The sequence below is a fragment of the Notolepis coatsorum genome, assembly GCF_963971535.1.
Source record: "Notolepis coatsorum genome assembly, chromosome: 12".
NCBI classification, from domain to species: domain Eukaryota; kingdom Metazoa; phylum Chordata; class Actinopteri; order Aulopiformes; family Paralepididae; genus Notolepis; species Notolepis coatsorum.
This window is the reverse complement of record NC_140176.1, coordinates 37,838,483-38,058,984: the sequence shown is the minus strand read 5'-3', so window position 1 is coordinate 38,058,984 and position 220,502 is coordinate 37,838,483. Positions and strand designations below refer to the sequence as shown.

The 220,502-nt window shown below is 43.3% G+C and overlaps 1 protein-coding gene across 1 annotated transcript; it reads left to right on the top strand.

Annotated features, from left to right (window-relative positions):
• Positions 1–70,814: 70,814 nt before the first annotated feature.
• pip4k2aa (phosphatidylinositol-5-phosphate 4-kinase, type II, alpha a) lies at positions 70,815–199,081 on the top strand. The gene is made up of 10 exons (XM_084326052.1): positions 70,815–71,189; positions 152,164–152,261; positions 153,398–153,494; positions 161,360–161,512; positions 173,553–173,699; positions 174,733–174,771; positions 192,170–192,283; positions 195,308–195,548; positions 198,360–198,463; positions 198,964–199,081. The coding sequence occupies exons 1-10, from the start codon at positions 71,049–71,051 to the stop codon at positions 199,042–199,044; spliced, it is 1,215 nt and encodes a 404-aa protein (XP_084182178.1). The 5' UTR covers positions 70,815–71,048; the 3' UTR covers positions 199,045–199,081.
• Positions 199,082–220,502: the final 21,421 nt, after the last annotated feature.

Below are 220,502 nucleotides of genomic sequence, written 5' to 3'. Positions count from 1 at the left end.
GAAATTACCTACCTGGGTTCCATCCTAGAGGCTAATCTTTCCTGTGACAAAATGGCATCCAATGTAATAAAAAAAGTCAACCAACGAACGCGATTCTTGTACCGGATCTCCTCTCTGGTAAACAAGAATACCCTGAAGACTCTAGCAGGAGCACTCATTCAAGGGTACTACGACTATGCTTGCACCTCATGGTACCAAAGCACCTCAAAGGCACTAAAAAACAAATTACAAACATCTCAAAACAAGCTAGTCAGACTACTACTTGACCTGACTCCTAGAACCCACCTCACCCCTGCCCACTTTGACAACCTAGGATGGCTTAGAGTAGACGACAGAGTACAGCAACTTGCAATGGGCCTGGTCTACAAGATACACTACGCGACCAAGGTACCCATGTACATGTCAAAATACTTCCCAAAGGTCAGTGAATACCACGATCACAACACCAGAGGGAGCTCCACAAATCATGTAAAACCCAGATTCGGCTCAAACAAGGGACTAAACACGTTTCGCAATTATGCCACATCAATGTGGAACGCCCTGCCTAAAGCTGTAAAGGAATGTGAATCACTACCCACTTTCAAAAACACTCTCAAAAAACACCTACGTGAGACTGCAATTCGAAACTGGCCCCTACAAATGTCCTAACCTAGTTGTACAGTAAATGACCAAGTAAGGCTTTGTCAATATTCCAATGTACAGTGTAAAATGTGTGTGTGTCCCCTACCCAACCCCCCCCCCCCCTCCTCCAATGTACAGCCCTCACCCAACCCACCCAACCCCACCCCACCAACCTCCTCCAATGTACAGTTTCTACGCCAAATGTATATACACTCCTTTTCTGGACACTTTTGTATCACAAACAGTACTGTATTTGCAAATCTGATATGTCATAAATGTATAGATGTAGCAGTACTGTCTATCTGTATGTCATGTATGTCATATGTTATGATGAATTGAAAATGGGGGACCCTGATGTAAACAAGACGAAAGTCTTTCTCTGGTCTGCATCCCCTTAACAATTGTATGTATTGAGCTGTACTGTACTGTACCCATTCTGCAATCTGTTAATAAACTTTTCAATCAATCAATCAATCAATTGCTTCTACTGTGCGAGCTGCCTGCCATTGCTGTTTGAATGAAGATTTGCTTCTGTGTCGTCTAAGGCTGACCCCTATTAGTCGAATAGTCGACTAATCGATCGAAATGAGACGTAGTCGACTGCCAACCTCTTAGTCGAATGCAAAATTTTTTTTAACTATTTGAACTTTTTATTTTATTTATTAAAAACATTTTGATCATTCTTTCCAAAAGAAAAGAGGCCTAGAAGCGTGGCTAACACGAATGGCACACATACAAGAGGCTAACTGCCTAAGAAAACAGGCACAGAGGCACTGAAAGAGGATTTCACCCATCTAATGAACACACTAGACTAGACAAATATCAAGATGTATCCATCAGTGGACCAATTGCATGCTTTTGCAGAGGACAAGAAGCCTTTCGTCGACTCCTTCAGACATTAAGCACCCCCACAGCCCAAATGGAATGATAACAAATATATATATATTATACTTTTTTTTCAACTTTTTTTTTCATAGTCTACTAATAGTCGACTATCGGCTAATTTCGGCCAATCAAAGTCAACTATCGAAATCCTTAGTCAGGGACAGCCCTTGTCGTCAAATGTTGTGCTTAGTGAACAACGTGAGGCTGCTTGGAGATATAGCTCTAAGGTGGAAGAGCTTATCAGCAGAGGAAAGCAGTAATCTAACAACTGAGAATTTCAAACAGTAGGCTATCTTTCCTTCTTTCAGATTTTTGATACACTGTTTCTCCATCAAGAAAGCTTTTTCATAATTTGGATGGCATTTTACTAACTTCAGTGTCAACCAAGAATGATATGCAATTCGAAATTGGCCCCTGTAAAAAAAAGAACTGGTGGAGGTGAAAAAGCTAGAATTAAAAAACAAAAACAACAAGTGACTTGCTGCGAAACATGCTGGTGATGTGTAGAGTAGGACAGTTTAATTGGGGGAGAGACAGAGAGTGAGACAGACAGACAGACAAACAGACAGACACAGAGACAGAAAGACACACAGAGAGAGAGACAGAGAGAGAGACACACACACAGAGAGAGAGACACAGCGAACAGGCTCTTGGAATGGGTGTCTGGGAGGAAGTGGGGGGTCTTTCGATGTTGATTAAACGGCAAGCAACTAATGCCATGAGTGCAAAATTAAAGGACAATAAATCGAATCTAACTGAAATTGTGTAGCACAGACCTTTCTATGGATCAAAACCTCAATATTATTATGGTGTAGTTAATACTTCATGTATCCTTAATCCCTAGGCTAAAAAAAAGAAAACGTATGCCAATGACAGGAAGTAACGGTATGTGTGTGTGTGTGTGTGTGTGTGTGTGTGTGTGTGTGTGTGTGTGTGCATTGCACATCTAGGGGCGAGGTGTCGATTGGTCTCCCTGATGTTGACTCCTTAGCCACAGCCTTGGGTTGTTTAATACTGGACGAGTGTTTCATAACGGCCGTTGTGTGGGCCAGTTTCGGGGCCGGTGTGTGGGCTGGTGCATCTGAATGTCCCAGGCTGAATTTGTGTCCCAGTCCGCCCTGCACATTACACACACTTCTGCAGTCCCTCCCGCCGTCCCTCTCTCTCTCTCTCCCTCCCTCTCCTCGCTAGTTCTCTGCCTGTCAAACCCTGTTTGAGGAAGTGTCGGGTTATACTATGCCTACGTCCCTGACACACACGCAGTCAAGTTTGTGTATGTGTGTGTCCCCGACGAGGGAGAGAGATGGCGCACACATTACACACACTTCTGCAGTCCCTCCCGCCGTCCCTCTCTCTCGCTCTCGCTCGTTCTCTGCCTGTGAAAACCTGTTTGAGGAAGTGTCGGGTTACACTGTACTACAACCATAGAGGGGGCGTTACTGCAGATCAATGCTATGTCGACGTCACAGAAACCGTCAAATCAGAACAGTTTAGTTGAGTGAGGGAAGATCTCGTGAACTCGAGACTAGACTGATGAGTCAATATGGTAATTAGAGACACAGACCCATTGATACTAACCTGTATTACTATAAAACCATGCTAAACACAGAAAAAAGGCATTTATAATGCATGTCCCCTTTAAATCAACTTTCCAGCCCCAACTGTCAAATGATGTCAACTGTCAACCTGAATTAACATTCAGTATTCAATATGGTCTGATATTAACATTCAGTATTCAATATTGTCTGATTCAATATTAACATTCAGTATTCAAGTAGAACAGCTAGCTAGCCATTGTGGCAGGGCTGTACAGTGCGACAGGGTTGTCGCAAATTGCCCCAGTGCGAGTGGTAAATAATATTTGGGGGCAACCTTGCGAGTAGTGATTTCAATCCTTCATTCGCATTTCACTCCTAAATTAATCCATACAAATTGGATAAAAAAAATAGTAAAACATTAGCCTACAACCAGGGCTGTACAGTGCGACATAATGTTGTGGTGCTATGAAAAAATCTGTCGGCGATGAATGAATTTACTGCGTAGCCCCCGTGGGTGTACTGTGAAGTGAATCTGGGCCACGCTATTCTACTTGGTAGTTGTAGTCTATCGTGCGATTAAATACCATGTCCCCGTCTGCGTAGAGTCCATACATCCAACACCAAATCCCATAATTCCTAGCGAACAATCAAATCGAAACTGAATGTGGGCTATTGCATCGCCAAAGAAGAACTTCCTTTCAATAAGTTTAAGCCGCTAATTTTGCTCTGCAAGAAGAACAGAGCGGATATCAGTCCATCTTATGACAACCACGTCCGATGTGGAGAGATGATAAGAGACCATAGCCGATTAAATTAAGTCGGATCTGGCAGTGATGATTGACGGGGACACGGACACTTCTAACAAATGTCAGCCATGCATTAGGTAAGTAGCCCACTATTAGGACGTTTTTCAATACTTAAATACTGTCTACTTAAATTTCCCTCCAGGGATCAATAAAGTATCAACCTATATCTAATGAGACAATATGCAAATAAGATAATACTAATAATTGTCACGGTTCACCGTATGAAAGTGGCTTGCAACTTACTGCTGGTAAAATCACTGTTTATTTCTCGTTTTGCATAGTATTACATTCCTCTTCTATAAACAATCAAAGTCCTACCGTAAGAGCCTCATACGGGTCAATTAAACCTTTTTGATTAGAGTCTTTCCTTCGAGCTAAGTTGAACTGAACATTTCACTGTCAAAAGCGAAAACGTAAACAAGGTTGCGGCGCAACACGGTTTTCAAAATAAAGGTCACATATACAAATACCGTAGTAGACCTCTCAATTCTTATAAAAAAAAGTCCCGGATATTAGAGCTGCCGCGGTTACCGCATTACCGCGGTATCGCTGTTACATCACGCCCACCGCAGAGTTTAGCTGAATACCGCATCACCGCTGTTTTTTATAATAATACTCTCAACCAAAGCAATGCAACAATTTTGATTGACAGTCGATTCTGCCAATTACGTCACACCGCTTGCACCCGCCTCTGCTGTTACCACCAATCGGCAAGCGCGTATTTGTTTTTTACTTCCTGAATGTCAGCCATTGATCAGAGCTCACAACAAGGCTAATAACGTTAGCTCCCCGCCGGAGTGGACTACCATCGCTCCTCAGGAGTACTAAACGAGGCATAATGATTTTACTGCAACGAATGTCATAATAAAAGCCCTTCGTTCTATACACTTGTCTGATTGAAAACTTTATTAACAGACCGCAGAATGGACACAACTCAGCACGCTCTGCCTTGCTATGGTCCGGTAAATACGCTGATGTTATTGAACGTGTAACTATATAACGTTAATGCCACAAAACGAATGCCTTTGTTAATCATAAGTAGTAACTTTATAATAATAATAATAAGAAGAAGAACGGGTCGGGGGGGGGGGTAACTGCCGGGCGCTACCACCCCTGCCCGCGACACCAAGTGAACGGCGCACGACCAGAGGGGAGACTTCTAATCCGTGTTTCACTTTCAATAACGAATGCGTGCTTGCCGAATCCCAAACAATATTCATGCTGCAAAGTCATCCTCTAAAGATAGACATTTAGACTAGAGGCAGGCATTATGCTATAAAGAGTAGACTACAAAAAAATATATACAGTATGCATTCAAACAATTTTTTTTTGCTGTAACCGCGGCGGTAGGAAATATTTCGCAAATTTGTGCGGTAAGGAAAACATCAATACCGCGGCAGCCCTACCGGATATACATAAACATTAATTGGCATAGATCTCCAACACATTGATCACTTTAGGCACACCCTGAAACCAGTAACATCACAAATATGAAGCGGGTAATTACCCATAAAAATAATAAACCTTTCATGGGGTTATTTACAATAATAATAATTAATTTTATTTATAAAGCACTTTTCATTGTGAAACAAAAGGTATGCAGAGTTTCTTGTCCTCCTGATTAATGCAATAGTGTGTGTTGTGATGATCTCATTCAAGGAGCACTACAAGCGCGCACATACACACACACAGTTTGTTGTTTTTGTTCTATTGGTGATTTACACACTTTCTCAGTTGGTTCATTATAAAAGATACAAACCTGAAAACAAAAGCACTTAAATGTTAAATAAAAGGACCACAGTAATGAGGCATGAGGAACATATTTTTTTGCACTATAATGGTAAAATTGTTATTTAAAAATGTGCCCCTAAAAAATATTCTGTGCCCCTAAGGCAACTGTGCCCCTAGTGAAAAGGCTTAGCGTACAGCCCTGTGTGGACACTCACCTTTCCACAGATATTCTCAAACTAAATCCTCAATTTGAATAAAGTGATTAATCTGATTAAATTAGTCTTTTTTATTTTATTAAATCAACTTTCCAGCCCCCTGTCAACTGTCAAATGATGTCAACTGTCAACCTGAATTAACATTCAGTATTCAATATTGTCTGATTCAATATTAACATTCAGTATTCAAGTAGAACAGCTAGCTAGCTGTTGTGGACACTCACCTTTCCACAGCAAAACGATAGGCAAGGCACCTTGGTTGAGAAATGCAGGCTTCAATCTATGTTGTTTAGTCTATCTGTTCAGTACTGTTCAGTACTGTTTCAAGATGCACAATGAGATCTTCTGAGAGAATTGTTGAATAGATCCACAAATGTTATAGATGTTTCATTATGACATCATACTGTGACATCACAAATGTTATAGAATGTTCTATTATGACATCATACTGTGACATCACAACCTTCGTTTTAAATTTTTTTTGATTAAAAAAATTATAAATTCCTTAAATTTTTTTTTCTCAAACTAAATCCTCAATTTGAATAAAGTGATTCAAACTTCGTCAGGGTTTTTCGAACGGACGATTTATTTTTTTGCATTTATCGCTTTTTGCTACTGGGCAGTCCAGTAGAGAGAGAGAGAGGAGGAACGGGAGACAGAGTGGGGGGAAGACATTCGGCAAATAACGACGGGTCCGGGAATCGAGAACCCGGGTCGGCTGTGCCGCGACTCAGCGCGTTATGTGGTTCGCCACTGGGGCGCCCCGAACCTTCGTTTTTAATTAAAACATTTAAATTAAATAAAAAGATTCTAAATTTTTTATTTTTTTATATACTCAAACTAAATCCTCAATTTGAATAAAGTGATTAATCTGATTAAATGAGTATTTTTTCTTTTATTATTTTGTTAGTGATGTAATAAAAAATAACACAAAATACGATAATATACGATTGGTAAACACTCTGATTAACCAAAAAGAAAACTGGATGAATTATTATAATAATATGTGGTTGGCACTTCTTTATCATTGCTATTGTAGATAACTGTGGCAATTCTAGAGTTAATACATGTAAAAAAAATTATTCATTGATAACCCAAAAAAAACATTATCTACTTGAGGAGAGAATGTGTATATCTGTGTTTTAACTTTGTGTACACACTTACCGCCCATAATGGGAGTAGGTATGCGTTACTCATAAATTGTTTCTGCTTGGGGAGAAGTCTTGGTTTTGGAGAGAGTAATAGGGTTTCCAACCTGCTCTACTTTTCTAGAAACAAAACAGTGAACAAAATGTGTATTTTAGCAGCTTTAGGGGCTACAGGCGTGTAGTTCACCAGTTTGATAAGAATCTATTATTTGGGAAACAGAAAATACTCTGTTACACTATAACCACTTGTAGGGCTGGGCGATATGGCCAAAAATGATATCGCGATAACGATATCGATAACAATATCATATCACGCGATATCCATAATTATCGATATTGTTATAAGTATTAAAAAAGAATATATATATATATATATATATATATATATATATATTTTTTTTTTCTTTTTTTTTAAACAACAAATGTATGTTTATTTTGCAGCGATTCTTTTGTCGGATTGTCTAAATCACTATGGCAACAGATCAGACAGTTTGAACCTGCTCCAGCGCAGGGTTACGTTCAGTTAGCTGGATAACCTGCATGGCCATGTCCTCGCAAAGAAATGCCAGCTCGCTTCCTGAAATAATCCTCACAGTCTAGATCCCATTATACCATTCTGAATTATGTTTTTCTGCTTCGTTTTTCTAGAGGAGGCTTTTGAAATGTAAAATAATATACCTAAAATGCTGATAATAAATCATATTCAGCCTATAGATTTACTTTGTCCTAAATAATGCATGTCATATACGGATACGGCGCTCACGCGTCGCGACACACACACTATGTGGTTATTTTAATAACACGGAGCATTGCCAGTGTGAACCCTGCATGGATATTTTTAATGAATGAAACCTATCGGGCGTTTGGCTCTGATTCGTTTCATATTCTCCGCTGTTGATGTATTTGCGCCCGGATTGTGTTTCATTCAAGCATAAATTGAAGCGTCTTTATGCGTGGACTGTGGATATGAATTACGACGAATCTGAATCTGTGGATTGTTGAATTGTATCACTGTCACTCACACGTTATTGTGATATTGTAACTGGGATTAAAATGTCTGATGAGATGCGCTGTTTGACGGATTTGAGAAATTGAATGAGCCTTTGGCGTTTATCTGTTCAAGCACTGTTATCTGATGATGAACTTTTTTTTTTGATCACATTTTTTATTATTATTATTCACATGAAACAAGACAACACATTAACCACAATCACAATACATAGAACTTCACAAGAAAATAACAAAAACAATAATAATACAGACTAACAATTTATACAGACAAAGAGAAAAGAAAACAGAGTTCAACCTTCTAAATTTTAATTCCAAGGGGTACTATCTAATAAATGGTCTTTCCCAGTGTTCAGCCCCGATTCCCGGCCGTGTGACCCTATATTAATAAAACGTACATCTCCAATCCACCACAAGGACCATTTTTTGAGAACACGACCCGAAAACAGAGCAATGAACCTTCATGAAAAAACTAAAACCTGTAGAGGTGTTCCATAGACTCACAGAGACCGTGTAAAAGTGGCCAACCAGTGAAGAAATAGTTAAATAGCTGCCCCCACATAAAACCCCCAGCTAAACTCAAGAGGACAAGACAAAAGACAAGACAGACAAAACATTTCCTCCTCCCCCTCCCAAGAGACCGCCGGACTCACCCGAACACGCACCTCAACCCCGCTCAGCCGCACACGGCGGTCCTGACCTTTTCGGCTGCTGCAAACCACAGGTCAATACCTGCCTGTCCCACCCCAATCACCCGCGCTGTGGATATCTCCAGATAAATCACATCCAATAGTGTTAGGGACCAGTTAATCACTGTAAGCTTCTCAGGCTCCTTCCATCTCATTGCCATTAGCTTCTTCGCTGCTGTGACACCCGCTAGGACAACCCTTTTTAGTTGAACAGACGCAGGTAGTGTCGTTATATCGTTCAGGAGTAGCGTAACAGCTGAGAATGGGATAGTTAAGCCACACAGATCTGAAAGTTTGTCCGTTATTGACCTCCAGAAGCGGGCCACTGGTGGGCAATCCCAATACATATGCATATAAGTGCCAGTGGCCTTTTGAGAGCACAAAGTGCACCGAGAGTCAGTTACCAGTCCCATAGCAAATAGCTTCCTAGGTGTAAGATAGGTCCTATGAATATAATTAAAATTAATTTGCTGGTGATTGGGGTTGCGGGAAGACAATGCCACATTTGCCCAAACATCATCCCAGTCAAACTCGGGGTCCAACTCCGGGATATCCACACGCCAGATTGTATCCAATGATAGATTTTTATACGTGGATTGAATTAAGAGCGTATAAAAGTCCTGAAACGCACGGAGGCCGTTCTTATCATAAATATCCTCCAGAGTATGCACCCCCCTCCTTTGCCATTGAGGAATATTAACCGGCTTGTGCCCAACAAGTAATTGCTGGTTATTAAAAATGGGAGAGTCCAGGTGCCATGGGCATTTAACCCCACACAACCTCTGTACATTACGCCACGTTTGGATCACGTGAGTTATGATCGGTCCATACCTCAGCCGGCATTTCGAAATAGCGTTTGTTATTCCAGATAAACTTAGATACCATCGATTGTACCTTGCGCCAGTGGTCTATTGGAGGGGGCAGGGGGAGCATTGAGCTAACAAAATTTATCCTAGGCAGAACGTTCATTTTGATTATGGAAGCTCGGGCTTGTAAGGAGTTAGGAAGGGACGACCATCTGTCTAGATCCTGGCGTATTTTATCATAAGTACCCGTGAAGTTGTACTTAGTAGTTTGACTCAGCGTGGGGAATATCTCTATACCTAAGTATTTAAAATGTTCCACTATGGGGATATCAGCTGGTAGTCGCACCGCCTTGGCCAGCTCATTAAGAGGTAGGCAGGCTGATTTGTTCCAGTTAATCTTAAAGCCTGACAATTTACCAAAGTCGTCGATTATTTCCAATAATTTTGTGGCCGACCGGGAAGGGTCATCCATAAAAATCAGTAGGTCATCCGCATAGAGAGCAATTTTGTGTGGTGTATTATTGATCATTATGGGGACGATGTCCTCTGATTGCCTAATAAATTGGGCCAATGGTTCGAGGGAAAGCGCAAATAGTCCCAGGCTCAGAGGACAACCCTGTCTAGAAGATCTGGAGACTGGGAAAAGTGTGGAACAGTTTTTGCCTGTCAGTATCATTGCCGACGGCGAGGCATACAGGACTTTAATCATATGAATAAAATTATTTCCAAGACCCATGACCTCAAGTACCTTCCACAGGTATGACCATTCTAGTCTGTCAAACGCCTTCATGGCATCCAACGACAGAACAGTGGACGGAGCTGTATTGTCTTTACTGTTATCGACTACATGCAACAGCCTCCTAAGATTATCTGCAGCCAGGCGCCCCGGGATAAAACCGGTTTGATCGCAGTGTACCAATACCATCATAAATCTCTGCAGGCGACGGGCCAGCACCTTGGCAAACACTTTTAAATCGGCCCGAGAAGACTCAAGGGCCTATAGCTACCACAATCATTGGGATCTTTGTCCTTCTTGAGAAGTAAAGAAATCAACGCCATGTTGACATCTCTTGAGAACTCCCCTTGTTCGATAGCGTAATTGATCATATCGAGCATCAATGGACCCAGTTGGTCCCAGAAAGCTAAATACACCTCGGGTGGAATACCATCCCAGCCTGGTGCCTTACCCCTCTGCATTTCAGCAATCGTCTCCCTTAGTTCATTAAGGGTGATCGGTTTCCCCAGTTCCTTAGCCTCTTCCTCAGAAATGTGGGGTATCTCAAGCCCGCCAATGAACGATTCAAATTTAGAGTCGTCGAGATTAACCTCTGAGCTATATAACTGTGAGTAAAACTCTTTAAAAGTGTCGTTGATCTTTTTTGAATCAGTAGTGATTGTACCCTGTCGCGTCTTGATCGAGGGGATATCCGAGAAATGATCATTCGAGCGTATTTTCATTGCCAATAGATGGCTAGGCCTGGAGCCGTGAAAGTAGTAATTTTGCCTTGTCCTATGTATCAAGAACTCAGACTGTTGTTTAAGTATGGAGTTTATTTCCTTCTTGACTATCTTACGTTGTGTGTTTAGTCGTTCACTATAGTTAGTTTGCAAAGATGCGTATAGATCCGCATATAATGTTTCCAGTCCTTCTAGTTTTTTTGACCGGGATTTACGTAAGTTGGAGGCGAAAAGCGTGACATGACCCCTGATAAATCCTTTCAATGCGTTCCATAGGACCCTGGGGTCATCGACCGTGCCAACATTGATCTGCAAGAATTCAGCTAGTTTACTCCTGAACTCAGAGCAGAAATCATCGTTCTTTAATAAGGTTGAGTTAAAACGCCACCTGGGAGCTCTCGTGGAGAGCCTGCCAAAGGTTGCCACAAGGAAAATCCCCTTGTGGTCCGAGAGAGCCAGGGGAACCAATGAGACGTCGAAACTATCAAACAAATTAGGGGATGCGAATGCATAGTCTATTCGAGAGAAGGTTTTGTGTCTGGCAGACAGGTGAGAGTAATCCTTGAGGGTGGGATTGGATAGGCGCCATAGGTCTGCGAGCCCAGTGTCCTGGGCCCACATCCTGAGGGCCCTAGAGGACCGTTTTTGGTCGCTTGTTTCAGAGGATCCGGACCTATCCATCTCCGCATCCCAGCACGCATTAAAATCGCCACCCACAATGAGAGCGTATCCAGTAAGTTCCAACATATTCTTCGTGATTGTATTATAGAACGCTGAATCAAATGTGTTAGGGGCATAAAATGCTATTATTGCCATCTTCCTATGAGAGAACTCAACTTTTGCTATAGTAATCCTTCCCTCCGTGTCCGACCACACATCCAGGACTTTGATATCAAGGTTACGTCTTGTAACTATGACGACTCCTTTCGTCTTATCATCGGCTGAGGATGAGGAGATAACGTGATATTGTCGATTTGCTAGCCTTGACACATGACCCACCAATAAATGCGTCTCACTAAGGAGAGCAATGTCAATATTTCTTCTCTTCAATAACCAAAGGACGCTGGCACGCTTGTGTGGGGCGTTAAGACCTCCTGCGTTCCAAATTAAAATATTCAATTTAGCCATGGTCGAGTTTGTCTAAATGCGTAGAGAACATACCAGTGCAGCCAGGCTGAGTACAGAGGCGCTGATCCAGGCGGGCCCAGACGGTCAATCCCAGAGTTCAGAGGAGGAACAATTACACACATTTAAGACAACAGTACATAAAACACATAAAAATACCACCCCAGTTACAACCCACCCTCCTTCTACTCTAAACCCTAACCCACCCGTCCTATTATAAGCCCTCCTATACCCACTCTCCAATCCCCTCCCTATGTCCCATCCACTAAGGATGGTCATCTTCCTATCATTTCCCACTGGAGTCATGGATCCAATAAGACGCTCCCCACTCCGACCCCCCTCTAGATAAACCCCTGATTAAACCCCCACTAGTCCAATAAACACAAATAATACAAATAAAATCAATAAAGATATCGCTCGAAAACCACCTGAGCCTTGGCCCTAACATGAGATAACCATAATGGAAAAAATAGCCATTATTATATAATAACTCAACATCACCCCTGCAACCATCTATTTCCGAGTCTGCGCTTCAACGTCGCAATGTTATAGCACAAATGAATAAAGGAAAATTCAAAACAAAATTAAATTAAAGCATACTAGCCGATAGTCTAAGGCAGGATCGGGTCACAGGTAAATTGTGCAAACAGATGTTCTTCAAACAACGACAATAATAAGAAAGGGAAAAAAGGGGGTTATGGTCAAAGTGCACACCTGTAACAGCCCCTCTGATCAGGCACAACGGCTGAAATGACATAACCTATGTAAGAATAGAATTAAACACATTCATTAACCCGGGGATGGTAATAAGCTATATCTGACACAACCTGTTATCATATATTGTTTCAATAAAGATATCGGTCGAAAACCACAGTGAGCCTTAGCCCTAACATGAGATAACTATAATGGGGAAAAAAATAGTCATTATTATATAACAACTCAACATCAACCCTGCAACCATCTATTTCCGAGTCCGCGCATCAACGTCGCAATGTTATAGCACAAATGGATAAAGGAAAATTCAAAACAAAATTAAATTAGAGCATACCAGCAGATAGTCTAAGGTAGGATCGGATCCCAGGTAAATTGTGCAAACAAATGTCATTTAAACATCATTTAAACAACGACAATAATAAGAAGGGGAAAAGGGGGTTATGGTCAAAGTGCACACCTGTAAGTGCCCCTCTGTCTGATCAGGCACCACGGCTGGAATGACATAACCTATGTAAGAATAGAATTAAACACATTCATTAACCCGGGGATGGTAATAAGCCATACCTGACACAATCTGTTATCATATATTGTTTATATATATATTCAACCGATCTTCTCCTACCGGAGCCCAAAGCTCAAAACAGCCTGGATATAAAAATAAAAGCATACAAAAAGTTAGTTAAGGACCCGATCACCGTTGAATTGTGCGAACCGATTACACTTAAACAGCAACAACAACCAAAGTGCGTAAATATTAACAGGTCTCGAATGTCTCAGCGCAGACGATAGACGCAGCCCGCTAGCTAGCCCGAGGCTAGCGCGTAAGCTAGTGATGAGTCCGGATAGCACATTAGAGTCTATGAACATTGTTCAGCTAGCTCGCTAGCTTCCATATAGGCGACGCACAAGTACGACCATGAGGTCAGCATTAGCAAGTAACAGAAGTCATTGGGAAGCCCCGCTAGTTGGATGGGCAGTGGGCAGTTAGCATGTCCGGGCATGACAGCAAGTGTTTGTGAATAGCCGGCCCTAACAATGTATTCAGGCCCACATCGCCAAGTCACTCACCCGATATAGTTATCAAGCTACAGTCTCGGGTATCCCCTTGAGATATTCCTTCGCTTTAGCCAACGACCAAAATGAACGCCGACCATCGACCTTATCCAACACAGATAATTTCGCGGGAGCGAATAGCGTGGGCCTCAGGCCTAGTTTCCATAGCTTGGACAGGACCAATTTGTATTCGCCTCTCTGTGCTTGAACCTCCGGCGTAAAGTCTTCGAAAATGGCCACTTTGTGATCGCCAAGCCTTAGGTTACCCCTTCTGGCACGAGCCGACGCATGATGAGTTCCCTCTGCTGAAGCCTGTTCAGCTTGACGATGATGGGCCTCGGTTCCTTGTTCAGTCCAGGAGTGGACCTGCCCGCTCTGTAGGCCGACTCACAGACAGGAGGGGAGGGGAGGACGTCATTCCCCAGTATTTTTTGCAGCAATTCCGGCATGGTCTCAGAGAGACGCCCTTCCCCGTTGCCCTCCGGTACTCCAACAATCCTGATGTTGTAGCGTCTCTCCCGGGACTGTATTTCCACAATTACCGACTGTAGTTTGGTAACTTCAGCCTGCCTAGCCAGCAGGGAGGACTCTAGATCCACCATCTTCTCGCCCTGTAATGATACCTCCGTCGTTAGCGCAGCTAGTTCGATAGCATTAGCCGAGGAGACAGCGTGCAGCGACTCCATCTTATCTATCAGCGGGACGACCGCCAACCTTATTTCTTCTGATATCTCTCGATGAAGTTTATCACAAAAATCCGCCAGCACTTTCCTTTGTGTTTCAGCGAAGCGTGTCTCAGATTCTTCATGGAGCTTGGTCATGATCGAGAGCACAGCTTCGCTTATCTCACCGACACCGGGCGATGGTGCGGCCAGGCCCGGTGGTGGTTTGCTGGCTGGGGCGCTCATGGATCTGGTTTCCACCACCGGCATCGCAGAAAGTCGAAAAAAGTCGACGACAGTATTTGAAACACGACGACTTAACAAGCAGACAAAAAACAAATAAAAATTAAATAAAGACTAATGGGGAGAAACGTATATTCTGCACGGTAGAAGGGAGCTCTCGTGAAACACGTCTACTCCATGATCGCTCAGCTCCGCCCCCCCTGATGATGAACATAAGGTCTCACATATAAACCAAAGGTTAATCAATTCAATGCATGTATGGATGATGTACGAAACAGATTAAAACCTGATTAATAGTGAAACTGTATAGCCTCCCTCCAAGCCTCTCTGACACGTTATTTCGGGGGTCGCGCCTTGAAAACTTTGGGAACCATGTATTTATATATAAAGTACATGATACCTAAGCCGAGCGCATACAGTACAGATATTCTCATAAGTATCTATTAATTTGTATCAATTAGATACTCTTTGGGCTTGTTTGTATCTACTTATTCTGAAAGAGTTGAACTAATAATTTTTGCTAGTAAGATCTCATTCGATTATTCATTCCATTAAGCCAGGGGTTCCCAAAGTGGGGGCCGCGAGCCGCCGCCAGATGACTTTTTTTTTTATCCAAAAAAATTAAAACATTTATTTTATTTTTTTTTGCAGTCAGGCCACTGAACTTAGAAGCAGGCCAGGCCAGTGTTTCTAGTTGCAGCTGCGCAATAGTTAGATAACCTAGATGGGGAACAACCAGGAGATCACTGCAACTCACACAAGTTGGAGAACTATCTCTCTCTCTCTCTCACACACACACACACAAAAGGGAGTGATTGGTGATTGGTGGAGGCGGGGACCCTTACAAAAAACTGTTGTTGCTAATCATTGACACATGCTAGCTTGTAATAATCCCCCCCAGAAAAATCTACTTTGCATTTGATATATTGCAAATATATGCCATCACACACACTGGCATTTAAAGGGTTAGAATTATAAAATGAATATGTGGTTTTATGATCAGGGCTGAAGTTGAAGTTGCTATTCAGTTGCATGCACTCATCTGTGTTTCACTACACACATGAGTGCATGCTTACCAACTGTCCGTCTGCAACACTACTATCACCAACATCTAAGAAGGGAGATCCCCCCTTGAATGGCCCTTCTAAGGTTTCTCTCCTCCACACTGCCTGTGGAGCTTTTTTCCCTATTGTTAGGTTTTAGTGAGTTTTTCCTTACCTTCGCGTGGGGTATGTCTGGGAGTGCTTGCATTCTTTCATTTATTTGCATTTATCTTAAATTTTTTGGACCTTATGGTGTTCTTGTTCTGTTCTTGACTTATTGTTATGTTTTCTTCTTGACTTGTTTAAAGAAGACCTGTACGGCCCATGGGGACATTAACGTGTGTTGTCGGGCCTTATAAATAAATTTGATTTGATTTGAATAAAATATTGTATTTTTTTCAATCTGACATTACAAAAAAACTGAAAATCCATCAAAATCAGTGTTCTTGCTAATCATACATGCTATGCTAGCCTGTTTTTTAACAATAATTTGTGATGCCATCACAAACACTGGCATTTAAAGGATACAAATTAAAAAATTCCTGGTGGGGGACCCCCTGCTTAAAAAGTGGCCTGACTGGGGCTATATTTTGCACTATATTTCCTGGCCTGAATGATTTCCCCAGTCCGGCCCTGGTTAAGAGCCTCCAATATTAGTGTGTGTGCGTTTGAACGTTTGCATGTTTCAACCATACATTTCCATTTATATATAAAAAAATATATATATATATATTTTTTTTTACCTCCTATAATAGTGGGGGTCTCTGACAGCGCTGACAGCGTTATTTGGGGGTCGCGGCCTGAAACGTTTGGGAACCCCTGCATTAAGCCTACTGCCAGCAGGCACATTTAAAGAAATATAATCTGATTGATTGGGGTAATGAGGGATTTAACATTAGCCTATAGATTATGCATTTAACTTGTCGGCGAGGCTATTGAGCCGTACTGTATTGTACCATTCTGCAATCTGTTAATAAAGTTTTCAATCAATCAATCAATGCCGTTAGAAAATCAGGATTTCTGCGATCGACACCTGCTGTCTTTTCAGGTGAGGCGGCCACGCGCACTTATCCTGAGTATCAAGTCTGGTTCGAATTAACAAGACTGAATCAGCGTTCGAGGAACAGGGAAAGCCTGGATTCAAACATTGGGTTAATTGAACCTGGATAATGGGACTTTTGATTGACTTAGTTGAACCAGGTACGGGGAATAGGGCCCAGTTCTCAGGCTGCAGCTGGTTTGAAAGCGAAAGTAAACAGGCTTCTCTGCTGGCTGTGGCACCAGGGGAGTTGAACAGTTCTGGCTCTGCTAGTTTCTTTTCTATCTTTTGGTGCTTTTTTGGTGGACAAACCACTGCACATGTGCACCGTGACTCGTGACTGGAGACTAGCTCTGCTAGCACACATAGCGTACTGTGAACTGTGTACAGACGGTTTCAAACTGTATTTTACATTAGAAAGCAAACAAAATAAATGGACAAGAGAAAAATAAATCTCAATTTGGTCAGTATTGTCATTTGGACAAGCAAAGCCATTACTTTAAGTTGCAGGCAAAAAAGACAAGTCTGTCCACTGTCTCTGGGTTTAAAAAAAAAAATTAAAAAAAAAAAAAAAATTTGATAAATTTTTACCCGATATCGATTATTAAAATATATCGCGATAATTATCGTTATCGTTATATCGCCCAGCCCTAACCACTTGAATGTGTAAACACCATGTCTCATGCCTCACCATAGTGTGAACAATATGTATATAATATATACCATCGGCATCTAGTGATGCACCGATGTGAAAATTGTGGCCGATACCGATAACCGATATTAACACATTCCCTGCCACGCTTATATCCATCAATGTTTGATCACTGCCACCAGTCTAAGCCTATGGAGATGTTTACCTTCTTTGCAGGGCTATAACTTTTTAAATTGTATTGCTAAATTGACATTACTATGGCCCATTCAACATCGATTATCTATCGTTCAGGATGTAGGAACGTTTTACTTTTTCATTCATAGGTTCATACAAAAATACCGTCTAGAATATAAATATGTTTTTATCGTTTTCTGCAGTAATTCCTAGAACGTGAGATATAGGCAGTGTTGGGACTAACGCGTTACAAAGTAACGCGTTACAGAAACGAAGTTACTTTTTGCCGCAACTAGTACTCTAACGCATTACTTTTGAAATTCAGTAACGCTACTTACGTTACTGAATGGTTCGTCACTGCGTTATTTGCGTTATATACGGCGTAGATTGATAGCGAGCGGTAGTGATTATTATTATTATTATTATCCTCATCCCCACCCGCGTAGAATGATACGAGGCGAGTCTGGCCACTGGCCAATCAGAAGTGCGCAAGAAATGCGGCTACGGAAAGAAATAGACCCTCTCTATTGTAAACAAAACAAACGCTCGCTATGAATCTACATACAAAGAATGCAGTAACAAACTAACAAACCATTTAGCAACTACTTGGAGAGATAATTAATATACAACATGGAAACGAGATAAAGAACATGTTTGAGGCGCTGCTGGAGTCAACTGGACTAACGTAACGTTACTACATCTCAACCACCGCAGACTTTGGTGAGTGAAACTCAAGTTGATCAACGGATTTTGACTGTACGAAATCTGCCAGGGAATCTCATATAATACTAACCAAACAATATAAATATAGTCCTTTCATGCACAATTGATATCCTAACTATTCTAACGTTGCAATGCTTTGATTGATATCTTAAACAACGTTGCAACTTGCAAGATGGTGAATGAATGAATAAATGAAAACTTTATTTAACAGATTGCAGAATGGGTACAATACAGTACGGCTCAATACATACAATTGTTAAGGGGATGCAGACCAGAGAAAGACGTTTGTCTTGTTTCCATCAGGGTCCCCCATTTTCAATTCATATAGACATTTATGACATACACAACATACATGACATTTATGGCATAGGGACATATAGGTATTTAGTACTGATACATTTGTGACATAAACGGTATTCAAATATACAGTACTGTTACCGCTAGCTTTGGGTAGGGCGTTCCACATTGTTGTGGCATAATTGCGAAACGTGTTTAGTCCCTTGTTTGAGCCGAATCTGGGTTTTACATGATTTGTTGAGCTTCCTCTGGTGTAGTGGTTGTGGTATTCACTGACCTTTGGGAAGTATTTTGACATGTACATGGGTACCCCGGTCGTATAGTGTATCTTGTAGACCAGGCCCATTGCAAGTTGCTGTACTCTGTCGTCTACTCTAAGCCATCCTAGGTTGTCAAAGTGGGCAGGGGTGAGGTGGGTTCTGGGGTTCAGGTCAAGTAGTAGTCTGACCAGTTTGTTTTGTGATGTTTGTAATTTTGTTTTAAGCGCCTTTGAGGTGCTTTGGTACCATGAGGTGCAAGCATAGTCGTAGTACCCTTGAATTATAATGGTTATAATGAAACGCTCCGGCGACATCAAGGCTGTTCCTTCAACCGGCGCACTTCTTATTATATGACTCGGGACAACATTTGTTTGTGTCAGATTTGTGTTTGTATCTAGACCACATTGCTTAGCAGAGTTCGGTGATGTGAATGGAAACTGTCAAGTTGATCAACCGATTTTGAGTACTATAGGGCATGGGACTCGGGAGCAATCTTTTTTTTTTATCTTTTTTTTAAATAACTAAATAGTTACTTTTCACAGTAACTCATTACTTTTGGGTGTAAGTAACTAGTACAGTAACGAAGTTACTTTGAAATGAAGTAACTAGTAAAGTAACTGAGTTACTATTTTTCAGTAACTAGCACAACACTGGATATAGGCATAAACGCATATATAGATTATCAAATGCCGTTTGTTGGCGATACACGCTATATTAAAAATTTCAACTGTACATGATCCTAAACGTTATGACTGATCATGCGCGGGTGAACGGGGGGGGGGGGGTCGTTTATAACTCCGTGATCGTCGGTAAATGCTTTATGTAGTATGGGTGATATATTGATCGGAGCAGTTTGCATGGATAATAATAAACAAACGCGCTGAAAATGACGTCAGTGTCCTCTTACCGTTGGCCGGTGAGACTGGAGCAAAAAGATCCCACTTATTTGACAGCGATCGAGTCGATCCATTTCCGGTTTGTATAATAATAATAACAGCCCAAATCATGTTGATTATTGAGTTATGGCAGCGATCCATTACACAGTGTGTGTCTTGAGTCCCGCGACAATATGCGAGTGCCGGACGCATTTCCAAGACGCACCGAGATCGACTCGTCCATTTCCGGTTTGGCAACTCGCCGATCATCCACCAGGGGGCAGTATTGAAGTGTTGCAGAGTTGTCAGTTGATTGGCAGAATTCGCATGAACTTGAAACACGTCGTACAACGGTATTGGCGCAGAATGTGTTAATATTGCTGTTCTGGCCGATACCGATATTTACCGATGTCGATATCTCTGTATAGAAAACACTTTTTTATGATAATCAAATAAAGAGCTATTTTCCAATTTTTTTTTTTTACTTTTGTAACTTATTTTCAGAAATGACAGATATTTTAAAACTATTTAAGGCCAAAACATGTAAAAAGAAAAGAAAAGATTATTTAAAAAAAAAATATATATATACCGATGTGTAAAAAAAACTGCCATATCAGCCGATATTATATCGGCGGCCGATATTATATCGGCTGCCGATATATCGTGTATAATGTATGTATGTATGTATAAAATAATTGACCGACAGAGTTTAAAATACCGAGGCGCCTCGCCGAGGTGTTTTAAACGTCAGTGAAGGTCAATTATTTTGCTACAATGACCGAGTATAGGCTATACATTATCCCGCTTATTACATGGCTAACTTACTAACAATATACCTCATTCATTTTACGAAATCAAATGCAGACGCAGTTCTGTTCTGTCGCTCCCGCTGTCATCGCCGGCAGCTTGCACTGATGACTGAATGCAGCTGTGCATATGCTGAGCAGCTTTCATGACTGCAAATCTAAAAAAAATTACTTTTGTAACTTATTTTCAGAAATGACAGATATTTTTTAACTATTTAAGGCCAAAACATGTAAAAAGAAAAAAATATATATATATTTTTTTATATCGGCCCAATCTTGATATCGGACCGATACCGACCATATATCCTTTGCTATTTTAAGCTTGTTCTGGAAGAAATTACTGTGAGTGTAAGTGTACTGTGAGTCTTTAGTTATCCTAAATAAATCTTATACAATTGATATCTTAATTATAACTTAAAGGGGCTATGTACTGCTATTCCTAGCACTATTTAATGAAACGTTTGTCAATCTGTATTGTTCTATAGAAAGAATGGGCATTCATTCAAGTCAAAGTAAATTTATCATGGAGAGAGAGAGAGAGAGAGAGAGAGAGAGAGAGAGAGAGAGAGAGAGAGAGAGAGAGAGAGAGAGAGAGAGAGAGAGAGAGAGAGAGAGAGAGAGAGAGAGAGAGACAGAGAGAGAGAGAGAGAGAGAGAGAGAGAGAGAGAGAGAGAGAGAGAGAGAGAGAGAGAGAGAGAGAGAGAGAGAGAGAGAGAGAGAGAGAGAGAGAGAGAGAGAGAGAGAGAGAGAGAGAGAGAGAGAGAGAGACCTGGAAAGCGAACAGGCTCTTGGAATGAGTGTCTGGGAGGAAGTGGGGGTCTTTCGATGTTAATTAAACGGCAAGCAACTAATGTCATGAGTGCAAAATTAAAGGACAATAAATCTAATCTAACTGAAATTGTGTAGCACAGACCTTTCTATGGATCAAAACCTCAATATTATTATGGTGTAGTTAATACTTCATGTATCCTTAATCCCTAGGCTAATGAGGCACTAAGATGTTAGTAAAAAAAATAAAACGTATGCCAATGACAGGAAGTAACGGTATGTGTGTGTGTGTGTGTGTGTGTGTGTGTGTGTGTGTGTGTGTGTGTGTGTGCGTGCACTGTGCACGAGTGCACATCTAGGGGCGGGGTGTAGATTTGGTCTCCCTGATGTTGACTCCTTAGCCACAGCCTTGGGTTGTTTAACACTTTGAGTGCCGGCCTCCGTGTCCTATTTACCCCGTTGAGTGCCGACGCTCTATTCAATGACAGAGCACTCGCATTTGTGAACGCATAAACTATATCTTAAATTATGGCTATGTGTCTAATACAATCGTCGCTTATCAATGACTTGTTTGCAGTCAACATTGTCGAAACAAATTGTTTTTTTTATTAATCGTTTCATTTCCGTTTTATACCATTTTTTAAAAACGCTAACTTTCAGGGAAAAAAAAGATTCTGCAGGAATCGCGCTTTACTGTAAATACACAAACACGTTGTCATTTTTCAGCCTATTTATGAATCGTTTTCAAATAAACGCTAGATTATCGATAGTATATGTGTACTTATGCACGCTATAGAAGAGGGCTGAAAAATCGATTCTCTTATTTCCTGATCAGCTACACACACTCACAGCCACACACACACATATGGGACACGTTGATATATAGGTGAAAACAGCTCTGATTATCCCAATACTGGTAAAATAGATTCCTTACCTCAGATCAGATGTTCTCCAAAAAGATTATTCCAATTCCTGATCGCCATTCCAAATATCGATCGCGTTTATTGATCCAACACTGGGTACTGGAAACATATATTCCACGCTGTTCTGGTGGTGGGCAATGAATGGGATCGGCTCGTATTACATGCCTGACAAGTAAAATGTGGAATCCGGACTCTTTTTTTCCCATCCATTTCATTCAGTCTAATCCAATGGGGTGCAGTACCATCCGGAGAGACGATAGGGGGCGGTATTTTCCCAATTCGAGCTCAGAGAGAGTGCCAGTGGTAACGTGAGGCTAGATTGATGAAATATGAATGGAAATCGCTAATAAAAAAATAACGATTAAAAAACGGCATATCTAGTTTCTGGCACTCAACGGTTGGCATGAAATAACGAATTATGCCGTGGCTGGCACTCAAAGTGTTAATACTGGACGAGTGTTTCATAACGGCCGTTGTGTGGGCCGGTTTCGGGGCCGGTGTGTGGGCTGGTGCGTCTGAATGTCCCGGGCTGAATTTGTGTCCCAGTCCGCCCCTGGCGGACACCATACATTAAATCTCGCTACCGTTAGCCGGCTGCAAAACTAGCCGTTTTAGGCAAAGTTGTGTTAGGTTTAACGTTAGGTTTAGCCCCTTTCGGGACTGTGATGCCCCTCAGTCCCGAAAGGGGCTAGGTTTAGGTTACGGTTGTTTGCAAATGACGCTCGGAAACCAATTATGGATGGGAGGTCGAAAATTACCATTTGAATAATTCACAGGTTCTTCTTACCTATTTGTCAACACCCAGGAGCCAACTCAAGGTCGTTAACTATAAAGGTAGCCTGCCTGAGTTCGCCACAAAGAACCTGCCGTTGGTGTTTTGGAAAAGGAGTTTGACACTATGTTGCTAGGCAACGGGTACACCCAGTGTTGCGTTGCTCATATCAACACTGGTTGCACGCACGCTAATGACGCCACATGCACGCGCGCTCCCGGGCATGCACATAAATGTTCCCTTGCATAAGGACAGACTAAAGAAAGTGCCTAATTTCCTCTACGAATGGAATGTAACACCTGACGACCGGCGCTATTGTTGATATGCAAAGTAGCCAGGTGGGTACTGCGAGTTGGTGCATCAGTCAAGTGCAGCGCATTCCTGTGTGCACGTGCTTCTGCTCACATCTTTGGTTGCACGGCGTGCAACCCCGTCCCATGAGCAACGCATCACACCGTTGGTCCAAAAAAGGGGGAGGGAGTAAAGAAAAATCACACCCCTCACAGGCTCACACTCATACAGCTGGGAACGAGTATGCATACGCAGTGCGGTGTCTACACCGCGTTTTTTTTTTATTTATTTTTTATTGGTCTTTTTCCCCCTCCATTTTCCTCCGATTTTTCTCCCATCCCAATGTTAGTCGTATGCCAATTCCCAGTCCCTTCCTGGTCGCTGCGCTTTACCCCCCACAGTCAGATCATTTGGGAGAGTGGAGGCTACCACGTGCTTCCTCCGACACACGTCCAGCCAATCACCGCTTCTTTTCACCTGGCAGCGCGGATTCTCATTGAGAGGGCGTAGCGTGTGGGAGGACCACACTATCCCCCTCACGTCCAATCCGCGCTTAGCAGGCGCCCCGACCGAACTGTAGGAGTCGCTGTTTTACAACGACCTGGACCCACCCCGCCAGCTTCTCCCACCCTCTGATACAGCCAATTGTATCAGTGCAGACGGCCAGCCAAGCTGGTGACAACCCCGGATACACCGCGTTATTTCTAAACCTAGCCGCATTTCTGGCAAGACGCTCTCTGATTGGCCGACGCCTGTTTCTACACTGGTTAAGCTTAGGCACTCTTTCGAAGTTGGTTAAGGTTAGAGTTTGTCTTAGAGCATGGCGATAGAACGCCAGGTAGTTTGCAGGCTGTTTGACATGGAAATGGGCAAAGACACAGCTCGTCACGCGATTGGGCAAACGCGTCGTCACTCGTCAGTGGCCAATCAGAGAGCGTCAGTCAGTGCCAATCAGAGAGCGTCTGCCAAAAATGCTGCTAGGTTTAGAAATAACGCGCCTACACCTGTGTCACAGCCTGCTAGTGGAACGTCATCCAACTCTCTGCGTAGGAGAATGAGTAAACATGGGAAGTGTGTGTGTATGTTGCATTTTACATGAAAGCTAACGTTTTAAGTGCCCTTGAGCAATAGCCTGGATACAGCCCCCTGTATCACACATGTTGCCCTTTTCCAAATTCTATAATTCAGAATCGCCTGAACTGAACCATTGAATTATTAATTTATAGGGATTTTGAGGATAGAAAAAAGGGTAGACGTTTGTGATTCAGGGGGCTGCAAAACCTGACCTGTAGTGCAAGAAATTGTGGTACTGTGCATAACCTGTATGTGTAAAAAGACAATGTAGCTAACATCATGACAGGCTAAAGAAATCCAAAAAGATTTATTGTTTAGGTTCAGATTTTTTGATGGTAATTTATGAGAGTGTACGTTGCTTTTAAGTCAGTGTTTTTTTTCTGGCTGGCAGAGAGTAGAGTAAATGGACTGGCCACCTCCTCGTTGTGCATTGGTAATTTACATATTGCACAGCGGAAAGATTTGGCCGGTGGGCATGTTTTGCATACACTGATCACTGATGGCACTTAACTGTGCAAACTTTACACAGTTTAATGGCAACGTATGTTTGAGAATAACATTGAAGTTGTAGTGCAGAGTTTGGATCCGAGACAAAGTCATTAGAGATGATTTGCATAGCATGGGCATTGGGCTATGGTGCTTTCCTGAGACTATTTCTGTACAGGTATGTGTACCGAGTGATTGGCCTTGAAGCCTATACTATATTTACATCTGCAATAAATGCTTTATAATGACTCAATTTAGTCTCTGCCTATCCTTATTTGCCTTCATTTATCCGTATATAGAGAAGAGAGGGCGCTGGAAGATAAGGTCGCACATTCCATGACCTCTTCACTAGACTTAGTAGTTTTGCTGTACTGTTTATATTTTTTTGCACATTTGTATAGTTATTTCAACTAAAGCTGTTTGGATACAACAGTTTATTGACGAAGAAACCAATTTGTTGTTTATGGTTGTCACGACAACGCAGCAAGATTTCGCTATATTGTACTGTTTTTTTTCTTTTTTTTCCAGACTTTTATAACTATTTCAACAAATTATTTTTCGATACAACAGAGACACACTGCTGAGTATTAGGAACTCAATGATTACTGACCTGAATCCAGAGTTTATTGACGAAGAAACCAAGTTGTTGTTTATGGTTGGCACGACAACGCACAACAACAAAACATGGAGACGCTGGTCGAGGGAATTGGAAATGGGGGACCCTGGTGGAAACAAGACGAAAGTCTTTCTCTGGTCTGCATCCCCTTAACAATTGTATGTATTGAGCTGTACTGCACTGTACCCATTCTGCAATCTGTTAATAAAGTTTTCATTCATTCATTCATTCATTCATTCATTCATTCAAACGACGAGGCGTGATTACCAAACCAAGCCGCATTTCTCGGAGACGCTCTCACACTTCGAAGAGTGCCTACGCTTAACCAGTGTAGAAACAGGCGTCGGCCAATCAGAGAGCGTCTCCGAGAAATGCGGCTTGGTTTGGTAATCACGCAACGACGAGGATGCCAGACTTGGAATACACATCCACCCTGTGTCGACCATTCTGGCTACGGTGATTGTGTACGCGGTGTATATTCCTCCGTCTGCCAACGCGGTCTCGGCACTCCAAGATCTGCATGAGACCATCAGTAACACAGAGATGAAGCACCCGGACGCGGCCCTCATCGTAGCAGGCGATTTCAATCACGCCTCCCTGAAGAAAGTCCTGCCGAAATGTTATCAACACATTGATAAACAAACCCGCGGGTCCGCCATCTTGGATCATGCCTACAGCTGTTTCCGCAATGGGTACAAGGCCCTCCTCCGCCCACCGTTCGGCAAATCAGACCACTCCTCTGTCTTCTTCTTCTTCTTTGGAATTAATGGCGGGTCGCAACCACAAAATGCGCATGCCGCCACCTACTGATTGATTGATCGATTGAAAACTTTATTAACAGATTGCAGAATGGGTACAGTACAGTACAGCTCAATACATACAATTGACTTTGATTGCCTAAGGCTAAATTCATGATATACCATAGGTTGCCAGCTCTATTTGTCTATGGAGAAGTTCCCTTTCTTTGCAGGGCTATAACTTTTTTAATTCTATTGCTAAATTGCCATTATTAGGGCCCATTCAATGTCCTATATGTATTGTTCAGGGTGTATGAACGTTAAACTTTTTCATTCACATATTCATACTAAAATATGATCTAAAGTATAAGTATGTTTTCATCTCTTTCTGCAGCTTTCTCCAGAACGTGATTTATAGCCCCAAATGCATTATATTGATGATCAAATACAGTTTGATAGCAATCGGCGCGATATAAAAAAATCCAACTGGACGGACTTCTGGAAGTTACTACACGTCATCTGATGTTGACCGGATGGGCGAGGGGGCGTTTATAATTCCGTGGGCAGCGTTATACCATTCATCTAATGTGGGTCAAATGTTCATCATAGCAGTTAGTGTCGAACACGGAAATATTACACGCTAAAACTCACCCCAGTCTCCGCGGGCCGTTGGGCGATCAGCGTGGGGTAGACAGTTTTCCATTATGGGATGTAAAAATATCCGGTCCATTTCCAGCTTGTATAATAGTATATACGTCCAAATCATGTTGTTTATCGAGTTATTGGCAACGGATCGCTATGTATTGTGACGAGCTAGAGTGCCGGAACCTATACCGAGTGCCCGGAAGTAATATGGGTGAACAGCACATCGTCCAAGTAACTTCCTGTTTGGCGATTGCGCCGATCGGCCACCAGATGGCGCTCTTGAACCGCTAGAGGGTTCAGTGGGGCTTTTTGGTGGGTCTCAGGCCAGCGGATGGGAAATATGAATCCGATCACAGATTTTTGAAATATTGATATCAAAGACGAGTTACGGCGTCTTCGGCAACTTGAGCATGGCGGGGAAGGATGCCTAAACTCGTCTTCTGGCAGTTAAAGTGTTAAGGGGATGCAGACCAGAGAAAGACTTTCGTCTTGTTTACATCAGGGTCCCCCATTTTCAATTCATCGTAACATATGACATACATGACATACAGATAGACAGTACTGCTACATCTATACATTTATGACATACCAGATTTGCAAATACAGTACTGTTTGTGATACAAAAAGAGTCCAGAAAAAAAAAGTATATAAATTTGACGTAGAAACTGTACATTGGAGGATGTTGGGGGGGGGGGGGGGACTGTACATTGGAGGTGGTTGGGTGGGTGGGGGGGGGTTGGGTAGGAGGGGTGGGTGGGGGACACTGTACAACTGTACAAAAAAAACTGTACATTGGAATATTGACAAGACCATACTTGGTAATTTACTGTACATTGGAGGGGGTTGTGTTAGGACATTTACAGGGGCCAGTTTCGAATTGCAGTCTCCCGTAGGTGTTTTTTGAGAGTGTTTTTGAACGTGGGTAGTGATTCACATTCCTTTACAGCTTTGGGTAGGGCGTTCCACATTGATGTGGCATAATTGCGAAACGTGTTTAGTCCCTTGTTTGAGCCGAATCTGGGTTTAACATGATTTGTGGAGCTCCCTCTGGTGTTGTGATCGTGGTATTCACTGACCTTTGGGAAGTATTTTGACATGTACATGGGTACCTTGGTCGTGTAGTGTATCTTGTAGACCAGGCCCATTGCAAGTTGCTGTACTCTGTCGTCTACTCTAAGCCATCCTAGGTTGTCAAAGTGGGCAGGGGTGAGGTGGGTTCTAGGAGTAAGGTCAAGCAGTAGTCTGACCAGTTTGTTTTGAGATGTTTGTAATTTTGTTTTTAGCGCCTTTGAGGTGCTTTGGTACCATGAGGTGCAAGCATAGTCGTAGTACCCTTGAATGAGTGCTCCTGCCAGAGTCTTCAGGGTATTCTTGTTTACCAGTGAGGAGATCCGGTACAAGAATCGAGTTCGTTGGTTGACTTTTTTTATTACATTGGATGCCATTTTGTCACTGGAAAGATTTGCCTCTAGGATGGAACCCAGGTAGGTAATATGATATCTTCTTTCCTTGTGACAATATTGTCACCCACTGTAACTGAGAAGCCGTCGGTCTTGCTGAGTTTGTTATTTGAACCGAAGAGAATGGACTCTGTTTTGCCCATGTGTAATGATAGTTTGTTATCAGCGAGCCATATGCAGATTTTGCCTAGTTCTGAGCTGAGGGTTTTTTCAACCTGTAACTTGTTCTTGTCAGAGACCAGCAGGGCTGAGTCGTCCGCAAACAGGAACAAGTTGCAGTCACAAGCTGACGACATGTCATTTGCATAAATTAGGAACAGTAGCGGACCTAGTATGCTTCCTTGTGGAACACCACAGCTTACTGTGAGGGGGGGGGATAGGGTACCGTTTACCTCCACCATCTGCTCTCTCCCCTTCAGGTAGGATTGCATCCAGCTCACTGATAGACTATCAAAACCAATTGCTTTTAGCTTGTCAATCAGAATGGTGTGATTGACAGTGTCGAAGGCCTTTTGTAGGTCCAGCATGACCATGCCGCAGTATTTGCCCGCGTCCACCTCTTGTTTGATGTGGTCGTTTAAATAGAGAAGGCATGTGTCAGTGGAGTGGGATGTTCTGAAGCCAGATTGGAATTCGTAGATTAGATTTTTTTCCCGCGAGGTATTTTTCGACTGTAACTGGGCAGATAAGCAAGACCCGGCAAATAAAACAATAAACCCCATAACACACAAAACAAAAAACCCATCCCTAACATCACCACCCTATCCAAACCTAATCTATGAGTCACTCATTGCCTCCTGTGGGCTGACTCTGGCCTTCTTGATCACTCACAACCCCCTTCGCTAACTCTCTTACTTGATCACTCACAACCCCCTTCTCTAACTCTCTTACTACTTCCTCCCATGTCAACCCCTTCATACCCATGTCGTGTTGTACTGCTACTTTAACTATTAACTTTATCCTATCTGTTTTACTGCTAACCATCGCTGTTGCATTTACTACTCCTGCCACAAAGGCCACTACATTCAACTTCTCCCCCCACACTCTCTCTTTCTCCTCCTGTACTTCCTCTACTGACAGATGCCCTTTCCTAAAACCCTGTTCCCTATCTTGCTTTCCCTGATCCTCCTGTACTACCCTTACTGCCAAATGCCCTCCTCTAAACTGGCCACCGTAAATGCCCAAAACCCCCACCACCTCCTAATAGACAGTCTCCTCCCCACCGCATGTATATATTCCCTCCCCGCCGTATGTATATTTCCCTCCCACCCACCCACCCCCTCCTAATGTACAGTCCCCTCCCCATCATATGTATATACTCTGTCAGGATCTAGGGGTAACAGTACTGTATATTTGAATACCGCCTATGTCACAAATGTATCAGTACTAAATACCTATATGTCCCTATGCCATAAATGTCATGTATGTTGTGTATGTCATAAATGTCTATATGAATTGAAAATGGGGGACCCTGATGGAAACAAGACAAACGTCTTTCTCAGGTCTGCATCCCCTTAACAATTGTATGTATTGAGCCGTACTGTATTGTACCCATTCTGCAATCTGTTAAATAAAGTTTTCATTCATTCATTCATTCACGACAGAGTACAGCAACTTGCAATGGGCCTGGTCTACAAGATACACTACGCGACCAAGGTACCCATGTACATGTCAAAATACTTCCCAAAGGTCAGTGAATACCACGATCACAACACCAGAGGGAGCTCCACAAATCATGTAAAACCCAGATTCGGCTCAAGGGACTAAACACGTTTCGCAATTATGCCACATCAATGTGGAACGCCCTACCTAAAGCTGTAAAGGAATGTGAATCACTACCCACTTTCAAAAACACTCTCAAAAAACACCTACGTGAGACTGCAATTCGAAACTGGCCCCTACAAATGTCCTAACCTAGTTGTACAGTAAATGACCAAGTAAGGCTTTGTCAGTATTCCAATGTACAGTGTAAAATGTGTGTGTGTCCCCTACCCAACACCCCCCCCCCCCCCCCCCCACCTCCAATGTACAGCCCTCACCCAACCCACCCAACCCCACCCCACCCATCCAACCTCCTCCAATGTACAGTTTCTATGCCAAATGTATATACACTCCTTTTCTGGACACTTTTGTATCACAAACAGTACTGTATTTGCAAATCTGATATGTCATAAATGTATAGATGTAGCAGTACTGTCTATCTGTATGTCATGTATGTCATATATGTTATGATGAATTGAAAATGGGGGACCCTGATGTAAACAAGACGAAAGTCTTTCTCTGGTCTGCATCCCCTTAACAATTGTATGTATTGAGCTGTACTGTACTGTACCCATTCTGCAATCTGTTAATAAACTTTTCAATCAATCAATCAATCAATCAATGTCCCTTATCTTGCTTTCCCTGTCCTACCTTCCTAGCTGCCTCTGCATATGATATCCTATTTTCCCTTCTCACCTGCTGGACCACACTACCTCTCGTTTCATCACCTCACAACCCCAATACGCTATACTATGCTCCTTACCACAATTACAACACATTGGCCCCACTCCCTGTTCACATTTCCCATGGTCATGCCCCCCACTGCATCTAGCACATCTCTGCTCCTTCCTATATGTCTTGGCTATATGTCCAAACTCTTGCCGGCGAATATTCATGGGAGCCAAAGGAAGCCAAGCCTCCCCAAAAATATAAACAGTAAAAAAAAATATATATAATAAAAAAAATCATTCTTTTTCATCTCTGTGTTATAATAATTTTCTCCCTCCTGGAGAAATTAACCGAACGAGCAAAACTGCGCCCACTCTCTCTAACACTGTCACTGACTGAGGCAGCCCATACTCACTGACTCACAGTCTGCCAGCCTGGAGGCTCACGAGATCAAGCTGGAAACGAGGTTAGGACACTAGGCAATTTTTTTGTTTGTTTATTCGTCCTATTGCTTAATTATTAGCCAATAAGATTCGAGCTGGGTTGGGCTTAGCTCCTAAACCTTAACACGGCCCAGCTTGGTTCTAGGTAGGGGAATATATGCTAATTTTGCTTCTGGCCAATCAAATCACATTAAAAGCAAACGTGACCAAACGTCTTCGCCTCGCGGGCACTTTTGAATATGCAATGAAGCATATAGCACTTTATTAGCAACTTATTTTTCGCCGGCGGGACCTTTATTGAGGACCAGCACAGCACACCACCAGTGATGCGTTGCTCATGGGACGGGGTGCAACCAAAGTTGTGTGAGCAGAAGCGCGTGCACACAGGAATGCGCTGCACTCGACTGATGCGCCAACTCGCAGTACCCACCTGGCTACTTTGCATATCAATAGCGCCGGTCGTCAGGTGTTACATTCCATTTGTAGAGGCAATTAGGCACTGTCTTTAGTCTGTCCTTATGCAAGGGAACATTTATGCGCATGCACGGGAGCGCGCGCACGCGACCGGGAGCGCGCGTGCACGTGGCGTCATTAGCGTGCGTGCAACCAGTGTTGATATGAGGAACGCAACACTGCACACCACTGTGGATATTATGATTTAACAAATCTATCTGTCCAGGAGGAGGACCACATTATTGGTTAGGTAAGCAGCCTACATAGGCTAGCTTGGTTTCTAACTAACGTTATCAGGCTAGCTTGGTTGCTAACTAACGTAACCAAGCTAGCTTGGTTGTAGCCCCTTTTGTGACTGCGATGCAAGCCAGGGGCTCGAATACGCAGTCACTCATTCCTCCGTAGTAGCCAGGTTCATTTTCACCACCAAGCACTGCTTAAAAGCTAGCGGTGGGTCCAAAATATATCAGATATACATTTACAGGTACCCAGCGTTCCATTAGGGTTTCACACACACACGGCAGGGTTTGAAAGCTCGGTGTTGCTAATAAACATTTAAAATAATTTTTATAAACTGGTCAACACTGCTCAAAACGGCTGTATTTCCGTATTTGGCTGCCTGGTGCGCCATCACAGCGCATGCACATCATGCACCCAACGCCAAATGCAAGTTATGATTACAGTGTAAGGTAGTAGTAGTTATGATTACAGTGTAAGGTAGTAGTTGTTATGATTACAGTGTAAGGTAGTAGTTGTTATGATTACAGTGTAAGGTAGTAGTTGTTATGATTACAGTGTAAGGTAGTAGTTGTTATGATTACAGTGTAAGGTAGTAGTTGTTATGATTACAGTGTAAGGTAGTGTGGTAACATTGACTTCATAATTTCATAATCAAAAATGTTAGAGTAACCCTGAAAACTGAAAATATCTGTAGGGATGGTAATTTAGGTATTACATAGACTCTCAGAGCACATTTTGGAGAAAACCTGCAGGCCAAGCCTATAGGGTTGTTTACACAGTTGTACAAAAGCCATTCCAACCCCCCCAGGAAACCAAACACCTAGACATGTGACAGTTGAGCACAGCAAGAAGAGACCAAAAGCGGAAATGCCTCTGTGAGACCAGAGTAATGTGGTTGAATCTTTACAAATAGATTCAGAAAATACAAAGTGTCAGTTGGTAGACAGGGTTTTGGGATGGCTCTTGTGAATTGAATAGTATTAACCTAAGAAGCACTGACTATACTGGGTTAATGTTTTCAACACAAGCACTATTAAGGCAGAAGTCACCAGACCTCATCAGTTGAACACCACCAGGCGACACCTCATGACGACATTGTTTACTCAGTCACACACCACAGAAAAACGGTGACTCAGTATAGCAGTAAAGACAGCTGCGCTAACCAAGATTAGAGGTCACAGGAAACATAATTGCATTATATTAGTTTAGAATGAAAAACAATATTGGAATAATAACAAGATTATAGTAACAAATTAGAAAATAACTTACAAAGAAGAATACCATTTTAGGAATGTCAAACCTGGAAGTAATAAAGCCATTTCCTTCAAATCACAGTTATATTATAAAGATTCAGTCTGGTAAATAAAGGTTGGTGCTGCTCCTATGATGTTTGATATCAGCCTAGAAGCAATGACTGTACTGGGGTGATATTAGAGATCTATAGGTCATTGCATGAACCATATGTGTGGGAAAGTCAAAAATGGTGCATGGAGGAATGTTGAAGTGGTTGCAGAGGAGACAGGCCTCTGTCAATAAGAAGCCACGGCCCAAAAAGGAGGGGGCCACCGACACCGGCCTCCACAAGGACATGTGGGGGCAGAGCAGCCCCAACAAGAAGATACATGTGATTGGTTGAACCAGTTGAAAGATAGGAAGGTCATATTGGGCCTATAAGTATTGGAGCAGTGCAGTTAGTTGGGAGGCCAGCCCACCGACCCGTCCCCAGGGGGGTCCGGCTGAGCCTCCATCGAGCCACCAGAGAATGTGCTGTTATACATGTGAGTAGAATCCAGTGTTGGGAAAGTTACTCATTATTGTTGGTTAGAGTAACATGTACAGATTCCTACCTTAGGACCGGGTTGTGCCCATATGTATGGCTTAGTACATTCTTATTTCATTGACATAGCATGACTAAATGTACATTATTGTCTTTGATGTAAAAAGCCAACGAGGGCTATTGTGATTTAACCTCATCAAATCCTTTTGTACAACTCATGTATTGTGCTTGAAGTGTCCTGTATGTAACCAATGCATTATTCCATCTCGGCCCACGCTGCAATTAAATGAATATTGGACCATAGCTACCGGTTGTCTGGCTGTATACAACTTATTCTCTACTGGCTAAATTTGGGATCCCAGATGAGGACCATTGTTTCTATCACACTGTGATCTTTTCCTTCCTCTAGTTAACAACCTCACTGTACTGTAATTAATAGATATTCATATAGGAATATACTACAGTTGGTGCCGTTTTTAAGACCCGTTCTGATTTGTTCACATAATGAGCATGCAGAAAAAGAACCGGGAAGTTGGAAATTTGCAGTACAGAGTGAGAGGCTGTCTGGAGGATGAGAGAGACGTGGGATGAATAGGAATATTGATGGTCGTGTATAGCCACGGTAGGACCCAGGGTGGATATGTGTATTGTTTGCTTACAGGACTGGTGGGTGATGTTATATTTAGGATGTCCAAAAAACCTGCTTATTTTGAGTTGTATTACAGTGAATGCGGGCAGCGTGTTTGTGCAATGTCATTGTGAGCAGGAGGATGAAACTTGCGAATTTTTTTTTTGATTATATAAGAGCGGCAGCCGACGGAGAGTTATTAGTCATATTTTAGGGACAAGCTAGGGCTGATGGTTAGGGGCGCATTTTGGAAAAGAGTGATGAGGAGTCTCTAGTTAGGAGGCGACGTGCAGGAGCGGCCTGAGTGAGGGAAAGTAGACAAGCTAGGGCTGATGGTTAGGGGCGCATTTTGGAAAAGAGTGATGAGGAATCTCTAGTTAGGAGGCGACGTGCGAGAGCAGGCCTAAGTGAGGGACAGTGTACGAAGCAAGGGTTTAGTTTAGGTAAAATATTTAAGGAAAGAATGTAGTGTAGTGTATTTTTAAGTATATGACTGGGCTTGCCGCTCGGAGGTACTGTGTATGACGCGGGAGATTAGAAGGAAAATATGGGGTATTTAGGAAAAGGACACTAGTGGATGTTCAGTGATCAATTTTTAGATGAGAAGTCGGCTTACACAAGAATCCAAGGTTGATAGCGTTGCGCCATGTAATCGATGTCTCGGTTTGTTTGTATTTGTGTATTTGTGTAAATTGTATGTGATCAGTAGCAAGCTTGACGAAGGTTGTTATGTTGTGACGTGGATCGGATCAATACTAATCTGGAGCGAATCGTATTGGAGGTTGAGGCTAACTAGTTTAGCTCGGTGGAGGAGATGCGGTATTCTAGAGATGTTAGAGCGACGATGTGAAAAAATTTACGAAACGCTGTGTGAGCGGTTGTTGTTAGGAAGCGAGTCGTGGCGTTCGTTGAGGTGATTGGTGTCATTTTAGTGGTTAAATATGATGCGGTAACAATTGTGTACGAGAGTATCGTGAATGACAGAAGTCGCATGGTGATGACGTCATGGTGTTGAATGGAGAGTGTGTAACGTTCGTGGCGCGCGGGGCCAGGCAGAGAGAAGGGTAGGAGAAATGATTAGTGTTGATCTGTGTAACGGCGTTGGTATATGAGAAAAAAAAATTTAAGTTCTTTTACAATAGTTTGTTCTTTTAGAGTGGGTATTTAGACATGTGTAAATTGTTTATTGTTAGATTGGTACTGGGCGGAGTGAATGAATGTACGGATCTTGAACGTGGCATAACTTGGGGCTTCCGGGATCGCATGGAACCTCGCATGGAGGTTGGCTAGGCTATTAGCTTGCATGCGGCTGTTTTGTGAGTTTGCGGGCGACATATGGGATGATTAGAGTATGAGAAATGGTGTTTTGGGAGTAGTATTGGACGCGGTAGGATGTCGTGCCATTTTTATGAATGTCGTGGCAGATTTTTGGTTGTCGTTGCAACGTTATGGTGACGCTACTGCGCATGTGCGGATCGCTGTTTCGTTTATTTTCGCTCGGGGGACGTGGTAAGTGTGGATATTTTTGCTTTATGTTATATAAATGACCTGGGAGTGGTTCTGTTTATGGTTGTTATTGCTACGAGTATGTGTACGCAGGGGTAGAGATAGGTGACTTATCAGTGGTTGGTTTAAGGGAGGAAGTTGAGAATAGGTTGCGGACGTTGTCAGAGTGTGGATGATTTAATATACATGCCCATAATTAAGCTGGGATTCATAAAACCGGCAGAACTGGGTAGGTTGTGTTATTGTCTTTGATACATAGGGGTATATTTTTAACCAGGGGGGAATGAGAGTTAATAGATTAAAAATAGTACAGTGGAAAACATGGAATTGTTCACCCGTTTTAAATACATCATAACTTTTATTGCATACATGATACACAGATAAACGGTAGTTTGGGAGAAATAATTGAAATGGGAAAAATGTTCTACAAAGTAGAATGCAGTAGGATCGGTTTGTCACGTGTGTATGGTAGGAGGAAGAAGGAGAACTAACCACTATAATGTTTTATGAGATGAGTTGATGGACGTTGCCGGTAATAGGTTAAAATTTCACAAAACTAACCTTATCAGTGGCTATTTATTGAGAAGGAAAATACTGTGTGCACTGCACAAAACAAGTGTGTACATGTGTGATGTTGTAGATTATGGGAGATAGTCATTGGGGAGAAAATCAATTGGGGTTTATACTGCAAAAACATTGCAGTGAGTCTATATCAGTAGGGAATGATTTCGTTTGCCTGTGACCAAGTTAGACACACAATTTAACTACTCTGGGTCAATGTATCATTTAAAAGTGGGAACAAAATATATACATTAAGTCTGTGGGATATGCTTAGGTGGTAATTTTATTACTTGAATGATGTTGTGTTAAAATAGGTAATTGTTTTAATCTGTGTGACATGTACAATTGTGTGCTTGGAAAATGTAGCTTGAAAAAATGCTTGTATAGGATACATTGATTTTGGTACACTGTTGGAATAATATTGTTGCAAATCTTTAGATGTAGACTTGTTGGTATATGTATTTTGTTGCATTGCTATGATGAAATGCTGTTAGAGTGTTATATCTTTAATGCCATTGGTACATAGGCTGATGTTTTTTAGTAAGATTGATGCTGCCTTGATGTAAGATTGTGTTTTAGCAGTTATTATAAATGACTTTGTGTGTAATGATTAATCCTTCTGTTGGGTTACAGGGGGGTCATGGGGTAAAGAGATTTATTTTAGGTCATGGGAACTCATAAAGAGTGACCCAGGCTATCTTTACTAAGCAGTAAAAACGGCCAAGGGGGGCCAAGCAGGGAGTGAGACTGGACGCAACAGAAGAGAGGTCACAGAGGTGGAGATAGGAGTGAACAGTTGTACAGCTGTCACAGGGGCGGTTATACGACAGGAAGATGGAGCGGAGCTAGGCAGTTAGATGCAGGGGAAGTAGAGGTCAGAGGTGAAGATTGCAGAAGACAGTTGTAAGTGAGATAACGGTTGACAGTTATGTTTACAACAGGGGAGAGAACAGGGAACAGCTGGGTTAAGTGAGTGAGACAATCAAGAAAGTGGCATTCATTTGGGGTTATGACTTATGAATGTTAACTGGTTGATAAAGGAATATTTGGATCTGTCTGTGCACTGGAAGGCATGGATAGGTCTGAATTAAAGATGGATTCCAGTCCGTCTTTGAAGTGAGAGTAGAGGTTAAGAAGAGATGAGTGTAGCCTGATGGGAGAGCAGAAGAGGGAGGAACAAACTAAACCATTGTCGGTCTGTGGTTGATTAATGAGTTGTATGAGAGAGAGTTTTGGAAGTAATTGTTTAGTTTCAAATGATCAGTGTGAACGGTAGATGATTGTGTGCCAGGTGGTATGCAAGTGTGGGAGCAGCGTGAGAGTATATGTTTATAATATGAAGGATGGAGATGATCTGGGTGGCTGAGAATGGGAGAGAGTGTTGGTTATTTTGTGTGGTTGAGAGATTATTTTGTATAAAAGGGATTTTGATGCAGGAGTGAAGAAGTGAGCGATGTCATTTTTTGATTTCAGTTCATATCATTTAAATGAGAGTTTGTTTTGGTTAAGGTAACAGCCTGTGCTCAGGATGTGTGGATGATGTTGAATTGTGATGTTTGATTGGTTTTTGCTTTTATTTCTTTTCTAACTCTGATGTTCAGGATCGAATGAATGTGACTATGAGAAATTGGATGAAAGCGTTTGATTAGGTCATATTCAAGGTTTAAAGTTTTATTTTGGTACAGATACTACTTTTATTTAAATTTAATTTTTGTATGTATGAGTGAGCGTGAATGTACATTTGTAGGTTTATTTTCTAAGTGTTTTGATCTGTAGTTGTGTGGACTCAAAGCGGTTTGAATAGGAACCTGTAGGGGTGATTGTGCAGTCTTGAGAGGTGTCAAAGTCACTGACATGTGTGAATGGGACGGTTGGGTGATGAGATGTTGAGTGGATGGTTTTGGAAAACCTGGTTTTTATTTTATTTCATTGGTTTACTGTTTTAGGTATGAATGGTAATTTTTTATGTAAAAATTGCAAGGCATGTGGTTGATAGTCTCACATGTAGAAATTGCAAGGCATGTGGTCGGAGGATGTGTTATATTTGAATATTTGGTTAATTGTTTGATTTTTTTTTTCTCTTTTTCTTCCCAAATGTTTTTTTTGTTAATGATCTGGGGAGAGGACTGTTGGAAGAAGAGATGCATTGGATCCGATCGATGACAAGTTAAGTAGTGCCACCACGATTTGCATATGGAATTAATGGCTTCCCTTATTGAGTATGTTGACATATTGTGTAAAAAGTTTGCTCTGTGCTTGTGTCTTCCACAGCTCAGAAAAAGGGAGGGGGAAGGCAGATCGACGATGGGGGACACATGAGTACATTTCATTAGAAGCAGTGACGTAGGATTTCATTTTTCCCTGTTACTCTGCAGTCCAATGAAGATGAGAGAATTCTTGTACACAGAGACCCCTGCCTGTACAAACCCCATGCGGGTGGGGCCAGGTTGTAAAAACTGAACAGATGTGGTTTGGAGGAACTTCCACGCTATAATCGTCTGACGACGGCTTGTCATGAGATAATCAATGGCTGGACCTGGGATGACCTGGCATGGGGGGGGCGGGGCCAGTCTGAAGACTGAGCTGACAGTGTGTAAACAAGGTTCTCTGGGGAGTTGTGGTTGGATTGCAGGGGACAGGGACGAGACTGGATAGGTACTGATGGGCTTTGTCTTGTGCACATTGATTTGGTAAAATGCGCAGGCAAAGGGCGGATAAATTACACAACGCAGGGTCAGATATAGATGCATTCACATAAGTAAGGATATGGCCAGGGTGAGGAGAATGGGTAAAAGAAAATTTTCGTTGAAATTCTGCTTTCCTCTGCCAAAACTGAGCTGAGGGAACAAGAAGTGACAAGTTTATGACCGTTATGTGTCATAAAAGGGGGGAGGATAGGTGGGAAGCAATTAATTAAATATGCGGATGTGATTGTACTATCTTAAAGAAAAAATTAGCAGGAAGAAGGGATTATTTCAGAGAATGAATGTAAAATGGAAAATTGTGATACTAATGGATCTTGTCCTCCCCAGATCATGTAAACGGATACTGTAATTAAAAAAAAATTGTGATTGATTAGACTTTAAATGTGTAATGTTTAGATTAAATTGTTTTAATTGTTTTTAGCATATTCAACGTGCCCAGAGGACGAGGCCTGATGAAAGAGTGGTAAACACTGTTTCATTTAAGGCAGAGTAGGTTAATTGGGGTTCTGGATGAATGGGTCATTTGGATTCCCCGGGAGGGGGCCATAGTCAGGGGAAATGTGGGAAAGAAAAGAAGAAGACAAGAAGGCCAAAATTTATGAGATGTACCAAAGAAGAATGGAAAAAAATTGAGAAGAAAAATTGTGAAAAATTCAAAATTTATGATTTTTGTTATTATGTTAAATTGGATGGCTAGTATGTATAGAAATTAAGTCAAGATAATTGTAATATGACATTAGTAAAATGTCAAAGGGAGGAATGTGGTAACATTGACTTCATAATTTCATAATCAAAAATGTTAGAGTAACCCTGAAAACTGAAAATATCTGTAGGGATGGTAATTTAGGTATTACATAGACTCTCAGAGCACATTTTGGAGAAAACCTGCAGGCCAAGCCTATAGGGTTGTTTACACAGTTGTACAAAAGCCATTCCAACCCCCCCAGGAAACCAAACACCTAGACATGTGACAGTTGAGCACAGCAAGAAGAGACCAAAAGCGGAAATGCCTCTGTGAGACCAGAGTAATGTGGTTGAATCTTTACAAATAGATTCAGAAAATACAAAGTGTCAGTTGGTAGACAGGGTTTTGGGATGGCTCTTGTGAATTGAATAGTATTAACCTAAGAAGCACTGACTATACTGGGTTAATGTTTTCAACACAAGCACTATTAAGGCAGAAGTCACCAGACCTCATCAGTTGAACACCACCAGGCGACACCCCATGACGACATTGTTTACTCAGTCACACACCACAGAAAAACGGTGACTCAGTATAGCAGTAAAGACAGCTGCGCTAACCAAGATTAGAGGTCACAGGAAACATAATTGCATTATATTAGTTTAGAATGAAAAACAATATTGGAATAATAACAAGATTATAGTAACAAATTAGAAAATAACTTACAAAGAAGAATACCATTTTAGGAATGTCAAACCTGGAAGTAATAAAGCCATTTCCTTCAAATCACAGTTATATTATAAAGATTCAGTCTGGTAAATAAAGGTTGGTGCTGCTCCTATGATGTTTGATATCAGCCTAGAAGCAATGACTGTACTGGGGTGATATTAGAGATCTATAGGTCATTGCATGAACCATATGTGTGGGAAAGTCAAAAATGGTGCATGGAGGAATGTTGAAGTGGTTGCAGAGGAGACAGGCCTCTGTCAATAAGAAGCCACGGCCCAAAAAGGAGGGGGCCACCGACACCGGCCTCCACAAGGACATGTGGGGGCAGAGCAGCCCCAACAAGAAGATACATGTGATTGGTTGAACCAGTTGAAAGATAGGAAGGTCATATTGGGCCTATAAGTATTGGAGCAGTGCAGTTAGTTGGGAGGCCAGCCCACCGACCCGTCCCCAGGGGGGTCCGGCTGAGCCTCCATCGAGCCACCAGAGAATGTGCTGTTATACATGTGAGTAGAATCCAGTGTTGGGAAAGTTACTCATTATTGTTGGTTAGAGTAACATGTACAGATTCCTACCTTAGGACCGGGTTGTGCCCATATGTATGGCTTAGTACATTCTTATTTCATTGACATAACATGACTAAATGTACATTATTGTCTTTGATGTAAAAAGCCAACGAGGGCTATTGTGATTTAACCTCATCAAATCCTTTTGTACAACTCATGTATTGTGCTTGAAGTGTCCTGTGTGTAACCAATGCATTATTCCACTCGGCCCACGCTGCAATTAAATGAATATTGGACCATAGCTACCGGTTGTCTGGCTGTATACAACTTATTCTCTACTGGCTAAATTTGGGAGCCCAGATGAGGACCATTGTTTCTATCACACTGTGATCTTTTCCTTCCTCTAGTTAACAACCTCACTGTGCTGTAATTAATAGATATTCATATAGGAATATACTACAGTAGTAGTTGTTATGATTACAGTGTAAGGTAGTAGTTGTTATGATTACAGTGTAAGGTATTAGTTGTTATGATTACAGTGCATCGCAGGGCGGCTACGTGGCATAGTGGGCAAGGCACTCGCCACGAAATGCTGGAGACGCTGGGCTCGTCAGTTCGAGCCCAGCGCTCCACATTTGCTTTCAGTTTAGCTGGTCGTCCACAGTAATACACATTGGCCGTATTACGGGGAGGGAAACTGAAGGGTGGGGATTGGGCATTGTGGACAGCGACTCCTACAGGTCGGTTGGTGCGCCTGCGCAGTAGAATCAGGAAGTGTCGGGGGCAGCGTGAGCCTCCCACGCATTACTCCTCGCCACTGAGAGATCGAGCTGCGCAGGTGAAAAGATGCAACTGCTGTTACCTCAAGTACCGGAGGGGACTTGTGCTATGTATGACTTAGTCCACATTGCAGCCGGCTTGTGGGAGGCAAGAAACAGCGTCCGTGACAGGGGAGGGTTGAATTGGATGATACGAAATTGGGATGGGAGAAAATATAGAAAAAATTGGAGAAAAAATGGATAAAAAAAAAATGATTACCCTAAAAAACCCTATATACCATATACTCTATAAATCTCTCTTTCGGACTAACCTCATCTTCAAACTGAATTATATCGTCTCTGTCTCCTTCTTCTCTGCTCCTCTCTTCATCCTTTCCGCACTCTTAACTTTCCCATTACATCTATCACTCTTCAAATCTCCTACCAGCTGCTCTATACTAACCTTGATTGGAATTCCAGTAACTACCCCCTTGCAACCACCATCTCTTTTCTCCCCTACTCTATAGATATTAACTTCACAAATGCTCCTCATTTCCCTTACCTTCTCTACCTGCTCTAAACTTACACACCCTATAAACAAGTTCCCATCCCCTAACACTTTTGCGTACCTTACCTCTCCTAACTGCACTCTTATAAAGTTTGTCAGCTGTCTCGGCTCTATTTTCCTAACTCCCTCTTCTCCCTCGCACTAAATCGCACCACTATATTCAACCCTTCTGTAAAATCCTTTTCTCTACCCTCACCATCTGATGCACTTGTGCTACCTTCCCTCTCTTTCTTCCTCTTATGCCCCTTCCCCCCACCTTCCCTGCTCTTTTTCTCCACATTTTCCCACCCTTCTCCCTCGTTTTCCTTTCCTACTCTACACTCCATGTCGCTATCCATCCCCTCTCCTTCGTCACGGCCATTCCCATCCCTGTCGGAGTCGCACTTGCTTGCACTGCCCGCCCTGGCTCCCGACGTGGAACCCTTGGGGGAACTAGGTCCCGAATACGGTGACAGGCTTCGTTCACTCCTACGCATACTTCCGGCTCCCGACCTCAAACCCTGGGGGGAAACAGAGCTCGGATACGGCTTATCCCACACCATCAACTCGTCAACATGTGCACACAAGCCGCAAGTCCCACAACCAGCTCCGCCCAAACTCCACTCGTCAACAGGACCACCACAACACATCCGGTATTTCGGCATTCCCAGCCTCCTCTTTACTTTCTTCCCCATCCCGCTCGTTGCTCTCCTTCGAGAGACGTCCCCCACTCCTCTGTCTTGCTGCTGCCCACCTACAAACAGAAGCTGAAGCAGGCCCCGCCCACCGAGAAGGAAGTACTTCGGTGGGACGACGAATCAGAGGCCACGCTTTCAGCCTGCTTTGCATGCACAGACTGGAGTGTGTTTGAGGAGCCAGAGAACATTGATGGATACACAGAAGCAGTCTGTGGATTCATCCAAAAATGCATGGAGGACATTGTACCAAAAAAGACAATCCGGGTTTATCCCAACCAAAAGCCCTGGATAAACACTGCAGTTCGAGTGGCCCTCAAGGAAAAAGACGAAGCCTTCGAATCTCAAGATATGGACAAAATAAAAAATAATAAATACAATCTCAGGAGAGAAATAAAAACTGCAAAAAAGGAATACAAGGAGAAGATAGAAGAGCAGCTGAACAGCAACGACACAAGGAGTGTCTGGAGAGGCCTACAGAACATCACAGACTTAAAGGGGAGGAACATCCACACAGCCACCATCGCTGCCTCCCTACTGGATGAACTTAACATGTTCTACACCCGGTTCGAGGTCAACATACCCCCCCCCCCCCCCTGCCCGCCTCGCCCCCATCATGCCTGTCCCCACCACAGTCATCACTGAGGTGGAAGTGCGCAAGGAGTTCCAGCGCATTAACATCAGGAAAGCAGCTGGCCCGGATGGAATTCCAGGCCGAGTGCTCCGGGCATGCGCAACAGAGCTAGCGGGGGTGTTCACCAGGATATTCAACCTCTCTCTCAGCACATGCAAAGTTCCAGCCTGCTTTAAATCCGCCACCATCATCCCAGTGCCCAAGAAAAGCAAGGTCACTTGTTTGAATGACTGGCGCCCCGTTGCTCTCACTCCCATAGTGAGCAAAAGCCTGGAGAGGATTGTGAAGAAGTCCATCCTCAAAGAGATCCCACCCACCCTAGACCCCCACCAATTTGCCTACTGACAAAACCGTTCCACAGACGACACAATAAACACTGCCCTCCACCACGCCCTCATGCACCTGGACAAACCCAACACCTATGTGAGAAAGCTGTTCATAGACTTCAGTTCAGCTTTCAACACCATAGTCCCCTCCATACTGGACACCAAGCTCAGAGACCTGGGCCTCAACCCCAACCTGTGCAGCTGGATCCTGGACTTCCTGTCGGATCGACGCCAGGTGGTGAGGATGGGCTCCAACATCTCTGACCCCCTGACCCTCAACACAGGAGCCCCTCCGGGCTGCGTCCTGAGCCCCCTCCTCTACTCCCTGTACACCCACGACTGTCTAGCCACACACAGCTCCAACCTGGTGATCAAGTTTGCAGACGACACAGCGGTCGTTGGCTTGATCACCAACGGCGATAAGACAGCCTACAGGAGTGAGGTTGTAAACCTGGAAAAGTGGTGCCAGGAAAACAACCTCACTCTCAACGTCGACAAGACCAAGGAGCTGATCATTGACTACAGGTGAGGAGGAGAGGGACACGACCCCATCCACATCAACAGGGTCACAGTGGAAAGGGTCGCCAGCTTCAAATTCCTCTGGGTCCACATCACCGAGAAGCTGGACTGGGGAGAGCACACTGGCCATGTGGTGAAGAAGGCCCAACAACGCCTCTACCACCTCAGGTGACTTTTGGCATGGGGCCACAGATCCTCAGGGCCTTCTACAGAGGCACCACAGAGAGCGTACTGACAGGATGCACCACCGCATGGTTTGGTAATGCCAACCAAAGCGACCGCAGAGCACTGGAGAGAGTAGTGCGAACGGCCGAGAAGATCTGTGGAAGCAAGCTACCCACCATAGTCAGTATCTTCACCGAGCGGTGCATCAGGAAGGCACACAGGATTCTGAAGGACTCCAGCCACCCAAACCACAGACTGTTTGAGCTCATGCCGTCTGGCAGACGGTACCAGAGTCTCAGATCCACCTCCAAAAGAACTCTGAACAGCTACTTCCACCGGGCCAACAGGCTACTGAGACTCTGAACCATCATGGTCACCTACAAAATGTCTTGTTAAAGTAATATTGTATAGTATAGGATTATTTTAAGTATATGTTTTGTATTGTAATATTGTATTTGTATGTATATAATGTATTTTATGTATATAATGTATATTATTTATTTAATGTATGTGCACACTAGTATTGAGGAGCCTAGGAAAACAAGAATCTCACGTTTTGGGAATGTATACATTCTAAAAAGCTGTGACAATAAACCTATCTATCTATCTATCTATCTATCTATCTATCTATCTATCTATCTATCTATCTATCTATCTATCTATCTATCTATCTATCTATCTATCTATCTATCTATCTATCTATCAATATATCCTTTACAGTAAGGTACAGAGCAGTTCTTCTTGAGGAGACTCAGGGTCTTTCAATGTGTGCAGCTGGCTACTGCAGACATTTTACCTGTCTGTGGTTGCCAGTGTCCTCTTCTTTGCTGTTGTATGCTGGGGGGGTAACATAAACTATAGAGACACTAACAAACTGAACAAGCTGGTGAGGAAGGCTAGCACCATGGTGGGAGTCGAACTGGTCAAACTAGAGGTGGTGGCAGAGAGGAGGATGAGGAAAAAGCTGGATGCTATACTGGAAAACCCCTCCCACCCTCTATGAGGAGCTACCCAAGATGAGGAGCACATTGAGTCATAGATTTATCCCCCCACAATGCACCACAAACCGCCTCGGCCAGTCCTTCATGGCAGTAGCCATTAGGCTACACAACCGTGGGCACGGACTGCAGCCATGAACATGGTGATAGATTTCGTCATAATCGGCCAGTATCACCTCGTCACCTGTGGTTCTGTGAAGTTTCTGCGTTGTGTTTATCTCTTACTCCGAAGTCGACCTTCCCCGTACTGGCTGTACAACTGTTTCAACCCCGTTAATGCAATCCGACTCATGAAGAATTCGACACTGGCAACGTGATCTCTTTCCTTAGATTGTGATGTTTATTTTCATAAACATAGACTCGTACAAGATGGAAACAGTTTGAAAGTCTTTGAAGAAACTAAATGCATTATTCTAATGATCCCTCCTGTTACCCGCTCTGTGGTTGTTGCGGCCTAGCTGTTATCCAAAAAGCCTTCCCTGTTAGCCAAAGCTAGCTCGTGGCAACCGGAGGTCTCTGTCCACGTCTACACGTCTCAGCCTTGTGTCCTAGTCTGGTTAGTCTTCTGAAGAACTCACAGCTTACCGTCTTCAAGTCTCGCGATGTCGAACTCTCTCTCTCTCTCTCTCTCTCTCATGACTGTTACTATGGCAACGGCACTTCTGACCCAAATCGAACTACGGTTCAAAATGCCCCACCCTATCTCATCACCATAGCAACAGCTTCTCAAGCACCTCAGCCGATGACCTTGAGCACTATCTCTAAACCCCCTCCCTCCTGTGCTCCCACTGTCTACCGTGCAAACACACACTCACTGGCTGTTGTCCTCCTCCTCTGAGATCTAAGGCCATGGTTACACTGAAGAATACAGCAACGTTTTTGTTGCTGAATGATTACGTTTGCTGTCCAAGTTAAAAAGAAACGCAGTTTTTGCAGGAAAACGCGTTGTCCTACTGGCAACGCTGAAAAGGTGTTTCCGTTTTGGATACTCGCCAAAACTCGCCGACAATGGTGCCATGTAATCTGCGTGAGCCGGATACGGAGCCGTTGTTGCTCAACGCCCATGCGCAGTAGAGACCTGCATGGTTATTTCCAGTGTTTACAGCAGAGCTGTCCCAAGTAGCTGTGGCTACCATGTGTTGTCAAGTTATTGTTATAAGGAGCCCAGTCCAAGCTACAACAGTCTACATTCCCTTAACAATTGTTTGTATTGAGCCTTATTGTATTGTACCCATTCTGCAATCTGTTAAATAAAGTTTACATCCATTCATTCTGCTAGCATTAACGTTACCAAGCTGCTAGCCACAATGCTATACTGTTATAATGGCATATCTCAATCACGTTAGCATGTAAGCTAACAAACTTCGCTGCTAGCCACAATGCTATACTGTTATACTGGCATACCCCAATCACGTTAGCATGTAAGCTAACAAAATCGGCGACGATCTTTTTGTGAGACTAAACTCCGCTCTTGGTGGTCAATTGTGTTGATGTTAGTTTTGTTTCATCAACAAATGAGAGGCAGAACACACAGTGAATGTATCCGTTTAGTTTATTTCACTTTTATTGCACTTTCTTTGCTGAAAAATAAATGCTACATTGGATAAATAATAATAACTTTATTTGTATAGCACTTTTCATACAGAGGTTGCAGTTCAAAGTGCTTCACAACAGTAAAAAATACAGGCATGAGCGAGCATAGCAAGGTATGTAAATCACAGTGTTTCACATTATGATCTAGCATCCCAATAGTTTCATTCAGTAATACAAATAATAAAATAGTTTAAAATGATTAAGTTTCTAAAAATTATAAAATAGAACGGACATACAACAACAGTAAAAAATACAGGCATAAGCGAGCATAAAAATAAAAAATGTAAATGGCTTATGCGAGGCATTTAAAGATGGTGGATTGTTGATTTTTAGCAGGAAGTGTATTGGCACATTAAACTTTTCTGATTGGTTGAAAATGGCCTTCATGTTTGAACTACATCGCCACCTACTGCCACCCACTGCTTTGGCATTGTACTACATGTATATACATCACTGTGCTCAGGAGGCAAAAACGATGTCTAACTTGCCTGCCATTACGTTGCGTTCTGAAAAGCGAAACTGACCCTGAAAACGAAACTACAACTGGCCATAGTGTAACCGCAGCCTAAGAGTAGATGCTGTCATCTGCAGATATTTACATTATGTACACATTGAAAAACAGGGCCATTCTATCAATGGGAACTGTTAGTTCTCTGACTCTTAATAATAAACACTGTTAGGAATATCTGACTCTTATTAATAAACACTGTTAGGACTATCTGACTCTTAATAATAAACACTGTTAGGACTATCTGACTCTTAATAATAAACACTGTTAGGATTATCAGACTCTTAACACTTTGGGTGCCAATCACGCGTTAACATGTTTCTGGGCGCCGATCGTTGAGTGCCAAAAACGTGTGTGTGATCTGTGATTTGTGACAGTTGACTAAAGTAAACAAGTTGTGGTTCCGACATTGAAACTGTGTGCGTGTACAGTCATTTCCACACACAACATTTGGCAACGAGGATGGCTGGATTTAGCCTTCCCCCACCCGATGTGTTTCTCGCGGTGCCCGGGGAACCCACAGTGCCATGGACACGGTGGTTGACAGGTTTTAATGCCTACATTGTCATTCTCCGGCTTTCCTTTTCCACCTCTCGGCATCGAAGGCCAGTGAATCCTTGGAGCACTCGGAACAGTTACAACTTTCGCTGATAGAGTCAGACTGCTGATGGACCATTTCTCTGGAAAACAACAAGTACTGATACAGCGGTACAGACTCAGGAAGCGTCACTAACAACCCGGTGAGTCTATACATACTTGTGTGGCTGATCTACGCGAGCTAACACAAGCCTGTGAATATGGAGCTTTGCATGACCAAATGATCAGAGACCAACTGATAGTAGGCACGTCATGTGACTGACAAGACACGAGAAAAGCTATTAATGGAACCTGACGGTTTGACGTTGACTCATGCAATCAAAATAGCGTTACAAGTGGAATCTGCTTTAGAATGCTCTACTCTGCTAACTAGCCCTGCTCATCAAAACACAGTATAACAAATGAGTAGACAGCCCCACTGTGGGCCCCAGACGCAATTGCGCCAACTGTGGATCTAATTCCCATGCAACAAGGGCATCTCAGTGCCCTGCCCATGGGCCGGCTTGCAGAAACGGTTCTAAATTACACCAGTCTGGTTCTGGATACACCGAAATGAGTAATATTCGTTCCACACAAGTATCATTCAAAACTTGCACACTGCAACTGGGGGAGGTTAGCATGCCACTCATCCTGGATACCGCGGCTACAGCGTCGCTCCAAAATCTGGCCACATACAGGAAATTATTTTCCCACGTGCCACTAGGACCCCCAGCCACAAGCTTGCGGGGGTATGCAAATTCTGCCATTGAGATGGTGGGCACTCTTGACCTGCCTGTCTGTTATGGTACAATACACATCCCCTCCTTCCCCTTTCATGTGGCACAGCGGGAGCCAACCTCCTTGGCCTGGATCTCTTCTTCAAGCTGGGTTTCTCTCTAATGGACAATAGTGGAAGGGCTATACTGCAGGTCTCTCCGACGATGCACCAGCAGTGGCCAGCGCTGTTCGACGGCCTGGGCTGCTTGGCGGCATTCAATCATCGACCCCTGATCAACCCTGCCGTGACACCAGTTATGCAGCCTCAGGCGCCTGTCGCTCGCCTTCCGGGAGGGCGTTACTGCTGAGGTCCCCTCCCTGCTGGAAGAAGGCATCATTGAGCCAATAAATGCAGCACCTTGGATCTCAAACCTGGTGATTGCACAGAAAAAGGCAGGGGGTCTCCGGGTCTGTGTGGATTTGCGACGGGTCAACAAAGCTGTCATCCCAGACAAATACCCTCTACCTACAGCTGAGGAACTCACCACTCTCTTCCATGGCTCAACAGTCTTCTCGAAGTTGGATTTGCGGAAACTGTGGACTGTCTTGCGTTGCTGGTAGGGTTAGCTTGCCTAGTGCAGCTTTCAATACACAGTAGCAGGAGTTGGTTGGGCTTGACGTGCCGAGACAGCTTGTACACAACCCTCAGCCTGTCTGGCCTCACGTGGTATGAGGCTGCAATCCATCACCTGGAAGACAATAGGTGTGGTAAGAGGACTCAGGGGGCTTTCCCACTCACTGCTCTGTGTCGAATCAGAGCCGGCTCGCATCAGAAAAGGGTGTGTCTGTCTGAGTGAGAACGCTGTCCCCCGTCCCCGCCCCCCGCTGATTCGTCCCCGGGGGCGCTGAACCTGGACCGCTGAAATAGGTGGTCTCAGGTGCGCGCTGAGTGGGGGCGGTTAGGCCTGGCAGTTTTGTTTGCCATTGCTATGTCTATACATTGTTCAATGCATTTATTTCTATAGACCAGTGGTGCCCAACCAGTCGGCCGTGGTCGACCAGTAGATCAATGACATGCAATATAATTGCCACAAGCGATGGGATAATGTTAGCTTCTGAACAGGCTAGCTAACTAGCGTTTAGCCGTTAGCCATTGCTGTATACTATACTTTCTTGTTCGAATGCATTTATTTCTATTAGACCAGTGGTGCCCAACCAGTCGGCCGTGGTCGACCAGTAGATCGTTAAAACGCTCAAAAGCGGACTCTACAACACCATCCATTCGTGATAAAATGGGGTGGGTTATTATTGACAAGGCTTGACAACAGAGGTTCAAATATAACTTCATATTTATTGGCAATTTGTTCATTTTATATCAACATCCAGAGTCCGCAGTCGTGTTAAGACATTCCCGTTTACATTACATTTTCGGTCGACCAGTAGATCAATGACATTCAATATAATCGATGCGAGCAATGTTACTAGTATGTTGCATGTAGTCAAGTCAAGTCAAGTCAAGAGTTTTAATTGTCACGGCATACAGGTATACAATGAAATGCGGGTGGTCTTGCCCGCAACGATGTGCAATACAGTGGTACATATAATAGAATCAAAAGAAGAAACAACATTGTGCAGTAACAGGTAGCAGGTAACATGGAGTGACATCTCGGTATCTGTACATAGTTATTTACAGCGCATGTATGACATGCTAGTTAGCTTTGGTAGTGCAATACACTGTTCCTGTTATTCTAATTTAAAGTGTCCTTTCCTTTGGCCATAAGTGTGCGTGTGTGCGACATGAGTGTGTGCCCGCTCATGTTAAAGTGTTAAGTGGCTGCTCGTGTGTGAGCGTGCACAGTGTGCGTGTCGTGTGTGTGTTCATGTGTGCTTGTGTGTGGACAGTTCAATGTTCTGAGCACTCAATGTACATTGTTCATGGCTCTGATGGCCTGGGGGAAGAAGCTGAGCCTAAGCCGCTCTGTCCTAGTAGCTGGGATTTGCAGGCGTCTGCCTGACCTCAGCAGCTGAAACAGGCTGTTATTGGGGTGGTGAGGGTCTTTCATTATCCTGCAGGCTCTGGATTTGCACCTCTTGTTGTATAGAACCTGCAGGGGGGGTAGTGCAATACCCGTGGTACGCTCGGCTGAGCGCACCACTTTCTGTAGGGCCTTCTTGTCCTGTGCCGTGCTGTTTCCATACCAGGCAGTGATGTTTCCGGTCAGGATGCTCTCTACAGCTCCTGAGTAGAAGGACTGGAGTATCTTCCCCGATACTCTGAACTTCCTTAACTGTCTCAGGTGGTAGAGACGCTGTTTCGCCTTCTTTACTACTGTGCCTATGTGTGTTGACCATGTCAGGTCCTCTGAGATGTGGACCCCCAGGTACTTGAAGCTGCTCACCCTGTCCACGGTAGCCCCGTTTATCATCAGTGGTGTGTGTGTCTCCTGCTGTCCTCTCCTATAATCCACGATCAGTTCCTTGGTTTTGCCAATGTTCAGGAGCAGGCTGTTGTCCTGGCACCAGCGTTCCAGTACCTCAACCTCCTCCCGGTAGGCCTTCTCGTCGTTGTCCGAGATCAGCCCCACCACCACCGTGTCATCTGCGAACTTCACTATGGAGTTGGAGCTGAACTTGGCCACACAGTCGTGTGTGTAGAGTGAGTACAGCAGGGGGCTCAGAACACAGCCCTGGGGGGACCCGATGCTCAGGGTGATGGTGTTGGAGGTCTGACCCCCCACCCTGACCGCCTGGGGTCTTTCGCTCAGAAAGTCCAGTACCCAGGCGCTCAGGGCGGAGCTCAGACCTAGCTCGATCAGCTTGTCCACCAGTCTGGTGGGGACTATGGTGTTGAACGCTGAGCTGTAGTCAATGAACAACAGTCTCACATAGCCCCCCTTCTGACGGTCAAGGTGCGAGAGGGTGCTGTGCAGTACCTGGGAGACCGCGTCGTCGGTGGACCTGTTTGTCCTGTATGCAAATTGCATAGGGTCCATATCACTGGGGAGGGAGGCACAAATGTGGTCCTTGACCAGCCTCTCGAAACATTTCATGACCACAGAGGTGAGTGCCACCGGTCTGTAGTCATTTGGACATGCTGGGGAGGGTTTCTTCGGCACAGGGATGATGGTAGACCTCTTGAAGCAGGCAGGGACCACTGACTCCGCCAGTGATTGATTAAATATGGCGGTGAACACAGGGGCCAGCTGGTTGGCACAGGTCTTGAGTATACGTCCTGTTATGCCATCTGGGCCAGCAGCCTTCCTGGTGTTCACCTGCATAAATGCTCTTCTCACATTGTGTTCCGACAACGAGAGAGCGTCCCCCCCCCCTCGCGGTTGCCCCCCCCCCTCCACAACAGCCGGCGCGCCAGTGACGTCACTAGCCGGAGAGCCAGCAGCGCCACTGTCTACACCAAACCGAGCGTAGAAGGTGTTGAGCTTGTCCGCGAGGGAGGCGTCGTCGCTCCCCATTGAGGGGGCGCTGACTTTATAGTCAGTTATTGTCTTCAGTCCCTGCCATAATCCTCTTGTGTCGTTTTGTGCCATTTGTGTCTCCAGTTAGTAACGTTAGCGTTAGCCGTTAGCTTAGCGTTATTGTTAACCCTGCAAAATGATCAAAAGCGGACTCTACAACAGAGTTCCATTCGTGAGAAAAGGGGGATGGGTTATATTGACAAGGCTTGACAACAGAGGTTCAAATATAACTTCATATTTATTAGTTATTTGTTTCTTTATATCAAAATCCATTCTCCAGTCTCCGTGTTCTGTGTTTACATTTCGAGCGTGACATCATCGACTACGGCAAGCTTACAAGCTCAAAACGCCAACCGTAAACAAAACCCAGAGCGCACCCAGACTGAAGTGTGTACACAAACTAGAGGGGGGAGAGGGGAGGGGGGAGTTCGGCACGGAACTCGGAATGAGGACGGCACGGAGCTGATTTCGACCCCGATGTTGAGTGAGAAAGCCCCCTAACAAGCCAACTCCAAAAGCCCTCCAGTTTGGGGGTTGGTCGAGGGGCTAACATCCCCACCCCGTAAAACACTATTGTTACAGAAACACCAACAAGAGATAAACAAGACATCAACACCTTGGCCCAGGGAAGAGAAGGGTCTTCAATAAGAAGTATGAGGGCCAACGTTCCACTCTACTGGTTAAAATTGCTTACTCGTGAGTAGTACGTTCATTGATAAAGAAAAATAATGTCCACAGCCCACAGTGTAAAACAAAGATATCCAAATGGTTTATTTCTCTTCCACAGCGAAGTCTTTCTTTACAGAAGTGATCCTAAAGCTATTTTCCTAAATATTCACGTCACTACTACAAGGTAAGAAAACTGTATTTTCCCAGTCTCCAAAATCGCCGCCGACTCGACACATGAAAATTCCTCCACACTGGAAAGCCGTAAATCAGCTTGCCGGCTCTTTCCACAGCCAAACGGTAGGCAAGGCACCCTGGTCTAGAAATGCAGGCTTCAATCTATGTTGTTTAGTCTATCTGTTCAGTACCACTCAGCACAGTTTCAAGATGCAAACTGACTGTTCTTCTTCTTCTTCTTCTTTAGAATTTCCGGCAGTGTAGACGCATCGTGGCGTATTACTGCCCTCCACAGTTCTTTTGATTGAGCTCTTCTTCTTCTTCTTCTTCTTCTTCTTCTTCTTCTTCTTCTTCTTCTTCTTCTTCTTCTTCTTCTTCTTCTTCTTCTTCTTCTTCTTCTTCTTCTTCTTCTTCTTCTTCTTCTTCTTTCTTCTTTTGAATTTCCCGCAGAGAATTGTTGAGTATATAGATACACAAATGTTCTAGAATGTTTGGTTATGACATCATACGGTGACATCACAAATGTTCTAGAATGTTTGGTTATGGCATCATCACAAATGTTCTAGAATGTTTGATTATGACATCATACTGTGACATCACAAATGTTCTAGAATGTTCTATTATGACAAATAAGACGGTTCAATGACTTTATCTAAAACCAATCAATATTCCTAATCCCGTTTCAATGTAAGGTTACAAAAATAAACATATAAACATTCATACAATACAATAACCTAAATATATAGCTTTGGCTCCTACAAGAAGGTATATGACACCATGTGGTGAAAGGCAGAAGTCTCTGGAAGCCACACGGCCGACCACCCTTCTTTCGTCCAGGGCTGCCCATATCGGTACGTGGAACAGAAACGACTGGCCTCAGGAGAGTTACTGCTGTACTCCGGACACGAAGAGGACAATGCCTCCCACACCCAAGGAGTAGCACTGATGCTATCTAAAACAGCACAGAAAGCACTCATAGGATGGGAAGCCCATGGTCCAAGGATCATCACTGCATCCTTTCGAACCAAGTGCTACGCTCCTACCAATGACAGCGAGGAAGCAGACAAAGACCAGTTCTACAACAGACTGCAGTCCATTATAGAAAAGCACCCAGAGAGAGACATCACAATCCTGATGGGAGACCTTAATGCCAAGATCGGAAGTGACAACAGGGGGTACGAAGATATAATGGGAAGACACGGATTGGGGGCCATGAATGAAAATGGGGAGAGGCTGGCGGACCTGTGCGCTATAAACAACTTGGTCATTGGCGGCAGTGTTTTTCCCCATAAGAACTTCCACAAGGCCACTTGGGTATCGCCAGACCACATAACCGAGAACCAGATTGACCACGTCTGTATTAGCAAGAAATTCAGGAGGTCCATGCAGGATATAAGAGTAAAGAGAGGAGCAGATGTGGCTTCAGACCACCACCTCGTCGTAGCCAGCCTGAAACTGAAGCTGAGAAAGAACTGGATGTCGGCACATACAACACGACACAGGTACAACACAGCTTTCTTGAGAGACGCCAGTAAGGAGGTGTTGGAAGAGGACGACGTGCACCCTGGAGAGCAGTTGGAAGGCGATAAAAGAGGCAGTAACGTCTACTTGCCAGGATGTTCTTGGCCCCAAGAAGCACCAGCACAAGGAGTGGATCTCAGGGGACAGTCTGCAAAAGATCCAAGAGAGGAGGGAGAAGAAGGCTATCAAGCAGCTGAGGAACGGAAAGGCTGCAGGACCAGACAACATCCCTGCGGAGGCACTGAAGTCAGATATAGAAACCACGGTGAAGATGCTCCACCCACTCTTCATGAAGATATGGGAGGAAGAAGACGTGCCAGGAGATTGGAAAGAGGGCTATCTCATCAAGATCCCAAAGAAAGGCGACCTTAGCAATTGCGCAAATTACAGAGGGATCACACTGCTATCAGTGCCAGGGAAAGTTTTTAACAGAGTCATCTTGAACAGGATGAAGGACCTCATCGATGCACAACTCCGTGATGAGCAAGCTGGTTTCCGCAAGGACCGATCCTGCACAGACCAGATTGCAGTGCTGCGCATCATCATGGAACAGTCGATCCACGGCCGTGGTGTTCCCCACCACCAGCGATTCCTGGTGGTCATGTATGATCTCCACTCTAAGTGGCTGGAGGTGGTGCCTGTGGGGACAGTGACATCGCATGTCATGATCCGTATATGGGCAATTCCAGCGTTATGGATGTTACATTCAGAGAAAATTGGAAACTTAACATAACATTGACATGGCATCGATTTGAATTGGAAGTATAATTTACACATTTTAGTTACACTTATTGAGATAAAGATGAGTCTGCAGTAAAAAATCATTTTACCTTTTGGATTTTGAGATAGGTGACAAAATACACAATGGACATATACTGGATGGCCTCTTTGCACACTGGGGGGTTGCCTCAGGCAATAACAACAGACTTTCTGTTTCTTGCCAGCAGGGGTGTCAAACACATCCGAACCGCTTTCTACAACCCACAGGCCAACGGTGGAGTAGAGCGTTTCAACGCAACACTAAAGAACGGAATCCGTGCACACCTGGCCCAAGGCTGTGCATTCGAAGAGGCACTCAACCAGACCTTGCTGCACTACAGAGTGAGCCAACACTCCACCACTGGAGTGTCTCCAGCGTTTCTGATGCTTGGCCGAGAATTGGAACTGCCATTGCACAAGTTCCGAGCACCAAATGGAAAATTCCCCAGACCCTCCCTGACCCAAATCCGAGAGACTGCCGGCAGCGGGTGACAAAGGAGAAGGTTGACAAGAGGTGCAGGGCGAGGCCACCGTCTCTTCAGGTCTCCGACTGGTTCAGGGCTCGACGGCCACACAGACAAAACAAGTTGGCCTCGTTCTGGTCCCAGCCCAGACAGGTCAGACGCCTCCTCGGCCCCACCACATTCCTACTGGTTGACGGCTCGCGGTGGCATGCTAGTAGGTTGAGGAAAATCCCAGCACCCTTCTCTGACCACACGGCCACGGCACAAGCCCCGTCACCATTCCCATACCCATGGCCACTGATCCTGGCCCACCCCTCACCCCTGTCCCACTTCCTGCAGCACCACGCCAGGAGGCTGTGGTGCTGGACCCAAGGCCGGCGCGGGCCAGGGCTCGGCCTGTTACCTTGCAGGACTATGTCATGAGCTACCATGCATAGTTTAGTTTCCCTCACAGACTCTTGCCTAAGTAGATTTTGCATTCCTATTTTCTACTGTTCATGCTGTAAGGATGTTTTGCCATTTTGATTGTCTTTAGAAATGTTTGGGGGGGGTATGCTGTTGGTTCATTTTGAGGGGGGGGGTGTTATGTTCTGGTTACACAGGGTTTGCTGTATGTTTTGATAGTGGGTACGGTGCCTTTAACACTTTGATGACAGACTACAAAGGCGCCTCCCTCAAACTGAACAGTGACATCTCCTTAGCAAATGACCTCAATACCTTCTATGCGAGGTTTGATGCTGGTAATAACAACACCAGCTCACAAGCCTCGGCAATGGGGGGGGGGGTCGGCTGCTGATGGAGGCGCAGTGTTCAGGGTAACAGAGCATGAGGTGAGGCGGACCTTTAAAAAAGTGAATATCAGGAAGGCAGCAGGTCCAGACGGCATCCCCGGCCGCGTCCTAAAAGTCTGTGCCGACCAACTGGCCCCAGTATTCACTGACATATTTAACCTGTCCTTAGAACAGGCTGTCATCCCCACCTGCCTGAAGAAGTCTTTCTCACTATTATCCCTGTACCCAAAAAATCCAAGCCTGCTTGCCTCAACGACTACCGCCCTGTAGCTCTCACCTCCATAGCCATGAAGTGCTTCGAGAAGCTAGTAAAGGGCTACATCTGCTCCTCCCTCCCCATCAACATGGACCCCCTGCAATTTGCATACCGCCCCAACAGGTCCACGGAGGACGCCATATCCCATGTGCTGCACACAGCAGCATCACACCTGGACAAGAGGCAGGGGAACTATGTGAGAATGCTATTCATCGACTACAGCTCGGCATTCAATACCATAGTCCCCTCCATACTCATAGCCAAGCTCAGGGACCTGGGCTTGGGCTATGACCTCTGCCAGTGGGTCTTGGACTTCCTGACTGGCAGACCCCAGGTGGTGAGAGCAGGCAACTGCACCTCCTCATCCATCACCCTCAACATAGGGGCCCCCCAGGGCTGTGTTCTGAGTCCCCTCCTCTACTCCCTGTACACACACGACTGTGTGGCTCAGCGGAGTAGCAATACAATCGTCAAATTTGCTGACGACACAGTGGTGGTGGGCCTGATCTCTGCCAACGACGAGAGGGCCTACCTGGAAGAGGTCAAGGTCCTGGCGGGATGGTGCCAGGAAAACAGCCTCTCCCTGAACGTCAGCAAAACAAAGGAGATGATTGTGGACTTCAGGAGGTCGGGGGTCAAGGACTACAGCCCCCTCAGCATCGACGGGGCACCGGTTGAGAGAGTCAACAGCTTTAAGTACCTCGGAGCCTACATATCCGAGGACTTGACATGGACCACACACATTAACAGTGTTGTGAAGAAGGCACGACAACGCCTCTACTTCCTCAGGCGCCTAAGGAAGTTCCAAGTCAGCCAGAAGATCCTTAAGAACTTCTACTCATGTACAATAGAGAGCATCTTGACCGGCAACATCACCTCCTGGTTTGGGAATAGCACTGCACAAGACCAAAGCAGACTACAAAGAGTGACACGTTCAGCCGAACGCACAATTGGAGGGGGGCTCCCCACCCTCCAGAACATTTACTACAAGCGTTGCAAGGGCAAGGCTAAGAGAATCATTAAAGACTCCAGTCACCCGAACAACTGCCTCTTTGAACTGCTGCCGTCAGGCAAGCGATACAGGAGTCTCAAGGCGAGCACAGAAAGACTCAGAAGAAGCTTCTATCCCCAGGCCATCAGGCTGCTAAACGAACAATGAATGAACACTACATAACAACAACCACCAAACGCACATAGCACACACATCCACACGCACACACTCACTTTAAACAAACACACTGTAGCACCCACTCCACACACTTATAGCACACACCCACTTTAAACAAACACACTGTAGCACCCACTCCCCACACTTTATATTTATGGATGAAGGATTGCACTACAACTCGTACACCTTACTGTAAATTGTACCTAAAATTGTACCTCATCCCATTTCTGCTTTGCACTAGATAGTACTGTACATTAGTACACTGCATAGTATTGTGTATTGTATATTATATGGTAACTCAGAACATTGTACATATGTCTATACCGAACACTGTGACCTCATTTTCTTCTTCTAAATTCATGCTATATTATGTTATTATGTTATTTGATACTATCTTGTCTAGCACAGTCTCTGGAGCGTAACAGTAAGAAGCATTTTGTATGAAAGTATTCTGTACTTCTGTATGACAACTATTAAAGAACTTGAACTTGAACTTGAACCCACGAGTTTTCTCGTGTTATTACCCCCTGGGTTGAATGCCCACTCACGAGAATATTTGTTTTATTCATTTTTTTTTTATTAGCGATCTGAAATCATATTGCATCAAGCGAGCCTACCGTTGGAGATCCAGTCACCCCAGGCGCTCAGATGTGAAAAAAGCGCCCCCTATCGTCTCCCAGATGGTAAATTACCCTTTTGGATTGGACTCAATGAAAATGAATGGGAAAAAACACCCTGCACTCCACATTTTACTTCTACCAGAGTTCCGAGCCGTGGAGAATATGTGTTTTACTGTATACACGATGGATCAATCAAATGAGCGATTTTTTCTAATGGCGATCGGGAATTGGAATAAACCATTTGGATACCATCTGATCTCAGGTAAGGAATCTATGTTATCAGTATTAGGATAATCAGACCTGTTTTCACGGATATATAAGCTTTTATGTGATTATGGTGATAGGCTGTTTGACTCTGCTCGCGGTCAGGAAATAGGAGAATCGATTTTCAACTGGCGGCACAAGCGTGCATGCGTACACATATACTATCGATCATCTAGCGTTTATTTGAAAACTATTCATAAATAGGCAGAAAAATGACAACGTTCTAGAATATTCCAGTAAAAGGCGATTATCAGAATGTGTTGTTTTTTCCGCGAAAACGAGTGATTTTCAAAATGCTATCAAACGGAAATGAAGCGATAAAAATACAATCTGCCATGACAATGTTGACTGGAAAATGAGTCTTTGATAAGCGACGGGCAGATTAGACACATAGCCATAATTTAAAACATAGATTAGGCGATATTAACATTAACATTGGAGTGGATGTGGGCATTCAAGGGGGTAAAAAGGAAAACAGGGACTGGCTCTCAAAGTGTTAAGAGTGTGACTATTATGGGTTGCTGTTGGTTACGAGCAGAGCGCGCTCTCATACATATATATATAAGTAGTGTGATTTGTGACAGTTGACTAAAGTAAACAAGTTGTGGTTCCGACATTGAAACTGTGTGCACGTACAGTCATGGACGTTGTGGACAGCGACTCCTACAGGTCGGTTGGGGGGCGCCTGCACAGCAGAGACAGGAAGTAGTGGGGGTAGTGTGAGCCTAGTCGAGCAACGTTCAAGACAGGGGAGGGGAGAATTGGAAACACGAAATTGGGATGGGAGAAAAATAGAAAATAAGGAGAAAAAGTGGATAAAAAAAAGAAGGGCCGTTCAAGGGGGGATCCCCCTTCTTGGATGTCGGTGATAGTAGTGTTGTTATGGATAATCGATGGGTGAAGAATAAACCAGGCGAAGTAGTTGGTATGTGTAGCAGCCTGAATATTCTACTAAGTATTCAGAAGTGCTAACTAACTGTTACTTTCCCTGTGTGTGTATAACGTGTGATAAACAGTGTTCCTTTGGATAGCTCGCCCAGTCTAATAATGAGGTGAGGTGCTACTCTTCTCCGGCTTCAGTATGGATCACTAACAATAACATTGAAGCACCTTTTCCCTTTCTGGAGTGGTCCTAGAGTGGGATCAGTGGCGGTTGCCAGCAGGGGGCGAAGTGGCAGTGGTGGCAGGTGGAGCGGAGGAGAGAGGAAAGCAACGAGGAAGAGGGAGTTACCTGGGGGCGAGAGGACCAGGAAGCTCTCTTCGGCAGTGGAATTGACCGTGAACAGTCGTAGTCACAGCGGGCGTGTGCTCTGGAAGAGCCCCGTTGCAGAAGTTATGAGGAGAGCCCCGTTGGAACGAGCAACGGGTGATGAGAAGTACTTGCTAGTTGACGGGTTATCCTAGAAGTACCAGCGATAGTGTGTGAGTAAGCGATACAGAACGAAGGACTAACGTCTAGAGTTAACGGGACTAACGTCTATAGTTAACAGGTTATAGTAGTAAGTGTGCAGTGTATTAGTGTAACGGATATGTACCGCGATAGTGTGACTACGGTACATGGAAGTAAAACTCACTCCCCAGAGGCATCCAAACTGAGCGCTTAGGGAGGAATTCCTTTCTTGGCGCAGCGGTTTGTGTTGCTGGCCCCGGTGCGGACGCCCGGGGTTCGACTCCCACTCAAGGCATGGTCGAAATAGTGGCAGGTTCAGCGTTGGACCGGCTACAGTGGTGCCCTGACCCGGATGCCTTGGGTGGTGTGAGTTTAGGGGGGGTGAATGTAACGGATATGTACCGCGATAGTGTGACTACGGTACATGGAAGTAAAACTCACTCCCCAGAGGCATCCAAACTGAGCGCTTAGGGAGGAATTCCTTTCTTGGCGCAGCGGTTTGTGTTGCTGGCCCCGGTGCGGACGCCCGGGGTTCGACTCCCACTCAAGGCATGGTCGAAATAGTGGCAGGTTCAGCGTTGGACCGGCTACATTAGCATGCTGCTAACGGCTCCGTCTGACTCCAGTAGACTACCGGGCGCGCGGCGCGGAAGACCGGTGGTATAGTCAGCCACGTTGCGTTAGTAGTACAACCGATATAGCAGGAGGGTGCATCTAGACCCAAAGCTTAGCTGTGTTTAGGGTAGCAACAGTATTAGCAGTTCGCGCGACAGCAGCAAGCAACAGCCAGCAGTGGACGTTCCCCAGACGTTACAGAGGACCCCTCTTCCCACCAGCAGAGGTCGCCATCACAGCACGCTCCTCCAGCTAACCACTGCCCATGCTGTTCGCCCAGCCCGCTGGCTGTGCTCGCGGGTTCGCCGACACCATCTTGTCACCTGGACGAGAGGGGATAAGAGTGGGTCCGCCATCTTGGCTAAGTACGAACGGTACCTCGAGTATCTACATCAACGTCCATTCAAGTGAACGCTAACAACCAGTGTCTAAGGGGTACCCCAAACAATTTAAGCCGGCTTTAGTGTAGGTTTTATTTTGGTAACGTGGGCCCACATTTGCTTGGTTTTCTTTTGGTATTTTATTATTCTTGTTATTTGAATTCCCAATGTTTCTCTACTTTATGCCTGGGTCTCCCCTAGTACAAGCGGGGTGTTATTAATGTATTGAGCATGCGGTGCCTATGGTGGGAATAGTTTCCCCTACATTATCAGTGAGAGCACCCGGTGCCATGTATGAATAAATCTGAAGTATTATCTGTAACTGATAACCTGCCCAGGCTTCAATACAAAGTAGACCTTATTGGGAGCACTGTGTGTGTGTCTGTTTCCTCCATTTGCTAATCTAACCCCTGGGTAAATATTGTGACTGCATAATTATTTAACCCTTACACCCCATTCACAGAATAGCATTTGAAGGGTCTATACAGGTGGTCAAGGAAGGGTACTGCTTAAAGGGAAGCCCAATAATACTATTGAACTGACAGTCACTGGGTGTGGGAGGGCTGTCGGAGGTACTGGGGGAAGTGAGAGTGTGTGGGGAGCTACTGCTGACCGCCTTGGAAGGCGAGGGAGACCAGAGTACCAGTCCCCAGGTTAGTAAATCCTGGGCCCCATCCACTCCTGCTGCAAGCCCTCCAGAACGACGTTCCGGGCAGCCTATTGCTTAATAACAGCGGAGCAGTGCTGCCGTTGCTTCCGCGTTTTCCCTGATTGGCTGCGACACGCCCCGCGGCAGGCGCGGCAACCGCAGAGCGGAGCGGCAGAGCTTGCGGAATTATGTAACCGCCCTAATCCGCCATGATTTTCATTCGGCGCTCAGCTCAACTGGCAGCGCAGCGGTCCTGCGGTCCTGCGGTCCGTTGTTGACGAGTTCGAATCCCATGACATTTTTTTTTAGCGTGATTTTTTTTTTTTTTCGTGTATTCTTTCGCCGGTTAAGGTTAGGCATGGTTAAGGTTAAGGTTAAGGTTAGGCATTGTTTCGGAGTTGGTTAAGGTTAGAACGGTTAAGTTTAGGCGCTGTTAAGGAGCTGGTTAAGGTTAGAGTTTGTCTTAGAGAATGGCAATATTCTTTCTATGGTTAAGGTTAAGGTTAGGCATGGTTAAGGTTAAGGTTAGGCATTGTTTCGGAGTTGGTTAAGGTTAGAACGGTTAAGTTTAGGCGCTGTTAAGGAGCTGGTTAAGGTTAGAGTTTGTCTTAGAGACAGCCTATTTCCGCACTGCCGCTCTCCCGCGTTGCCGCGGTCACATGGTCAAATTGTCACATTCTTGCACTGCTCCGCTGTTAAAAAGCAACACGCTTCCGGGCCAAAGACGGGGGTACATATAGGTCCAATTCTATAGTATCCTACTACCCAGTGTCTGTGTACTACTAATCCCACAAGCAGGGATAATCCACCCTTCTACATATGCATGAACATATACTGTAATAAAACACAAATATGTATATGCAGTAGCAACTGGGGTACATAAGAACATTTTTGAAAGATTAATAAGAACAATAAACATTGTTAGTCAAGTCAAGTCAGCTTTATTTATATAGCACATTTACAATGACTAAAAGCCAACCAAAGTGCTTTACAGGTAGGACATGATATAAAACACATACAATGCAGTAACAAATAAAAAATACACTCAAATTACAGAAAAAGGTATAGTACACTAAGAAAACAAGAGCAAGGTGCAATATAAAAGAGACAAGAAAATAGATAAAAAGTCCAGAGTAACAGCAAATGTAGTGTACAGGTGGTAGGCTAACTCTGGTCAAAGGCCAGTGTTAGATTCTGATCAATCTGGCCAGTATCACGTCTTCTTGTGTTATCCTCTCTCCATCCAATTCCTCTGCGTTGTGTAATTTTAATGGTCCTGACGTCTCATATACTGGCGAATACAATCCTTATCTCTCCCCATTAGTGTGATCCGCAAACCATAATAATTCTCCACCTTCGTAAGAATTCGACACTTTGACACAGCGTAATACCTTACATGGAGAAGAGTTGTTTATTGATATAAACAGAAGCCTCAGCCCAGATGTTATCCGATTGTATTTTCATTGCTATCGTCTCTGCTGTTATTCAGTGGTCAGGCCTGGTCATTAGCCTGAACCCTCCTCGTGTTAGCCGAAGCTAATGATGATGTGTCATTCTTCCCCCCCCCCCCTCTGTGATGGGAGGAGAGAGTCTCTTGGTCTCTTCCCTCCTGTGGGATTCGTTTCTTTGGTCTGCCTCACACCCGGAAACACTGTTCGACTTATAGATCTTCGTCACAGCAACGACAGCCACGCCCCTCTTCTGGTTGTCATGCGACGTGCTGTCATGACAACGGCTAATAACCTTTCACACATTTCAAAACGTTTCTACTGTTTCATTAAGGATGTCACCCCTCTCCCTCGCTCTCTGCTGCTATCAGCTTGTTCCAGATTGGAATGTCAACATTCGGCCCTGCTAAACATTCTGCTGGCTACTGCCTCTGAACCGCTTCTTCTATCACCGTCTTCTAAGCCAAGCACATTTCGACCTCTCTGACCTGGCACCTTTAGATGCTACCATCTCCCCCCAATCTATACATCACATACATTGAAAAACACCCAAAAGCACCCGTTTCCTTCACCAGGGAAAAGAGGTGCGTTTTAAGCAGCGATTTAAAGGCCTCTAGGCTCTGGGCAGATCTTATGTGGAGGGGGAAGTACTGTCGAAGATTACTCCAAGGTTTCTGACAGAGGAGCGGATATTTGAGCCTAGAGGGCCTAGGCCGGGCATTGACAGTAGTGTCAACCGAAGCGTTTCCAAGTAAAATTATTTCCGTTTTGCGCTCGTTTAGGTTGAGAAAATGTGCACTCATCCATGTTTTTATGTCGGCCAGGCAATCTAACAGTGGCTGTAGTTTGACCTTGCCTTTTGCCTTTAAGGGTAGATAGATCTGCACATCGTCTGCAAAGCAGTGGAAGGACATGTTGTGCTTTGCAAGGATTGAGCCTAAGGGCAACATGTATAATAGAAAAAGGATGGTGCCCATTATCGACCACTGGGGCACCCCACAGGTAAGAGGGGCTGATGAGAAGAATTATCCTAGCTGAACTGAAAAGCTCCAGCCAGTCAGGTAGGACTTGAACCAACTTAGGGCGAAGCCTGTGATGCCAACATATTGTTCAAGCCGCGACAGTAGGACAGTGTGATCTATGGTGTCAAACGCGGCTGTGAGGTCTAAAAGCACAAGAATGGCAGCATTAATCAGCAGCTCAAATGAGATCATTAAGAACTAATAATGAATACTGTTAGGACTGTCTGACTCTTAATAATAAACACTGTTAGGAATATCTGACTCTTAATAATAAACACTGTTAGGGCTATCTTCTATCCCCAGGCCATCAGGCTGCTCAACGAACAATAAACACTATGCAACAACCATCAAATGCACACAGCACACACACCCACACACTCACTTAAACAAACAACACACTGCAGCACCCACTCTACACACTTTAGATCACCTAAACACACTTTACACTTTATATTTATTGGTAAAGGATTTGCACTACAACTCGTACACCTTACTGTAAATTGTACCTAAATTGTACCTCATCCCATTTCTGCTCTGCACTATATAGTATTGTATATTAGTACATTGCATAGAATATTGTATATTGTATGGTAACTCAGTTACTTCTATTCTGCATCGAACATTGTACATATGTCTATACTGAACACTGTGACCTTTTGTACTTCTATTTTACATGCTATACTATTTTATTTCATACTATCTTGTCTAGCACAGTCTCTGGAGCGTAACAGTAAGAAGCATTTTGTATAAAAGTATTCTGTACTTCTGTATGACAACTATTAAAGAAACTTGAAACTTGAACTTGATCTGTGTGAGGGCTGGAGGAATCCTGCATGCAGCCCAATGAGGGGGCGTGCCGTTTTTCTCCTTCACGCACCTGATGGGAGTTTGCGATCAGCTCGGGAGAGTACTTGTATTGCAGACTCCCCTCCACTCCTTGTCGGGTCGTTCTTGTTACCACCATCTACTGCCGCATCTCCGGCGTGAGACGTCGAGCCACCCATCACCACCTGTCGCCGTTTTCCTGGAGTGGGACACCGTCTTCGCTCTCTATTACTCCACGGGAAGATTCCAGTGTTCCCACTCCAGACGTTGTGCCGGCTCCTTCCCTACTCCCTCTTCATGGTCCTCGTTCCTGGGGTGAGGCTCGCCATCGCTCCCTATTACTCCACGGGAGGATGCCCGTTTCTCACCCCGTTCCCCTCGGACCCCCTGTGTGCTGCGTTGCCTCTCGGTAGCGTCTGGTCGGGAGGAAGAAGATTCCTTGGCAGAGCTGCAGAGCCGAGCCCTACTTGGTGTAGGGACGAAGATATTCCTGTAACTTTTTTCCCAGCCTGTTCGCCCGTTAAAGGCACACTGTTAATAAACACTGTTAGGGCTATCTGACTCTTAATAATAAACACTGTTAGGACTATCTGACTCTTAATAATAAACACTGTTAGGACTATCTGACTCTTAATAATAAACACTGTTAGAACTATCTGACTCTTAATAAATAAACACTGTTAGGACTATCTGACTCTTAATAATAAACACTGTTAGGACTATCTGACTCTTAATAATAAACACTGTTAGGACTATCTGACTCTTAATAATAAACACTGTTAGGACTATGTTAGATTCTGATCAATCTGGCCAGTATCACGTCTTCTTGTGTTATCCTCTCTCCATCCAATTCCTCTGCGTTGTGTAATTTTAATGATCCTGACGTCTCATATACTGGCTGATTCAATCCTTATCTCTCCCCGTGCGATCCGCAAACCATAATAATTCTCCACCTTCGTAAGAAATCGACACTTTGACACAGCGTAATACCTTACAAGGAGAAGCGTTGTTTATTTGATAAACAGAAGCCTCAGCTCAGATGTTAACAGATTGTATTGTCCTTGAAAAGTCTATTCTAATGATCTTTCGGTGTGTTCAGTCTATCGTCCTCCTGCTATTCAGTCCAATGGTGGTCAGGCCTGGTCTTTAGCCTAAACCCTCCTTGCGTTAGCCGAAGCTAATGATGATGTGTCATTCCTCCTCCCCCCCCCCCCCTCTCCGTGATGAGAGGAGAGAGTTTCTAGTCAGATTGTAGTCTGCCCTTAGCCTCTTTTGGTCTGCCTTACACCCGGAAAACACTGTTCGACTTATAGATCTTCGTCATAGCAACGACGGCCCCCGCCCCTCTCCTGGTTGTCATGCGACGCTGTCATGACAACTGCTAATAACCTTTCACACATTTCAAAACGTTTCATTACTGTTTCATTAAGATTAACCTCTCTCCGCCCTGCTCTCTGGACCCACACTCGCTCTTATCAATGTGTTCTGGATCGGAATTCAAAACATGCTCTTGCTGGCAGTGTGCTGCTATTCAGTGACTCCTGCTCGCTCTGAACCACCTCCTGCTCATTTCGACCTCTCTGACCCGGCCCCTTTTAGCTGTGGTCATCTCCCCCCAATCTATACATCACCTACATTGAAAAACACCCCCAGAACACCCGTTTTCTCTCAACTATCTGACTCTTAATAATAAACACTGTTAGGACCATCTGACTCTTAATAATAAACACTGTTAGGACTATCTGACTCTTAATAATAAACACTGTTAGGACTATCTGACTCTTAATAATAAACACTGTTAGGACTATCTGACTCTTAATAATAAACACTGTTAGGACTATCTGACTCTTAATAATAAACACTGTTAGGACTATCTGACTCTTAATAATAAACACTGCACGGACTCTGGTGCAATGTGTTACTATGCCTTGGACCATGTATACATACCATCATTACTATTACTGCTATGACACTTGATTTTCCCCTAGGGGATTAATAAAGGAACACTTGACTTGACTTGGGGAGGTAGAGTGGTCGTCTGGTAATCAGTCGGTTCCCGGGTTCAATTCCAGCTCCTCTCGGCAGCGCGTCAAAGTGTCCTTGAGAAAGACACTTAACCCCAACGAGCAACTTGTGAGGCACAAGTTGTAAAGCGCTTTGGATACAAGCGCAATATAAATGCAGTCCATTTACCATTTACTTGATAATATGGATTAAAAATGGAATATAAATGCCGAGCCAAAATATGCCGTGGAAGATTCCTTACATGGCCTTTTGTTAGTTAACACCTAACTGGGGCAGCGGTGGCCTAAAGGTTAGAGAAGCGGGTTTGTGATTGGAAGGTCGCATGTTCGATCCCCCGGACCCGCAGGAAAAATCTGGGCTCGGGAAGTGAATTAATAACTCTCTCCCATACCCTTAACATCAACTGCTGACGTGCCCTTGAGCAAGTTACTTGCTCAGTGGCCAACGGTGTCAGACTGTGGTTGTACTGGGCAGCTCCCAGGTGTGAATGGAACTGTGTGAATGTGAAGCAGGGCGTAGCTGAAAAAGAGCATCTGTGCTCAGTGAAACCTACCCTGGGTAAAAAATAAAAATAAAAAAAGAAATCCCCCTATATCCTGGACCCTCATTCTAGTCCTTTTGATAACACATTCCCCTGTCCTGCCTGTGGCACTCACCCTCTCCTTCCTGTCTTCACCCTCTTTCCTGTACCCATAACACCTGGTCATCCCTTCCCCTGCCGCCTATCTTGTGGCCGTTTATAAGGTGACCCCACGAAGAAGTCAGTTTTCTTGACCAAATTCTCTTGGCCAGAGAACGTCAGGTCCTCTAACTAATTTGTATTAATGTATACCATGTTTTAGAAAATACATTTGTATCAACCAAGATGATTTGACCATGTGCATCCTTAACCTCTCCGGTTTCCATCAACATTGAATGGGTGAATGTGTGAGGCACAAGTTGTAAAGCGCTTTGGATACACTCGCTATATAAATGCAGTCCACTTACCATTTACTTGATTATATGGATTCAAATGGAATCTAAATGATTGTGTCACCAAGCCATAATATGCCCATTGTGTAGGCTAATTTTGCTGCTGTGTTTCTGCACAGGCTGTGGAGGAGGTGGACAGGAGGAGATGGTGCTGCTGTCCCCTTAAGAGGTGGTCTGTGACTTGCAGCAGCCCCAGCGGCCGTAGCTTGGCATGAGGCGAGTGAGTCATAAAACAAATGAGCTCCACATCAGCATCAACGCGCTGAGGTTTCTTCCTCTCAGGGACGCACTGACACAGCAGTGTGTCAACGGAGACAGCGCACTATATACACTATGCACCAGAAAACCGAATGACCTCTAAAGGCATTACCTCCGGTGGTGTGGGACACTGTCACTCTGCGATCCCATGCCTGCCTGCCTGCCTACAAGCCTCAGATTAATCTCAAATAAAGCAAGCCAAGGACGGGGGATGGGAAGGCTCAGGGTTTTCCTGCTAACGCGTTGTTATTATCATTGAGGCTGCAAAAGGGGCAGAAGCTCAGATATACATACACACACACACACACACGCATGCATGTGCAAACGTGCATTTGCACTGCTGCGGTCAGGCAAGCGCTATGGGAGTCTCATGGCCAGTACAGAGAGACTCAGAAGGTGTTTCTATCCCCAGATCATCAGGATGCTCAATGACACTATGCAACACTAACCCATCCATTCTACATTCATTGCACACACATCCACATGCACACACTCACTTTAAACATTCACCTTTAACATTCACTTAGACGCTTTAACACTGCACCATATATTATCTATTTATTACTAAAAGATTTGCACTCAATCTCTACCTCATTTTTGCATTTTGTACTTTAGTTTGTATAGTGTTTGGTCTTTATTCTTTTTACTTTTTTACTGTATGAAGCACAATTTTAGGGGGCTCATACAGAACCAAGCATTTCACTGTAATGTACATCATTTGGGGAATCATTTGGTAGCCTACCACCCACCACGCACACAAGCTTGCTACTCCGTTCAAAACAGTTATACAAGATGTTAAATGTGCTGTAAGTGGTATCTCTTTGTTAAAACAAGTGTTAAATAGCCCTACATTCCAACAGTCATCACTGATATAGAGTGTTTGGTCAGTAATGTAGGTCTCTCCCAGTCCCCCCCCCCCCGCTCTACATAAACACAAAATAAATGTTCTGGTATCCCGTTGACACTTTATCCAATCAGGAGAGAGAACTCTACTGTAGTTCAAGTTCAAGTTTTATTTGTCATATAAGGTACACGTGTACATTACAGTGAAATGCTTGGTTCCTGTCTCACTTATCTTCACACAAACAAATACCACTTACAGTCAGCGCACCTAATACATACTCACGAGGGAACCATTTGGTAGCCGTTCAAAACAGTTATACAAGATGTTATTAAATCGTAAAAACACTTGCTACACTGTCTGAATATGTAAGTGCAAGGCTGTGTGCTCAAAAAGAACTGTAGCAGAGGCGCACGGGGAGGGGAGGGTCATTGCAGCGAATCAGAGCAGGGGACTGTGTCTGTCTGCACGAGGGAACGCAGGCTGTCACCTCCCACCGTCGAGCTGTCAGTGGAGCCAACAACACACCGAACCCGGGGGGTCCGAGCAGCACATAGCTTTAATGTAAACCCGAGAGAGAGAGCGAGGGAGAGCGAGAGAGAGCTCAGCTATAGCTCGGTGGCTAAAGACAGTTAGCTATAATAACCAGCAACACGGAGATCTGCCAGCTGGCCGGTGCTGCTCTGAGTGCAGTGCGCCGTGACCGAGGCGGCTGTGAGTGAGTGAGTGAGTGAGTTAGCTAAGCTATAGCTTGTGTTCGCCAGCGAAGGTCGGAGGAGGAGGACTCGCCAGTTCGAGAACCCCACCACCACCAGGCTTAGTTACTTAGGTTTACGTCAACTAGTAGTAGTAGTAGCTACCGAGCAGCGTTGACTACGTGTGCCGAATGCGAAATAATTCAAACACGTCCGTGTTCTGAAATCAGTTGACACGGGAGCGCCGCGTTTCATAATTTTTTTTCCCCACCTGGAGGAAAAAACGGCCGTTTTGTTTTCTATCATCGCCCTGCTACACGGTGAGCGGCTGGCTGGCTTCCGTCAGCTTGGAGTCAGAAGCGACGAGTGGAGGAAGGAAGGAAGGAAGGAAGGAGGGCTGACTTGTGATGCGGGCTCGTTGGGGGGAAGTGGCGGATTGCTAAACACTAAAACACGGCGCGTTTCTTCTTAGAAATCGTCGCCAGGTTTCGGGGGCCACAACAACAACAACGACAGCGAAAGCCGGGGAAGAAATAGAGAACAGAATCTGGATAATAATAACGTTACGTGTTGTCTTTTCTCAGTCGCTCGCTGCCTATAAATGCAGAGTGTCGGCATTCACTGAGCTGGTGGGGCCGCAGCTTCAAGACGAGGAGGCGACCTGTCATCACGACTGTAACGTGGAACACACCGACCGCAATAACCAGCCGATAGACTATTCTCCTGAAAGATGGCTACGGCGAGCAGCATTGCCGCAGCTATTGCGAGCAAAACCAAGACCAAGAAGAAACATTTTGTCGCCCAGAAAGTGAAGCTCTTCCGCGCCAGCGACCCTTTACTCAGTGTTCTGATGTGGGGAGTCAACCATTCGGTGAGTCAGACCATCTGATCCAAATGTTTTTTTCTTTCTCCCTTGCTCTCACTGTGTCAACCTCTAGCATGTGTGTGTGTGTATGTATATGTATATGAATATGAATATATGAGGGGCCGTTTAGGCCATATACAGTTGTGTGTGTGTGTGAGTGAGAGTGAGTGAGAGAGATGCCTGATAGACAAATCCGAGATGACAGCTGCCCAGCGGTTGTAGTGCCGTCAATGCAAATGTGCTTTGACCTAACAGCGTCTCACACCCGTTATGTTTGCTTTAGTAAGCTCTGTGTAAGTACAATTTGCTTACCCTCCAGTTTATGATTTTGGTGTGTGTGTCAGGCTAACCCTTCTTTTGGTTTCCTGTTGTGCACATGCAGGATAAGCCATTGGGGCCATGTGTCATGAGAGAGCAGATCTTCCCATGCCAGAGAGCTTATCTCTCTGGTCTGCCTCTTCCTCGCTGCACTCAATGAGAGACAGAGGCAGAAGACATCCCACTGTTTCCTCCTCCTGGCAGCACCATAGCATAGGGCCTCGTCAGTAATCTGGATTCGGCTAAAAAATATACAATAAAAAATACAGTCGGGATGTCATGGTGGCTTAGGGGGTTAAACCGCATGCCGTATACAGACGCACACGCATGCACGCAACGGTGTGGGTTCAAGTTGTTATTTACCGCTATTTAATCAGATAGGATTATATTTGAGAACGGCTCGATTTTTGCTTGCGATAGATGTGTGGCAGTGTTGCAATGACAAACTGGCCTAGAGGCATGTACCCAAGTAACCCAACAAGTCAGATTATGACCCAACCTTGGCTTTTGACCTTGTCAGTCACACATGATCATACCACCCAACACATCAACGACAAAACTGAGGAAAACAAAAACAAACCCAGCGAACTTTGGAAATTACTCAATAATCAACTAGGCTGCAGTAAAAAACTTAAAACCAGATTCTCAAACATAAACATAAAGACGGACAACACGCTCATCACAGACAAGCTGGATGTAGCCAATTACTTAAACATCTTCTTCACAAACATAGCCACAACACTGGTAAACAAACTACCCTCCCACTCAGGGCATTATGGGGTAGAACACATAGTAGCATACTACAAAAACCTAGGGGTCCACAAAGACGACTTCAAACTTGAAATGGTAACAACCGATGAGGTACTCAAAAAATTTAGTGCCCTCCAACCTAACAAGGCCACTGGCCATGACAACATCCCCTCCAAATTCCTCAGAGACGCAGCAGCCGCCATCACCCCAGTCATCACACACATAATAAACCTCTCTATAAAACAGGGGCACGTCCCCAAGGACTTCAAAATTGCGAGAGTGACCCCTCTGCACAAAAAGGGCAGCAAATTAGACCCAGGCAACTACCGCCCTGTTTCTATTCTTACCTCCATCTCGAAAGTCATGGAGAAAATAGTCTACGAACAGGTCGAAAAGTACCTGGTGGAGAAAAATCTAATCTACGAATTCCAATCTGGCTTCAGAACGTCCCACTCCACTGACACATGCCTCCTCTATTTGAACGACCACATCAAACAAGAGGTGGACGCGGGCAAATACTGCGGCATGGTCATGCTGGACCTACAAAAGGCCTTCGACACTGTCAATCACTCCATTCTAATGGACAAGCTAAAAGCAATTGGTTTTGATAGCTTATCAGTGAGCTGGATGCAATCCTACCTGGAGGGGAGAGAACAGATGGTAGAGGTAAACGGTACTCTATCCCCCCCCCTCACAGTGAGCTGTGGTGTTCCACAAGGAAGCATACTAGGACCGCTACTCTTCCTAATTTATGCAAATGACATGTCGTCAGCCTGTGACTGCAACTTGTTCCTGTTTGCGGACGACTCAGCCCTGCTGGTCTCTGACAAGAACAAATTGCAGGTTGAAAAAACCCTCAGCACGGAACTAGGCAAAATCTGCATATGGCTCGCTGATAACAAACTATCATTACACATGGGCAAAACAGAGTCCATTCTCTTCGGTTCAAATAACAAACTCAGCAAGACCGACGGCTTCTCAGTTACAGTGGGTGACAATATTGTCACAAGGAAAGACGAAATTACCTACCTGGGTTCCATCCTAGAGGCAAATCTTTCCTGTGACAAAATGGCATCCAATGTAATAAAAAAAGTCAACCAACGAACTAGATTCTTGTACCGGATCTCCTCTCTGGTAAACAAGAATACCCTGAAGACTCTGGCAGGAGCACTCATTCAAGGATACTATGACTATGCGTGCACCTCATGGTACCAAAGCACCTCAAAGGCGCTTAAAACAAAATTACAAACAAAACAAAACAAACTGGTCAGACTACTACTTGACCTGAACCCCAGAACCCACCTCACCCCTGCCCACTTTGACAACCTAGGATGGCTTAGAGTAGACGACAGAGTACAGCAACTTGCAATGGGCCTGGTCTTCAAGATACACTATACGACCGGGGTGCCCATGTACATGTCAAAATACTTCCCAAAGGTCAGTGAATACCACAACCACTACACCAGAGGAAGCTCAACAAATCATGTTAAACCCAGATTCGGCTCAAACAAGGGACTAAACACGTTTCGCAATTATGCCACAACAATGTGGAACGCCCTACCCTAAGCTGTAAAGGAATGTGAATCCCTGCCCACATTCAAAACCGCTCTTAAAGAGCACCTACGGGAGGCTGCAATTCGAAACTGGCCACCGTAAATGCCCAAAACCCCCACCACCTCCTAATAGACAGTCTCCTCCCCACCGCATGTATATATTCCCTCCCCGCCGTATGTATATTTCCCTCCCACCCACCCACCCCCTCCTAATGTACAGTCCCCTCCCCATCATATGTATATACTCTGTCAGAATCTAGGGGTATCAGTACTGTATATTTGAATACCGCTTATGTCACAAATGTATCAGTACTAAATACCTATATGTCCCTATGCCATAAATGTCATGTATGTTGTGTATGTCATAAATGTCTATATGAAATGAAAATGGGGGACCCTGATGGAAACAAGACAAACGTCTTTCTCAGGTCTGCATCCCCTTAACAATTGTATGTATTGAGCCGTACTGTATTGTACCCATTCTGCAATCTGTTAAATAAAGTTTTCATTCATTCATTCATTCACCCCCCCCCGTTCCCCTATCTGTCCTGTTATTCCCCTGTTTGATGAAACAGAAATGCTGTAAAAGTCATCTTGAAATAAATAGACATGGTAATCTTTGAATTTGGAATTGGTATACTATATTGGACAGTAATATGCATGTTTTTATCCAGAGTAGCAGTTAGTTAAAGGAGTAGTAATAATGGTACGAATTGACCTATCTCAAACCCTGCCCACTTTTATTTGATCCTCCAATAACTGTTGCTTTCCTCGGATGCAACACTCGTGATTAGAGGATTGTGAAAAGAGTGGGGATTTGAGATAGGCCTATTCACATTCAGATAGTAATTGACCTATCTGAGCAATAGTGCTGCCTATCCTCCATCCCTCTGTCATCTGGAGTATTTGCAAAGCAGCACAGGCACATTAAAAAAGAAGACATTGTTTGTTTACTCTTAAGTTTTTATCTAAGTATGTTAGATTAGAGAGAGAGAGAGAGAGAGATGCTTCTCAAACCTAAACAAAATAGTTAAAGTCACAGTGAAACAGCAGCCATCAAGCTTCCTTAGCATGACGTATTTCAGAGCGAACATGATAGACAAGGCGGGACCTGATATCGGGAAGGATTTGATTTGATGATCAGAAGTGGGTGTGGCCATAACAAAGCTGGATGCTAGCCAGCCAACACATCAGGCATGCTAAGCTGCATAGAGCCATATGGAATCCGCGATCACGGAATCGCGGACGGAATCGCGGAATTGAGCAATAAAAATGGAATCGACTATAAAATTTTTTTTTTTTTTTTTTTTTTTTTTTTAATGTTGTGGGACTTGTACAGCACTTTGTTCAACTTTGTCAGTGCTGTAAAGTTTAAACCTTTTTAAATCTTAGACAAACAAAACACTTTGCTTTCATGAAATATTGTAAGCCGTCATTTGAGGCTTTATAAAAGCAGCACAATGAACACAAATCTGTCAGTGCCGAGTCCGACCTCATCTTAAATAACAAACAGCATTGCTTGTTGTAGTTAACAAAGAGAGGCAGAGTTGATTTTGCAAAAATATATATAATTATTATTATTTTTTTTTAAATAATCGAATTTTATTTTCATATTTGAATCCCATGCCCATCGAACGAAGCTTCGAAGTATTTAAGACAGCCCTATTAAATGGACTGTTATATCTTATTAAATTGTGGACATATATTCATTCCCACTTATTAGACACTATTTCTGATGGTAAAATTAGCGTACAAAGCAAAATACAGAATTCTGAAATATTAAAACGGAAAAAACGGAATTTGGAAAAAAATTAAATGGAATTTGGAAAAAAATAAAACGGATTTCATATGGCTCTAGCTAAGCAGTAAGATAGCTAGCTACTAGCTAGCTCTCCCTCTGCTGTTAGTCCCCGGTTGTATTATGTATCCCGTTGGTCTGAAACAGACAAGAATACTAAAGACACCCCTCCGGGCTAAAACGGCTTATCAAGTCACTGTATGTGTTCGGGTCTCATCATGCAATGAATTCCTGACATATCATCACATGAAGTATAGGAGTGAATACACCGTCCCTTATACGACCATTGAAAAATCCTACAATTAAGTCTGTCTCGCTTTTCTCTTATCAAAACGCTTGTCGTACAGGCGTCTCAAAGAAATTTCAAAGGTACTCACAGTTGCACAAGGGTTTCGGACAGACAAACGCTAGGGTTTGAAAGCTCTGCGTTGCTAATAAACATTTAAAATAATTTTAATAAACTAGTCAACACAGCTTTATTTTCTGCTCACAGCGCAGGCGCATCAGGCACCCAAAGCTGGAAATAAAGCCGTGTTGACGAGTTTATACAAATTATTTTAAATGTTTATTAGCAACGCCAAGCTTTCAAACCCTAGCGTTTAAGCTCTCAAAGTGAGCAGCACTCATTTCTTGTCTCTGTTCATATATTTCAGGGCTGGACGATGTGCTCATCTCCCGATTCCATACAATCATCATACTTGGGTGCCGATTTGATATGTTTTATTTCTTAAAATGTTTGTATTGAAGCCTTTGGATTTGGATAGGCTAACTATTATGGAGCGACAGGGTCCTGGCTAGTGTTGAATTTATGTACAAAACATAGCTGGTTATCTAGTTGTGCTGCACGATTAATCTATTCACAATTGCGATGTCAGCGCCTGTGCAATTATATAACCGCAAAATAAGGCTACGATTTAATTAAATAAATAAATGTGTGTGTGTTGAATGCATGAGAGTGAAAGCCTGCAACATCTCGCATTAAACATCCAAATCTGAGCCATTAAAGAGCTGTATATGCGATTATGCGTATACGCATTCAATTTGCCCACAATAGTAGCAAATGGTTAGGAAAGGTGTGTATGTAGTACATAGTACTTACTGGTCACAGGAGTCTTCAATAACGTTTGGATGGTAATCTATTTTGTGAATACATTTGTTGAAACAACATCATTTTTGGCAAACAGCCTCTTCTTATCAACGCTGCTAACGTCAATATCATAATTTAATCTCCAAATGTTCCCAATACGATAAATGATGATATTGAATTAACGCCCATCCCTACTTGATTGTCTCACACAATATATTTATGACTATTCCGGTATGGTATTAAGGGCAGATAAATATTGATTTGTCCTTCACGGGCCATAGAAGATTGTGTTGCAGGCAGCATCCTTATCTCCTCCTCAGCCAGACCCTCGGGAGGCATGTCTCCCTGAGACCCAGGCTTGCTGGGGCTTCTTACCTGGCGAGCGTATAATGTGCCTGACAGGTAGAAGAAAGGACTTTGTTGATGAAGTGAACTGAAGTCAGATTAAGGCATACGATACTATAGTAGTAGATCTCGACAGTGACATTTGACGTTGGGCCTAATTGTAACGGTGAGGGTTTAGCGAGGATTACGTTGATCCTAGATATCCCGATGTGCCTGAAGCTAAGGCTGCTCCAGCCCAGAGCGGCGCATGCATGAGCCGCAGTCTCGCCGCGGTTTGGCCTTGGTCTCCCGGCTGTGGTGTTGAGCCATGAAGGGGAAACGAGGAGAGGTTGCACAAGAGCTTTGTATCCGATACAGCACATTCTCTCAATGAGCATTCTGCCTCAAGTTCAAGTTTTGTTTTATTTGTCACATATAAGGTACATTATAGTGAAATGCGTGGTTCTGTATGAGCCCCCTGAGATTGTGCTTCATACAGTAAAAAAAATAAGAATAAAGACCAGCAAACGCTATACAAAATATACAATATACATAACCAGTAATGTCTGCAAAGAATAAAGATAAGATATTCCTTTATTGATCCCCTTTCGGAAATTAAGACATCATACATGTATGGGGGAGGGGAGGTATGGGCAGGGTAATGGTAGAAAGACATAAATATAGGCAATAAAATTAGATTTGAATATCCGAAAAATGAAAGGTGCAGATAACATGGTATAATAATATGCCCTATTTGTTATATTATACGTAATAATATAAAGAATTTGAATCTGAATGTATACTACGGGTAAGAGTAAACACAAAGTGCAGTATACACAAGGTACCCTGGCATGATATATTTGATAAATTGTCAGAACTATCCTATCGGATAGGCCTAAGTTGAGAGTAAGCCAAGCTGGCAAAATCCTGTCTAACAATAGCACAGCAAAACCAGGGTGCCTTACAGGCCAGTATTGTCTAATGTTTCTAAATGTCTCTTTTTCAAAGTATACCGCATCAGCATTTTAAAAGCATAGCTGTGTGCATCTGTGTGCTCAGTGGATTGAGTGATCTTGGCCTACATCATAAAACCTCAGCTGTTTCTCCCCACGTCTTATCGCAAAGCTTTTGTGAGCTAATACGGCCATGATTCCTGTGCCAAAAAAAACCTACACATTCGTCTACAGGCTACATGTTCAAACTGTTCTCTCTCGGGTTGCATAACACCGGCCAGGGAGGCCAACGGCATATTTCCTTTTTATGCCTCCAGCTACTTCGCCTCTGCTGCTTTCCTCATCACTGCAAAACAAAAGGCACTCCTTTTCTGTCGCTACAGGCAAGGAGCTCCTCGAAATCGACTTTTTAGGGCCGACCGTACAATACGCGAGTCAGTGACTGTCGAGTCACAAGTGTGTGTGTGTGTGTGAAGGCTGCGGTCCTGAAGTGTCGACGATGGGAATGTTCTGTTGGTTTCATCAGAGTGTGTAGGAAGCCGGTCTCTTGCCCCAGGTTGGAGTAGGGGTCACTTGGAATGCTTGCAAATGACAGAACACTGCAATGGAATGGAGGCAGGGGGAGGCCTGAGAATGCAGCTAGACAGCCAGCAGCCAGTACACAGTCACTGCAGAGTGCAGACACACACACACACACACACCCATAGATTCTGACATGCACAGATACATACATAATACACATACACATACACACAGATACTGACACGCACAGATGCATACACAACACATACATAATACACATAATACACACACACACACACACGCACACGCGCACACACTGTGAAACAGAACCCTCCTTATCTCCCCAGGGGCCTATCAATCAAACACATCCACTCTGGCACTTCCTGGAAACCAGCCATTTCACTGCATTCTTGCTGCTAGAGCATTATGGGATACTAGTGACACCACCAAAGAGCTCGACTGATAGAATGGACGATTCAGAACAGTCAGAGAGGTCATCTCACTTTTAGAATCCATTAAGAACGTTCTTATGCACAAAGGTTCAAGGGGGTAACAGGGAATTGTTACAGACACGTGTTTCATCTTATGGGCGAGGAATCAGCAAGTCAATCAAATTAGCATCTATTATTAGTTAGTTATTTTAGTATTAAAGTGTACAAGTCTTTGAACACAAGAAGATGACTGGCTATGGCCTCCTTGTTTTAAAGACTTTTAATGTGCTCAATCCTATTCAAGTGGAAGGGTCACAGGCAAAAAGCTCAAACATCTGTAAACCTCCTGCTGAAAATATATTGACTATTAAAGTCTTTGAAACGCAGAAGTGACAGCCTTATGTCTTAGTGTGCAGAGCCATTTATAGTACTATAATAAAATACAGTGTAGTGAAAGGTAAGATTATCTACCACGTCTAAATCAGCCACTGTTTGGTACAGTAAACAGCTGGCTAAGAATAGAATTCCTTGTCAGGTAGCCCAATTTTTCTGTAACCCTTAGATGCCCACAGCGAGCTCAGTTTTAAAGCTAGAGAAGATACTGGTACAGCATGAAACTAGACAACCTAAGGAATCGATTGCTACCCATTACCCAGTTGATAACCATGTCATGCTACCTTGTCAGGGAGGGGGCTAAGTAATGCTCCAAAGTTGGTAAAAAATTCTGGCGAGGGAAATCTGCCATGGCCACTTTCAAAGGGGTCCCTTAACCTCTCACCTTAAGATATCGGAATGACGATGGGTTCTATTGGTACCCACGAGTCTCCCCTTTTATAGACATGTCCACCTTATGCTAATCCCATGCAGTTTTGGGCAAGATCCAATGCAGTATAAATGTGTTATTTTTGCCTGTGTATTTGAACATTTCTGCATACTAAAAGTCTTGGAATTGCATACATTCGGTACGTATGACTGGAAAGCTGAAACTCTTGTGGCTCCTAGCCCAATTGTATTTATGTGTGATGACGTTAGCCCCCATAGTGGCCATTTCATTATAGTGACCATTTCTTGTAGCTTGACCTCACTGTATAAAATGATCTATTGTGACCTCTAGGATGATCACAGCCTCATGAAACTTTACAATAACAAACTAGAGACGGAGGGCGTTCAGTGGATGTATGGCTTGCTATACGGGGGGGCGGGGGGTCTTTCTGAGCAATATACAGAGTTGAAGTGCTTGCCATCCAATGGTGGAAAAATGCAATTCTTAAAGAACTTTCCAAATGTCAAAAACGTTTTTGATACCAAATCACAGCATGGATTGTTCTATGGTGTTCCTCAAGGTATCGGCATCTTAATGTGGTATTATGGAGCGATTTCCGACCATGTTGTTTATCAATTCTTGACTGGTCAAAATTCTCGACTGGTTACATTTATTTGCACCAAATCTGAGTAAGAAATGGTATCAACCCATAAATCGCTGCAACAACCTATGAGACATAATTGAACATAGGAATGGCCACTATAAAGATACTGGACTGTGAAGCTCTGTATCCCCCCCCCCCCATGTATCCCCCCCCATGCTGCTTTGACACCCGAATCTCCCCAAGGGGATTAATAAAGGATCATCTTATCTTATCATACACTTCCATCATTATTTTCTAAGCCCTTATACACCAAATGTGAATAGGCGCCTAACCAAAACACAATGTTTATTACAGATTTATAACTAGAAAGACTTGACACACCGTGCTGAGCTGCCTCTCGAATGGATTTTCTTCTATGTGGCATCTACTGTTGACCTACTATGTCCCTCTAAAACGGACAACGGTGGGTCTCTAAGGGTTAATCCTAATCTCTCCAAATAGACCACATACCAAAAAAAAAAAAAACGCAAAGCCCCAGTTCCTTTTTCAAAGGAACAGTGTTTTCCTTTCCCGTTTACCAGTAATCTACATTTGGGGTGAAAGGTAAAGTGACACCGTACACTACTGAGTGCAATGTGCATGTGTTTATGTACAGGTGGCTACAGCGGTAATTGATCCTGGCAGTGGTAGACGTGTTTAATATTGGGCAGCACGGTGGTACAGTGGTTAGCACTGTTGCCTCTCGGCAAGAAGGTTCTGGGTTCGAACCCCGATAGGAGGCCTTTCTGTGGGAAGTTTGCATGTTCCCCCTGTGGATTTCCTCCAACACCAAAAGACATGCATGCTAGGCAGGTGAGCCAGTCTTGACGTGGGACTTGAGTGTAAAGACCTGAGACTTACTTTGAACTTGGGCAAAACAATGACTTGGTCCCACCTCTGCTATAAAGTATCGAAACATGCTGTGTCATCACATTACCTAAGTACTTGATCTCATCAGCTGCAGTGAGCCAATAAGCATGTTTGTTCCAAGATACAAGGGTGGTAATTGGCTGTTTCTTCTACCAGTCTAAAATGTAATAAAGCCTCTTATTGGCTCATGTAGCACAAGCAATGCATATAACTTGGCACCAGTATCGAACAATTTCAAACAATACCAGCCCAACCTTGCTATGACGAGTCAAAATGGACACTGTGAAAAGCAATGGTTTATACTGCCGTTTAAAAAGCAATACTTTGCAGACTTGCCAAAAGCTCTGTCTGGATGTATTATTAAATACAAATAGTGTGAGCACCTTTACATTTGCGCACACTATATTTATTGTCATTTATACTGTAGTTTCCCTAAGGGTGAACACAATTGAATGTTATACAGTAGAAGCAGTTTAGTTGTAGTACTCGTCTTGATCCCACAATGGGAAAACCCTTTATTACCTATTACTGAAATGGCACAAGTGGTCAGTACACGCATGAAAGCACAATCGGACACCGCTCAGAGACATGGAAGAGAACGCATGAGCAGCATCTGCGACATATGGTACAATCAAATCAAACATAATTGTGGATTTGACTATGAGATGGACTGAGATTGAGCAACAGGAAATGTCTTTCTCAAATTTGAATGAGCATGAAAGGGCCCAAGGCTGCTCCTCTGTGATGATCTTGCAGGTCTTGCAGGAAATATTTTAAGCTGCGACCAGCTTAACCAGCTCTATAGGTCGCTCTGTCGGTCGGTCAGTTGGTTGGTCCCCAAACCAACAAACCAAACATGCCCCACCCTCTAGCAGCCACAGTTTCCACCCTAAGAGGTTGAAACTTTGCATGGAGGTCAAGTGTTTGTGTACTACCAACCCCCCCTCAAACAAAAGTATAAAAAAATAAAAAGTAAAAATAATAAAAAAAAAAAAAGAGTATACGAATTAATTCTATTTTCATGTTCCATCCAAAATCTGCACAAAATGTTCTTTTGTTGTCACTTCCATGTCCCTGAACCTCAACTCCTGACTTTTCAGCCGTGACTGATTACGCTGCTAGTTGATTAATTAGTTTAGGGGTGACGGTTTTGGGGCAACAGTGACTCAGGAGGTAGAGCGGTCGCCTGGTAATCGGAAGGTTCCCGTTTAGATTCTGGCTCCACCCGGCAGCGTGTTCAGATTCAGATTCCTTTATTAAGCCATTTGTGTAAAAACACATTGGTAATTGTTGCAGCAATACAGTGTATGCATTTTTTCCTTTCTTTTTTCACAGTAAACGACAACACCAACACAGACACAGGACAAGAAACAGTGCAGTGGAGGATTAATCAATAAAATACATATATATATATATATATATATATATATATATATATATATATATATATATATATATATATATATATATATATATATATATATAAGTGCAGAGTTCCAGTAAGGACTAGTGCAGTGCAGTCAGTGTCATTGTGCCAGTGTCACTTGGGGGCAGAGGGGGGGGGGGGGGGGACCTGAGGCATTGATCAGCCTGGCGGCTGAGGGGAAGAAGCTCAGTCTGTGACGAGCTTTCATAGCCTTTGGGATCCTCAGCCTTCTCCCAGAGGGGAGCAGGGTGAAGAGGCTGTGACCGGGGTGGGATGGGTCGGCCATGATCTTCCTCGCTCTCTTCTACGCCCTGGAGTCGTGCAGGGACCTGAGGGAGGGCAGGGGACAGCCGATCACCCTCACCGCGGAGCGAATCACCCACTGCAGCTTGGCGAGATCTTTTGCCGCTGCAGCGGGGAACCAGGAGATGATGGAGTGGGTGAGGATGGACTCAATGATGGCCGTGTAGAATTGGGCCATCATGGTCCTCGGCAGTTTATATTTGTTTAACTGCCGGAGGAAGAACATCCTCCCCTGGGCCTTCTTGAGCAGGCCCGTGATGTTGAGCTCCCACTTCAAATCCCGGGAGATGGTCATGCCGAGACTCCACAGAGGCCACCTGAGTGCCTCCCAGTATGATGGGAGGGGGCAGGGCTGCTTTCTTCCTGAAGTCCACTACCATCTCCACTGTCTTTTGAGCATTGAGCTCCAGGTTGTTGCAGCTGCACCAGCTCTGCAGCCTCTCGATCTCCCTCCTATAGACCGACTCGTCCCCCCTGGAGACGAGACCCACCAGGGTGGTGTCGTCAGCGAATTTCAGGAGTTTGACCGAGGGGTGGAGAGAGGCACAGCTGTTGGTGTACAGGGAGAACAGTAGTGTTGTTGACACTTAACCCCTAATTGCTCCTGATGAGCAGGTCGGCACCTTGCATGGTCGCCTCCGCCATCGGTGTGTGAATGTGTGAGTGAACGGGTGAATGTGAGGCATAAGTTCTAAAGCGCTTTGGATAAAAGCTGCTATATAAATGCAGTCCATTTATCATTTACTAAATCGTAGACCAAGACTTTGTTAGTTGATTAGACAATTTTTATCCTTTTTTCAATGCTGAGTTTTTTCCTGAAAAACTACACAGTAACTTTCACAGAGTAAATTTTACTCAAACTGAGTACATTTTACTCAAATTGAATTTACTATGCAAAGTTTACTGTGTCTAAGCTCTGGTAAGCACTATATTTAAAGAGGTCCTTCTGCATCTTTGCATGTGGAAAACAAAATGTAAAGAAATTATAGATTTCTTGATTTAAATCAACTAATCAATTAGTCGAAAAATCCTGTGATTTATCAGTAGTGGTGGCGGGAAAAGTCGATACAGTAATATATCATGTTATTATATCGATACACTGACGGCAAGTATCAATATTTAAAATAAATAATGCTTGACAATCCCATTTTGCTGAGGTGAACAAACGGATGTTTATACAGTATCTGGTCTCCGTTGGGGAAATAATTTGCAGTTGAAAAAAGGTAATAAATCGCAATATATCACTATTACAATATTGTGACTAGTATCTAGGGCTGGGCGATATGGCCTAAATATGATGTCACGATATTTTCTGACCTTTCGGCGATACACGATACGCATCACGATGTTTTTCTTTTTTTCCCCAAACAATTCATTATGAGGCTTACCAAGACAGTATTTGAGTTTGCAAGCTAACATTAAAGACAAAATAAAATACCCATGCATTTAGCATTTTTATATTATATATTAGATTTAGATTATTGGATTATTAGATTATATATTGCATATATTTAGCAATGAGATATTATATGATTTAGATATGAAATATGATGAATTGAAAATGGGGGACCCTGATGTAAACAAGACGAAAGTCTTTCTCTGGTCTGCATCCTCCAGTCCACTGTTGACTGTTGTTGTATTGAGCTGTACTGTATTGTACCCATGCTGCAATCTGTTAATAACGTTTTCATTCATTCAGTCGGCAAACAGAATCATTTTGATTGACAGTCGCGTCTGCCAATTACGTCACATCGCTTGCACCCGCCCTGCTGTTCTTAGCACCAATCGGCAAGCGCGTATTCATTTTTTACTTCCGCCATTGGAGAGCTCAATGACAACAACAATGGCAGCGGTAGCTCCCCGCAGCCGACGTTTAGCTTTTAGCTCCGCAGGACGACTAAACGACTGGAGGCATAATGATTTTACTGCAACGGATGTTATAATAAAAGCCTTTCCATACATCTGTCTGATTGAAAACGTTATTAACAGACCGCAGAATGGGCACAACTGAGTCAGCACGGGCTGAGATATGAACGACTAATGCTTGCTATATCTAGGTCGACCTCGGTCGTTGCTATGTAAATACGCTGATGTTATTGAAAGTGTAACTATATAACGTTAATGCCACAAAACGAATGCCTTTGTTATCATAAGTAGTAACTTTTGATGCAGTAGTGCAGGGCTATTCAACTAAATTGTTCAGGGGGCCACATTGTCAGAAACCCAAGGGGCCAGGGGCCGGACTGCCACGGCGCCTCCCCGTGCTATGAATATATGTACACTTGACACAACACGCAACCACATTTTCACAACTTTTATTTAAAGGGGAACTATTTTACTATTTCTTTCACTATTTGGGCACTTTTACACAATTCCTGTGGGTTTATGGAACACCTCTGTAATTTTTATTTTTATTTTAATTCATTGTTTTGTATTTCTAATCAAGTACTCAAAAACAGCATTTTTCTACCTCAAGATCTTAAGCCGTTTTGAGCCTGGGCTCCAACCACAGTGGGAACTGTGTGGAAACTCAGCTGATTATCATGCAGCGGTGTCTCTCTGACATCACAAATCAGCACATTTTCAGATGACTCAGTTCAGTGAGGGTGAATATTGTGAGAGGAGAATTGGAAGAATGCGCCAATATGAGAATTAGAGACATAGATCATATTAATATAAGTCCACATAGCTAGGAAACAATGCTAAACACTGAAAAAGGCCATTTATAAGATAGTTCCCCTTTAACTACATTGCAAAAGTAGTATACTTTTCAAAAAAAGTGCTTCATTTATGTGCCACATCTGCAACATCTCCTGCAGAAAGTGCTTCATTTATGACTGTGCAACAACTGCAACATCTCCTCTTCAACATTTCAATATAAAAATAAAATAAAAAACAAACAAGTGCATGATGTGCATCTGAACATTCTAATATCAACACTTGAACAAAAAAACACATTTATAGTGCAGCTGAGCTTATGAAAAAGTGCTTCATGTCTGTGCAACAACAGCAAATCACAGCATCTTATTAGCACTTATTGTCGACTCTTAACTCTCAAACATCAGGGGGGTGGGGGGCAGACAGGCCTAGCCTACATACACACATCTAATGAGAGCGATTGCACTTCTTTGACTGGGCAATGGCAGAGAAAGAGGGTTCATAGGAAGTGAGGGCTACCCGCAAACAGTGATGCAAATGCTCATTTGTCAAGGAGGCATGGTTGCTTGTTTTAATGGCATTCATGTGAGAGAAACTGGATTCACAGGTGTATGTTGAGCCAAACATTGTTAGCACAGATATTGCCAGCGTTTTTATTTTGGGGAATGTCTTGACATGAATACACTTTATCCAAAATGTTGTGGTGGATTCATTCTCAAGTGCCTGCTTCAGAGCAGATGATGCTTGCATGTCAATTATTTCAAGTTGCAGGAGACCTTCATCAATGTGAAGTGATGCAAGGAACTCTTGTCCTTTTGTGGAAATAGCAGCTACATTGGCAAATGGGTTGCTCACAAAATGCATCAATTCTCTGGACATGTCAAATTCATCAAATCGACTTGCAAAGTTTTCCCTCAATTTATCAATGAAATCTGTCATTAATTGAGTGACTTTTGGCTCAATTGTGCGTGTTAACGTTGACATGAAAAGAAAAAAGTAAAAAAAAAAAATATATATATATATATATATATATATATATAAAAAAATATATTTAAAAAAAAAAAATTTATTATCATGTAATCTTTGGCGGGCCGGTCAGAATCATCCCGCGGCCGCCAGTTGAATAGCCCTGCAGTAGTGTGTGTGTGGGGCGGCGCTGTTCAAAAGTGTCAACGTGTGGACCAGATTGACGCGACACAAGCCTCTTGGGCAAAACATCACGATATCCACGATACGTTTAAAAAGTGTATCGTTAATGAACTGTACCCGATATTTATATAATATCGTCATCGCCCAGCCCTACTAGTATCGTGATAATATCGTATCGCTGGGCCCCTGGTGGTTCCTACCCCTACAGTACTGATCAGTGGACTAAGAGTGTCTTTAGTCAAGTCGGCCCTAGTTTGCATAGTGTCTTTCTCCCTTGCAGCAGCACAAGAGCACAGTAGCGCTGGATAACAGGCTGTATGTTGTGTGGTGGATCAATAACGAAGGTTTAATTAATCTACTGGGGAATCATATCTGTCCCCTGCTGTTCCACAACCGTAATAAATAATACGCAGAATAATCACCTTATGTTCCCTTTAGTCACGCCATGCTCCCAGAGGAGCTTGTGTACACAACCCTCCCTCCAGGCTACGTCTCCAAGTCTCTCTCTCTCTGCCAGAATGTTCTCTCCTTCACATTCTACCCCTGTGCTCTTTCCTCCTCTCTCTCTCTCTGTCTCTCCTTCCCTCCGTCAAAACCTCACGTCTGACATGTCTTTCTTCTAGGGATGCACGATATATCTGTGACCATATTGGTATCTGCTGGTGATGTTGACAAGTGTTCAGTTAAACGATAGTAGTACACCAGTTAAACGATAGTACACCAGTTAAACCATAGTATACCTGTTAAACCATAGTACACCAGTTAAACTGTAGTACACCAGTTAAACCATACTACACCAGTTAACCATACTACACCAGTTAAACCATACTACACCTGTTAAACTATAGTACACCAGTTAAACGATACTACACCAGTTAAACTATAGTACACCAGTTAACCATACTACACCAGTTAACCATACTACACCAGTTAACCATACTACACCAGTTAACCATACTACACCAGTTAACCATACTACACCAGTTAACCATACTACACCAGTTAACCATACTACACCAGTTAAACTATAGTACAACAGTTAAACCATACTACACAAGTTAACCATACTAATACTACACAAGTTAACCATACTACACCAGTTAACCCTACTACACCAGTTAACCATGGTACACCAGTTAACCATACTACACCAGTTAACCATACTACACCAGTTAACCATACTACACCAGTTAAACGATAGTACACTCGTTTAACTATAGTACAACAGTTAAACTATAGTACACCTGTTAAACTATACTACACCAGTTAAACTATACTACACCAGTTAAACTATAGTACACCAGTTAAACTATAGTACACCTGTTAAACTAATAGTACACCAGTTAGCCATACTACACTAGTTAAACTATAGTACAGATCTGTATCGCTTTCTTTTCATCATATTGTGTTCCTATCTCTCTATTTCTATGTAACCTATTTCTCCATCCCTCTCTTTCTATCTCTGTCATAATAACCCTTTTCATCTCTCTCTTTCTCTCACCATCTATCACCTTTTTTATGCGTTACTCCTGTTCTAGTCTCTACCTCTATCTATCTCTCCCTCCCTACCTTTCTTTCCATCTCTATTTCTTTCTCTCATGTCTCTTTTTGTGTGCAGTGCACCCCCCCTCTCTCCCTCGCCTCCCTTTCTCCCTCTCTCTCTCTCCTTCTCACTTTCTCTTTCTGTCATAACCCTTTTTGTGTTCCCCCTGCCACCTCCCTCCCTCTATCCCTCCCCTTCTTCCCCATCCACTTCTCTATTCCTCTCTATTTCTTTGTCTTTCATATGTCTTTTTTTGTCCCTCCCTCCCCCTCCCTGTATCTGAGTCAGAGAGAGATGATGTCTGGGTCCGCTGGCTGATTACATAACAGTGGGTTCTATAAGTAACTACAGGAGTGACCTACAGCTAATATGTGTGATGAATATGAGAAGAGAACAGAGAAGATTGGACCTCACAAAAGACCCACCGGCGCCAGGCCTGTGTGTGGGGGGATGTGTGTGTACTTCCAAAAATCCTAAAGGTCACATATTGTGAAAAACATTTACACAAAAAATCTGTGCTTGTGCACACAGTCGGCTCCATAAATATTTGTACACCACCACAATGGATTTGAAATGAAACCAAGAACATGGGAACATCTAAGTGCAGACTTTCAGCTTTAATTTGAGGGTATTTACACCCAAATCTGGTGAACGGTGCACGGTGCACCCCCCTTTTTACAAGACCAAAAGTAATTGGACAATTAAAGGTGAAAGACTGCACTTAAAGCACATCTTGATTGTTTAATTTCAAGTCCATTGTGGTGGTGTACAGAGCCAAAACGGTGTATGACTGTACATTAGGTTCTCTGAGGGGCATACAAGTCGACAACAAAGCCTAACCTACACTTTAGGAGCTGTAACCCTAAAACAGCAAAAAAAAGCAAAGTATCTAGTAGTGTTGTCACGATACTGGAATTTCGACTTCGATACGATACCTTGAAAAGTATCGATACTTCGATACCATTTCGATACCAAAAAAAAAAATATATATATATATGGTATTTTCTCAAGCAGACGGATGTAAACACTGTAATCTGTGTTGCATGTACCTCACAAACTGAACAGTTAGTAACAGTTTTTATTTAAAGATAACGAGAGCAAGCGAGAGAGAGAGAGAGAGGTATCGGTAGATAGAGAGAGAGAGAGAGAGAGGTAGCGGTAGATAGAGAGAGAGAGCGAGAGAGAGAGAGAGAGAGGTAGCGGTAGATAGAGAGAGAGAGAGAGAGAGCGAGAGAGAGAGAGGTAGCGGTAGATAGAGAGAGAGAGAGAGAGAGCGAGAGAGAGAGAGAGAGAGGTAGCGGTAGATGGAGAGAGACAGAGAGAGAGAGAGAGGCTATGCTCGGAGCATTTTAGTAATGTTACATTTTCAACAAGATTGCTGCTATTTAAACACTTGGTGGAAACGGGGTAACGTTAACCTTATGTCGACTGTAGTATTGTATGACCTCGACATAACGTTTACACGTTAACGTTACTCCGTTTCCATGCAGTATTTATAACGGTGGCCAGCTAAGCTAAGGGGGCTAACTTTAGCTGGTAGCTGTAACGTTACAACGAAGCAGCTGTTGATATTATGCGCCATCAGTAGACAACCGAACGTATCATGTATTAAACTAGAGTTAATGGTTTAATGCTTCAGTCACAGTGACGTTGAAAGAGCAGCTGTCACGAACCTCTTTCATTTCTTTATGGAGATCGGCGCTGGCACTGCTATAACACCGCTTGCAAATAGCATTGGGGCATTTGTAGCTTGTCCTTCGTTGTTTACTTGAAACCCGAAGTACCTTCAAACAGCACTTCTGCTGCTTTCTTTATCCACAAGCACAAGTTGCGGAGGCTCTGCATTTACCATCTTCAGCTAAAATGTTTGTTTACTAACTGAAGAAGACGGCTCTCTGTGACTCTGTGAGGGGGAGGGCTGGACTCGGAGGAGCCGGGGGGGCAAGCACGCTGAGCGCTCTGAACAGCGCATCAACAACTTGCGGTAGAACACTCGCCAGCTGGTACCGATACTGCAGAAAGTATCGGTACTTCGGGAAATGAGTATCGAAGCCTTTTTAAATATTCAGTATCGATATGTATCGATACTTCGATATTTTTGACAACACTAGTATCTAGGCTGTATGATAGACGGAAGCCTAGATGGGGAGGCTATGGCCTCCCAAGTACTGGGCAAAGTCAACGCCCGCACCAGGTACCTAGCTAGGAAAGCCAACCTCCTTGGCAGATATAGCCTCAGGCAGCCTACTAGCAAATAGCCTAGTACTCTGCCACTTTGACTATGGTAGCGTATCGTGGTTTGAGGGCCTGACAGTGACTATAAAAAAGAAGCTTCAGGTTTCCCAAAATAAGCTGGTATGGGTGGTAATGGGTCTTGGCCCTCACACCCACATAGGGAGGAGTCACTTTCAGGAGCTAAACTGGCTTCCTGTGGAGGCCAGAGTTACCCAGCTCAGACTGAACATAGTGCACAATATTATAAACCAAAGGTCCCCTAGATACCTCCAGAACTACTTCACCCCGGTCAACGAATCCCACAACCACAGAACTAGAGCAAGCATAGCAAACCTGAAGCCTGCTTCTTTTCGATCCAAACTGGGCCAGTGCTCCCTTACTTTCTCTGGAGCCCAGGATTGGAACAAGCTGCCTATCCCCATCAAGCAGAGCTTGAGCCTCCACAGCTTCAAGAGAAGCGTCAGGAAGTGGCTCATGGACAGAATAGAGGAATAGCCCCCTATAGTTTGAATGGGTTTCCAACCAGTTTTTAGTTATTGTGGGGTATACAATTTTAGCGATAGGTTAGTCTTATAATGTTTTAAATGTATGTGTTTTGTGTTGTCGTGTTTTTGTTGTGGCCTATGTGGGATATTTGTGGATATCCTGATGAAGAATGTCTCAGTCAACCGAGGCTTGGATAATAACAAGGTTTATTAACCAAACAGATAGAATACATAGAGAGAATGGCTGAGGCTCTCGCCCCAGGTGATCAGCTGAAATTACCCAGGTAAGAAGCCTGGATAGATCTCAAGAGGAGATCTATATAGTTAACAGGAGGGGGTGTGGTCCCATTTGATAGGTCAGATGGGGGGGGGGGTACAGGTAATGGGGACACAGGGGAGGGGAGTGTCTTATTCCACAGAGGGGGGGGGGGGGGGGGCACAGGTAAAGGGAACACAGGGGAGGGGGATATATTTACATGAGGACATAATTATACCACAATACTCACTTTTCTTTCTTATAATGTGGGTGAGATTAATGTATAATATACCAGGATTGTTTGGAACAGGTAAAAGTGGGGATAATAGTTTAAAATAGAATTATTTACATACATGATTAATAGAATTATTTACATACATGATTAATAGAATTATTTACATACATGATTCATGACATGATCGACTGGACTGCGGTCTGTGTTATTTTGATATCAGAGATGTGGGAATAGATATCACCCTTTTCTTTTATTAATCGCTCAAAATACCTATATCAATGAGTGGTCCTCATCTCTGATATCAAACAACAATTAACATAATCATTTGAAGCTATCGCTGTGCAAATATCTTGGCATACCTTCAGTCGTTCATGTCGTGACTCTGGGGAGCTAATGTGATCGTTGTGCATACAGGCATCGTAATAAACCAATTAAATACATGCACTGTCTGTGTGGTCAGATTGCACAGGGTGAAAAAACAAAATTGTGTGCATAATTAGGCTAATGTGTACAAAAACATTTTAACAACCGTTAACCTGGTGGTTAATAAAACTAACATGATTGATTATGGGAAACTGTTCAAAAATATATATATATATTTTTGCACGTTTTATGATGATTCTTGATGAAATTACTTAGGATCCAGTTGTATTTACCCTGAGTTTGAGTTAGGGGTGGACGGTATAAACGGTATACGGTATAAACGGTATGAATTTGCTCTACGGTATGGATTTTGACTATACCGTCTAAACCGGTAGTGCAGCTCTAAAATACCAATGACGTCATGTAACCACAGCGCGACTATTTCACTCGCATTTGCCCCTAAAAATAGATAGAATTAGTCATAGATAATAGATATGTGCGAACTGGAAAAAGTTATTTAGGAGGCTTCGCGCAGTGGGCGTGCCAGCCCCTACCGCACGCATGTAAACACGGATCTAGTAGTCTAGTGGGACGGGACACGGGAGCTCAGCTGTCGGCGGCGTCTCCCTGAGCTAACGTTAGCTTAGCTACCGTTACAAAATGACCCAGTCAACTATTCACTTTTAGTTTAATACATGATGAGGCATTGTCTAACCGAACGGTATCTAGTCGGCCAGCTACCGATAGCTCCTGACATCAACAAACGCTCCACAAAGTCTAGTAGAGAGAGACGTGTGTGTGCTACCTGTTAGCCGTTAGCTCACGTTAACGCGAGTTAGTTCACCGTTCAAAACGAAATGTCCCATTGAACTAAATAATTCACTGAGGCGTTGTATTAACGTTATATATCCGGCTTAGCCGGATAGCTCCTGATATCAATGTCTTATAACACTGATTCGATGCGTATTCGAGCTGAGGGCTTGCTAACGTTATTCCAATATAATAGGGTCCAGGTGCAGCGCCGGAGAATCCTGGCCGTAGCTCTGCTCGAGGCTACTGAGTATAGGTCCAGGTGCAGCTCCGGGGAAACCTGGCCGTAGCTGGAGGCTACTAGAGTACACACAGACAGTGGAGCTTGTTGCGTGGTGGCGATGTCTCGCAGATAATACAAGTACAAGTCTAATTATATAATATATATATTTTATAAAAAAAAAAAAAAAATTATATAAAATAAAAAAAAAATTTTGATCAAAAACGATTATACCGTGATATATACCGTTACCGTCTATGCTTCAAATTATACCGTGATATAAATTTTAGACCATACCGTCCACCCCTAGTTTGAGTGTCACTTTCATCTGTGATTGCCTCAGTTTTGTTGGTCTTTACTTAGAATCAGGCAATTTTCTCCATTTCTTCTCTATAAATGAGGAGATAAAACGTCTTATGCATCGCTTCTGTATGTAATTCTAGTGCATATACTATCAATGGTTCACCATATAGGTGCAAAACAACGTTACATGTCCTCTTCTATGAGAGAATAAAACAACTGATTCTTTCTTGTCTGACAATACAATTTTGTAACCTAAGTAATTCAAATGTGATGTAATGTGATCATGTGGTCACTTCTTCCTTCAGCAATACATTTTAGCTCATTATTACTAACCATTGTTAATGCTTTCTCATTGATTTCTTTTCATCACATCCCTAGTTCATCGTTTTGCAGATACATACAATTGTGTGAAAAGTTTCCTTCTTGTGAAGGTATTAATCTGAATGATGTTGCGTCGTTGTTGACAAGGTGTTCTCTGTCGGTCGTGTGGCAGGGCCAAACAGTAACACATAAAAATTAAATAAATACATACAATAGACATTACCTTAGTGGCTAATGTGTCAAAATAAAATTGAAAACCGTTAACCTAGTGGTTAATATAAAAGGTGATTATGATAATCGTTATGCATTGTTCTGTGGTGCATACTATCAATGTTGAACACAAACTTGGTGTCTTGGAACAATCCAACTGGTTCTGCCCTGTTTAACAATACCATTTTGTAATGTGACTCTGTGATCATTTCTCATTGTCATTATAAAATTGGTTAATGCAATCTTACTGATTGTATTTCATCATATTCCTAGTCAATAATTTTCCAGATACATATGAACTCTGTGAAACAGTTCTTGTTTGTGAATCTGACAGTTGCTGTGAAGTGTTGATCATCTGTTCTCGGTCTGTCGTGTGGCAGGGCCAATACATACATAACAATGTGGACAATGTGTGTTCAGAAGTATCTTGTTCTACAGGTCTCTGATGATGTCTCTTCTTGACGATGCAGTCGGGAACATTCACTGGTCGTCGTTCATTCAGAGGGGGCCTACAGGAGGTCGCCGTCCGCTCCCTGTGTACCTTGTCAAGGGTCACCGGTAGCAGTCAACTATAGTGGTCTTTTCCTGCAGCCTATGTTGTTCTCCATCACCACCACACATCCGCCACTGTGCTCACGCTTGGCTCCCATCAGGCCCAGAGACATGGTGGTCAGGGCGTTTTTGAATGTGTTGTGCTGGTTTCGCTGTCCTCTCCTCGTCATTGCGGTACCACTTGATGGAGGGCGAGGGCCCGCCGGTGTAGTGGCTAGTCAGTAGGACGCTCTTTTTCACACGGATGACAATCTTGTCATGGGAATCCACCTTGATGGTCGGGGACTTGGTTCCCATCTGCAGGTGATGGGTTTGGTCTGCAGTGCCGGGGTGGAGGCTGTCAAAAGGTTGATCTCCTCTTCGTCAGTGTCTCCTTGGTCAGTCTCCTTCGTGGTCCCCTGCTCCACTTTCTTGGGGATGTCTGTGGGCTGGGTTGGATGGTTCTCTCACGGTTGTTGTCGTCGCCTCTGGTTGTCAATTTTCTTTATGTGTCCCGCTGTGATTAGCTTGTTAATCTCAGCGCGGTACACAGTCTCTTGAGCGGGGTCTCTGGCTAGGCGCCGCTCTGTGTTCAATAGATACCGCTCCGTCGCTTCTTTTGGGGCGTGGAAGGTGGGCATACCCTCTCGCCTCAAGAGTGGAGTTGCGTATCTCATCACTCCATTGACTTTGACTCTCTTTGTCCCTTGCTCGAGGAGTGCTATGGCGTAAATGTCTTCCTTGGAACGAATGTCTTTCTTTTCGTTCTTAAAGGGCATTGTCTCTAGTGTCCATAGCCTCTCGACATGCTGTAGGAGGGTGGTGTCTTCTTCTGTCACTCTGGAGTGGAGGCAGCTAGTGGCTGCTGTTCGGTTAAGAGACTTAGCGAGGGGGCCTTGTAATGTCCATCCTAGGCGGGTCTCGACTGCTGCAGGACAGCCTCTGGGCCCTGTGTGGACCCGGTCTATCGGGACTATGAGGTCTGCATGGTCGGAGCCTATCAGCAGGGTCGGGGTGGCACCGTCTATGAGCGGGATAGGTAGTTGACGCAGGTGCACATATTTATCCATCAGCTTGGCGATGGGGTAGGTGTACTGCGACAGGCCTATTTCTTGGCTGGTGAAAGCATTAGTAATCCTATACCGTCTCTCTGGCTGCCCGCTTGCTGCGATAGTGAAGGAGACATTCTCGCCCTTTATCGTCTTTAGATCTCTTCTTATTGTCCGAATCGTCATTGGTTGTGTCCGCAGCTTCGTGGTTCAGGTCGCGCATCGTCTCACTCGTCCTGTCCTCTCACCAATTTGTGATCTGAGGGTGATAAACACTGCCTTAGAAAACTCCTCACATAAATGATTCAACGCCTTTCTGCTAAAGTGGAAAATCATTTTGGGATTAATTCATTTCATTTTAAATACAATCACTTAATTGACAATAGGAAATGCAAGCCAATTGCATTAGCAGTGATTCCTTACGTCAAGAAGGTCACATTCACTACAATTTTATCAGATCTTGTATCTAACTAGATCTTCCAGCATTACACTTTAAATAAAATTTGTAAATGAATGGCCAAAGTCTTGAATCAGATAAAATAGCTCCTTGTCTTCATATTCTGATGGTCTTAAATTGAAGTTGATCTTACCTCAGGCCGCGTACGATGGTGTGCTTCTTCAAGATACTTACCTCGCCATGACTTCTCGGTTGTTCTTCACATCTCAGTATGGCTCATCATAGCATAGCATGGGGAAAAAACATAAAATCTAGGTAGCCAGTTAATTTTTGCATGAAAAACAATCATTTGTTTTGTCATCTACGTTTTAACTAACCTTACTGTCATGCATTTGTCCTAATAAACTAATCTACACTGTAGCACTCAACACTTTGATGACCATTGTTACTCAGCTGATAGAGGTGTGCCTTGCCTGATGTCCTGTCGTACAGAACCTGTGAGTCGCTTTGGATAAAAGTGTCAGCTAAATGATCAATGTTGTTGATATCTTGTACATTTAGATAATTGTGCTGCAATTTTGGTGGTTGATAATTTTGCAATCATGGAAAGTATTAGTTGTTAAAAGAATAGTCTAAGGAAAGTCATGCATGTTATTGGTTATAAACAGAGAATAGAAGGAGGGGATTGTAAGTAGTTGTTTTCATCATTAATCTTTCATCTCGGGCACTTCTCTAATTCATGTGTCTTTTGAAAAGAGATGATGAAAACGACTGGTTAGTTATTGTTAGTATGGGAGTTAGGTAGATTTTCATAACTGCAAATTCATCACCGGTGTCTAATTCATGTTAATTAAGTGGTTCTCTGTTGCCATCCACCGCTAGGTGAGTTCATCAAGTCTGTGGTCACGAGTGCAGGCATTTGCATTGCTTTGTCTCCCAAGTGCCCACTCTGAAGAAATTTACATGTGGGTGTTTTGGATGTAGATTTGTTCCAAATGGTCAATCGATTGTCTCTCAGCTCTGCACTGTCTCTCGGTTGACATGCAAATTGTTGGATTTTCTGTCTTTTGTGATACAATTTGGGTGTAGTCATTCACTGTTTTGCATCTCGCCTCAGAGCCAGATCTGTAAATACAAACACATGTTAATTTTCCACTCTTTTCTAAAACCTGGGTGAATCCTCTTTGACTGTCTGTGTGCTCAACAAACATTAGCTAGATCTCATCCATCCCGTTCTTGGATGTAATGATAGTGTTATCATTTATCAATCATATCGCATATGTACACAAGCATATGAATGTGGACCCACACATTTTGAATCATGTTTAAAATGTCTTACAATGGAAAGGGCTAGTTATCTTTCATTGGTTCTTTAGATAAACACATTAACTCAAGTGAATATAACCTAAACATCTTACTTTTAAACATGATCTATGTTGTTTGTGTTCCAAGTTTTCAACATTGAAAGCTTATAAAGTCTAATCTAACGCTGTTTATGTGGACTACAATTCCTGTACTGCCATATATTGGGAACCGGAAGTGTTTGTTTAGCTCCCATGGTCAGTATGACCGGTACGCCCACAGATGTATTATAATTCTGAAACAGACATTGTAATTAGCTTTATGTGACTTATAATGTGTAAATTAAAGCACATAAACACTCAAGTGATCTGAGATAGTTGTAATTTGCTTTAACTGATAGTTGTGTATATGTACAGTTTCTACGTCAAATGACTCCCTTTTCTTGACTCCTTTTGTATCACAAAAAGTACTGAATTTGCAAATCTGGTATGTCATAAATGTACAGATGTAGCAGTACTGACTATCTGTCTGTCATGTATGTCATAATATGTTCTGATAAATTGAAAATGGGGGACCCTGATGTAAACAAATCTGGTATTGAAAATGGGGGACCCTGATGTAAACAAGACTAAAGTCTCTCTCTGGTCTGCATCCCCTTAACAATTGTGTATTGAGCTGTGCTGTATTGTACCCATTCTGCAATCTGTTAATAAAGTTTTCAATCAATCAATGCATCTATATTTATGATTGTCATACTCACCGGGGACAGCTGTTGTGTTGGGTTGGATCCGTTACGTGTCGTCAGCAACCCGCATCTCGCCACCTCAACTCAACATTTTCCAATAGCAGCGCGCACATACATATACAAATAAAACATATACTACACGTGGATTTCACGCACCCTTGGCCTTGGGTACATTACACTTTACGTTCGCTTATGGATAGTTTAATATAAAATAATAACTTCACGGCACGCATAGCGTCACGTCATTGCTCCATGCGACGTTCGTGTGTTCTCATTCGCCTCGGAAATAACGCTTTGTAATTCATACAGTATTTTTCCCACAAGCTCTCAATAGCCTGGAATTCCTATACCAGCGTTTTGTTACCGAATGAACGCGCCTGTGCATATGTGAAACGTAAACAAACTGAAACGATAAAACTATACTTCCCCAAATGGCCGTTCCCGCGGGCCGGTGTTCTGCGGAATCCGGAAATTACTATCCTAGTTTGTTCCCGTGAACTGCACTTCAATGTTATTCTTTGTATAACGGTAACTCGTTTCTCAATGCTCGTCGCGCTATCCGCAGCCGGTTCTTGACTCAATAAAGCAACGCGACGGGTCCTATAATACTTGTGCACATACAAACGAGACTTAAACAGACAAACAAACAATAATACATATAAGTTAACGTGTGTGTATATCTGACTGTATTGGATCGCTTTACGTTTAGTCGGCCAACATCTGTTGCGACAAGGCATTAATACCCTTGATATATAACTACACATCGTTATTAAAATCATAACGACCGAACCTGACTTCGAAATTTACCAGCGATATATTAGATTATATATACCTTTTAATCATACTCTCGGCCTCTTAACCCGCGACTAACGTCCTGTTTAATGTACTTTCCGCGACTGATGTCCCGTTTAATGTACATTTACGTACTCCCGGGACATCGCGTAATCATGTACTAACTAGGACATCGCGTGATCATCTTCCCGCTATCTGTATTGATCAATTGGTTAATTTAATCCAAAATACATCGTTTTCAGGAATGAGATTGTGGGCTTAGTTTGAGGTTGAAACAATGAATATTATGACGCTACTCTGGTAATTTCTAATTATGATTTCATCAGCTTCTCGGTCCTAACTTCCCGCCTCTTTGCAAAGGAATCACAGAACGTTTTTAACAGAGTAGCGTTTTCCAAGGATATCACATCATAATAAGCTCACGTATCTATTTTGTTGCCTATATTTTTAGTCTGCATCAGCTAGACTAGGGGTAGCAATCCAACAACCTGTGTGTGCCTTAGCTTTCGGTCGGCTCCGACTCGACCAGGAATAGCACCTCAACCTTTGTGCCTAAACTTTTGGGAATAGCACTATAACCCATCCTCTCAGAACCGCCTGATAAAGGACCCAGGTGCACGCGCGCCCTGGTAACGATTCTCAATACAGATCAGATATATTAATGCACATTATTCTACTCAGCCATGATCTCAATATTGGACAACATTCTGTAATATTCACCTGGCACAGAGAAAAGCGGGAAGATTTTAATTCCTTCCATACATTTTTGGTCGACCATCCTATTATACTCACTTTTCTCTGTATAGTTGAATGATACAGCACGCCGGGAGGACGCAAAAAGTCCGTCACAAGTTCGTAGACGCCAATTGTGGGATATTTGTGGATATCCTGATGAAGAATGTCTCAGTCAACCGAGGCTTGGATAATAACAAGGTTTATTAACCAAACAGATAGAATACATAGAGAGAATGGCTGAGGCTCTCGCCCCAGGTGATCAGCTGAAATTACCCAGGTAAGAAGCCTGGATAGATCTCAAGAGGAGATCTATATAGTTAACAGGAGGGGGTGTGGTCCCATTTGATAGGTCAGATGGGGGGGGGGGCACAGGTAAAGGGAACACAGGGGAGGGGGATATATTTACATGAGGACATAATTATACCACACCTAACAGCCCTGGGACCATGACTGAAATAAGGGTTTTACTCTTTCTCATGTTATCCTTTGGATCCTTGTGTGTTTTTAATCCATCAATAAAATCAATCAATCAACCTCAGATAAATGTCCTCCTCTCATCCTGAACTGGTCCTAAAAAGATACTAGAGTACGAGTACCTCCTTGTTTTATGAATGAAGCGGCACACAGGTGACACAAGTAGCTGTGTTTGGTAGACCAATCAGCGACGGTCATCCTGGCAAACCCGCCCCCATTAACAGGGCTTCTATCTGCAGTGAAAAACGAAGTACCTCGTACCAAAAGCAAGTGGTTGAGTTAAGCCGGTACAATGTGTGACAATATGTGAATTCTTTGTCACTCTACATATGTGTGTGTGTGTGCTTGTGTGTCTGCATGCTAACATGCATATGTGTCTGTGTGTGTGTGTGTGTGTGTGTGTGTAGAATTATGTGGCTGTGTAGCTTCATGCAGTCAACAGCAGGACGGGTCATAAACAGACCTACTGGTGCTCAGCCAGCCAGTCTAGACCTAGATCCTTTAATAACTAGCCTCTAACGTGTGTGTGTGTGTGTTACTGGTGTTTCTGTGCCAATGTTTGCGTTTGTGTCTGTATTCATGTGTGTGTCACCAACAGCTGTGTGTGTGTGTGTGCACGCCTGTATCTTTGCCCCAGAGTCTCCTCCCTCTGCCCTCTGCCCTCTACCTCTCGGTCAGCGTTGGGACACGTAGACAGGTGTGGAGTTGCTGGTTCCCAGCTGTTTACTGTACGTCCTGCTACACTTTTCCTTGCTTTATATCATAGCCGGGCAACGGTACGTTATGTAATTCCATTTGACTTACTCAGAAGCATTTTATATTACCTAGACATAAAATCCCGGCCACTTATTAGTCAAAATGCTTACTTGGAAGCAGTTGAAACGGTCCAACCTCGCATCATTTCAATGGAGAGTTTCAGAGTCCGTTTACTGGGGGCTGACATCTCGATTGGAACATACATTTTTTTATTTTCACTCGAGTCTCATTGGATTCATTGAGGGAGCGCCCAGTAAACAGACCGACTCTCTATTGTAATCTTGAGAAGTTGCACCATTGCAACAACTTTGGGGTGAAGTGTTTGACAAATAAGTGGCCTGGTTTTTATGTCTAGGTTATCTAAAATGCTACTGAGTAAGCAAAATAAAATGACATGATGTACCGTCAGTCCGTCACCCGGGAGAGCAAAAGTTAATCAGTCTATAGTTTTTTGCCCGGCTGTGATATGAAGTAAGCAAAGCGTAGCGGTACGTATACAGGGAACCAGCAACTCATAGGAGGGCGATGCATTACGCCATCGACTTCATATGTTGACTTTGAATGACATCCAGGTTCCGCATGGCAGGTACACGTATGTACAGGGCCGCCTGGGAGAAATGCGAGGCCCTGTGCGAGATTTAACGCGAGGCCCCCCCCCCCCCCCCCCCAAGGTAAAAAAAAAAAAAAAAAAAAAATTATATATATATATATATATATTTTTTTTTTTTTTTTTTTTTTTTTTTATACAGTCAACATATTCTTAAATAATAGCGCTGCCCGAGGCGGGGCATGATACAGTCAACATATAGCAAAAGAGAGAGCGAGAGAGAGCTCCCGTTCTACAGTCAATATACAGTGTACAGAGAGAGAGAGAGAGAGAGACACATTGGAAAGAAATTGAAATGCTATTTGGCCCTAAACAGAGAGTACACAGTGGCAGAATACCCGAGCACTGTGACTGAAGATCCTTGAGCACAGCCTAGCCATCGAGAAAGGCCGCCATAGGCAGACTGTGTGTGTTAGAAAGAGAGAGAGAGAGAGAGAGAGAGAACATGTGTGTTTGTCATGTGTGTGTGTGTGTTAGAGAGAGACTATAGCATGTATGAGAGATTCAAAAGGACAAAGATCAACACTTAAATCCAACAAGAAGAGGGTCAACAGAGAAACCAAAGCAGCAAGGAGCCAATGGCCGACATCAGCTAAATAGGCTAGCCAGGTACTGTGACACCAGGCCACGTGACACACACAACGTGGCTACACAAACGACCATTCACACACAGCACATGTCGTATCTCCAAATGTTGTGAAGTAGCATATGTTTTGCCTGGAAAAAAACATCGTTATTAACAAAACATTCGGGAGGGGAAGGAAGGAAGAGTGGGGTAATGTCATCATGACATTTTCATTAATCCAAGTTACCTGCACGATGAACGCTGGGCGAAAGGCCGCAAGGTCTCCACGTTGACGAAAGGCCTCTCGCTGGCGGGACAAAAAGAAGCTATGGCCACTGGCCAGAGCCTTGTCATGGTGCAGGCCCGACTACATCTTCTGTCAAAGGGCCTGCTATTCTCAAGGCTAACTGATAGCATCAAACGAACGTTCCCAGCTGACGCTAAACAGCTAACTGGCTAACAGTTAGCTCACACAGTTAGCTACTAGTAGTATTAGCTAGACCAGTTTGGCTCCAAGAGAGAAAGAGAGATAGGGTCAGGTGACTCAGATCCACGGCGGGTACATAATCATAAGTTGACTCACCATAACGCAGTATCAACGTGGAAGGATACTTTCTTGGCCCCACGGTGTAATTTCGGCGTATTGCTGCCTAACAGATTTATCTGCTCACAAGTTCTCTTCTCCTTCTTTTGAAAAGACATCCACTCGCCTCGCCTGGTTAGCTAACGCTAGTTAGCATTTAGCTAAGCTAGCTACTAGCCGACATGGCTATACCGAAAGGCTCCGGCCATTTGTCCCGCTAGCGAGAGGCCTTTCGTCAACGTTCCTTGGTTGGTGACCGACCGACTGATAATGACCGACCTCTTTCTTCGTCTTGGCTATTGGGCATAACTAAGCATAGTCAAAAGCTGCACGCGCGAAAATGTCAAACGCAGCCGACTCACGCTGTAAGTAAAACCACTCCCTTCGTTGAAACCAATGCTGCTGCAGAACCCCAGAGGCTGAGCTCCAATAGTGAGTATGTCTGCAGCTGCAGGACTGCAGACCCAGGAACAAGTCAGACACATTCTACAAACGTGTCTAATGTGAAATATATAAGCATATAAGCAAAACTAGATTTTAGGTCTGTGATGAAAAAGGGCCTCGCGGGAAGGGGGGCCTCGCAAAAAAAAAAATAAAAAATAAAAAATAATAATAAAAAAAATTAATAAAAAATATTTTTTTTTTTTTTTTTTTTTTTTTTTTTTTTGCGAGGCCCCCCTTCCCGCGAGGCCCTGTGCGACCGCACTGCTCGCACACCCCCTGAGGCGGCCCTGCGTATGTATGTGTGTGTGTGTGTGTGTGTGTGTGTGTGGTTAAGTGGAGGGCAGACTGAAATAGGGCTGTTAATTGTAATTGTGTCGTAACGAGTCTGTCCCATGATTCAGGAGTAAGATATAGGAATGACCTGTAGACGTGACTACGGGTCACATAAAAAAAAAAAAAAAAAAAATGGAACCATTTGGTTCGTTGTTTGGGGCGCCTAGAAACCGCCCTGTTCACTTCCCTACTGTAACATACATCACTCGTGGCTGGAATGTGTGTGTTTTGTTTTTTTTTAGAATTGGCAACTGTTATGTAGAGGTAGCATTGACATACAATACTTATGTAGAGGTAGCATTTAGGGATGCCCCGATCATGTTTTTTGCCACAGATACCGATCACTAATCATCTATGAGCCATATCGGCCGATACACTGCCGATACCGATCGTTTTTGGTTTTGTTATATAGCAGATATGGCAGTATTATACTGTAGTTTAACACAGGCATTCTCAAAGTCCGGACTCTGTTCCAGATCCGGACCGAACCACAACTGTCTCTGCCTGGACTCTGAGCAAATTATACTTTTCATATGTATTATCTAGGGGTGGAACGGTTCACAAAATCGACGGTTCGGTTCGTATCACGGTTTTGGGCTAACTGTTTTCGGTTCGGTTTGATATACGTTGTTTTTTATTAAAAACTTTTTTTTACTTATTAACGATTTCTAGGGCTGTCTTAAATGCTTCGAAGCTTCGAACGTTCGATTCGATGGCACAAGCTTCGAACATTAAAAAAAAAAACGAAGTTTAAAAAAATATATATATATATTAATTTTCTTTTCAAAAAATTTTTTTTTCAATTTTTTTTTTTTTACTTCGATTTGTGTGTGTGTGTGTGTGTGTGTGTGTGTGTGTGTGTGTGTGTGTGTGTGTGTGTGTGTGTGTGTGTGTGTGTGTGTGTGTGTGTGTGTGTGTGTGTGTGTGTGTGTGTGTGTGTGTGTGTGTGTGTGTGTGTGTGTGTGTGTGTGTGTGTGTGTGTGTGTGTGTGTGTGTGTGTGTGTGTGTGTGTGTGTGTGTGTGTGTGTGTGTGTGTGTGTGTGTGTGTGTGTGTGTGTGTGTGAACTACCCATCCCAGTTAGGACAGCCGAATCCCGTCCAATCTTTCGCCGTCGACTAAAGACTCACTTCTTCAACCATTATCAAAAATGATAAAAAAATAAAAATAAAAATCTAACCGTGACTAACCTTACTGTCATGCACTTGTCCTAATAAACTAACCTACACTGTAACACGCAACACTTTGATGAACATTGTTACTCAGCTGATAGAGTTGTACCCTTCTTGCTGTCTTGTCGTACAGAACTTGTAAGTCGCTTTGGATAAAAGCGTCAGCTAAATGACTAAATGTAAGTGTGTGTGTGTGTGTAGGTGTGTGTGTAGGTGTGTGTGTGTGTGTGTGTGCGCGCACCTTGTAGAATTCCACACATAAGAAAGAAAGATACTGGGATGAATAAACAAAATCTGGGATGAATAAACAAAATAGGAAATAAAATGTAGAAATGCATGCAATACATAAATAAATATGAATCTCCATATATGAAATATAACATTTAGATAAGGTGCTACTGAGATGTTTTGGTGCGTTCTTTGTTTTTTTGTGGAAGTTGCCCTTCTTAAAAATGCATGAACATTCACTGATAATTGGTCTGTAGTGGAGTCTACAAGGTCTACATTGCCGGACCATGTAGAATCCGGACCTTGTAGACTGACATAATTCTGTGCATAGTTTAGTCTACACAGGCCATATTTCAAATAATCAAAATCTTACTTCATTCATCTTAAACATTCTTGATTTGGGGGATTGGTAGTTCCCATGAAATCTGAAGTTGTTCAAACGACAACAGCGATCCACCTTGAATTAAATCACACAGCCGAGTGAAACCTTGTTGGATGCGTCAGTCACGAAAGGGGCTACTTAATTAATTAATCCAACCCACTTTATTTATAGAGCACATTTAAAAACAACAACGTTTACGAAAGTGCTGTACAACTTTAAGATAAAAAAAAAAAATATTAAAAAAAAAAAAAAAAAAAAAAAAAAAAATTTCTTTTCTCGAAGCTTCGAATTAAAATCGAAGCTCATCCCCGAAGCTTCGATTGCCAAAAAAAGCTTCGAAGGTCAGCCCTAGCGATTTCCATTCATATTTCATCAATCTAGCCTCCCGTTTACCACTGGAACTCTCTCTGAGCTCCATTGGGAAAATACCGCCCCCTATTGTCTCTCCATGTGGTACTGCACCCCTTCTCAGGCATGTAACTCGAGCCGATCGGATTCATTGTGGACCATCAGAACAGCGTGGAATCGGTGTTTCGACCACCCAGCGTTGGATCAATAAACGCGATCGATATTTGGAATGGCGATCAGGCATTGGAATAATCTTTTTGGAGAACATCTGATCTGAGGTAAAGAATCTATTTTTACCAGTCTTGGGATAATCAGAGCTTTTTTCACAGAGATATCAACGTGGGCCCTGTGTGTGTGTGCGTGTGGGTGTGTGTGTGCTGATCAGGAAATGGATAATCGATTTTTCAGCCCGCTTCTATAGCATGCATAAGTACACATATACTATCGATAATCTAGCGTTTATTTGAAAACGATTCATAAATAGGCCGAAAAATGACAACGTTTTTTGTGTATTCCAGTGTATTCCAGTAAAGGGCGACTATCACAGAATCTTCTGAAATGTTCTGGAACTTTCATAAAACAAGCGTTTTTCAAAATGGTATAAAACAAGTCATTGATAAGCGACGGCCATATTATACACATAGCCATAATTTAAGATATAGTTTATGCGTTCGCAAATATGAGAGCTCTATCATTGAAGTGGGTGGTGGCTGGGAGAGAGCGTAGCGTAGCGGGGCTGGGAGAGTGTAGCGGGGCTGGGAGAGTGTAGCGGCCGGGGCTGGGAGAGTGTAGCGGCCGGGGCTGGGAGAGCGTAGCGGCCGGGGCTGGGAGAGCGTAGCAGCCGGGGCTGGGAGAGCGTAGCGGCCGGGGCTGGGAGAGTGTAGCGGGGCTGGGAGAGTGTAGCGGGGCTGGGAGAGTGTAGCGGCCGGGGCTGGGAGAGTGTAGCGGGGCTGGGAGAGTGTAGCGAGGCTGGGAGAGTGTAGCGAGGCTGAGAGTACTTGTCTCGACTAGGGATGCCCCGATCACGTTTTTTGCCACCGATACCGATCGTCGTGAGCCATATCGGCCGATACCGATCCGATACCGATTGTTTTTGATTAAAAAGAAATTAAAAATTCTTTTATATAATTTTTTTTTTTTTTTTTTTTATAAAATATATATATTATATAATTAGACTTGTACTTGTATTATCTGCGAGACATCGCCACCACGCAACAAGTCAAAATGCTCGCTATCTGCAAACAGCTCCACTGTCTGTGTACTCTAGTAGCCTCCAGCTCCAAAAAGGATTCTCCGGCGCTGCAGCTGGACCCTATAACGTTACGGTTATTTGGTCATTTCACATTCAGCAAGCCCTCAGCTCCAATACGAATTGAATCAATGTTATAAGACATTGATATCAAGAGCTATCTATAGCTACTGCTAGCCGGCTAGATGACGTTAAGACAGAACTTTAGTTCAATGGGACATTTCGTTTTGAACAGAGAACTAACGTCAGCTAACGCAAGCTAACGCAAGCTAACGGAGATATCAACATGGACTACTAGACTTCCTGGGGCATTTGTTGATATCCGGAGCTATCAGTAGCTAGCCGGCTAAATACCGTTAGACAATGCCTACTAAAAGTGAATAGTTGACTGGGTCATTTTGTTTAAACAGTAACGATAGCTAGGTAGCTAACGTTAGCTCAGGTCGAATGCAGAGGAGCCGCCTCCTCTGTTTACAAACTCTACACGGGTGCGGGCGGGGCTAGGGAGCAGCGGCAGTTTGCAGGTCCTGTGCGTCTGAGACAGACAGCGAATGAGAAGTCCACTTGATCAGTTTCCGCGATCTGCGAATATGACTCATTATCGGAATCCCCCCGATCGCATATTTATACTGATTATCGGCCGATACCGATCGCTGGCCGATCGATCGGGGCATCCCTGGTCTCGACTATACTTAATGGCTGGTCGTCCAGCCCTATGAATTTCATGACTTTTATTGTGACCGCCTTAGCCTTCTGACTATCACGGTTATACGCACGGTGCTCTCTAAAGTGGTTTGCGTTAGCCGCAACCGTTTTGGTTCTTTCTCTTTGTACTCTCCGCGGTAAGCTTAACGAACTCCATGCTCCTATGGGTGATGGGACTTCAAGTGTCTTATTAAATTTGTTGTGTTGAAACTTTTTACATTGCTTCCCCCACAAGGTATTTTTCCTGGCATTTGTTGCATCTGTCTCGGACACTTCGTAATAGTTCCACACCACCGACATGTTTTACGTTAGTTAACATGCGACAATGACACCAACTCCGCTGAGAATTGGCTCATGTTTTTTCACGTCATCAATCGATTTTCGCAATCGGCAACTAGAAAGCATTATCGGAATTCCCCAATCTCATATTTATACTGAATATCGGCCGATACCGATCGCTGGCCGATCGATCGGGGCATCCCTAGTAGTAGCATTGACATACAACACTGTTATGTAGAGGTAGCATTGACATACAACACTGTTATGTAGAGGTAGCATTGACATACAACACTGTTATAGAAGTAGCATTGACATACAACACTGTTATGGAGAGGTAGCATTGATATACAACACTGTTATGGAGATTGACATACTGTACAACTAGGGCTGGTCGATATGGCCAAAAACGTTATCGCGATAAAATTATTAAATTATTTTCATATAACTCGATATCGATAATTATCGTCGATATAATGTCTGTCAAGTTTAATTAACTTCTTATGCCCGGCGCCGATGGACGGGCTATTAATAGACTTGTTTTGCTGCTGCAAATGTCTCGAGTTGATGTCGTCATCAGTCCGCGCACGTTAGCAGTTAGCCAGAGCAAGCGGTGTATCCCATGACAATGTACTAAATATGACCCTAAAATACTCCGTTCGGCGTTCCGCCCCAATACATTGCAACGACGTCCACCGCATACCCCACACTACTCTAACCGTGGCCTCAGAATTCACGCCACACACCCACTCGGCACGTAAACTATAAAATAGCGCCGTGCAAGCTAATTATCCTAGCCAGCCTTGTTTCCAATGCACTAAATATCACCTTAAAATACTCTGTTCCGCCCCAATACATTGCAACGACGTCCACCATATACCCCACGGCCCACACTACTATAACCGTGGCCTCAGAATTCACGCCACACACCCACTCGGCACGTAAACTATAAAATAGCGCCGTGCAAGCTAATTATCCTAGCCAGCCTTGTTTCCAATGCACTAAATATCACCTTAAAATACTCTGTTCCGCCCCAATACATTGCAACGACGTCCACCGTATACCCCACGCCCACGGCCCACACTACTATAACCGTGGCCTCAGAATTCACGCCACACACACACTCGGCACGTAAACTATAAAATAGCGTCGTGCAAGCTAATTATCCTAGCCAGCCTTGTTTACTACTTGAGTCCTACCTCTCTACCCAGAGGTGCACCGCGGGTCTCCTTCCGCTGTCGGCCATCTCCTTCACTGATTGGTTGTTAGTGCGTGTGCTCATATCCAAGCTTGGAAAATCGATATATCAAAACTTTGCGACCACGTTTCATGTTTATTTCGAGGAAATAATTTATCGCGATAGTTATCGTTATCGTTTTATCGCCCAGCCCTATGTACAACACTGTTATGTAGAGGTATCATTGACATACAACACTGTTATGTAGAGGTACATTTAGTCATTTAGCTGACGCCTTTATCCAAAGCGACTTACAAGTTCTGTACGACAAGTCATCAGGAAGGGCACAACTCTATCAGCTGAGTAACAATGTTCATCAAAGTGTTGAGTGCTACAGTGTAGGTTAGTTTATTAGCTTATGTAGAGGTAGCATTGACATACAACACTGTTACTTTATCTTATATTATAATATATATCTTAGGGCTGGGCGATAAAACGATAACGATAATTATCGCGATATATTTTAATAATTGATATTGATCGATAATTTAAAAAAATATCAATAAATGTTTTTTGTGGCCTGCAACAGGGCAGTTATAAAACCAGAGACGGTGGACAGACTTGTCTTTCTTGCCTGCAACTTAAAGTAATGGCTTTGCTTGTCTAAATGACAATACTGACCAAATTGAGATATTTTTCTCTTGTCCATTTATTTTGTTTGCTTTCTAATTTAAAATACAGTTTGAAACCGTCTGTACAGTGTACACAGTAGGCTATGTGTGCTAGCAGAGCTAGTCTCCAGTCGCGAGTCACGGTGCACATGTGCGGTGGTTTGTCCACCAAAAATGTTTAAAGAAACTAGCAGAGCCAGAACTAAGAGTGTGCTAGATAAAAATAAAATAGATAGTAAAAAGAAAATAGAAGTCAAAAGTACGTAACAAGTGTAAACAAAAGTGTTCAAAACAAAAGTGTTCAATATACAATACAGAGTAGAACAAAATTAGTAACTGAGTTACAATACAATATAAAGTAGAATGCAGAATGGGATGAGGTACAACTTAGGGTAAGGTGCAATGAGGTATGAGTTGTAGTGCAAATCTCTTTACCAATAAATATAAAGTGTGTTAAAGTGTCTAAAGTGGGTGAAGTGGGTGCTACAGTGAGTTGTTTATTTAAAGTGAGTCTTGTGCGTGTGTGTGCTGTGAGTGTATTTGATGGTTTGTTACATAGTGTTATTGTCATTGAGCATCCTGATGGCCTGGGGATAGAAGCTCCTTCTGAGTCTCTCTGTGCTTGCCATGAGACTCCGGTATCGCTTGCCTGACCGCAGCAGTTCAAAGAGGCAATTGTTTGGGTTGCTAGAGTCTTTGATTATTCTCTTAGCCTTACCCATGCAACGCTTGTTTTAAATGTTTTGGAGAGTGGGAAGCCCACCTCCAATTGTGCGTTCGGCTGAACGGGCCACTCTCTGTAGTCTGCTACGGTCTTGTGCAGGGCTCGAGACTAACGATGTCCCGTCGTCCCGGGGACGATCAAATATTGATTTGGGACGAACAGAAATCTTTGCTGGGACGCATCCGGGACGGAGAGGATTTTTTTTCACAGGAAATGTCAATTGGACGACTGTCAGTGCGCGCATATATTGCTGTCAAATGGTTAATGTCTCGTGCTGACTAAGTTCACTGAAGTCTAAACGTAGCGTGATTTGCCAAATCCAATGACTATCTCCGCTTCCCAACGCAGCAATACGCTCATCCAGCATCAAGTTCCTACCCACCTCTCCTCCGGTACAGTACGCGCTGTGCACCGTACGATTGCAACGGTGCGGAACCTTTTTTTGCTGAACTTAAATCCCCACGTAATTTATCAACAACACTGCGGTCTGCTGTGAGCATTATAAAACAAACGTGTGTTTAACCGACCGTGAATTAAAGTGTCAATGCTGTTTGTCATTTTAACAGCAGATACTTTCTTAAATGCCATCCTCCCGACAGAGCAGTGTGACGGGGAGCTCTGATGGGTTCGATTGCTGGTGTTAGCATTAGCTGAAGAGCTAGTTTTAGCTTAACGTTACCTTGGCTAAAGTTGGGACTATTCATAATCCAGCAATAATGGCTGCAGACCTGCAAGCAAAGTACAGCAAGTTGGCAAAGGAGTATTCCAACGTAAATCACATTTTCACCAGTAAAGTTAGTCTTTCCATCTGCAGCTACATGCTAGCTAACCTAGCTCATGTTAGCGTCGTCACTGAACCACCTCGCGTACACAATTAATGACATGTTGCGGACAGCCATATCGGTGACAATGTTTAGCTTTTAGTGCCAAATGATAAGAGTCTGAGGCGGAGTCTCAAAAGAGAATGTTGAATATTTATTGTGCAAAAATCACAACAGAATAGATCCTCTCCAACGGAGCCTTGTAGCTGAGTAGGGTATATCTGCAGAGCCACTTGGTAACGAGTGCAACACCGTGTAATGTCCGTGTGGATCGTTGGAGTAGGGTATATCTGCAGTGCTGCAGCCCCATACTCAGTGTATAGATTTGTATTAGTATCATAATCAATCACCTGTTGTTGAATAAATACCATTACTTTCTAGTTATTACTAAAAAACAGTATATATAAAACAGTAGCTGTATAAAAAAAAGGTATAATTTATATAATTTAATTAAAAAAAATAAATGTATGCACTGGTATTTTTGGGACGGTTACATTCACTTTGGGACGGTTAAAATTGTATTTCGGGACGGTTCTGGGACGGTGGTGAAAAAAGTTAGTCTGGAGCCCTGGTCTTGAATGAATGAATGAATGAAAACTTTATTTAACAGATTGCAGAATGGGTACAATACAGTACGGCTCAATACATACAATTGTTAAGGGGATGCAGACCTGAGAAAGACGTTTGTCTTGTTTCCATCAGGGTCCCCCATTTTCAATTCATATAGACATTTATGACATACACAACATACATGACATTTATGGCATAGGGACATATAGGTATTTAGTACTGATACATTTGTGACATAGGCGGTATTCAAATATACAGTACTGTTACCCCTAGATCCTGACAGAGTATATACATATGATGGGGAGGGGACTGTACATTAGGAGGGGGTGGGTGCTATTCCCACTGCCCTATTGTGCAGTGCTATTCCCAAACCAGGAGGTGATATTGCCAGTCAGGATGCTCTCTATTGTGCATGAGTAGAAGTTCTTAAGGATCTTCTGACTCACTTTGAACTTCTTTAGGCACCTAAGGAAGTAGAGGCGTTGCCGTGCCTTCTTGATTACACTGTCAATGTGTGTGGTCCATGTCAAGTCCTCGGACATGTGGACTCCGAGGTACTTAAAACTGTTCACTCTCTCAACCGGTGCCCCGTCGATGCTGAGGGGGCTGTAGTCCCTGACCCCCGTCCTCCTAAAGTCCACAATCATCTCTTTTGTTTTGCTGACGTTCAGGGAGAGGCAGTTCTCCTGACACCACCGAGCCAGCAGAGAAGCCTGTTTACTTTCGCTTTCAAACCAGCTGCAGCCTGAGAACTGGAGTGTGAGGGGCTGTAACACTAAAGATGGCGGCAACTTGAAACATTTGGGAAAATATCTGGCTATAAAGTGAATCACTCCAAATCATCTATAATGTTACTCAATGAAAGAGAGAGGGAGGATGGGCTTGTTTGTGCTTCTACTCTCAACTCAACAGATACATTCACGTATTTGGGAATAAAAATTGTCCCTGAGGTGAATAAGATTTCTCAGATAAACTATGACCCAATTCTGGAAGCTAGTACTTCTTCAATAGAGCGTTGGACATCCCTACCCATCTCAATTATCGGCAGGATTAATATTCTAAAAATGAATATACTCCCTAAATTTCTCTACCTATTCCAGAATATCCCTTTACCTCCCCCCTCGTCTTTGTTCACAAGAATCAAGAAACTGTTTACCAACTTTATATGGCAAAATAAACGCCCCAGATTACGTCTATCTCTACTTTACCTACCATATGACCGAGGAGGCCTGAAATGCCCAAATATCCAATGGTATTACTGGGCAGCACAATTGCGGACGATCATGTTTTACTTCTCATCGGAGAATCCCCCTGCTTGGATCCATTCAGAATCCTGCTCTGTTAAACCGAGCTTACCCTTGCACCTGTATTTGTATTCTGGAGACCGTAAATATCTGAAGAAAAATACAGACAACCCCATTATTTTAAACATGATAGATGTGTGGTTTGACACACTCAAATATTTGAATATAAATACGTCCCGATCCAGGTTCAGTCCTATTTGGGGCAATGCCAATTTTAAATCAGGGCAAAACGATAGTGGATTTAAAGTATGGGCTGAAAAGGGGTTAAGGAAAGTGCAAGACGTATACAGGGAGGAGGATGAAGTATTCATGTCCTTTGCGGAAATATCTACAAAATATGATATTCCGAAACATCACTTTTTTAAATATCTTCAGCTAAGGAGTTTTATATCATCTCAGAACCATTCATTGGATATACCGAACATTTCCATCTTAGAGGTAGCAGTCACTAGACACTGTTATGGTAAAGGTATCATTTCAATGCTATACGACTTATTTGTATCTGGTTCAGATGAATCATCTGAATCAAAACTGAATCAATGGAACGAAGACATAGAGGAGGAAATATCTTTAGAAGAATGGAGCGTGGCATGTAAAGAGGCGCAGAGTCAGACAGTCAGTAGCAACCTAAAACGTATACAATATAAATGGCTGATGCGTACATATATAACTCCTGTTAAATTGCATAAGTTTAATGATAATATTCCAGATACTTGTATTAAGTGTAGTGAGGAAAGGGGGACACTGTTCCACTGCATATGGGAATGTGTGAAAGTGAAAACCTTCTGGCAAGATGTTATTGATCTGATCGATCAAATCTTATCAAAGAAGTTGCCATTGAATCCCAAGCTTTTTATTCTTGGTTTATATCCTACCACCCCACCATCTACAACGCAAAGAGTTTAGATTTATAGATATGTGCATATTACAAGCAAAACGTGTAATAGCTCTTAATTGGAAAAATGTTGATGGACCAAGAATTGGTATGTGGATTAAAGAAATGGCTTCAAATATGTCAATGGAAAAGATGGTGTATATTGTTAGACGTAAACAAAACATTTTTGATAATGCCTGGGGACCATTTGTGTACTTCTTAAAGCATAATACGAATGTTGGGAACTTGCTTCAACAAGAACGGGATTAGGGGGAGTACTGTGGGACAACTCTTATTATTGTGTAAAAACGACAAGAAACACCCTTTACTTAATGTGTAAAACATTTTGGTTGTATTATTATTTATTTATGTTTATTTTTTATTTAAATCTGTATCCTTCCTATGTGAACCTGTTTTTGAAGTTAATTATTATTTTGTGTGGGGTGGGGTTAGGGGAGGGAGAACGGGGTGAAAATGTTTGCTGAATACTGCTCTGCTGATATACATGTTGTAATTTGCAAACTAAAACCCAATAAATATATTGTTAAAAAAAAAAAAATGGCGGCAACGACAAAGAATTGCTGCAAAATAAACATACATCTGTTGTTTATATATAAAAAAAAATAAAAAAAATTGATACTTATAACAATATAGATAATTATCGAGTGATATGATAACATTATCATATCGATATCGTGATATCATTTTTGGCCATATCGCCCAGCCCTAATATATCTATCTTTATATTTGAACTTTAACACACTTTATATGTATCTATTATTTAAGAGATTTGCACTACATTCATACCACATACCTTACCATAAGTTTTGTACCTCATTTCTGCATTGTACCTCACTGTTACTCATTTGACTCTATATTGTATATATGTATATTGATTGAACATTCCTTTACTTACTTCTTAATTACTTTGATTTTTACTTACTTTTTTTACTGTATGAAGCACATACAGTATTCTGTATTTTGTTGTGACAAATAATAAACAAACTTGTTATGTAGAGGTAGCATTGACATACAACACTGAAAATGGGGAATAAAAATGTAATTCACTCAGTAACTTGCGCCTGCTGTTGAATGAATGAAACAGTCAAGTCGGTATGGTAATTAAGTGGACAGGGACGAGCTCAAGTCAAGTTATCACAGGATATTCTCCAACATCGTTTCAGTGTGCTGTTTGTGGAGCGTATTTTTTGATAGTGATGGATAAAACAGCAGCTGTGTGCAAGCGTTGCACAATGTGAGGCGCATGCGAGTGGTGATACGTTTAACATAACGGGCCAGTCAGCATCACTCCAGTGTGAGGAGAGATTCGGGGAAAGCAGGAACAACTCTCATCTCCCTGAAGCGTTTAAACTACCCTCTCCATTGCAAACTCAGACGGGGCAGAATCCATCCAACGAAAGCCTCAGGGTTGTTTTATAGAGACAGGTATGTGGTCGTGTGCGTTATTTCAGTGTGTAAGTGCTTAAGCCACAACATTAACACTTTGAGTGCCAACAACGAGATTTCTCGTTAGTTCATGCCAACCGTTCAGTGCCAACGAGACGAGAGATCTCGTTTTTGATCGTTTTTTATTTTATTAGCGATTTCCATTCATATTTCATCAATCTAGCCTCACGTTACCACTGGAACTCTCTCTGAGCTCCATTGGGAACATACCGCCCCCTATCGTCTCTCCGGATGGTACTGCACCCCTTTGGATTGGCTTGAATGAAACGGATGGAGAAAAAAAAGTCCTGCTTCCACATTTTTACTTGTCAGACAAGTAACCCGAGACGATTGAAGTCATTGCCGAGCCGCAGAACAGCGGATAATGTATGTTTCCAGTACCCAGCGTTGGATAAATAAACTCGATCGATATTTGGAATGGCGATCAGGAATTGGAATAATCTTTTTGGAGAACATCTGATCTATCGATAATCTAGCGTTTATTTGAAAACCATTCATAAATAGGCCGAAAAAATTACAATGTTTTTGTGTATTCCAGTATATTCCAGTAAAGGCCGATTATCATTTTTCAAAATGGTATAAAACGGAAATGAACCGATTAAATTATTATTATTTTTTTTTAATCTGTTTCGACAATGTTGACTGCAAACAAGTCATTGATAAGCGACGGCCATATTATACACCTAGCCATAATTTAAGATATAGTTTATGCGTTCGCAAATATGAGAGCTCTATCATTGAAAGTGGGCGTTGGCACGCAACAGGGTTCCGGGGCACCGCATGGCTGGCACGGAAAGTGTTAATATTCCCTCTAGTCAGAGATAGGGGTGGGACGATACATCGATCCAGATCGATCTATTATCATTGATTTCAATAGGATCGATGTAACGTAAAAAGATCGATTCATATTGCGATACTCTTATTTTAAAAATCCAGTGTGGCGAGTCGTATCCGCCCGGCAGCACAGCAGTCGCATGTGAAATGCCGTGTAGACATTACAGCAGAGCAGGGCTACAGAGTGTGCCTATTTTGCGACCCGAAATAAGTCAATGCTGTTTTTCCCTGCAACAGGTCGAATGCATCTAACATGCTTTGCATCCTCGCCATTCCTTTATGCCCACGTCGCGTTAAAGACCGAAATTAACGTTACGCTAACGTAAGCTAACCCTGATCAGAGCCATAGAGAGAACAGCAAAACTCCATTAGTGGGGACTGGGGAAGGGTGGGGGGCATTCTCCCTTTCTGTGTGTGTGTAGGGATGGGCATTTTTAAGAAAAATCCAGATCGATTGATCGCATGCTATACTATATATATATAATTTTTTACTTAATTTAGTTCATTCAGTTATATGTTTAACACATTGGGTGCCATGCATTATGCCCATCTTTACCACCTTCTGCCAGCGCTGTAACCCTATGGAGTGGCTCACCTTCTTTGCAGGGCTATAACTTTTTAAATATTATAGCTATATCGACATTACTATGGCCCATTCAACATCGGGTATCTATCGTTCAGGATGTGGGAACGTTATATTTTTCCATTCATACATTGTCGTGTTAGTACCGTCGAGAATATAAGTATGTTTTTAGACTGTATAGCAGTAATTCCTAGAATGCGCGCTATAGGCCCTGACGCGTATTATACATTATCGATTGGCGTTTCGTCCCTATACACGCTATATTAAACATTTCAAATGCATATGATCGCTATACATTATGCTCCATCATGCGTGAAGGAAAGGGGGGGGGGGGTCGTTTATGATTCCTTGATTGTCAGTAACGGCTTTCTTTAGTAAGACACCATACGTTGATCGGACAGATTGCAATGAAATACATCGACAATCAAGCTGGAAATAACGTTAGGTTCCTCTTACCTGTGCCCGATGAGACTGGAGGAAAAAGATTCCAATTATTTGACGTCGATCTGCTAGATCCATTTTCCGTTTGTATGACGCAATGAAAGCATATTGATTCTTGCGTCTCGAAAGTGATCCCATGCACTCGAGTGTGTATATTCATCCACGTAACAACATATCTCTGGCGGAGCTTTTTCCCCGATGCACAGAGCCACACTTCCGGTTTAGAGAGGAGTGTAACTTGCCCGAAATCTACCAGGCGGCGGTATTGAGGCGTTGCAATATCAGACGGGGTCCAGCTGGCTCCCGGAGGCTTCCTGGATGAATTATGAATGCCAATAGCGAATAAAAGAAATAACGATCATAAAAACAAGTTTACTCGTTGTTGGCACTCAACGCATGGCGGCCAATAGCGAGTATACTCGTTATTGGCAATTAATGTGTTAAGGAAACCAACAAACGGTTATAATCTTACACATACATGTGAAACAAATATGTAAAAAGAAAATCTAAAAATAATTAATAATTTAAGATCGATTTTCCTTATAGCTGCGATTAATCGATTACTCACGCTCATCCCTATTATGTGTGCGTTTGGAAAGACCAGATGATGTCAGGAGTATATTATATTGATAGTCAATTTACTGAGGATGGACAGATAATATATGTTTAAAGACATTTAAACATAAAAAATACGATACATAATAAATTTATTCATGATCATCATGCAACATAAAACAATTGTAGGAACGGGCGGCTACGTGGCGTAGTGGGCAAGGCGCTCGCCACGAATGCGGAGACGCTGGGCTCGCCTGTTCGAGCCCAGCGCTCCACATTGCTTTCAGTTTAGCTGGTCGTTCATACTAATACACATTGGCCGTATTAGGGGGTGGGAAACTGATGGGTGGGGATCGGGCGTTGTGGACAGCGACTCTTACAGGTTGGTTGGTGCGCCTGCGCAGTAGAATCAGGAAGTGTCGGGGGCAGCGTGAGCCTCCCACGCGTTACTCCTCGCCACTGAGAGATCGAGCTGCGCAGGTGAAAAGATGCGACTGCTGTTACCTCAAGTACCGGAGGGGACTTGTGCTATGTATGACTTAGTCCACATTGCAGCCGGCTTGTGGGAGGCAAGAAACAGCGTCCGTGACAGGGGAGGGTTGAATTGGATGATATGAAATTGGGATGGGAGAAAATATAGAAAATGGGAGAAAAAGTGGATAAAAAAAAAATTGTAGGAACGGTTTGGGAGAGGAATGGGTTTTAGGTTGCATGTTGTGAGTTCCAAAAATGTTTACTTAAAGTTTAAAGCTCAATAAAATATCAAAACGTGGCACTTTACAGTGAACTGGAGGTCTATTTGTATTAAAAACAATAGATTGTTTTTCATTTATTTATGTCTGGAAGAGCTCAAAAATAAAAATGTCAAATGATATTTCCGCCTTTTTTTTGTTGATCTAAATGTTACAGATTGTGTTAAATGGGCATATAATATCGTCTCATATCGATCGCAGGCACCTGAATCGAATCGTATCGTGGCAGACTTTGTGATATCGGCAAATATCGTATCGTTGTCCAAAGAATCGATATCGTATCGTATCGTGATGAAACTGGCCATTCCCACCCCTAGTCAGACGAGGTCATTCTTCTCTTGAACAGGTATGAGCCATAATTGTCCAATACACCCACTATAGGCCTAGACGCACAAGGCCTACACTCACCTGCACCACAAGGCCTACACTCACCTACTGTACACCACAAGGCCTATACTCACCTACACCACGAGGCCTACACTCATTTACACCACGAGGCCTACACTCATCTACACCAGGAGGCCTACACTCATCTACACCACGAGGCCTATACTCACCTACACCAGGAGGCCTACACTCATCTACACCACGAGGCCTACACTCATCTACACCACGAGGCCTATACTCACCTACACCAGGAGGCCTATACTCACCTACACCAGGAGGCCTATTATAGCAGGGTTGACCAATTGTGACTTCCCACCACATTATACTGGAGTGAGAAAACGAATCTGACATGCCCCCTTATGAGAACCACCTAGAACTGACAAATAAAACGGCCTTAGACTAACACTAAGTAATTATGTGTTCCTTATGCTCTCAGCCAGCATATTGAAAGCAAAACATAATTAATTAACCTTATTTACCAAATACTACTGGAATTGGCAATAGTATTTCTTTCAAAAATCCGTGGACTGCGTGGTTGTGTGACAGGCGGAGACGGAGACTTGTGAAATCTGTGACGCCCACTCTCACTTCCAAAACAAACAACGCCATGTGCAGCACGCCAAAGTAATTGTTGCATCTTCTGACACAACAATGGAGCCAAGTAAACACTACATGCCCACAATGATGCGGCTTATAATTGACCATAGTCATTTCACCACACAGCCCAACCGCCCACTAGCTGTGAGACTTACAGTGATATCCTCGGGGGTTCGACTCCCACTCAGGGCATGTCAAATGAGACCGGTTTCACTAGTACACAGTACACACTAGTACGCTCTCGTGATATGCTTTTCCAGGAGAGCTAGTACAGATGGAAATCTTTTCTGGGGCGGTGATAAAATGTTTGTATAGGCGGAAATAATTTATTCCGCTCTGAATTGAAGACGTATTAGTCTAAACACGGCTTCGGATACACAGAGGAACAGAGACAGATAGGTGGTGGATGATAAGACTTGCCACTGACCCTGGAACTGCAAATACAGGATTAGCTAAAGGTGTTTTCTGTGGTTTATCCTCACCAAGGCACTTAACCACACTATTATGAGGGGGGGAATGTTCTATATTTAGGCTGTTTGGCCTTCACAAACCCCAAAACAGGCTTTTTATTATTAGTAGGATGGGTAATTAACCCACTTGTGTACACTACTAGACACTTCAGCAGGTAAACAAGGCATACAAAAAATATTGTTTGGTTCCTGTTGGTTGTCAGTTAAGGCCATGGGTAGGTAGGGAATTTATTTTATTTTATTTTTTATTTTTATTTTTCCCACAGCGACTATGGATAGGGAATTTCTTTATTTAATTAAAATGTTCACGACAACATGGATGCATGTACTCTGCCAGCATGTTTAATATCCATAATACTAAAGGTTTGACTAAGATTTTTATGAAACTATTTTTATTTTTATTTATTTTTATATATATTTTTTTTAAACTCATACAATAAATTGGGTCGCAGGGTCGGTCGGCAACCGGAACCAAATTTTCTCTTTTAGGCCCAACCACTCTTTTTTTTGTAATTATTATTCAGATATTCAATTTCGCTGGTAGAATAATGAAAGATATTCCTTTATTGATCCCCATGGAGAAATTTGGGCGTCATAGCAGCATGGGGGAGGGGGGGTGCAGGTATGGACAGGGTAATAGTAGAAAGACATAAATATAGGGTCTACAAGAATACTTGGATTGCTTAAAAAATTATTCTGCTCCAAGAAATGGCCTAAATCAACAAAAGAAAAAATAATCCAACAATGAACATACATTTTGAAAATCTGTTTTTCTCAGACAAGAACATCTAGTCATGAGAACTGTTCCACCAGCCTAGTTGAAACCTTCAGTGCACGAGAAGGATGAGGTTAGTGTGACGTTAGGCACCTCGCTGCGTGACAGGCTTCGGTTACAGAGCCGCAGGTGGGGGGTGGATGAAGAACCTTGATGAGTAATGATGACTGTGAAGCCATCAGGTCTGCGCCACAGGATTATCTGAAACATGGGCGTCTCACAGTGGCAGGCTGAGGTGAAGTGTAAGATCTCACTCTCTGTCACGGTAATGTGAGATGTAATGTCACGTTTTACACATGTCTGGCGCTGTCAAGGTTTAGCCTTTGGTTTTTACTGACCATGTTCTTCTATGTGTGATTTTTTTCCGTAGCCTATGTTTGCGAAGACGCTCTCTGATTGGCTAGCCGCGTACAGCGAAGACCCTCTCTGATTGGTTTAGCGCCGAAGGGTCTCTTCCGCATTATTCAACAATTGATATGTTGTTCCCTAACCCTAACAGGGTTTCCGTTAGAAAAAATTGTTGCCGGTCTCAGTGTCCTGCAAGATTTCAATCTACCGGACAAATGGGATCAATTCCGGTCAGAGTTTATTGAGCTTAAAAACAATTGATAGGCAGGCTATATAAAGAATGACATCCTCAAGGCATGTAGATTTATAATATTTTAACTTAAAACTAGGCTACTTTTGCGTATATACAGTCATTAATATATTCCAAATAAAATAAGTTCCTCGACACTCCGTGCTGCCGACTTGAGGTGTCGGTAGGCAGTCTGCCCGACATTAATAAACAGCAGTCTGTTATAATCGCATTTTTATGAGCTAATTATATCAAGCGAAGAACAGAAATTTGGCAGAGAGAGACGGCAACATTATCGTGGGTTTGCGTGATGATTATCTCCGCCTCCCAACGACTTGGTGCTGGATTTGCGAGAGCATGCAGCTGCAGAGCCAGCGGTGCTTTCAGGTCCGGTCTGGGGACCGCTCAGCAGCGCCCCCCACCCAACAGCTGAATTGCCAATGGCTGAATTGGAGTATTGCACTGTGCGGGCACAGCTCTGTGTGCTCTGCGGCTCTGCAGTTGCATGCTTCTCGCAAATCTAGCACCAAGCTCCCGCTGACGCATCGTTGTCATTATTAGACCTGCTTGGTGAAGCAACAATGAAACAAATGTAATGATTGTTTCGTTCATCGCATAGGCTATTTAATTTTAGCCTATTTTAATACAATTCAAATAATCAAATTGTGCTTAGAGGGACTTATTTTCACCGGACATTATGACCGGAGAGATTTAAATATGTCGGACTTCAACAGATTTTGCCCGTCAAAAACCGGTAATTACCGGACAACGGAAACCCTGAACCCTAACCCTAACCTTAACCTTAACCCTAATCTTAACCTTAACCCTAACTCTAAGCATAACCACTTTGAAGCAGAGAATATATATGTACAAGGCGAAGAGACTCTAAGGCGCTAAACCAATCGGAGAGGGTCTTCGCTGTACAGGGCTAGCCAATCAGAGAGTGTCTTCGCAAATATAGGCAACGGAAAAAAAATCACGCCTCTTCTCCAGAGTCGGACAAGAACATATCAATTTCCTCTCTGTGCGTACAGTAGATAGTAGTAGCTATCTGGCTGCAGGCTAGCCTAGCTTAGCCCAAATGAATGGAAGCGGATACGGATCAGCTTAGCCTAGCTTAACCCTTTCACTGCCACATGACAGAAGGTTAACCCTTTACTATCACACAACCGACGGTTATGTGATAGTAACGGGTTAACCTTCTGTCGTGTGGCAGTGAAAGGGTTAACCGGCTGTTGTGTGGCAGTGAAAGGGTTAACCTTCTGTGTAGTGTCGCAGTGAAAGGGTTAACTGTTTGGTAGTGCGGCAGTGAAAGGGTTAAAATTCCGGGAGACAGCTAAACAGCTAAACTAGCAGATCCATTCATTTGTGCTAAGCTAGGTTAGCTTGCAGCCGGATAGCTTTCTACTGAATATACAGAGAGGTATTTTGGTATATATATCTTCTTTTTCTTCTTTTTTTTTTATGTTTTTGGTAGGTTTTTATAAAAAAAATTACTACCGGGCAGTCCGATAGAGAGAGAGAGGAAGAACGGGAGACAGAGCGGGGGGAAGACATTCGGCAAATGACGGCGGGTCCGGGAATCGAACCCGGGTCGGCCGCACCAGTATATATCTTCTTGTCTGACTCTGGTGAACACTAAGTGTTCTCTTTAACTGTGTGATGGTGAGTCTATAACATGTCATACTATAACGATGAAGAATCTGATGCCATACGTAATTGACCTATGTCGAGCTCCACCCTCTTCTCTTAATCCTCCAATCACCACTGCTGCTTCTGAGGGCGTGGTTTGAGACGGGTCAAGCTGTGCCAGACTCTCATTCCCTGTCAAATATCCTTCTGAATAATAGAAACCAGGACTTGAAATTTAACACCAGCCAAAACGCTGGTGAATTCTGCTCTGTGGCTGGCAGCTGGAGAGTCAGACGGGCCCTGCCAGCTACCGTAGCACAGAGCCAACCTGTAATTCAATCCGTCTTTTCTTTTTCCATTAACTACTATGGGGTCTAAGGTTAAATTGAGTTTGTCCGAGGGAAACAACTGTTGTGATTGGAGGACCACGAGAAGAGGGCAGGGTTTGAGTCAAACTGAGCACACCGTTCCACACCTAGTTACCATTCTTCATAGTGTATATTCAGCTTGCCTCATAGTCAGATGCCAACAGAAGCAGAGTGTTGATAAGAGTCTTTACAATGTTACAGGGGGAAATCCACCCTATAATTAAATGTACGTAGTGCAAATTCCAATGATCTTGGACAGTTAGTCAAATATCTGTAGACATAGATTATATTTGATTAAAATGTATTGTCATACAGCACAAGTACAGTACAATGAAAATAAGTGCAAATGTAACGGTACAGTGCAATAGTAATATACAATGTACAGGTGATTAAACTGTGTATATAATATATAGATTTGTACTACCGAGTATAGTGCTAATTATGATTGTAATATTAATATGTACAGTGATACAGGTATAGAAGGATAGTCTCCCTATGCTGGAAATCAGAGCATCAATTTTCACATCAAGAGACCCCTTTTGGAATTGGTCCATCTTTTCTACCTGATGAAGGTCTAAGGACTTTAAATAAAGGCTACTGCAACCAAAGGAACAGTGTATGGGAGTTCTCTTCTCTTGCTAATGGAGTTGGTCCATTGACATTTAATTTATCACAGACGTTGTTGTTGCGCTATTACAGTACATCCAAACGAGTTATATTTGTATGTAGGGCTTATACATGTAGCTCTGACTCAGGACACATAGCCAGTACATAGTCATAGTCTCAGGGTGGAGGTCAATGTCAGATTTATTTATATAGCACATTTAAAAACAACCGAGGTTGACCAGAAATAGTACTGCAAACAGCACTGCACATATAACAATACAAATACAACAGAAAAAGACATAGAATATAAAATGCACAGATGTATGGTTCAACCTGAATGAAAAGCCAGTGAGAAGAGGTGAGTCTTTAACACTAATTTAAGACTTATCTCTAGGGTTGGGGGCAGATCTAAATGATGTAAAGGTAAACTGTTCCACAGCTTGGGGGCAGCTACCCCAAAGGCTCGGTCACCTTTTAGATTTGAGCCTAGATTGTGGAACATCCAGAAGCGAATGATTTGACAACCTCAGTGCTCCAGCTGGTGTCCTAGCAGTTCCATTATTCACTAGAGTTTGTCTCTTGATGATGACATCATCACTAGAGTATTGTCTCTCTCAACGAGAGAAGAATAAGTCTTTATTTGTAGCACACTTTGCTACATTGTCATGCAATGAACACACACATGCGAGATGGGCGACACACACACATTATTTTTTTGGGTCGCCGATTACATTTCTTCTCTGCACTTGACCCATCCCACCGAAAGTAAACCGGCTTCTCTGCTGGCTGAGGGAGTCCAGGGGAGTTGAATAGTTCTGGCTCTGCTAGTTTCTTTTCTATCTTTTGGTGCTTTTTTGGTGGACAAACCACCGCACATGTGCACCGTGACTCGTGACTGGAGACTAGCTCTGCTAGCACACATAGCCTACTGTGTACACTGTACAGACTGTTTCAAACTGTATTTTAAATTAGAAAGCAAACTATAAATAAATGGACAAGAGAAAAATATATCTCAATTTGGTCAGTATTGTCATTTGGACAAGCAAAGTCATTACTTTAAGTTGCAGGCAAGAAAGACAAGTCTGTCCACTGTCTCTGGTTTTAAAACTGCCCTGTTGCAGGTCACACACACACAAAAAAAAATATATATTAATATATCTTTTTATTATCAATCGATATAGATTATTAAAATATATCGCGATAATTATCGTTATCGCCCAGCCCTAGTAGACACCCTGCATTGAATAGTCCCAGGTTATGTATAATGGGTCATGTAATGATGTAATAGCCTTGTTAACTGGGCAATAAAAGTTCATTTCAAGGTATAATTTACTACAGTTATTATACGTGACCTTTTGGAGCTCATTAACTGTGCTACTGAAATGGCTGGATAGATACACCTGCTGAATGTACGTACGCTATATGTGTTATCAGGGGCCTGGTGGGTGTTACTACATTGCACGCTTAGGTACCGCCTGGTCAGAGAGACCAAATTTGCACAGGTATAAAATAAAATTGGGGGGCAGTCCAGCTGTCTGGAGATTAAATATATGAAATGTTTTAGTATTAAAAATAAATAATTGCGGGGCAACCGGGAGCTTGGTGTGTCTGGCGAGAGCTTGTATGGAACACACAAGAATTTTAATTGGCATGTAAGTGCAGCCGCGCCAGTTCAGAGTCGCTATATGTTTTTAGGCTAGTATGGTCTTAAAATTGGTATTAAGGTTTCAAGTTTGTTTTTATTTGTCACATATAAACGTACATGTACTTCACAGTGAAATGCTTGGTTCTGTATGAGTCCCTGAGAATGTGCTTCATACAGGGCGGCTAGGTGGTGTAGTGGGCAAGGCACTCGCCACCAATGTGGAGACACTGGGTTCGCGTGTTCGAATCCAGCTCTCCACATTGTTTTCAGTTTGGCTGGTCGTCCGTACTAATACAATTGGCAGTATTAGAGGGTGGGAAACTGATGGGTGGGGATCGGGCGTTGTGGACAGCGACTCCTACAGGTCGGTTGGTGCGCCTGCGCAGTAGAATCAGGAAGTGTCGGGGGCAGCGTGAGCCTCCCACGCGTTACTCCTCGCCACTGAGAGATCGAGCTGCGCAGGTGAAAAGATGCGACTGCTGTTACCTCAAGTACCGGAGGGGACTTGTGCTATGTATGACTTAGTCCACATTGCAGCCGGCTTGTGGGAGGCAAGAAACAGCGTTTGTGACAGGGGAGGGTTGAATTGGATGATACGGAATTGGGATGGGAGAAAATATAGAAAAATGGGAGAAAAAGTGGATCAAACAAAAAATAGTGTGCTTCATACAGTAAAAAAAGTAACGGAGGAATAACAATATAGTACAATATACAAACTAAAGTACAACCTAAGTACAATCTAAGTACAGTGAAAGACAATGAGGTACACAAAAATGCAGACTTGAAATTAAATTGAAAGTGGTATTAAAAAGGTCTTAAAAAGTCTTACATTTTACTTGTTGAAACCTGCAGATACCCTGGATAATGTACCGTGATATGAATGTCAGGTCATACCGTGCAGCTCTATTTTGGCTTTATGGAGTCAGACGGGCCCTGCCAGCTACCGTAGCACAGAGCCAACCTGTAATTCAATCCGTCTTTTCTTTTTCCATTAACTACTATGGGGTCTAAGGTTAAATTGAGTTTGTCCGAGGGAAACAACTGTTGTGATTGGAGGACCACGAGAAGAGGGCAGGGTTTGAGTCAAACTGAGCACACCGTTCCACACCTAGTTACCATTCTTCATAGTGTATATTCAGCTTGCCTCATAGTCAGATGCCAACAGAAGCAGAGTGTTGATAAGAGTCTTTACAATGTTACAGGGGGAAATCCACCCTATAATTAAATGTACGTAGTGCAAATTCCAATGATCTTGGACAGTTAGTCAAATATCTGTAGACATAGATTATATTTGATTAAAATGTATTGTCATACAGCACAAGTACAGTACAATGAAAATAAGTGCAAATGTAACGGTACAGTGCAATAGTAATATACAATGTACAGGTGATTAAACTGTGTATATAATATATAGATTTGTACTACCGAGTATAGTGCTAATTATGATTGTAATATTAATATGTACAGTGATACAGGTATAGAAGGATAGTCTCCCTATGCTGGAAATCAGAGCATCAATTTTCACATCAAGAGACCCCTTTTGGAATTGGTCCATCTTTTCTACCTGATGAAGGTCTAAGGACTTTAAATAAAGGCTACTGCAACCAAAGGAACAGTGTATGGGAGTTCTCTTCTCTTGCTAATGGAGTTGGTCCATTGACATTTAATTTATCACAGACGTTGTTGTTGCGCTATTACAGTACATCCAAACGAGTTATATTTGTATGTAGGGCTTATACATGTAGCTCTGACTCAGGACACATAGCCAGTACATAGTCATAGTCTCAGGGTGGAGGTCAATGTCAGATTTATTTATATAGCACATTTAAAAACAACCGAGGTTGACCAGAAATAGTACTGCAAACAGCACTGCACATATAACAATACAAATACAACAGAAAAAGACATAGAATATAAAATGCACAGTTACTCCTCGCCACTGAGAGATCGAGCTGCGCAGGTGAAAAGATGCGACTGCTGTTACCTCAAGTACCGGAGGGGACTTGTGCTATGTATGACTTAGTCCACATTGCAGCCAGCTTGTGGGAGGCAAGAAACAGCGTTTGTGACAGGGGAGGGTTGAATTGGATGATACGGAATTGGGATGGGAGAAAATATAGAAAAATGGGAGAAAAAGTGGATCAAACAAAAAATAGTGTGCTTCATACAGTAAAAAAAGTAACGGAGGAATAACAATATAGTACAATATACAAACTAAAGTACAACCTAAGTACAATCTAAGTACAGTGAAAGACAATGAGGTACACAAAAATGCAGACTTGAAATTAAATTGAAAGTGGTATTAAAAAGGTCTTAAAAAGTCTTACATTTTACTTGTTGAAACCTGCAGATACCCTGGATAATGTACCGTGATATGAATGTCAGGTCATACCGTGCAGCTCTATTTTGGCTTTATGGAGCAACACCATTTGTCTCCTCTCACGCACGCACACACGCGCACACACACACACACACACACACACACACACGTACATACAGGTACATACAGTTTCCCAGTAGGCTACCGGTATGTCTATACATTTATCCAGATGGACGGTCCGGACGGCAGCAGAGCTCCTCTCCACAAGCTGTGAAATCCGGTTTCCTTCCTGTAACACGAGGAAAGGTTAAATGTGTAATTGGGTCTAGCGGTTAAATTAGCCTAATTGATTCAGAGAGCAAGTCCACTCAGTCTTAATTACACTGGGGTTAGGAGCTTATACTGTGTAATTTGGGACATATGATGATGGTGGTTAACGAGGAGTCTTGCGCTCGTATATCGTATTCAGACGCGTGTCTTCTGTGAATGTAACCTAGAATGTAACCTGTGAATTTAACTTAGAAGGTAATCTAAAATATACCAGACCTGGAAATAAATTTTGATTGGCAAGAAGCCTGGGCAAACGTTCGTCTTGCGTCACGTAACCCGGACCATCAACAAATAAATCTTAACTATTCATAGGACATACCTGACTCCTATAAGATTGAACAGAATGGGACTTAAACAAGACTCCAGATGCTCCTTGTGTACAAATGGGGATGAGGGTACATTTATGCACATGTACTGGGATTGCCCACCAGTTAAGATATTCTGTAAAGAAGTGTCCCAGCAATTATCAAATTTTTTAATTCTGGATATACCTGTACACACCCCTCTGTATTGCTGTTGAATGATGTTTTTGAGTTTGTAGTCCCTATACAGCTAAAGAGATTAGTTTTATCTGGTATCACAGCGGCTAAAAAGCTGATAGCATCACGATGGTTTCAACCGGAAAAAATTTGTAGGAAGGTTTGGATTCTTACATATCTCGATGTGATTTATCTAGAAATATCTACAGCAAGGATTTTAGGTGTCAGTGAATCCAAAATTGCAATGTGGTTAGAAGTGGTGGAGAGAATAAAAGCTAGCATATGAATTGTAGTGCCTGGTAAGGAGCGAATGATAATGGATGGATTATCCAAGTGGGGGTCCGGGGGGGGGGAGCGAGCGAGAGCATATGTGTGTAGGGTATTAGATAGCAAGTATTAGGTATATTTCTTGTATAATACATTTATTCAAATGGTGATTTAATTGGAGGTGTACTGTTAATTAATGCTTGTATATCTAATTTTATGTTATGTTTATGTGTATGTTTAAAAAATAATTCAAAAACCAAATATAAAAAAAAAATAAAAAAAATAAGGTAATCTAAAATGTAACCTGTGAATGTAACCTAGTAGGATGTAATCTAGGATGTAACCAGTGAATGTAACCTACACTGGGTTGGAACCTGTAGATGGGTTATATGGGAACATTGGGAATATTAATGACATGATTCATACATGCTATCATGTTCTATATTATATATATACATACTGTATATATTCTCTTACTGTATATATACATGTCTGTACTCTGTACATACCTATATAATCCTTTTTACCTATATAATCCATATCTGTAGATACTATCTATATCCTGTACTTTCAACCTTGACTTCCTCCCGATTGGCCAAGCCACAGTTAATTTACATAGACAGGAGTTTTACATATTACCCATACACGAAATAACAGGTCATATGTATTACATATTACCCATAGGTAAATTATAATACAATAAATACAGAATATTAACATATATTTATAATTACCAAAGACAACAACTTGGTTAATATTAACGGGATAACCACTGCGTTATTAATATTACCAGGGTTACACATGAATGGGTTCCAGCTCAATGTGAACGGCCACGTCAGCTTCAATGGTTGATGCCACTGGTATATTACTAGGCTACAGGATATGGGGGGAAAAACTGAAATTGTAGCGCATGACTTGCACTATAATTAGTCTAGTTTTGCCTTTGAACTCTGGACCTCCTTTCAGTGGCTCAGAACACTTCCAGCAGCCCTGTTCCTTTAGGCAGTATGCTGGCCAGCATTGGATTATCCATTCATGAACAATGTCCTCGTGCATCATAATTATCTGTTTCATTCACATTGCATGTTTTGAATGAATGAAAAAAGTATATTCTCAATCTGTTTCATTCACACTGTATGTTTTGAATGAATGAAAAAAGTATATTCTCAATCTGTTTCATTCACATTGCATGTTTTGAATGAATGAAAAAAGTCTATATTCTCAATCTGTTTCATTCACTTGCATGTTTTGAATGAATGAAAATAATTCTATATTCTCAATCTGTTTCATTCACATTGCATGTTTTGAATGAATGAAAAAAGTCTACATTGCAGCCTTTGCAAGTAGTGCCTTGTTTGAGTTGTTTCTCATTGCCATATCGATATGAATTTACCTATTTCAAACCCTGCCTTCTTTCCTTATCCTCCAATCACAACTGTTGCTTACCTCGAAAATACTTTTTTTTTTGTCGAGGAAAGCAGCGGTTGTGATTGGCGGATCAAGAAAAGAGGGTGGGTTTTGAGCTATATTTTGTTCAGCCTTACTTACCCATTAGATTAGACTGTATCTGGCCATGGTGGAAAACGAATTATATCATCCATCATAAGTAACAGTAACTATCAGATTCAAATCTTCAACCTCCAAACAGTGGTTTATAATTGCTGTGAACATTACAGTAGTAGGCAGAATTAGGCTACCAGCTAAAGCCAAACGTTTACATCATTTGGTTGGTTGCTGATGGTTTTTCCCTACATTTGGCTGCTCTGGCTAATGTAAGATTAGGCATAAGTGGCTGGTTGGGTAGATAAAAGTAGGCTACTACCAGCCTCTGCCAAATTGTACCAGTGCGTTTGTGGGTGATGCTTATTTTCCCTGCATGTGATGATGATGTGGGATTGTGACTTGTAGGGTGGCCTTGGAGTTAGAGGAAGATGTAAAAAACAGCAATTGATCAAGGCCTGTGTTTAACCAAGTCTGTAATTTTCAAAGGGGGAATAAGAAATGTTGCCATATCCTGACAATGGCTCATTAAAATCAGTGAAAACAAGACCCAGCTGCCTTCACAGTAGAGTAGCCAGCCCCCAGCAATCATTGTATCATATGGACTCCTCTATGAAAGCAGTATGTTTCACAGCACGTAACTCGCTCGCAGTGCCATGCGAATCTAAACCATTAATCCCAGACAGTGACACTTTTAAATATGCTGATACGCAGACAAAAGTGATATTTCACTGTATGCTGCTCATTGCTCAGGCAAAATAACCAACAAATAGAATGAAAGTCTCAATGCCATCTGTATCTAGTTAGCCAGCTCTATCACTGTCGAAATGTGTTTGCAAATGAATGAGAAGTGATAAGAAATGGCTAGTGGTCCTAGCTACAGTATATATCAAGCAAGTCTAGCCAGTTTGCTAAGCTAAATGAATAGGAGCAAAACTAACCATGATCGTATCGAGATAAATGAAGCAGCTAACGTTAAATAAGCTGGCTGCCATTATATCCCTTTGACATCCAAACAGAAATAGAAAGATGTCAGCATTGCACTAATTGCGATTAGCATAGCTAACGCATATTGCTGCTCAATATCTCGGTTAGCTTTCACAAATTCATCTGAATGCCATGCTCATGATTCCCTGATGTGGTTTGTGAAAGCCTTTGTACAAGACGACATGTAACCTACATATAATTGAGTAGCAAACATTCACTGACGTTAGTCATGGGCAGGGAGCGAAATTAACTTTTTGACTCACCGGCCAGTGGCGGGTAGATGGGAGGAGTCTACCCGCCAAGCATATTTCTTACCTGCCAAAATTTTTTTGATTAAAAAAAAATATATATATATATTTTATATAAAAAAAAAATTTTTAAATAAAATATATATTATATAATCATACTTGTAGTTGTATTATCTGCGAGACATCGCCACCACGCAATAAGTCTAAATGCTTGCTAGCTGCAAACAGCTCCACTGTCTGTGTGTATACTTGAGTAGTCTCCAGCTCCAGCAAGGATTCTCCGGCCCTGCAGCTAGACCCTATATTCAGCTAGACCCTACATTCAGCATGCAAGGATTCTCCGGCGATGCAGCTGGACCTATTTATAACGTTACCGTTCTTTTGTCAAATCACATTCAACATGCCCTCAGCTAGAATACGCATTCAATCAATGTTATAAGACATTGATATCAGGAGCTATCTGTAGCTACTGCTAGCCCGGTAGATAACGTTAAGACAATTTAGTTTACTGGGACATATGGATCAACGTGAGCTAGCTAAGCTAGCTAACGAGGGACCGGAGGTATTATGCATGAATGAATGAAAACTTTATTTAACAGATTGCAGAATGGGTACAATACAGTACGGCTCAATACATACAATTGTTAAGGGGATGCAGACCTGAGAAAGACGTTTGTCTTGTTTCCATCAGGGTCCCCCATTTTCAATTCATATAGACATTTATGACATACACAACATACATGACATTTATGGCATAGGGACATATAGGTATTTAGTACTGATACATTTGTGACATAGGCGGTATTCAAATATACAGTACTGTTACCCCTAGATCCTGACAGAGTATATACATATGATGGGGAGGGGACTGTACATTAGGAGGGGGTGGGTGGGTGGGAGGGAAATATACATACGGCGGGGAGGGAATATATACATGCGGTGGGGAGGAGACTGTCTATTAGGAGGTGGTGGGGGTTTTGGGCATTTACGGTGGCCAGTTTCGAATTGCAGCCTCCCGTAGGTGCTCTTTAAGGGCGGTTTTGAATGTGGGCAGGGATTCACATTCCTTTACAGCTTTGGGTAGGGCGTTCCACATTGTTGTGGCATAATTGCGAAACGTGTTTAGTCCCTTGTTTGAGCCGAATCTGGGTTTAACATGATTTGTTGAGCTTCCTCTGGTGTAGTGGTTGTGGTATTCACTGACCTTTGGGAAGTATTTTGACATGTACATGGGCACCCCGGTCGTATAGTGTATCTTGTAGACCAGGCCCATTGCAAGTTGCTGTACTCTGTCGTCTACTCTAAGCCATCCTAGGTTGGCAAAGTGGGCAGGGGTGAGGTGGGTTCTGGGGTTCAGGTCAAGTAGTAGTCTGACCAGTTTGTTTTGTGATGTTTGTAATTTTGTTTTAAGCGCCTTTGAGGTGCTTTGGTACCATGAGGTGCACGCATAGTCATAGTACCCTTGAATGAGTGCTCCTGCCAGAGTCTTCAGGGTATTCTTGTTTACCAGAGAGGAGATCCGGTACAAGAATCTAGTTTGTTGGTTGACTTTTTTTATTACATTGGATGCCATTTTGTCACAGGAAAGATTTGCCTCTAGGATGGAACCCAGGTAGGTAATTTCGTCTTTCCTTGTGACAATATTGTCACCCACTGTAACTGAGAAGCCGTCGGTCTTGCTGAGTTTGTTATTTGAACCGAAGAGAATGGACTCTGTTTTGCCCATGTGTAATGATAGTTTGTTATCAGCAAGCCATATGCAGATTTTGCCTAGTTCCGTGCTGAGGGTTTTTTCAACCTGCAATTTGTTCTTGTCAGAGACCAGCAGGGCTGAGTCGTCCGCAAACAGGAACAAGTTGCAGTCACAGGCTGACGACATGTCATTTGCATAAATTAGGAAGAGTAGCGGTCCTAGTATGCTTCCTTGTGGAACACCACAGCTCACTGTGAGGGGGGGGGATAGAGTACCGTTTACCTCTACCATCTGTTCTCTCCCCTCCAGGTAGGATTGCATCCAGCTCACTGATAGGCTATCAAAACCAATTGCACTCGAGTAGACTATTGCTGGAGCATTTGTTGATATCAGCAGCTATCAGTAGCTAGCCAGCTAGATACCGTTAGACAATGCCTCGTCATGTATTAAACTAAAGTGAATAGTTGACTGGGTCATTGTTTAAACAGTAACGTTAGACTCTTGGAGGTCCGATATAGACTAGAGCAGATGGAAGTAAACAAGCCAAATGATAGCTTCCGATTGGTCATTTGCTTTTTTTCTCATGAAACCAGTCACGTCACTCTACTGTGATTGGACCTAGTGCGATGTGGGACTTGTAGTTTTTTAACGATCTCGCGGCGGAGGAAAAAAAAGACGAGCGGCTATAATCTGTACTCGCACAAGAGTATCGTTATGAAGTTATGAACTACACGTCTACACGGCGGGCAGCCCTCTAAGTGTCATGCGCCAAAGGTAAAAACAGCCCGGCTTTAGTTTCGGTCCCTGGTCATGGGCCATGGCATTAGTGCATTGCTAACATTTAACTACTTCTGTTGTCAAATAAAGTATGGCTAAGCTCCTGGATGTTGCAGATGAATGTACCTTAGTTTCTGACGATTGTCACATGTGTATTAGGCTTGGGCGGTATGACGGTATTAGGATATACCGGGGTATTTCGAAATACCGACGGTATTGAAAATCAATACCGTCTAAACAGAGTTTTGTTGTAGTGCACACACGCGCCAGCAGAGGGCGAGACTAGTCCTCACTAGTGGGGCGAGCCATGCAGAGCTGGTTGTCTCTACACACAGGAGGAGGAGGAGGAGGAGGGGAACCCCGCTTCAGTGAGTGAAATTAAATGAGACACGCTTACCGTTGCTGGTGCTGCGGGCTAACTGGCTATTCTGAGAGCTAACTGTAGTGTTGTGTATGATCACAACGGTGTTCACGCTTTACGGTAATGTTGCGACAGTGCTGTGAAAATACCGTAAAGCGTTGTGACGATAGTGTGTGTTGTTGTTGTGTGTAGGATGCTGCGGGCTAACTGCTACCATTCTGAGAGCTTAACGTTAGCACTAGCTTGCTGCGGGAGAACTGCTAGCATTCTGAGAGCTTAACGTTAGCACTAGCTTGCTGCGGGAGAACTGCTAGAATTCTGAGAGCTTAACGTTAGCACTAGCTTGCTGCGGGAGAACTGCTAGCATTCTGAGAGCTTAACGTTAGCACTAGCTTGCTGCGGGAGAACTGCTAGCATTCTGAGAGCTTAACGTTAGCACTAGCTTGCTGTGGGAGAACTGCTACCATTCTGAGAGCTTAACGTTAGCACTAACTTGCTGCGGGAGAACTGCTACCATTCTGAGAGCTTAACGTTAGCACTAGCTTGCTGTGGGAGAACTGCTACCATTCTGAGAGCTTAACGTTAGCACTAGCTTGCTGCGGGAGAACTGCTACCATTCTGAGAGCTTAACGTTAGCACTAGCTTGCTGCGGGAGAACTGCTACCATTCTGAGAGCTTAAATGTCATTGGATGGCTTAGAGTAGACGACAGAGTACAGCAACTTGCAATGGGACTGGTCTACAAGATACAATACACTACACCACTAAGGTACTCATGTACATGTCAAAATACTTCCCAAAGGTCAGTGAATACCACGACCACAACACCAGAGGGAGTTCCACAAATCATGTTCAACCCAGATTCGGCACAAACAAGGGTCTAAACACGTTTCACAATTATGCCACATCAATGTGGAACTTGCAATGGGCCTGGTAGAGCTGTGGGTAGAGCGTTCCACATTGATGTGGCATAATTGTGAAACGTGTTTAGACCCTTGTTTGTGCCGAATCTGGGTTGAACATGATTTGTGGAACTCCCTCTGGTGTTGTGGTATTCACTGACCTTTGGGAAGTATTTTGACATGTACATGGGTACCTTAGTAGTGTAGTGTATCTTGTAGACCAGCCCCCCCCCCCCCCCCCCCCCGCTGATGATAATGAAAGTCATACCGTCATATACCGTAAACCGGGGTATTAGGTAATCAAGGTATAACGGTATGAAAAAAGTCATACCGCCCAAGCCTAATGTGTATCCCGTTTATTTCCATGGATTGCGTAAATTCTTGTGTACGGCTTCATGGTCAGCTCTCGGAGCTAGGTGGCCTGCTCCACTGGTTGGCTGGGCTTGCCATTATTAGCTCTGATCGGTCTCCTTTCCAGTGTGTGATGTCCGTGAAATCATCAGCTCTGATTGGGCTGCTTTTGTGGAGACAGACAGACAGACAGACAGACAGACAGACAATCACTGTCCTAGATGACTGCAGCCACTTTGTGGCTATGCTGCAACAATGTTCTTGTCATGCAAACACAATGACTTAGTCATTTTCAATTCATAATGTATTGTAAGTAAGGGTGCAATTAGCTCCGTGCAATTAGCACCGTGCAATCCATTCTTTGTGGATCCCGCCCTCTGTCTCCATTGAGTCATCCGCCGTAACTCTTGATTTACTTGTACCTGTTTGGGTATAATAAACCTGTGTTTAACTAAGCCTATATTTGTCTAAGTACTCCTCTACAATATAGAGGGGTTATATGCAGGTATATATATAAGTATGTAGAGGGTTTATATGCAGGTGTATATATAAGTATGTAGAGGGGTTATATGCAGGTGTATATATAGAGGGGCTATATGCAGGTGTATAAGTATGTAGAGGGGTTATATGCAGGTGTATGTAGAGGGCTATATACAGGTGTATTATATAAGAAGTTGTCATGTGACCGTTGGAAACCACTAGCGCTCACTAGGGCTGCACGATTTTGGGAAATAATCGAATTGCGATTATTCTGACGGATATTGCGATTGCGATTTGCGATGCGATTATAACATTTTTAAAAAAAATTACAAGAAGCATGTTGCTGCTTTCTGTAGTCGGGTCCCAACTGCAAAATTACTGTATTACCCTGTATTATACACTTTTACTATCATGTAGACTATTCTGCTTTGTGTTTACATGTGATGTATTGTATACATGCACATGTATTATGTTCTTGTGTGATGTATCGCACATTTTATTGCTGTGTGATGTATTGCAAATGTTATTGCTGTCATCTTGGCCAGGTCTACCTTGCAAATGAGATCTTGTATCTCAATGGGACTTCCTGGTTAAATAAAAAAAAAATAAAAAATTGTTTTTTTTTTTTTTTTATTGCAGGGTTGGCGATTTGATAATTGCATCATTCCAAATCGCGATTTCGATTAAAAAACGATTAATCGTGCAGCCCTAGCGCTCACGTGAGTTCTTAGTCAGAGTGTGAGTGGGGCAGTATTCCCCTCGTTATCAGGTGAGGAAGGAGCCCCAACCACACTCCTGTCAACACGTCAACGAGCTGCCAGCCATCTGTCAGCGCTCTGCCACACTGCTGACTGAGCACTGACACTACTCCCCACACTTCCTGTCCACCGGAGCCTCCGGGAGGGGGTGGGAAGCCGGCGTTTGTTACCATGGCGACAAACGGGAAGCGGCGGTGTGAAACTTGGCCACGGGGATGATAGCTGCAGGGAGATAAGGGCTGACATTGACGTTGGAGGAGTAGGATCAAAAGAAAACATGAGAGACACTTCGGCAGGGTTGATAAGCAGACTACAAACGCTGCACTCAAGGCTCAACAAGCCCATCGTGGAGAACGCAGCTTCACATGTATTGCCCGGGTGAGAAGAACCTCAGACCAGGGCTGGAAGGTAATACCAAATATCAAGCTATACTGTCTGTCACGGATCCATGCGAAGGTATAGGTTTTTACTATACCGTCGTCCACGATACATATTCGGCAATAACATACTATACTGTGGCGACAGTGGCTCAGGAGGTAGAGCAGTGGTCTGGTCTGACACTTAACCCCTAACCCCCTGATGAGCAGGTTGGCACCTTGCATGGTTGCCTCTGCCGTCGGTGTGTGAGTGAATGGGTAAAATGTGAGGAACAAATTGTAAAGCGCTTTGGATAAAAGCGACTACATAAATGCAGTCCATTATATACATACTGTATATTTTTTTATCAAAGAATGATTGAGAATGAATGAGTGATCACGATTAATATATGATTAATTGTGCAGCACTTTAGCGTATATAGTTTTTATCTAAAGAGGGTATGTTAGTGTTGTGTTCAGTCATAGTTAAGCAGAGGTTCAGTTACAGTATGACAGTGGCTCAGGAAGTAGAGCGGTCGTCTGGTTAATCGAAAGGTTCCCGGTTCGATTACGGCTCCTCCCAGCAGTGTGTCGAAGAGTCCTTGAGCAAGAATGCTTAACCCCCTAACTGCTCCTGATGAGCAGGTTGGCACCTTGCATATCGCCTCCAATGTTGGCGTGTGAATGTGAGGCATATTAGTTGTAAAGCAATTTGAATAAAAGCGCTATATAAATGCAGTCCGTTTAAGTGATTTGGATTGACTTTACATTGACTTTACAACTGCAAATACACGGGCTGTCCCATGTCAAATGTCACAACGGCGATATGGTTCTTCAGTGCCAGGGTTCAGTTGTTGTCCTCCTCCAGGATGTGTGTTTTGATCTGGCTGCATGTTAGCCTAGCTTAGCACAATGAATGGAAGCAGACATGGCCGGTTAGCCTTTGGGAGAGGTGTTAGTTGGACAATGCCTAGGCTAACCGGCCATGTCCGCTTCCATTCATTGTGCTAAGCTAGGCTAACGTGCAGCCAGATGGCTTTCTACTGAACGCACAGAGAGGGAACTGGTATCTATCTTCTTGTCTCTCTCTGGAGAATACGATAAACTCATTTCCCAAAATGTTGGCGTGTTCCTTTAAGTCTAATGGAAGATTCTTGTTTTCATGCTTTGCCCAACATCACTGCTGCACCAACCGAAAGAGAGCCTTAATAACAAAGCAAACGTTTTTATAGCTCATTGACACAGTGAATGTCAATCCAGATGAAACTACACGGTTTCATCTCAACATCTCTCCATTATGAGGGGGGGGGGGGGCTAAAAAGCCCCTGTGTGTGTGTGTGTGTGTGTGTGTGTGTGTGTGTGTGTGTGTGTGTGTGTGTGTGTGTGTGTGTGTGTGTGTGTGTGTGTGTGTGTGTGTGTGTGTGTGTGTGTGTGTGTGTGTGTGTGTGTGTGTGTGTGTGTGTGTGTGTGTGTGTGTGTACCCAATTAGGAGGAGCGAGCTAGAATCCTTCAGGGGCCTTTTCTGCCGTCCCCCTGTAGAATACATGAGTTGTGTCTAGCTGGTGCTGTTGCAGCTTGGCAGTCTGGATCATCACAGCTCCCTGTGGGGCAAGAGGGGGAGGGAGCCCTTTTACTACAGCATTTCAGGGGAGAGAGAGGACAGAAGAGCAAAGGTGGGGAGGGATCTGTATAATCTGTCATACATATTATTTTCCTTTCATATTTGAAGTCACTGTTTTTAGATTTATCATTGTTAATTAAGTGAATTGTGATTGTCATATGTATCTCATGTATTGTTATGTTTTGTGTCGTCTTTCTGTGTGGACCCCGGGAAGACTAGCTCGCCACTTAGGTGGCAGCTAATCTTTGGCACTTAACACTTTAAGTGCCGAAAACATATTTAGGCGTCCTTCCCCGCCATGCTCAAGTTGCCGAGGACGCCGTAACTCGTCTTTAATATCAATATTTCAAAAATCTGTGATCGAAATCATATTTTTCCTCCGCAGCCCTGAGACACAGTGCTGGCCTCCTCTCAAACCTCTAGCGGTTCAAGAGCGCCATCTGGTGGCCGATCGGCAGAAGCGCCAAACAGGAAGTCATGTGGATGAAGTGCTGATCGTCCATATTACTTCCGGGCACTCTCTATAGGTCCCGGGACTCGATCTCGACACAATACATAGCGATCCGTTGCCAATAACTCGATAAACAACATGATTTGGACGTATATACTATTATACAACCTGGAAATAGATCGCGTATTTCTACATCCCATAATAGGAATATTTCAGTTCCACGCTCATCGTCCAACGGCGCGAGGAAGATACGGTAAGATTCAGCGTTATTTTTGAACGTGTTCGATATAAACTGCTCTGATGGTCATATCACCCACACTAGATGAATGATATAACGCTGCCCACGGAATTATAAACGATCCCCCGCCCATCCGGTCATCATCAGATGATACGTAGAAACTTCTAGAAGTACGTCCAATTGAAATTTTTTATCTCGCACAGATTCCTACCAAACTGTATTTCATCATCAATATAATGCATTTGGGGCTATAAATCACGTTCTGGAGAAAGCTGCAGAAAGAGATGAAAACATACTTATACTTTAGACCATATTTTACTATGAATATGTGAATGAAAAAGTTTAACGTTGCTACACAATGAACAATACATATAGGACCTTGAATGGGCCCTAATAATGGCAATTTAGCAATAGAATTTAAAAAGTTATAGCCCTGCAAAGAAGGGGAATTTCTCCATAGACAAATAGAGCTGGCAAGGGATGGTATATCATGAATTTAGCCTTAGGCAATCAAAGTGTTAAACAATAAACAACAACAATAAACTGGTAAATTACTTGCAACACAGAATGTCAACATTGGTCAAAACCGACAATTTAACCGTCGGTAGTGTGATAGTAAAGGGTTAACCTTCTGTAGTGTGGCAGTGAAAGGGTTAACCGGCTGTCGTGTGGCAGTGAAAAGGTTAACCTTCTGTGTATTATCGCAGTGAAAGGGTTAACCGTTTGTAGTGCGGCAGTGAAAGGGTTAATGATAATATAAAAAAGAATCCCCCACTTAGACCAGCTTTTATGCACCATATGGTGGAATTGATCCTGTTACTTTCAGTAAAGAGGGGATTCTTCCACAAAGGTCAAGAGTACAGAAATGTAAAGGTTTGTTTTGGTACCGGGACAATAATCTGAATGTTCACACGGAGCAGACGGCAATATTCTCAAAGTACATTAATTATTGATTACATGAGACTCATGAGTAAAAAAATAGATGTGGAAATTCCTTCCTTCCATCTTTGGTTTAAATTAGGGATGCACCGATCCGACTTTTTCAGTCCCGATACCGATACCTGGGTTTGGGTATCGGCCAATACCGATCCGATACCCATTGTCCAAATCTTTTTCTCCAAAAAAGTTAAAAAAAAGAAAAAATTAATCCACGTTTTTTTTTTTTTTTTTTTTTATTAAAATATATTTTGTTTTTAAGAATTGTAAAGGATCACAAGTGTGTTTTTGATTTGTTGTAAACAAAGACAGAAAATATACTTCATTCATTCAATTAATAAACTGTATGCCTCACTGTCACTGTGTGGAAGAGACTGGGATCATTCTTTTGTGCAAGGCAACATCAGGCTTGACTTAAAACATTACTTTCCTAACTTAGTGAAACTAAATGTAACAAATTAACACATAGATATAAATGTACTGAATGGTTATTTCTTATTTTATTTCTTATTAAAAAAAATTTGAATCTGATATATATATTATTTTTTTTTACCAATACCCGATCCAGCTATTTTACTGATATCGGCGGCCGATACCAATATCGGATCGGTGCATCCCTAGTTTAAAATATAACTTTAGTCTTCCCCTTCCTCTCTATTCTCTCTCCTCTTTCTTCTCCTATCCTCTACTTTTTCTCCTCCCCTCTCCTCTACTCTTTCTCCTCTCTCTCCTCTCCCCTCCCCTCTCTAGTGAGGTTATCCTTCACCTAATCTGACAGACCTACCTTGACCTTCTCTGAGTGATTGAGTGAGTGAGTGAGTGTGTACGTGTGTGAATGCATGCATGTTGTAGAGCTATAGAGTTATGGATCTCTGGTGGGATTTAACCCGCTAGTGTTAATGGATATTTAACGTGTCGCTTTGTATCAATCTGTGTGATTTCAGGCATGCGTGTTTGTGTGTGTGTGTGTCTCAGAGTGGTAACATAGGTTGCACAAGGCATTGTCTCTCCCCCTCTGTATGAAACAGAGCTTTGTTGGACAGGCGACGTCTCTCCTCTGAGTACCCAGCATGCATCTGTGCCACGGCAGCGCTATGACGTGGGTGCCTGTCACAATAGGGCACTGAGACACAAACAGACATGGCAACTGGCTGCCTGCATCTTCTGCTCCTACTCTCTCTCTCAGTACCTACACATCTCCCTACTACTCTCAGTACCTACACATCTCCCTACTACCCTCGGTACCTACACAACCAGCCAAAAGCTACTAACCCTACTACTCTCAGTACCTACACAATGAGACAGAAGCTACTATCCCTACTACCCTCAGTACCTACACAATCAGACAGAAGCTACTATCCCTACTACCCCTCAGTACCTACACAATCAGACAGAAGCTACTATCCCTACTACCCTCAGTACCTACACAACCAGACAGATGCTACTATCCCTACTACCCTCAATACCTACACAATCAGACAGAAGCTACTATCCCTACTACCCCTCAGTACCTACACAATCAGACAGAAGCTACTATCCCTACTACCGTCAGTACCTACACAACCAGACAGATGCTACTATCCCTACTACCCTGGGGTTGTTGTTGGTGAAGGGTTTTGTAGGTGAAAACCGGGGTTGTTGATTCTGTTGAGGGTGGACTTGGAGTTGATGAGGAGAAGTTCAGTTTGGTCACTGTTGTTGCATCCAGGGTTTTATTGCAGACAGGCAGGAGTGGATGTGATAGAGGGGCGACCTGTGGGGGGTTTGGTGCTGAGGTTTATCTGAGGCAGAGGTTACACCTTTCGTATCATCTTCGTATTGTTTTCTTATGCGTATCGCCGCGACGTCGTGCGCCTGAGTCACACTTTCGTTTTTTTTTCGTTTTTGTCAGCCGAGCACACTGATGTAGTACACTGCCAAAGCAGTAGGTGGCAGTAGGTGGCAAACATGAAGGCAATTTCAACCAATCAGAACGAATGTGCCAATACACTTCCTGGTGGAAGCTCCAGCAAAGAAAATGTCAATAAGGCAGGCGCCTATGCCGCGCCACCATCTTGCTTGCTCACTCAATGCAGCAATTCTTTTTTCAGCAAAGCCTAATAAAAGTGCAATAAACAAAACGGATACATTCACTGTGTGTTCTGCCTGTCATTTGTTGATGAAACAAAACTAACATCAACACAAGTGACCACCAAGAGCGGATAGTTTAGTCTAAAAAACGATCGGTAGCATTGTTAGCTGCATGCTAACGTCAATGGAGTATGCCATTATAACAATATAGCATTGTGGCTAGAAGCTAACGTTAGCTCACGCTACTTAGCCAGCATGAAACTGATGATATCGCGAGCTATCAGTAGTTAGATAACATTAGAGACAACGCTGTGTGTATTAAACAAAGGTGAATAGATGACTGGGCCATTTTGTTTAATGCTTGTTAAGTTGAAAGAGGAACTCTGAGCTAACAGGGTCTGAATCCTGATAGCTCACGTTAGCCAGCTGCTCATGCAATCGGTAATGCTAGCAGAATGAATGGATGTAATCTTTATTTAACATATTGCATATGGGTACAATACAATACGGCTCAATACAAACAATTGTTAAGGGAATGCAGACTGTTGTAGCTTGGACTGGGGTCCTTATAACAATAACTTGACAACACATGGTAGCTGAAGCTATTTGGGACACGGAGCTCTGTCCCAAACACACACACACTGTTGTCACCGGAAAGGCACGCAGATGGTATCTACTGCACATGGGCGTTTTCGCAACAACTGCTCCGTGCTGACTACACGCTGTTGTCGACTCGTTTTTTTTGCGTATCTCCAAACGCAAACACAATTTTGCGTTTCAGCCGTATCCACAAAAAAACGCCAAAAAACGCATTTCTGTGTAGATAGGACATGAAACGTCGTCAAAAACGTATAAAAAAACGCCAGGAATACACTAGTCTAACCATAGCCTGAATGTCATCAGCATAACAGTGGAATTCCAGAAACGACGAGTTATTCAAATGTTGAAATGATGCACAGAACTATCAACCTGATGAACCAACATGTTCTGGTCACAGGGTTTCTGTGCTTCATTCTTAGTAAGCAGCAGAATAGGTGGTGAGTGCAAGAGGGACTAAGTGTAGGCAGGGTCTTTCTGGACATCATGTCAAACAAGTAATATTCTGATTACAGACTTTGGGCCATCTAAACACGGTTCAGCTTATTTAGTGTCTGTTGATTTGAAACGTCCAACCTGAATGATTTCAATTGGGTTGAGGAAATATTGTCCACAGCTATTGATGTAAATGCAAAACACTCAAATTCCCTCTCATAAGCCCCCCCCCCCCCCCCCCACTCTCTCTCTCTGGGCTTAAAGGAAGATGACAACAGCGCTGATCCTAGAAGGGCTTTAAGTTGTAACGTGCCATACCATAGAACCGTCAGCATTAAACTTAACAAGCACCCACGCACCTACTGTAGATAGTGAGTCCATATGGTGATGTGGTAATAATGAACCCTCCCTAGTATACAGTACGCTGGTTTCGCTTGTGAACAAAATCTTGCACGTAAGCCGAGGCTTTCTGTCTCTTGTCTCCTGACAGAAGCATCTATTCCCCTCTCATTTCCAGAAGCGAGGAACTATTTGTGTTAAAAAGAGCTCTAGTTTAGCTTGTCAAAGTGTGCCAGATGCTTCAGTCACTCACTCACTCACTCACTCACTCACTCACTCACTCACTCACTCACTCACTCACTCACTCACTCACTCACTCACTCACTCACTCACTCACTCACTCACCCAGGTAGTCAGTCAGTCATGCTGTGTCCATATTCCGCACCATCTGCTGTGGTCCCGCAGTATTACAGGACCTCAGAGTCGATCCCCAGTGGCTGAAATATTGGCCCGTCTTCTGAGGCAGCTGGTGGAATGGTCATACGATACCGCTGTCTGTCGGCAGCGCACTGTTGTAGCAGAGAGGAACGTAAGGGTAAGAGAACGTCGGAGGCACAGTTTAAAGTCTATTAACGTGTTCAAATGAATGTTATGGAGCATATAAGAGTTTTATTAGCGTGTCGGGCTGGCTTCGAGCTTCAGGAGTTAGAGAAATGACAGACAGACTGGTCTTTATTAATAGACTTCACACACACGCACACGCACACAGACACAAATACAGTCACACACACACAAATAAACACACACAAATAAAGTCTCACACACACACAAGCAATCACACAGGGCTTGGCTCCTGTATGCGACGACAAGCTGTGTCTGATTCACTATAGCAGATGCCAGATCCAAGTATTATGGAGCAGTGTGGTGCTTCCACAGCCAACTCCAAGTGGAAACTCCTGAGACGTAATATTAAGGGCTGTACCTTCGCTCTGTGTTTATCGGGTTAGGTTATGTTGCTCAGTGTTTAACAGGTTAGGTTGCTCAATATTTAACCGGTTAGGGTAGGTCAGGTTGCTCAGTGTTTAACAGGTTAGTATCAGAATCGGTTATATTATGTTGCTCAGTGTTTAACAGGTTAGGTTAGGTTGCTCAATATTTAGCCGGTTAGGGTAGGTCAGGTTACAGTGTTTAAAGGCCAACTTGCAGGTTAAACCCTACTGATCAATTATGGGTAGTTTACATCATTGGTATATAATTTCATTATTTATTTTTTTCCATTTGACGCCGGAAATGCCACTCAGAAATGGTTAAAAATGTCCACGCACGAATAACATGCACGAGCAAATTAAAAAGCTTATCAGACGCTAGTAGGGCCGTGACGTCACGTCAGGAAACGTATGCCTTATGTCCGTCCGGGTCATAGTACTACTGGATATATGGCCAGTGACTGTGATGCACCGAGTGGGCTACTATTGTGCTAACAACGTGCTGCGGCGTCTGGCTTGTTGGCCGGCATGAGTGCCCGATTTGGGGTGGTTCTCTCCTCTTTGTGTGCCTTTGTCCTCGCGGGTGTTCTGCCGGGGGAGCTTGTGGACGCGACAATAGTGGTGGTTGTAGGGTGTTTGAGCTTGTAGCGTTAGTTAGCTCATAGCTATCATTAGCTTCTAACGGTGTATACACAATATGTACAACGACACAATGATCAAACACCTTATAACTACTACTATTGTCATGTCCATAAGTTCCCTGGCAGAATACTTGTGAGGACAAGGGTGTACAAGGAGGAGAGAACCATTTTAAATCGGGCATTCATGCTGGCTAACAAGCTGGGTGTCTGGGTATGTTGTTAGCACAACAATAGCTACCAAGCTAAGCTATCGTTAGCTTCTAACGGTGTATACACAATATGTACAACGACACAATGATCAAACACCTTATAACTACTACTATTGTCATGTCCATAAGTTCCCTGGCAGAATACTTGTGAGGACAAGGGTATACAAGGAGGAGAGAACCATTTTAAATTGGGCATTCATGCTGGCTAACAAGCTGGGTGTCGGGGTATGTTGTTAGCTTAGCTTGGTAGCTATTGTTGTGCTATCGTTAGCTTCTAACGGTGTATACACTATGTACAACGACACAATGATTTACATTATTACATATGGTAACGTGGTTGTGGCTTTTACAAATAGTGGTTAGCTTTAGAGATTGATGGCTATGATCACGGAGCAATAGTGTTGTTAGGTGAAACGGATACATTTTCATTCATCACTCGGCTAGTAGTAGCATGGCTCTCTGCCTGCCACTAGCTGTGTGACTCTCAGCCCCCTGGTGCCCTGTACCTGCCGTGACGACATCATTTCGATTACACGTGCACGTTATGAACCATTGATTAAGATATCCACGTGCGTGGTGATTGTGTTGGGCAGACAAAATGTTTGATAAAAACGCTAAAACTGGGTCAATTTCAATAATTTTTTTTCCTTCTTCATGAAAGTCACCGTTGGCCTAGTCCACATTGTTTATTGAACAAAAATACAACCTGCAAGTTGGCCTTTAACAGGTTAGGTTAGGTTGCTCAAGATTTAGCCGGTTAGGGTAGGTCAGGTTGCTCAGTGTTTAACAGGCTAGAATCAGAATCGGTTAGGTTATATTATGTTGCTCAGTGTTTAACAGGTTAGGTTAGGTTGCTCAATATTTAGCCGGTTAGGGTAGGTCAGGTTGCTCAGTGTTTAACAGGTTAGGTTTGGTTGCTCAGTGTTTAACAGGTTAGGTTTGGTTGCTCAGTGTTTAACAGGTTAGGTTTGGTTGCTCAGTGTTTAACAGGTTAGGTTTGGTTGATCAGTGTTTAACAGGTTATGTTAGGTTAGGTTGCTCAGTGTTTAACAGCTTAGGCATAAAAAAGAATATTGTTTGGTTCCTGTTGGTTGTCAGTTAAGGCCATGGGTAGGTAGGGAATTTATAAAAATTCCCACGGCGACTATGGATATGGAATTTCTTTATTTAATTAAAATGTTCACGACAACATGGATGCATGTACTCTGCCAGCATGTTTAATATCCATAATACTAAAGGTTTGACTAAGATTTTATGAAACGTTATTGTAAAAAAAAAAAAAAAAAATGTAACTCATAAAATAAATTGGGTCGCACCTAATTCGGCAGGGTCGGTCGGCAACCGGAACCAAACAATTTTTTCTTTTAGGCCTTAGGCTAGATTTATCACGGTTTAACAGGCTAGGTCAGGTTGCTCAGTGTTTAATAGATTAGGTTGCTCAGTGTTTAACAGGTTAGGTCAGGTTGCTCAATGTTTAACAGGTTATCTTAGGTTTGGTTGCTCACAATGCTCAGTGGTCCTGCTCATAGGTTAGGTTAGGTTGCTCATTGGTTAACATGTTAGGTTGCTCAGTGTTTAACAGGTTAGGTCAGGTCAGTGTTTAACAGATTAGTTATGTTGCTCAGTGTTTAACAGGTTAGGTCAGGTCAGTGTTTAACAGATTAGGTTATGTTGCTCAGTGTTTAACAGGTTAGGTCAGGTCAGTGTTTAACAGATTAGGTTATGTTGCTCAGTGTTTAACAGGTTAGGTCAGGTCAGTGTTTAACAGATTAGGTTATGTTGCTCAGTGTTTAACAGGTTAGGTCAGGTCAGTGTTTAACAGATTAGGTTATGTTGCTCAGTGTTTAACAGGTTAGGTCAGGTCAGTGTTTAACAGGTTAGGTTATGTTGCTCAGTGTTTAACAGCTTGGGTTGCGTTAGGTTGCTCAGTGTTTAACAGGTTAGGTTAGGTTACTCATTCAAGTCAAGTCAAGAGTTTTATTTGTCACGGCATACAAGTATACAGTGAAATGCGGGGGGTCTTGCCCGCAACGATTGTGCAATAATACAATAATAAGAATAGGATGAGAATAAGACATTTGTGCAATAATATACAAGTAATAAGAATAAGACATAATAGGTATATGTACATAAAGTTTACAAAAAGCATGGTAAGACATGCTAAGGTCCTGCGATAGTGCAATACACTGTTAGCTACGGATGAGGCACTCGGTCTTATGTACACTACTATACAATGCTAGTATACTATACAATCTACAGTTATACTATGTGTCTTTATGCTAGCTTGCTATATCCATCTGTTTACTATACAAGAACCACTCCCGTTCTTGTTTTTAAAGTGACCTTTCATTGTGTAAAGTGACCGTTGAGTGTGAGCGTGTGCAGCATGTGTGTGTGTTCATGCTAAAGTGACTGCTAGTGTGTGAGCGTATATACCGTGTGTGTGTGTGTTGTGTGTAGGGATGGGTACCGAATTCGGTACTTTTGAGGTACCGAACCGAAACACGTCGGTACTACCGAGTATCGAATCAAGTGAGAAACCTAAAAAAGAATTTTAACAAAAGATTTTTTTATTATTTTTTTTACTTTTTTTTTTTTTTACTTTTTTCTTTTTCATGTCAACGTTCACACGCACAATATATGCTTACCTAGGATTTGACTTGATTCAACAACAAAGCAGTCGGAGCAATGACAAGCCGAAAACTGTTGAAATTGTAGTTATTTGAAGTTTGGATTATTTTTTTACGACTGAGGTAGGTAAATTAAATTTCTTGAGACTAAAGTACAGAAAAAAGGTACCGTTGGGTACCGGTATCGATTCACAGGTACCGGTATCGGTTCAAATGTGAAAGGTACCCATCCCTAGTTGTGTGTGTGCTTGTGTGTGGAGAGTTCAGTGTTCAAGACTCTGATGGCCTGGCCTGGGGGAAGAAGCTGAGCCGAAGTCTGTCCTAGTTGCTGGTGTTCGCAGGCGTTTGCCTGACCGCAGCAGCTTGAACAGGCTGTTGTTGGGATGGTGAGGGTCTTTCATTATTCTGCAGGCTCTGGATTTGCACCTCTTGTTATATAAGACCGGCAGGGGTGGTAGTGCAATATCCGTAGTACGCTCAGCTGAGCGCACCACTCTCTGTAGGGCCTTCTTGTCCTGTGCTGTGCTGTTTCCATACCAGGCAGTGATGTTTCCAGTCAAGATGCTCTCTACAGCTCCGGAGTAGAAGGACTGGAGTATCTTCCCCGATACTCTGAACTTCCTTAACTGTCTCAGGTGGTAGAGGCGCTGCTTCACCTTCTTTACGACTGAGTCTATGTGTTGTCCATGTCGGGTCCTCTGAGATGTGGACCCCCAGGTACTTGAAGCTGCTCACCCTGTCCACGGTAGCCCTGTTTATCCTCAGTGGTGTGTGTCCCCTGCTGTGTTCTCCTAAAATCCACGATCAGCTCCTTGGTTTTACCAATGTTCAGGAGCAGGCTGTTGTCCTGGCACCAGCGTTCCAGTACCTCAACCTCCTCCCGGTAGACCTTCTCGTCGTTGTCAGAGATCAGCCCCACCACCACTGTGTCGTCCGCAAACTTCACTATGGAGTTGGAGCTGAACTTAGCCACACAATCATGTGTGTATAGTGAATCATAACATGTTAGGTTATGTTGCTTGGTGTTGAAAATGTTAGGTTGCTCTGTGTTTAACAGGTTAGGTTGCTAGGTTGCTCATTGGTTAACAGGTTAGTTTAGGTTGCTTGGTGTTGAAAAGGTTAGGTTAGGTTGCTCAGTGTTTAAAACGTCAGGTTAGGTCAGAGCTAGCTAGCTCGGCTCACTATCATATGTATTCCCTGTTTGATGGATTGAGCTCCACTCAAGTTCAGATGACAAGAGACTGAAGAGAGAGAGAGTTTGTATCGAGGTTTTCTCAGAAAATGTTCATCTGTGATGGATACTTTGATCTGTTCACATTTTTGTGTTCCTTCTTTTTGGATTTTGTGTTTAGGATGGCGTAGCAACGTCGTAGGTCACCCATGAGACCGAGGCAAACAACGCAATAAGCTTTTATTCTTTGTCTTCTTTTTTTTCTTTTTTTATATTATTTTTACTTAAATATTTTATTATAGTTTTTATACGTTTTTATACGTTTTATTTGTTATTTTTTTTAATGCTTTTTTTTTTTTTTTTTTTTTTATACCTCTTATCAAGTGGGAGTTGTAAAAAAAAACGTGTTACTCAAGTTTTTCTGTAGTAGTTAGTAGTCCAGAGGTAGTATTTCCCCAGAAGGTGGTATGGCTTACAAATCCAGACGGAGCCATAACCTGAAGCCTTATGTAGTACATATCCAAATTTCATAAAGATCCATTCAGAAATGAGTGATTAGGACTGATTTTTATAAACTGTACAAAGAAAAACTCTGTTTTCTCATAGACTTCAATTAATTCGGCTGTTTTTCTCTTCCTGTTTTTGTGTTTTTAATTTTTTTTTGTTTTTTTTTGGTTCATACATGCACATGGGGTATCATTGGAAAGCCACACTCATTGGCTACAACGATCCACAATCATTTTCGAGATCGGATCTAGATTGACGGAACTACTGCAGCCTGAGTCAGGAGCAGTGTTGCGATGCTCATATCAACACTGGTTGCACGCACGCTAATGACGCCACGTGCACGCACGCTCCCAGGCGCGTGTGTGCGCTCCCGCACATGCGCATAAATGTTCCCTCGCATAAGGACAGACTAAAAACAGTGCCTAATTGCCTCTACGAATGGAATGTAACACCTGACGACCGGCGCTATTGATATGCAAAGTAGCCAGGTGGGTACTGCGAGTTGGCACATCAGTCGAGTGCAGTGCATTCCTGTGTGCACGCGCGTGCACATCCGTGCGTGTGCGTGCACGGGCTGAGCAACGCATCACTGGACGGGAGTGGTATTTTGCGCAATACCGTGTGCACAATACTGGCATGTAACTCGAGAACCGCTCAATGGATTTTGTCACCTGAAAGGGCTATCCACAGGCAACAAATGGGGCTTTAATTCAATATATATAATTGTATTACAAAATATGCACACCCGAGCCACTAGGGGTCGCCAAAGTGCCGAGGGCTATCCACAGGCAACAAATGGGGCTTTAATTCAATATATATAATTGTATTACAAAATATGCACACCCGAGCCACTAGGGGTCGCCAAAGTGCCGGTGGCCAAATCGTCCTAAAAACGTCCCGCCGGCGGGCTGTTGTAGGCTAAGAGGCTGCAATCTGTATGAATCATGCTATATAAATAAAGTTATTATTATTATTAACACTTTGGTTGCCTTGGGTTAAATTAATGATATACCATAGATTGCCAGCGCTATTTGTCTATGGAGAAAGTCCCCTTCTTTGCAGGGCTATAACTTTTTAAATTCTATTGCTACATTGCCATTATTAGGGCCCATTCAAAGTCCTATATGTATTGTTCATTGTGTAGCAACGTTAAACTTTTTCATTCACATATTCATAGTAAAGTATGGTCTAATGTATAAGTATGTTTTCATCTCTTTCTGCAGCTTTCTCCAGAACGTGATATATAGCCCCAAATGCATTATATTGATGATGAAATACAGTTTGATGGCAATCAGCGCGATATAAAAAATTCCAACTAGACGTACTTCTAGAAGTTACTACGCGTCATCTGATGTTGACCGGATGGGCGAGGGGGCGTTTATAATTCCGTGGGCAGCGTTATACCAATCATCTAATGTGGGTCAAATGTTGATAATAGCAGTTAGTATCTAAGACGGTAACGTTACACGCTAAAACTCACCCCAGTCTCCGCGCGCCGTTGGGCGATCATCGTCGAGTAGAAATTTTATCATTATGGGATATATTTTTACCCGGTCCATCTCCAGCTTGTATAATGGTATATACGTCCAAATCATGTTGTTTATCGAGTTATTGCCAATCGATCACCGTGTAGCGTGACGAGCCAGAGTCCCATGAACCATAGCGAGCGCCCGGAAGTACTACGGTCGTCATGACAACCTCTATTCAATATCCTGTGTGGCGATTGCGCCGATCGGCCACCAGATGGCGCTCCTGAACCGCCAGAGAGCTCAGTGGGTCCTGCTGGTGGATCCCAGGCCAGCGGAGGGGGAAAATGAATCCGATCGCAGATTTTTGAAATATTGATATAAGGACGCTGTACAGCGTCCCCCGGCAACTTTAGCATGGCCAGCAAAGACGTGAGAAGACGTCTCATGGCAGTCAAAGTGTTAAGCAGTTTGGGGAATCTATTTGTGGTGGGCCTGCCCTGTCTGATAATTACGGTGGGCAGTATGGGAAACGGTTGAAAGATATCTCAGCCAATCACAATGCGCGATTGGAATTTACTATTATGCACTGAGATGAATTGTTTCTGTGTATTTCTACTGCATATGCTGTTATTGGGGAGTTGGTATGCATGCAGTAAAAGCTTTGAGACACAGTCCTTCTCATACAGTGTCTGTTAGGCCCCACGATAAAGATAAAGTTTTCACTCAAATTATTTTTTATTGTAGGGGGAAAGAATTGTCAAGCTAAAAAATATATATATCGATACTTGGCATCAGTGTATCAATATAATATTGTCACGCAAAATATTGAGATATATCGCTGTATGGATTTTCCCCCGACCTCTAATATGCATCTGTCCTCTCTTTTGTCTCCGTCTCTCCAGATAAACGAGCTCAGCCATGTCCAGATCCCCATCATGCTCATGCCAGATGACTTCAAGGCCTACTCCAAGATTAAAGTGGACAACCATCTCTTCAACAAGTGAGCCGGGCTCTTCATTCTCAACAGGGTGTAAAGCTATGGGTCGCTTTAAAGCGGAACATCCACCCTAAAACGGAATTCACATTACATTATTCCAGTGATCTTGGGACAGTTAAAGGAACACGCCACCATTATGGTAAATGCGCTTACCGTCTTCTCCAGAGTCAGACAAGATAGATTTCCACCCATTTCCTCTGTGTGTTCAGTAGAAAGCTATCCGACTGCAAGTTAGCCTAGCTTAGCACAAATGAATGTAAGCGGATATGGACCACTAGCCTTGCTGTTGGCCAAAAACACCTCTCCCGGAGTTTTAAGCTAGGCTAGTAGTCCATATCCGCTTCCATTCATTTGTGCTAAGCTAGGCTAGCTAGCTTGCAGCCGGATATCTTTCTACTGAACGCACAGAGAGGAAATTGGTATCATCTATCTTCTTGTCTGACTCTGGAGAAGACAGTAAGTGCATTTCAATATATTTCAATATATAAGTTAATATATTTGTAAACAGAGACAACTGTCGCTCTAAGCTGGAAGTCGGAGAGTCAAGGGACACTTTTGGAGTTAGTTAGTCTCTTGACATTGATATAGTGACCGACTTTGTTGAGCTCAAAGAATCCTTGTTTAAGTTGTTACATCTATGATATCTTAATAAAAGAGATATATCTTTAAATACAGTATCTTGTGTCTCACCATGCTAGGACACACACCATGTAATTACAACATACTGGGTTTGAATCCATGGTTGCATGTCACCCCGTTCTCTATAGGATATATAGAGGTTATATAGGATATATCTATTAGGGCTGTCTTAAATACTTCGAAGCTTAGTTCGATGGGCATGGGATTCGAATGGGAAAATAAAATTTGAATATATATATAGAAAAATATGGCATCCGAAGCTTCGAATGCCAAATTTTTTTTGAAGGTCAGCCCTAATATCTATATAGATGGATACCACTGTCCTATCAAATAAAGCAGAAATGCCCAAAAAAAGAATCTTTGAAGTTAGAATGATATCTTTGCAGCAATTCAAGGTAGAGCCACGGAAAACAAAAGGCTGAAATGCTCTTTCGGGCATTTGTGTTGCTGATCTGCCTGACTGTGTGTGCGTGTGCGTCTGTGTGTTTCTTGATCTGCAGGGAAAATATGCCGAGCCATTTCAAGTTCAAGGAGTACTGCCCTCTGGTGTTCCGGAACCTCCGAGAGAGGTTTGGCATCGATGACCAGGACTTCCAGGTATGGAAACACACAGGCTAACTGTTCAGCGCCCCTTTTTGCTACATAGCCTGTTTTCCTCTCGCTCTTTTGTTTCAGTCCCTTCCCCTCTTCTTTCTTTCTTTCTGCCCTCCCTCCCTCTCTCGGAGTAAATCTTTCATTCCCAGAGCAGGCAGTGAGCTGGCAGTGTGTGGAGGTCAGCGAGTCCCGCCTCAGTGCAGCTGTCCCTCTCTCATGTTGACATTAGGCCTTGCTGCTGCAGAGGGCTTGAGGATTGGGGGGGGGGTTTAAGGGATTGTTCAGCTCATCTTGGACGTTTTTACATTTGTATTAGTTCCTCCGTCTTCACCAGGCATTTGTCCTCTATTAACCTCACGAACAGGTTCGCAGTAGCTACTAAAATAAATTGGTACGGCCAAGATAAGTTAAACTGTTGTTATTGTTATCGTCCCCCGTGGGGGAATTGGTCTTGGACTCTGTACTGCAGTTTCACAATAAAATATTTTATTTGTCACATGTACAAATTTAATGGTTGGTTCTGCATGAACCCCCTGAGAATGTGCTTCATACAGTAAAAAAAGGAAAAAGAATAAAGTCCAAACACTATACAATATACAAACTAAAGTACAACCTAAAGTACATAATAGTACACCTAAAGTATATCACACATACAGCCGTAAAAAGGAGCATCAGTTAAAAGCTAAATTGACATTATTTCATTATATGATCCGGAGTATCAACACACATGTAACAGTTGACCTATCTCAAACCCTGCCCTCTTTTCCTGATCCTGCAATCACAACTGGTCAAATTGCACATGCACGTTACACACACCTATCATTTCCCAACCCCTATAGTAAACAAGCCCAACAGCAATGTATCACTTTAACCCATTGAAACCGGGAAACACATTAATTATACAGGCTATATAATGCATTCAGTGTTTCCCCTAGGATCTTTTTCAGGGGGGGTGGTAGGCCCCCAAAACTACTAGTGTTTTCGCGGGGCGCGCAGTGTCCTTATAGACGCGTGCAGTGAGGCGGTTGTTAGCATCGGTGCATTTCTCTACACTGAGTTGAAATGAAATAAAATGATTGCACATAAATTTGATAAATAAATATTAACAAGGTGATTCATTGAATGAAAATGTTATTAACCGATTGCAGAATGGGTACAATACAGTACGGCTCAATACACACAATTATTAAGGGGATGCAGACCAGAGAAAGCCTTTCGTCTTGTTTACATCAGGGTCCCCGATTTTCAATTCATAATGAATTGTAAGTAAGGGTGCAATTAGCACTGTGCAATCCCACCGTTTTAATGTTTTAATGAAGATTGATTTATATGAAAACCGATTTATGTATAATTTAGCTAGCTCGCCAACGTTACTGTGATTAAAGCAAACTTAAAAAAAAAATATATATATATATATAGAGAGATTCTTTTTTAATTAATAAAAAATTTTATTATAATGTTTTCTGGGGGGGCGGGGCGTCCCTTTTGGCGGGGTGAGCCACCCTGCCAAGGCAATGGTAGGGGAAACACTGGCATTATTAGCAGGCGTTTTAGGTCTAAATGAGCTTTCCCTGCATGAGGACCTTAGGGAAAAGGGTTCTTAACTTAAACCTTTCCAGTACCTTAACTAAAGTAAATTGCGTGTCATCCTGCGACTCTGGCTCATTAAAGCATTGCTAGCGGTTCTGTTGTTAATGGCGACCCACCTGTGAAAGTACTGCCTTTAAGAGAGTAGTAGGATATAGTGTTTCTGTTTGCCACACTTAACTATTCAATTCAAATTAAATCCATTATGGAAGTAGATCTTCTATCAAATTACAATATTGAAGAAAACTTTTGAAACCGTTAACAAATAGGCTATCTGTGACTGGAGTCATCATTGGCAAATGAAGTGTGATTTCTATTGACGTGTTTTAATCAATTGAATTAAAAGGTCTCTGGCCCTGGTTTTGGACCTCTGTTTGGGATGAGAGCTATAGATGCTGTCTGTTTGGGATGAGGGCTATAGATGATGTCTGTTTGGGATGAGGGCTATATGTGCTGTCTGTTTGGGATGAGGGCTATAGATGCTGTCTGTTTGGGATGAGGGCTATAGATGCTGTCTGTTTGGGATGAGGGCTATAGATGCTGTCTGTTTGGGATGAGGGCTATAGATGCTATTAGTCCAGTCATTATATGAAAAAACCTAGGACAAATTGCAACAGTAGCAAACTCAACTGATTTTGTATCCTCATTATGTCCTTAGTGAGGGAAAAAAAGTCCCAAGGAATCCCATCATGGGAAAGTTTTGAAAACGACCTATATATATTCATATAGAAAAATGCCTGTTATAACATAGTGGTGAAAATTTTACTTTTAGATATCACTATAAAAACTCACAAGCTGATTACACACACAAAGACAAGAAAAAAAGTCAATCACAACTTCATTGAATTATTCTGTTTACTCATGCAAATCACACATTATCTTATTTGATATGCACCAATTAGCATACACGCCAGAACTAATCAAAACATTTGATAAAGACATTTTTTTCTTCTTGGAATATTAGTAGATAGGCTCTGTGGAGCTCAGTCCACGAGGATGGGGCTCAAGGGTTTATGTCCGTGGGGATAGGTCCATGGAGATGGGTTTTTTTTTATAATAGGCGGAAATTACATATTTGTACAGCATGCAAAACACTACATGATTCTTGCACAAAACTACATGGGCTTAACATAAATTTGGTATGTCTGTATAGGGGAGGCTTGTAGGTACCCATGTAACCCATTACCATTAACATATATTGAGGTAGAAGGCCAAGGGACCATTTGAAAAATGGTGATGGCCATATTTCCCTCCCCAAAAAATCGTCTTAGCTTTGAATAATTAGGTATGTACTGTAGCCCCCTTTCCAATGAGGTAACATGACATGGTTGGTCTCATTGGAAACCTGAGGTTGTCTAGAATCAAATGGTATCTTTACTTTTGAGCTACCTCAAAATTTGAACGCGTCACAATCTCTGAAAGACAGTGTCGTCAGTGATCCTGCCAGCAATCAAGTACATTGAAAAAAAACACATTTCCCATGATGGGATTCCTTGGGACTTTTTTTCTCTCACTAAAGACATATTGAGGATACAAAATCAGTTGAGTTTGCTAATGTTGCAATTTGTCCTAGGTTTAGCCTAATTCTGGCCTATAATGACTGGACTATATGGGTAGTGGAGGAGAGAGCGGAACTGATGGCTCTGGACACGGGGGCGGGTCGGGGGCGAGATGTGTTGGATCGTGTTGCTTCGTGCCCAGACTTGTGGGCTGCAGCTGTGTGTGTGCGAGTGCAAGAATGTGTCTGTGTATGTTTCTGTGTGTGTGTATGTTACTGTGTTTCTGTGTGTGTTTCTGTGCGTGTGTGTGTCTGTGTTTCTCTGTGTGTGTGTGTCCGACTCTGTGTGTGTCCATGTGTGTAGGTCCGGCTACGCAGCTGGCGAAGGATCATGCCGTTCTGTTGGACTCAACCAGACAGAAGGGTCATGGTGCTGCTGGTGGATCAGAGATCCAGGCCACCGTGTAGTTCTGGCTTCATTTGAATTAGCTGACACATTAAACCTTCCCAGCACGTGACCCAAACCTTGCCAGGACCCGGGCTATTAAAACACACTAGGACTCCTTTAAGGTGGGGCCCATAAATAAACAAGGCCCGGCAAACCGATTTTGGGTAGCGTACCATGGTGTGAGAGACTGCGGCCTGAAATAGACCCCGTTCCCTCCAACGTCTCTCCACTTTCGCAGAGGAGGCCAAGGAAAATATTTATTTATTTTGGCTTTTTTTTAAGTACCACTAAGCTTTTTTAAAGTACTACTCTGCTTATTTTTTTTTTTTAAACCAGCGACTCTTCTTCTGCATCTACGCCGAAGCACCTCGACGTTGTTGCAGTGTAGCTTGTGACCGGACCAGCTAGGTTTCACACAAGACAAGCCGCAAACCTCATATGGCTTTTTCCCCCATTTCAATGGAAACTGTAGACCCCACAGAGGAAGTGGACATCGGCGAGTCGAGCAGATACCCATATCACTGTCCTATATCCACCACCACCACCGCCATGGAAGGAAAATGGGATATTACATCTTTCTAATCTCACCCATATAAATATTCAAACTAGTATAGAATTTATATTTATGATGCTAAAGAACCCAAATAAGAATATTGCAGCCTGAAAACGGACACATGTATCCCCCTTACTCCTACACGATAAGATAAGATATTCCTTTATTGAACCCCTTGGGGAAATTCGGGCGTCATAGCTCTGCCGCTGACTCGCTCGCTTCCTCAATTTATACGCATGGAAGTATTGACTGGATGAATGAATGAATGAAAACTTTATTTAACAGATTGCAGAATGGGTACAATACAGTACGGCTCAATACACACAATTGTTAAGGGGATGCAGACCAGAGAAAGACGTTTGTCTTGTTTACATCAGGGTCCCCCATTTTCAATTCATATAGAACGACTACGCCGTAACAAATCATTAAAAAAATATACCGTTAACTGGAATATGTTGTGCCTTTACACATATGTTGGATTATGTAATTGGTTTGTCATGACAAACAAATAAAAAAATTGTGATTTACCCGCTGGCTACAACAACACACAGTGATCGCTGAGCTCTGGCTCTGACTACATGCAATCACTGAGAGGAACCCGGAAACCGAATTCCGTTGCGGAAAGGATACACGCTGCCAGGCCGTCATTGTAAATAAAAATGTGTTCTTAATTGACCTGCCTGGTTAAATAAAATTCCCTCTAGAATTAAGCGTTAACATACAAGAGGACTGTATGGTAGTCATTGATACCGGCGTGATATGGTCACAGGAACGAGGTCAAAGGTTGAGTCACGTAGATCAACGCGCTACTGCCAGTCAAACCACCATATATAGCGTGGCTTTGAGGGTGTTATTGCTTTTATGCAACATTTGACATAATCCTTTCAAACATGAGGTTATAAGTAAGTCTGCATAGAACAATCACTTCCCTGTTGCTAAGCAATGTATGGTACCGGTGCTGTATTGTGGTTATAAGCACTTGTGTAATGTCTCTCATCCAATCACAATGCCTGCCCTGCCCTCTGCACTAGTATATTTGAGCAACTATTGAAAATAGAGCCATGAGGCATAAAACCAGAATGCTCACTCTGGAGACGACCGCGAATCTGTGATTTATCACCCAGCGGGGTTCAGAAGCTGTTTGGCACGCAGAACATCGCAAACCTCTGGGTTCTGGTTTGGGCTTGTGTTGGTTCACGTTAGGTTGTACATGTTTGGCATCTATTCCCGGTGAGAATTGAACCCTCGACACCGGCAGAGATGGCACTAGCAGGGCTGTAACGATAGAAAGAATTTACAGATTTGATACGAGCTTGCGATTTTGAGCGGTTATTTATGCGTTAAAATGTTGCATACCTTTTCAGTGCTTCTTCTTCGCTCTCTGGCTGTCTCCCTCTTCAACTCTATCTGTGTGTGGTGTGTGCATATTGTACCCTCCCCTCCCCCACTCTACACTGATGCAGGCAGATGCCTAGTTTAGACTACATATGGGAAAAAGAACAGACCTAGGGAAGAGAAGATTAATCATCAATACAGTATTGGATGTACATTTCTTACAATTTTGGATTCTGTTTTGACATCGTCACACTCCCATAGGCGCTAGCGATCCTCCTTGAGCCATATTCAAGTAGGACTCCTCTTAACCCGTTCACTGCCACACGACAGAAGGAGCTAATGATGCTAATGATGGAGCATCGCCGTCGGTTGTGTGATAGTAAAGGGCTAACCTTCTGTATTGTCACAGTGAAAGGGTTAACCGGTTGTCGTGTGGCAGTGAAAGGGTTAAAACTAGGGATGCTCGATATTGGCTTTTTTACCGATACCGATATACCGATATTGTCCAACTCTTAATTTCCGATACCGATATATGCAGGGTTTCCCCCCCCCCCAAAAACAGAATAATTTCAGGTAATTAACATTACATATCTCTTATCGTGGAATTAACACAACATTATGCATACTTTGACAATAAATAAACTAATAATTTGTTCTTACTTGCTTGCCTGGGTAAATAAAGGTTATGTAAAAAAAATATATATATATATTTGGGCGGCTACGTGGCGCAGTGGGCAAGGCGCTCGCAACGAATGCTGGAGACTAGGCTCGAGCCCCGCTCTCCACATTGCTTTCAGTTTAGCTGGTCGTCCACAGTAATACACATTGGCCGTATTACGGGGAGGGAAACTGAAGGGTGGGGATCGGGCGTTGTGGACAGCGACTCCTACAGGTCGGTTGATGCGCCTGCGCAGTAGAATCAAGAAGCGACGGGGGCGGGGCCCCTCCAAAGCCCAGACCCCCGACGCTGAAAGATCAAGCCGCGCAGGTGAAAAGATGTGACGGCTGTTACCTCGAGTATCGGAGGGGACCTTTTTCTATTCATCAGGCTAGTCTGACTTTATATGCTGATGATTCAACCCTTTATTATGCTGCAGCTACAAACTCTGAGCTCAATCAGGTTTTGGCTGGTGAATTGGACATTTTATATGACTGGATAAAAACAAATAAGCTGGTGCTTAACATATCAAAAACTGTTTGTATGCTTTTTGGGACCAATCAAAGATTGGCACGTAAACCTACATTGGTTCTACAAATTGCAGGTCAACCTATACATCAGGTTGAAAAAACTAAGCTTCTAGGCCTTTGGCTTGATAGTACTTTATCATGGTCTGATCACATAAACAAAACTGTTTTTAAAATTGGTAGAGCTATTGCTACTGCCAGGAAATGTGCACCATTCCTTCCATTTGCACTGTTTAATCAGATTGTTTGTGCTTTGGTTTTGTGCCACTTGGATTACTGTTCTGTAGTGTGGGCTTCTGCTTCAAAGCAGTCGCTAAATAGGTTACAAGTGGTACAAAATAAGGCAGCAAGACTCGTTCTTGGTTGTTCATATAGGACTAGTGTTGTTCAAATGCATGAACGTCTTAGTTGGAGGAGTGTTGAGAAAAGACTTTCTGCCAACCTTTTAATTTGTTTTCATAAAGTGATCACAACCCACAGTCCTAAATATATCACGGATAAAATAATTTACGCCTCAAATGTGCACATGCATTTTACCAGAGGGGCAAGTAGAGGGCAGATTATTCTACCCCATACAAACACTAACAGTATGCAAAGAACAGTTTTATATAGGGCTATCAGGGCATGGAATTATCTTCCAAAAGAGGTGTAGCAAGCTTCAAAAATAAATTAAAATCTTACATGTAGCCAATATTGACAATGCTGAGATATGCAATATGTTACCGTTGATGTACATATTTAGATATAATATGTTTGTGTGTTAATGTTGTTGTGGTTCCTCGGTTGGTACGTCTTGCTATGTTGTGTTTCCTTATTTGGTATGTCTTGCTATGTTTTAATTGTATTATGTTTTAATTGCAATGTATATGTTGTAATGTTTTAATGTTGTCTCGGACCCCAGGAAGACTAGTTGACGTCTCGGCGTCAGCTAATGGGGATCCTTTGCTAATAAACAAAAAAAATAAACTCGTGCTATGTATGACTTAGTCCACATTGCAGCCGGCTTGTGGGAGGCAAGAAACAACGTTCAAAGACAGGGGAGGGTTGAATTGGACGATATGAAAATTGGGATGGGAGAAAAATAGAAAATGGGAGAAAAAGTGGATCAAAAAAAAATATATATATATATATATATTTGAATACCGATATTACATTTTTATGCCAATATCGGCCGATAATATCGGACATCCCTAGTTAAAACTGACATCATACTAATACTAAACTAATAATCATGACATCACACTCTGTCTCTTGTCCTGCAGAACTCTTTGACACGCAGCGCTCCTCTGAACAGCGAGGCTCAGGGCCGCAGCGGCGCTCGCTTCCACACCTCCTACGACAAGCGCTACGTCATCAAGACCATCACCAGTGAAGACGTGGCCGAGATGCACAACATCCTCAAGAAGTACCACCAGGTACTGTGTAGTACTATATATATATACCATGTAGTACTCTATATATACCACCAGGTACTGTGTAGTACTATATATATATACCATGTAGTACTCTATATATACCACCAGGTACTGTGTAGTACTATATATATTTACCCTGTAGTACTCTATATATACCACCAGGTACTGTGTAGTACTATATATATATATATATATATATATACCATGTAGTACTATATATATACTACCAGGTACTGTGTAGTACTCTATATATATATATACACCATGTAGTACTCTATATATACCACCAGGTACTGTGTAGTACTCTATATATATATATACACCATGTAGTACTCTATATATACCACCAGGTACTGTGTAGTACTCTATATATATACCATGTAGTACTCTATATATACCACCAGGTACTGTGTAGTACTATATATATATATACCATGTAGTACTATATATATACTACCAGGTACTGTGTAGTACTCTATATATATATATATATATATATATATATATATATATATATATATATATATATATATATATATATATACACCATGTAGTACTCTATATATACCACCAGGTACTGTGTAGTACTCTATATATATACCATGTAGTACTCTATATATACCACCAGGTACTGTGTAGTATTCTATATATATACCATGTAGTACTCTATATATACCACCAGGTACTGTGTAGTACTCTATATATATACCATGTAGTACTATATATATATACTGTAACTGAGGGGTACAATTCCCTGACTGTATTACTAGATATGATACTTACTACCACTACCTTTGTACTTAATATTCGGCCACCCAGTACACGGCATAAATATATTATCATAAACACTCTCACGTAGATGAAACGGATCCAACACAAATGTACGAAGTCGAAACAGGTCTTTATTTCTACACAGCGATGGTGTGTAGAACAAGCACTTAATCACTTAATTACATTTATGAATTGAAATAGTATGCACTTTTATGGCAAAGAGTATTCGTCGGTATATCAATAGAGAATGTCCAATCTCTGAAGGCGCAGGTGGTAAATATACGACCTGGAATAGTTAAGGAATAACAGCAATGATACTTTAATGATTATAGGCTGGATACACTAGGGGGGGTTAATCCGGTCGCTTGTAAGCCGACAGGAGTAGGAGGGGGGGGGGGGGGGGGGTAGAATCCGGCTGCCTCGTCCGGCCAAGGGTATCCCAGGTGAACCCACTGTAGTGCCGTTCAATGCGCCGGCGATCCTTGGACCACAGATGAAAGCAGGTGGACTCTTTGTGGGCCGGCTCTCTCCGGTCCACGGGGGAGAGACGTGAAGCGACCTCGTCTTGCAGAGCGTCTCCTCACCTTGCGTCCTCTCCAGGGGGGGGGGTTCCAACACACGGCAGTGTCGGGGGTCTTTATCCATGGAATAATCAAAGTATACAAAGCATAATCCGTGCCTGGGAAGGCGGGCTGTCGTCGGTAGAATAATCCGGTATACAGGTCCACTCGCTCGTCGGCTCTGGGGCTCCTCGGGTGCAGCTTCACATGGGGTCGATCATCCTGGATAAACAGCCAGTTCTCTGCCCGAAACGATGGGGTACTGACTACGGTAGTATTCTCACCGCACGAAGCACTATATATTAACAGACTATTATTAGCTTAATAGACTACGTCCAACTCGACGATATAGTGCCAAATATGACTATTCAAATATTAATATACACGATGTCTCAATACCGATGGTAGGCGAACTTGGCCTTACTCCCACACGTGGCGTCGCGGGGAGGCTTTACGTCTGTGACTCTATTGGAGGGTAAGAAACTGGACTGAAAAGAAAGTCCTACTTTAGTAGCGCAGTATATATACGCACTATGAACAAATAGTCCCATTAGTGGTGCGGTAGCCAGATTCCTACGCGGAACTAGGACTTGTTCGTACATGTGGAGCGGTACGTTTGAACTGGGTCTGAGGGGTATGGCAGCCTGGCACCAAGGTCTCGACCAATAGTAGAATGGAGACTATTATGGGATGTTCAGTAGGCTAGAATGGATATTCAATGCATATTGTACAAGGAATATACAAGGGATATCAGGGAATATTAGAGAATATACAAATACAATTAAATATATATATATAAATAAATATATATATTCGGTTTAATCTGGCCCTTCACAACATATACCATGTAGTACTATATATATACCGCACACTCCTCAGGACTGATTTCGCTTTTTATTTGTTTGGTGCACAACGCGTTCCGCTTCCTCGGGTGCTATATATATATATATACTACCAGATATCACGTAGTACTCTATATACGTATGCACAAGTGCCTCAGACCAAGAAGTACTACCAGGTACCACATGTTCATTCATAGTTAAACACAGTAGAGGTTGATTGTGATGTATCTGTGTGTTTTTGGACCAACCAGTTCTAGGGTCTCCCTGAGAGTAACTACCCACTGGGGAGCTGCTCCGAGAACTACATACCTTCAGGGCTTTTTTTCTGTTTGCATTCACACCACCAATAGGAACACTGAAGTGATGCTGGTTGACCTGCTTCTGCCTTCCCCGGAGGGCAGTGGCTGGGCTGCGTTCCAGCGTGGCCAAATAGCAAACATTGGAAATAACATTACTTCACCTATAAACACAGCAACACTGCTTAATCTATACAATCTTGTTGTAACTAAGAGATCCGCTGAAAGTAATCTCTTTCGTGCATAGATCACACTAACTAGATTGATCAACTTACAACTAAGCATTTCCTGGTTGATAACAAGATGAGAGTGCTAAAATGACCAATATTGAACTTAACCTACAAATATGAGACTGTTCTGACAGCACAATATTGATGTAACTAAGAGATTCACTGGGGAAAATGCTATAATGAATAATGCATAGGAGGTTGACTCAGGCATGAGCACCGCTGAGCACACATATGGACCAATCACCGTATTATTGAGTCACTCATGGTTCCTCTATGCTGGGTTGGGTTCCTGCCCTGAGTTGGAAGCTTAAGAAAGCCCCTCAAAACGGGGTTCGAGAACTTCGATCGTCCTCATTTACCACTACTTACAATTTATGCCTCACATTCACCCATTCATTCACACACCGACGGCGGAGGCGACCATGCAAGGTGCCAACCTGCTCATCGGGAGCAGTTAGGGGTTAAGCCACTGTCTCTAGACCGCTCTACCTCCTGAGCCACTGTCTCTAGACCACTGTGCCTCCTGAGCCACTGTCTCTAGACCACTGTACCTCCGGAGCCATTGTCTCTAGACCACTGTACCTCCTGAGCCACTGTCTCTAGACCACTGTACCTCCGGAGCCACTGTCTCTAGACCACTGTACCTCCTGAGCCACTGTCTCTAGACCACTGTACCTCCGGAGCCACTGTCTCTAGACCACTGTACCTCCTGAGCCACTGTCTCTAGACCACTGTACCTCCTGGTCCACTGTCTCTAGACCACTGTACCTCCGGAGCCACTGTCTCTAGACCGCTCTACCTCCTGAGCCACTGTCTCTAGACCGCTCTACCTCCTGAGCCACTGTCTCTAGACCGCTCTACCTCCTGAGCCACTGTCTCTAGACCGCTCTACCTCCTGAGCCACTGTCTCTAGACCGCTCTACCTCCTGAGCCACTGTCTCTAGACCACTGTACCTCCTGGTCCACTGTCTCTAGACCACTGTACCTCCGGAGCCACTGTCTCTAGACCGCTCTACCTCCTGAGCCACTGTCTCTAGACCGCTCTACCTCCTGAGCCACTGTCTCTAGACCACTGTACCTCCTGAGCCATTGTCTCTAGACCACTGTACCTCCTGTGTCACTGTCGCCCCCACAACAAAAAGGGAGTACTTCCTCCAACAATTCCTGAACTATGAAAAAGTCACTCCGGTCCCAAAGCGATATGGAGTTGAGAGTTTACAACTGATTCAAAACTCTTTCTCTCTTCTCTGTTCTCTGACACTTTTCTACCACCACGTGATCTCACACAGGCACTCATACAGTACCTCCACAGACAATAAACACAATAAACCCATTCACTCATTCAACTCTTGCCCTCCCATGCTGCCCGACTCACCCCCAACCACGACGCAGAGTGCTCAGAGTGATTCAGGATAAGGGTGGCCTCAGCGGTGAATCACGGATAGGGTCAGACCTCTCTCCGTGGGATCGGTGCAGCGCCGATAGAAGTGCCGGTAGAAGTATGATGGAATAACTGCTACTGGAATGATCAGGTTGTGTCCAGTGATGCGTTGCTCATGGGACGAGGTTGCACTCCGTGCAACCAAAGTTTTGTGAGCAGAAGCGCGTGCACGCACACGCACGGATGTGCACGCGCGTGCACACAGGAATGCGCTGCACTCGACTGATGCGCCAACTCGCAATACCCACCTGGCTACTTTGCACTCTACTTTGCACTCTACTTTGTAGAGGCAATTAGGCACTGTTTTTAGTCTGTCCTTATGCGAGGGAACATTTATGCGCATGCGCGGGAGCGCATTAGCGTGCATGCAACCAGTGTTGATATGAGCTGGTTGTGTCACCAAGGCTTCAATCACTGCTATGGTGATCGATGCTTCGTTTTATTTGTTTCTGGGTGTATTTTTCTTTTACCCTCCTCCAAAAATGTGCCTACATCAGCGTAAGAAATAGCTTATAGAAATAATAATCCAACATTCATTTTGAGAATTAGTTCTCCTCGGACAACGACGTCACGCGCATTTGCAGAAAACCCGTCTACCCCCACAGCTCTTGTTTTCCCACCGCGTTGAAGCTTGTACGAGAAGAATGAAGCTTCGATTGCCCGATGATGATAACTATGACAGTCCTGGCAGGGCTCTATGCTAACTTTTAAATGTAGAAGCACACAAAGAAATGTAGGATGCCTCTGAGCGTTATACAGGAATGGCGAGGATGCAAAGCATGTTGGACCCGTTGCACATAGAAACAGCATGACTCGTGAGATGAGTTGTTGCAGGGCTGAATAGCTAGATGTCATAGCTTCTACAATTGAAGGTCCGCGCTGCTCTGTGTCTAATATGAAATGACAATTGCGCGTTGACGCGCCCACTACGCAAAACTATTACTCGCACACTGTGCTCCTAAATGATTTTCCTGGTTCGCACAAATCTATTTTCAGGGGCAAACGCTGCTAGAGTGAAATGCTCGCACTGTAGAGCCCTGCCTATCCTCTGCATAGGTGTGAAACTGCCCTATGTGAGGACGCTGTGCATCTGTGACACTATGCGTCTTTGTTCACGTAATTTTTTTTAAGGTAATTTAGTGTGCAGCGAACCCATCATCCAATTCATGGATGCACCGGGACGGACAGATTAGGATTTTCAGGGTGTCTTTACGTTTACTGTTTCCAGCAGGAGCTTTCTAACTCCAAGTTTAGCTTTATTTGGTATATATGGTACATGTACATTACAGTGAAATGCTTGGTTCTGTATGAGCCCCCTGAGATTGTGCTTCATACAGTCAGAAATAATAAAGACCAAACACTATACAAAATATACAATATACACCCTGAAGTACAAAATGCTAACTTTTTGAGAGTGGTATGTTCTCTCTCTCGTCAGTTCATCGTGGAGTGTTATGTTCGCTCTCTCGTCAATTAATCGTGGAGTGTTATGTTCTCTCTCTCGTCAGTTAATCGTGGAGTGTTATGTTCTCTCTCTCTCTCTCATCAGTTCATTGTGGAGTGTTATGTTATCTCTCTCTCTCGTCAGTTAATCGTGGAGTGTTATGTTCTCTCTCTCGTCAGTTAATCGTGGAGTGTTATGTTCTCTCTCTCTCTCTCTCGTCAGTTCATCGTGGAGTGTTATGTTCTCTCTCTCTCAGTTAATCGTGGAGTGTTATGTTATCTCTCTCTCTCTCGTCAGTTAATTGTGGAGTGTTATGTTCTCTCTCTCTCAGTTAATCGTGGAGTGTTATGTTCTCTCTCTCTCTCTCTCTCATCAGTTCATTGTGGAGTGTTATGTTCTCTCTCTCTCAGTTAATCGTGGAGTGTTATGTTCTCTCTCTCTCTCTCGTCAGTTCATCGTGGAGTGTTATGTTCTCTCTCTCGTCAGTTAATTGTGGAGTGTTATGTTCTCTCTCTCAGTTAATCGTGGAGTGTTATGTTCTCTCTCTCTCTCTCATCAGTTCATCGTGGAGTGTTATGTTCTCTCTCTCTCTCATCAGTTCATCGTGGAGTGTTATGTTCTCTCTCTCTCTCAGTTAATCGTGGAGTGTTATGTTATCTCTCTCTCTCTCGTCAGTTAATTGTGGAGTGTTATGTTCTCTCTCTCTCAGTTAATCGTGGAGTGTTATGTTCTCTCTCTCTCTCTCGTCAGTTCATCGTGGAGTGTTATGTTCTCTCTCTCTCGTCAGTTGATCGTGGAGTGTTATGTTCTCTCTCTCGTCAGTTCATCGTGGAGTGTTATGTTCTCTCTCTCATCAGTTCATCGTGGAGTGTTATGTTCTCTCTCTCTCGTCAGTTGATCGTGGAGTGTTATGTTCTCTCTCTCGTCAGTTCATCGTGGAGTGTTATGTTCTCTCTCTCTCTCTCTCTCGTCAGTTCATCATGGAGTGTTATGTTCTCTCGTCAGTTCATCGTGGAGTGTTATGTTCTCTCTCATCAGTTCATTGTGGAGTGTTATGTTCTCTCTCTCTCTCGTCAGTTCATCGTGGAGTGTTATGTTCTCTCTCTCCCTCGTCAGTTCATCGTGGAGTGTTATGTTCTCTCTCTCTCTCATCAGTTAATCGTGGAGTGTTATGTTCTCTCTCTCTCTCTCGTCAGTTCATCGTGGAGTGTTATGTTCTCTCTCCCTCGTCAGTTCATCGTGGAGTGTTATGTTCTCTCTCTCTCTCATCAGTTAATCGTGGAGTGTTATGTTCTCTCTCTCTCGTCAGTTCATCGTGGAGTGTTATGTTCTCTCTCTCTCTCTCTCGTCAGTTCATCGTGGAGTGTTATGTTCTCTCTCTCTCGTCAGTTCATCGTGGAGTGTTATGTTCTCTCTCTCTCGTCAGTTCATCGTGGAGTGTTATGTTCTCTCTCTCTCGTCAGTTCATCGTCGAGTGTTCTCTCTCTCTCATCAGTTCATCGTGGAGTGTTCTCTCTCTCTCTCTCATCAGTTCATCATGGAGTGTTATGTTCTCTCTCTCTCATCAGTTCATCGTGGAGTGTTATGTTCTCTCTCTTTCTTGTCAGTTCATCATGGAGTGTTATGTTCTCTCTCTCTCATCAGTTCATCGTGGAGTGTTATGTTCTCTCTCTCATCAGTTCATCGTGGAGTGTTATCTCTCTCTCTCGTCAGTTCATCGTAGAGTGTTATGTTCTCTCTCTCATCAGTTCATCGTGGAGTGTTATCTCTCTCTCGTCAGTTCATCGTAGAGTGTTATGTTCTCTCTCTCGTCAATTCATCGCAGAGTGTTATGTTCTCTCTCTCATCAGTTCATCATGGAGTGTTATGTTCTCTCTCTCTCTCTCTCTCATCAGTTCATCGTGGAGTGTTATGTTCTCTCTCTCTCATCAGTTCATCGTGGAGTGTTATGTTTTCTCTCATCAGTTCATCGTGGAGTGTTATGTTCTCTCGTCAGTTCATCGTGGAGTGTTATGTTCTCTCTCTCTCTCTCATCAGTTCATCGTGGAGTGTTATGTTCTCTCTCTCTCGTCAGTTCATCGTGGAGTGTTATGTTCTCTCTCTCGTCAGTTCATCGTGGAGTGTTATGTTCTCTCTCTCTCGTCAGTTCATCGTCGAGTGTTCTCTCTCTCTCTCATCAGTTCATCGTGGAGTGTTCTCTCTCTCTCTCTCATCAGTTCATCATGGAGTGTTATGTTCTCTCTCTCTCATCAGTTCATCGTGGAGTGTTATGTTCTCTCTCTTTCTTGTCAGTTCATCATGGAGTGTTATGTTCTCTCTCTCTCTCATCAGTTCATCGTGGAGTGTTATGTTCTCTCTCTCATCAGTTCATCGTGGAGTGTTATCTCTCTCGTCAGTTCATCGTAGAGTGTTATGTTCTCTCTCTCATCAGTTCATCGTGGAGTGTTATCTCTCTCTCTCGTCAGTTCATCGTAGAGTGTTATGTTCTCTCTCTCTCGTCAATTCATCGCGGAGTGTTATGTTCTCTCTCTCATCAGTTCATCGTGGAGTGTTATGTTCTCTCTCTCTCTCTCATCAGTTCATCGTGGAGTGTTATGTTTTCTCTCATCAGTTCATCGTGGAGTGTTATGTTCTCTCTCGTCAGTTCATCGTGGAGTGTTATGTTCTCTCTCTCTCTCTCTCATCAGTTCATCGTGGAGTGTTATGTTCTCTCTCTCTCTCTCTCTCTCTCTCTCTCTCTCTCTCTCTCTCTCTCGTCAGTTCATCGCAGAGTGTTATGTTCTCTCTCTCGTCAGTTCATCGTGGAGTGTTATGTTCTCTCTCTCTCATCAGTTCATCGTGGAGTGTTATGTTCTCTCTCTTTCTTGTCAGTTCATCATGGAGTGTTATGTTCTCTCTCTCTCTCATCAGTTCATCGTGGAGTGTTATGTTCTCTCTCTCATCAGTTCATCGTGGAGTGTTATCTCTCTCTCTCGTCAGTTCATCGTAGAGTGTTATGTTCTCTCTCTCTTGTCAATTCATCGCAGAGTGTTATGTTCTCTCTCTCATCAGTTCATCATGGAGTGTTATGTTCTCTCTCTTTCTCATCAGTTCATCGTGGAGTGTTATGTTCTCTCTCTCATCAGTTCATCATGGAGTGTTATGTTCTCTCTCTCTCGTCAGTTCATCGTGGAGTGTTATGTTCTCTCTCTCTCTCATCAGTTCATCGTGGAGTGTTATGTTCTCTCTCTCTCATCAGTTCATCGTGGAGTGTTATGTTTTCTCTCATCAGTTCATCGTGGAGTGTTATGTTCTCTCGTCAGTTCATCGTGGAGTGTTATGTTCTCTCTCTCTCTCTCATCAGTTCATCGTGGAGTGTTATGTTCTCTCTCTCTCTCTCTCATCAGTTCATCGTGGAGTGTTATGTTTTCTCTCATCAGTTCATCGTGGAGTGTTATGTTCTCTCTCTCTCTCTCTCATCAGTTCATCGTGGAGTGTTATGTTCTCTCTCTCTCTCTCATCAGTTCATCGTGGAGTGTTATGTTCTCTCTCTCGTCAGTTAATCGTGGAGTGTTATGTTCTCTCTCTCGTCAGTTCATCGTGGAGTGTTATGTTTTCTCTCTCTCTCGTCAGTTCATCGTGGAGTGTTATCTTCTCTCTCTCATCAGTTCATCGTGGAGTGTTATGTTCTCTCTCTCTCTCGTCAGTTCATCATGGAGTGTTATGTTCTCTCGTCAGTTCATCGTGGAGTGTTATGTTCTCTCTCATCAGTTCATTGTGGAGTGTTATGTTCTCTCTCTCGTCAGTTCATCGTGGAGTGTTATGTTCTCTCTCCCTCGTCAGTTCATCGTGGAGTGTTATGTTCTCTCTCTCTCATCAGTTAATCGTGGAGTGTTATGTTCTCTCTCTCTCTCTCTCGTCAGTTCATCGTGGAGTGTTATGTTCTCTCTCCCTCGTCAGTTCTTCGTGGAGTGTTATGTTCTCTCTCTCTCTCATCAGTTAATCGTGGAGTGTTATGTTCTCTCTCTCTCGTCAGTTCATCGTGGAGTGTTATGTTCTCTATCTCTCTCTCTCGTCAGTTCATCGTGGAGTGTTATGTTCTCTCTCTCTCGTCAGTTCATCGTGGAGTGTTATGTTCTCTCTCTCTCGTCAGTTCATCGTGGAGTGTTATGTTCTCTCTCTCTCGTCAGTTCATCGTGGAGTGTTCTCTCTCTCTCTCATCAGTTCATCGTGGAGTGTTCTCTCTCTCTCTCTCATCAGTTCATCATGGAGTGTTATGTTCTCTCTCTCTCATCAGTTCATCGTGGAGTGTTATGTTCTCTCTCTTTCTTGTCAGTTCATCATGGAGTGTTATGTTCTCTCTCTCTCATCAGTTCATCGTGGAGTGTTATGTTCTCTCTCTCATCAGTTCATCGTGGAGTGTTATCTCTCTCTCTCGTCAGTTCATCGTAGTGTTATGTTCTCTCTCTCTCTCTCTCGTCAATTCATCGCGGAGTGTTATGTTCTCTCTCTCATTAGTTCATCATGGAGTGTTATGTTCTCTCTCTCTCATCAGTTCATCGCGGAGTGTTATGTTCTCTCTCTCATCAGTTCATCATGGAGTGTTATGTTCTCTCTCTCTCGTCAGTTCATCGTGGAGTGTTATGTTCTCTCTCTCTCTCATCAGTTCATCGTGGAGTGTTATGTTCTCTCTCTCTCATCAGTTCATCGTGGAGTGTTATGTTTTCTCTCATCAGTTCATCGTGGAGTGTTATGTTCTCTCTCGTCAGTTCATCGTGGAGTGTTATGTTCTCTCTCTCTCTCTCATCAGTTCATCGTGGAGTGTTATGTTCTCTCTCTCTCTCTCTCATCAGTTCATCGTGGAGTGTTATGTTTTCTCTCATCAGTTCATCGTGGAGTGTTATGTTCTCTCTCTCTCTCATCAGTTCATCGTGGAGTGTTATGTTCTCTCTCTCTCTCTCTCATCAGTTCATCGTGGAGTGTTATGTTCTCTCTCTCGTCAGTTAATCGTGGAGTGTTATGTTCTCTCTCTCGTCAGTTCATCGTGGAGTGTTATGTTTTCTCTCTCTCTCGTCAGTTCATCGTGGAGTGTTATGTTCTCTCTCTCTCTCTCTCTCTCTCTCGTCAGTTCATCGCAGAGTGTTATGTTCTCTCTCTCGTCAGTTCATCGTGGAGTGTTATGTTCTCTCTCTCTCATCAGTTCATCGTGGAGTGTTATGTTCTCTCTCTTTCTTGTCAGTTCATCATGGAGTGTTATGTTCTCTCTCTCTCATCAGTTCATCGTGGAGTGTTATGTTCTCTCTCTCATCAGTTCATCGTGGAGTGTTATCTCTCTCTCTCGTCAGTTCATCGTAGAGTGTTATGTTCTCTCTCTCTCTCTCGTCAATTCATCGCGGAGTGTTATGTTCTCTCTCTCATCAGTTCATCATGGAGTGTTATGTTCTCTCTCTCTCTCATCAGTTCATCGTGGAGTGTTATGTTCTCTCTCTCATCAGTTCATCATGGAGTGTTATGTTCTCTCTCTCTCGTCAGTTCATCGTGGAGTGTTATGTTCTCTCTCTCTCTCTCATCAGTTCATCATGGAGTGTTATGTTCTCTCTCTCTCATCAGTTCATCGTGGAGTGTTATGTTTTCTCTCATCAGTTCATCGTGGAGTGTTATGTTCTCTCGTCAGTTCATCGTGGAGTGTTATGTTCTCTCTCTCTCTCTCATCAGTTCATCGTGGAGTGTTATGTTCTCTCTCTCTCTCTCTCATCAGTTCATCGTGGAGTGTTATGTTTTCTCTCATCAGTTCATCGTGGAGTGTTATGTTCTCTCTCTCTCTCTCATCAGTTCATCGTGGAGTGTTATGTTCTCTCTCTCTCTCATCAGTTCATCGTGGAGTGTTATGTTCTCTCTCTTGTCAGTTAATCGTGGAGTGTTATGTTCTCTCTCTCGTCAGTTCATCGTGGAGTGTTATGTTTTCTCTCTCTCTCATCAGTTCATCGTGGAGTGTTATGTTCTCTCTCTCGTCAGTTAATCGTGGAGTGTTATGTTCTCTCTCTCGTCAGTTCATCGTGGAGTGTTATGTTCTCTCTCTCTCTCTCTCTCTCTCTCTCTCTCTCTCGTCAGTTCATCGCAGAGTGTTATGTTCTCTCTCTCGTCAGTTCATCGTGGAGTGTTATGTTCTCTCTCTCGTCAGTTCATCATGGAGTGTTATGTTCTCTCTCTCGTCAGTTCATCATGGAGTGTTATGTTCTCTCTCTCGTCAGTTCATCATGGAGTGTTATGTTCTCTCTCTCGTCAGTTCATCGTGGAGTGTTATGTTCTCTCTCTCTCTCTCTCTCGTCAGTTCATCGTGGAGTGTTATGTTCTCTCTCTCGTCAGTTCATCATGGAGTGTTATGTTCTCTCTCTCATCAGTTCATCGTGGAGTGTTATGTTCTCTCTCTCTCGTCAGTTAATCGTGGAGTGTTATGTTCTCTCTCTCTCTCGTCAGTTCATCGTGGAGTGTCATGGCAACACGCTGCTGCCTCAGTTCCTGGGTATGTACCGGCTCACAGTGGATGGAGACGAGACCTACATGATCGTCACGCGCAACGTGTTCTCCCACCGCCTCTCCGTCTACAAGAAATATGACCTGAAGGTAGGAGGGGCTGGGGATGAGGGGAGGAATAGAGGAGTAACAGAAAGTATGGTGGATTCATGCCTCATTCAAGCTTCACAAAGAAGTCAGACTTCAGATGAAAAATCTCTCGTCAACTCTTACACTTTTCTTAATAATCAGGGTTGTATTAATGGCTATCACTGGGATAATGGCCATAGCTTAGATTGACCCTCCACTACATAATGATGGAATGGACAGGCTGGCACAGGTGTGAAATGTAGATATAAAGTTGCCTAATACAGAGGGGGAAAAAACAATTGGCATTGTGTTCGCTGGGCGAATGGCAAATTCATGCCAAATGGATTTGCATATCCCAATATCCCAATACAATCAGTTATCAGAGTTCTGGCCCGGTTCCAAGTGAACCGGGAAGCTTCAGACAGGCAGCAAACCGAGTAATGAAACTAAAATATGTTAATCCAGTCCACACTATAACCTCCAGGCAAAAGTTTTAATTATCTACAGCAGAAGACTGGGAGCCTTGAGCATTTCCTGGGTTTCGGAGCGGAGCAACGTGCTGCTCTTCCAATGGTCACATAGCACATAGTAGTCTGAGCACCTACTGGTTGTCTGAGCACCTACTGTACTGGTAATCTGAGCACCTACTGTACTGGTAGTCTGAGCACCTACTGTACTGGTAATCTGAGCACCTACTGTACTGGTAGTCTGAGCACCTACTGGTTGTCTGAGCACCTACTGGTTGTCTGAGCACCTACTGTACTGGTTGTCTGAGCACCTACTGTACTGGTAGTCTTTCTTTGTAAATTTTTACGTGATACAGTTATCAATTCTGACATTGTTACAGTCTGCTTGCACGGCAAGTCATCAAGAACAAATTCTTATTTACAATGTTGGATCGAGACGGGCTAGAAAAAACACTAAATGTATGAGTAAATGGTTTGGCGGGAACTCTCTCAGCCATTCACAGGGTCATGATCATATAAGTCCTGCTCCCCAGACCAGCAGCCCATGTACCTATAATATAATGTTCCTCTTTCTCTCTTGCTTCCAGGGTTCCACCGTGGCGAGAGAGGCCAGTGACAAGGAGAAGGTACAGTCTGCTGCCAATGCTCTTGGTTATACATATACACACATGCAATATCACACATACACACACATACATACACACACCCCTCAAAACCCTCTCAAGACTGATGTGGTCACTGAGGCATTAACTGGGTGATTTGACACACACACACACACACACGCACGATAACACAGACACACAAAACCACAGACGTCAATTTGATACCTTTCAAGTTAGCTAAATTGTGATAATTGTCCACTGACTATTGGACATTGATTCCTGATGAGCTGGCAGCCACTCTGTGTCCATTTAAAAGCCATGTGGATGGTGAGCGAGCGGGCGAGTGAGGGACAGAGAACCGTGTTCTCCGGTAGTACAGATGGCCCACACAGTTTCTGACCATTACAAGCCTACTGGGACCATTACAAGCCCCCCCACCCCGCCCGCCCTCCCACGCCTCCTACCGACTAACACCACCCTGGTGTTCTCTCCTTTTGGGTGGGGATGACAATATCCATCTTCTTCAGTTAGCCTCTTCCTCCTCCTCCTCCTCCTCCTCCTCCTCCTGCATGCTTTCTGTGTCTTACATGTTTTTAAGTTGTCTTCACCACCCGACCCCTTTCCCCGCTTCAGTCGTCCAACTAGTTCCTCTGCTTGATGTCTGTGTGTGGGAGACCAAGGGGTTTTAACTGTGGGGTGTGTGTGTGTATGTGTGTGTGTGTGCGTGTGCGCGTGTGTGTAAGAGTTTTTATTTGTATGTTGACAGAGATTTTTGTCTCACATTGCTGGACATTTGATCCAATGTTGTGGTTTTTTGTGAAGGATGGATAAGTGTGTGTGTGTGTGATCAGAGATTAGATTAAAATGTATTGTCATTATTCAGCAGTACAACAAAAAGAGGTTTGGCATCCAACCAGAGTGCAAATGTAACAGTAAAGTGCAATAGTAATATACAATGTACTGGTGATTAAACTGGGTATAAAATATATACATTTGTAGTACTGAGTAGTGCTAATCGGACGGATGTATGTACAGAGTTGTAGTATATTAATATGTACAGTGATACAGGTATAAAGACACTATGGTAGTAGGTCATACTGGCCAGCATTGTAACTAGTAAAGAAGAGAGAATATATATATATATATATATATATATACATACATACAGCATTATTGTACATGCTATCAGTATATGGGTTATATGCAGGTTATTTGTAGAGGTGTGATGTGTAACGTGACAGCACCACCATCGTGATCTTATCAACCAGGAAATGCGCTGATGTGAAACTCATAGTAGAAGTTGATAAACCTAGTGGTTTTCTTTGAGCGAATCTCTTAGTCACAACAACATTGCGTAAGCCAAGTATTTCTGGGCCAGAAAGCATCACTCTCACTACACGCTGCAGGCACTAATGGGCCATCGAGAACATGAAATACTTAACCTGCAAACGTAAGCCTGCTCTGACAGCACAGTATGGATTTAACTCAAGAGAGGAATAGGTATATCAGTGACGATATGAGGCTCACTGCGGCATCAGATGCCAGAGAGCTGGAGAGCAGGAGAAGCAGTCGGGGTGAGATGAGTTCGGGCAAAGTGTCCCAGCCTGCTGCGCTGTCCCGCTTACTCTGGTGTCTCTGGGGCAACGTGACTCTGCTGCTGGCTTACTGCCGGAACAACCCCCCCCCCCACCCCCATCTCCTGTCCCTACCTTTTAGGCTACGTTCTCACTGCAGGCAGAAGTGGCCCAAATGTGATTTCTTTTTGTCACTCAGATCTGTTCTTCTTCTCATAATGGTGTGAACAGCACAAATCACATTGAATCTGATCTTTTCAATTCAAGATTTGGGCCACTTTCATAATGTGAAATCAGATACAGGTCTGATCTTTTGCAATGCCACCTCAGTCTGAACAGTCATGTGACTTTTACGTCACTCTAGATTTGTCACAATTTGTTTACGTCCATCTTCTTTATTGTTAATTTGCGCACGCGGGTCAGTTCAGGAGCGTGACCGGTTCACATTGGAATCTGATCTTGGCCACATTTTAAAACATTTTAAAATAATATTAATAATTATAATAATATGAACAAAACAAACAAAAAAAATCTGATTTGAGCCATAAGTCAGAATTGAGCACGAAGGCTTGCAGTGTGAACGTAGCCTCATACAGAACGGTTCTGCGTAAAAGGGGTGTTTGTTTCTTTTTTCTAGGAAGAGAAAATCAGTAAAGCCCCAATGCTTCCCTCGTTCTCCTGGTAGAACGTTAACCAAATACCCTTCTTGTCAGCAAACAGAGTTCAGGCTAACGTTGCTCGGCGACAAGCTGCCTTTCCAGGAAAGTCCAAATAAGTTACCTAGCCCAGCATTTTTAGATGCTGGGCTTTGGGGCGAGGCCGGTGATAAAGAGTGCAGACACTGATCATGAGCACTATGGCTCCACTGTCTGTTTGTCCTACTGTCTGTCTGGCCTCCTGTTTGCTCAGCAGTACAGAAAAGGCCTGAGTCACTTGGACAAGGTAATTTTGTGTGAGTGAGTGACTTGAGTATACTGTATGTTTGTGTATTCCTTTATATATGTGTGTGTGCACTTGTGCGCGCACAACCATTTGGCTGACCATCAACATAGTCCGTCTATGTGGTTTGACCTTGCAGGGTCTTCTGTTTCCACTAGGTCCGTTATGGAGGCTTAATCTAACGGGCATCAAGCGTAGAAGACCTGGGGGAACCCTCACCCCAACTCCAAACTAAGGCAGAGGTTACACCTTTCGTATCATCTTCGTATTGTTTTCTTATGCGTATCGCCGCGTTTTTGTCAGCCGAGCACACTGATGTAGTACACTGCCAAAGCAGTAGGTGGCAGTAGGTGGCAAACATGAAGGCAATTTCAACCAATCAGAACGAATGTGCCAATACACTTCCTGGTGGAAGCTCCAGCAAAGAAAATGTCAATAAGGCAGGCGCCTATGCCGCGCCACCATCTTGCTTGCTCACTCAATGCAGCAATTCTTTTTTCAGCAAAGCCTAATAAAAGTGCAATAAACAAAACGGATACATTCACTGTGTGTTCTGCCTGTCATTTGTTGATGAAACAAAACTAACATCAACACAAGTGACCACCAAGAGCGGATAGTTTAGTCTAAAAAACGATCGGTAGCATTGTTAGCTGCATGCTAACGTCAATGGAGTATGCCATTATAACAATATAGCATTGTGGCTAGAAGCTAACGTTAGCTCACGCTACTTAGCCAGCATGAAACTGATGATATCGTGAGCTATCAGTAGTTAGATAACATTAGAGACAACACTGTGTGTATTAAACAAAGGTGAATAGATGACTGGGCCATTTTGTTTAATGCTTGTTAAGTTGAAAGAGGAACTCTGAGCTAACAGGGTCTGAATCCTGATAGCTCACGTTAGCCAGCTGCTCATGCAATCGGTAATGCTAGCAGAATGAATGGATGTAAACTTTATTTAACATATTGCATATGGGTACAATACAATACGGCTCAATACAAACAATTGTTAAGGGAATGCAGACTGTTGTAGCTTGGACTGGGGTCCTTATAACAATAACTTGACAACACATGGTAGCTGAAGCTATTTGGGACACGGAGCTCTGTCCCAAACACACACACTGTTGTCACCGGAAAGGCACGCAGATGGTATCTACTGCGCATGGGCGTTTTCGCAACAACTGCTCCGTGCTGACTACACGCTGTTGTCGACTCGTTTTTTTTGCGTATCTCCAAACGCAAACACAATTTTGCGTTTCAGCCGTATCCACAAAAAAACGCCAAAAAACGCATTTCTGTGTAGATAGGACATGAAACGTCGTCAAAAACGTATAAAAAAACGCCAGGAATACACTAGTCTAACCATAGCCTAAATATACCCACTGGTTAGAAGAAGCACAGCATTAGTGTGGTTAAAATAAGAGACTTCCATGGAAGGACGTGAGGATTAAAACACATAAGCTAGTGTGACCTCTGGCCGCCCACATCTCAGCCGTGTGTGAAGTACTATTAACAGACTAACAATGGAGATCTACGAGAAGCAGCATTGAGTCTGTTAGCAGTGCTAACGTGTGAACGTATTGAGTGCACTGGCTGATTAACCACTGATTCTCATCTGTGTCATGATGACCACCGTTACTTAATACTTAGCGATGGGACAGTATATCCAAATTCAATATATGAACCCTTGCACTGAAGAACCATATAAGTCGTTTTTTTATCTTTTGGACGGCCCATGTATTTGCAGTTTTGAAGGTAATCTAGACCACTTGGAGTGTGAATGTGATATATCACAAGACTACTGTCTTTAACTATAAGTGAACACAACACTAACTTGCCATCTTTTTATAATAAAGTACTCAACCTCTACGGTCTTTAACTATGAGTGACCACAACACTAACTTATCATCTTTAGATAATGAAGTACTCAACCTCTACTGTCTTTAACTATGGATGAACACAATACTCTAACTTAACATATTTAGATAATAAAGTACTCAACATCTACTGTCTTTAACTATGGTTGAACAATGAACACAACACTCTAACGTACCACCTTTAGATAATAAAGTACTTAACCTCTACTGTCTTTAACTATGAATGAACACTAACTTACCATCTTTAGATAATCGAGTTTGCAATTACCGGTATTGTTCCTCTGAAAAACGTAAAACAGACTTATATGGTTCTTCTTCATCAGTGATGCAGCACTTCTGCACTGAAATCATCATCGGGAGTAAAAATATATTTTACACACACAGGTACTGTACAGTGCATGCACCCACACAAGCAGCAGGTCTCTGAGACCAAAGAGAAAGAACTGACTAGCGACAGCTGGCTTCTCCGCATGACACAATACTTTCATTCACATACTCACACTATATTGCTCTCTCTCTATCTCTCTCTTTCTCTCTCTCACAAACACAGAAAAATTTCACTATTATAGTATTTTTTTTAGATTCTCATAACACGAACACACATGCACACACATACACTCATGCATCAAATGCACAAAGGCATGCTACAGCTACCCACTGGAAATGCCCGTGGCTTTAGCCGTTGTGAATCAATGTGTTGCCTCTTTACAAAGATCCGCTGTGGTCTATTAAAGGTCACATATTATGAGAAACTCACTTTTTCACTGCTTGCGCACTTACATGTGGCTCTCCGATCTAACACGCAAACTGTGGAATAAGAATCTTCTGGGCTGCCCAGGTCAGAAAATGTGCTTCAACAAGCCATTCAAATGTACCTCTCCGTCATACGCCAATCGGGCATCATAGACAATGCACTGTCCTTGACCTGTATGTGCATGTGAAAAACGCATGTGTTTTAGGTGAGAAGTCAAACATACAATTGCTGGATCTTACCTCATATTTGATAATAATACTAATGGACTTTATTTGTATAGCACCTTTCATACAAGAATTGCAGCTTGATCTGCAATGCCTAGTTTGACAGTTTGATCTGAATTTCACGCACAGTCCCAGAGCGGCCTGTCGAGATCAGGACTGAAACAAAGGGGTATAGAGCGCTGCTAGAATGCAAAGAACTTCAGCAGAGAATGTGTTCTGGGGACCTCGGAGACCTATAGGGGTGTAATGTGTGACCTTTGAAAGTCCAGTAGAACCTGCTGGCTCGGAACAGTGCAGTCCCATCATCACACATGCTGCACTTCCTAAATGAGGACCAACTATCAGGAGCCAGGCTCAAGGAAAAACTGTGGAATCCAAGAAAAATATACTACAATCATGGAATTTTTAGGAAAGAGGAACAGGGTGTTCACAACGGAAGAAGAGAAAATGAAAGTGTTCCTTTCATGAGGTACCATAGTCTGTACTGTGTGTTGACTTCACACAAACAACAAGCACGACAGGGTTCTCCTCTCGATGCATGACACCCCCCCCCCCCCCCCATGCATGCGTCTGCACTGCATGCATCTGCACGGTCCTTACATACCTCTTCTTCTGTATTGCCACTCCGAGTCATTTCTAACGCAAGCCTCCGATGTGTTTAGAAACACGACCCGCATTCATCTATTTGCATGCCGTGTTGGACCATGTCCTGTTCTTCCCTCACACATGACTTGTACTTTGTTTTTGACATGAATCATACTTTTAAGGTTATTGTATTTCTTTGTGGGCGGCAAGGTTGTGGCTAACCCACACAAGGGGTTATAGCTCTGGCCTTTCCGCCTGGCAGGGCGGTGTGTGACAAAGCAGGGTCAGAGAGTGATCTACTGGCTCGTTTGAATCTGCACTCAATTTCACTGCCTATCTCCTAGTTCTATGGAAGATGCTCCCGTTAATCGCCGCGGTGAACCCGTGTTGTCTTAAGAGCGGTTTGTAGTGTCTTGTCTTTGTGATCAGGGAAAATGCAGAGTTTGTATTATTTGGTGTTGGTTAGTATTAAAAGCTAGCTGGCCTTGCTTTGTGGAGCCCCTCCTCGTACCAAAGCGACTTACAAGTTCTGTACAACAAGTCAGCAGGAAGGAAGGGTACAACTCTGGCAGCTAAGGGTAAGTAAGAGTGTTCATCAAACGGTGTCTAAATTGAGTGCTACAGTCTTGAGTACATACAGTAGTAGTATAGACATATTAGCATAGTATGTAGTAATATTTAAGAACACAGTAATATATAAGTAGATATTTCGGATATCGATTTGAAGAAGTGTGTTTTTATTAAAAGAATCGGGCGGGTTTCAGCATCGGCTGGCGTGGTTTTATGTTGTTATTGCCGTTTCCTCTCCACATGCTCCTCCTGCCAGCACCGGCTGCCGTCTCCGGTGGGGGGGGGGGTCTTACACTGTGAGACCTGCTCAGTCTAAGTATAGTACCTTACCACCTCCAGCTCATTGGTAAAGAGCCACTTCACCCCCCAAAAAACCAATGCTGATTTATTTTGCACATAATCTCACATACATCCAAACACTCTAATACAGTTTTGCAACACGTTCATTTAGTTCGACAGACACAGGATGTGTGTGAGATTATGTGCGAGATAAATCTGGTGTCTTTAAGTTGGTGATGGATGTGAAATGCAGGTCGGCGCAGGTGAAATGGAAATTATTTGAAAGGGATGGTGGTAAGATCTAAAATGTAGATTTCACCATCCCTTTCATTTAATGGGTTCAGTTCAGCACCAACCGTGCTCCGATGAAGCCAGCTCTCAGCTGTACCACGCAGCTCTGCCAGTCTGCTTGCCGTCTCTGCCAGGCCTGGGTGCCAGAGACCCAGCAGGACAGACATGTACAGTATACATCACCGCAGGCGACAGTGACGGGCAAAACCACAGTCAAATACGATCCCTTATTGTCCCAAATACAGTTCAGCTCGGGTGCATTAACAAGCGCCCCGCCGTCAAAACAAACGGTGAATGTAGCAGTAGAGGATAACGTTTAGAGGCTTAGAACCAAAAACATATACCTTGTATTGTGTAGTTTGTATAGATCGTTGTGTATTGTTGTTTACAAATCTACTACGGTTGAAGACCCGGGAAAAACAAGCATCTCACGATTTTCCGAATGTATGTACATTTAAAAAAGCTGTGACAATAAAATAATCTGAATCTGAGATATCGGCTATGTAAGTCAATAAGAATTCCCCTTTAGATAGATGTGAAAATAAAGACGGATCGGTGAGTAGTCGTCTCTTGCTCCGTAGGTTTAGAGCGAACCTCTTTTCTTCTGCACATGGTCGCTGGGTGGACCAATCAGAGTACAAGGCTTTGGGTCGGATGACCACCTAACCTCCCTTGCCAGGCTACCGTTCAGACCCTCAGCCGCTTGGCAGAAGCTGTTCTACTGTATATTTCTTTAAACACTTTAACTTTCCTTCCAACTTCCTTCCTCCCTTCCTCTCTCTCCCTTCTCTCCTGTCCTCCACCTCCCACCGACCCCCCCCCCCCCCCCCCCCCCCCTCCTCCTCTCTAGCAGCCGCGCCCGCCAGAGGAAGCGCCCCCGCGGCCCAAATCTGGTAACGTTCAGCAAAGGCTGCAAACACTGCGGATCGCCACCCGTTTTTACTGCGCCATGAAACACGTAAGAGATGTAAGAAAACCAGGGCTCATATACCAGGCATGATCTATCAAATCAATCAAATTTTTTTATTATTATTATTTTGTACAGCAGTCCGCTTTTTTCTTCTTTTTTTTTTATTATCTTCTTCTTCTTCTCCAAAGCTGACTCACTTTAAATTCAAATGCTGCATTCCGCACACTCTCCATCCCATTTGCAGTCGCTCCTTCGTTTCTTTTAGCAAAATGGAATTGACCTACTGTATCCCCGAGCCTCTTTCCCCCGATCCTCTGATCACATCCGCCACTTCCAGGCATGCGATCGTGATTGGAGGATCGAGAAAAAGGGGTGTGGTTTTGAGATGGGTCAATTTCATTTCTGCTAGACGGTTCCTTTTTCTTCTCCCACAAAAAAACGCTCTGCTATAACTCCGCCATGTCTGCCTCTTCCTCCCGAGAGAAGCGCAGAGGAGGAGGTGGAGGCAAGTGAGGAGGCAAATGTCAAGGACAAGCCCGTTGGCTAGGAGGAGAACCGAGAGAGAGAGCGAGAGAGCCTGAGAGTGAGTGAGTGAGAGAGAGCCTGAGAGTGAGTGAGTGTGTGAGAGAGGGAGAGAGTAAGAGAGAGAGAGAGAGTGTGAGAGAGTGAGTGAGAGAGTGTGAAAGAGTGAAAGACCTTTTTCACAGCAGACCTTTTCCACGTGTCATGAATGACTAAAAACAGCTGTAACTAATGACATGAATAATGGGTGTGTTCCATTGAGTAGTACTGGTGAGCTGTGGCCGGGTGGAGCCAGGGCGTACCAATGCCAGGGTCCTGGCACGCCTAAACGGGACCGGACCCAATGTTAATGTTATTAGTTACAGCTGTGTTTGCCCAACGGCATGCCAGACATTTATCACGTCAGAATGTCTCGCTGTGTGCAGAGTCTCGCATGTCTAAGTGTCGTTGGGCAACATGACACTGAAAGAAGAGCCACAATCGAGACAGGGTTCATCATGAGGGGCGGTGATTTAAAATAGTCCATAGCTTTCATTCCATCAATCACTTCATGAAATGTGCTGAAAATAATCTACGATCAACGGAGATAACAGGCCTTGCATCAATAAAACACCTTAGACTGGGAGTCAAACCCCTAACCCTGGTAGGGCTATGCACTCAGGGCTTGAGATAAAACACCTTAGACTGGGAGTCAAACCCCGGGGACAATGGAAAAGTGTCTGGGGTAGTGCAACACAGATTCAAGGTTCGCACAAGGTTCTTGAAGTGCTTAAAGTGCTTGATTGTTTACAAAAGAAGTCTAAGCCTGGAATTCCATGAAAACGGCTAATCTTTTAACAATGTGCTTAAAAAGTCCTTGAAATTCAAATCAACCATTCGCATTGAATGTTTCGTTCATCCATGATCAAATTGTTCTGAATCAAGAAAAATAAAAATGTGTTCTGTTTTAATAAAAATCTGACTAGTCGCTGTCTCACGCGCTCCAACTGCTTTTCCTCATTTCTTCGCGTGTGATGCTCTAGCTGGCCAGCAGGCCAAGAAGATGCTTAAAAAAACAGCGTTTAAAAGTGAAAGTCCTTCGAGTGACATCCTTGAAAATGAAAAACAGTGCTTGGAAAAGTACCAATTCCTTGAATTTCATTTTGCAATGTCTGTGGGAACCCTGAACACAGATGCAGGGATGGTCCAGGGATGGTAGATGAAAGAAAAGCCTGAATGCAGTACAACCACATTTCTGGGATGGATTTCCTTTAGTTTGAGAGGAGAATAACTAGTTTGGGACGGTTCTGACAAAAGGCTTGCCTGCTGAACCCACTGAGCTACAGGACCTGTCCAACATGCGGCAGTTCAAACCCCAAGGCTGTTTGTGCTGGTGATGTAGAACCAGGGAAAATAATAGACCTCCCATCGTGCCCTTGTGGTTGTCTTCCAAACCCATCTAGGAAAATGACCCAAGAGTTCAGAGGAAGGCTTTTTATCTTTGTTTTTTGGTAAGATCTATTTTAAGCCATTTCTGCTTCATTAGACATGTAACGAAGGTCTCGGGTCGGGTTCGAACCTCGGATGCTGCAATTACATGAAACATTGCATCAACATTTCACACACATCCCCCAGAGGAAGGTAATGCAGCCCAAGACGCAGGACGCTCGTCCCATAAAAAGCATTAAGAGATGAGTCGGCACTAAGGCAGGGCGCTCGTCTCCGTGTCCTTCACTCCCCAGACGCCATACAATATTTCTTTGGCACTCGGTCTCGGCTAAGAACTGTTTAGAGCAGAAGCGACGAGTCAGCTTCTGTTGTCCTGTTTAGGCTGTGTGCACACTGCACAGAAACTATTTAGGCTGTGTGCACACTGCACAGAAACTGTTTAGGCTGTGTGCAGAAACAGTGGGCTTATCTGTGTCAAAGGAAATGTGATGCCAAAGATGGTGCCAGTATTATACAGTAGGTGTGAAAAGGTATAGAGTAAACCTGTTGTTTGAGAGCAGTTGTTGCGTAATTGTAAGGAAGGACTTAATGCTCTCTGTATTTTCTTTATTTAACCAGATAAAAACTCATTGAGATTAAAAATCTCTCTTACAAGAGTGACCTGGTCAAGAAGGACAGCAAACAACACATTCTTTTCAGACAAAAACAAACATTAAAACATTCAGACAAGTGAGCTTATGGTTTTAGACACACAGTTCCAAGGAAAGAAAATATGCTCTTGTCAATTAAAACATTTACAGTTTCCTATGGTCTCAGATTCCATGGTCTTCACATTATGTTTGAATTCATTTAGAGTTAGGGGTTGTGTCCACCAGGGACGTTTTATGAGTTGTCAGCTCCTTTCTGTCATTCATTTCTATGCTGGAGACGCGACAGGCGCGCTCCTCTTCCCAGCGCCGCACCTCACGTTTTATGAGCTCTCTGCGGCAGCGTTTTTGGTCGGAGCGCTCCCAGCTCATAAAGTTGAAACTAGTTCAACTTTTGGAAAGGAGCGTGCTCATCAATGTAACTCATCGAGGAAGGGGCGGAGCCGCGGCTGGCGCGAGCCTCAGAAAAACGCTCTGAGCTTTTTATTTTCTTTTTTCAAAGCGGTCCGCCTTGAAAAAAAGGCTTTTAGTGGACACATAGCCTTAATGTGTCCTGTAGTTTAAGCTCGTCTTGCAGGCTATTCCACGCAGATGGAGCAGAAAACCCCAAAAGCCTTGTTTCCAAGATCAGAATAAAAATATACAGTATATATTATTTATATTTTTTTTTCTATAATTCTGGTATTATTAAGACTGAGGACATTTGACAGCTAAATGTAGATGTCCTTGGTATCACCCATGTAGCCACAGTACGGTCAATGGTAGGGATCTGTTTATATGCCATTTTTAGCTGTGGAATCACCCCCCAGATTGGTCTCATGTCCTTAACGTTGCATGTAGACACATTTACGCAAAAAGGACACGTTCGTTTACACAGTCACATTACACAAAAAGACACGATTACACAAAAAGGCACATTTACACAAAAAGGCACATTTACACAAAAACACACATTTATTTATCCTCACATTCACACACGATTTCTGTGTCTTGGAGACGTTAAGAAAAATAAATCCCACTGATCAATGCACTCTGCATTTGTTATCTCACACAATCAGATGGTTAATTATACACTCATGACACCCGCCCACACTCTCATGCGTGATGTTCAAACACACACTCGCACAGTAACGCAATACCTCCGGGACGTTAGCTGACCTAGATTCAGTATTGACAGGCTGGAATGAGGCTGATTGGTAAAGCAGACACGTTGGGGAGGTTCAAAGAACTGATACTCAGGGCAGAAGTAAACCAAATGGGAGGAGGGAAGATATTGTCATTGAATTTGTGTCAAAATGTTTAAAGGTGCTGTACGTGTATTATTTCTACATGTTGAAATAATAGCTCTACATTCTGACAGCCATCACTGATATAGAGTGTCTGGTCAGTAACATGGGTCTCCCAGTCCCTCCTGCTCTGCAGTAAACACAAAATAAATTTTATGGTATCCTGTTCCCGCTTTATCCAATCAGAAGAGAGAACTCCACACTGCAAGGTTGTGACAAAAATAAGAACTAGTTTTAAGCAAATATGTGCTTGAAACAAGTAAAATAATCGACCAGTGCCGTAAGCAAATTTGGCTCTCCTGATTAGATAAAGTGGGAACGGGATACTAGAAAATGTATTTTGTATTTACTGCAGAGTGGAGGGACTGGGAGACCCATGTTACTGACCAAACACTCCACATCAGTGATGGCTGTCAGAATGTAGAGCTACTTAACACTTATTTTAACAAAAGTAAAACACTTTTGAACTAAACATGGGGGAGTGCCGGGTTAATTCTGTGCCTTGTCCAAACTAAACACAAGTTAAAAAGTATCATTTCTATTTTTTAAGTTTTAATCTTGAGCGCTGCCGGGCTCCCACACACACGCATCACAATGTACGTACTGTATTCCCTTTGGGAACGGAAAAGGAATCCCAACCCGAGCATGACATAAGAGCAAAATGGCCTGCCATGTTATGGTCAATTGAGAGGAATGTACTTTCCGTTCAAATAGTGTTGATTAAAGTATCTTATGACTCAGTTGAAAGAAATTTACTTTCCGTTCAAATAGTGTTGATTAAAGTATCTTATGACTCGGTTGAAAGAAATTTACTCTTCGTTGAAATAGTGTTGATTAAAGTATCTTATGACTCAGTTGAAAGAAATGTACTTTCTGTTCAAATAGTGTTGTTTAACTCAATCTGCGCCGGAAACGAGTTAACTCGTTATTGCCCACCATGCGTTCAGCGCCAGAAACGAGTTAACTCGTTTTTGGGATCGTTATTTAGTTTATTCGCTATATCTAGCGCCCCGCTACGACGGTCATTTCATGTATGCGCGACGAGACGACATAATGATAATCTAGCGTTGATTTCAGGATGACTGGATTACAGTAAAATGCCTTTTTCTCATCTTTTTCCTGGAATTACTGAAAAGCACATAAACCATACTCTATTCAAAACGGTATAAAACGGAAATGTACGGATGAAAAAACAATCTGTCTCAGGCATGTTGACTAGAAGCAACTCACTGAGACTCGACAGCGTTATTAGACCCATAGATATAATATAAGATATATTTTAAGCACTCGCAAATGTCGCAGTCTAAAACTATATCCATTGAATAAAGACCTGGCGATGAAGGGGGATCAGCGCCCCCTGCTGCTGACGTTCAATGTGTTAAAGTATCTTATTACTCAGTTGAAAGAAATGTACTTTCTTTAAAATAGTTTTGATGAAAGTAGTTAATGACTCCAATTTACTCTCAATTCCAATAATGTCTCAAGACTGGCATTACGTGTGTATCATGACCATTCCAAACTAGCTCAGGGGATTATATGACTGTATTGCAATTAAAACGATCTCCCTAATTGCGTAGTAACAACCTCACTGTATTTGTAGCACCACTTTCTGAAAGTCAATCCACCAGTTTAAAAAAAAAAAAAAAAAAAAAGTCCAACAATTAGATTAGATTCAAATATATTTTCATCATACAGCATAAGTAAAGTACAACAGAAATAAGTTTGGCATCCAACCAGAGTGCAAATGTAACAGTAAAGTGCAATAGTAATATGAATGTACACGAGATTAAACTGGGTATAAAATATATAAATTAGTACTACTGAGTAATAATGCTAATCGGCTGTATGTACAGAGTTGTAGTATTAATATGTACAGTGATGCAGGTATAAAGACACTATGGTAGTAAGTCATACTGGCAAGCAGCCTAACTAGCAAGAATAGGTAAGGGATGTATACAGATATAAATATAGTATCTACAGATATGTAAAAAGGATTGTATGCATGTACAGACAGATATATGTATATATGGTAAGAATAAATATAATTATGTATACAAAGAACTGTGTGTCCATTTTCTTTTAGTTTTTACACAAACCTAATTATCTAAAGTTCGTAAATTCAAAAGTGTTGCTTGACATTCGCAGTCAAAGACCGTACAGATCGAGTCCTTCCGGGTGATCTGTCACATTCACACTCGGGAGTGATTCAGGTTGACTTTACAACTGCAATATACACGGACTGTCCAAAGAAATGCCCAGATAGACTTGTGTAGTTCTTGGTTTGCAAGGGTTGAATAAGACTAGAGTTTTATATTCCACTAACTAACAGCACCCCGCTGCCTCCATCTGACAGAACCCTAGAGAGATAAATGGCTTTCTGCCTGACCTGAGACCTGAGCCCGACATGCACTTGTATCACCGAGCCAGAGATCCGCTTCCCACCGGGCCTACTGAGAGAGACACGCCTAGTGAGGTGAGCGATCCGTTTGATGCTCAGGGAGACATTCATCTGTCACACAGCAGCCACCCCCTCCCCTGTCTTTCTTCCTATCTCTTTTCTTTCTCCGTCTCTCTCCCTACCTATCATTCTTTCAGTCCACCACTTCAACCCGGCGCACCTCTCAGGAGCCACGATGCGTTCCGATGCCTGTGTGTAACGACAAACGACGGAATTCGACGCCTCGCTGAAAGTAACCGCGAGACTGAGTTGTTGTTGTTTTTTGGCACAGTGAGACCGGAGTATGAAAGAGGAGGAACGAGCGGAAAGGCTGAATGGATGGAGAGGGAGACGGATGGACGGATGGATGGATGGATGGATGGATGAAAAAGAGATGGGAGGATGTAAACAAAGAGATAGGAGGATGTATGGATGGATGATAAAGAGATAGGAGGATGTAAACAGCATGTCAGTTTCAGGGGGGGTGGGGTTGGCAGGTCTGCGAGGGTCATTCAGGTTGCATTCACCCTTTGCGTTCACGATCCATCCATAATTCAATCCGCCGCGTTGCATATCCCATTATATTTTCAGTGAGACTCGAGGTCCATGTCTGTATATATATATATATATATATATATATATATATATATATATATATATGTGCTTGAAGGTCGTATCTGTATGTTTTGTATTCCTCTGTCTGTGATTTAAAGTGTGTGTATACATACTGTATATATGTGTGTGTGTGTGTGCGTGTGTGTGTGTGTGTGTGTGTGTGTGTGTGTGTGTGTGTGTGAGAGAGAGAGAGCGTGTCTACACTAGTGTCTCTCACTCCAGTGCTGCAGAGCTGCTGTTGTCGTTGTGTGTTGCTGCTGGTGTCGGGCTGCCATAGTAACACTGTAGTAGCCAAGCTGCTGCTTCCCTCTTACCTCATTTCCTGCTCTCAACTTACTCAGAACAACGACCCTCCCTCCCTCCCTCCACCACCCTTTCCAACCTCTCATAACACACCTGCCCTCCACAGGAGACTTACGGTATTGCAGCGAGCTAGGATAGATAGATTACAACTGAACCCCATAGCAAGAAACCCTCGTAGGGCTAATCCTACAGTCTGCTTCTAGGCTGGACGTTGTGCGAATACGACAAGGAGATAACTATGGTTTTTAGAGAGTTGCCATTTTGTCACTTTGTTTTGTGAACATCCAGGGTCTGGCTTCCCCAAAGCATCTTAGTGCTGCACTCTTTGTTGCAATGAAACAAAGAAGAACATGGATGGTTTTGGGAACCCTAAGTCTAGGATTGTTTTGGGAACCTTAGTTCCGGATGGTTTTGGGAACCCTAGTCCATGATGGTTTTTGGAACCCTAGTCCACGATGGTTTTGGGAACCCTAGTCCATGATGGTTTTGGGAACCCTAGTCAACGATGGTTTTGGGAACCCTAGTCAACAATGGTTTTGGGAACCCTAGTCCACAATGGTTTTGGGAACCCTAGTCATTTTGACGATGTCGTCCTCATCATCAGAATAAACCTACAGATCCACCAGGTTCTTTTTTTCTCTTTCTTTTTCTTCTCTGGAACGAAAAATACCTTTTTGGACCCCTGCCTGCACTGTGTGCAACAATAACGCTGAACTCACACCACAAAGCACAGAGAGCCGCCAATACCTGCTGCTCTTGTCAAACATAGACAGGCAGACGAGACCCGGCTGTGGTGGGAAGTTAGTTCCACCACCGTGGAACCAGGACAGGGAATGAATAGCCTACTTCGTTTTAATGACCCAATCGCAAAGTTTGCCAGAGTCGAGCAACAGCTGTGATTGGAGGATCAAGAAACGAGATTCAATTACATCAGTCTAACTTCTCAGAGCAGAGCGCTTACGGGCAGCAGCGGTTGAGTTTAAGTAATTGAATCTTCCCCCGATCTGTAATTATTGGTCTAAATTTGGCATAACCCTCAATCAATCAATCAATCAATCAATCAATCAATCAATCATACTGAAAAAAGTGTAAAGTTTCCATTGAAGAAGGAATGAGGAAAAGACTTGAATGTTGAGAAGAGAGAGAAATGGGGAAAAAACACATGTGGATCATACATTAACCCTGTGCATGCCGCATGCGTGTGAAAATGGGGTTTTCATCCTACAGTAATTTCTATTCTTTAGCCTAAAAAGAGGTCAGTCTCGGGACGGTCCCCAGGGACGGTCTTTTACAGCCAACTCCTTTTCGTGTTGTATCGGGAGATTGGCTGAAGCAGAGACAGACATGTCAAACCAACCGCAGGCTTGAATCTCTACAGTGACCTAAGGGGGTGTTGACAACATGAAAGATCACAAGTTATTACCTGGATAACTATGAAAAGTCATTGTTATGGACGATTTGGAAGATTAAATTTGAATATTGGTTGTTGGAGATCTCTTAGGGTTCCCCTCTCTTTAGACAATTAATCGGTCAGATTGGTCAGTCGTTTTATGAAATCGTTTCCCATATTATTTCCTGAGAGATTGTAAGTAACTGTAAGCACTAGATTTAAAGAGCTCCCTCTAGATGATCGTATGTGGGAGACACAATTTGACAAATCTGTCAATTAAATCAACTATGGCTAATCCATTAGTCGACAAAGTGCTATGACTATTAGTCGACTTAGAGTTTCTTTAGTCGAGGACTTCCCAAGACCTCTATTAGCATAGGTTAACACCAGTGAACTGCCTCACTGAATAAAAATTCTCAAATTTCATATTTTATCAGTTATCCGACTGAATTTGTGATTATTATTCGTCCTGAAACACTCGTTGGTTCTGACAGTGGCTGAAGAAAAGACATCTGTATGGTATTGGTAGCAGACCTGGGCAGCAATATACTTAATATATTGTAAATTTTTTGAATGGGGGAAACAAAATCTAGCGAGCTTAACTCGTACACATTGATCTGCAGCATATTATTTCCCTGCGTGATTTTGTATAGAAGCACCAAGCTTCTGACATAAACGGCAGAAGGTCCAGTCGCCCAGGTCTGTTATCTACCAGGCCAACATGCCATTGTTCCAGCTCTGATTGTTATGTTCTGGTATGGCTCCGCCCCACTGTCTGCACCACTGAGCAGGCCAAGGAGCTGCCCACCTACAAGGACAACGACTTCATCAACGACGGCCAGAAGATCTGCATCGACGACGAGAACAAGAAGCTGTTCCTGGAGAAGCTGAGGAAAGACGTGGAGGTATGTGGAGGTGACGGGAGTGTGACGGGGAGGTGATGGGAGTGTGACGCCTGACGGGGAGGTGATGGGAGTGTGACGGGGAGGTGATGGGGAGGTGACGAGAGTGTGACGGGAGTGTGACGGGGAGGTGACGGGGAGTGTGACGGGGAGGTGACGGGGAGTGTGACGGGGAGGTGATGGGAGTGTGACGGGGACTGTCCCCGACTAAGTATTTGGATGGTCGACTATGATTGGCTAAAATTTGCCGTTAGTCGACTATTGGTCGACTAAAAAAAGAAATAATAATAAAGTATAATATTAAAAAAAAAAAAAAAATCATTCCATTTGGGCTGTGGGGTGCTTAATGTCTGAAGGAGTCGACTGAAGGCATCTTGTCCTCTGCAAAAGCATGCAATTGGTCCACTGATGGATACATCTTGATATTTGTCTAGTCTAGTGTGTTCATTAGATGGGTGAAATCCTCTTTCAGTGCCTCTGTGCCTGTTTTCGTAGGCAGTTAGCCTCTGGTATGCGTGCCATTAGTGTTAGCCACGCTTCTAGGCCTCTTTTGTTTTGGAAAGAATGATACAAAAATATATTATATATATTATAATTTTTTTTTTTTTTTTTTTTTACTATTCGACTAAGAGGTTGGTTAGTCGACTACGGCTCCTTTTGACCGATTAGTCGACTAATCGACTAATAGGGGTCAGCCCTACAGTATACAGTACAGTGTAGAAATGGTGAGGTATAGCTTAGCTTGTGGTGGTGAGGTGCAATGAGGTATGAGATTGATGTGCAAATCTCCTTACCAATAAATATAAAGTGTGTTGGTGTCTAAAGTGGGTGCTACAGTGTGTTGTTTATTTAAAGTGAGTGTGTGCATGTGGATGTGTGTGCTGTGGGTGTATTTGATGGTTTGTTATTGTTCATTGAGCATCCTGATGGCCTGGGGATAGAAGTTCCTTCTGAGTCTCTCTGTGCTTGCCATGAGACTCTGGTATCGCTTGCCTGACCGCAGCAGTTCAAAGAGGCAGTTGTTTGGGTGGCTGGGGTCTTTGATTATTCTCTTAGCCTTACCCATGCAGCGCTTGTTGTAAATGTCTTGGAGAGTGGGAAGCCCCCCTCCAATTGTGCGTTCGGCTGAACGGGCCACTCTCTGTAGTCTGCTACGGTCTTGTGCAGTGCTATTCCCAAACCAGGCGGTGATATTGCCAGTCAGGATGCTCTCTATTGTGCATGAGTAGAAGTTCTTGAGGATCTTCTGACTCACTTGGAACTTCCTTAGGCACCTAAGGAAGTAGAGGCGTTGTCGTGCCTTCTTGATAACACTGTCAATGTGTGTGGTCCATGTCGAGTCCTCGGATATGTGGACTCCGAGGTACTTAAAACTGTTCACTCTCTCAACTGGTGCCCCGTCGATGCTGAGGGGGCTGTAGTCCCTGACCCCCGACCTCCTAAAGTCCACAATCATCTCTTTTGTTTTGCTGACATTCAGGGAGAGGCTGTTCTCTTGACACCATCCCGCTAGAACCTTTACCTCTTCCAGGTAGGTCGTTTGCAGAGATCAGGCCCACCACTACTGTGTCGTCAGCAAATTTGATGATTGTGTTGTTGTTCCGCTGTGCCACACAGTCATGTGTGTACAGGGAGTAGAGGAGGGGACTCAGAACACAGCCCTGGGGGGCCCCTATGTTGAGATTGATGGATGAGGATGTGCAGTTGCCTGCTCTCACCACCTGGGGTCTGCCCGTCAGGAAGTCCAAGACCCACTGGCAGAGGTCATGTGTTGAATTGTTTGTCGATATTTCTCAAGACAAATTGACTTTCTTTTAACTTGATTTACTCTGTAGTGATTAGGCCTATTGAAACGTTGTAATCTATTTCCACGAGCCCTTGAAGAAACAAAACAAACAAGTAAGACTAGGAGTTGTTTCCTAATAAGGGGGTTGATTAGTGTTCAATGCTACAGCCTTTAACTCTGTAATAGTATAGGATCTGGTAGCAGTGGCTAAACCTCTCTTTTTCTTGTACCACTGCCTCCTCTTCCTCCAAACTGTTTCCTCCATGTCTCTGTTCACCCTCTCCTCCTCCCTGTACCAATCCACCATCTCCCTCCCTCTTCCTCCCCTCTTTTCGCTCCTCCCTCTCTCCTCTCCTCTCCTTTCTCTTCTCCCTCTCCCCTCCTTCCTCTCCTCCCTCTCCCCTTTTTCCTCTCCTCCCTCTCCCCGTCTTCCTCTCCTCCCTTTTCCCTCCTTCCTCTCCTCCCCCCTCCCCTCATTTCTCTTCTCCCTCTCCCCTTCTTCCTCTCCTCCCTTTTCCCTCCTTCCTCTCCTCCCTTTTCCCTCCTTCCTCTCCTCCCCCCTCCTTTCTTTTCTCCCTCTCCCCTCCTTCCTCTCCTCCCTATCCCCTCCTTCCTCTCCTCCCTCTCCCCTCCTTCCTCTTCTCCCCTCCTTCCTCTCCTCCCTCTCCCCTCCTTCCTTTCCTCCTTCCTCTTCTCCCTCTCCTCTCCTTCCCCTCCTCCTTCCTCTCCTCCCCTCCTTCCTCTCCTCCCTCTCCCCTCCTCCTTCCTCTCCTCCTTCCTCTCCTCCCGCTCTCCTCCCTCTCCCATCCTTCCTCTCCACCCTCTGCCCTCCTTCCTCTCCTCCCTCTCCCCTTCTTCCTCTCCTCCCTCTCCCCTTCTTCCTCTCCTCCCTTTTCCCTCCTTCCTCTCCTCCCTATCCCCTCCTTCCTCTCCTCCCTCTCCCCTCCTTCCTCTTCTCCCCTCCTTCCTCTCCTCCCTCTCCCCTCCTTCCTTTCCTCCTTCCTCTTCTCCCTCTCCTCTCCTTCCCCTCCTCCTTCCTCTCCTCCCCTCCTTCCTCTCCTCCCTCTCCCCTCCTCCTTCCTCTCCTCCTTCCTCTCCTTCCGCTCTCCTCCCTCTCCCCTCCTTCCTCTCCACCCTCTGCCCTCCTTCCTCTCCTCCTTCCTCCCCCCTCCTTCCTCTCTCCTCCTTCCTCTCCTCCCTCTCCCCTCCTCCCTCTCTCCTCCTTCCCCTCCTCCCTGTAGTTCTTGGCCCAGCTGAAGCTGATGGATTACAGCCTGCTGGTGGGGATCCACGACGTGGAGCGGGCGGAGCAGGAGGAGGTGGAGAGCGAGGACAACGAGGGCGAGGATGATGGCGAGAGTGACGGCGGAGGCATCGGGACCCCACCCGACAGCCCCAGTAACACCCTGGACAGCAACAAGCCACTGTCGCCCGGAGAGTTCGACCCCACCATCGATGTCTACGCCATCAAAAGCAACGACAGTGAGTAGCGAAGCGGCACGAGTCACACACTAACTCTCTGCTCTCTGTATAAGCTTCACTTGTTGCCGTAGGAGCTTGTAACTCTGGGGGTTTGAGCGCTCGTCTGGTCATCTGAAGGGAGCTGCACTGGCTTCCCATTGTCGCACGAATACTCTTCAAGGTTCTTGACCTGGCATACCGTGCAGTGAGAGGGACTGCTTCCTCCTACCTCCGGTCAATGGTCTCTAACTACACACCCTCAAGACCCCTACGCTCTGCATCCTCTAACTACACACCCTCAAGACCCCTACGCTCTACATCCTCTAACTACACACCCTCAAGACCCCTACACTCTGCATCCTCTAACTACACACCCTCAAGACCCCTACGCTCTGCATCCTCTAACTACACACCCTCAAGACCCCTACACTCTGCATCTTCTAACTACACACCCTCAAGACCCCTACGCTCTGCATCTTCTAACTACACACCCTCAAGACCCCTACGCTCTGCATCTTCTAACTACACACCCTCAAGACCCCTACACTCTGCATCTTCTAACTACACACCCTCAAGACCCCTACGCTCTGCATCTTCTAACTACACACCCTCAAGACCCCTACGCTCTGCATCTTCTTTTTTTTTTTTTTTTTTATTATTGGTCTTTTTCCCCCTCCATTTTCCTCCGATTTTCTCCCATCCCAATGTTAGTCGTATGCCAATTCCCAGTCCCTTCCTGGTCGCTGCGCTTTACCCCCCACAGTCAGATCATTTGGGAGAGTGGAGGCTACCACGTGCTTCCTCCGACACACGTCCAGCCAATCACCGCTTCTTTTCACCTGGCAGCGCGGATTCTCATTGAGAGGGCGTAGCGTGTGGGAGGACCACACTATCCCCCTCACGTCCAATCCGCGCTTAGCAGGCGCCCCGACCGAACTGTAGGAGTCGCTGTTTACAACGACCCGGACCCACCCCGCCAGCTTCTCCCACCCTCTGATACAGCCAATTGTATCAGTGCAGACGGCCAGCCAAGCTGGTGACAACCCCGGAGCTGTGAGCTGGATTCGAACAGGCGAACCAAGCTCACAGCTCCGGGGCTGGTGACGAACGCAATCTCCGCTCGACCACCTAACCGCCACTACGCTCTGCATCTTCTAACTACACACCCTCAAGACCCCTACACTCTGCATCTTCTAACTACACACCCTCAAGACCCCTACACTCTGCATCTTCTAACTACACACCCTCAAGACCCCTACGCTCTGCATCTTCTAACTACACACCCTCAAGACCCTTTCTTTATTTTTTACAAGTACCGTAGGAGTTCAACAGAGAAATAGTTTATGCATTATGTTTTAGTTGTCAACTGATCGTTATTAGGTAACCTAGCGTTACTTTGGTCGTGACTAATCCGTGCTGCTCTGCTACAATAAAGATGCTAACTGTTAGCTGACAGCAGTGGCATTAGCAGATTGCTGGTTTTTAATGAGACAGAACATGAAACAAGTTTATTGAACTTTTAGGCGCATTACCGCTACCTTCTGGATTGGAGGGGTTAAAGCTCACAGCGTGACGTCACACGAATGGCTCAAGTGGTGACACACCCACACAAGCACACCACCCTGCAGCGAGGGTGGTGGTAGATCCTGCGTTGTCGGATCTAAAGTGAATGCAGCCTAACTGCTCCTGAAGAGCAGGTTGACACCTTGCATGGTTGCCTCTGCCATGTGTGTGTGAATGTGAAGCATAATTTGTAAAAAAAAATATATATATAATAATAATAATAATTTATTGTATTTATAAAGCGCTTCTCAGGAACCCGAAGTCCAAATGCTATATATAAAATGCAGTCCACTTTTGTGCAACGGTCCCCCTCTTAAATAGCTCTACATAGCCTGCATTACAGTTTCTTGTAGTCTTGAAGAGGATTACCACCCATTTTAAGAATTTGCACGTGTTCTTCCTGTGACAGTGTTTGTAAATACAAGCAAGAACCCTCCTATCAGTGATGTCACTGGGAGGCTAAATGTGAGACTGCTCCATTTGTTTGGTGTAAGTCACACAAACAAACTCTACTTTGTAGCATTTTGCTGTTAGCCCTTTCCTGTGCCTTTACACCTATTAATTTGCATCACAGTGGAGTTCACCACACCTTGCAATTATCCTGCATTAGTGTTGCAGGATTTTGAAATATGAAAACATTCCACCTGGGGCTGCAGCAACAGTTCAACAAGCATGTTAGAGGTTCAGTGTGACCTCGGAGCGACAATGGCTCAGGATTTAGAGCTGTCGTCTGGTAATCAGATGGTTTGTGACAAGGTGTCAAACACCTTGCATGGTCACCTCCGCCATCTGTGTTTTAATGTGTGAGTGAATGGGTGAATGTGAGGCATAAGTTGTAATAATAAAAGTGATATATAAATACAGTCCATTTACCATGACAGCCACATTTCTACTTACTGCATTTTGTCTAACATGGATCAATGCGTTTGTCTTTTTTACTACGTGCGTATCTCATGTTCAGGCAGATGTGAGGAGTTTTGTTTCGTCCCCCAGGCGCTCCCAGGAAGGAGGTGTACTTCAGATGTGAGGAGTAATCCACTGTGTGTTTGTTTCGTCCCCCAGGCGCTCCCAGGAAGGAGGTGTACTTCAGACGTGAGGATTAACCCACTGTGTGTTTGTGTCGTCCCCCAGGCGCTCTCAGGAAGGAGATGTACTTCAGATGTGAGGAGTAACCCACTGTGTGTTTGTTTCGTCCCCCAGGCGCTCCCAGGAAGGAGGTGTACTTCAGACGTGAGGAGTAACCCACTGTGTGTTTGTTTTGTCCCCCAGGCGCTCCCAGGAAGGAGGTGTACTTCATGGCCGTTATAGACGTCCTGCAGCATTACGACGCTAAGAAGAAGGCGGCCCACGCCGCCAAGACCGTCAAACATGGGGTACGGAGAACAGGGGTCACACGAGGTCCTCGAAGTGCTTTGAAGTCGGCACTCGGAATGTCAAGTAGTCAGGGTTGAGTTGCGTTCTGGAAACGGTTCCATGTTAGTAAAATACTGGATTCAGGTTGAGTTGTGTTCTGGAAGTTTGATTGGAATTGATTTTATTACAGATCCCCATTAGCTGGTGCCATAGCAACCAGCTAGTCTTCCTGGGGTCCACACAAAAAAAACATACAAAAACAATTATTATTCCAAAACAAAATGAGTAAAAGTCAGTACTCAACACACGATAAGATGACTGGATTCAGGTTGAGTTCCGTTTTGGAAGTGGTTCCATGTTAGTAAAATACTGGATTACCAAATTCTCTGCCCCTGGAAAGTGTCAACATTTTGTCACCAGGCATAAATAAAAACTCTCTCCAATAAAATATGATCCATTTAAAAAAAGAAAGGAATTTTTTTTTTATGAATGACCTTCTCGTCTTTGTCTCCCCCTGCAGGCGGGAGCTGAGATCTCCACGGTGAACCCGGAGCAGTACTCCAAGAGGTTCTACGATTTCATCACCACTATCCTGTCATAGCTCCCTGGAGTCACGGAGGAGGGGAGGGGCGGGTGCACAGGGGCACCTGGGGAAGGGAGGAGAAGAGGAGGAGAAGAGCGATGAAGGAGAGAAAACCATCAGGGAGGAAAGCGGGCTTTGCATCACTTTCTCTCCCGCACCTCTTCTCCTCTCTCTCCCTCCCTCCCTCTCTTTCTCTCTCGCCACTCGTCATTGGAGTGCCCCGCTCTGCAGCTAAAAACCATCATTCGTTTACATTTAACCTCTCCTCTGTTGGTTTTTTGATCTTTTGTTACTTTTGGACCATAAGGGTGCAGAAAGCAGAGCAATTGTTCAAGTCATTACATTTGTTTATATATATATATATATATATATATATATATATATATATATATATATATATATATATATTTGTTTATTTTCTTTGTTTAATTGATTGTTCATTTTGGGAATATGGCTTTTTTAATTGCCTCTAACATGACGTCCCTCACCCTGTACTGCGTTTTGTTGTTATCGTTTACTTTGTTTGTTTTTGTCGTTCCTTTCTAAGGTGAGGGGGGAGATGGGGGCAGGGAGATGTTTTAGTTTGGTGAGAGAGGTTGAGTGGAGTTCAGAGGTCGGATTACAGCAGGAAGTGAGGTTGCTCTTGCAGGAAGTAGAAGAGGGTTGTGCAGGATGTAAACATGGGAGTTTACATTGAGCCTCGTCCAATGCAATCGTTTCGCTTCTGGGGGCAGGAAGCAGTCTTCCAATAGGCCAACAGCCAGGGCAGTCTCTAGATCCCATTACCCGGAAGTATGTTTGTTTTTGATGGGGGTTGGCACCTTTTGACCAAGCTTCAAAGCCGCAATTCGTCATAATTTTCTCCTAAAAAGTTCTTTATAATCTTATCCTTTACCATAACCCTAATCTCAACCATACATGCTACCTACTAATTATAAACCTATCCTTTACCATAACCCTAATCTCAACCATACACGCTACCTACAAATTATAAGCCTATCCTTTACCATATTCCTAATCTCAACCATACACGCTACCTACAAATCATAAACCTATCCTTTACCCCCCCCCCAACGGTTGATCCCCTTCCGCAGTCGCCTTCTCCCTGTATAGAGGTAAGAGGATCCGACTTCTGGGTTATATTCCTGCCACACTCACTCACTCACTCACTCACTCACTCACTCACTCACTCACTCATACACATGCACACCCATACCCTCCCCTCTCCCACGCTAAGGTCAGTTACTTCCCACGCATACCGCTTGTGTGTCACAGTAGTCGTGTCTATGTAATGAGAGAGAGCGCAGAGTTAAGACAAAGATGAAGATTAAAGAATTACAACCGAGTTTAAAGGTTCTGTTCACTTCCATCTGAGTGAGAAGGAGGTGATGGGCATCGTTGTATAGTGTAACGGTCTCTGGAACCCACAAGTCTCCAGGTTGTTGTTGTTGTTGTTGTGGGTCGATGACACTAACTCCTCGTCATCTTCTTATAGGGCGTCAAGTTTGAAACGTTGTTAGTCGTTGTTAGTTAGACTTTCTGTTGCCATCAGCACCTTATAACAAAAACAAAAAAACCTTGCACTTTTTTTATTTTTATTATTTGTTCGTTAGACAATAGGAGCTCTTGTTTTCTGTTACATGTGCCGTAACAAAAGCACTGTTCTGGAGCATTGGAATGCGGTGGAATGTCCAAAAGGCCTGATACCAGGTCCTCGGCCTAGACCAGGCTTTCCCAAGGCGGGGGTATAAAAATGGGGTGTGTTGGAAGTTTCTGATTTCAAATGAAGAGACTATTTCTATATTGGGTTACTTGGACCTTACTAGCCTTTGACACGGTTATTGTTAACTAGCTCATGAGAACAGCTGAATTTGTCTCCCTGAAGTATAAAATGTTAATGTACTTAATACGATGTGCGTGAATACCAGGGTCCATTTCTGACCTTTATGTGGAGTAACCTGCCAAAGAAGGTTGGGAACCCCTGGCCTAGCCCAGTCTGGCAACCCCTGGCCTAGCCCCCATCTGGGAACCCCTGGCCTAGCCCCGTCTGGGAACCCCTGGCCTAGCCCCCATCTGGGAACCCCTGGCCTAGCCCCGTCTGGGAACCCCTGGCCTAGCCCCCATCTGGGAACCCCTGGCCTAGCCCCGTCTTCGCTTGTAAACACTTGTAAAGAACTCTGAAGAGATTGGGTGCGCGTTTATTTGCAATATCTGACAGGACAGTTGGAAGAGGGCTAGCTTTGACATAGGGCTTAACGACACCAACCCAACCCTGTCATGAGTCCACCATGCAGAGACAAAGTGCAGATAACTGGGAGTAAGAGACTTCAGAGCCTTGGGGTTTTCTTCCATCTCGACAAAAATCATCATCGACAAAAATTGTTTCTGTACTTTGGCTTTGTACGGCACTATAGACGGTTTCAACTCGACAACATAAACCTTCTAAAAACCCAAAGTTTACTTCCTGGCTTGCTAATATCGGTTACTGGCGGGGGAATAAAACATTCCCTAGCAACGCAGGTCCAGTGAAACCGCCCATAGCAGGGTGCTAACGGGGAGGCGGCTTAGGGACCAGGGGGAGGAGCCAACCAGTGTGAGTGACGCCTGCGATTTCTAAGGCAAGCGGACGGCGGTTTACCTCCGGCATCGTACCAGCGCACGCCAGCCACGGTGTGTGTGTCAGTGTTCAAAGAGGGAAGGGAGGGAGGGAGTCAGGGAGTCAGGTGGAGGAGCGGGTGAGGATGTAAAGATATAAACGTTGTCGAGTCTGAACGCCAACCCTGTCCTCTCTTCTCCGACCTGGCTGCGAGTCTGTTATTCGTTTGTTGTTGATCTTGATGTTGTTGACATTGTTGAAAGATGGTTTACCTGTGTTTTTTGGAATTTGGTGGGTTTATGAATTGACGTGGTAATTCGTATTTCTTTTTTTTTGTTTTGTTTTTTGTATATTTTGCACAGTAGGAAAGGAACCAAATGTTATGCATACGATCCCAGTTGGTTGTTGTTCTTAACAAGGGAAAACGTAATATACTTGTACCCAAGTGAGAAGCGTTTGTGCGTGTGATGTTGTGTATCAGTTAAATGGGTAAAGCGACGAGGGGAGGAAAGAAACTAAAACAAAGAAGCGAGTGACGTCATCCTTCTCGCCCTGTTCTGACCCCATGCAGAAAGCTTCCATGGCGGTATGTTTGTTTTAGATATCATAGATTATATTCACATTTATATTTTTACATTGCATTTTAGTCATGAAAATATAGTTGTATTTAAAAGAAGAAAAAAAGAAAAAAAATAGATAGACATGCAGCACCCTCGAGTTGAGAGTGAATGACTGTTGTTGGTAAATGAAGAACGATAAACTGCTTGAATTTGTACAACGCTTACTATGTATATGTATATGTACTGTAAAAACAAAAAAAATAAGAGAAAATTGAGGGGGGGAAAATGCATGTCGCGGGACTAAGTTTCCTTCCTTCCCATCTAGTCTGTGGTGTTGGCTGTTCAGACGCACTCTGTCCTCAACCTACACTCTTAACGTCTGTGTCGTCTTCTTACGTATACCCAGTCGCTCCCTACTACTACTACTACCACCATGCTTTAAGATAACTGTGTTTTCATACACTGTGCAAGAGGTGTGCCTTTATACTCCGAAAGTTTATTTAATTTTGTATTTTGTAATCTGTTTTTCTTTTTTTTCTTTTTTTTTTATAAACAAAGGTTATTTTAATAATAGGGGTGTTTACTTTGAGGTGTATTATTCCTGATTTGTACTTAGAAGTCCGACCTCCCCTCCTCCAACCCCCCCCCCTTCTGTGTATTTAGATACAGTAAGTTAATGTTATTGAGTGAAATTGTAAAAAAAATAAAAAAAAACGTATCGGCAGTTGCCAAAAAATAAAAAAGTAAAAGGCTGTCTCTAATTGACCCATCGCAAGCTCCGCCCTCTTGTCTTCATCCTTGATACAGTTGTGATTGTAATTGGAGGATCAAGAAAACCGGGTGAGGTTTGAGATGGGTCAATTTGAAGATTTGGGGTTGGAAGGAACTGCCTCAAGACACAGATGAAGGGTCAGTTTAGTTTTGTAAATCCTGAGGGATGGCGGGGGGGGGGGGGGGTAGCCAGTCTTGATGGGTGAATATTGACCCAGTGACCTCAGCCTGTTGACTGAACTAAAGAATAACAGACCCGTCCCGTCTTGTGTTTGGAGTTGAGGGGTAAATCCTGGTTCTTCACAGAACGCACCACCAAGGTGGAAAGAGATCCTGAATCTGACCAACGTTTGTGTCTTTAGGCTCTTCCTGCTTCCTTCAAAGTGCTCTGACGGTCTCTCTGCTGATATGATCACCTCCTACTGGTCCTGCCTCCATGGAGAATGTGTGTTATGTGACTGTCGTTGACGGTGTTCCCGGTGTGCTTGTCCTCACCTCAACAAACCAACGGCTTCTTCGAGGTCTGTCCACTTTCACCAACTTATCGTCATCACTTATTAAAAACTACCTAACCACAGGTGCTGGGACACAGGCTACAGGGGTGTGGTTTTGGTATTTCTTTCTTTCTTTTTTCTTTTAAGGATTTCAGGTTTTATCAGACACACAATTCCTCTTTTTAATCGAAGATTCCTTTTTTTTTTTTTTTTTTTTTTTTTTTTACCCATTCCTGTTTTAGTTTTAGTTTGTTTGTCTTTTGTCCAGATCACATCCTTGACATTTAGTCTTATCAACCTGCCCGTTATCAGGGAGATTGAAGAGACCGCCTGACCCCAGGTCAGTGGTTAGTCGCTATTCTTCTATGTGCTTTTCACTAAATGGGCTCGTTTTTTTTTACGCTCATATAACTCATACTGTACATATGTCTCATAAAGGAAATGGGGACACGAGGAAACCGAATCAATCCCACTTCCAGTGCACTGTGTTCGCTCTGTTTGGCCCTGGCGGCCCCCCTCCCCCGTAGTTGGAAATTAGCGTGTTCACGTTGTACACGGAGCAGTGCATGCTGGGAGTTTTTTTTTTTTGCTTTTTTCTCCCCCCCCCCCCCCCCCCCCGTCATCATCTTCGTCGATGTTCCAGGAAGATGATTGCTTCATCCAGTGTCAAGAGGGTTGACGACGACAACGGTGATGATACCATTTGGACTTAACACAGATGCAAACTACGGACAGTAATAATAACTAGTAATAATTTACTCTTGAGAGGAATGATTTGTAAATGCTGGCTAATCTGTGTGACCTCCATTTGTGAATGAGGTTCTCCACCCACTCCCCTCTACCTAAACCCCCTTCCCACCCCTCTGACCACTCAGCCACCATCATCTCCTTCCCACCCCTCTGACCACTCGGCCACCATTATCTCCTTCCCACCCCTCTGACCACTCAGCCACCATCATCTCCTTCCCACCCCTCTGACCACTCGGCCACCATTATCTCCTTCCCACCCCTCTGACCACTCGGCCACCATTATCTCCTTCCCATCCCTCTGACCACTCGGCCACCATTATCTCCTTCCCACCCCTCTGACCACTCGGCCACCATTATCTCCTTCCCATCCCTCTGACCACTCGGCCACTGTCATTTTTTTTTGCCAAAGGCAGCGTACCACTCTGTGTGCCCTTTGACCGTCAGACCGTCAAAACAACCCCACATGAGCTTGAGGAATATTGTATGTTGTATAATGTGTATTCTGTTTGTTTGAACTTAATTTTTTTAACGTGTATTCTGGGGAGAGGGGAGGTTTGTGTCGCTCACAAATGAACGATGTTCAGAGCTGCGGGAACAGACTTGTGTACATGTGGTTTGTCAGGTGTTTTAAGGGAAACTGAATATTATACAAATGACTGGGGAGCAGGTTTAATCTGCAGGGTTTATTTCCTTCGGACCCTGTGATGAGAAATCTGAATATTTTTAGGACAAAGTGGAAAAAATTTCAACGATTACAAAACACATTGAATTGATTCACTTAAAATAAATGTGTTGAAACAACAGTGTTATTTCTAACTAAACGCATACAAACGTGTTTAGAAATGACACAATCTGTTTTAACTTCTTATTGTCAACATAGCCTACAAAAACACCTACTGTGCATTTCCTCTACTTACAGGTGCGGTCTGTCCAGCCAACACCAGATCATAACTCATATCCAGAAGTCTTCTGGATGACTCGCTTCACGAAGCAGTGCCAGAAAAAGTATGACGACGCCTGTGCTCATCGCTAACGATGAATTATACTGACCAAAGCAGACCGTACACCTCTGTGACTTGTTTTTAATTACTTTTGGACAACAAAACTCTGGATATGTGAGCTATAATCTGGTGTTGGCTGGACGGATCATGTAAGTAGGAGAAATGCCTTGTCGGTTTTCGTCTTTTACGTAGGCAATGTTGACCATGAGAAAGATAATAAAAAATGACACCAGCCTTGTGCTTTAAAACTGTGTCGCTGTTAACACATCGTGTGCTGGTTTTTCCAACAGGTCTGTCTAGGTTTAGTCGGGGTCGGGGACAAGTTCACATCGTGTGTCATTTCAACACATCTGTTTTTGAGAACGTCTGATTTGTCTGCAATAAATCTCAACACATACTGGTCTTGGAAACTCCCTTACAGATTCTGCCTCGGCCTCCTTGAATGGCCCGGAGTACTTTGTGAGCGTTGCTAAAAGCGTTAATGTATGTGTGTGAGAGAATTTATGCGTGTATGAGTATGTGTGTGTATTGCTGTCTGATGTTGGTCAGGGGGGAGTCTGCTCTCCTCATGACAAGAGGCCAACTTGTTGTTCTATGATGTCTGTTGTTCCCTACGTGTAACCATGGTGATGATAATAATACACTCTATTCCATAAGCATTCACTCAAACCAATAAAAGCACTTCGACTGCTTACCTGAAAGTCTTCCCCTGGGTACTTGGTTCAAGGTGGTTTTATGCTTAAAGGTGCTATAGATGCCATTCAGCCACTAGATGACGCACTAGAGCACCAGCATTTCATTGATCCAACCAGGTGCATTCCACGTGGGGAAATGGTAAGTAGGAAGAGGGGATACATGCCTGCAACATGTAAACATTACTTTTGGACCTGCCAAACATTTTAAAATTATAAAAGAAAATATGGGTGGGGGAGCAATGCTTTTATGCCACACCTTTCTAAAAGGATTTTTGTAAATGATTACTCTACATAAAATGTTTATATATAGCACCTTTTAAAAAGATTTTAAAAATAAACAAATTTGTATTAACAGCATACACCACAACATACTACTCAATGATATACATAAAACAAAACCAGCAATGCTAAAAATACAATAAAGGTCAGAGCATCTCACCTCCATGGGTTTAAAGTGCTTAAGACAAGTCTGTATATATATATACATGTTTGTATAAAAGCACATATAATCTAGTTTTTTTGTAATCGTGTCCTCTTAGCATTCAGTTTGTTGGGATATCATGTTTTCCCTTTTCATTCTTTTTTCTTTTTGTTAGGATACATCACGTCAAATATGGGGAGAATTTATTCATGAAAAATAACTAAGCCAATAAGATAGTCTGACTGTCCCTGAAGGCACACAAACACAAATCATTTTCCAACTCATTCTTGCCGCAGAGAGAACAAGTTATTTCAACACATCTCTAAATGAATGGTGTTACGCCAAGTCCCTGCTTGTAAGAAGAGGGACAGAGTTTGACACGTTCTGTTAAATGTTTCTATTTATGCCTTCGTCGTTGTAGCAACATACACTGGGTATTTGCATTTTCGTTTGAAAAATAGAAGCTTTATATTTTACATAGATATTTATGTTTCATCAATCATCATCTCCATTGGCCTGCCGTTTAGATTTAACCATTTATTAAAAGCTGTGTCCCCAAACAAGGTTGAGACTTTAGAAGACAAAAGACTTCTGTTTAGACTGGTTTGAAGTAATTTGGGTTTTCGTTTTTACTGGTTTTCCCATAGCCTATCTGCTATCTCATGGTGTCGATGTTTCTCAACCATTCTATGAAAAAGACATGATACACAAATGTTGCCCATTATTGACCGTCATGGTTGAACGGCCGTTTTTATGTTTTATATAAATGCGCCCCTCGTTTAACCTTCAGGCTTCACTGCGCTTCAACTGACTTCAGGTGTTTACTTTACATTATCCTGTTATGGCTATTATTTCTTACGTCTGTTTATTAAATTCATTCGGCTTACATTATTATTCCTATGCTATTATTTAGGAGCCTATAGGAAATGCCTATTAAACATAATGCGTGCCGTGATTTGCATTAATATTTGCGAGGCGCCTTTTGTGTGTTGTGTGTGTGTGTGTGTGTGTGTGTGTGTATGCAGCAAAGCCTGACACGTTCAATGAGAAAAGTTAAATTTGTGTAATGAGTCTAAAGACTTTAAACAAAGCTGTCCAGGCGTTTAAACATACATAAGTTTAAACAACTTTAAATGTGCATTTGTTATAATATTATTAGGTTATATATTTTTTTTTGAATTTACAGCAGTTTATTTAGAAACATATATCTTTATATATTTTACGAGAGGTCTGATTCTGAACATAACCCAATAGTATCTGGAGGCTAACCCACTGTCTAAAATATATAAATAATAAAGCATATTAAGTTATTCATGTAGCCTATCTGTTTCACTGTTTAACCAGTACACGAATTTAATTCTGATTACCATTCATTTCAATCACACTTTCTTTCCCGCAGAATATATAAATTTAATGTGTTTATAAATATTATTTAAATAAGTATTTCTGTACATAACCTTGTCCTTGGCCTTACAACAGCTGCATTATATTTTAGACCAAGCGTAAAAAGAAAACACACGTGTGTCAAGTGGTACTGTGGTAAAAGACACGCTCTGAACCACTCAGTGTCAAGTCTTCACTGTGGTAAAAGACACGCGCGCTCTGAACCACACAGTGTCAAGTCTACTCTTTACTGTGGTAAAAGACACGCGCGCTCTGAACCACACAGTGTCAAGTCTTTACTGTGGTAAAAGACACGCACGCTCTGAACCACACAGTGTCAACTCAAGTCTTTACTGTGGTAAAAGATACGCTCGCTCTGAACCACACAGTGTCAAGTCTTTACTGTGGTAAAAGACACGCTCTGAACCACTCAGTGTCAAGTCTTTACTGTGGTAAAAGACACGCTCTGAACCACTCAGTGTCAAGTCTTTACTGTGGTAAAAGACACGCGCGCTCTGAACCAGTGTCAAGTCTTTACTGTGGTAAAAGACACTCACGCTCTGAACCACACTGTGTCAAGTCTTTACTGTGGTAAAAGACACGCACACAGCGCTCTGAACCACACAGTGTCAAGACTCAAGTCTTTACTGTGGTAAAAGACACGCGCGCTCTGAACCACACAGTGTCAAGTCTTTACTGTGGTAAAAGACACGCGCGCTCTGAACCACACAGTGTCAAGTCTTTACTGTGGTAAAAGACATGCGCACAGCGCTCTGAACCACACAGTGTCAAGTCTTTACTGTGGTAAAAGACACGCACGCTCTGAACCACACAGTGTCAAGTCTTTACTGTGGTAAAAGACACGCGCGCTCTGGATAATCTGGAGAACAAGCAGAGACGACGACGAGACAATAAACAAAGACCCGGTCACCATATCTCTCACCATGTGCACCACAGCTGTTGAACTGAAACATGACACGACGAGCAGGGGACGACCACCAGGGGGCAGACTAGCCCGTGAAACGACACCAGAGAGGGGGGAGAGACACACACAGAAAAGGAGAGACAGAACGAGAGAGAGAAAGAAAGAGAGCGGGAGAGACAGAAAAAGGAGAGACAGGGAGAGAAAGAGACACAGAAAATGAGAGAAAGAGAGAGGGGAAAGAGATGGAGAGAGATCACACATGTAGGCGAGAAGATCGAGCTACCGCACAAAATTCCAAATAATTGATTGATGGCGCAGTTTTACTAGCGCCAATATTGGTTGTATTTCTTAGCTTTCCGTGTGAAATGTAGGGATGTGGCGCAACATTGATTAGATGGGAGGCGCCTCCAGATGAAACATTATGTTTAAGGTGGAGAGACGAACGGGTTTTCTTGTCATGTTGTTCTTTATTTTACCAACAAGGTCACCTATGTTTGTAGATCCGTTCTCTTTGTTTTACTTTTCCATGAGTGACGTTCAGATCGCAGGATTATTCCACTACAGGCTAAAATGAAAGGGTATGAGTAAAACAAAATATACAAATAAATAATGAAGGGCATTTTTTCAAACAGTCACAGACTGTTATGCAGCCGTGGTGGGAGATTCATAAATCTAATATCATAATTCCCTGCTCTATAATCCATATCTACGCTACGGTAATAACAGGCTGCAGAATGGAATACAAACCGCTCCGACAAAACTTGTATTGGCTTTCGGTGCAGTTTAGTTATTAGGCTACAAGCATTCAGTTACTTAACCCTATTGAGACCTATACCAGAGCAATTTTTTTTGTTGGAGTGTGTGTATGTGCAGCAATTTAGCAGTGTGTCCCCATTTTTTCTAGTGATAAATATGTAATGTAGTAGTAGTCATAGTCGTAGTAGTACTTTATTGGAATGTATAGGAGTCACAAAACTGAATTAGATACGAATTTACGAATTCACCCCAAACATCAACACACACCTTTTAGCTAAATAAAATACAACTATAAGATAAGAAAGATAAGAAGTATAAGTAGAGATATAACTAGTACAAGACATAAGAGACATAAGGCATAAATAATAATAAACATTGTGTTTTAATTTGTGCCCATCTTCACGTTGAAAGTAGAGTGTGGGTTTGGGACATTCTTTTCTATTTCATTTCAAACCTTTATTTAAACTAGAAAGGCAACTGAGGTTTCCCTCATTTAGAGTCATGTTGAGTGTACTTAACATAAGCAACAAAAAAAGCATATAAAATCACAACAACAAGATGACAAGCACCTGGAAGCAAGGATAACAAATCAATTAAAACACGTACAACTTGATTGACAAAGGTTGGAGATCAAGGTTTTAAACTGCAACAGAGAGGAGAATCTCAAGCTTTAAGGAAACATGTGCTATTTCCAAGCTCAGTTATGTGTCATAGATTGATGGTGCAAGTTGTGGGTTGACCCCATAAGTTACAGAGGTTTGCTGCATCACTGAACAATGTCTGACCACTTGAAAATGGGAGGGGTCAGCAATCCCACATAAAGACCTCAAGACCTTCAATAACACTTGTGAAACATCATGACATACGTCTGGTCTCAATAGAGGCCTTGCAGAAATGTCTGTGTAATTATCTGTCTTCCAACATGGCTGCCTGTAACATACTGTAGCATACCCTTGTTTTGTTACACAGCAACAAAAGAGACAATGGTTGCTATGTGTTGATTTATGAGAAATATATAAACTAAAACATAATAATTTGGTGTTTGCTGGATCTTGTAAACAAGTCACAGTAGATTATTTTCCACTGTTTAACCTGCTCTACCACAGAAATGAGGGGGTTTTATGTCTGCAATTGTTACAGGCAGCCATACTGGAAGAAAGTGAAACTACACAAACATTCCGTGCAATGCCGACATCTGGAGATTTCTGCAAGAATCCCCCCCCCCCCCCCCCCTCTGTGATTGGATGGGCGACCCTTTTCTGAAAATGCCCTATTGACAATGCGTCTATACCAACCCATTTTTTTTTTGATCCACTTTTTCTCCCATTTTCTATATTTTCTCCCATCCCAATTTTGTATCATCCAATTCAACCCTCCCCTGTCACGGACGCTGTTTCTTGCCTCCCACAAGCCGGCTGCAATGTGGACTAAGTCATACATAGCACAAGTCCCCTCCGGTACTTGAGGTAACAGCAGTCGCATCTTTTCACCTGCGCAGATCGATCTCTCAGTGGCGAGGAGTAACGCATGGGAAGCTCACGCTGCCCCCGACACTTCCTGATTCTACTGCGCAGGCGCACCAACCGACCTGTAGGAGTCGCTGTCCACAACGCCCGATCCCCACCCATCAGTTTCCCACCCCCTAATACGGCCAATGTGTATTAGTACGGACGACCAGCTAAACTGAAAGCAAATGCGAGCGCCTTGCCCACTACGCCACGTAGCCGCCCTCGTCTATACCAACCCATATACACACTCTCTCATTGACCCGGGTGTCTAGTTTATGGGTGTAGCGTTTCATTGTGCTGTAATTAACCGGGGTACAATTGGTCGTTTTATATAGTAAGGTCAAGTTCTAAAAAAATACAAATAAAATAGTGTTTGACATTGAAAGAGCTGCCGTGAGGAACTCATGCCATCACACATGGATTCAACTGGGCTCTTTGGATCCGGAAGAGAGACTTGTATTTACAGCCATATCCCATTTCTGCAATTCTGAGACTGTATGGTACCACAGTATGCAGAAATAGGCAAATATATTATTTGCCAAAAAGCTAAACTAACATCTTCTTCCTGCATGCAAAGAATTGCATGGGTTTTCTCCCCTAAACTCGGTGGGATTACTACCATGATTGATTGATTGAAAAACAGATTGCAGAATGGGTACAATACAGTACAGCTCAATACACACAATTGTTAAGTGGATGCAGACCAGAGAAAGACTTTCGTCTTGTTTACATCAGGGTCCCCCATTTTCAATTCATCATAACATATATGACATACATGACATACAGATAGACAGTACTGCTACATCTATACATTTATGACATACCAGATTTACAAATACAGTACTGTTTGTGATACAAGAAGAGTCTAAAAAAGAGAGTAGCTACATTTGACGAATTGGGGCGTGGCTGTAAAGGTGAGAACCTTCGTCTGTCAGATACATTTACATTTATATTTACATTTCGTCATTTAGCTGAAGCTTTTATCCAAAGCAATTTACAAGTTCTGTACAACAAGTCAGCAGGAAGGAAGGGTACTTTGGCAGCTAAGATTGTTCATCAAACAGTGTTGAACAGTGTTAGTTTGTGAGAAATGTGGCAGTTTTAATGCTAAAGCAAGTAGATAACACAGATACTGCTTTGGATCCTGATAATTTCAAACCTTGATTTAAACGCGAAAGGCAACTGATGTTTTTACAGTCACGTCGAGTGTACATAGAGAAATAAGTAAAAAAAAAAAAAAAAAAGCATATAAAATTATAACAAAGAGACAACAAGACAAGGCAAAGAGCAAGGATAACACATCAATTAAAACACATACAACTTGATTGACAAAGGTTGGAGATCAAGGTTTTAAAACCTGCAACAGAGGGGAGAATCTCAAGCTTTAAGGACTGTTGGAGTTCATTCCATGAGCTAGAGGCATCATAGCAAAATGCAGATTTACGCTGCTCTGAGCAAACTCAGGGGACAGCCAGCCATTCCAATAATGATGTAGTATAAGGAGGTAGCTTACCAATCGTAATACAAAATATCAGTTGACACGTTTGAATAGCAGTAACAAGTCATGGTGTGATTTTGAAAAATTATCATGAAAAATTATCACAGTACAACTGTAGCCAGTTAAATGCAATCTTTACATTACATGCACTCTGACACCTAGGCTGTTTCAAACATCAGTGAGCAGGATGATCAAGCTTGCCAAGTCACATGTTGACCCTGTGACCCCCCCAGGCAACCCTTAACCTTGACCCATAGATTCTGCTATGCATCCTGATAGTAAATATTACCACAGGTCAAAATCCCACTCGACACATGTTTGGATAGATGTGAAACGTTCCGGTATGAGCTTGAATAAGTACTCTTTACAACAGATCTTTTCCTGCAATCTGTACAGTTCTGACAGCCATCTCAGCCCCTCCTGTGACATCTAGGCTACTTCGAAATTCAGTGGGAAGGAACGATCAAGCTTGCACCAAATAAGTGTCATGCCTTGCTATACCCTAGTCACATGTTGACCTTTGACCATGCGACCCTTTACCTTGACCTACAGGTCCTCAAAGCTGTTGGTGTCTATGTTCCGGTCAAGTCCCAGCAGTCAGGGGCAGAGAGAGAGAGAGAATAAATGTGTGCTCACTGCCAGCTTGTCATCCACATACTGCCCAGACTACACCGTCCTTCAGACCAAGGTCTCTTTTTCTTACTTAACCCTTTCACTACCACACTACAAATATGTGCTTGAAACATGTAAAATAATCTGCCAGCAAATTTGGCTTGGTAAGATTTCTTGAAATAAGTAAAAATATCAAGGGTTCTCTCTCCTGATTGGATAAAGTGGGAACGAGATACCAGGGAAAATGTCTGTTCACTGCAGAGTGGAGGGACTGGGAGACCCATGTTACTGACCAAACACTCTGTTGGAATGTAGAGCTATTTAACACTTATTTTAACAAGAAAACAAAATACATATTAGCTCCTGTGGAACTACTTCCTGTGGCTCCTGTGGAACTACTTCCTGTGACTCCTGTGGTACTACTTCCTGTTACTCCTGTGGAACTACTTCCTGTGGAACAACTTCCGGTGACTCCTGTGGAACTACTATCTGTTACTCCTGTGGAACTACTTCCTGTGGAACAACTTCCGGTGACTCCTGTGGAACTACTTCCTGTTACTCCTGTGGAACTACTTCCTGTGGAACAACTTCTGGTGACTCCTGTGGAACTACTTCCTGTTACTCCTGTGGAACTACTTCCTGTGGAACAACTTCCTGTTACTCCTGTGGAACAACTTCCTGTGGCTCCTGTGGTACTACTTCCTGTGATTCCTGTGGTACTACTTCCTGTGACTCCTGTGGTACTACTTCCTGTAACTCCTGTGGTACTACTTCCTGTGATTCTTGTGGTACTACTTCCTGTGACTCGTGTGGTACTACTTCCTGTGACTCCTGTGGTACTACTTCCTGTGACTCCTGTGGTACTACTTCCTGTGGAACTACTTCCTGTGGCTCCTGTGGAACTACTTCCTGCAGTCGACACACACGTATTGATTGATTGATTGAACATTTTATTAACAGATTGCAGAATGGGTACAATACAGTACGGCTCAATACACACAATTGTTAAGGGGATGCAGACCAGAGAAAGACTTTCGTCTTGTTTACATCAGGGTCCCCCATTTTCAATTCATCATAACATATGACATACATGACATACAGATAGACAGTACTGCTACATCCTATACATTTATGACATACCAGATTTACAAATACAGTACTGTTTGTGATACAAAAAGAGTCTAAAAAAGAGAGTATATACATTTGACGAAGAAACTGTACATTGGAGGAAGTTGGTAGGTGGGAGGTTGGTAGGTTGGGTGGAGGGGGGGGGGGGGGTTGGGTAGGTGGGGTGGGGGGGGGAACTGTACATTGGAGGTGGTTGGGTGGGTGGGGGGGGGGCAGGCACGTACACACATAGAGTCCAAGGGGTGCTTGAGCACCTGCCTTTTTGAGCCTCGTAAAAAAAAGTGCCCTTTTTGAAAATAATAAAAATATTTTTTTTCGTTACGCATATAGACTGCCCTTCCAACTGAAAAATGTCAGGATAGAATAAAAATATTAGGTAAAGAGAAAGAGATGCCCCATATTCCATTGCAGTTTGCACGGCCTCCTCAGCGTGCCTCTCCGCGGACCTATATATTTTATGCATAGCGGGTGGTGATGTCTGATTGATGATGATAGAAACCGCTGTGGCCCATACAGTTGAATGCTGGTATTACACTCACTGAGGGACACGAAGAAGTCAAGTCCGATGGATTTGGGAATCTCAAAATACAAATCGGGATTGGAATAAAAATGCATTTATATTAAACAATACAGAAAATACAGCACTTCTTGGGGTCTGTAGGGTAAGCACTTATCCCTCCCCCCTGAACATTTATGGAGATGTATGGGCCTTTTAAGTCAGTGATAAAGTGTCTTTCAAGGATAAGTGAGCCCTGCACTGATTATTATAGTTCAATATTAAATTTTTGATCACCAAAACCCCCCAAAAGCATAAAAAGCCCCCCCCCCCCCCCCCCCCCCCCCCCCCCCGCCTGAAAAGGGCCCTTAAAAATCGGGCTACGCGCGCTCGGTTAAAACACAGACAGGTATAGTGCCCTTTTCAGCCTTTGAGCACCTGCCCCTCGAAAGTCCTGTGCACGTCCTGGGGGGGGGGGGTAACTGTACATTGGATTATCGACTAAACCTTACTTGGTCCCAAGAAAAGGATCTTGTGTATTATTGGCAGAGGTGTGGACTCGAGTCCATGACTTGGACTCGAGTCACGAATTTGATGACTTTAGACTTGACTTGACCATAAAAAAAGACTTGCAACTCGACTTTGACATTAACACCAATGACTCGTGACTTCACTTGGACTTGAGCTTTTTGACTTGAGAAGACTTGATACATTCCCCCATGCCCATCAATTAAAAATTATGTTATTAAATGTGCTGTGAATTAATAAATTTCCAGCAAATACACTTCATTCGTGCAGCCGGCTCCAGTGTCACCTGCGGAGATAGTGGGCGTGTTTTGTTTACCTGCCAGTCTAGACTGTCATGGCGGCGCCCAGTAATCAAGTTTTTACACATGGATATCCGCACTATTTGTCTTTTGGACCGGTGGTCGTCCGTTTGTTAAGATCGAATGGACCATGGGTCAACTTCCAGACATCGGATGATTGTGGATTCGGGTATCGAAACGTTTTTCTAAAGTTTTGAGAGTACGGATTTGTGCGTGAATGTGGACCCGGTAACAAGTTGTTTGGGTAAGTCACTTATGTTATGGTTAAGGGTATGGAAGATGAACGTATGAGGGTCCGGATATCTTTTCTTCGAATGCGGGATGTTAATAATAATATAATTGTCCGAGTTATGAATGCCGGGAGTGTATGTTTGGTAAACCTTTCCAGTTCAACTGTGTGTGTGTGTGCGTATTGGCTTAGGTGATTCGGTACAGGGTTTAACGGCTTAAGCTGGGTTTTGATTATCACTTAATCGATGGAGATTCAATTTTGTGCGTTTGTATATCGTGTCGTGAGTTTGAGTCACATTGGTCTAATTTAAGCCTCCTTTATACGTTCCGTATGACTCGTTTCATATCTGTCAGTGGAGGTTTCTCTATGACAACACGTGAAACACAAATTCACTCATAATTTATTTAGAAATGTTTTCCTCTGTAAAAAAATGCCAGTGAATTTTTTTTTCTTCAAAAATGGCCAAAATTGACAGCTCTGAGCAAGCCTGCACTGCAGTAATGACTGCAGTATATTCGTGCAGATGGCTGCACAGGTTGACCAGACTTAAATAAATAATAGCCAATCAAAATAGGCTATTAACGTCATCTAAGCACGGTCTGTGCAGTTAAACTCTTGCCATTGAATGGGGATTGAATGATTGACAGCCCTTGACATCCAATACACGGAGGTTGAATATGATTGGCAGCCTTGACAATCCAATCAGAGATTGCTGCATTGCAAGTCAAAACGGGTCCAGCTGCAGTTCCGTAGGTTAGGTTTAGCTGGGGCCAATCTCAAGTTTCTCAAGTTTCTTTATTAGTTGTCATACAGAAGTATAGAATACTTTTATACAAAATGTAACAGAAAGAAGCATTTTGTATAAAAGTATTCTGTACTTCTGTATGACAACTAATAAAGAAACTTGAGAAACTTAAGATTGGCCCGAGCTAAACCTAACCTACGGACCTGCAGCTGGACCCGTTTTGACTGTGTGAAAGAGCAAGCTAGTAGTTTAGTTGTTGTTTAGTAGTTAGTAAGCTGTACAGCTATAACAAGTCAAGTTAGGCTAAATTAAACTTTGCGCCAACATTAGGACCGAAGTATAAACCAGCAACTGAGCAACATGAAGAAGTGGACTTATGCATCTGGATCAGAAATAAAGTTGTGGATGAAAAAGTAAGTAGGCTACAGTGTTTGTAAAAGCTTGTATGCTAACAGTAGCTAGCCAGCTTAGCCTACATCACAATGATGATCACCAAGCTAACTTACTACACTGTAGGGCTGGGCAATTAATCGAAACAGAATGGCGATATCGATACATAGACCTATGCAATCTCATTTCTAAGTTATGATTTTTTTTTTTTTTTACTTTTTAAATTATTTTATCTGGGTTGAACATGATTTGTGGAACTCCCTCTGGTGTTGTGGTCATGGTATTCACTGACCTTTGGGAAGTATTTCGACATGCACATGGGTATCTTAGTGGTGTAGTGTGTCTTGTAGACCAGGCCCATTGCATGTTGCTGTACTCTGTCGTCTACTCTAAGCCATCCTAGGTTGTCAAAGTGGGCAGGGGTGAGGTGGGTTTAGGAGTAAGGTCAAGCAGTAGTCTGACCAGTTTGTTTTGTGATGTTTGTAATCTTGTTTTTAGTGCCTTTGAGGTGCTTTGGTACCATGAGGTGCAAGCATAGTCGTAGTACCCTTGAATGAGTGCTCCTGTTAGAGTCTTCAAGGTATTCTTGTTTACCAGAGAGGAGATCCGGTACAAGAATCGAGTTCGTTGGTTGACTTGAGAAGAGAGGAGCGAGAGAGAGAGAGAGAGAGAGAACTCACACGAATTAGGCCCTACCTAATTCTAATACCTAATAAACTACCTAATATACGAAATGCAGAGATGCCTTGTCATTTCAGTACAGATTTTTTATACCCAAAATTGATAAAGGGTTAAGGTAGACTAGTTAGTTGAACCGAGGCTACTATTATGGATCATGTGCCATAGACTCATTAGACTGTATATACAGGCAGACAGATGTTAAATAAATGATTGGTCCAAGTGGGAAGACAATATCTTGGTTATTGTTATCCTACCTTTCCTACCTTTAAAATGGATATGGTGATCCTTGACTCGAGACTTGCCTCTCTTGACTTGGGACTTGACTCGGGACTTGAATACCAAGACTTGAGACTGACTTGTGACTTGCAAAACAATGACTTGGTCCCACCTCTGATTATTGGGTTTAATAGGACATTTACTGTACATTGGAGGGGGTTGGGTTAGGACATTTACAGGGGCCAGTTTCGAATTGCAGTCTCTCGTAGGTGCTCTTTGATAGTGGTTTTGAAAGTTGGTAGTGATTCACATTCCTTTACAGCTGTGGGTAGGGCATTCCACATTGATGTGGCATAATTGCGAAACATGTTTAGTCTCTTGTTTGAGCCGAATCTGGGTTTAACATGATTTGTGGAGCTCCCTCTGGTGTTGTGGTTGTGGTATTCACTGACCTTTGGGAAGTATTTTGACATGTACATGGGTACCTTAGTCATGTAGTGTATCTTGTAGACCAGGCCCATTGCAAGTTGCTGTACTCTGTCGTCTACTCTAAGCCATCCTAGGTTGTCAAAGTGGGCAGGGGTGAGGTGGGTTCTAAGGTCAAGCAGTAGTCTGACCAGTTTGTTTTGTGATGTTTGTCATTTTGTTTTTAGCGCCTTTGAGGTGCTTTGGTACCATGAGGTGCAAGCATAGTCGTAGTACGTAGTAATTTCATCTTTCCTTGTGACAATATTGTCACCCACTGCACTAAATCCTTAAGTTGTGCACACGCCATATGTGTGTACACGAGCACGTGAACACACACAAACACACATGGCGTGTGCACAACTTAATGATTTATTTAATTCTGTGTAGATGACAAACACTCTGGGAAAGTAAACGTTGAGGACGCAAAGACAAAGCAGGACAATATGGACAAGAGACAACCCCTGTTACTTTGATGCTACCTGACAGACACACAAGAAAGAGAGAGAGAGTGAGAGAGAGAGAAAGAAACGAGACAGAGATATGGAAAGAGAGGGATGGAGAAAGAAAGGCTTGGCTGCTCTTGTGGTAAAGGGCTCTTAGGTTCTGAAGTGGCCCCCAGGCGGAATGCCAAGTTGGTCCAACACACACCCTCCATTCAGAGGCCTGACCCTGGGGCCCCACAGGGTGACAGGCTCTCTCTCTCTCTCTCTCTCTCTCTCTCTCTCTCTCTCTCTCTCTCTCTCTCTGCTTCCCTCTCCATCTATCTCTCTGTGTCTCTCTTTCTCCCTCTATCTCTCTCAGATTCTCTCCCTCTCTAAATACTTTCTACGTGCTCTGACTTCTCTCTCTCTCTCTCTCCTAGTCTCCTACAGTATCTTTCTACATGCTCTGCAGACCTATCTATCTATCTCTTTCTCTCTCCTAATACTCTGAGCTCTCTCCCATCTTTCTACATGCTCTGACCAGACCTCCCTCTCTCTCTCTCTCTCTCTCTCTCTCTCTCTCTCTCTCTCTCTCTCTCTCTCTCTCTCTCTCTCTCTCTCTCTCTCTCTCTCTCTCTCTATCTATCTATCTATCTATCTATCTATCTATCTATCTATCTATCTATCTATCTATCTATCTATCTATCTATCTATCTATCTATCTATCTATCTATCTATCTATCTATCTATCTATCTATCTATCTATCTATCTCTCTGTGAGGGCTGGGTAAGGACTGCATGCTGCCCAACGAGGGGGCGTGCCGAACATTCTACCTCACGCACCTGTGAGTGGTTGGCAATCAGCTCGCCGGAAGACTACTAGTACTGCTGGTTGCCTTCCACTCATTGCCAGGTCGTTCTGTATGCTACCATCAACCGCCGCGCTCCTGGTGAGACATCGTCTTCGCTCTCTATAATCCCACGGGAGGATTTCCTATGTTCTCACTGGGAGACGTCGTGCCATCCGTTGCCACCATCTACCGCAGTGTCTCTGGGGTGAGACGTCGTGCCAGCTACTGCCCTACTCCCTCTTCGTGGACCTCGTTCCCGGGGTGAGGCCTCGTCATCGCTCTTGTTCCACGGGAGGATGCCCGTGTTCTCACTCAGTTCCCCTTGGACCCCCTGTTTGCTGCGTTGCCCGTCGGCAGCGTTCTGGTCGGGAGGATGCCCGTGTTCCCACTCCGTTCCCCTTGGACCCCCTGTTTGCTGTGTTGCCCGTCGGCAGCGTTCTGGTGAGTCTGTACGAGACCAGACTCCGAACCTTCGTTTTCATCCATGGACTCAAGAAGATATTCCCGTGCCAGAGTACTTTTTGTTCACCTTTAAAGGGTCAGTGCCGCTTTTTGTGTGTAAATAAATCATGCCCTTGTTTTTGGCTAAACTCTGAATACCTGTCTGTGTCGTGCTATTGGGGTCGCATACAAAACCATAACACTCTCTCTCCTATTTTTCTACATGCTCTGGCCAGACCTCTCTCTCTCTCTCCCTCTTTCTCTCTATAAATAGTCTGATCTTTCTACATGCTCTGACTTCTCTCTCTCTCTCTCTCTCTCTCATCTTTCTACATGCTCTGATCCCCAAGCGAGGCCGACCAGAGACTAGCGCAAGCCCTGATCGCCACGCTGACAGCTTCAACCGAAAGAGACCACATCCAGGGTGAGCGCGACCGTCTCCAAGCGCAACAACAGAGTGAGCGCGAACATTCTGCAGTGGAAAGAGAACGTCTCCAAGCGCAACAACAGAGTGAGCGCGAACATATCCGACTGGAAGAGAGTCGCCTCCAGGTTGACGCCGCGATGACCATCAGACTGGAAGAGAGGCGCCTCCAGGCTGAAGAAAAC

What these genes read in the sequence shown, in the direction of transcription:
- pip4k2aa (XM_084326052.1), top strand. Translation starts at nt 71,049, where the DNA reads ATGGCTACGGCGAGCAGCATTGCCGCAGCTATTGCGAGCAAAACCAAG. An exon ending in TGTGGGGAGTCAACCATTCG is followed by an intron (nt 71,190 to 152,163) that starts GTGAGTCAGACC and finishes CCGTCTCTCCAG; the next exon opens with ATAAACGAGCTCAGCCATGT. An exon ending in GACAACCATCTCTTCAACAA is followed by an intron (nt 152,262 to 153,397) that starts GTGAGCCGGGCT and finishes CTTGATCTGCAG; the next exon opens with GGAAAATATGCCGAGCCATT.